Raw genomic sequence first — 288358 nt, 5'->3', positions numbered from 1 at the left:
GCCAAGGGTTGAACGGGACGGAGGCAACTGTGGCATTAGCCTGAAAGCCATTTCACTGGGATGTCACTCCCAGTTACTGAGGTAACAGAATGCCACAGTCGTCAGCCAATTGCGTCTAATCCAAATCCATTATACAAATCGTAGTCCTTTATTCGTGCCAAGGTCTATAAGATATATTTATCTTTATCTCCATAGCTCTCAAGATGAGCTCAGCGAGTGTGGTGTGATACCACTCATCCTATGTTGTGTCAGAAATTCCACGGTTGATTGGGGATCCACGGGGGCATCACTCCCCTTCTTCGCGTCTATCTATAGAGCGCCCCTGTGGTGGAATGCATAGTTAGACGGCGGCATTCATTCGCCATGTCACAGCGACGTCGTGGGATATATGTACCTTTTTGTAGCACATCCTCGGTCTCTGCGCAACCTGGGGGACCGCGGGGTTGTTAGGCCCGTCATACTCTTCGATGAGTATGCCCCTGCGGGCAATAATAATAATAATAATAATAATAATAATAATAGTAATAATAATAATAATAATAATAATAATAATAATAATAATAATAATAATAATAATAATAATAATAATAATAATAATAATAATAATAATAATAATAATAATAATAATAATAATAATAATAATAATAATAATAATAATAATAAATTTGAAAAATATATGAACCAATTTTTGTTTATGGGTACATGGTTAATATAAGTCATACTAAAATCAAGCACATATAATATAACATCGAATACGGTTCGGGATTAGATCAAGAATAAAAAAGATTGATCCAAGCCTTGATTCCTCTTAAAACAAGTTCGTTTTGGCTCAAGTTAAGAGTTAAATGCGGATTGAATCAATTACAGTTTAGAATTAAATAGAGCTTCACAAGGCTTGAATCAAGCACTTCCCGTACTTAAAGGAAGCACAAACACGATTGACAATTTCTAAAATTAAGAAATCTGTATTTAATATTTTCGGGATTAAATTAAAAATTTTGTACTTGGATTTAGAAAAACCGTACTTACCGTACTTTTAACACCGCTAGGGCTTAAATCAAGTAAACTTTTCTCTATTATTTTTTTGGGTGTAGACCTCTATAAACCGATTCCCAGAGTTGACTTCCGAATCCTATGAAGGGAGTACATTTCATACGGTGCGGTTGAAATTCGGTACGTGATATGCTTTTTAATAATCATGCAAGAACAATTGGTCAATATCGGTTCTTAAAATACATAACCCTAATATAAACCTACTCCCTAGATTTTACTTCTGGAGCCTCAAGGATGAAAAAATTATAATTACTAAAAATTGAAAATTGGTTAATATATGTATGTTCATAATTATAGACGAATCTATATACAGTGCACTTGCGGTAACGTGAACCAATTAATAACAAGAGAGTTCACGTTAGCGAACTTCAGCAAATTTTCAGAACAGACCATCGCCATATTCGGGAGTTTTACATGTTCTTGCGTGATAGTCTTTTATTTTTGTTATTAGTAATATTAAAAACTTAATTTAATTTTTCGAAAATTTAAAAAAAAAGAGATGGGAAAAATATCAACGGGTATGGAATTATAAAGCAATTTAAATTGATAATTAAAATTGACGGAAAAAGCCAAACTACACTGAAAGGAAAATGTACGTCATGAGAACGAATTTTTTCGTGCCGCTGACGAATTTTTCGTCAAAAATGAGCTAACGTAACATTTCATCCCGGTGGTGAATTTTTCTTCATGGCGATGAATTGTGATGAACATATTGACATCCCATATACCACTATATTACGTCCAGGTGATGGAAGTATTTCATCTATGCGATTATAGTTTTCGTATCTGCGATTATTCTCTTTCATCCATGCGATGATGAAATTTTTCAAAAGTATGATTCTCCTTCGTCGTCGCTACAAACGCGATCACAGCGATGAATGTTTTTCCTAAATTTGACGTAATCCATTCACCAATATGATGTAATCGATTCATAAATTTTATATAATCGATTCATCAATATGATGTAAACCGTTCATAAATTTGATGTAATATATTCATCAATATAAGTAAATTTTGTGGTAAGGGATATGTTAGCTGCATAGACAAATTTATATTAATGAATGGACGGGTATTATTATATTCGTCCACTTGATAATATCAATCGTGCAAGCATATAATGTTCATAAACTAGCATAACATGTTTGGGACATATATGCTAATATGTTAGAACATATTATGTTTGGGACATAAAATGTTTGTAAATATAATATACTTGGTTGCAAATATATATTAATTTAGAAACAGCCTATAAACATATATATGTTTAGAAAGAGAGTATGCTGCAAGTAAAATAATGGAAGTAACCAATTGGCGACTTAAAAATATATATACTCAAAGAAAATTTCATTAATTTTTTTTTCTACCATTATGTTTCACCTCTGGCATACGGTGAAACATAATATGTTTTAACAATACAAACAATATTTTGTTTGGAGCAATCCTGAAAATATATACGCTTGAAGCAAAATGTGTTTGGGCCATATGTTACAGAAGCGATTTTTTGAGGGTGTTCCTTTTCCTTTTAAATTTTTTGTTCATTCAATTCGTCTTTATCCTTTAATTTAATATTCGGATTTCACAGAACGAAAAATGTTGTGGCACTTATCTGTAAATTTAGAAATACTTCCATAAACATATAACATGTAAATGTTTTGTAAAACAATAAATTGTCCAAAATAAATTTAAAATTACACCGGTTATCTTCGCAACGAATTCATTTTCTTTTTTTTTTTGTAATATTTTTTCTTTATTGGACGAATGTTTTGTTGGAGCATGCCTCTCAAGAGAAGAAGCAAACTTGTATAATATCCCACAAATGCTTAAAATTTCGGCATTTTGGTTACAATTTCCATATATAACACTTCATGTCTTTTTGTTTTTACTCACTTTTTTGTTTTTCTTTTCACTTTCACAACTTTAATCAATTAGTTCTTTATTTTTGGCATGCGCGACTACCTTTACACTTTGAACTAAACTCATCAACTGAGAAGAACCATTTGAAATATTCTTACCGCACAGAAAAAAACAACATTTCTACCACACAAATACGTATGGATGTGTTATTGCAGTAGTATTTGAATACATATCAACGGAGTAGATGAAACTTTTCGTCTACTGGATTACTTTTTTCGTCAATTTGACGACTTTAATTGTTCTCAAACATCTTGGAAGACAATTTGAAAACAACCATGTGAACAAATGTTTGCTCAAATTCTCGTTTGAGTTAAATTAAATGTAGTGAGAGCCTGGAATACCCAACAAAAACTAACTTTGCTCTCATTAATAAAAGCTGTGTTAAGTTATTTGAAAAACGAACGTAGCAAGCGCATGTGTATTTGAAATAAATACAGATCTACAGAACGGGAGCCACCGTGGTGCAATGGTTAGATGCCCGCCTTGCATACACAAGGTCGTGGGTTCGATTCCTGCTTCGGCCGAACGCCAAAAAGTTTTTCAGCGGTGGAATATCCCACCTCAGTAATGCTGGTGACATTTCTGAGGGTTTCAAAGCTTCTCCAAGTGGTTTCACTGCAATGTGGAACGCCGTTCGGACTCGGCTATAAAAAGGAGGTCCCTTGTCATTGAGCTTAACATGGAATCGGGCAGCACTCAGTGATAAGAGAGAAGTTCACCAATGTGGTATCACAATGGACTGAATAGTCTAAGTGAGCCTGATACATCGGACTGCCACCTAACCTAACCTACAGAACGTATGAATTTTATCATCGCATTGAGCACTGTTTCGTCACATTGAGGATTGATTCGACTTTTAGGTGTTTCACTTTAGTTCTAATGGAAAATTTAAATTACATTCATCCATACACTATATATACGGTATATCGTTCTATGTTTTTTATACCCTTCATTTAATATTGAGATTTTTCGACACATATTTCAGAGAAAAGTGACGAAACCCAGCATTCTTGAAACATCATGGAAATAAAACACTTAAAACTTTTGTCCAACTTATAAAGGGTGATTTGTAAAGAGCTTGATAACTTTTTTTAAAAAAAAAACGCATAAAATTTGCAAAATCTCATCGGTTCTTTATTTGAAACGTTAGATTGGTCCATGACATTTACTTTTTGAAGATAATTTCATTTAAATGTTGACCGCGGCTGCGTCTTAGGTGGTCCATTCGGAAAGTCCAATTTTGGGCAACTTTTTCGAGCATTTCGGCCGGAATAGCCCGAATTTCTTCGGAAATGTTGTCTTCCAAAGCTGGAATAGTTGCTGGCTTATTTCTGTAGACTTTAGACTTGACGTAGCCCCACAAAAAATAGTCTAAAGGCGTCAAATCGCATGATCTTGGTGGCCAACTTACCGGTCCATTTCTTCCCAGCAAAAACTAGGTAACCACATCTCATTACAAGTTACATTACCAGAAGTAAAGCTGTCATTACACATTGCATAACATTGCGGTGAGTTATAATGACTAACTTGTAATGGCAATAATAAATACTTCTCGGTAATTTTTGAATTGATATTCTCAAAATGTAATGCATTTGGCCGTTAATGACTTAATAAAATAGAATAAATGACGGTGCCATTAGGTATAATTATTCACATAATTGAGCATTTACTTAAAAAAAACTCAAAAAGAATATGTTATGTAACGGTAATTCTGAAGATTTTTCCGTTAAGGTGGGTATTAAGTTCGAGTTTAGCCGCTAAAATCGTCATTTTTTCACGATTACTTTTCTTTAATAATCCATTTTAAGGAATACAATGAAAAATGAAAATTTGCTTTTGGATATTCCCCCATCAAGTTATAATGAAATCTGCAACAAATATGTATAATTTTATAACTTTTTTTACTGATTTAGTTTTCACTTTAGTGAAAATTAGCGGCTAAACTCGAACTTAATACTCACCTTTAAGGAATATTCTTCACGAATATTTCATAATACTTGTGTTTTAAATTAATGATATTACCATTTTAAATAAATGCTTTACTATACCTCATTCACATCACAGTTTCAAAATCGACTTCAACTGTCATTTGCCTTATAAAAAAAGGATATATAAAATCCACTTTTAGTAGATTTCGAACAAATTGTGAATCTAACTCCCTTATATTTTAACTGTGAAAATAATTTGCCTGTAATCTTATTTAGATGATTTGTTAAATTTTTGTTATACCCTCCACCATAGGATGATACGTGATGTTAGTATATGTTATCCAACAACCATGCAGGAATTGGTTCATATCAGTCCATAATTAGATATAGTCCCCATATAAACCGATCCCCAGATTTGACCTCCGGTGCCTTTTGGAGAAACAAAATTCATCCGATCTGGTTGAAATTTGGTACGTGGTGGTAGTATATGATATTTAACAGCCATGCCAAAAGTGGTCCATATCAGTCCATAATCATATATAGCCCCGATCCCGAGATTTGGTTTTGGAGCCTCATGGAGGAGCAAATTTCATCCGAGTCAGATGAAATTTGGTACATTGTGCTACTAGTATATGGCCGTTAACAACCATGCCTAACTAGGTCCGTATCGGTCTATAGTTATATATAGCCCTCAGATAAATCAATCCCCAATCACAAAAAATTGGTCCATATCAAGTTCATAATTGTATATAGCCCCCATATAAGCGACCCCCATATTTCAATTCTGGCTCTCTACCACGTATGGACTAATTCACAATTTAGAAAACGATGTTAAGAAGTTTTAAGATACCACAACCCAAGTAATTCGATTGTGGATGACAGTCTTTCGTAGAAGTTTCTACGTAATCCATGGTGGAAGGTACATAAGATTCGGCTTGGCCGAACTTACGGCCGTATATACTTGTTTATTTCTACAATATTCGTTTCTATTCTAGTAATGTTTATATTACATCATTACTCGCCATATTTTGATCCATTGTAATCGGCTAGAGAAGTCAATATTTTCGAGATTTGGTTGCCTGAGACAATAAGTGGTTAATTTGCAAACTTTGGTATATCTACGAATAAGTGATTACATATTAGGTGATTATATGCTTTAAAAGCACTAATTATTTCATGATCAAAGGTATGCCTGGGGAGAAGTACTTTCCTCCTAGGACATGCGTATGTAAATGTAATCCGGAGCGACGACAATTAATAAGTGGTTATTAATTTTTAAACAGGCTTACCTACAAGATTACCGGGTAATGAGAGTTTTTGCTGGGTTGAGATGAATTGTTCTCCGAAGTTTTCCCTCAAAATGGCCATAGAATCGCGAGCTGTGTGGCATGTAGCGCCATCTTGTTGAAACCACATGTCAACCAAGTTCAGTTCTTCCATTTTTGGCAACAAAAAGTTTGTTAGCATCGAACGATAGCGATCGCCATTCACCGTAACGTTGCGTCCAACAGCATCTTTGAAAAAATACGGTCCAATGATTCCACCAGCGTACAAACCACACCAAACAGTGCATTTTTCGGGATGCATGGGCAGTTCTTGAACGGCTTCTGGTTGCTCTTCACTCCAAATGCGGCAATTTTGCTTATTTACGTAGCCATTCAACCAGAAATGAGCCTCATCGCTGAACAAAATTTGTCGATAAAAAAGCGGATTTTCTGCCAACTTTTCTAGGGCCCATTCACTGAAAATTCGACGTTGTGGCTCGTTAGTAAGTCTATTCATGATGAAATGTCAAAGCATACTGAGCATCTTTCTCTTTGACACCATGTCTGAAATCCCACGTGATCTGTCAAATACTAATGCATGAAAATCCTAACCTCAAAAGAATCACCCTTTATTAAAATGTGGAATTCATATAATGGGACATCATATAAATGAAATAAATTTAAATCAAATGCTCATTTTGTTTATATGGACCAATTTTGGCATGGATATTAGCGGCCTTATACTAACACCACGTTGCAAATTTCAACCGGATCGGATGAATTTTGCTCCTCCAAGAGGCTCCGGAGATCAAATCTGGGGAACGGTTTATATGGGGGCTATATATAATTATGGACCGATGTGGACCAGTTCTTGCGTGTTTGTTAGAGACGACATTCTAACACCATGTTCCAAATTTCAACCGGATTGGATGAATTTTACTTCTCTTAGAGGCTCCGCAAGCCAAATCGGGGGATCGGTTAATATGGGGGCTATATATAATTATAGACCGATGTGGACCCATTTTTGCATTGTTGTTAGAGACCATATACTAACACCATGTACCAAATTTCAGCTGCATCGGATGAAATTTGCTTCTCTTAGAGCGATCGCAAGCCAAATTTGGGGGTCCGTTTATATGGGGGCTATACGTAAAAGTGGACCGATATGGCGCATTTTCAATACCATCCGACCTACATCAATAACAACTACTTGTGGCAAGTTTCAAGTCGATAGCTTGTTTCGTTCGGAGGTTAGCGTGATTTCAACAGACGGACGGACGGACGGACATGCTCAGATCGACTCAGAATTTCACCACGACCCAGAATATATATACTTTATGGGGTCTTAGAGCAATATTTCGATGTGTTACAAACGGAATGACAAAGTTAATATACCCCCATCCTATGGTGGAGGGTGTAAAAATATTCAATTAAAAATGTTATTCTATTACACTAGCCAACAGTCGTTTTGTGAATTGGTTCTAGCATAATTTTTCTCATTGATTTTGACCTACTAAACACGAAAATGAGTTTTAAAAAATTTTCTGTCGATTGGTTTTCGAGATACAAATTTTTGAACTTTTTTTTTTTTAATTTTTGGAGGTACACTTACAATTTTGAGCATATCTTTCGTCTTCTTTGACCTATTTGATCCTATTACTACTCAAATTAAAGAAAATTGAGCCGTCTACAACTCTTGTTCAAACTGGGCTTTTTTGCTCAATTAATTTGTGTATGCATTAAATAAAACTACACAGATAAAAATATGTTTGAGAACCAATAACTTTTGTTGGAAAACCAATAACAAAATTTGTTAATTTTCCTGCAACAATTTGTACTTTTAATAACCATTATTACAAAAAGTTGTTAGCAATCGTTACCACCAGAAGGCACCAAATAATTTGTTTTCTCATTAACATAACTTGTAAGTAATTTGTTGAGCATCCAACAGTACAAAATATTTGTTGTTGAACGTTACGTTTAATCCTCAACAAATATTTTTGAATTTGAACAAAAAATTTGTATGTGGTTTGTTGGAGTCTATCAATGACCTGTAACAAATTTATTGGTGTAATAAATTTAAATTAAAATTGACAGAATTATGCTATGAATTGCACCAAAACTGCAAAATTGCCGGAACAATTTTGGAGATATTTTGTTAAGTACACACAGAGAAGGAATATGACCAGAATGTCATGAACATGTAACATTTTTGAGTCGAAAATTCTATACTCAGTTTTGTAAATGTATGACGATTTTAAATTTGAGTAGTCCAGGGTCTAGCAAGCATTTTGACAACTTTTTGCCCAGTGCCATATATTCTAGTTGATTAGAATTGTAATAACCCTAATCCCGATATTAATATGGTTTTATTAATTATCTCATACAACAAACACATTTAAGAAACCACCAAATTGAAAAATATAAATTTTTCACGGACATTTGTATGCTTTTCTGTATTCTGTATTATTGTTGGTTTATTCTTCAATCATTTTGTTTCTGTAGGAAGCACGCTCAAAATAAACCCAGCCAACTGAACTCAAATCGATGATTTGACAGTGACAAAGGAAAAGAGATATGTTTGTACAAATTTATTTCGGCAAAGGCCGGCTATCGTAAACCTTTTTTCGGAAGATTCAAGTGTGGTTCACTTTGGGTTTAGTGAACAGCCTGAATTTATTCTGATAATTGGTTGATAGTTTTTGCAGCAAGTAGAGGATGCTGATGAGGAATGTGGTAATTCCGAAACGTGCGTCCATCCAACCATCTTGCAGTCTATAGGGCTTTGCCCAAATAAATTTGACAAACATTATTTTCCTCTGTTGGTTAAGCTGCACTTGTAGTTTAGTCAATGCATGGTTTGGAGCTTAAATTTTTTTTTTAATTTTATTTCTATACAAAATTTATGAAGCACCTCTTAGTTGGAGAGGAATATTTTGCAAAATCTTCCAAAACATCAAGAATTCTATCAATCTACCAAAAAGTAAAAAATCTGTCATTTTTGGAAGACTAGTGTTCATAATTGTATATAGCCCCCATATAAAGCGACCCCCATATTTTATTTCTGGCTCTATAATTACCGCATAAAAGTTCATATCGGTTCGTAAGTATTTCTTCCCTATATATACGGGCCAAGAACTGAATAAATACGTATTTAATCGACCTAACTTACAATTTAGAAGATGATGTTAAAATTTTTAAGATGACTTGCCATCGGCCGCATGGCATCTTATTTATTTTATTTGTTGATAATTAATATAAGCTTGTGTACAATAGAATACTAGAATATATACAAATTTAAAGAGATAAGTCTTAGCGACTTTGCAACTTGAATATTTACAAAAGGGTTTGATATTACAAAAAAGAAACAAAAAAAAATTCATTAAAAGTCAGCCAAAAAAAATTGTCATTGATATAACGAAATATTTTCATTAATATGTTACAATGAAAATATTCGTTAATAGTACAAAACGTTACGTTGATTTGCAGAATTTGTTTCATTGGCTGACTTTTAACGACATATTTCGTTAATATAACCAAACTTTTTCTATTAGTGTAGTTTATAAATGAATAAACGATCGAATGAAAAAGCACAAAAAAACCTTACAAACAAATTTTATAAAAAAAGAAAAAAAAGACTATATGTTGTGTGGATCTAAAATTATATTCGATTTCAAATTTCTATGACCTCAAGAATCCAAACCAAGGGATCGATTTATACGGTGGCTGGCGGCAGGTACATATACATTTCCTACAAATTTCAATCGAATCGAAGGTCAAGTAAATTCAAATAGAAATTCATTTTCTAGAAGTTCAAATATCAATTTGAGGGATTTGTTCAAACGAGGCAAATTTCAACTTATGGACTTATATCTCTGACCCCTAATTAGATATCATTGTACACCGAAAAAAACTAAACTGTTTTATAAGTAGAATTAACTAACTCGAAGTAAATTGTACTCCACTTTTTGAGATTTCCACAAAGCCTTGCTACAACCAGGAAATTTTTATGATCTGTTGTACTTTTTAACTGCAGTTCACGAAATTACATTTTCTCATAGAAGAAAAAAGGATCTAAAAGTAAAGAAGAAAGTCATTGGCGACAAATCATGACCATTTTAACCATATACTATTTTTGGGAATCGTACGAAAGGATCTTTTGCTTTAGTTCATATTGAACTTATGTGTACGGTCATTGAACTTTATAGCCACGTTTAGTTCATAAAATGTTTGAGACAAACTTAAAAAAGTAAGATTTCATTAAGCTGCGGAAAATAAATTGTTTGCAATAAAAAATAAATTTAGCGTTAGTTTAACTACGGATTTTTTTCTGTGTACTTACCACTGCCAAAATAAATTTAGCGTTAGTTTAACTACGGATTTTTTTCTGTGTACTTACCACTGCCAAGGGGTCCAGTGAAATCAACTTCATTCTTATTTTCATTAAATTCCGCTTCCGGTTTTATTGTTTAATTTCAATATTCAATATTAATGGCTTATTAAACGATTAAATATAGTTATAAATTTATATTTATTATTTAATGATATTATCATAGTTTGCATATTTGAATTTATTATTGTCCTGTATTTCTTTACGAGTTAACGTTTAACGTGTCTTCTTTGTTGTTCTTTTTTTCGTTTGTAATATTAAATTTTTCTTTTTTTATAATTTCCATTTGTGTTGTTTTTAGTTTTGTTTTTTTTTTTTTTACTTAATTATTTTTTTTTTTTCTTTTGGGACATTTTAAATGTAAATATGTATTGTAAATAATATTAAATGCAATTATATTTATGCATGTATTCTCCCGGGGTATGTATGCATGTGTGTGAGTGCTTAAATGCTATGACAATACGCATTTTGGCTTTGTGTTGGATTCTTTTCATTTTTTTACATACGCATACTAACATATCATTGATTTATTTATTATTTTATATATAACACGTACACACACACATACATAATTGAGGAATTGTTTTATGTAGGTGAAAACGAAAACAATTATTCCCATAATTTATTTGTTTTAGAATAATCTATTTTTTTGTTTTGTTTGTTGAATTTTTTAAGTTTAGGATTATTTATTAATTTCTTGTATTCCATATATTGCATATGTTTGTATGTATGTATATATATGTATGTACACAAGTTGTTTGCTACAGTGATGTATATGTTTGTAAATACAATAAATATGTGTGGGTAGATATGTGCATGAATTTGTTGTGTGTGTAGTAATCTGCATCAATATTTTTGTATATAAATGATTTGAAGCTCGTTTCACCTCCAAACGAGGTAAAACAAAATTACTAGGAATTATTTAAATTGCACGACCTTGATAGTTTATTGTGTATGATTTGCTTACTCTCAAAAAAAAACACTAAAACTAATTTAGCTTTATTTTAGTTCATGGAAATTGTTATGGTCTCTAAGATGAGAAAGATTCCTTCCTTCCTTTAATTTAAATGAACAAAAACAATTATTTGCAATTTGTAAATTTTTCGAAAAATGTGTCCATGTTAAACTTTATGTGGCGTCGAAGGCATTTTTTCTAACGTCAATGTTTTCTTCAAAATCAGAAGCTTCCATAAACGAAAAATATAATTATCTTTATAAAATTGACGCAATTTTGCCATATCAATTTAATTAAATTTTCTGTTGGGTTCGCTTTTTGGAGTGAAGATTAGTTATTGTATAAATTGAAAGATGGGTGTCGTGGATTTAATTGTTTTAAACGAACACTACAAACTATCGGCCTTATTCATAAAAAATCATTAACGTGCACTCTATTAACACTATAATATAGTTATCATGCGTTTTTAGTGATCAGGTGGCAACACATGTCGTTACATCTTGTCATTTTCATTGTAGTGATGAAGATCGAATTATAACCGGTTGATCTTAATAAAAATAAAGTCTCAAAATTTTACTGATTTTGTGGCGAAACATAATTTTCCAGGCTAATTTAATTTATACCGAATGCATTACCCACAATATACAATCATTTTATAATTAGTCAATATGTTAGTATCGATATTAGTATTAATCGAACCGGTTTCTATTAGTCTATAAAGTCTATTGTTATTAAAAACACATCACTAATCTAATGGAATTCTTCTATTTAATTTCTCGAGCTAATTTTCCATGCATTTTTCATTAAAGTAACAAAAGGAAGTTTAAGATGACGTTAAATAAATAAATAAAATGACGTTAAATACATAAATAAAAAAAAATAAATAAATAATATTGGTAGATATGAATTTTGTAGGTCTATTTCTGCAGTTCTCCTATTTGGATTAGTATTTTGAAAAATGGCATCAAAATAGGGGTTTTATAAGAAAAGATCGCCCATTTTATACGCATTGACATATAATGATATACCAAGTAGCATAAAACAGCGATAAATTAATAGGTATTGCCCAAAAAAAAAAGCATTTTGCAATTTTATCAAAGAGTTAAAGAAGGGTACATCCAACAATAAATTTTTACAATTTACCAAAGACTTATTAAAGGTTTGGTAAGCTATTAATCGTTTATGAATGCTATTTTTCACGAAATAGTCTATCAATCGTTTATAAACGTCGATTAACTTTTTATGAATACGGCTGTATATATTTAATAATGTTTTTGATTTTAAAGAGATTGACAGTTTTTCAGTTTACGGAGGCTGTATGAAAAGTGTTTCTGTTTCGTCAATGTATCTCTTTTGTGTTGAAAGGAATTTATATTTCCAATATACACCAAGAAAAAAGTGCCTTCGAAACTACAGTAAAAAATGTTCATCAATTTAGTTTTGCCAATTTATTTCCATTAAGTTAAATTTTGGTTTAAAATAATAAAATTTACTTGCTTCAGTAAAAAAATCCTAAACTGAAAGCAGTTAGGAATAGTTCATTAACTAGAATAAGGCATGGAATTTTACTAATACTGTTTTCTTCGCTGTGTATAAGAATTTACTACTGAACAAGAAAATTTTATTCACCGATAGCAAAGCATTCGTAAAAATAAACAAAATATTAACTAAAACCAAGTTTCCTCAAATTTAGTAAAAATTCTTATAAAATGATAATTCTTACTTCCTTTATTATAGAAAGCTTATCATACATACGAATAACGCTTGGCATAGAAAAATATTTTAGTTCATTCGTACTAAGAAGTATTCAATCCTTTTAAATCTTAAGGAGACACACTTGTTAGAATATAGGGCATTTTTCTATATTTCTTTTATCTACCTGTAATCGATACCTGTCATTGATGTAATCGATATGTTTGCGCGCGGGTTGTTTTTTAGTTGGAATCGCGTTGTTATGGTATACGGAGAGATTGTTAAAAAAAATAATATAATAAATAACAAATATATAAAATATTTGTTATTTTAAATTAGTGAGAAAAAATTATGTTCGTGATGGTGTATAAAGAAAGAAATCAGAATAACAACCCCTTCATTCGTCTTCATTTTGGAATCTTCAATTAACAGGTAACATTCAGTGACGCTAACCTTTTGTTTATGATTTTTTTATTTGTAGGTATTGAAAATGTAAAGGGAGGACAAACTCGTTACGCAGCAACTTATTAAAAATGAAAGGTACAAGAAGAAGGAAAAATGCGTTTTACAGTTGATGACATTACATGGAAATTGGAAATAGAGGAATAATAAACCAATATTTCAAGGCCAGTCGATGCTGTTGATTCTTAATAAATACATTTAATATATTAATAAAACGTGTATTTTATTGAAGAAAAAATTGCCTATATAAATAAATAAAATTGTATTTAAAAACGAAGGTAAGCAGTTCTAAGTTTGAAGTAAAAAGGTTTAACACAAATATGTAAGATTTGTCTCAATGTAGTATAGTGGTACATAAATATAGGAAAATGATAACTAAAATATGGAATGCATTCTACCTAAATTCAACGAAAATCACATCGTTCAAAAAAAAATGTCTTTGGCGCTATACGAAGTTCAACTTTCGTCAGAATTAGTTCATTTTAACTTAAAGAAGGGGTCACTTTTCTCTGGGTGTACAGGCCGAATTTACAGACATTAAAAAATTGTTAATGAGTTTATTAAAAATTAAAGGGTTGACTAAATATTTATTTAATCCACCAGAGCCCACGTGGACTATATATTGATAGATAATACAATCGATTACCAACAAATTCATAGTACTACACTTTTTTGTAGCTATACAGGAAAAGGAAATTATTACAGCTACCAACACTGAAAAAAGCTTGTCCTGTTCGAAATATTTGGTCTTTACAATATTGACTTTTGTATTGATTCAGAGACCACTGTGACATTGAAAAAACATGATTGTCACAATCATAATCGAAGAGCAAAATAATATGATAGGAGCTATTTTGGCGGCAACCATGTAACATTTTCACCTGCAACCATGTTGGCTCAGTGAACATGGTTCTAAGAAAAATAAAATTGTCCTCATCTAAAATATTATTATATTGATAAAAAGAATTTTGTTTCTATTAAAAGACAATGGTCACGATCTAAAATATTATGGTATTCGTCAAAAATGTTTTTCTTCCAGTTAAAAGAACATGGTCACAACCTAAAATGTTTTGATCTTTACGAAAAAACCTTTTTCGTAGTCGAAAAAAGGACGCCACTTGAGAAAAGAAATAACTTTATTTATATGTTTTTATTTATTTATAAACTAATTCATTGTTTATTTGTATTTACTATGTCGCGCAAGCAAACATCATATATTTTTACACATTCTATTTTGGTTCAATTTCAACAATAAGTAATCATTCCAAATTTACTTCGTGTCCATCAAATGTACCAATGCAGACATCATGTAGGTTAGGTTAGGTTATGTGGTAGCCCGATGTATCAGGCTCACCTAGACTATTCAGTCCATTGTGATACCACAGTGGTGAACTTCTCTCTTAGCACTGAGTGCTGCCCGATTCCATGTTAAGCTCAATGACAAGGTACCTCCTTTTTATAGCCGAGTCCGAACGGCGTTCCACATTCCAGTGGAACCACTTAGAGAAGCTTTGAAACCCCCAGAAATGTCACCAGCATTACTGAGGTGGGATAATCCACCGCCGAAAAACTTTTTGGTGTTCGGTCGTAGCAGGAATCGAACCCACGACCTTGTGTATGCAAGGCGGGCATGCTAACCATTGCACCACGATGGCATCATGTAACTGCAAATAAAAATAAATTAAACCATATATCAAAATGCAGAACAAAAAACAGGTACATTTTTTCAATTACACTTTCCTTTTTTATGTTCACATAAAACCACGTGCCACTTCTGAGTAAATAAATTAACACAAAACACAGTAATTTCGTATTCTCCGTCCATTCCAAGAAACAATCAACACACGACTGACGCGCAAATTGAAAATCGTGTGTACCTGTTCAATGTTTTTATAAAATTCTTTTCGCTGCAAAAAATTAAATGGTCACGAAAACAATGTTCATGGTCTTTATGGCCATGTAATGGTTCTAGACGTAACCTATAAAATTACTTTTCTCTCTGCAAAAAAGGAAAAAATTGAATGGTCAGGTACATGATGAACATGTTTGCGGCATTTGAGAACCATTTAAACGCTTATTGCCAACATATATTTTTCTCCGCTCGAAAATTATTTTTAAAAAGACAAAATATATGGTTTTCGCGACAATTACATGCCCTATATAAGCATTAAACGAATGCGGCAACCATGCCCAAACATGTTTTTTCTGTGCGTGTATAATTACAGTGTAGGAGCACAAATGCGCATTAGTAAAAGGTATAAATGAACGCTAAAAAAATTATTATTACTTGAGTATTCATCGTACATTGAAACGACAAAGAAGAAAAAAAAATATAAACTTGTAAAACAAAATTTAGTTTTAGTTTGTGAGAAGAAGAAAAAAAGACAAAAGCAAGAAACAAAACACTTTAATTTTAAAACAAAACACTTTATATTAAGTTAACTTAAATTAAATTTAAATACTTTGAATGTATATTACTCCTGAAAAATGGTTTGTATTTCGGGTTTGAATTGAGAGATATTGCTGATTTTCTGAACAGAATGAGGAAATTGGTTCCAGAGACGAAACGTGTTAATAAAAAATTGCCACTCCGACACACGAGTACGAATTCGTAAAGGCATTAATATGTTCCCACGATTGGATCTAGCAAAGTTTAGTCTCTCATACAAGTATGATGGAGTTTTCAGATAAATAATTTTGTGCAGGAACGTAAGCGCCCTAGTTTTAAGTACACTATTAAAAGGAATCCCACACTGTTAGAAAAATATGGTTTTCATATGTTCCGATATAAACAAAATGTGTTTCGGGCACAATTTTTAAACACAATATATTTAAGTACAAAAATTTAATGTTTCTAAACTAGCATTAAATGTTTGGGACTGTTGTTAAATGCTCTAATATAAAACCAGACCAACAGGCAAAAAGAAGTCACCAAAAAACACTTGTTGAGCTTTATAATTTCTGTAAGCGACTGAAATCAACTTTATTAAGCAACAGTATTCCAGAAAAATCTTAACTCAAATACATATACAAAAAGGAGTAGCGGTTTTCATCTTCTCTATTCAATGTATTCATGTTCACAAATACTACTTTAATATGAATGTAATAAATACATAATAGACTTGTCTACTTCTATCATTATTACATAAAATACTAATTCTATTTTGGAAAACTGTTATTAGAACATCGCTGTTAAGAATAATTATGTTCTTCTCGAACATAATTTAAATTATTGACAGCTTTCTTGTCAGATGTGTGAATTTTTGTTTTGGTAGAGGCTTTGTAAGAATGTCCGCTTCTTGATCTCTGCTACTCACATGTTCGATAGTAACTATGTTGTCCTCAATCTTCTGTCTGATGAAGTGGTGCTTTACGTCAATATGTTTAACCCTCTTATTTTCCATGTTGTGAGCGAGGCGCTCTGATTATCTTCGTAAATACATACCGACTCTGTTTCGATAAACAAATCAGAAAGTAAACCTTTCAGCCATATGCCTTCTTGGACTGCCACCGACATAGCCATGTACTCTGCTTCTGTAGTCGAACATGCTACAACCTGTTGTTTCTTTGATGTCCATGCAACAATATTTCCAAACATACCCTGTGGTTGATTTTCGGTTAACCTCATAAGTAGCAAAATCAGCATCCACAAACCCGATTGGAGGCCTATCTACAGCATTTCTTTCGTACAGCAACTCCATGTCCATAGTTGTTTTTAAGTACCTCACCAATCGTTTAACACCTTGCCAATGAACCATGGTAGGGCATTCTTGATACCGACTTAGCTCTGATATAGTGAAGCATATATCCGGTCTAGTGCATAGCATTATGTACATTATTCTTCCGATAACTTCACGATATGGCACATTTAGTTTCTGATCGCAACTACTATTTCCAAATGTCAATGATTTGTCCATTGGTGTTGATACTCCATTGCAATTTTCCATATTCATGAAGCGAAGTACATCCTTGATAGCCTTCTTTTAAGCCATTGTAATTGTATTGGATTCCTCATTATAGTTAATCTCGATCCCGAGGAAATTCTCAAAGCATGGAGAAACCGTTATTTCGAACATATTTGAAAGTTTACCTTTAATATCTTCCAACTGCTTTGAATCTTCACTAACAATGAGCAAGTCATCCACGTACAAGACCATGTACATTATGCATCCACCATGCTTACTTACGTACATACAGTAGTCATGTTGTGACCTAGTAAAGCCCATTTTCGTTACTGCATCATGAAATTTCTTGTACCAACACAGAGGGGACTGATTCAATCCATACAAAGAATTTCTTAGTCGACAAACCGTACCATCGCGTACCTTCAAACCTTCAGGCACTGTCATGAAGACAATTTCATTCAGCTCTCCATTGAGAAATGCTGTCTTAACATCCATTTGATAGATTTTGTAACCGTTCTATGCAACCGGTGCATAGGTTTGTTTGTAATCTATTCCATATTGCCGTTGGCATCCTCTAGCCACAAGTCGTGCTTTGTATCTACTGGGATTCCCATCATTATCCATTTTTAATTTAAAGACCCATCGACATGTGATTACTTTCATGCCTGGTTTTCTCATTACCAACTCGAACGTACTATTCTTCTTGAGTGACCGCAGCTCCTCTTTAATCGCTTCATCCCATTTCTCTCGGTCGGGTCTCATACTAATCTCACTGAAAGAGGCTGGTTCAGCTGGACGATCGGCTCTGGACAGATTTATTTGATCAAAATAATTATTGTTTGTTAGCTTTCCTGGCGGCCTGAGCTCACGATAGCTTTGCCTTGAAAGTATTGGTTGCTCCCGAAGTTCAATGTTTGTTTCCTCAACAGCACCTACAGCATCATTTACGTATTCTGTGGTATTTGGTAAAGCGTCAGCTACACTATTTTCGTGAATAACATTGTCACCGTCACTCATAACTGTTTCTTCATTGTCGAAACCCATAAAAGGTTCTAAATCAAAAAATGAGTCGTCTTCTTCATGTTCACCTTCTGGATCCATACTTCTCTTCACGATTAGCGTTTCTTCGTCGCATTTATCTTTCTCTTCTTGAGCATCTTCAATGTTAAAGGTTCCAGCATCCATTTTTGAGTTTGCTGGATAGTTCGTCTCGTCAAATTTCACATTTCGTGCTACAACTAATCTATTCGTAATGGGATTCCACTGACGATATCCATTAACACCATAACCAACAAAAATCGTTTCGTTGCTCTTGGAATCAAACTTGGATCTTTTCTGCTTGGGTAAAAGTTCGAATGCACGACAACCGCAAATGCGCAATTTGCTCACGTCAGGTTTTACGCCGTACCATACCTCTGCTGGGGTCTTCTTACCCACACAATTTGTAGTACTTCTGTTCAATAAATACACAGCAGTCTGCACGGCTTCTCCCCACACATTCTTTTATATGCCTGATGCAACAAGCATTGTTCTTGCCTTTTCAACCACACTCTTGTTAAAACGCTCAGCTACCCCATTTTGCCTCGGACAGTAGCCTACGGTTGTCTCAATTTGGATTCCTTTTAAGCTGTAGTACTTTTTCTGGTCGGCAGATAAGTATTCAGTGCCTTAGTCACATCTTAAATGTACAATTCTGCATCCAAATCTTGCCTCTGCATGACGTTGGAAATCTTTGAAATAATTAAAAACATCCGACTAACGTCTCAATAAATAAACCCGCGCGAAGTGACTATAGTCATCTATAAAGCTTACAAAATACCGATAACCTTCATATGTACCAGGTGTTATGGGACCACACACATCTCTGTGAATTCTTTCCAAAATTCTTGAGGTTGCTTGTCTATGGCCCTTGTAAGGTAACTCAGACTGCTTTCCCTTGACACAATCATCACACCCTACTTTCTCCTCTCCAACATGAAAACCTGTAGCCATATTGTCGTTCCTCAGTTTTTTAAGATATGCCGTGTTTATATGGCCAAGTCTACGATGCCATAAATCATGAGCTTCGCAGACACTGGCATAAATCTCTTCTTGATTCAATTTGACTTTGTATAGTGAATCTTCCAAATTTGCAACGGCAACGATGCGCCCACTCTTCTTAATTACCGTTGATTTCTAACTAAATTTACCTCCAGTCCTTTCTGCAGCAATGCTCCAATCGACAGCAGATTTGTACGCAATTCTTTAGAGTACAAAACTTCATCCACACGTTCACCATCAACAAAAGAAATGCCCTTAAATGTACCTTTATGGGTTGCCATAATTGAAGCACCTTCTTCTGCAGTGCTTATAGCAATTGGAACTTTAATAACCCTAACATTGATCAATGATTCCAAGTTATGTGTTGCATGCCGATTGCTGCCAGAATCTAAAATCAAACTACACGTCTTATCACCATTACCCATCATGAACGCCACAGCTGAAGTTTCATCACCTCTGCCTTTACCACCATTATTTCATTGTTATCCAACTTTCCTCCAGCCGCCACCAGCTCACGCACACAATCTGATTCTCAACATATTTTGCTTTGCCATGTTCGTACCAGAAAATGTACTGATCTAGGCATTCCACATTTGCTTGGCTGTGGTTTTAACCTTGATGTACTCCAAGTGATTATCGTCCACCAAGGCGATGATCAAATTCTTCGCAGTTGCATTTTTCAGGCTCCAGTTATTTACATCAGCAGAATTTGTTTCAGTTCGTTCTGGTTTTTCTGCTGATAAAACTGCCAAAACATTTTGAGCCTTCAAAAAATGTTCCACTCTGTACCTCCATGAGTCAAAATTTCGGCCGTCAAAAGGCTTTATTTTTGCGAATACTAACTCCATCACTGACATATTTTTGCCTTTATTGGCTCTGGGCCCATAACCTGTTGTTAAATGCTCAAACATAAAACCAGACCAACAGGCAAAAAGAAGTCGCCAAAAAACACTTGTTGAGCTTTATAATTTCTGTAAGCGACTGAAATCAACTTTATTAAGCAACAGTATTCCAGAAAAATCTTAACTCAAATACATATACACTGTTAGAGAAATATGTTTTTCATATGTTCCGATATAAACAAAATGTGTTTCGGGCACAATTTTAAAACACAATATATTTAAGTGCTAACATGTAATGTTCCTAAACTAACACTAAATGTTTGGGACATCTATGTTAATATGTTAGAATATATTATGTTTGGGGCATGAATGTTTCATAAAAATCATATGTGTGAATGCAAACATGTATAAATTTACAAATTTCGACTAAACATACATATGTTGTGATATTTTATTCAAAACGACAGAGAGAGTATAGAGAAAGAAATAGAGATGGAAACCGGGAGAGTTGACGAAAGATATCAACATGACACAGCGAAAGAATCAAAAGAGAACAATTTCTGTGAAACCGCTTGTAAGTTGTTTCGGAAAACTGTTTTATCATAACGCCAAAAATTTGATATGCTTAAGTCTAAATATTATTTAATTTGAATAAAGAGAACAAAGAGAATAGACATTTGAAAAACAAACAGCTTATGTTTTCGCTTTGAGAGCATGATTTTATGTATGTGTGGACATGTGTTTTGTTTATCATTTTGGCATTATGGGCACACTTTTTTTCTTGGTTCGTTAAAAGAAATCAGGGGTTTTCATAAAAATAACGAAAGGGCACTATATTCTTTTTAAAGTTGGGTCAGTAAAATGAAATAAGGAGGAAAATGTAAAATGTATGAAAATAAAGTTTAGTTCCTCTTTATTAATAAGTAGTCCACGAGGAGTTGACGGACACCTTCAAATATAAAAGCAGGCATTAAGTTCGAGTTTTGCAGCTAAAACAATTTAAAAAGTTTATTTTCTTTAAAATGAATTATTAAAGAAAAATAAAAGGCATTTTAGAGCGATGGTTTTAAATGCTAGTAAAAAACTGTTCACGCCTAAATAAATGTATGTTTATATTATAAAATTATTTATGTATGTTTATACTCGACTCCACGTTCTTCTTTTGTTAGAGTTTTTGAATTCCTTCCAAATTTTAAAGTTTTGTACCAAAAACAGTTTTTGGTTACAAAATTGTTATTTTTGCAATAAAAAAATATTATTTTATCCAAAAATCAGTCAATTTCGTTTATATCAAGCACTGTTACCGACTATAAATCTTTAATAACCCACATTTCGAAGTTTCATTATAAAAATTTAATATAGTATAAATATAAATGTGTAAATTAAAAAAAAAGTGTTCGGTCGGAGCGGGGATTGAACCCACGACCCTTTGCATGCAAGGCAGACATGCTAACCAATGCTCCACGTGGCAAACAAATGTATGTTTCTGTTATATAACGTTATGTTTGCATGGGCTCGTGGACGCTGCAAACTATGCTAAATAAATGTAACATATAACGATAATTATCAACTGGTGACTATAACAGCTACGTAGTCCAGTGGATAGTGTGTTGGCTTACAAACTGTATAGTCCTCGGTTCGATTCTCCATGCAGGCGAAAGTAAAATTTAAAAAATTTATAAAAGCGAATAATTTCTTCAACATAATTTGTATTACAGAAAAAGGTGCCAAGAACTAAAATATTTCGTGGAAGTGAAAATGACGAGTATGTTAGGCAATGAGCACAATCGTCTTTAGGAAAAATGCTTCCAAACATATAATATATTCACATAAAACAAACATATTAATGTTTCGGCAGTATCCAATAATATATGTGCTTCCTGCAAAATATGTTTGGAACATATGTTAAAGAAGCGATTTTTTTTGAGGGTGTACAAAAAGGAGTAGCGGTTTTCATCTTCCCTATTCAATGTATTCATGTTCACAAATACTACTTTAATATGAATGTAATAAATACATAATAGACTTGTCTCCTTCTATCATTATTACATAAAATACTAATTCTAATATGATAACATAATTTGGAAAACTATTATTAGAACATCGCTGTTAAGAATAATTATGGTCTACAACAGGGACACATATGTTAATATGTTCGAATATATTATGTTTGGGGCATGAATGTTTCATAAAAATAATATGTGTGAATGTAAACATATATAAATTTACAAATTTCGAATAAACACATATATGTTGTGATATTTTATTCAGAGAACGACAGAGAGAGGGAGAGAGAGAGAGTATATATAATTAAAAGAGAGCAATTTCTGTGAAACAGCTGGTATGTTGTTTCGGAAAACTGTTTTATGAGTTCATTTGTTTTGGCTATGTGCTTAGCATGTCAATAAGGCTTCGCCAAAAATTGGATATGCTTAAGTCTAAATATTATTTAATTTGAACATTAAATTGCGTATTCGGAGTAAAGAGAATAGACATTCGGAACCAGGAGAATAGACATTAAAAAAAAACAGCATGTGTTTTTGCCTTGAGAGCAGCAATTTAAGTATATGTGGGGACATGTGTTTTGTTTATGATTTTGGCATTATGGGCACAATTTTTTTTTTGTTGGTTAGACAAAAGAAATTTCAAACTTTTATACCAAAACCATTTTTTTTTGTTACAAAATTGTCATTTTTGCAATTAAAAAAATAATATTTTATCCAAAAGCTCAGTCCATTTCGTTTATATTCGGGACTGTTCTTTTTTGACTGCAAATCTTTAATAACACTTATTTCGAAGTTTCGTTGTAAAAATTTAATTTAATAATATATAAATACAAAAATAAAAAAAAATTGGTGTTCGGTCGGAGCAGGGATTGAACCCAGGACCCTTTGCATGCAAGGCGGACATGCTAACCACTGCTCCACGTGGCCAACAAATATATGTTTATGTTGAATAATGTTTTGTTTGCATCGGCTCGTGGGCGCTGCAAACTATGCTATATAAAAGTAACTTATAGCGATAATTTTCTATTGGTGACTATAACAGCTACTTGGCTCAGTGGATAGTGTGTTGGCTTACAAACTGTATGGTCCTCGGTTCGATTCTCCGTCCAGGCGAAAGGTAAACTTTAAAAAGAAAATTCTTCCAAGCATATAATATTTTTGGGTTCAAAATGCTTCCAAACATATAATATGTTCACATAAAACAAACATAATAATATTTCGGCAATATCCATTAATATATGTGCTTCCTGCAAGATATGCTTGGAACATATGTTAGAGAAGCGATTTTTGTTGAAGGTGCATACAATCTGATAGCGCGGGTCGATATATGGTCACGTCTTCTTAGTCCATAGATATATCTACATATATTGTTGAAAGCACATTTAGTTTGCGCAAGCTTGATGAATCGCAACTTCCGAATATTTCACTCCCATAAAGAACAGTTGGCATAATATAAGACTTTGCAAGTAAAATCCTCGCGGAAAGAGGTGTGTCATAACGAGTTGTCCAAAGAACTCGCAGTTTATTGTAGGTTATGCCAATAGTATTATTTGTGTGGGTAGACCAAAAAATAATTCCTAAGTTCTTGGCAGATTTCACTAGGTCCACCCGTTGATTATCAACAACAATGTGCGCATCAGGGGTCGTAGAGAATAATCTTCGTCGCAAAATAATACTTTTCGACTTTTTCGCGTTAATACATACACAGTTAATACATAAAATAAAGACATTTTTAGCTTCCTATCTGGCTTTAAATTTAGGATCAATAAAATAAAAATTATAATACGCATCTCATTCATCGAATTTTCATTCTCGAGGTATATTATATCGAGGTATATTAATAAAGCTATTTACGTACAAACAAATGCCAGTTTAAAAATCCAAATTAAATTTCCAATATTTATGTGCTAAATTTAATATATTTTTTTTTTTTTAAGAACATATTATAAACTTTATTTAAATTAAAATTTCATTATTTTAACGAAATTTGTCTTTAATACTTTGTAAACTGCGCATCCTCAATTAAGATTGGATAATCTTTAGTACCACGTAATTATTTTTTCTCATAAGGAAACACACTATCCACTGGGACATGTAGCTCTTATTGTCATCGACAGACAGTTATCGCGATAGCCATCACTGTACAAGCACCATATTGTCGAACAGCTCTATTGATGGGCACACACAAGCCGATGTAAAGAAGCTTCATTTAAAGAAAACGAGCGCTTTAATGTGAATTCGCAAGATTTCGAAAAGATCGATTAAGCATCTTATTTAAGTCATAAAGTCAGAAAAGAATAGTGCTTGATATAATCGAAGTAGTTTTGTAATTGCAAAATTAAAAATTGTAAAAAAATTTTTTTTTTGTCATAATGGTTTGAACGGAGGAGTTCAAAAAACTGTATCAAAAGAACAATATTACGATACCCGTTTTTTTTCTTTTTCTGGTATACTTCGTTTAGTCAATATTTCGATATGTTACAAACGGAATGGCAAACTTATTATCCCACCCACATCTAATCAAAAACGAACCATATACCACAATCTATCAATATTTACTATATGAATAAAAGTTGTGAAACTATTGACACTGAAAGAAGAGTTTTATTTTTTGAGGAACGAACTAATAAAAAGATTAAAGACAGTCCGTTAAATCGCCTGCCATAAATCCGGATTTATTTGCTTTTAATGACAATACTTTGTGACAAAGGGAAATTTTGTTCCGGAGGAAAATATTTTGTGTGAAGACAATGGATTAACAAGACTACCGATAGGCATTAAATTGGTGACATCACTTTTGTCACAGGATAGGGGGGAAATATAGGCTATGATTATGGAAATTTTAAGTAATTCCATGGGACCACGTTTGTCGACAATGAAAGAAACAATTTTAACCACAAACGAATGATACGTTGATCCAAAGTTTCGTTTCCTAAAAAAGAAATTATTTTTGTTTTTTTGTTTTTTTATTTCAAGTACATGAGTTCATCTTCTATAAGCCTTAATGGTTTAATGGCACAGAGTGTGACACCACCTTTGAATTACAATACTATTCCCGATAATTTTCCGAGTTCCGAGCTATCATCCTGAGGATACAAGTCCATGCATCACAATAACTCCCACTTTATATCATGACTTATCTCATGAAAGCATTAAAGCAAATATTTTACACAACAACAAACATAATCTAGCATATCAAGTATCCTCATAATGTAAATAATAAAAACAATAAACCAAACATAACAACAACAAAATCGATTTTAATCCCAAAAGTGGCATTTATGAATAAATAAGGGATCTAACCAAATAGAAATAATTGAACAAAAAGCCCAAACTATTCAGCACGGAATTTGTACGCTGTGCTCTATCTAATGTTAAAAGTTAAATGAATTGTAATTGCACTTCAATACAGCGAATACAAGCGATTACATTCAGACATACGCGATTATTTAAATGATTTTTTTGTTTTGTTTTGTTGTTGGTGTTGGTGTCGCAAGCCAGACAATGGGAAAATGGGCATTAGGCGAAACAAACAAAAGTGGGCTACATTTGCATGATATTGATAGCAATGGTGGGCTAATTCAATTAGTAAGCTGGTTTGATTTATATTGACCAGCTAACAATGCTCAAAATAAAAAAAAAATCGAATGCAAAAGCTTCCATTGAGGCTTGCAGCGCATGGGAGGGAAGTCTATCGCTTCCAGGGCAAGAGGGTTGCTTTTAACGAATGCATGCTCGGTTTTTGTTGTTTGAGTAGGCATATATAGGAATGTTTTTGCGCTTGAAATACAAAGCTCCAAAGATCTTGCAATTACTTCAAAGTTTTCTATACTTGATACTAACCATCCCAGTGAAAAAAAAAGCGTCGGCAAAAAAGTAGTGAAAATATTGTTTTTTGATCCGGAAGTAACAGGTTGGCTGATAAGTCCCCGGTCTGGCACATAGATGGCATTGCTAGTATTAAATGCATATTATTTTTATATAGTACCAACCTTCAAATGATTCGTGTCAAAACTTGACGTATGTAAGTCAATTAGTTTGTGAGATAGAGCGTCTTTTGTGAAGCAACTTTTGTTATTGTGAAAAAAATGGAAAAAAGGAATTTCGCGTTTTGATAAAAATATTGTTTTCTGAAGGGAAAAAATACGGCGGAAGCAAAAACTTGGCTTGATAATGAGTTTCCGGACTCTGCCCCAGGGAAATCAACAATAATTGATTGGTATGCAAAACTGAAGCGTGGTGAAATGAGCACGGAGAACGGTGAACACATTGGACGCCCGAAAGAGGTGGTTACCGACGAAAACATCAAAAAAATCCACAAAATGATTTTGAATGACCGTAAAATGAAGTTGATCGAGATAGCAGAGGCCTTAAAGATATCAAAGGAACGTGTTGGTCATATCATTCATCAATATTTGGATATGCGGAAGCTCTGTGCAAAATGGGTGCCGCGCGAGCTCACAGTTGACCAAAAACAACAACGTGTTGATGATTCTGAGCGGTGTTTGCAGCTGTTAACTCGTAATACACCCGAGTTTTTCCGTCGATATATGACAATGGAAGAAACATGGCTCCATCACTACACTCCTGAGTCCAATCGACAGTCGGCTGAGTGGATGCGCATGGAATAATTTTTATCGATTATCTTGAGAAGGGAAAAACCATCAACAGTGACTATTATATGGCGTTATTGGAGCGTTTGAAGGTCGAAATCGCGGTAAAATGGCCCCATATGAAGAAGAAAAAAGTGTTGTTCCACCAAGACAACGCACCGTGCCACAAGTCATTGAGAACGATGGTAAAAATTCATGAATTGGGCTTCGAATTGCTTCCCCACTCACCGTATTCTCCAGATCTGGCCCTCAGCGATTTTTCTTGTTCTCAGACCTCAAAAGGATGCTCGCAGGGAAAAAATTTGGCTGCAATGAAGAGGTGATCTCCGAAACTGAGGCTTATTTTGAGGCAAAACCGAAGGAGTACTACCAAAATGGTATCAAAAAATTGGAAAGTCGTTATAATCGTTGTATCGCTCTTGAAGGGAATTATGTTGAAAAATAAAAACGAATTTTGGCAAAAAAATGTGTGTTTTCTTTGTTAAACCGGGGACTTATCAGCCAACCTGTTAGTGCGCAGAAGCGATGAACTTAACATGGGCTTGTCATAGGACGGATGTCCACTATTTCAACAGCCGTTGCACTGAATTTGCATCACTTCTTACTCGTTGATTCAAATTCAGTGTTTTGGATGTGAATTAAAAAATGTTGCCATATTTTGACAAATAAATAACTTTTATATTTTTTTATGATTTTTAATGCATTCTAACGCTTGTCCAAAACGTTAGAATTAAAATATTTTAAAAAATTCGCAATATTTCTTGAATGGATTTAGATTTTTTTTCGACAAATTTCAATAATTTGTACCATTTTATTAAAGCTTAATCTGTTTTTAACTTTTTGAAACAAAAAAAATTAAATTTACCCATTAAAAATAAGAAAAAAAACGAGTTATAAATAATTGAAATAAAAGAACTCCCTGTGTAGTTGAAATAAAGAACATCATTGGGAGTACATCTTTTGGAAGTGCTTTTAAGTTGTGCCTTTGGAAGAACTTCCAAATATTTTTGCTGGGATCATTTTCATGAAGCTCCATTAGTGCTACGTTAGCTAACGCACTTTTAAACCATTATATGGACATACACTCAAAAAAGAAGTGAACTCTCTATTTCACTAAAGCAAATTTAACTTTATTTTAGTTCATGGAATTATTATGTTTGGAGAAAGTTTCCTTTACTCTAATAATTTTTTTGTGTACGTTAGTTAAATTAACTAAAACCGAGGAAAAAAATATACTCAAATGAAGCATAAAGGTTAACTAAATTCGTGCCTTCCACCAAATAGTTCAGAATTTCTTTAAATTTGTACATTTTACCAAAAATGAACTTCGTATGTCACTAAAGACATTCTTGCAATTTTGAACTCCAAGTTTTTCCTTCAGACTACAAAATTTTCTTTAACAAGTGAAAAAACTTAGTTATGTCTAATAAATTTTCTTGAATTTGTCGAATACTATTTACTTATTTTTATGACCTCGGCGTGATGCCAACGTTTGTAATACTGTTTAGTTAAAATTTTCTGCAAATATTCAAAATTTTCTAAAATTAACCGAAAGTTTTCTTCCTGGTGGGTTCACTGTTTTTTCAGTGTATTTGTCATCTTGTCTATCTATTCCATATGCCAGTTAAGAGCATAATTGCTAAAAATTTTGCTGTTAAAGTTAACACGAGAGAATATATTTCAATTTTACTTTCTGTTAACTGGGAGTTAAAGTCTAACGGAGCTACATAAAAATGGCCGTAAGAAATAAATCTGATTTTATTCATTTTTATGTATAGTTTTTCTCACGGAATAAAAAACTCCTGTCGAAGTACATTGAATGTGAAATAAAATTTATTTATACTCAAATTCAAGTAAAAAGTATGCCAACTTTCAATTAAAAAGCTTCTTAAAATTCAATTAGGCAATGGAAATTGTCCTTAGCAGACGTTTCGTCTACTTACACGGAAAAAATAATGACATAATATAAAAGATTATGCAGCCTTAATTTTAGGATAACCATTTTACACAATATTAAGGAAATTTTTCATTAAAATAAATAAATTGCCAAAAGAGAATGAACATTTTATAAATTAATACAAGTATATACGGCCGTAAGTTCGGCCAGGCCGAAGCTTATGTACCCTCCATCATGGATTGCGTAGAAACTTTTTCTACCCACTGCCATCCACAATCGAATTACTAAAGTTGCGGTAACGCTTGCCGATGGCAAGGTATCTTAAAACCTCCTAACACCATCTTCTAAATTGTATGTAAGTCCATACGTGGTATATATTAAATCAAAAAAGATCGATCCAATACGTATATAATTCAGTTTGACAAAGTAGACATAAAATTTTGACAAAATTTTCTACAGAAATAAAATTTTAACAAAATTTTCTATAGAAATAAAATTTTCTATAGAAATAAAAATTTTGACAAAATTTTCTATAAAAAGAAAATTTTGATAAAAATTTCTACAGAAATAAAATTTTAACAAAATTTTCTATAGAAATAGACTTTTGACAAAATATTCTATAGAAATAAAATCTTGGTAGATTATTTTTGGCTCGAGTGGCAACCATGATTATGAACCGAATAAAATTTGAACAAAATTTTCTATAGAAATAAAATTTTGACAATGATGAAAATTTTATTGTGAACCGAATAAAATTTTAACAAAATTATCTCTAGAAATAAAATTTTGACAAAATTTTCTATAGAAATAAAATTTTGACAAAATTTTCTATATAAATAAAATTTTGGTAGATTAATTTTGGCTCTAGTGGCAACCATGGTTATGAACCGATATGGACCAATTTTTGAGTGATTGGACCAATTGTTGTATGGTTGTTAGCGACCATATACTAACACCACGTTCCTAATTTGAACCGGATCGGATGAATTTTGCTCCTCCAAGAGGCTCCGGAGGTCAAATCTGGAGAATGTTTTATATGGGGCCTATATATAATTATGGACCGATTTGGACCAATTTTTGCACGGTTATTAGAGACCATATACCAATACCAAGTACCAAATTTCAGCCGGATCGGATGCAATTTGCTTCTCTTTGGGGCTACGCAAGCCAAATCTGGAGATCGGTTTATATGGGGTCCATATATAATTATGGACCGATGTGGACCAATTTTTGCATGGTTATTAGAGACCATATACCAACATCATGTACCAAATTTTAGCCGAATCGGATGAAATTTGCTTCTCTTTGAGGCTCCGCAAGCCAAATCTGGGGATCGGTTTATATGGGGGCTATATATAATTATGGACCGATGTGGACCAATTTTTGCACGATTGTTAGAGACCATATACCAACACCATGTATCAAATTTCAGCCGGATCGGATGAAATATGCTTCTCTTAGAGGCTCCACAAGCCAAATCTGGGGATCGGTTTATATGGGGGCTATATATAATTATGGACCGATGTGGACCAATTTTTGCATGATTGTTAGAGACCATCTACCAACACCATGTACCAAATTTCAGTAGGATCGGATGAAATATGCTTCTCTTAGAGGCTCCACAAGCCAAATCTGGGGATCGGTTTATATGGGGGCTATATATAATTATGGACCGATGTGGACCAATTTGTGCATGGTTGTTAGAGACCATATACCAACACCATATACCAAATTTCAGCCGGATCAGATGAAATATGCTTCTGTTAGAGACTCCGCAAGCCAAATCTGAGGGTCCCTTTATATGGGGGCTATACGTAAAAGTGGACCGATATGGCCCATTTTCAATACCATCCGACCTACATCGATAACAACTACTTGTGCCAAGTTTGAAGTCGATAGCTTGTTTCGTTCGGAAGTTAGCGTGATTTCAACAGACGGACGGACGGACGGACATGCTTAGATCGACTCAGAATTTCACCACGACCCAGAATATATATACTTTATGGGGTCTTAGAGCAATATTTCGATGTGTTACAAACGGAATGACAAAGTTAATATACCCCCATCCTATGATGGAGGGTATAAAAATAATTTTAATTTTATAGAGCCTAGACTTAAAGCCGAAAGATCCCTTAAATATGTCGTTATTTTAAAGAAGCTCCATCTCGGAATCAATACCAAAATCCTTAAAGGAATGCCAAGATGTTTGGATTCAAGTAAATATTTTTTTGAGTGCGAGGGACCGTCTAACTCCCATATGATTAATGACGAAAAATCGGTGGACGATAATAGTTTTCCGTGTACCCCAGGTCACGGATACACACTCGTTCTGTAAAAAATAGCACGCCCGGTTCCGAAGAAGACAAATGTCTTTCATACATATTATCGCCACTACCCACCCTAATGTTTTGTTTAAATCGATTATTTAAACAATTTATATCAAATTTATTATTGCAATTTACAATACATTTTATTAACATATATTTAAAGTTAATAGGAATTTTAACAAATAACCTATTTAACATGAAAACTGTGTTGTTGCGTTGGTATTTTTTGTTCAAAATCCCGGGCAAGCTAGGCGCTTGGGGCATTTCCCGTAACATTACATTTAAAACGCAATTCACTCTTAGGCTTGGCCTTTGTTTATATTACGACCAGGGTTGGCCTGTCACAAACTGTGACTTTTGCGACATACATTTGCGACGGTATAATACGTATGTCGCAAAAGTCGTAAACCTACTGTATAAAACCTAATTTTGAATAGAAGAAATCCTGAACATTTTTTAATTTAGTTTGACAGCATTCGCTGTTAGTTTCTGCAGAAATTTGTGAAAGTGTTCCCACGGTCAAGCATATTTTCTTAGGTGGTATCGAAATTCCCGTTGGTGAGTGTGCAAAATACCTTGGGGTTATATTGGACACGAGACTGAACTTAAAGCTAAGAAAAGTTGAGAAAATCCACGGTACTCTTGCAAAATGCAATAGGGAAAATGTGGGGACTAAAACCGAATATTGTGGACATTCCTAAGAATTGAAACTTCTTCGCACATACCATCGTCTTGGATATCATCGAATTCGCTGCCTAGCTGACGCAACTAAAGTATTTTGAGATTGCGACTTTTGTTACTTTTTCTACATTTACGACGCGTATGTGACGTTTACGACGTTTACATCTTTGCGACAGTCGCAAACCTAAAAAAGTTTGATACAGACCATCTCTGATTACGACACAAATCTACTATAAAAGTCCTTCATAGCGCGATTAGCTGAAAATTCAATCTCGACTTCATGTATAAACAAGTAAGGAAAGTCTAAAGTCGGGCGGGGCTGACTATATCATATATTGTAGATCCACATTTTCGATACTATATCAAATCCGTCATATATAAACGTTTTTGTTCTCATATACATATATTTAAATCTAACTCGATCTGGACAAAATTTGTTACACTTCTACAAAGTCTATAGACTTAAAATTAAAAGTGGCTACTGCTATGGGATGGAACAAAATATTAGCAAAAAAAATATGGGAAACATTTTAATGTGGTGAAATTTTTGAGCAACTTCGCAAAAATGTATTTATGATTTATTGGTCGATACATATATATTTGAAGTATAGGAAAGTTCGAGTCATTTCTACAAGTTTTCGACTTAGCAACTGCGATGTTACAAGGAAAATGTGGGTATTTTTGGTCAAGTCGGCAAAACGTAGAAATGGGAGTTATATCAAAATCTGAGCGCATTTCAACTAAATTTGGCATGCATAGTTACTATCTTAATTCTACTGCCTGTGCAAAATTTCACATAAATCGGATTACAACTTTGCCCTGTGGTCGTATGAGTGAAAATCGGGCGAAAAATATATATGGGAGCTGTATCTAAATCTGAACCGATTTAAACCAAATTTAGCACGCACAGTAAAAATATTAATGCTACTCCGTGTGCAAAATTTCACATAAATCGGACTAAAACTCTGGAGTCATAAAAGTGCATATCGGGCGAAAGATATATATGAGAGCTATACCTAAATCTGAACCAATTCAATAGAGTTCTATTCTGTCCTAAAACACATATTTGTGCCAAATTTGAAGTCGATTAGACTAAAATGCGACCTAGACACTGTTCCACTGTGTGGCGCAGGGTATACTTATGCAATATTTCAAGTAAACAACGTCTTTGAAATAATGGCTTAAAAGACATCTCCTATTTTTGAGCACGTTTTAACTTTATAGACAAGTTACAAAACATCAACAATAGTTAAACTCAGTTCTATATCTCTACATAAACTCATTTTTAAGTCGAATCTGCTAAATTTAAAGACAAAAAGGCTTAATTGACGTGAAAAGAGAAATTCGTCTTTCTAAGCTAAACAAAACTCGAATTTTTATTTTAAAGAAACGAACTCTTTGTGGTCACGATTATATTTTTTGTTAGTGTAATTGAAAAGTATGCTCCTGGTTCCCTTTCGGAACTAATCGACCTTGACCTTGTTATAGGAAACTAGCTACAGTGACGTAGAATAGTGACAATACGTTTCGCAACACACATTTTTTTCGGACGTAGAGCACATTAAGACATCCTTTTTCATCAACTTGATTCGCTTGCACACAAATAAATAATTCCTTTTTCCGAAACGAAATTTTAGTCCAACATAGTTTTCTCTTTATCATTTTTTTCGATTTTAAAATTTTCGACCGCTCTTTACACATTCAAAATTTTTTACGATAACAATATCACAATGGACTGAATAGTTTAAGTGAGCCTGACTCTAAATCGGGCTGCCATTTTAACCTAACCTACGATAACAATACAATGGTTGTAAAGTTCGAGTTCAAAGGTGCGGCGATAAGGTTAGGTTAGGTTAAAGTGGCTTAGCCCCCCGGGACCCCTCTAGCCCTGCAAATGAGTGCAGGTCTATCCAATCTTTACCATTAAACCCACAAATATCGCCAAGGCTCACACATAAGCGGAATATTACGAATATTACGCACGAATTACGAATATATATTTCCCTAACAATATATTTGCATATTTCATATAATAATAATTTATATATTTACTTTACATATTATATTTTATTAAAAATATCGTTCATAGTATCTTTGATTTTATTGAATGAATATAAAATAACATATTTTGTAAATTTTTTCAATTCATTGAAAAAAATAATTATAAAGAAAGAAACTTCAACTTTCATTTTTTTTTTAAATAAATGTTTAATAATCCAAAATATTTACATAACTACATTCAAAAACAAATTTACTTGCAAAGATTTTGACTTTCCCTTAAGGTTTTTGGTATTGATTCCAAGCAAGAAATGCGGCATTTTTAAAATAAATATATCTTTTAGCGACCTATTTGGCTTTAAATTTAGGATCAATAAAATAAAAATTATAATACGGATCCCATTCATCGAATTTTCATTCTCTTTTCGAGGTATATTAATAAAGCTATTCACGTACAAACAAATGCCAGTTTAAAAATCGGAATTATAACGGATTCTTCAATGTAAAAAATATTTTTTAATTCCAAAATATGCTAAATCCTCAAAATAAGTATTAGCCTACATTTAAAGCATTTTTATATTAACTCTAAAGATTCACAACTTCAGTTAATTTATTTGCTTTAGTTCACAGACTACGATTTAGCGGAGCGACGAAAATTTCAAATATTTGTGTCCAAAATTTAATAAAAAAAAATTTTTGAAGCAAATATTATAAAGTTTATTTTAATAAAAATTTCATTATTTGTGCGACATTTGTCCTTAATATTTTGTAAATTGCGCATCCTAAAATTTAAAAAATGGACCCGAATTTCATTTTATCCCTGAACGACCTTCTAAAGGATACCTATAGTATTAACGAATTGAAAGGGGATAATTCGTATGCATTAACATCCTTGTTGAGGGAAGTAGCAATCGTGTTAGACTTGGCAAAGACTGATCAATATGTTCAAGAATTGTTTTGAATAGTATCAAAGGAAAAACTCTCCATGTCATTAGAATATGATTCGCTTATTTTCCTCTAAATTGTATCAGCTCTAACGGTAATAATTATGTATATTATAATTCAACCTAATCAATTTTGCTAACTACCCTATCAGATAACGACCCATAGGTTAGGTTAGGTTATGTGGCAGCCCGATGTATCAGGCTCACTTAGACTATTCAGTCCATTGTGATACCACAGTGGTGAACTTCTCTCTTATCACTGAGTGCTGCCCGATTCCATGTTAAGCTCAATGACAAGGGACCTCCTTTTTATAGCCGAGTCCGAACGGCGTTCCACATTCCAGTGAAACCACTTAGAGAAGCTTTGAAACCCTCAGAAATGTCACCAGCATTACTGAGGTGGGATAATCCACCGCTGAAAAACTTTTTGGTGTTCGGTCGTAGCAGGAATCGAACCCACGACCTTGTGTATGCAAGGCGGGCATGCTAACGACCCATAGTCATAGATATCAGGTGTGAGAGATTTGTATCTACACTCTTAGAAAAATATGTTTTTCATATGTTCCGATATAAACAAAATGTGTTTCGGGCACAATTTTAAAACACAATATATTTAAGTGCAAAAATGTAATGTTCCTAAACTAACACTAAATGTTTGGGACATCTATGTTAGAATATATTATGTTTGGGGCATGAATGTTTCATAAAAATCATATGTGTGAATGCAAACATATATAAATTTACAAATTTCGACTAACCATACATATGTTGTGATATTTTATTCAAAGCGACAGAGAGAGAGAGTATAGAGAAAGAAATAGAGATGGAAACCGGGAGAGTTGACGAAAGATATCAACATAACACAGCGAAAGAATCAAAAGAGAACAATTTCTGTGAAACCGCTTGTATGTTGTTTCGGAAAACTGTTTTATGATAAGGCCAAAAATTTGATATGCTTAAGTCTAAATATTATTTAATTTAGAATAGACAGTCTAAGTCTAAAGTCTAAATATTATTTAATTTAGAATAGACAGTCTAAGTCTAAAGTCTAAATATTATTTAATTTAGAATAGACATTTGAAAAACAAGCATATGTTTTCGCCTTGAGAGCAGCATTTTATGTATGTGTGGACATGTGTTTCATTTATCATTTTGGCATTATGGGCACAATTTTTTTCTTGGTTCGTTAAAAGAAATCAGGGGTCTTCATAAAAATAACGAAAGGGAACTATACTCTTTTTAGAGTTGGGACAGTAAAATGAAATAAGGAGGAAATAGTAAAAAATTGCACAATAAAATGTATAAAAACAAGTCCACGAGGAGTTGACGGACACCTTCAAATATAAAAGCGGGCATTAAGTTCGAGTTTTGCAGCTAAAACAATTCAAAAAGTTTATTTTCTTTATAATGAATTATTAAAGAAAAATAAAAGGCATTTTAGAGCGATGGTGTTAAATGCTAGTAAAAAACTGTTCACGTCTAAATAAATTTATGTTTATATTATAAAATTATTTATGTATTTTTCTACTCGACTCCACGTTCTTCTTTTGTTAGAGTTTTTGAATTCCTTTCAAATTTTAAAGTTTTGTTATTTTTGCAATAAAAAAATAATATTTTATCTAAAAATCAGTCAATTTCGTTTATATCAAGCACTGTTATTGACTATAAATCTTTAATAAGCCACATTTCGAAGTTTCATTATAAAAATTTAATATAGTATAAATATAAATGTGTAAATTAAAAAAAAAGTGTTCGGTCGGAGCAGGGATTGAACCCACGACCCTTTGCATGCAAGGCAGACATGCTAACCACTGCTCCACGTGGCAAACAAATGTATGTTTCTGTTAAATAATGTTATGTTTGCATGGGCTCGTGGGCGCTGCAAACTACACGCTCACAAAAAATCGCTTCTGTAACATATACTCCCAAACATATTTTGCTTCAAGCATATACATTTTTGGGTATTGCCCAAACATTTATATGTTTGATCTCTTCCAATATATAATATGTTTGAAAGCATATTGGTCTAAACAATATATGTTTGGGTAGTCTAAGTTCCAAACATTTTGTATTTTTGCATCCAAATTCAATAATGTTGTCTTCCAAAAAACAATATGTTATTATGTGACCATATAATATGTTTGGAAGCATTTTGCACCCAAAAATATTATATGCTTAAAAAAATTCTCCAAAACAATATTGTGCTCAAAATTTTATTTATTTATTTATATATTTACAATCATAATGAATTATGAAAATAAACAGGTAATATAGGTGCTAACAACATAGGTTTTCGACCTGAATGCTCAAAATTTTGTTTCTGCCCAATTGTATATTCCCCGACATCTTTCTCACTTCCACGAGATTTTTTAGTTCTTAGCACCTTTTTCTGTAATACAAACATTGTAGAAGAAATTATTAAATTTTATGATTTTTTTTATTTTAATTTTACCTTTTGCCGGACGGGGACTCGAACAGCGGACCACACAGTTTGTAAGGATCAAAGAAGTAGCTGATCAATTGCCCAAGGCAAAATAAAATGTTAATTTTGTAATAACAAGCAACAACCACCAACTTAATTCAATATCGCTCCCTGTTAAATAGCGCTCCAAGCTACTAAAGACATATATGTTAATAGGCTATTTCTAAATTAATATATGTTTGCATTCAAGCATATTATATTTACAAACATTTTATGTCCCAAACATAATATGTTCTAACATATTAACATATATGTCCCAAACATGTTATGCTAGTTTATGAATATTATATGCTTGCACTCAAAAATATTGTGTTTAAAAATTTGTGTTCCAAACATATAATGTTTATAGCCAAACATATGAAAAACAGTCTTTTTCAACCGTGTATGCTATATAAATGTAACTTATAACGATAATTATCTACTGGTGACTATAACAGCTACGTAGTCCAGTGAATAGTGTGTTGGCTTACAAACTGTATGGTCCTCGGTTCGATTCTCCGTGCAGGCGAAAGGTAAAATTTAAAAAAAAATTATAAAAGTGAATAATTTCTTCAACATTATTTGTATTACAGAAAAAGGTGCCAAGAACTAAAATATTTCGTGGAAGTCAAAATTACGAGTATGTTAGGCAATGAGCACAATCGTCTTTGGGAAAAATTCTTCCAAGCATATACTATTTTTGGGCTCAAAATGCTTCCAAACTTATAATATGTTCACATAAAACAAACATATTAATGTTTCGACAGTATCCAATAATATATGTGCTTCCTGCAAAATATGGTTGGAACATATGTTAAAGAAGCGATTTTTTTTGAGGGTGTACATGTGGTGATAGTTAAATGAATCGTATGGAAGTGAGAGAGATATTATGTTTTCATGAAACTAAATAAACATTAGATTTGGGAGGTTAATAAATAAACCTGCCCAGTGCATGTATGAAGTTGTCGCACTCTTTCGTAATGCAGATCACAAAAATAAAAACAACATAATGGTCAATTTTTCTCTCCTCTCGTTTCTTTTAAACTGCTATGATCATTCCTGTTTGCTCTGAAATTTTATCTTATCTTCATTTTTATGGGAATGAAACCGAGACAACTTATGGCCGTCATCGCCAAGGAGTTAGCTGCATCCTTTTGAAAATGTAGGTTTCAATACAAATCTAGCAAATTTTAATTCAGTATCATTGGTACAAGTTTGTAAAATTTTACAGATGAACGCACCATTTACAGCGTCCAACCTGCATCCAATTGTAAATAATCCTAATGTCAAGTGCATACAAATAATTTATGTTTTTAGGTAATGCCATATCTATGCACTCATTTTAAAATATTCTAAGTCATTTTGTAAGATCCACTCAAACATTGTGTTGGCATATTGAATTCCACCAAAATGGTATTGCTTCCCAGCAACACAAACGCGTTGCCAAAAAAGTGGTGAAAATGTGGTTTTTAGATCCGGAAGTGGTGCAAAATTGGCGCAGAAGGGATGAATTTAACATGGTCATAGGACGGATGTCCAACATTTCAACAGCCGTTGCACTGAATTTTCATCACTTCTTAAGGTGTGCATACATCACTTCTTTGGATGTGAATTAAAAAATGTTGTGATGTTTTCCCAAAAAAAAAATTTTTTTATTTTTTTATTATTCTTAATGCATTCTAACGTTTGATTGGCCTCAAATTTTTTCAAAAATTCGTAATTTTTCTAAAATGCATTGTGCATTTTTTCGACAAAATGTAAATAATTTGTACCATGTTATTAATTCTTTGTGTGTTTTTAATATATTTGAAACAAGAATTAATCATATGAAAAAAGCTAGTTACAAAATATTGAATTAAAAGAACTACCTGCGTAGTTGAAACAAAGAACATGTCGGAAGTGCTCATAAAGTTGTGCCTTTAGAACAGCTTCCAATTTGTTTTTGGTGTGTTTCTTATCTTTAACCCGGTGAGTGCTTTGATAAGTAAACTTCCAACTTATAAACAAGATAAACTGGACTTAGTTCACTAAATAATCTACAGTGATAATAAGTGTGTACGAGTACATCATACATACATACAAACATACTTACATATATACATATGTATTTGTTATATATGTACATTTGTACAAATAATTCAAAACGTTTTACATGATTACCGGATGCATGCATTTGAATGGCTCGGTATACTCGTATGTGGCCACTGCGTCCTAAGCACATATCGTAAACACGATATTAATTGGCCAAAGAATATTTATTACAACCGCAATGTTTCCAACACCGCCCTAGTATGGAAAGGAGTGCAAATAGAAATTTCAAAATTTTCACATATAAATGCAGATACGAGTAACATTTTCAGCCTAGCACAAAGCCATTTGCCACCACCACTCCAAGTAGGGAAGGTTTGTGTGCTCTGCAGACATGCAACTTCGATTCAATAAATGTAAATGGACCTATACAATTGCCAGTGTTGCCAATAATGGATTGACAACATAAGTAACGATGGATGAACACTTGTTTATGCGCATTTGTGGCAGCTAGCGGCGTGACGCTACATTATGATCATACAATGTGTTTGGAAATAACAATGTTTTATTTTGAAATGTCGAGTAAACATATATATGTTGCGATATCTTATTCAAAGAGATAGAAATGAAAACCGAACGATTTGACGAAGCATATAAACCAGGGATGATAAACAGCATACTTGAAATTGCACTAGATCAGATCAGCTTCGTAAACCAAATGGTACTTTTCGAAAGTTCCGTATCATTGAAATAAATTCAATTAGGATTTTTTTTATTGTGAGTCAAAGACAGTCAGTTATCAAAGACATCATTCATTATGATCTTCTGCGTATGAAATCAACCTCTACAGGTGGAAAAACTGATTCGGAAATTCTTATTTGAATTTAAAGATGTTCGAAAAAAGGTACCAAAGTGTCGCGCGTTTGATTGAGTATCTTATATAGTAACAAAAAAGTTTAAACTTTATGAACAAAGTGAGAGAATCAAATGAGGGCGATTGGTAGCTGTTGTGAAACTGCTTGTATTTTGTCTTATTTGTCCAATTTTGTCAGATGCAGTCCTTTTGGACAAGTCCACAAACATTTCTTTTAAAGCGCATTCCGTGATCCGATTTTGTTTGACTTCCGATGCAATCTTCTTGGACAAGTCTTAGAAAATACGGATTTAGGTCGTTTTGAGTGAAAATTTGGGTTTTGGACAATTAAATTTCGCAAAAAAGAATAGAAAATCAATAAAAAGTAAAATATTTTTTTTAGAAAAATATTTAATAAAAAAATTTCCGTTGGTGAGATTTGAACCAACGTTCTTTATTTTTTTTTTCATTCATAATAATAAAGAACATCTCAGGATGTTATTACAATATTTATTCGAGCTTATTGGACAGGAAGATTAAAGGAATTGACATTATTAAGTTACTGAAAAGAAAATGCCAGATAGTTAGAATGTCATGTTAAGTTCGTAGCACCAACATTTGAATAGACGTTTTGATGCATCGTGTTCAATCGCGTTTGTGGCTGAGTGTGCTAAGGCGTTCTGTTATGGTGCCAACTAGAGGTCTGCATCGAATAACTTTTCACTACATGCATGCAATTCGCTGTCGAATATAGTACATACACTGTCTTTCTCTCAGAGCGCAAGTAGTGAAGTGAAGAGAACACTTGCTTGTCAAATACCACCAAGTACTTATCCGAAAAAATATGTGTTCCGAAAAAAAGGAACAATAAAAATGTAAGTACTTGAGAACAAGTACAACATGGATTCTCTTCACTTCACGTGGTACCACAAGTATTTCTCAGTTATGTGCGAAGTAAAACTTTCCATTATTATTAATCATAGATATGTATGTATATCACATATTTCATATATTTATGTATGTCACTTAACGTTTGCCGTTCAACCAAAACATATATTATGGAGAGTAACTGTTTTTTTTGTATTTCTGAAACTGCACGTGGTACATGGAGTACTCTATGAAGTTTTGTTCTCGCAACATACTCGACGTGATCACTCTGAGTACACTTCTATAAGAGAGAAAGAGGAATATGTGTTTGTTGGTAGTGAAGACATCAGAGTAGCAACAAGAAGTTACTCGTGGCTTTTGGTGTTCTTCAAAATGTGTACCAATTGTTTTGCGAATCTCTCAAATAGATGTACTCATGTAGCAAGTACACGTGTACTCTGCATTTACAAATGGAATTGTGCAGACCTCTAGTGCCAACAGACCTAGGTTCAACCCCCGGTGTAAGCGAAGAAGTTTTTCAGTTTGTAAAAATTAGATAATAAGTTTTGTTTGTTATTGTTGGCTTCTCTTCAATCGTTATTGTTGTTTTTTTGATCTCAGCTTAAAGCCATGCATTGACTAAACTATAAGTGTAGCTTAACCAACAGAGGAAAAGTATGCTTGTCAAATTTATTTGGGCAAAGCCCTATAGACTGCAAGATGGTTGGATGTACAGCTGTTTCGGAATTACCACATTCCTCATCAGCATCCTCTACTTGCAGCAAAACTATCAACCAATTATCAGAATAAATTCGGGTAATTCACTCAACCCAACATGAACTACACACGAAAAAGGGTTTGATAGTCGGCTACTGCCTAAACAAATTTGCCGGCATATCTCTTTTCCTTTGCCAAACTCAAATCATCGATTTGAATGTATTTGGCTGGGTTTGTTTTTGAGCGTGCTTCCTCTATCATCATTCGATTTGTTTGTTATTGTTGGCTTCTCTTCAATCGTTATTGTTGTTTTTTTGATCTCAGCTTAAAGCCATGCATTGACTAAACTAACAAGTGTAGCTTAACCAACAGAGGAAAAGTATGCTTGTCAAATTTATTTGGGCAAAGCCCTATAGACTGCAAGATGGTTGGATGTACAGCTGTTTCGGAATTACCACATTCCTCATCAGCATCCTCTACTTGCAGCAAAACTATCAATGCATGGCTTTAAGCTGAGATCAAAAAAACAACAATAACGATTGAAGAGAAGCCAACAATAACAAACAAATCGAATGAAGATAGAGGAAGCACGCTCAAAAACAAACCCAGCCAAATACATTCAAATCGATGATTTGTGTTTGGCAAAGGAAAAGAGATATGCTGGCAAATTTGTTTAGGCAGTAGCCGACTATCAAACCCTTTTTCTGGAGGTTCAAGTGTAGTTCACGTTGGGTTGAGTGAATTACCCGAATTTATTCTGATAATTGGTTGATAGTTTTGCTGCAAGTAGAGGATGCTGATGAGGAATGTGGTAATTCCGAAACAGCTGTACATCCAACCATCTTGCAGTCTATAGGGCTTTGCCCAAATAAATTTTACAAGCATACTTTTCCTCTGTTGGTTAATCTACACTTGTAGTTTAGTCAATGCATGGCTTTAAGCTGAGATCAAAAAAAAAAAAAAAACAACATTAGATAATAAGAAAATAAAAGTGTAAACAAGAATTGTGATAAAAATGAAAAGTTAAATTGGAAAAAAATTGTTTTTTTTAGTTTTTTTAATTTCTTCGTCCAAAAGGACATCCAAGGCATAACTTATACAGCAATACAAAGGATCCAAAAAAGGAGTACTTCCGTCCAATGACAAGCCCATGTAAATATCATTTGAGATGAGCCAAGTTTGCACTACCTCCGCATCAAAAATTGGGGATCCAAACTACTTTCTTGGAAGCTCTTTTTTTTGCTGGGTTGTTTTAGGTGTGCGCATGGCTTTCCCAAAAACAAATTCTAAATTTGTATTCGGAGAGAAGAGAGCTACAACGAATGTCGATCTCATTTTTCTCAGCATTTTATGTATGCGTTTTGTTTGCCTGTATCGGCATAATGTTTGCTTCTTGTGGCGTCAAAACAAATCGACATCGAGGAGTGAGTCAAAATGTTCGCACAGAAAATATTAAAACAATTTAAAAATACATAAAATTTTTAAAGTGGTATTCACTCTTCTCTTTTTAGAGGCAACACCATCAAAAACAAAAAATCGCCTCTGTAACATATACTCCCAAAACATATTCTTCATCCAACATATATATTTTCAGAATGTGTTCAATTGTTTGCACTGTGCAAACATATTATGTTTCATCCTAAACAGATAGTTAATTCCAGTTTCTAAACATTTATTTGCTTGCAGCAAAATGACTTAAATATAACTGTGTTAGGTTAGGTTAGGTGGCAGCCCTATGTATCATGCTCACATAGACTATTCAGTCCATTGTGATACCACAGTGTTGAACTTTTCTCTTATCACTGAGTGCTGCCCGATTTCAAGTTAATCTCAGTAACAAGGGACATCCTTTTTATAGCGGTGTCCGAACGGCGTTCCAAATTGCAGTGAAACCACTTAGAGAAGCTTTGAAACACTCAGAAATGTCACTAGCATTACTGAGGTGGGATAATCCACCGCTGAAAAACTTTTTGGTGTTCGGTCGAAGCAGGAATAGAACCCACGACCTTGTGTATGCAGGGCGGGTATGCTAACCATTGCACCACGGTGGCTCCCTGTGTTGGTATACAACTAAACACATTTATTTATAACAAAATATGTAAGTCGATAAGCACGTTTACACAAACTTTTATTTTTTGTAATTAATCTGCAATTTTCAATATCTTTACATGTTTTTCGTTATCTATTTCCTATCATTATATTTTCCCCTATTCTCTCACGTTTTCTATCCTTAACGTTTCTAGACACTTACATGTTTATACGAAGTTTCTAAATCAATATATGGTGGCATCCACATATATTATATTTAAAAAAATGTTATGTCCCGAACATAATATGTTCTAACATATTAACATATATGTCCAAACCATGCCATACTGTGTCCCAAACATAATATGTTCTAACATATTAACAAAAACATATCATACTAGTTTATGAACATTATATTCTTGCACTTAAAAATAATGTGCTAAAAAGTCGAGTTCCAAACATATAATTTTTACTACATTTTGTGTTACCTTCTCATTTAATGTGGGTATTTTTTACCTACATCGGCATCAAACAAGTTGAGATGTAATAAAAACGAAGTTTAGTTTCAGTTTATTAATAGGGAGAACAAGAGTTTTGCGGACTCTTTAAAATACCATATAAAGGTAAAATGAAATTAAATACAAAATTATTCTTTAATAACATGTTCAAATTCATTTGTGGTCTTAAATGCTAGAAAGAAATAGTTTACTCTTAAAAAAATGTATGAGTGGGTTGAACGAATTATCGTTTGGGATTTAAAAATAATGTACCTTTGAATGGTTATCGTTAAAACACCACAGAATTCGATTGAAAAATATTAATGTTTATACTCGACATGCGACAAAGAATTTATAATTTCAGTAAGGACACAATCTTGTTTACGAGAAAATTTGAAAGCATTATAATTGTTTTTGGGTCAAAGTGCTCCCAAATATAGTATAAGTTCACATAAAGAACATCATAATATTTTGACAATATCCAAAAAATATATGTGAGCTAACTGGACATGAAGATTAAGGAATTGGTATTATTAAGCTATTAATTGGTATTACTAAGCTATTGAACAGTAATGTACACAGAAAAAATTGAAGTAAAATAAATATCAATTATTGTCATAATTGAATGATAAAATTAAATCAAATACAATTAAGTTAATAATTAAAATAATTGGTTGAGTGGAAACTGTCGAAAACGTCAAAATTTCCTTATAATTGAATTCACAACACATCAATTACTGTGTTCAATTGGACTAATTGAAAAAGTTATTGTTTTAAATATACTACGTAATTGCCAAACACATGAAAACTAAATATCATTTGATTCAATTACTCAAATAATTAGTTCTACAACGATTGAATGAATTCCAACACTACTTATTACGTTGCTAAGCAACGAAACATCAATAAATAAGAATAATGAAGTAGAATATCCCTGTAGGAATATATTGAACTCACCCAAAATCAAACTAACTTTTTACTAACTAATCTGTGGTGACTTCTAGATAACTCAATATTTATGCGGCCTTGAGTCAATTGAATTTTGTTCAAACTCATTTTTTCTCGATCAGTAACGAGTTAGTTTTGTAAGTAAAATAAAATCATAGAAAAAATCAAATAAATAAACAAAAAATTATATTCACTGCTATAAATGTCATTTAGATTTTTAAATAAATATTTCAGAGGAATTTTGCATTTTTCCGATAGAGTGCGGTAAGTGACATTTAAATGCATAACTAAAATGCAATTTAATAATTGAAATTTGTATTTTTTTATGTAAAACCCATCATAATGGTATCATTGACGGAGCAAATGGAAACTCCCAATGAATTTTTTCAATGGGCTGTTTGCTGTTTAAAGGTAAGTACTATGTTCAGTTTCCGCAACGAAACTCCGAAATACTATGTTAAAGGTTCGCACTATGTTCGGTTTTGGAGTTGAAAACCACTTTATTTCGTCATTACTTTTACTTAAATAATCAAAATTATAAATGAAAACAAACATATTCCTTTAAAGTTTTGCCGAAATCTAGAGGAACAAGAAACTGGACATCAATTGAGTTAATTTATATTGAACTGTTTTAATAAAGTAACCGCGAAAATTTCAAAGCGAAAAGCGAACATAGTACTGATCTTAATGGGTATAGTAGTAAATCAATTTATCATTCTCTTCTTATATATTCTTATTGTTATTTGTAGATGCAAGTCTTTGAAATAGAAAAAAAATATCCAGAGAAATGCTTTCAATGCTTTTGGAGTTATCTGATGAAGTCCACTTTTAATCAGCGAGCTACAACACAATCTCAGAGGAAAGAAAAGCGAAAGATATTAAGACAACACTCAAGCCTAGAACTTATATTATATTTTTCATTTTATTTATTATTCAATATAGTTACAAAGACTGAGTAAGCTTATAATTACTTCAGAATAAAATGAATAAAAAAATAATAAAAAATAATTTTATTAACCAGATAGCTCACCATAAACAAAAGAGGTAGAAGCTAACTTATAGTGTACATGTATATTACCAGTCAAAAGCTAACTATTTTTGAGCTAACTTTTGGTTAGCTGAAACTTATGCAGAGGTGAGTGAGAACCGACTCGTTCCAATGACAACACGTGTTAAAACTGAATAGGATTTTACATAGAAAATGAGTGAGTTTTTGAGTCACATATGACTCAGTTTTGATTAACCATTTGTTAGCTTAAAGTCAGCTCAATTTCCTACAGGGATATTATAGGTAACAAACAAACATATCAAAGTCGAGTTACATGCAAATAAAACGTTGTGTCGGTGTCGTGATTCCTCGATATCAGCGATATCACAAAAAAGGTTTTTTGGAGCATTAAGTTTTAATTTATCGTAACTAAGTATATACATTTTCTATTTGATTTTGTGCCATGAATTTATTTTTTTTGGAAAACAACACTGAAATAATTGTCTTAATAAAAAACATTAGCGCATTGTGAACGCTCAAGTATGATATCAGTGAGAAGATCTCGCTCTCATTAATATTTACAAAATAAAGATGGGTAATCATGCACACTGCAAGAAGATTTTTTTTTCTGAGGAACGAAATTTTAGACTAACGTTGTGTTCTTTTGAAGCTAAAAAATTATCTTTAAAGGCAAATAATGGGACAATGGTGGCTACGCTTCTAATAAATTGGGATTTACTTTACTTTAACAAAGGCATTTACTTTACTTTAAATGGAAGCGTTGGTGATCATAAGTAATATAAAATATGATAACATTATGTTCTTTACTGGCTGGACTTGCAATTTTTCGTAAATGATACATTTTGACCAATTATGCAGGCATTAAGAATCAGGGAAAAAAAACTGAAAGAAAAAGTTACATGTAATTCATGATGTAATGCAGGTACATATTTTTCAATGAGGAAAAATATGTATACTTCATTTATAGTATTAAAAACTCCATTCATATTATGTATACATTCTTGGTAAATGAAAACCTGTATTTTTTATTTTATGAAGTGTTTTCATATAATTTATGAATTCCGTGTTTGGAAAATTTTTGTGAACACTATTCATAAAATAAGTGTATTATTTTTTTGTGTGGTATGAAGTGATATATAAAACTCGACTGTTTTACGCAGTTTGTGCAAAACTTTGAATTTTCCCAAATAAAATGGCAATTTCCAATTTCCATATTTTCTAGTATTATTCAAAACATTTCTATGTAGAGATAAAACTCGAATAAATAAGTTTTTTTTTTTTTTTTGCTGAAATCCGAAATACTGAAATAGAATCACGTCTGAAGAACTAATACGAAGACAATACAGCGGATGCTTAAAAAGATGACTGTCATCCTATGACAAGCCCGGCGGCATCGACTTCCAAAAAATGGTCGGTAGCGACTGAATCGTTGGCGCGACTCTGGTAATTCTATGTTGTGGCTCTATCACGCTAAGAGAAAACCAGTATTTTTGGATATATTATGTAAAGTTTCATTAATTTTATGGAAGGGTTCATGAGCATAGTTAAAAATTTCATAATTTAATAACAAATATTTACGATATATTACTATCTATTTTATGCGAGATTTCATAAATTTTTAAAAATGTACAAATATATGTACAAACTCATATTCCATTTTTTGTGTGTATGTTAGTCCATATCTATTCTACACAGAAAAAAACTTTACGAAAAATTTTCCAATTAAAATCTTAATTGAGTTTTAAAAAATATTCAATTAAAAATTTAATTGAATCAACAAATTTTTTAATTGGAATAAAAATCAATCACACAAATTAATAGTATCAAAAAATTTTTTAATTGGATGAGTTAATTTTTTAATTGACTGTCAATTAATTTTTTAATTAATACTATCATTTCTGTGATTCTGTGATCAATTAATTTCGAGATTGAACCAGAAAAAAAATTTTTGTGTGTATATTAGATAAATAATGGCGGAATAAATACATATGTTTGTCTCTTTAGTTCTTGATCGTTTTGTATAGAGGATCCTATAAATAATTATGAACGGCTATGGAGAGCCAAATTTCAATCGGATCGGATGAAATTTACTATTCCAAGAAGCTCTGGTGGTCAAATCTGGGGATCGGTTTATATGGGGGCTATATATATTTATGGACCGATATGAGCCAGTTTTTGCATGTGTGTATATATTAAGATCACGTACCAAATTTTAACCGGATTGGATAAAATGTGCACTTCCAAGAGCATCCGCAAGACAAATCTGGGTGTCGGTTTATGGCCCATTTGCAATACCATCCGTCCTACTTCAATAAAAACTACTTGTGCCAAGATTCAAGTCGATAGCTTATTTCATTCGGAAGTTAGAGTGATTTCCACAGACGGACGGATCGATGGACATCGGTAGAATATACATTGTGGTGTCTGAGAGACATTTTCGTCGGCGGCGGCAAACACTAAAATTTTGACTCCGGCGGCGGCGGCTTTATAGCTAAGCCGATATAAATTTGTCTATTCGGCGGCGGACAATTATTTATTATAAAATCAATGTGAAGTTATCCGAATGGTAATGAGATTAGTTAATTAATTAATTTTGGGAATCATATATATTTTCTCCCGACGGTGAGAATTCTTAACGCAGTTTGTTATACTTGACTGACTCTTGCGTGCGGCGATTTTCAGCAGGTAAGTTGCCCAATCGTTTATAGCAATTCTGTTATCAAAAATATCGTCTTAATTTTTCTTAGCTGGTTCAAAAACGTTTTTGTTTTCATTTAAAATTTAAGCATAATCATATTCATACATACTTCGTTGTAGGCTAACAAGCATTAGCATACATTTTTTCAATTACAAAAGTTTCAATGCGTTTTCTCAAAATCTTGGAACACTGTCGTTTCGAACAGACATAAAATCAGCTGTTTTTTATGTTGTTTAAGCAACCACCATTTTTTAGCAACAAGTGAGTGGAAAAGTAGCTTGCAGAATAACGCCGACAGGAATAAATTCCCCACCAGTCTTTCATGTGAAACCAAGAACATATCCGAATAATTCAGAAAAAATTTTCAATGTTAATGAAATCATATCTAATTTTACAATTATTAATCGACCTTTATGTACCATAAAGCTCGAATTAGATATAATGAATTTGGACCTTAATTGCCTGTTTCGGTATCAGGCTGACATGAAAAATATTAATGAAATTATCTTTTAATTTGTTGACTCTTTGCATCTTGAGTACAAAACAAAATAGCGTTCAAAAATATGAGATGTTTTTCAAAGACGATTTTTACTTGAAACTTAGCATAATTTCACTTGAAGTTGACCATGAATTTGGAAATTTAAGTTGTCGTTAGAGGACTTTGAGAGAACATGACAAAAATAATTGAAATTTATTTGCTACAATCAAGTACGCAAAACTAAAATTTTAAAATCATTAGTGTAAGGACAAAATCTTTGGAACCGGTCATGCTTTTTTTCAGTGTAACATACGACTCGACGATGTGCTACGATAATTTTCTTGAGTAAGGTGAATTTCCATGTATGACAATGTGGGTGAGTCTCCAGAGTTTTTGTGAGTCACGACGTTTCTGTGCGTTAGTTTCTTCTTCTGGTCGCGGGTATGCGAGAATATTCAACTCGTAAGTGTGCGTGAGTTGTTCGTGCTTTAGATTAACAGCCTGTTTCTGTATGTCGAACGAGCTCTATCGATCGACTGATTTGAAGACAAACAGCTGAATTTATAACCAAAAATCAGCTGTTTCCATGCATTTCAGTCGAACGATAGCGACCGTTCGACATACAGAAACAGGCTGTAAGTCCTACCCAAATATCATGTGTGAGTAACACTGTTACTCACTTGCACACCTCTAGTCAATCCGGTAATCCTTAAATAAACGTCAAAAAAACATATAAATGATGGCAACCCTATATGGATATGTCTCCCTTGTGAATTTAATGGTATTGGTCGTCCATTTGCTGAACCCTGTGTGGAATTGCATATTGGCTTGTTTTTCAATTGCGTAAAACATTTGTTTCAATGATTTTTGCAATTTGAAATGTAACTTCTGCTGTCGCTGTCGATGCTGCAGTTGCTGTTGCTATCTATGTTGCTCTTTTGTATTACAGCAATGGACAAAGGAAACCCAGCATTGCCGTGGCATTTATTTTGTTCGATGCTTGAGGTTCTTCTGTGCAAATTTACGTTTCTGCAGATCGAACATTGGCATTGTAGCATGGATGTAAGGTTGGCCACAGAAGTAGTATTGCCTCTATAAACCTATAGACAGGACGATATCCAAGTTGGGAATCAAGAACAATTGAAAATTTAGCTGATTATTGGATATAATGGTGCACTACATGCACACAAAGAAAACATTGTAGCTTTTTGTTAAAAAAAAAAGATTTTTCTAACTGCTAAGTGAATCGAAGGACTAATATATGAGAAGCATCTGTAATGGGTTTTATTTGTTCCGAAAGAAGGATGTTTGACGACGAATTATAACTTCGTTTGTATAAAATTTCATTCGTGAGAAAAGAAATCTATTCAGTGTGGATTTTATTAAGTGAAAATTGAAGAAGAAGAAATAATTACACTGTGGTGCGATTTATTATCATTTTGTTGAAAATGTGTAACGCCAAGAAGCCAATAACGTAGACTTCTAGAAGTGCAAACATTATTCTTTCCTCCCAAACGAAACTTTAGTTAACTAACATTGTTTGCAACTCCCAGATCGAACTTAAGAAAATGAAATGAGCCCAGGAAGTTTTAAAAAGTACCAGGTGGAAATATTGCAATTAAGTAAGTTAATGATTTAAAGCCTTAATAGTGTCCATGTCATCAATTAAAGGGCAGGTTGGATAGAGGTAGCTAGGGGTTTCGAATGTTTATAGGGATATATGAAAAAATATATGGAAAAGATTTTTGTATACGGCAAGGAGTTGTAATTGTTATGCTATACTCACAGTGGATGTCTATTGCACTTGCTCTTAAGGAATAGATTTCTTTTCTGAGGAACGAAATTTTACACAAATGAAGTTTTCGTTTGACGCAAAAATATATTCCTTAAAAACAACAAAAACCATTTATAGAAAATCGTGGCCACCCCCATCACCAAAAAATACTCTGTGACAAAGAGGAACTTCGTTTGTCTGAAATTTCGTTCCATAAGAAAGGATTTTTTCTATGTAAGTGAGTACATTCTTAGATAATTGATTTAAAAATAATTTTTTACACGAAGGGAAATTTACAGAGATGATCCGAGAGTAAGATTTTGGGGTTTCTAAACGTCAAAAGTTGTAAACGTCGAAAACGTCATATACACGTATAAAAAGTAAAAAACGTAATAAATGTCAAAAATACTTACAGGATCCTTATATAAGATTTCAAATAATTTTTATACCCTTCACCACTATACTCCAAAAAAAATTGAACTCTCTATTTCACTAAAGCCAATTTAACTTTATTTTAGTTCATGGAATTATTATGTTTGGAGAAAGTTTATTTTATGTTTATTTTTATGATAATATTTTATTAATTTTCTAAATATATTAAAAATTTTCTAAACTGAACCACAAGTTTTCTTCCAGGTGTGTTCACTGTTTTTTCAGTGTACTGTGGTGCAGATTATAATAAGTGTGTTCATTTGTATGTAACGCCTAGAAGGAAAAGTCTGAGACCCATCGTTTAGTATACCGGTAGTCTTAGAAATAAATTCTGAGTCGATGTAGCGATGTCCGTCTGTCTGTCTGTCTGTATATGTAATTTTGTGTGCAAAGTACAGCTCGCAGTTTAAGTCCGATCGTCCTCAAATTTGCCACAGAGGTTTACTTTGGCTCAGAGACAATCACTATTGATTTTGGATTGATTTGATCGGTTCAGATTTAGATATAGCTGTCATATATATTTATCCCCGATTGTATCATAATTGGCGTGTTTATCAACCGATGTTCTTCAAATTCCGTACATCAGAATATTATATGAGTCTCGAAAAACGTGCAAAATATCAGCCAAATCTGTTCAGATTTAGGTATGGCTCCCATATACACATAGCCCACAAAGTCTGCGTTCACTTCAATTTCGTTATTTATTTGTATAAAAACAAACAATATTGTTATAACAAAGCAAAAAATTTGTATGGTGAATTTATTATTTGTATCCGTTATTTCATAAATATGCAACAAAATGAAGATTCTTCTTCTGATATTAATGACAGCGGCATGTAATCGAATGAATGTTTGCAAACTGCTACCACAAAGTCTGCGTTCACTATATTTATTCAAATTGTACCGCTACATTTTTGAGTTTTCTTTTCAGTTTTCTTTTATTTTTTATTTTTGTTATTATATTTGATCGATTAGCGAGATCGTTTCCTCATTTAATTCATAAAAGTAGAAAAATTACAAAAGGGATTTTAAGAGTAAAAATATTAGCGTTGACGAAAGCAAAATAATGATTAAATTATGCCAAAAAGACAAAAATTTTCGAATTATTAATAAAACTGTAGTTAGATCATGTTTATCTGTACAAAGAGTTACAAACAAATGTAAAGAAGCCGGCATTTTAACATCAAAGCCCAGGTCTGGTCGCCCGAAAGTGTTATCAATATGGGAAGAGCGAAAAATTTTTTAATATGGTGAAGGCTAATCCCAGGATAACCTCTTCCTAAATTGTGGAAAATGTTAAAGTGTCATTTAAAAAAAGTATTTCTGCAGAAACAGCAAGAAAAGTATTGCAAAAAGCTGGATACCACTGCTGGGTTGACTATCGAAAACCATACATATCGTTTGTTAACACACAAAAACGCATAGAATTGCTCAAAAATACATAAACAAGCCCCCAAAATTCTGGAAACAAGTTGTATTTTGTATATTTGGAATGTTTTGTATATTTGGAATAAAGGGACGTCAAATTGTGTGAAAGGACGCAGGAACTGCGCTTGAAAAATAAAACCTTGTTGGCACGGTGAAGCATGGCGGAGGCAGTGTTATGGAGTAGGGGTGAATGGCGGCTTCTGGAGGGAGTCAATTGATATTTTTTGAACTGACGATGGACCAATACTGTCATTTAAACGTACTATTCCACAATTTCAGTCAAAGTGTCGAAAAACCTGACTTAGGAGAGACGTTTTGGTTCCAGAAGGATAACGATCCAAAGCATACTGCTGAGGTCGTAAGACTTTGACTTCCATATAATGTCCCAAAAAAGCTTAAAATACCCTCACAATCACCTGAGCTTAACCTAATAAAAGGCCTGTGTGATCCACTGGAGAAGAGGATACGGCAACACAATATGTCCACCAAGAAAACGTTACGCAGGACAATGTAAAGGAGCGGGCCCAAATAACACGAGAGTAAAGAGAAAAATTGGTAAATTCTATGCCAAACAGACTAAGTGAAGTTCTAAACCAACGAGGCTATCCCGTTTATATAAAAGTTTTAGAAGTTTTTACATATTTTTAATATTTTTATACAATTTTGTTTGACTGAACGCAGACTTTTTGGTTTCCCTTTTTAGTAGTTATGTTAATGAAATACCGTTATCTTCAATATAGTAATGAATTTCTTTGTGTTTTTTGTTTGCTTTCGTATTTAAGAGTTCAAATGAAATATATATGAAAAAATTTGTCAACTTTTTCGCATTTATGGTATGTTTTTTGTACATTGTATAAATAATAATATGATGAACGCAGACTTTATGGGCTATGTGTATATCTTTCGTCCGATTTAGACTCATATGGCAACAGAGGCCAAAGTTTACTACCGATTTTCGTGAAATTTTGCACAGTGAGTAGAATTGACATTCTACCAATGCTTGGTAAATTTGATTCAAATCGGTTCAGATTTAGATATAGCTCCCATATATATTTTTCGTTCGATTTGCACTTATATGACCTTAAAAGCCAGAGTTTTGCCTTACTTGTTTAAAACTTTGCACGAGAGGTACGTTAAACAATGTCGTTATGTGTGCCAAATTTGGTTAAAATCGTTTCAGGTTTAGATATAGCTCCCATATATATCTTTCGTCTGATTTGGGCTTTTATAGCTTTAAATTTTGCACAACGAGTAAGTTTAATAGTATAATTAAGGGTGCCAAATTTGGTTGAAATCGGTTCAGATTTAGATATAGCTCCCACAAATATCTTTCGCCTGATTTACACTCATATGACCAAAGCTTTACTCCCATTAACGAGAAATTTTGCAGAGATTATTATACAGGGGAAATATGGCAGGATGTTTCATATTTTAGACCAATTTTCAATGGGATTTTCCTCCAATTGACTCGATAGTTTCAACAGAGAGAACATATTTGATATGGTATTTAAGTGTGTCAAGTTTGATCTAGTTTGATTCAGATTTAGATAAAACCTCCATATATTAGTTCTTCCGGTTTATACAAATATGATCAATATACCCATATTTTACAAAATTCTTGGTGATTTCCCCATATCTTAGTCATATCCTACATACTGTAATGCCAGACTTTTCACAGAACGCTTAAGTTTTAAATAAGGCTCCGACTTGTGGAAATATCGTCCGACTTGGCCAAATTAAATATCACAACCCTCAACTGACCACTCATCTTGGCGAGATCTATCCAAAATCCTTGTAAAATCGCCACTGCAAAAATTGTAAATATTACTCAAATTGTTCTATATATCGAATAGATATGTATCGCCCGATAACCATAAATGCTCTTTTGTACAATTGCATTAAAATTGTTCTAGCTTTATATTTCCCATATTTTTTTTCTAACATTGTGTTTCATCCCAGGGATTTAGCCGATTTAAATTTTAAAGCTAGAGATTTTGTAAAAGTACAAAAAAATTGCCTCCATGTCGGTTAAGATATAAATATTTGTATATGGGTATAAAGGTTTATATTAATAAATCCCAACAAATTTGAAAGAGTTGAGTTGGTAACACAAATTTTGGTCCACATAGTGGTGAAGGGTATAATATAGTCGGCCCCGCCCGACTTTGGACTTTACATACTTGTTTAATAAGAAAATAATTTGAGGGCATGAAGAATTTTAGAATTTTTGTATAATAATATTTTGAACTTTTTATTCAAAAGTCATTTTTCCAGAAAAACAGACATTTGAAAAATGTCTGAATGCAACACGTTTTCAAATTGTTGAAATTGTGAAAATTGTTGTGGCAAAATACCAAGCAGGTTGATTTAGATTTATTTGCTAAACCGATTTCCAATGTTTGGCTTTGTATGTACGTATATATACTCCACTCCTTTTCTGTATAAAAAGCATTCCCAAATACAAAAATTTTAAAAAATATATTAAAAATTAAAATAAAAAAATATGTTGTCAAAAGCTTAGTATTTTACGAAGATTTAAGATATTTTTGACGTATGGTAAAATACATCGTAAATGTATGTCACATACCTTATAGCTTACGACATACCATCTCTGGTGATTGACTTCATGAGCCAGTTAATTAAATAGTGAAAAAGATTAATACACTTAAAAAATTCATCTATTTTATGAAAATTTTTCCGATGATGGAATTCATAAATTGTATGAAGAAAATTTCATCAATAAAAAAAACATTTCTTTCGACACTGAAAACTCTGTACATTTACATAATATTAACGAAATGCGTAATATAACGAGAAATGAAAAATGTGAACCCACCATGAAAGAAAATGTAAGCTTACTTTAGAAGATTTTAACTAAAATAGTTTTCAAATTTCAACATGTTGCAAAAAAGTTAATACTTTTTGTCAAATTGAAGAAAATTTATTAAAAATAATACATTTTTTTCTGTTGTTAAAGAAAATTTCATATGTTGAAGGAAAACACCGGATTCAAATATTGTTAGCGCTGTACGAAGTTCAAAACAGGTACATTTTTAGTAAAATTTAATTGAGAGACTTATCAATTCGATTTAAGAAAACTTCTCCCATTTTAAGAAAATATGAACTATTTTAGTTTTTAGTAAAATTGTGTACTATATTTGTATACAAATATTTCTTCTTATTTTTAGTTCACGTCATTGAGTGTAGTACTTAATAACGCATACAAAAAGTTAACCCTAATGCTTAAATTGTTGTATGCTTATGCGAAAAACCCCAAAATTTATGAACCCACTTGTTGAAACATCTTATTAAAATCGAGCATATCAAAATTTGATTGCTTAGTATTTTACTTATAGACATTCGAATTCGAAACGGAATTTATACTGTCATCTTTTATTCATCATAGAATTCAGTGAAGCATACAAACGTATAAAAATATTGCCATCAGCACAAAGTTAGAATGTCCTTACAATACGAATGCCGTTTTGCGTAGCAAAATTCTATAAAAGATCAATTTTTTCTTGATCTTTTACAGAAAGATAATAAAAAAGCTATTCGAATCCGATTTACACTACTTTAACAATAATTTCTGTTCCTTCAAACCAATAATCTTTAATCAACACCCTATATACCATTGTTTAGTTTTTCTGTTTTTTTTTTTTCGAGATTGAGATTTTTATTTTCAGACAGAACAACTTCTATTTGAAGATAAATATCGAAAAAACAACAAAAACATAACATTGTTTAGTATATATCCCATTTCCTCAACTTATTCACTTCTGCCTACTAATGCTTTACCAATGACTCTAAAACTGTCTCAATAACCATCAAACAAAAGCCAAAAAACAACACACAACCAGTTGCATAAAATCAAATCATGAGAAACTAATTCTAAATTGGATATGATATATCACTTTGCCCATCTTTCTGTCCATGTACTTCTGTATGTCAAGTACACTGAAAAAAATAGTGTCATGAGGTTCAAGATTTCATGTCTTTAAAATACGAATGCGAATTTTGCTTAGCATAGAAGACGCATTTCTCTAATATAAAGTTTTTTTTTCCTTGTCCAAAAGTTGATAAACTTTTCAATGAAGTCGTATTGTCCTTATAATTAAGCGATTTCACTTAAAAATGGGTATCACAACATGAAAGAAAAAATGTTTGGGCTAAGGTCAACTTGACCTTAATAATTAAGAAATATTCTTTAAATTTAATGAAATTGTCTTTAAATTTGTTGCCTTTTCGCGTCTTGACTACACACAAAAAATTATCAACGAAAATTAATCACTTAATTGAATTTGGAAACGGATTCAAATCAATCCGAATAAAAACCAATTAAAAATGATTGATATTTGTTACGTTTCCAATTAAAATATTAATTGTTTCAATCAATTTGTTAATCAATTCGGAAATAATTTTCAATTACAAACGTGATTGAAACATTTTCCGTTTCTAATTACACATGTGATTGATCCAATCACCTTTGTGATTGAAATTGAATGATTTTGAGCAATGGAAAGAGCGAAAAGAGAACAAGAGAATGGGTATTTATTCAACAATATATGATGGAGAGATCGTCTGTGGAAGTAACTCGTAACGAACGGTTGGGTTTTTGTTTTTCACGTAAATTGAAAAACATGATTGGCGACATTCTGTCTGCTGCGTTCAAAATGTGTGCATAAATATTTTGAAAGTAACAACAAATCATAGCAAAGGATTGAAATAAATAAAGTGTGCAACAACAAATGGCCACGTGGTAAAGGTTTGAAAAAATATGTGACAGAACGCATTTGATATTACCTGTGTTTGTGTTTTGTGGTATTGCAAAAATGGACAACAGTCTACGTGAAAATACGAAATTTAATTTTGAGCAGCATTTCTTTTTACGAACAACTCAAAAGCAAATGCCGAACTAACGTTTGGAACTTAGTCTATACGAAAAAATCAAAATGAAATGTCAGAAAATTACTTTTTGGAACTGACACATTTTTTTCCGGAGACATGTGGATCATCTATATAATATAGGGTCTATTTATGTACCAACAAAACGGATGGCCTATTAATATATACAATAATATGACGGACATACAGAAAAACAAAACTCAAAAAAGTGAGCCCATCAGGAAATAAAATGTATACTGAGATTTTGGTATCGATTCCGAGCGAAAGATGTTTTAGGAAACTATCTAGCTTTAAATATAGGCCCTATAAAATTATAATTAAGATATAGGTCTAATTTATTGAATTTTCATTCTCTTTTTTCGATATATTAACAAAGATGTTGACATAAAAATATAGTATAACAGATACTTTAAAGTAAGAAATAATTTCTCAATTTCACAAAAAATTTATAGCAAATATTGCAAATCATCAAAATAAGTCTTAAGTCCATTTTCATATAGTTTCGTTAGGCCCCGTAAGAGAAAGTATATTGCAAATATTATTTCTCCGTTTAACTTTAACTGAAAACAAGTAAATAAAGTCTAAAGTCGGGCGGGGCCGACTATATTATACCCTTCACCATTACGTAGACCAAAATTTGTGTTACCTTCTCAACTCCTTCAAATTTGTTGGGAGTTATTATCAAGGTTTATATTCTCGTATACAAATATTTATATCTGAAACGATTTGGAGACAATTTTTTGTACTTCTACAAAATCGCTAGAATTAAAAATTAAATCGGCTAATACCCTGGGATGAAGCACAATGTTAGTAAAAAAATATGGGAAATATAAAGCTAGAGCAATTTTGATGCAATTGTACAAAAGAGCATTTATGATTTATCAGGCTATACATGTGTATTCGAGATATAGGACAATTTGAGTAATATTGACAAATTTTCTTCTCAGCAGTTGCGATTTTGCAAGGATATTGGTTAAATCTCGCCAAGATATGTGGTCAATTGTGGTTCTGATATATTATTTGGCCAATTCGGGCGATATTTCCACAAGTCCGAGCTTTATTTAAAATTCGACCATTCTGTGGAAAGTTTGGCATTACAGTGTGTAGGATATGACTACGATATGGGGAAATCATCACAGAATTTTGTGTAAAATGTGGGTATTTTAGTAGATCAAGATGACACACTAAAATAGCATATTAAATGTATTCTCTGTGGAAACTATCGAGTTAATTGGAGGAAACTCCCATTGAAAATGGGTCTAAAATATGAAACATTCTACCTTATTTCCCCTTCTCTGGCGTACATATCTAAATATGAACCGATTTTGACCAAATTTTACATGCATAGTTAGTATAATAATCCTGCTATCTCAGCAAAAAACGTAAATGGGAGAATAATTTTGGGCTACGTGGTCATATGGGTGTAAATCGGGCGAAAGATATATATGGGAGCTATATCTAAATCTGAACCGATTTCAACCAAATTTGCACACTTAACTATTAAACGTACTCCTTGTGCAAAATTTGAAGCAAATCAGGGAAAACTCTGGCTTTTGAGGCCATATAAGTTCAAATCGGTGGAAAGATATATATGGGAGCTATATTTAAATCTGAACCGATTTGGCTGATATTTTTTGCATATCTGACGAAAGCCCCAAAATATTTGGCTGACCGAAATTTTGAGAAAATACGTTGATAAATACGTCAATTATGACCAGATCGGTGATAAATATATATGGCAGCTATATTCTGAACTGATTTTTTTCAAAACCAATAGCGATTGTCTTTGAGCTAATGTAAAACTCTGTGCCAAATTTCAGGACGATCGAACTTAAACTGCGAGCTGTACTTTGCACACAAAATTACATATACAGACAGACGGTCGGACAGACAGACAGACGGACATCGCTAAATCGACTCAGAATTTAATTCTAAGCCGATCGGTATACTAAACGATGGGTCTCAGACTTTTCTTTCTTGGCGGTACATACAAATGCACAAACTTTTATACCCTGTACCACAGTAGCGGTGAAGGGTATAAGTACCCAGAAGTCCCTAACTGGTATATGGAATATATAAGAAAGAAGACCGACATTTCAAATAATGCAATTTTAATTAAAATAAAGTTATTAGTCTTTGCTTCAAAACAAATTTTTTATTAAACCTAGAACACAAATTTTTGAAATTTTCGTCTCTCCGTTAAAGTCGTATCTCTTTGAACTAAGGCAAAATTTCATTACAGAAAAGAAACACATTTTTGATTCAAAAAAATCGTTCTAATATTAACTGAAATATTGAATCTTTAGATTTAAGATAAAAATGCTTCAATTATAGGCTAAGATTTATTTTGGATGTTGTAAAGCTGGAATAGACAGCACAGAAAGAGCAAATTCTTGTTCCTCTTTCTTATCAAACATTTTCCTAACCCTTCAATGCGACCTTTATATTTTAAGATACAATCAGAAAAAAATTCTTAGGTCTTAAAATTTTGATCGAATTCTATGGAATCAAGTTCGAACAAGTTCCGTTAAAACATAATAACGGAGTTTTGACAACTATCTCCGGAAAATGTATAGTACTTCTGTGTAATCTGAAACCAAAATTGGAAGTTAAATTTTGACCGAAAATTCAAAAATATACAAATTGCAAGATAAATAATATTTACCAGAGATAAAAGTAATGTTCGTAAAAAGTCTGTGTAGTGTAAAAAATCTCTCCACTAAAAAAATCAAATTGTTTATTTGTAAACAAATACTTAATTTAATGCGCACTGTATATTTCAACATACAACCACAATTTTTGGAAAAAATGTGTCATACAGATTTCCTTTTTTACCATTTATCATTTTGCATATTATATATTTTTTTTCTTTTCACTTCACCAGCAGAACATATTTAGATATGCTTCAAACCTTTTTGACTGTTAAAATACTTCGATGGAATTGATGGCAATAACGATGACTTGAAGATTGGACCAAACTGATCGGCCAAAATGAATTTTATTTCCATATTTTTGTTTCTCCAAACCAAACCACTATATGTCCCATATCACAGAAAGCGCAAGTGATGCCATTAGTAAATTTACAGATGCATCCAAGTGTGAGGATGTATGCGGACATGAAAAATACATCCATTTTTATTATTTTTAACTTTTATATATGTTGATATTTTTTGTTTTTGTATTATTGTGGTGGGGACTGATTGTTGGAGCAGCAACAATGGCATCAGCCGTTGTCGCTGTTCCTTTTGTCGCTGCTTGTCGTCGTTGTTATTTGCAACATAATTTTGTTGTTGACGACCAACTTAAGTGTACATGCTTGTAGTTTATCGCACCATAATTGCGCATTTAGTCCCTTTTCCTTCGCTCCACATTATTTGTGCAGTTGCCTGCCGTTCATCGTTTTTGTCTCCAATGAAATGAGACTGAGGATCCGGTTGTCCTTCTGTTTGCCTCACTTCCCGCCCATCACCGATTGCTAATGCTGGTCCATGGCTCTTGGTCGGTATTTTGTTGCTATTGCACAATATATCTGCCACCGCCCGTACAATTGCCACCTACGTACCAGGCCTAGCTCACACCATTCTCCTCCAATAGAGTCTGCTCTAATAATTGCTGTTGGAACAGCCAGTGCTGTTGTGGAGGTATTCATTTGTAAATTGTTGCAATTAATTTCTCTGACTGACAGTCCTCTGGCAAAATTATGCTGAATATTAATAATGGAAAGTTCGTGTGTCTATGTAACAGGGAGCGAGCAAACGAACGAACCTTAAACAGGGATGGGTTTATCTATCAGAACTATGGAAATATTCCTCTGCTCCGACAAAAAAATGTTTTCCTATGTAAAAAAACGAAAAAAATGGCGTGTGAATCTCAAATTTTTAATGTTGCGCAACGCAGTGTACAATTTGTATGACCGATATATTAATATATACGAAGGTAGTTCATTCTAGCAACGATAAATCTCGTGAGTTTTTACCTGATTCAATCACAGAAATGATAGTATCAATTAAGAATAAGAAATTAAAAGTATACTTGATAAACGAAATAATTAATTGATTTTTTTGGCATTTCAATTCATTGAAGGGTATACCACTACTGTGGTACAGGGTATAATAAGTTTGTGCATTTGTATGTAACACCAAGAAGGAAAAGATCCATCTTTAATATACCGATCGTCTTAGAATTAAATTCCGAGTCGAATATAATTCTAAAGTACAGCTCGCAGTTTAACTCCGATCATCCACAAAATTTGTCACAGGGTCTTTTTGCCCTGTCAAACACAATCGCTATTGATTTTTGGCTATTGAAAATAGGTTCAGATTTAAATAAAGCTGTCATATATATTTATAACCGATTTGCTCATAATTCATGTGTTTATAAAACGATCTTCTTTAAATTGCATACATTCTAACTTTTCAGCTGTATTATCATAAATTTGATCCTGCTCTATTCATTCGATAGCTGTTTCTATTGTTAACCCTTATTAGGTTAATGGGGTCACCACTAACCCATCTGTTTATATATGTTGAACCTTATTGAGTACCGCGGAGCCCTTATTGACTCAACGGGTCTTTACTGACCCGCATATCGACTACCTAACATTGGGGTCCCTACTGACACGCTGTGGTGCTTACTGACCTATAGGATCCTTTATGGCCAAGGGGTCTTTTCTGCCCCATTTAGAATGTAAAAAAAAACTCTTAGTCTATATTTGAAGCATTTTTATCTTAACCCTAGCTTAGGCACCAATGTTTTTCTACATCATCTGCCACTATTGTAAATATTTTGTTTCCTTTCCCAGCAAAAAAATTTTAAAGCTCTTCTATAGGCACAACTTTAAAAGCACTTCCAAAAATGTCCTCAGAAAGAGGTTCTTTATTTTAACTTCACAGGAAGTTCATTTGAGTCAATTTTTTTATAACTGGCTTTTTTCATATAATTCATGGGAAATTTAAAATTTTTTACTTCAAATAGGTTAAAAACAGATTAGGAATTAATAAAATGGTACAAATTATTTAAATTTGGCCTAAAAAAATCTAAATCTATGTCAGAAAAATTGTGAATTTTTGAAAATATTTGATGTCAAATGTTCCAGACAAGCGTTAGACTCATTAATAATCATAAGAAAAATTTTAAAAATTTTTTATTTTTCAAAATATCACAAAATTTCTTAATTCCCATCCAAAAAACTGAATTTGCATCACACCTTAAAAAGTGATGCGAATTTAGTGCACCGGCTGTTGAAATGGTGTACATCCGTCCTATGACAAGCCCATGTTAAATTCATCGCTTCTTCGCCAATTTTGCACAACTTCCGGATCCAAAAATAACATTTTTACCACTTTTTTGGCGACGCTTTTTTTGCTGGGTTGTTATTTTTAACGAAAACAATTGAAGAAGAAGATGGTAAAATAGCAGCAGAGATTATCAATCCATTGACGACGTTCGATGCAAATGTGTCGTTTATGATTTTTTGTTCCACAAATTAAACTAAGAATAAAAAGAAATTTATATCAGGGAATGACGTAGAAAAATCGGTCAAATGTGTCTCATTATTATTTACACAAAATTTAACATCATTTGTGAGTTTTTAACAAAAAATATTGCAAATTAAAAATTAAGGAACGTGCATGTATCGAACACCGTAAATGAACTCTTTGGTATGACGTCGGCCAATTTCCCATCTTCTTCTTCTATTGTTTTTGATTTTTAACGTCATAACCGCTTTTTTATGTTTGTTTTGCATTCTGATATTCGCTACAGAAAACATATTGTTGTTCAGAGTTAGATATACACTGAAAAAAAAAGCATGCCCGGTTCCAAAGATTTTGTCTTTACTTTAAAAAATTTGGTATTGATTCCGAGCCAAAGAAGCGGAGAATACAAGTAAGGATAATTTTAAGACACAATTCTCTTTTAAATTTGGGTTTTGTGTACTTGCTTCTAAGAAGCAAATTTTAATTTTTCGCTTTCTCATCTTTTTTTCTTCATATGCTATCAAAGTCCTTTAAAAACGAGTTAACGACAGCTTTATTTTCCAAATTAAGACTCGACTTCCAGTAGAAATTATGCTATGTTTCAAGTAAAAAACTTATTTAAAATAAAGTTTTGAAAAACATGTCCTATATTTGAACGATTTTTTGCTTTGTAGTCAAGATACAAAAAGACAACTAATTTAAAGACAATTTCATTAAATTTAAAAAATATTTCTGAATTATTAAAGTCAAGTTGACCTTAGCCCAAACATTTTTTCTTTCATGTTATGATACCCATTTTTAATTCAAATCACTTAATTATAAAGACAGTACGACTTCATTGAAAAGTTTATCGACTTTTGGACAAGGAAAAAACTTTATATTAGAGAAATGCGTCTTCTATGCTAAGCAAAATTTGCATTCGTATTTTAAAGACACGAAATCTTTGACCTCACGACAATATTTTTTTCAGTGTAGCTCCCATATATATCTTTCGCTCCGATCTACGTGAAACTTTGCACAGGGAGTAGTCTTAACATTCTTACTATGCATGCCAAATATGGTTCAGATTTAGATATAGCTCCCATGCATGTCTTTAGTCCGATTTATACACATATGACCACAGAGGCCAAATTTTATTTCGATTTACATGAGAATGAAGTGGGGAAACGACGGTGGAAAACGACGGTGAACTATCTGAATTAGACAGGTAGCAAGTTTTGGTTACTAAAAGCGGAGAACATGAAATTTTTCGTGAATCTACACTGAAAAAAATATTGTCGTGAGGTCAAAGATTGCATGTCTTTAAAATACGAATGTAAATTTTGCTTAGCATAGAAGACACATTTCTCTAATACAAAGTTTTTTTCCTTGTCCAAAAATCGATAAACTTTTCAATGAAGTCGTATTGTCCTTATAATTAAGTGATTTCACTTAAAAATTGATTTCACTTAAAAATTGATTTCAAATCAAAAAATCGTTCAAATATAGGACATGTTTTTAAACACTTGATTTTAAAGACATTTTTTACTTGAAACATAGCATAATTTCTACTGGAAGTTGAGTCTTAATTTGAAAAATAAATTTGTCGTTAACTCGTTTTTAAAGGACTTTGATGGCATATGAAGAAAAAAAGCTGAAAAAGCGAAAAATTAAAACTTGCTGTTAAGGAAATTGAAGTTTGGTTCATGAGGAAAGTATAGTTTCTTTGCGTGTACACACTATTAACTCAAACCTTTGACTACCGATGTCCACTTGGGAGGACATTCAAAAACGACACCAAACTCTATTTCCGCATTTAGTTTCGATAAATTTCTCGATGTTATTTTAAAGTAGAGGCAATAATTTAAATAAGCTATAAATAGTTTCCATTTTGGTGAGCATTTAAATACATTTTTATACCCTCCACCATAGGATGGGGGTATATTAACTTTGTCATTCCGTTTGTAACACATCGAAATATTGCTCTAAGACCCCATATATATTCTGGGTCGTGGTGAAATTCTGAGTCGATCTGAGCATGTCCGTCCGTCCGTCTGTTGAAATCACGCTAACTTACGAACGAAACAAGCTATCGAATTGAAACTTGGCACAAGTAGTTGTTATTGATGTAGGTCGGATGGTATTGAAAATGGGCCATATCGGTCCACTTTTTCGTATAGCCCCCATATAAACGGACCCCCAAATTTGGCTTGCGATTGCTCTAAGAGAAGCAAATTTCATCCGATCCGGCTGAAATTTGGTACATGGTGTTAGTATATGGTCTCTAACAACCATGCAAAAATTGGTCCATATCGGTTCACTTTTACGTATAGCCCCCATATAAACGAATCCCCAAATTTGGCTTGCGATTGCTCTAAGAGAAGCAAATTTCATCCGATCCGGTTGAAATTTGGTACGTGGTGTTAGTATATGGTCTCTAACAACCATGCAAGAATTGGTCCATGTCGGTCCATAATTATATATAGCCCCCATATAAACCGTTCCCCAGATTTGATCTCCGGGCCTCTTGGAGGAGCAAAATTCATCCGATCCGGTTGAAATTTGCAACGTGCTGTTAGTATAAGGCCGCTAATAACCATGCTAAAATTGGTCCATATCGGTCTATAGTTCTATATAGGCGATCCTCAATCACACAAAAATTGGTCCATATCGGTTCATAATCATGGCTGCCACTCGAGCCAAAAATAATCTACCAAAATTTTATTTCTATAGAATATTTTGTCAAAATTTTACTTCTATAGAAAATGTTGTCAAAATTTTATTTTGTCAAAATTTTATTTCTATGGAAACTTAATTATATACGTATTTAATCGGCCCTTTTGTAGTTTAATATATACCACGTATGGACTATGTGGTATATATTACGTTGTTGGGAAGTTTTAAGATACCTTGCCATCGGCTTCAGTAGAAGTTTCTACGCAATCCATGGTGGAGGGTACATAAGCTTCGGCCTGGCCGAACTTACGGCCGTATATACTTGTTTTAAACTTCTTTAACAATAAACGTAAAATAAAATATAAAAAATATTGCTGATATTTGTTCGGGTTCGTTTTTGTATTTTTTCTCACACTTGGAAAGATATTAACATATAGGCTAAATATCGCAATTACAATTCCAGAAACAAGTTTTCAGAATAACCTCATATACTCGTAGCATATAACCTCATAACATACAACATATATTTGGTCGAAAAAGAAATATCTTGGCAATAAAAGTTTAAATAATCTACAAATACGACAGACATGTTCTGCAATTTAACAAATACAATTTTAGATAATCGCAGAAAATTATGTACTTGTTGCTATTTAACTTTTTGGATGACGCAAAAACAATTATTAATATGTCCTCCTAAGTGGACTACCGATGTCCACTTAGGAGGACATTTGAAAACGACACCAAACTCTATTTCCCAACTAAGTTTCTATTTATTTATCGAAGTTATTTTTAAGTAGAGGCCTTTATCTAAATAAGCTATAAATACATTCCATATTGGTTGGCACTGAAATGGATTTTTATAAACTTCTTTAACAATAAACGAAAAATACGAAATTTTGAAACCATTTTTCATGCGAAAGCTGTAGCTATTCTTTCTTCGGGTTCTTTTTTGTATTTTTTCTCACACTTCGAAAGATATTACTGGTCAAAAAGTGCTCATTTTCGAAAGACCATTTGGTCACAATTCAATAATCAATTTTTAGAAATATAGCTCTTGAAGTAATTGGGGTAGGTCCTCAAAATTAATTTTTTTACATGCTGTTAGTACAAGTAAAACAAAAAAAAATAGAGGTTTTAACATTCAGTTTATTTCGGTAGTTAAAGGGTTAAGTTTACAAAAACATGCATGTTTTCACATTTTGCAATCTTTATGGAAATAAGATATATGGTCACACTGAAAAAAAAGCATACTCGGTTCCAAAGATTTTGTCTTTACTTTAAAAAATTTGGTATTGATTCCGAGCCAAAGAAGCGGAGAATACAAGTAAGGATACTTGTAAGACACAATTCTCTTTTAAATTTAGGTTTTGTGTACTTGCTTCTAGGAAGCAAATTTTAATTTTTCGCTTTCTCAGCTTTTTTTCTTCATATGCTATCAAAGCCCTTTAAAAACGAGTTAACAGCAACTTTATTTTCCAAATTAGGACTCGACTTCCAGTAGAAATTATGCTATGTTTGAAGTAAAACACGTCTTTAAAATAAAGTTTTGAAAAACATGTCCTATATTTCAACGATTTTTTGCTTTGTAGTCAAGATGCAAAAAGACAACAAATTTAGAGACAATTTCATAAAATTTGAAGAATTTTTCCGAATTATTAAAGCCAAGTTGACCTTAGCCTATAAATTTTTTCTTTCATGTTAAGATACCCATTTTTAAGTCAAATCACTTAATTATAAGGACAATACGACTTCATTGAAAAGTTTATCGACTTTTGGACAAGGAAAATAACTTTATTTTAGAGAAATGCGTCTTCTATGCTAAGCAAAATTTGTATTCGTATTTTAAAGACATGAAATCTTTGACCTCACGACAATATTTTTTTCAGTGCAGATGACAAAAAAAAAAAAAAATAAATGAACCGCTTTCAATCCGATGCAAAGAACATTACTGCTAATGACTTCAGAATATTACTGGTAATGACCTGGTAACGACGAAGTCTCCAAAAACACCACGTAAAGCAACCGTTAAACATTTTTCAAACTTGTTACTACAACCAAATGCACTTTAGACTATAAAATTTTTTCTAAAAGTTCGAACAACACTTTGACATTTTTCAAACTTGTTACTACAACCAAATGCTCTTTAGACTATAACATTTTTTCTAAAAGTTCGAACAAAAAGTACGAAAGTTTTTCATAAAAAGTACGAAATTGTTTCATTAAAATTTCGTAAAAAGTACGAAACAAATTCATAAAAATAACGAAAATGTTTCATAAAAAGTACGAAACTTTTTCATAAAAAGTACGAATTTTTTCTTATAAACTACGAAAAATTTGGAAGAACTTTTCTTCGTAAAAAGAACGAAATAATTCGTGCTTTTAATGAAAAGTTTCATTGGTTGTAAAACAATAACAAATTTTGTACTTTTATCGGTGCACCGAAAGAATTTTCTTCATAATAAGAATGACAAATTTCGTTAAAAGTACGAAATTTGTCATTGTTTTACAACCAAAGAAAATTTTCATTAAAAGTGCGAAATATTTCGTTCTTTTTACGAAGAAAACTTTTTCCAAAATTTACGTGGTATGTAAGAAACAACTTCGTACTTTTTATGAAAAAGTTGCATACTTTTTATGAAACATTTTCGTTTCTTTTATGAGAAACCTTCGTACTTTTACGAAAAATTTTCATACTTTTTATGAAATTGTTAAGTACTTTTAATGAAACAATTTTGTAATTTTTATGAAAAACTTTAGTACTTTTTGTGAAAAATTTTCGAACTTTTAGAAAAAATGTTATAGTCCAAAGTGCATTTGTTTGTAGTAACAAGTTTGAATAATGTCATCACTACTTTACATGTTAAGTTTTTGAATAACAATTAGTTTGGTTGCTTCACTTTTATTCATAGCATGCTGTCACCCAAATGAGAAGTAGCATTTACATGCATTAAAAATTGAATAAAAGAATACACTCAAGCACATTATCAAAGGCAAGTTTCTGTCGCCAACGGAAATTTTACAACTTCAATGAAACTTCTTCGTTATTTCAAAGAAAATGTCTCGTACTTTTTTTGAATAAATTTTAACGCATATTCAAATATTCATAAATTCGTAAAAACTTCAATACAGAAAAGTCATGAAATTTGAAGAAACTTTATACGAAGAAAAGTTAATGTAGAATATTACGTACACATTTCGTATATTCGTAAAATGTTCTTCGTAAAATTTACGAAAATTAATGACAATTTCGTTGTTTTAATGAAGAATTCACGAAGAATGGTTAATGAAGAATTCTTCGTAAAATTAACGAACAGAATTCTTTCGGTGTGTAGACGTTCTCAAGTAATTCAAAAAACACTTACAAAAGAGCAACGTTTTCGATGCACGTTTTCCAAAGGGTTTTCTTTCTATGCGTGCATAGAACGTTTTTGTTTGTGTTAGAATTTTTGGAATATCTATTTTATGAAATTTTTATTTTTGCTTTAAACTAGAAACTTATTATTCCGGGTTACAAGAATATCCTTTGAAAGCGAATACGATTCAAATGTTACTCAAATGTTTATTTACTTAGGAAAATTTTCAACTTACAATGTACTTTTTTCTTCAGTAATTATGAAAACGTCTTAGGATATTAAAAAATATTTAGAAATCAAATCTTAGTATTTTTATATTTACTAAGTTTTTTTTGCATTTTACAAATCGAATTCACAGCCGAAAACTGAGAAAAGTTCAGTGCAAAGAAAGCAAGTGTACGTTGTAGTTAAATCTACATGATATTATTTGTTTGTAAGTGAATAAATATTTAAATGATTGCAAATATACCGTTTTATTGTCTCTCAAGTACAAATATATTTCGGATATTTGATTGTAAAAAATATTGGTAAGCCGCTGAGTGTTGACATCAGAACCTAAACAGATATATTACGGTGGGAGCTATAAGATCTTTTGCTGATTTTGCTGACTAAATTCGAAGAGAAATGAAATTATGAAATGAAAATTGCATAGATCCTTATTAGTTAAAATGTGCAGCGTATCCCAGCAAACAAATTTTGAAATTGTTCCAAAGGCACAACTTTAAAAGCACTTCCAAAAGTGTCCTCCCAAAGATGTTATTTATTTAACTACACAGGAAGTTCTTTTAATTCAATTTTTTATAACTCGCTTCTTTTAATGTTTTTTATGGATAATTTTAATTATTTTTTTTTTGTTTCAAATGGGTGAAAAACAAAGTAAGAATTAATACAATTGAACAATTTATTAAAACTTTGTCGAGAAAAATTCTAAATCCAATTCCGAATTTTTGAAAATATTTTAGGTTAAACGTTTCAGACAGGCGTTAGAATGCATTTAAATTATAAAAAAGTATATAAAATTTAATTATTAGGCAATATATCACAAAATTGTTCAAAATTGTTCAATCCAAAACACTGAATTCGGATCACACCTTAAAAAGTGATGTAAATTCAGTGCAACGGCTATCGAAATGTGGACATCCATCCTATGACAAGCCCATGTTAAATTTATCGCTTCTGCGCCAATTTTGCACCACTTCCGGATCCAAAAGGAAGATTTTCACTACTTTTTTGGTGACGCTTTTTTTGCTGGGATTAGATGAGCGTAGTTGAGCAGGCTTTTTTGCTTCACTTATAATGGATCGTCCGACATGCCTCCGTTTTATTTGTCCTGAATTTTTTTAAGTAATTTCATACGATTATACGAGTATTACACCCAGAAAAAAGTGCCCTCGAAACTAAAGGAAAAAATTTTCATCAATATAGTTTATCCATTTTATTTCCATTAAGGTAAATTTTTGTGAAAAATAATAAAATTTACTCGTTTCAGTAAAAAAATCCTAAACTGTAAGCAGTTAGGAATAGTTCATTAACTAGAATAAGGCATGGAATTTTACTCATACTATTTTCTTCGCTCGGTATAAGAATTTACTACTGAAACAGAAAATTTTATTCACCGATAACAAAGCATTCGTAAAAATAAACAAAAACCGAACTAAAACCAAGTTTCCTCAAAATTAGTAAAATTTCTTATAAAATGATAATTGCGACTTCCTTTATAATAGAAAGTTTTTCATACATACGAACAACACTTGGCATAGAAAAATATTTTAGTTCATTCGTACTAAGAAGTATGCAATCCTTTCAAAACTTAAGGAAACACACTTGTTAGAATATAGGAAATTTTCCTAAATTTCTATTGTCTACCTGTAATCGATACCTGTCATCGTAATCGATGTGTTTGCGCGTGGGTGTAATCGATATATTTGCGCGTCGGTTGTTTTTTTTAGTTGGAATCGCGTTGTTTTGGTATACGGAGAGATTGTTAAAAAATAATATGGTAAAATAATATAATAAATAACAAATAAAATATATAAAATATTTGTTATTTTAAATTAGTGAGAAAAATTTTCGTTTTTTTTAAATAAATCTATCAATGTTCGTGATAGTGTATAAAGAAAGAAAACACCAGCAGAATAACAACCCTTTCATTTGTCTTCATTTTGGAATCTTCAATTAACAGGTAATTTCAGTGACGCTAACCTTTTGCAACAAAAATGTTTTATGATTTTTTATATTTGTAGGTATTGAAGTTGTAAAAGGAGGACAGAATCATTAGGCAGCAACTTATTAAAAGTGAAAAGTACAAGAAGAAGAAAAAGTGCGTTTTACAGTTGATAATATCACACGGAAATTGGAAATAGTGGAATAATAAACTAATATTTCAAAGAGATTCGATGCTGTTGATTCTTAATAAATATATTCAATATATTAATAAAACATGTCTTTTATTGAAGATAAAATTGCTTATAGAAATAAATAAAATTGTATTTAAAAACGAAGGTAAGCAGTTCTAATTATGAAGTAAAAGTTTTACCACAAATGTGTAAGATTTGTCGAAATGAATGAAAAAATTTCAATAAAATCATTCCATATATGAATTCAAATTAGTTAAATTTTTTCATTCTGTAGTATAGTGGTATATAAATATAGGAAAATGTTAACTAATATATGGAATGCATTATTCCTAATTTCTACGAAAATCACATCGTTCAAACAAATAAAAATGTCTTTGGCGCTATACGAAGTTCAACTTTCTTCACAATGAGTTCATTTTAACTTAAAGAAGGGGTCACTTTTTTCTGGGTGTAGGTTTTCGTAACAAAAACATCTGGCATCTAATACTGTGGCGATTTGCTATAGTTTGCAATGGTTGTCCTGTTTGAGTTAATCTATGCTGAAATTCATTCCGCTTTCTCCCGCTGGAAATGTGTTTGTGTGACTGTTCCTGCATGGATGTGTGGTAATGACTGTGTATCATTGTACAAACGATTTCACACGTAAGCTTGTATGTTTGCATCGTTTTTGTGGTGATAAAATAAAAATGGATTTGATTCTAAATCACAGACAAACGGAATATTTTAATTTTTAATGCGTTTAAAATGGAAAAATTCGTTGTGGAAATTTCATGGTTATTACAAGTGTGCATATAACTAGTTTCGAGTTTCTTCCATGTGAGTGAGATTTCAGCTACGTGGAGAGGAAAGATGATCATTTTAATTTGGACGCAGTGGTGAGTAAGTGGGGTATAAATTTATTGAATTCCAGTATTGTGGTAGTTTTACACTTTTGGTTAACAATTAAAATCTGCTTTAAGTTTAAAACATTAAAGTAGTCAGGAAATTTAAAAATTTCGAAGACTTTAGTGGCTAAAATATCAAATTCTAGAGGGTTACCAAAGTATGTTATTTATTTTTAGTTTCATTTACAAAGGGAGCCACCGTGGTGCAATGGTTAGCATGACCGCCTTGCATACACAAGGTTGTGGGTTCGATTCCTGCTTCGACCGAACACCAAAAGTTTATAATGCTGGTGACATTTCTGTGTGTTTCAAAGCTGTTCTAAGTGGTTTCACTGCAATGTGAAACGCCGTTCGAACTCGGGTATAGAAAGAAGGTCCCTTGTCATTGAGCTTAATATGGAATCGGGCAGCACTCATTGATAAGAGAGAAGTTCACCACTGTGGTATCATAATGGACTGAAAAGTCTAAGTGAGCCTGATACATCGGGCTGCTACCTAACCTAACCTATAAAAAAGGTTCCAATCTCATAAATACAGTATGTAATTCCAGATGATTAAACAAAAAAATTAGAATATCGTAAAATGAAATAAGGGCTAATAATATATAATTAGACATAAAACGAAAAAAAAACAATAATATAAAAATTGGTATAGGTTTGAAAGATAAACCGCATTTCCATATTTAAGAACATTAAGAGGTACACTATTATGGCAGTTTTGTCACAATCTGAGCGGAAATGTCTGATATTATATATAGTTTTAGCTATAGTTGATTTTGCACCTACAGAGCTAGTATATAACTAATATTGAGTCCATTATTAAAAAGAGGAAATCGCTATAATCGCTCAATAGTAATAAATCAAAAGTCGTGAAAATCGGGCAATATTATTATGTAAGATATAGGTGTAAGTCTAAATACGATCGGATAATACATACACCTTTGAAACTTGGGTAGCATTGGTTAATAAATATGAATATTATGGCCAAATTTTGGAAAGTCGTGTATATATATATATATATATATATATATATATATATATATATATATATATATATATATATATATATATATATATATATATATATATATATATATATATATATATATATATATATATATATATATATATATATATATATATATATATATATATATATATATATATATATATATATATATATATATATATATATATATATATATATATATATATATATATATATATATATATATATATATATATATATATATATATATATATATATATATATATATATATATATATATATATATATATATATATATATATATATATATATATATATATATATATATATATATATATATATATATATATGGATGCTATATCTAGATTTGATCCGATTTTTCCAAATTCAGTAGCGTCCATCCTTGTGCCAACAAAACGCAATATACCAAATTTCATCAAAATCGGTTTATAATTGCAACCGGAATTCAGCGAACAGCAAATACATGGACAGACGGACGGTCGATACCGATCGACTCGACCGAGGTGATTCTGAGTCGATCGGTATATATTTTATGGGGTCTAAAATCTATATTTCTGGTAGGCGCATTTTTTGGCAGATCAAAGTTATTATACCCTGACCACTATGTGGTTTAGGGTACACTGAAAAAAAGCCTGCCCGGTTCCAAAGATTTTGTCCTTACTTTAAAAATTTTGGTATTGATTCCGAGCCAAAGAAGCGGAGAATACAAGTAAGGATACTTTTAGGACACAATTCTCTTTTTAAATTTGGGTTTTGTGTACTTGCTTCTAGGAAGCAAATTTTAGTTTTTCGCTTTTTCAGTTTTTTTTTCTTCATATGCTATCAAAGTCCTTTAAAAACGAGTTAACGACAACTTTATTTTCCAAATAAAGACACATCTTTCAAGTAAAAAACGTCTTTAAAATAAAGTGTCCTATATTTGAACGATTTTTTGCTTTGTAGTAAAAATGTAAAAAGACAACAAATGTAAATACAATTTCATTAAATTTAAATAATTTTCCTAAATTATTAAAGTCAAGTTGACCTTAGTCCAAACGTTTTTTCTTTCATGTTATGGAACATAAATGTTTGCCAAAATCAGAGACATAATTTCTGAGGCAATAGCATGGTTGCGTCAAACATGTTACATGTTCCCCATCGAAAACTAACATTTTACTTCTGAAACATGTTTGAGGTGATCATATTCCTTCTCAGGGTGTAATGGTCAAAGTCAAACTTTTGGGATTCTAAATAATTTCTGTATTTTTTGCTGCACAGCCAGTTTCGCATTTTTGCATTTAACACAAAGGGAAGTGAACTTGGAGAACGCAATCCCATAGAGGCGGGACCTTTTGGCGGGCTTCGACAAACTGTTCCACGTGGAATAGTGCAACGGTCGGTATGGCGACGAAACTTCTAGGGGGTGACCCAAACAAGAAAAATACTGAAGAACTACCATGCTTAAAGAAAAGAGGATGGCGAACAGAAACGTCATAGGAATCATTACAGGACACCTAGAGTTGGAGGCGCATCTGTGCCGAGTAACATAAGAGCAGCGGATGATTGTGTATGCAGCCGTATGCTACGCTTTTACAAGATATAGAAACCGCCATATCTTATATGATTGTATTTGATGGAACACAGAAGTTGGAGCGAACCACAAGCTTAAAACTGGTTTTTGGTATATGTCAGCTTTTATGATACACGGAAATCTGGACCATCTTTTTTACTTAGGTTAGGTATAATGACGACCCAAAACTTCATTTTCACTTAGACTTTTCAGTTAATTATGATACTACAATATTTACTCTCTGTTTATCACTGAATGCAGTTCGATTCCACACGCAGAGAAGAAACATGATTGTCACATTTTATAGTGTTGTCCAGGCAAACATCACATATTTTTACGTACTCTATTTTGGTACAATTTCAACAATAAGTAATCATTCCATATTTACTTCGTGCCCACCAAATGTACAAACGCAGACATCATGTAACTGCAAATAAAAATAAATTATACCATATATCAAAATGCAGAACAAAAACCAGGTACATTGTTTTCAATTACACTTCCCCTTTTTGTGTTCACATAAAACCACGTGCCACTTGTGAATAAATAAATTAACACAAAACACAGTAATTCCGTATTCTCCGTCCATTCCAAGAAACAATCAACACACGACTGACGCGCAAAATGAAAATCGTGTGTACCTACTCAATGTTTTTATAAAATTATTTTTGCTGCAAAAAAATTAAACTAGTAAATGGTTACGAAAACAATATACATGATATTTATGGCCATGGAATGGTTCTAGACATGTCTATACGTAACCTATAAAAATACTTTTATCCCTGACAAAAAAGTAAAAAATTGAATGGTCAGGTACATGATTTTCCCGACCATGTAATGGTCTCAAATTCTATCATTTAAATAATAGAACATGTTTGCGGCATTTGAGAACCATTTAAATGCATATTGCCAACATATATTTTTCTCAGCTCGAAAATTATTTTTACAAAGACAAAATACATGGTTTTCGCGTCAATTGCATACTCTAGATAAGCATTAAATGGATGCGGCAACCATGTTCAAACATGTTTTTTCTGTGCGTGCATATTAAGCTCTATAACCGAGTTCGAATGTCTTTCACCATATTATGAACAACTTTGAGGAGCTTTGAAACATCTAAAATTATCACCATTAACATTATTGACAGCGGATAGACCACCGCAGGAAAATTTTGAACCTATCTATCACGATGAATATACGTGTAACAATTACAACCCAGCAGCTTGTATGTTATACGATTCTCTAACGATGTAGGCCAAGCATCAACTCGAATCTTCTCCTACACCCTGTGCTTCTTCTACGACCTCGATTTATATCAAACTCCGTGTTTAAATCTACATCATCTTTAAAATATTTGTTTTTATATTCATATTCGTCGCTAAGTGTCCTAGTAGTAACAAAAATGGATTAAGTGCATGATATTGCACATATACAATTACAGTTCATATCGGCTAAAACGCATGAAATTGCAGATATGATATCATTCATCGTAGAACACTTGTAAATATAATTTGTATTATAAAACAATATATGTAGCCTTTAGAATAGAGTAAACTTTTCATTTTATATTTACATTTAAAAAAAAATTAATAAAGTTTCATAATATTAAAACAAATAAGTTAAATTTTTCGAGGTACTCAAAATACTTATTTTAATTTTACTTTATTTAAATGAAATTGTTACGATACTGGATCAAATTCTTATCAAATATAATCTACGGTTTCCAAAATGTGAATAACAAAAAAATTATGGTAAAATATGTAAAAGAATAGGAGCAGGACAGGCAAGAAACTAGCATTGCATATATGCAATGTCATCCAACGAAGGGTTAAAAATGTTTGATTGTATTAAGTTAAATATTTGTCGAAACTTATAAAATTTCATCATTCTGCAAAACTTGTCCATACCTGAAAATAAGAAATGCAATAGTTTATAAACTACACGGAAGAAAAGGAGTGTTTTTATATGTTTAAGCCAATAGCCTTAGCTGCTAGTGCTTATTTTGTACATTTATTATATTTTGTAATTATAATACAAAAATGTAGGTTAGGCACACTGTGATACCACAGGCACACTGTGATACCACAGTGATGAACTTCTCTCTTATCACTGACTGCAGTCCGATTCCATGTTAAGCTCAATAACAAGGGACGTCCCTTTTAAACTATTTATGTAAAAACAAATTTTCAAAACCATAAATTGGTTTTAACACAATGTTTTTTACATGCAAGCATAAAATGTTTGGACATATACTTTAATATATTGGGACAATATCATTTGATATAATGTCCCAACAAAAAAAGCGTAGCCAAAAAAGTACTGAGCAAATGTAAAAAACTTACAAATAAAAATCAAACCAATGGCAATGTGTCACAAAAATTACATTAAAGAAGATTCCAAAAATTTATATAGCGTTGATTTTTTTTTTTTGTGGGAGGGAGGTCAGATTCCATTATTAACGTAGACCCCAATAATTTAAATTGAAATGGGCAACCAATTTTCTTTATGGAATTGTTTCATTTTCAAGTTGGACCTTCTTCAAGTTGGAGCTTCTTCTTTGTTTTGTTGTCTCCGAAATTGTGTAAGGTTAGTTTTTTAAAATTTTAAATTATAATATTAGCTCAATATTTTTCTTTTTAGTATATACACGCAGAGAAGGAATATGATCACCCCCAAACATGTTTCTGGAGAATAATGTTACTTTTTCAGGGGAAACATGTTATTATCTTACATTTATTTATCTGATTTCGACAAGCATGTTATGCTTGGCGAGAAACAGTATTTTTGTTCCATGTTTGCCGTGAAAAGATAACATTATGCTCTTGAAACATATTTAGGGGAGATTTTATTCCTTCTCCGATTGTGTTCATATAATTTTTACTTTAAATCATTCAATTTTGTTTTGCTGAGAGACTAATTTTCTTGAGACCCATGCCCGTAGTTTTTTTATTCCAAAGATTAGTTTACTTTATTCTTTGTAGCCACAAAATACATGTTGTAGCCTTTGGAAATTTAATGAGGCTTCTTTGTGCAGATGAAAATATGTCTGTTTGTGTTTGTGTAGATATTTATATAGTAGGTTTGTATATACATTGAAATCCTTAAAACGTAACTTAGTACTATAAACATACGAATACGAGTTTTTGCTTAGTGAGACCAATTTTCGTTATTACTGTATCGGAAGACATATTTTTTTCCTCTAGATATACTGGGAATATTTATAATTAATATATTTAAATATCCGAATATAATTTTGTATATCCTTCCTCTCTGGATATGTTTAACAATATTGAAGGTTTTGTTCGGGGAGGAAGAGTTTTTATGAAATTATTTCTATGTATTGATAGTAATAATAAGAATAATACCATAATTACAGAGTAGACAGACCAGAGTGATTCTTCACTCGATTATTGTTTATTTTGTATTAGAGTTAAAGAACGATTTTGATGTGTTAATTTCAATAGTCCTTATAACAGTTGTGTTAACATTTCATGCAGGCGTAAAGTGATTTTGTGTACCGTTCCATTACGTCTGTACTTCACGCTCACTCATTCCATTAATTCTATTATAATTTATAATGCATAACAAGTTTATCAAATGTTTGTTGCATTTACACATACATTTCTCTTACAACTGAATATCGTAATCATTAATTCATGCTTTAGAGTTTGTACGAGTATATGAGAGTCAGTGAGTAGTTTGTGTGGGTGCCTGTTTTTGCTCTCTTCACTATATATGCATATAGTGGAGATACATATGCTATGTACATTGGGGGAAATTCGTAAGTTGTATGGAATTTGTCTCTTACTTTACAGGTTTTTGGTGTGAGATCTTCTTAAGAATATAGCATAAATTTACAATTTAAATATTTTTTGTTTGTTTGTTAATCAATATATGAGTGTGTGTTAATTTACAACAATTATTTGTATATTTGTATTTAATTCTTTAATGTGGTCAAAATGTAAAGTGTTCACCATATTTTGTGAGTGGTTAATGAAACACATCAATATGTCGGCAGTAGATAGCGATCGTTAGTGTGATATGATGTAATTGGATATGTTTTTTTTTAGCTTGTGGTTCCCAATTTTTTGAGGTCAGTTGTTAACCATCTATTGTTTTTATTTTTTACATGCAACAATAATTTGGTAATAATATGAAAACATAATTACCTTCATTAAATAGTGTGCTAACTCAAAAAAATTAAAGCATTTTAATGTTCTTAAAATCAATTGTATTGGAATGAAAATCAGTTGTCAACTTAAATTGGTTATTTTCAACGTAGTATGTCATACTATTGCGGTAAGCCTTTTTCCTCGGTCATCATTCAACTGCGAATTAGAAATATGTAAATATTACCGAAAGTTCAGTCGTGCCGATTTTTATAAACTAAGAGCCGGTTTCTCAATGTTTTTTTTTTATTATTTATCGCGTCGGCAAAACAGCTGACCGGTGAAGTACAAATAGGAGGATGCGCAATTGGCATAAAAATAATTTGTACCCTAATGAAAAAAGGACTGCAACTGCATTATTTGGATCGTAATTTTATTAATAAGACTTATGAATGTAATAATTCAATTCAATGAATGTTGAATCTATGTTTGCAATGTATCTTGTAGCCAACTAATGGAACAATAAATGTTTTATCATCTCGAATGATAGAGAGCATATTTCAAACTCAAGGAAGACAAACATGTTCCATGTTCATCTTCCAAAAAATACATGTTGCTCTTGAAACATGTTTAGGGTGGTCATGAATATATAAACTGGCGCAAAAAGCCTCCGTACAAGGAAAAGGAAAAACTAAATTACAAATAAAAGTAATGGCATTCAATAGCATTATTTTGAGAGCAAAATTTTAGATTGATGGCAATCCTACAATATAATTGAACACCAATCACACAGATAAGCAATATGATCGCCTCAAACATGTTTCAAGAGCAAAATGTTATTTTTGGACGTGGAACATGGAACATTTTGGCTGCAAAAATTACATAAAAACATAAAAAATGCTTGCCGAAATCAGATACATAATTTCCGACATAATAATACCCAGCAAAAACTCTCATAACCCGGTAATCTTGTAGGTAAGCCTATTTAAAAATTAATAACCACTTATTAATTGGCATCGCTTCGGATTACATTTACATACGCATGTCCTAGGAGGAAAGTACTTCTCCCCAGCCAAAGCTTGCAAAATAGCCACTTATTGTCTCAGGCAAAGAAATCTCAAAAATATTAATTTCTATCGCCGATTACAATGGATCAAAATATGGCGAGTGGTGCTGTAATGAGAGAACTACTTGAATAGAAATGAATATTGTCTAATAAATAATCTAAATAAGATTACACTCAAATTAATTTCACACTTAAAATAGAAATAAATGTAGTTTGTTTAAGGGAGTTGGATTCGTGAATTACGTTATAATATATCCAATATCGAATTCACATAAGGTTCGAAATCTACTAAAAGTGGATTTTAAGTCTCTTTTTTATAAGGCAAATGGCATTTGAAATTTAGTTTAAGCGCATTTTGGAAGTGTAATGTCAATGAGGTATAAGAAAGCATTTATTTAAAACATAATATGATAATGTCATTAAACACAATTATTATGAAATATTTGTGATAAAAAATTCTTAACGGAAAAATCTTCAGAATTACCGTTACATTACATATTCTTTTTGATTTTTTATGTAAGTGCTCGATTATGTGAATAATTATATTAACTACAACTGCCTAAAAATTTGAGAATAACAATTCGAAAATTACCGAGAATTTTTGTCATTACAAGTTAGTCATTATAACTCGCCGCAATGTAATGCAACGTGTAATGAGAGCTTTACTCCTGGTAATGTCAATTGTAATGAAATGTGGTTACCTAGTTTTTGCTGGGTATTGTTTAAGTGCCTTTCAACGTAAATGTTGTAGATTAAAAGGGATTTGAGTTCTTGTTGTTTTGTTTCCACACGTAGATGGAAATCGCAGTAATTTTGTTCGCACACGTCGTTGGCCACGCGTGACCTAGCCCTTATCGCGTATCAAAGAGGATGATAAGTCATAAGAACAAAATGATAGATAGCAAAAGGAGATGAGATGGTTAAAATTGTGTGGCAATGACACGAGAGTGACGTGTATTTTTTGAGCTGTTCAAAAATAATGTAAATTCGACGAAATTGTGTGGCAGTTTTGATAAAGGGATTCGAAACAGGATCATGACTGCTGTAGTGACACACATTGTTTGAGTTCTGTTTTATTTTTAAAAAAATATAGACATTTTATTAATGCAGACTTTTTAATATCTATACCAGAAGACACAATACATTTCATAATATTATGCCCTCTAAAACAAAAAGACGAAATAAGTGATTTGAGAGAATGATAAAATAAAGTGCAAAAAGAAAACTGAATGCGATTTTGACTGCAGTGTGAATAAAGAGAATAATATACAACAAAGATTATAGAGACAATAACATCATTATCTCCCGGAATTTGCACTCTCTTATACTGAACTCATAAGCATTTAATCAGTTTGTAGTTGTTATTGTGCTTTGCTCTTGACTCTGCAAGTAACTGTTCCCTCGTATTCACCAATTGACATTAACAATAAAAGCAAAAATAAATTTTTGATTTTTGTTCTACACTCGCTGGAATTTCTTCTTTTGATATGGCTCAGTGCGGCATTTGCAATAATAAAGCTCAAGGAGCAAATGTAATTAATTGTGGATCTTGCAACCTCAAGTTTCATACAGCATGTGTTTCTTCTACAAATTCCATGCTTACAGACGCAATGTTAAAGCTCATGAAAAATAGTAAAAGCGGAGTTCTTTTCAAATGCACCTCTTGTTTGGACAACCTGCCATTGCGTGAGACTCGTTCTTCTGAGGCTACCAACTTGTGCTCCAAAATCAATGAACTGGAAGTTTGTATTAAAAATCTCTCGAAAATTGTGTCAGAGGATGTCGTTCCCCAATTGAAAGATATTAAAGAAGAGATGGTCCGCTGTGTAGCAAAAACTAAAGAGACAGAAGTCTATGTTAAATCAAAAATATATCAATTAGAGGTGGAAAACAATAGCCTAAGAAGGCAGATAAATAGAGGAGATATTATCGTTAGTGGTTTTCCTAGCGATTTGTCCTCGGAATCATTATACAATGCCATAATAAAAATTGGAGAAGTCTTGGATATTCCGGTGCAGCATTGCGACATTAATATTTGCACTTATGTCAATCGCAAGAAGAAAGTTATGGTTAAATTCAATAATATTTACAAACGTGATGCTCTTTTTAAGAAATATATGGCGAGTCGAAGTTTGAAACTATGTCAAATACTTAATAACGACATTGAAAGCCGTGTTTTTATTAATGACAATCTCACTCCTCTTGCTACCAAGATGAACTTTATGTGTCGTACTTTAATGAAGAAACATAAAATCAAAAAGTTTTCACTCATGAATAGGAACATTCCTGAAGTCAAGCTGGTATTTAATGATGATTCTGTCAAAATTGTTCGTGCTGGAGAACTAGAAGCTATTTTAAAAGAAATGGGTGCGGAATCAGTAAATAATTCATAGAAGTAGTAATATCTTGTTTGCATTATTTCCTTTATCTTCTAAATCCTTTTTGTTCTGATTTTTTAATTAAAAAATGTGTATAATTCGTATATAGTATCCAATTTTCAAATATTACAAAATATTATTAATGCATTAAGGAATTTTGAAATACTTTCTATTGTCATGAATGGATAATTTTTAAAATTAGAATCCATATATCTTTTATCGTAATATACATTATATTTGAATAGCTATTACACGAAATTAGATTTGAATTCTAAATATTAGGAATGAATTTGTTAATGATTATTCAAAATAAAATTAGTTTTAAGCTTAGAATAGTACACAATTTATTAACACGAATAGGGACAAGATATTTAAACACAGATTATGGCTAGTAATATAGGCTCGTCCATCATTGGCAAGGATGCTATAGATAGTCTTGGACTAGACCCTTGCAATCTCAATGTTATCCGTTTTAATGCGCAAAGTATTGTGCCTGGGCCGAGTTCAACTAAAATAGAAGAGATAAGAGCTGTATTTGCGGGAAAAGTTTTCGATATCATTGCTATATCTGAATCATGGTTGAAGGAGTTCGTGCCGAATTCAGTGGTAAATATTTCGGGATACCGTTTATTTAGAATGGATAGGTTAGATGGTCGTGGAGGCGGCGTTTGCATGTATGTTAGAGAGACATTGCGTTCGAAAGTTGTTTATGAGATCAAGAATGATTGTGTATCGGAGGGAATTTTTATTGAGATAAATTTTAACTCTAAACATAAAGTGCTTGTTGGAGTGATATATCTTCCTTATGGTGGAATTAGAAGCTGTTGGGACGTCGTAGGTGAGCTTTGTTCTAAGTATAGTTCTGTAATTGTGGTTGGTGATTTCAATATTAATCTTTTCGCTGGTGGTGGAGAATTGAGAGATCTTTGTTCGCAATATGGTCTACATATTCTACACAATTGTTTGCCAACACATTTTAATTTTCGGACGGACAGATGTTCCCTTATTGACTATTATTTGGTTAATGATTGGAATATGGTAGCTTCGCAAGGCCAATTTATGTTTCCAGCACTGAATTCCCACCATGCTGCTGTTTATATTTCGTGCACTGTAGAGAAAACAGAATCACTTCGTAGGATAGAGATACGGGACTATTCTGCTATGGATTTGAATAGTTGTCTGTTAGATTTAGATGCCTCGGATTTTGGGGAAATATATTATACGAATGACCCTGATATCCAGATTGCATGTTTTAATGAGATTTTACTTAGAGTGTTCGATACACATGTTCCAAAAAGGAAAATAGTTTTAACAGGTCGTATTGATTGGCATTTTTGTGCTGCTATTAATTCAGCTAGACAGCTGAGGGATTTTGCTTATAGGGCTTACGTTGAATGTCGCAACGATTCCAACTGGAAAACATTTTGCAGATACCGAAATCGGCTTAAGAGGATCATCCGTAGAGAAAGGGCTAGACATTTCCGCAATTTTTTTACTAGTTGTTCGGCTAGGGATATGTGGATGGAACTCCGCAAACTTGGGTATACAGGTGATAATCGTGGGGGGTATGACATTGATCCAGATGGGTGTAACGATCATTTTGTGTTGCCGCAGATATCTAGTCCTCCCACGATGGACTTTGAGACGGCATTTGCTGAAATGCATGATGGATACACGCTTCGTAACACTGACGTTACAGAAATTTGGGCCGCAATGTGTGGAATAAAAACAAATGCTGTTGGCTGTGATGACATTCACCTTAAATTTGTCAAAATGATTTTTCCGTCGATTGCAAGCCACTTGGTCCACATATACAATACTATAATGACGACTTCGTGCTTTCCGGAAGTTTGGAAACGTGCAAGGGTAATCCCGGTACCGAAAGTTAGTTCTCCGAATTCATACTCTGATTTTCGTCCTATCAGCATTCTCCCTGCTTTATCTAAGGTGTTAGAGATCATCATTAACGATCAGATATCTGCTCATATACGAGAGAGAAACTTGCTTTCTCCATACCAGTCTGGTTTTCGAAGAGGACACAGCACAACGACTTTAATGTTAAGTGTAACCGATTCCATTCGAGAAGAGTTAGACAGGAGAAGATGTGTGGCTGTTGTTAGTCTTGATCTTACTCGTGCATTTGATTCTATAAGTCATGAGATTTTGCTCAATAAACTATATCGGAATTTCGGATTTTCCAAGAGCTTATGTCGACTGATTAAAAGTTTCATTTGTGAAAGGGCTCAGTATGTTCAGGTTAATGGGACAAACTCAAGATTGAGGATGATATACAGAGGGGTTCCCCAAGGCTCAATTTTAGGACCAATGTTTTTTTCATTATATATAAATGACATATTTACTTCATTAACATTTATGGGAGCACATTTATATGCAGATGATTTGATGGTTTTTGCGGCTTTCTCTCCGGATAGGGTGGAAAACTTTATAAGGAGGGTGAATGAGGAGCTTTCTAGACTAGACAACTGGTGTTCTTCTAATTTTATACAGATAAATGCCACAAAATCTAAATCAATAACTTTTAACTATTCCGGGCACGGAAATTTGTATTTTTCACTAGGTGATTTAGATATTGTAAATGTTCATTCAATGAAAATTTTGGGATTCTATATCGATGCTGATTTGAAGTTTGATTGTCATGTTAACAGGCTAATGGCTAGAATATCCTTTTTGTTACGGAGAATATATACGACTGCTTCTGTGTTACCCTTCAATGTCCGATGGAAAGTAGGGATGACGATATTATTACCACATATCTTGTATGGGCTTGAAATATTGTCCGGTGCATCCCAAGGGAGTTTGGACAGATTAAAGGTTTGTTTTAATCGAATTGTTCGTTTCGTATTCAATTTGGATTACCGTCAACATGTTACGCCTTACACGATACAATTTCTTGGCTGCTCTTTCCAGAAATTTATCGATCTTAGAGTTATCCAATTGTTGTACAGAACCATAAAGTTCGATAGTCCTCAGTATTTGAGCTCTAAATTTGCTTTTTGCAATTCGGTTAGAACTTCTGCCCTTGTTATGCCTCTGTTCCGATCACTGGTCATGCAGCGATCTTTTCAGGTAAGGGCGGTAAAGCTTTGGAATTCGCTTGTTCCATATGAGCTTCGAAATTTCTCTTTGTCATGTGGCGGATTCAAAGAAACAATTCTATCTAAGCTTTGATATAATTGAACTCTTTTGGCTCACATTTGGTCATCCTTGTCTTTGGAAATAAGCAATATTTTACCAATCAAAACATTTTGTCTTTATTCGTGTTAAAAGTTGTTATAACATTCACATTATTTTTTTTAAGATTTTTCTTTAGTTAGGTTAGTTTAGTGTCATTTGTAGTACTTGTAATCATTTAGGCCCGGTGGGGCTTCTGGATTATAAATAAATAAATGAAATGAAATGAAATGAAATGAAATCATTACTCTCTAAAAACATTAATAAAAACAAAAGAAAGTCAAAACTAATAAACAAAGAGTTAATACTAGGAGAATATATCGATGGCCTCATTCCAGACTACGCTAAGTCGACTTAGCATGTTTTGACGGAATTCGTTGTTTTTTATTCGGACTGATGTGAATTACATCCTGTCAAAAGTTGGAATTTATTAGACACTTCTATCAAAAGTTATGGTTAATATTGTACTTACACTGTGACGACAGTTTTAAATAATGTCCAATCCAAAAAGGTCAAAAAGCTTTGTTCGGTCTAAAGTTGTCTAAGTCACTTGAGATATGGTTGTGCATGCATATTACATGTTCCTAATAAAAAAAATTGCTCTTCAAGCACGTTTGAGGTGATGTTGCTAAAATAGTGTTTTTTATATCAAAAAAGTCTCCATATAATAATGGTGTTTGCAAAATAACGGAACTTCCACATTCGATAATGCCTTCCATTGGCAATGAAAGTTATTGTCTGCATTTTAATCTGTGTTTTCGCGAAAACAGATTAATTAAAAAAAGATTCAAATAGTTATAAATAGCAAACATTTTAATTAACGCGCGAAATCGGTTGGAAAACGTTTTCTGAAATATCGGAAATCGATAAAAGACATTGTTCGCCGATTCATAGTGCAAAAAAAAAAACATTCATTGTCAATGGAGGGTATTATCGAATGTGGAAGTTTCGTTATTTTTCAAAAACCTTAATTTTATAGAGACTCTCGAAAATTATTGTCTGATTGGGGCAATTTTTTTTATATTTGCAGAGGAAACAACCCTTTTGAGTCGAAAATGTTCCAAAAATAATAGTGTATTGCTCTTGAAACATGTTTGAGGTCATCATATTCTTTCCTATGTATGCTGGATGTAATTCCAAAGGGGTGGTTGTTTGTGTGCTCCAATAAGTGAATGAAAATCTCTGGAAAAGCATACGATATTTTGCTAATTCTTAGAACTACTCTTTAAACATTTTTTAATTAAAAATAACGACATGTATTACATTTTTGGAAAATAATTATTAACATCGTGCCGAAAATTTTAGTTTTTCCAATATAAAATCAATAAATAAAATCGTTTCCACAATGCTAAATTCGAGCGAATGCCTATGATATGAGTACATTTATAAACATTTTTATCGAAATTTTTATGTTATTCCAAGAATAACACTATCAACGGTGTCAGGCGACATAAAAGACGGTTAGTGAAAAACTAATGCCCGGTTCACACAAAAAATTTTTTTTCTGGTTCAATCACGAAATTAATTGGTCCAATTAATTTTTTAATTAAAATGTCTTCAATCACAGAAATGATAGTATCAATTAAAAAAATAATTGAAGGTCAATTAAAAAATTAATTGATCCAATTAAAAAATTAATTGATACTATTAATTTTTATGATTGATTTTTGTTTCAATTAAAAAATTTGTTGAATCAATTAAATTTTTAATTGAATATTTTTTAAAACTCAATTAAAATTTTAATTGGAAAAATGTTCGTGAAATTTTTTTCTGTGTTCCTGTATAAACGAACATATACAATATTTATCAATAAAAAAGTAAAAACGTTGTAAACATATGAATGAATTCTCAGGCCAAAAATTTGAAAATACTCTTTTTTTGATAATAAATGTATTCTCATACAAACGAATCGAACTTTAAAAATTTCTTTCGAATGGGTTTTCGTTCGATATACAAGAACAGCGCATAAAAAACAACAGTTATATTCTTTGTTTTTTAATTTTGGAATTAATGTAGATGTAGTATTCACAATTTTCGGTTAATATGGGTTTCACCTCTATTATCATCAGTCACCATATAAAATAACAACAATTATATAACCTGTATTCAATGTAGCATTCTGGTGGATAATAATATTGTAAATACATAATATGTACATGAGTGTGTGGGAGAGTGAGAGAGAATTTTGTTAAAATATAAATGATGTTTTTCTTTGTAAATTGGCTATCCTCTGCGACACAGTGAAATGTTAACATTTTTCCCTTGTCAACAATTAATTTTGTTTTGTTTTTCATGTCTTGTGCAATTCTGATATTTGCCTTTGTAAGGAATAAGGACACTGAATCCACTCAGCTTTTACCTCAATTGATCGTTTCCAATGTTAGTTGCTGGGAGGGGGTTATTTCGCATACAAACAACAATGATAACAACAGGAACGCATTCCACGCAACAATGATGGAACGCATTCCACATCAAGTGGAATGACCTTACACTCAGTTCGTTGACATTATTCGCCAAATAAGAGCAAGGGTCGCAAATAAGCCAAGTCGTATGATTGTAGACTCCCCAGATGGAGTTCGTTGAGATGCATGATTAGGGGTTGTAATGATCCACGATGTTCGCTGTGTTGGCAGAGCCGATGGGTTTTTGTAGGACTTTTCGTGACCATTTCGAGCTGGTACCTGGGTGTACACTGAAATTGGAAATAAAATTTGTTAAAAAGTTTTCGCGAGAAGCGTTATTAAGCAAATTATGGAGATTAAGATATTTTTCTGGTCTCGGTAGTACAAATATATATCTAGCATTTGCAAAATAACAATAAAGATACGGATTTTCTTTCAAACCTTAACACAAAATTTCCCCTAAAACTACCCATTTGAAGAAATAACTATGAGAAACACAGTTCCTTTTATCGACTCTGTAAACATAATAATGGATTCAGTGACGTAGTAGAATTGCTACATGGTGCCCAGTAGATAGGGTCACGGCCTAAAGGAAAAAAAGTTTCGCTACATGATTTTTTAAGTCTGTCCATATTTTTGTGAGAGAAGGCTGTTGTTTTCACGCTTTTCAAATACTATCAACAGCCTTCTCTCACAAAAATATGGACAGACTTAAAAAATCATGTAGCGAAAGTGATTGTTAGATTTTTAAAACAGTAGGCTCTCAAATTGTTCTAGCAAAAACACATGCACTTTGCATAACGCAGAAAATGCCGTAGTGCAAACAACGAGTATGTATACAAAGATACCGTTAGAAATTTACAGATAAACAGGTTTTGTGTTCTAAATGCCTTATAAATTAATTTCGTAGATGTGAATAACGATGTGCATGTGGTTTCGATCGGACATCATGACAACACAGCAAAAACTATTTGGTGGTGTGTAGGGTGACCTATTGACTTTTTAAAATCTCTATCTCTGTAACTTTTTTGTTTATGAATATAAGTAAATACTTCAAAAGCAAAAGTTTCATATTTTGTTAAGATCTTTATAATGGTTATCAGAAATGGGCATCATAGGAGTATACGAAGCGAAATAAAAAAAAAATAAAAATCAAATTTGACGTCGGAGTCCAAAATGACCAATGCACGAAATATAGCCTCTGATCAACCACGAACAACGATATGCGTTTCTTTTCGATCGGACTTCGAATGACGACACAGACTAATAAATTGTATTTCGGGGGGTCGTAGGGTGCACGGAAAAAAGTTTTGGTGGCTACATTTTGTTTTTAGCACTTTTGACATTGTCATTCTCAGCTATCGATCTCCACGCTAAGAGCAAAAAGTAGTTTGACAAGACGAAATTACTTCCATTCTTTTTCGTGATCATTGTTCTTGAAAGAAGACGTAAAATATTCCTAAAAATTCTTTTCAATCCGAAAAAATTATAAAGTCAGCCCAGCTTGATTGGAAATTTATTTAAAATTTTTGTGCGTGCAAATAATTATTGGAAGAAGGTACGTTGTTCTCTGGACGTTTAAATACATTTATTGGTTTTTCATAAACCCATTTCTTGCCTCCAGATTACACCAATTGGAAATAAAATACATTCTGGTCTGTATTGGCGTTGGCGTGGGCTGTTGCATCTTTTTAGCAAGTATGTAACAAGGGAATATAAAGGTATGGAATATTTTGGTTTTTTGAGACATATATTGGTGTTTGCTTATTAAAACTTTTAAATAAAAGTTATTAATATTTTAGCGATGAGGTGTACAAAGGCGAAGTGATGATCGGTAGCTTAGAAAAAAGTTATTAAGAATGTTCAATATTTAGGAAAAAATGCTGAAATGGAAAGTATATTGAAATTGTTTTATCTAATTTAATTTTTATTATTCAATGTAAAAAATAAATATTCAATTTCAGAGCAACTCCAGATGGATTTGGAAGATTGTTTGTTACACCTCAGCATATAGTTTAATCATAAATAGGTAAGTGTTCTTTTTTCAATGTGGTTTTCTTTTAAAAAATAATATTCTTTATGTATATTATTATTTGCTAATTATTATTATTATTATTTTTTTTTAACCAGTTTCATGTTTTTTATTGTTGTAAAAAAATATTTAATTTAAGAGCAACCCCAGATGGATTCGGGCAAATTTTTATATTTCTCCTCAACGTATAATTTAATAGAGAAGTGGTAAGTTTTCTTTTAAAAATTGGCTTTATTTTCACTAGAATATTTACGTTTTATGACCTTTTTATTATCAAAATTACATGTTTTTAATACCTTATTTTAGTATTATTTTAATCAAATATAATATATAATGTAAAAAACAAATATTTAATTTCTGAATAACAACATTTTTATGAATTGGTAAGCTTTCTTTAACATTCTTTTAACCAGATTATTTACTTTTTAATGCATATTATTTCTTTAATTAGATTTTTGGAAACCAATTTAATGTTTTTTATTTAATGTAAAAAATAAATATTTAATTTCAGAGTAACCCCAAATAAATTTTGATAACTTTTTAACCTCAGCGTACAATGTAATAGAGAATTGGCAAGTTTTATATTAAAACTTTGGCTTTCTTTTAACAAGAATATTTATTGTATTATGTCCTTCACATCGATAACAACACAATTTTATGTGTTAATATATTACTTAATTCATTATTTCTCTAATTGTTTCAGGTACAAACTTTATGAGGTACGTTTATCTAAGAAAAGTTGAATTCCTTACACCATTTAATAAAATGCCCCCAAATATGGTAAGTTACAAGCTAATTTAAAGAGCTAAAAAATTATATTTTATTACATGTTAATTTTTAAAATTTTTCATTATTCCTTCCATTTTTTTCAGCAAGATATGTGAAAAATATACTTACGATGAATAAAAAACTAAGGAAAAGTCAAAATGTCCAAAAAGCGAGTTAAAATAAACTACTTTCTTGTTCCACGTGGTCATAATTTTTAATCACAAAAACATTGTATTAAGAACTTTCATCATAAGTTTTTATAATAAAGTACTTTTGCTTAAAGAAAGTTTAATTTTATTGTATGAAAATTTGCATAATAGTAAAACGGTTTGTTGTTCCTTTCATTATTTAATTTCTCTGTACTGTGGAATGATTGATTAAAAATAGTTTAGTCGTCGACATTGTAAAGAGACTGTTAACCAATTTTTATTATCGGTTTTCCCAAAAAATAAGCAAGTAAACCAAAATAATACTGACTTTTTAACTTGGTAGGGGTATATAAATCTTATGGTGTTGTAAAAATGAACTAAAATACAATGTTATAGATGAACTAAAATTTAAGAGAATTATAAACTAGACAAGTTGAAAAAAATCTTAAGGGCTAAATCATGGTCAATATTACTACAGTTTAGTTCATTTTGCAATGGAAATGGGTTCACTGTTTTTTCAGTGTATATTCTACATCTGGATCACAGGTTGGAGATGCAACCAGTTTTTTAATCTGTATTTTTTATGTTACAGCAATTCCTACAGGTGAGTACTAAGTTCGAGTTTAGCCGCTAAAATTAAAAATAAATCACTAAGAAAAATATAAAATTATACGTCTTCGATACAAATTTGAATATAACTTCATGGAGAATAGCCCAAACCAAGTTTTTTATAAAGATTATTTTTTATAATGGATTATTAAAGAAAACTTATCATGAAAATTGCGATTTTAGCCGCTAAACTCGAACTTAATATCCACCTTAAATAATAAATGCTATACTGACAAGTGGAAATTATGTCTACTTTTATAATATTTTTTATTTCAAATATATTCTGAGAATACTTTCAATAACGTCCCATTAGTCCATGGATATGATTCCAATAATGTACCTACTGGATGGATTTTTCAATGTGGTAAGTTTTTCTATAAACGGTATTTTGTCCGTTTTTAATAAAACCAAAATTTCAATTTATTAAAAATAATTATTTTCACTTGCAGATAGACAGGCCTTGTAATGGTAATTTTTTGGAATATTCTTACTGTTTAATGCTAACTAAGCTGATATCCTTATTGGCTCTAGGAAATACTCTTGAAAACCGTAAGTTAAAAATCAATATGAACGATAGAATTTGATAATATTTTTCTTATATTTTGTATAACTTTGCAATTTCAGATGCTTATAAGACAAATCCGCCCAACAAAAGTTAGCCAAAATCGATGAAATTGGACAACAATTCAATGAATATAGCAACTTATGCCACATACATCTTTCATATGGATAGAAAACATGGAAATTTAAATTAATAAGTTTAGTCCTAATATCATAGAATATTACTCTTTTGAAGAAGCAATTACTAACTACCGACAAGTAACTGCATCCAACGTACGAATAAAAATATTTCCTTTATTGTATATCATAAGCCATAGTTTTGTGTAATATAATAATAATTTTTTGAAATAAAATACTGGTGGTTATAGAAAACTGACTTGTTTTGTACGAAAAATTTCTTAGTTGTATACAGGCTTGTTGTACCTTTGATTCCTCAATTTCTCTACTTTTTTGAAAATTATACCGACAAACAGTTTATTTCAAACCAATTTCTTAATACAGGTTTCCCAAAAAATTGTTCATTTTTCCGGATAGCAGGAATATTTTGAATGAGTTTAACTATATTCTTCCCAAAGCATAGTAATAATGAACTAAAATACGATGCAATACATGAATTAATTTATAAGAAAATCATGAACTTATATAGATGAAAAAAATCTTTGGCGCCAAATCATGGTCATTCTTACTATGGGTTAGTTCATTTTTCATAAAAAATAGTAAACTTTTTTTTCGGTGTATCTTCTCCAACTGAATAATTTCCCTTGCAAACAATTGGCCAATTTTTCAAAATTTCATTCGAGAAAATATCTGGAAAGTGGCTGTGGCAATATTGTGAGCACGGCAATTTGCGGCTGAGACTCCTTTTATTTATGGAAGAATTTTTGCTTTGGGTCCAATATGCAGAAACTAGAAAAGTGGATTCAATTAACAAAAAAATGTCGTCTGAATAATTTGTACAGAAACCCGTTTTTAATTTCCTGGACGAACAAAAAAAAAAAGTAAAATTCATCACACGGCCTGCAATGTGCTCTAAGTAATCTGCACAGAAACCTCTTCTTAGTTTCTTCGGCGATTAAAGAATTTCATCAGATATCTTGCAATGTGCTCTTTTAAACCCGAAAGAATATCATAATTCAACAGCTTTTGTAATGGAAACCTCACCCTAGAATTAGCCAACATCAATTTTGTAAACTTGCATCAACGACCACTGTTCTAAGGTGGATTAGAACAACTAACAAACAATTTTTCCCCACAACAGCTATGAAATTGTGTGGAATTTATGCAGAAATAAGTTTATGCCCTGTTCCTGTATATCGAACGAAAACCAGTTCGAAAGAAAGGCAGTCACTCGTATTCGAATGAATTTGGGGTATTCTATTTTTGAAAGTTCGATTCGTTTGTATGAGAATACATTGATTATTAAAAATGTGTATTTTTAAATTTTTGGCCTGAGAATTCATTGAAATGTTAACAATGCTTTTACTTTTTTCTTGACACTTATTGTATATGTTCGTTTATTACTCGACAACAAAATATGAGGTGACTTGCCTTTCGAAATAAAAGAATAAAAATCAATTTTCTTTCGTTTGGAATACGAAAGAAAGCTTTCGTTCGATATATAGGAACAGGCCATTAATTTTGGTATAAAGCATGGCGTTTATTTAAACGGTCTTTGATAAGTCGACACAATTAGTTCCAGCTTAATGCAAGTAAAATTATTTAAATCATATATTTAAACCATTTTTGTCCAGCAGCAGAGTAACACCGTGGGAAGGCATTCTACTTGGATTCATAAAGCTGGTGAGATTTTGTAAAAAAATGTTAAATTTCGATTTCGAAATATTCTGCCAAATTTTGCTTGTATTGGGTTATAGTTTTTTTTCGAGTGTAAAATACTATACATAAAGAAGTAACGTGAGTGTGTAACCTCCTAACCATTCCCATTCATCAATTTACACATTCATTCATTGTTTTGTAGTGATATCATCAGTCCTTATTTGCTCGATATAACAGAATGAATGCTGCGAATTAGCAAGAATGGAATGTGTTATACGATGTTCAAGCAAAGCTAATATTGATCTCTGCTAGAATGCACTTCATTGATCATTGTTTGTTGTTAGTTTTTTTTTTTCTTTTCATCATTTGCTAAAGAGAGCAAAACATTAAGTTCAAAATTTAATAAATTGAATAACTATATAATATTATCGAATATATCCCTGATTTTTATATATTAAAATACTTGTGTTTTTTATTACATTTCTACTTTAAACTCAAAAATATACTAACCCCCATTTTCATAAAGCTCCCTTAGTGTTCCGTTAACTAACCAACTTTTAAACCGTATTATAGACGAAGCTGTCATTTTGTCTTTATATTCAATAGGCCAGTTAGGAACTTAACTGACGAAAATTTTTCAGTTAAAATTAACCGGAGAGAAAATATACCGGTCTATATCGATGCCTTACCAAATGGACCGGTAAAAATATATGAGATACAGATTTGTGAGGGTCTAAATTCCAGTAAATTTACATTTTTGTGCAAATCGGATAAAAACTACGGATTCTAGAAGCCCAAGGAGTTAAATCTGGAGATCGGTCCATGTGGAGGCTATACTAAAACATGGGTCGACTCACACCATATTCGGCTGACCTATTTGTGGTCAGCCGGATTCCAGAAGTCTTAGAAATAAATTCGGGAGTTAGGTCTATATGGGGGCTATACCAAAACATGGACCGATACTCACCACCTCTTAATGTTCCTCAAATACCTCTAGAATTCCACTTTCAGACGAATTGGGTGAAAACTACGAATTCTAGAAGCCTAAGAAGTAAAATCGGGAGATCAGTCTATATAGGGGCTATACCAAAACATGGACCGATACGGACCATTTTCGATACACCTCTTTATGGTCCTAAGATACGTCTATATTTCTAATTTCTGGCAAATTGGATAAAAAGTACGGATTCTAGAAGCCCAAAAAATAAAGTCGGGAGATCGGTCTATATGGGGGCTACACTAAAATATGGACCAGTAGGAACCATTTGCGACACACCTATTTGTGATCATAAAATACTTTTATAAATATCTTCAATTTCAAGCAAATCGGCTAGGAAATATAGTCTCTAGACGCACCAAAAATTAAAATCGAGAGATCGGTCTATATGGGGGTTATACCAAAAAATGGACCGATACACCTCAATTTCGACACACATATTTGGGGTCCCAAAATACGTCTATATTTCCAATCTCAGGCAAATCTGGTAATAAATACAGTTTATAGAAGCCCAAGAATAAAAATCGGGAAATCGGTCTATATGGCGACTATACCAAAACATGGACCGATACGGACCATTTTCGACACATCTCTTTATAGTCCCAAAATACCTCTAGATTTCTAATTTCAGGCAAATCGGATAGTAAATACAGTTTCTAGAAGCCCAAGAAGCAAAATCGGGAGATCGGTCTATATGGGGGCTATACCAAAACATGGACCGATGGGCACGATTTTCGGTACACCTTTTTGTGATCCTCAAGTACCTCTAGATTTTCAATTTCAGACAAAATCCCCAAATCGGGAAATCGGTTTATATGGGGACTATATCAAAACTTGGACCGATATCTTCGAACTTCACCTGCCTGCAACAAAACGAATCTGTGCCACATTTCAGGATGATAGCGCCATTATTGAAGGCTGTAGGGTGATTACAACAGACAGACAGACGGACATGATTATATACATGGGAGGCAAAAATATTAATTATCCGTATTTTTATATATTTCCAGCAATTCAAGTAAGCGTCGAAAGAGCATTCTCTGCTCTTAAATTTTTACAGGGCGATATTTCCTTTGGAAATTTGGAATAAGAGTTTTATTAAAAGAGCAGTACTATGTTCGCTTCTTGCGTTGAAAATTTAAAGCAGGCAATTTACTCCATTGATGTGCACTTTTTTCTTCGTCAAAATTTAACAGGAATATGTTTGTTTCCATGTATAATTTGGATTATTTCAGAAAAATTAATCTCGAAAATAATGTGATTTTCAACTTGAAAATAGTACCGGCCTTAAGACGAAACATAAAACTCCTGAAAAGAGTTTTAATTTTCTGAAGTAAAAAATAAATCTCCTAAAAAGAGTTTTATTTACGATGGATACTTGAATCTGGCTTTTCAAGAATTTCATCCGACAATTTATTTTTACGTTGCAAAAAAAACCTTAGCTTTGATATCAGCATAGATTCTGCATTCCGAGATCTATTGGTATATGACAGTATAGGTATCCGTTGACTCTAACATGAAGAGTTTTTGAGTTAAAATTTTCTGGATAACTGTTATTTACATTCCCTGGAAAGTTCCGTTCAAACTGAGTATCGCACAAGATCACTTCCGACCAAACACAGCGTAGTAAAGGGTTGGTACTTAAAAGGGAAGTGTTCGAACACGGTTGGGGTGAAGTACAATAATGGGAGGGATGAAGTACAAGGTGTAATTGGGTACACACCATAACCCATCTGCAGTTTTAACTTAACCTTATCGGTAGTGAAGTACAAATTATTACGTAGCGTTTCCGTTTGAAGAAAACACAATCCATGAATATGGCATCAAGTGTACCGAAAATGATTTTCGTTTGTTAGAGTTTTTTTAATTTCTTCGAACTATTATGACAAACAAATATTTTGTTACTGACTTTTTTTAATAAAATAAATAATTCTTGAACCAAAAACACAGACAATTTCGTTTATATCAAGCGCTGTTTTTTTTTTACTTTAAGTCTTTAATAAGACACATTTTACAGTTTCATATTAAAAATTTAATATGTAATGTCGAAGATCTTTTCGGAATCTTCCGAATATACCTGGAATATATAAAAAAAAAAACTTTTTGCGGTTCGGTCGAACAGGGACCTTGATGCGCACGCCGGACGCACTAACCATTGCTCTAGTCTTGTGTCGTTCCGGAACGAACTAGTTCCAATGAACGGTTCACTAAAACGAACGATTATCACTAGTTACATCTCTTTCGCTCTCATCATTCCTTTTGTCATTTATTTTCAATTTACGCTGCATCGTTCCGCGGATCGCAGTTTGATTTTTTGTCTTTGATGATTATTACTTTTTGACTGTAGCTATTTGCCAATCCATTCATTTTGGCTCGTATGTATATTACATCATTAATAGATATGCTGCTATTTAATAGAATCATTAGTTCCATCTCAGGCTCTTCACAAAACACAAACAATTTCTTTTAATTTCTTGCAATCAATAATTTTACACAGAGTATAATATTATGAAATCCAAAGATCTCTCCAAAGAGTTTGCTTTTCTGTGTTTACTGACTTGCCTAAAGCTGCATTATATTCATTATTTTTTCTTACTATTCCTATTATTATATACACTGTTTGAAGTAATTTCACCCAATTTTCCATATTTTTTGTATGGAACGAAAAGGAATAATTTGATGGCACTAGTGTCTTTGTACAAAAGAAACGATGAGTCCGAAACACTACGGTGAACGATTTTGTCGAAGACTAACATACAATGGTCCTCGGTGGGCAAACAAATGTATGTTACTGTTAAATAAAGGTTGCTTTAATCGGCTCGTGAGTGCCGAAAACTAAGCTGTATTAATATAACTGTTTGACTGTTTGCGTTACTGGCTATAGCGATAATTGTCTGTTGATGACAATAACAGCTACGAAGCCCAGTGGATACTGTGTTGGCTTACAAATTGTATGGTCGGCGGTTCGATAAAACTCGTGGAAATAAGAAAGATGTTAGGGAGAAAGCAATTAGCCAGGAAAGATTTCTTTTTTTTTTTGAGATAGTCTTTATGAAATTGGTTTACATCCTGGAAAAGAATAAACGTTTATCACAAAAAGTACATATTTTGTTTGTCTAAAATTTTTTTGGGAGGACAGAATTATTTTTTTTTTTGCGTGTACGATGGTCAGCGAATAATTGCTATTTAAGACAATTATAACAGGTTGGCTTTTAAGTCCCCGGTCTGACACACAGATGGTGTCGCTAGTATTAAATGCATATTATTTTTATATAGTACCAAGCTTCAAATGATTCGTGTCAAAATTTGACGTCTGTAAGTCATTAGTTTGTGAGATAGAGCGTCTTTTGTGAAGCAACTTTTGTTATTGTGAAAAAAAAAATGGAAAAAAGGAATTTCGTGGAAGCAAAAACATGGCTTGATAATGCGTTTCCGGACTCTGCCCCAGGGAAATCAACAATAATTGATTGGTATGCAAAATTCAAGCGTGGTGAAATGAGCACGGAGGACGGTGAACGCAGTGGACGCCCGAAAGAAGTGGTTACCGACGAAAACATCAAAAAAATCCACAAAATGATTTTGAATTACCGTAAAATGAAGTTGATCGAGATAGCAGAGGCCTTAAAAATGTCAAAAGAACGTGTTGGTCATATCATTCATCAATATTTGGATATGCGGAAGCTCTGTGCAAAATGGGTGCCGCGCGAGCTCACAGTTGACCAAAAACAACAACGTGTTGATGATTCTGAGCGGTGTTTGCAGCTGTTAACTCGTAATACACCCGAGTTTTTCCGTCGATATGTGACAATGGAAGAGACATGGCTCCATCACTACACTCCTGAGTCCAATCGACAGTCGGCTGAGTGGACAGCGACCGGTGAACCGTCTTCGAAGCGTGGAAAGACTCAAAAGTCCGCTGCCAAAGTAATGGCCTCTGTTTTTTGGGATGCGCATGGAATAATTTTTATCGATTATCTTGAGAAGGGAAAAACCATCCACAGTGACTATTATATGGCGTTATTGGAGCGTTTGAAGGTCGAAATCGCGGCAAAACGGCCCCATATGAAGAAGAAACAAGTAAGGAAAGTCTAAGTCTGGCGGGGCCGACTATTTTATACCCTGCACCACTTTGTAGATCTAAATTTTCGATACCATATCACATCCGTCAAATGTGTTGGGGGCTATATATGAAGGTTTGTCCCAAATACATACATTTAACTATCACTCGATCTGGACAGAAGTTGATAGACTTCTACAAAATATATAGACTCAAAATTTAAGTCGGCTAAAGCACTAGGGTGGAACACAATGTTAGTAAAAAAATATGGGAACATTTAAATCTGAAGCAATTTTAAGGAAACTTCGCAAAAGTTTATTTATGATTTATCGCTCGATATATATGTATTAGAAGTTTAGGAAAATTAGAGTCATTTTTACAACTTTTCGACTAAGCAGTGGGGATTTTACAAGGAAAATGTTGGTATTTTGACCATTTTTGTCGAAATCAGAAAAAACATATATATGGGAGCTATATCTAAATCTGAACCGATGTCAACCAAATTTGGCACGCATAGCTACAGTGCTAATTCTACTCCCTGTGCAAAATTTCAACTAAATCGGAGTTAAAAATTGGCTTCTGAGGTCATATGAGTGTAAATCGGGCGAAAGCTATATATGGAAGATATATCTAAATCTGAACCGATTTCAACCAAATTTGGCACACATAGTTACAATTCAAATTATACTACCTGTGCCAAATTTCAACTAAATCGGAGTTAAAAATTGGCTTCTGGGGTCATATGAGTGTAAATCGGGCGAAAGCTATATATGGGAGCTATATCTAAATCTGAACGGATTTGGCTGATATTTTGCAAGTTTTTCGAGACTCATAAAATATTCGGATATAGGGAATTTGAGGAAGATCGGTTGATATACACGCCAATTATGACCAGATCGGTGAAAAATATATATGACAGCTATATCTAAATCTGAACCGATTTTTTTTCCAAAATCAATAGGGATCGTCTTTGAGCCGAAACAGGACCCTATACCAAATTTTAGGACAATCGGTCTAAAACTGCGAGCTGTACTTTGCATACAAAAATACACCAACAGACAGACGGACAGACAGACAGACGGACATCGCTAAATCGACTCAGAATTTAATTCTAAGCCGATCCGTATACTAAAAGGTTGTACCTGTACCACAGTAGTGGTGAAGGGTATAAAAAGTGTTGTTCCACCAAGACAACGCACCGTGCCACAAGTCATTGAGAACGATGGCAAAAATTCATGAATTGGGCTTCGGTGGGTGGTATTCTCCAGATCTGGCTGCCAGCGACTTTTTCTTGTCCTCAGACCTCAAAAGGATGCTCGCAGGGAAAAAATTTGGCAGCAATGAAGAGGTGATCGCCGAAAATGAGGCCTATTTTGAAGCAAAACCGAAGGAGTACTACCAAAATGGTTTCAAAAAATTGGAAGGTCGTTATAATCGTTGTATCGCTTTTAAAGGAAACTATGTTGAATAATAAAAACGAATTTTGACATAAAATGTTTTCTTTGTTAGACCGGGGACTTATCAGCCAACCTATTAGCTATGTAATAAAATGAATATTTTAAAATTAACTAAGGACAAACGACATTTTCTCGCGATTCAATTTTTTTTAATTAAATAAATAAGATAAAAAGATTTCATCAAAACATTTCTAATAATTGAGTTTATTTTCTCTTTAACAAAAAAAGGGAGAAAATACACTAGTTCACTTTTCTTATGTATTTTGATCTGCTGAATTCGAAAACAATGTTATTTTTTTTATGGAAACAATTTTTTCTCTTCATAGTCGTATAGATGATACTCTAACGTGAGTAATAAGACCAACTTGAAGAAAATTATAGTTTATACACGATTTTTCGTCATCTTAATACCTTTCATTTAAGTATCAACAACGATATAATCGGACATTCATTGTTTAGTGGAAAAAGAATTCAGCCGATCAAAATACATAAAAAAGTCACATCTCATCAAATGTACACGATTTTTTTTTTGTAAACTAATGCTATTGTTATTTTACTTGTAAGACAACAATCGAAACATGCGAAATCGTCGCATGGAGAGTGGTATTGTATTTCATCTTCAGTATCTCTCTTCAAAAACTTCAAAATTTGGAAGAAAAAAATGACAAATACAGAAAACCGGTTAAACCAACGCTATCACTATTCGGTTTTGGTCTGTGTTATGGAATGCGGTTAATCGGTTTTGGACACCCTAATTAAAACGGAATTAAAACACTCCATTGACCTATGATCAGTAAATGCGACAAGCATTAGCGTAGCTAGACAATTTTCCTAGGGGGGGCTATAGCCCCCCCAGCTAAAAATTTATAGACTGAACTTATAGGTTCAATTAATGTTTTATTTCATAAAATTTAATAAAAAATTGGGCATCAAAATAACTCGACAATTTATTTATAATAAAGCAACTAAAAGTAGTTCCACACTTTTCCCAGCAAGAAAATTGTGAGTTGTTCTAAAGGCACAACTTTAAAAGTACTTCCAAAAATGTCCTCAATTATTTTAACTACTTCATTTTTTACTTTTTTTTTTTGTCATATTTTAATGTGTAATTTTTTGTTTTCTTTTTTTTCAAATAGTTTAAAAAAAGAGTAAGAATAAATAAATTGGTACAAATTATTCAAATTTTGCCACAAAACTGCTAAATCCATTATAGAAAAATCGATGTTTCGAAATTATTCGAGGAAAACCGTTTCAAACTAGCGTCAGAATGCATTAAAAATCATAAAAACAATATAAAAATTATTTATTTGGGAAAATATCACAAAATTTTTTAATTCACTGAATTCGGATCTCACCTTAAGAAGTGATGCAAATTCATTGCAACGGCTGTTGAAACGGTGAACATTTGTCCTATGACAAGCTCATATTACATTCATTGCTTCTCCGCCAATTTTGCACCACTTCTAGACCCAAAAAGAACATTTTCACTACTTTTTAGGCAACGCTTTTTCGCACCATTATTAAGATATTAATTTATGAAAGAATGTTTTAATATCAATTACTATTTTTTTAATTAAATTGACTAAACTAAATCAATCATAAGTTCAACCACAGCTTTATTTCATAAATATCTGACTTCAAACATTGCCATCGGTAACTGCTACCACAACCCAAGTAATTCGATTGTTCATGAAAGTCATTAGCGGAACTTTGTGCAATTGTATATACTTGTTTTATTTTTCTAAAAATTAAAAAAAAAACTATTGACATTTATTGAAAAACGGAAAATCATAAATAGAGTTTCAAATTCTGGGGGGGGCTAAAATTTTTCTGGGGGGTCTAAGCCCCCTCCCCAGAAGCCTTCCTACGCTTATGGCGACAAGTCTAGATTGTCATTGGAACAACGTCCACTTGGACCGTGAAACTTCTACGACATTTCGTTGTCAATATCTCCTTATTTGTAAGTTAGAATTATACCATCCACTGTACCCTTGTTTCCAATGAAAAACAGAGGGTCATTTAAGAAAAACAGTCATTAACTTTTATAAAATTGAACTGATTGATATGGAAATATTTTGTAATATGTATAAGTACAAATTTCCTTACAGGAACGAAAACTTGACCAGATATTGCAGAGTACGTAATTTTATAAAATTTTTGAAATTTGAACTAATTGGATAGAAGTGCGATTAACTAAATTGAAGTTCAAAACTTGTTATAAATTATGAGCTACAATTTCTTCTGTGCAGACTTTATTAATATGCCGAATTTTTTTCAGTGTACGTTGGTTGTTATAAAGCCAAAGACGGAGCAAAATAATTTCACTGCATTCAACAATCACTCTTACCTGGTAGGAAAAACGCTTCTTGTAGGTTTCTTAAGTGGAGATTTTAAGAAATGACGAACTACTCCCCATAGAATGCCATCGCACCACATCACGGCCGACTTGGCTAATTTGTTTGAATTGACTTAAAGCCCGTGGCTGAGTATGTGTGAACGCGCGCGTGTGTGTGAGTATATTTGAGAAATTATTCAATCGTAACTTACCTTCCGCTCCGTTAGACAAGCCATTTGCGACATTGATGCCGTTGCCTGGTCCCACAACAATACCATTGATGATGTTGATTCCTTGGGAACTGCTGCCACCGAGGACATCGTTCTCCTGCATTTGATTTGTGAAGTGCGTCTCCTTGGCTCGCACTACCTCGTTGAGGCCTTTGTTCATATTTGATGGCTGTTTTCGTCTGCTCTTCGGTGTTGTATGCACATACGGAGTTGGCGTTGTGGTTGGTTTCGGTGGCAAACGGAGCTCTGCAACAAATTGGGGGCAATTAGCACAATTGCATCATGTACAGACAAAGTATTAATAATTCCTAAAACACAGGAGCATTGCCTTTTCTTGCGTAGCTGTGTGTGAGTGGATGTGTGTCCGAACTATCGCAAATTTATGGGCTTCATTGGCTCAGACGACTTTGGTTTCTCTTGATACGAAATGTCAACAATCTGGATTTGACCCCCTTCAAAATTTACAATAGTACAGCATGTGCATGAATAGACTTCGGGTAATTTGCCTCAGGCAGCAACCAAAAGCAAAACAAAAAAAGTAGAAAATTGGTAATAAAATCAAATATGCTCGGGTTAAGTTTGTCGATACCATTGATTTTTATTACTTTTAAATTAAAGAAAATCCACGAAGACATTCAATCGTAATAAAGGACTCTACGAAACCCTATTAGGAGCTCAGCAGGAGATCTCGTTAGTATATTCTACAGTGATTGAAGCAATCGCATGATAGGAATATCTCGAGGAATTGCGTGGATGGGGGCAGAGTTGTGCATAAATTCAATGTGAGTTTCCGAGTAATGGCAGACAAATTAATTCCACTAACCCGATTCACAAAAAAAAAAATGGCAGAAAGAGCGATGACATCCCCATATCTAAGAGTCATAAATGTAGGATCTTAAAAGGTACAAAAATGTACCAAATAGTATCATTAATTTCAATTGAGCCTGATAGATCAATCTTGGCGGTGGGATAGTTCGCGTGTCACACTGAAAAAAAAATATATTGTTGTAAGCACAACAATTAGCTTAGAAGATGCATCTCGTACACCGAAAGAATTCTCTTCGTAAGAAGAACAAACAATTTAGTTGAATGAAATTTGTGATTGTTTTGCAACCAGAGAAGCGTTTCATTAAAATATTCAAAATTGTTCTTCGTATTTTTATGATTAGCTTTCAAAAATCCAACCTACGGGTAACTGCAGCATTCACGTCGATGGAAATTAAGCGGAAACTTGTTGTACAGTTTATTGTCCCCGTGATTTGCTATGCTGCTTAAGTATATACTAGATTAGATTCACATTCGATGCACAAGTTTCATGTAGCATTTAATAATTCTAAGCGACATATTTACGGGCTGAAATTTGACAGCATGACACCATGGTTCTTCCATGATCCTACGAATTGAATTCATATACTACTTAAAATTAAGGAATATATCTTTTCCTCATAGACTTATAGAGAACAAATTGTCCTGTTATTTGTTTGATAAACTCAGCTTTTGTCCTCAACTCGCTTCTTGACACTTATCACGAAGAGAAGGAATATGATCACCTCAACCATGTTTCAAGAGCAAAATGTTATTTTTGTATGATGACCATGTAACATGTTTGTCACTAAAATATTATTTTCTCGTCAAATATAACCTGCTTAACATGGTTGCGAAAACCATGTTACATGGTGACCACCCAAAAATAACATTTTGCTCTTAAAACGTATTCCTTCTCTGGGTGATTATACCACGCTTCAAATATGTGAACTCCAGTAGAATGTTCTTTGTTAATGCTGTAAGACTATGGAATAATGTACTCAACAATGCTTAGTTAATATTGTTTATTATTAATTAGCGCAACTAAAAATACCCATTCCAACTAATAAAATTTCTCTCAAACCCTTCTCTCCTACACGGACGAAAAAGACTGTTTTTCATATGTTTGGGTATAAACATTATATGTTTGGAACTCAAATTTTTAAACACAATATTTTTGAGTGCAAACATATAATGTTCATAAACTAGCATAATATGTTTGGGACATATATGTTAGTATGTTAGAACATATTATGTTTGGGACATAAAAAGTTTGTAAATATAATATGCTTGGATGCAAACATATATTAATTTAGAAATAGCCCATAAACATAGCCCATAAACATATATGTGTTTACAAAGAGAGACAAAGTGTGGAAGTAAAATAATGAAAGTAACCAATTGGCGCATTACAAATATATATACACAAAGAAAATTTCATTAAATATAGGAAAAATACTACGTGTGAATATAAACAAGTATAAATTTACATATTATGAGTAAACATATAAATGTTGTGATATAAGACTTCGCCAAAAATTGTATATGCTTAAGTAAAATATTAAAATGAGTATGATATACAAAACCCTTTATTTGTTACACAATTTTTATTTATGCAATAAAAAAATAATATTTGATTTGAACTCAGCCCATTTCGTTTATATCAAGCATTTTTCTTTTCTGACTTTAAGTCTTTTATAAAACACACTTTACAATTTCGTAGTAAAAATTTAATATAATAGTATGTAATGCTGAACACATTTTCGGGAACTTCCGAACGAATCTGGAATATATGTTAAAAAAATATATTTAAAAAAAATGGTGTTGGTCGAAGCAGGGATCGAACCCAGGACCCCTGTCACGCAAGGCGGACGACCAACCACTGCTCCACGCTGCCAACAAATGTATGTTTAACAATGTTATGTTTGCATCGGCTCGTGGGCGCCGCAAGCTATGCTATATAAATATAACTTATAACGATAATTATCTCTTGATGACCATAACAGCTACGTAGGCCAGTGGTTAGTGTGCTGGCTTACAAACTGTGTGGTCCGCTGTTCGAATCCCCGTCCGGCAAAAGGTAAAATTAAAAAAAATTATAAAATTTAATAATTTCTTCTACAATGTTTGTATTACAGCAAAAGGTGCTAAGAACTAAAAAAACTCATGGAAGTGAAAAAAATGTGAGGCAATATACAATTAGGCAGAAAAAAATTTTGAGCATAATATTCTTTGGGAGAAAATTCTTCTCAGCATATAATATTTTTGGGTCCAAAATGCCTCCAAACATATTATATGTTCACATAATAACATATAGTTTTTTGGAAGACAACATTATTAAATGTGGATGGAAAAATTCAAAATGTTTGGAACTTAGACTACCCAAACATATTATATTGTTTAGACCAATATGCTTTCAAACATATTATATATTGGAAGAAATCAAACATATAAATGTTTGGGCAATATCCAAAAATTTATATGCTTGAAGCAAAATATGTTTGGGAGTATATGTTACAGAAGCGATTTTTGTTGAGGGTGTATATATGTAAATTTACGGTTATGTGTTCCTACACTACTATGTTGATCTATAAAAAAAATGTACTTCTTATATTTCTGATATTGTGATTAAATAATATAAAAATACAATAAACTTTGGAAGTTGTTCCATAGACACAACTTTAAAAGCACATCCAAAAATGTCATCCGAAAAATGTTTTTTATTTTAACTATATAGGTAGTTCCTTTAATTCAAGTTTTTATAACTGGCTTTTTCATATTTTTAATAGGTAGTTTTGGTTTTTTTTTTCAAATAAGTTAAAAATATGATAAGAATTAATAAAATAGTACAAAATATTTAAATTTTATCGCAAAAAATGTATTGCTTGAAAATCATTTAGGTCAATCGTTTCGGACAAGCTTTAGAATGCACTAAAATCATAAAAAAAGTATTATTATTTAAGAATTGATGACAATTCAGTGCAACGGCTGTTGAAATGTTGGACATCCGTCCTATGACAAGCGCTTCTGCGCAAATTTTGCACCACTTCCGGATCCAAAAAGACCATTTTCACTCCGTTTTTGGTCACGCTATAATCCAGTGACAAAGGAGGACTCTTGTCATTGAGCTTAACATCGAATCGGGCAGCACTCAGTGATAAGAGAGAAGTTCACCAATGTGATATCACAATGGACTAAATAGTCTAAGTGAGCCTGATACATCGGGCTACCACCTAACCTAACCTAACCTAGGGGTACAATTTATTTGGGAGGGTTTCTAGGGGTCAAAATATTTTACACCTTAGAAAGTTTAATAATTCTCAACTACGAGTATATGCGGAGCAATTCTGCCATGAATTTGAAGAAAAAAAGATGTGGGAAGTCAGCCCAAGTTCGTATATATTTATAAGCAAGCATGTATTAGCAATACTTTCGCTGCGCTTTTCAAATGCTTGAAAGGGCATTTCAAAGTTCGACATAGTTAAAACAAGTTAAGAAATTATTTGTTAACTTCAACTGCTGGAAGCATTTTAATGGTGAGTACTACGTTCGAGTTTAGCCGCTAAAATAAAAAACAAATCAGAAAAAAGTATAAAATTATACCTCTTTGGTGCAAATTGTACCATAACTTGACGGAGAATTGCCCAAAGCCACTTTTCATAAATTTTATATTCTTCAAAATTAATTATTAAAGAAAAGTAGTAGTAGAGTAGCGACTAAACTCGAACTTAATACCCACCTTAAAACATAGATATTCCTTTTTTATGGGTGGTATAATTTTACATCTACACTGTTAGAAAAATATGTTTTTTATATGTTCCGATATAAACAAAATGTGTTTCGGGCATAATTTTTAAACACAATATATATGTAAGTGCAAACATGTAATGTTCCTAAACTAACACAAAATGTTTGGGACACATATGTTAATATGTTAGAATATATTATGTTTGGGGCATGAATGTTTCATAAAAATAATATATGTGAATGTATACATATATAAATTTACAAATTTCGAGTAAACATATATATGTTGTGATACTTTATTCAGAGAGCGACAGAGAGAGAGAGTTAGTATAGAGAAAGAAATAGAGATGGAAACCGGGAGGGTGGAATAAAAAGATATCAACATAACACAGCGAGAATGAAATGAGAGCAATTTCTGTGAAACCGCTTGTATGTAGTTTCGGAAAACTGTTTCATGATAAGGCAACAAATGTAATATGCTTAAGTGTAAATATTATTTAATTTGAATATTAGAAAGAGTATTCGGAATAAAGAGAATAGACATTTGAAAAAACAGCATATTTGTATTACAGAAAAAGATGCGAAGAACACAAAAATTTCGTGGAAGTGAAAATTATCTGAGGAAATGAGCACAATCTTCTTTGAGGAATTCTTCCAAGCATATACTATTTTTGGATTCAAAATGCTTCCATAAAATGCTCACATAAAACAAACATATTAATGTGTCGGCAGTATCCAATAATAAAGGGTGATTCTTTTGAGGTTAGGATTTTCATGCATTAGTATTTGACAGATCACGTGGGATTTCAGACATGGTGTCAAAGAGAAAGATGCTCAGTATGCTTTGACATTTCATCATGAATAGACTTACTAACGAGCAACGCTTGCAAATCATTGAATTTTATTACCAAAATCAGTGGCAGAAAATCCGCTTTTTTATCGACAAATTTTGTTCAGCGATGAGGCTCATTTCTGGTTGAATGGCTACGTAAATAAGCAAAATTGCCGCATTTGGAGTGAAGAGCAACCAGAAGCCGTTCAAGAACTGCCCATGCATCCCGAAAAATGCACTGTTTGGTGTGGTTTGTACGCTGGTGGAATCATTGGACCGTATTTTTTCAAAGATGCTGTTGGACGCAACGTTACGGTGAATGGCGATCGCTATCGTTCGATGCTAACAAACTTTTTGTTGCCAAAAATGGAAGAACTGAACTTGGTTGACATGTGGTTTCAACAAGATGGCGCTACATGCCACACAGCTCGCGATTCTATGGCCATTTTGAGGGAAAACTTCGGAGAACAATTCATCTCAAGAAATGGACCGGTAAGTTGGCCACCAAGATCATGCGATTTGACGCCTTTAGACTATTTTTTGTGGGGCTACGTCAAGTCTAAAGTCTACAGAAATAAGCCAGCAACTATTCCAGCTTTGGAAGACAACATTTCCGAAGAAATTCGGGCTATTCCGGCCGAAATGCTCGAAAAAGTTGCCCAAAATTGGACTTTCCGAATGGACCACCTAAGACGCAGCCGCGGTCAACATTTAAATGAAATTATCTTCAAAAAGTAAATGTCATGGACCAATCTAACGTTTCAAATAAAGAACCGATGAGATTTTGCAAATTTTATGCGTTTTTTTAAAAAAAAAAGTTATCAAGCTCTTAACAAATCACCCTTTATATGTGCTTCCTGCAAAATATGTTTGGAACATATGTTAGAGAAGCGATTTTTTTTGAGGGTGTACAAGTGAAAGGATTAAATTATATACTTCCAGCAACTGCAGAAGATTTAAAGAATTTGGAAACTTTTGGCGAATCAAGAATGAATTTTACTTTTGTTTATTTTTCTATTTTATAAACCGAATTATTGATTTATAACATTAATATAACAGGTTGGCTGATAAGTCCCCGGTCTGACACATAGATGGCGTCGCTAGTATTAAATGCATATTATTTTTATATAATACCAACCTTCAAATGATTCGTGTTTGAAATTTTACGTCTGTAAGTCAATTAGTTTGTGAGATAGAGCGTCTTTTGTGAAGCAACTTTTGTTATTGTGAAAAAAAAAAATGGAAAAAAGGAATTTCGTGTTTTGATAAAATACTGTTTTCTGAAGGGGAGAAATACGGTGGAAGCAAAAACTTGGCTTGATAATGAGTTTCCGGACTATGCCCCAGGGAAATCAACAATAATTGATTGGTATGCAAAATTCAAGAGTGGTGAAATGAGCACGGAGGACGGTAAACGCAGTGGACGCCCGAAAGAGGTGGTTACCGACGAAAACATAAAAAAAATCCACAAAATGATTTTGAATGACCGTAAAATGAAGTTGATCGATATAGCAGAGGCCTTAAAGATATCAAAGGAACGTGTTGGTCATATCATTCATCAATATTTGGATATGCGGAAGCTCTGCGCAAAATGGGTGCCGCGCTAGCTCACATTTGACCAAAAACAACAACGTGTTGATGATTCTGAGCGGTGTTTGCAGCTGTTAACTCGTAATACACCCCGAGTTTTTCCGTCGATATGTGACAATGGAAGAGACATGGCTCCATCACTACACTCCTGAGTCCAATCGACAGTCGGCTGAGTGGACAGTGACCGGTGAACCGTCTCCAAAGCGTGGAAAGACTCAAAAGTCCGCTGGCAAAGTAATGGCCTCTGTTTTTTGGGATACGCATGGAATAATTTTTATCGATTATCTTGAGAAGGGAAAAACCATCAACAGTGACTATTATATGGCGTTATTGGAGCGTTTGAAGGTCGAATTCGTGGCAAAACGGCCCATATTCCACCAAGACAACGCACCGTGCCACAAGTCATTTAGAACGATGGCAAAAATTCATGAAGTGGGCTTCGAATTGCTTCCCCACCCACCGTATTCTCCAGATCTGGCCCCCAACGACTTTTTCTTGTTCTCAGATCTCAAAAGGATGCTCGCAGGGAAAAAATTTGGCTACAATGAAGAGGTGATCGCCGAAACTGAGGCCTATTTTGAGGCAAAACCGAAGGAGTACTACCAAAATGGTACACCCAGAGAAGGAATATGATCACCTGAAACATATTTCAAGAGCAAAATGTTATTTTTGGAGGGTGACCATGTAACATGTTCGCTGCAACCATGTTATTTTCTCGGAAATTATGTATATGTTTTCGGAAAGCATGTTATGTTTGGCGAGAAAACGACAGTTTTGCGACAAACATGTTACATGGTCACCATCCAAAAATAACATTTTGCTCTTGAAACATGTTTGAGGTGATCATATTCCTTCTCTGAGTGTATCAAAAAATTGGAAGGTCGTTATAATCGTTGTATCGCTCTTGAAGGGAACTATGTTGAATAATAAAAACGAATTTTGACAAAAAAAATGTGTTTTTCTTTGTTAGACTGGGGACTTATTATTACAGGGAGGAAAAATGTGTATTTAATATGTTTGGATACAAAAATAAGATGTTTGAGACAAAAAAATTTAACATAATATGTGTGGGTACAAGAATATTGTGTTTGAAAACTAGTATATTACGTTTGCAATAATGTGTTACAACATGGTATGTTTACGTGAATAAATTTTTTAATATATATTTTTACGCATTTAAAACATACATTTTATGTTTGCATTAAAATTAAAGTTAATAAAAAGAGCGAAAAACTACAAATAACGGAATATCTCAATTTTTTTTAACATTTTTCATCGAATTCAGCACATCATTCATAAGAAAAGTCACCTCTCATCAAATGTACATATCCAGTGTAAACTAGTGTTATTAAAGAAAAGTAACCATGAAAACATGACCATATTAGTGCGATAATGCCAACTTTATACCGACCTTAAAGGTAAAAATGAAATTAAGTACAAAATTATTCGCTATTAAAAATTCATATTTATTTGTATTTCTAAATACGATAAATTTTGAATGCAATTAAAATGGTTCATTCAATTTTTGTGTTGGTTTTAAAATATTGTTTAGAATTTAAATATAATGTGTTATTAAAGACAAGCAACCATGAAATCATGACCATTTTAGTGCGATAATGCCAACTTTATACCGACCTTAAAGGTAAAAATGAAATTAAATACAAAATTATTCGTTATTAAAAATTTATATGTTGGTTGTAAAATTATTGTTTAGAATTTAAATGTAATATGCTTTTGAATTGTTATCGTTAGGATTCAATGGAAAAATATTTATATATATAATCGACTTCACGTTCTTCTTTTGTAAGAGTTTTTGAATTTCTTCGAAAAATTCAAACTTTCATACCAAAAACGTGTTTTTGTTACAAAATTTTTATTTTTGCAATAAAAAAATAATATTTGATTCAAAAACTGATTCCATTTCGTTTATATCAAGCACGGTTCTTTTCTGACTGTAAATCTTTAATAACCCACATTTCGAAGTTTCATTGTAAAAAATTATTATAGTTATATGTAATGTCGAAAATCCTCCAACGGGCTTCGGAGGTCAAATCTGGGGATCCGTTTATATGGGGCTATATATATTTATGGACCGATATGTAAGAGACCGTATACTAACACCACGTACCAAATTTCAGCCAAATCGGATGGACCAAATCGATATTTTAACTCTTTGTGTTTCAAATAGGTTAAAAACAGGGTAAAACTTAATAAAATGGTATAAATTATTACAATTTTGTCGAAAAAAAATGCTCCTATCTACAAAAAGTGCAATTTTTTTAAAATATTTTAGGTCAAACGTTTCAGACAAGCGTAAAAATGCATTAAAAATCATATTAAATTATAAAAATGATTTATTTAACAAAATATTAAAAAATTTTTTAATTCACATCCAAAACACAGAATTCGAATCACACCTAAAGAAGTGATGCCAATTCGGTGCAACGACTGTTGAAATGGTGGACATCCGTCCTATGACAAGCCCATGTTCATCGCTTCATACACTGGTAGAAAAAGGCTTCGTACTATTAACGAACGGACTTCGTTGATTATTTGTCGTTAATATAACGAAATTTCTAGTTATAAGAACGAAAGTGATCGTTAATACAATGAAATCAATCGTAAAAAGACAAATTTTTGCTTTCGTTATATTAATGAAATAAGTTTCGTTAATATTACGAATATAAACTTTGTTTGCTTTTCGAGAATTAGAATAAATTTTTTGCAAAGATGGAATTATAATCAGTTGCACAGAGAGAGAAACTTTGAGAGTTTTAGCCCTCAAAAAACAGTCCTTTTATATACTCCCAAACTGCAATTGAAAATTTTATTTATAAAACGAATGTGATCGTTAATATAACGATAATTTTAAAATTTGTATCTACGAATGGGACTTTGAGTATTTCTGTCTCTCTATATTCTCTCTAATACGTCTCTCCATACTCTCTCAAATACGTGTGTGGCGCAGTGGTGCCAACTGTTTTGGGCTGAAAATCGTCAATTTTTAAAATATTTTTCGTCAAAATCGTCAATTCCTACAAAACAAAAAATCGTCACCCATAAAACAGCCGAAAAAAGTTTTAGAAACAAATTAAAAGTTTTATTCAAACAAAAACATGACTAATAAATAATGCCGTTTAACTCTCTAACTAACCCCCATTTTCAGGAAGCTCCGTTAGTGCTACGTTAGCTAACCAACTTTTAAACCGTACTATGGACATGTCTGTCATCTTGTCTATATATTCCATTTGCCAGTTAGGAACTTAACTGCTAAAAAAATTTCAGTTAAAGTTAACCGGAGAGAAGATATTTCGACTTTACTTTCTGTTAACTGGGGGTTAAAGTCTAACGGAGATACATGAAAATGGCCGTAAGTCATCTAGTTTCCATTTCTTTAAACGAAGATTAATTAAATTAACCATTTAATTAATTTAAAGTAATATTTCTGATTGTGACTACATGTACTACCCCAGCAAAAACTAGGTAACCACATCTCATTACAATTGACATTACCAGGAGTAAAGCTGTCATTACACGTTGCATTACATTGCGGCGAGTTATAATGACTAACTTGTAATGACAAAAATAAATACTTCACGGTAATTTTCGAATTGTTATTCTCAAATTGTATGCAGTTGTAGTTAACGAATTAATAAAATAGAATAAATGATGGTACCATTAGGTATAATTATTCACATAAAAAATCAAAAATAATATGTAATGTAACGGTAATTCTGAAAAATTTTCCGTTAAGAAATTTTTATCACAAATATTTCATAATAATTGTGTTTAATGACATTATTATATTATGTTTTAAATAAATGCTTTCTTATAACTCATTCACATTACACTTCCAAAATGCGCTTAAACTAAATTTCAAATGCCATTTTCCTTATAAAAAAGAGACTTAAAATCCACTTTTAGTAGATTTTGAACCTTATGTGAATTGGCTATTGGATATATTATAACGTAATTCAGGAATCCAACTCCCTTAAACAACCTACATTTATTTCTATTTTAAGTGTGAAATTAATTTGCATCTTATTTAGATTTTTTTGTTTATTTATACAATATTCGTTTCTATTCAAGTAGTTCTCCTATTACAGCATCACTCACTATATTTCGATCCATTGTAATCGGCGATAGAAATCAATATTTTCGAGATTTGGTTGCCTGAGACAATAAGTGGTTATTTTGCAAGCTTTGGTGTATCTACGAATAAGTCATTACATATTAGGTGATTATATGCTTTAAATGCACTACTTATTTTATGGCCGAAAGTATGCCTGGTGAGATTTACTTTCCTTCTAGGACATGCGTATGTAAATGTAATCCGAAGCGATGCCAATTAATAAGTGGTTATTAATTTTTAAATAGGCTTACCTACAAGATTACCGGGTAATGAGAGTTTTTGCTGGGACATGGTTTAACAAAATTTTCTTGAAAGAATAATTTCCTATTCTCCAAGCGAATTTGAATCCTTATTACTGGCTCGAGTATAATTTTTATTATCATTTCTATTATCGGTAATGAATAAATGAATAAATAGAATTTAACTAAACTGGCTTCTTAGCAATCAGAATTATTTACCTTTAAATAGTTTTTAGACAAAAAGAATACCTTGCAATGTTTAACAGCCTGTTTCTGTATGTCGAACGAACTCTATCGATAGACTGAAATGCATACAGCTGTTTTTGGTTATAAATTCAGCTGTTTGTTTCCATCTCAGTCGATCGACAGAGCTCGTTCGACATACAGAAACAGGCTGTAAGTTTCAAAGGAATTACACGTTTTAGGTTTATTGATTGCTTTGAAATTTCTTTCTACATTGGAGAAGGAGATTAAAAAAGTTTGTTTCAATTACAACTTATGAAAATCGTCAACTAATAACTACATCACTTTGAAAAATCGTCCAATCGTCATGAAAAACGTTAAAAGAAAAAACACTTGTGTCGAGCATTTTAAAAAATCGTCAACTCATAACTACGTTGTTTAAAATCGTCGTCAAATCGTCAGAGGCTAAATTTACCATCAAAAATAGTCAAAATGACGAAAAATCGTCAGAGTTGGTACCGCTGGTTTGGCGTCTTTGTAATGTGTACATACACATGTATACATGACAATAAGCACATGTTTCCGTGTGCATCTTGAAACGGTAAAAAGTTCAACTGAAAAATTGTCTGATGGGCAAACCTTCATTTGGTCGTTTGTATTATACAACATTTACGTTCTTTTCGCTGAAGAGTACACAGGCTCATTAGAGTTTCGTTGTGAATTATAAACATAGATCGTGGGTGAGTTAATTTTTTTTTTATATTCGCAAGAAATTTGTTGTAAATTTTGGGAAGTGAACTTTCAGATGAAAACGTGTAACAATTACCGGAATTAACCTTAGTGGCAAATAAATTGGAGAAATTGTATTACTTCCTACTTTATATAAATTATATTTCTAAGATCTTAACAAAAAATAATACACTACCAATGACTACACTCAAATACATTAGTGGGTTAGGTTTAGGTTCATTAATACAACGTTCGTCTTTCATTCAGACAATGAATGATTTTCAACGTCTAAGCTGCATCCATTCAATGAATAAGTTTCATTCATACAACGAATAATTTTCGTTAACCCTCTAATGCCCCAATTTTTTTCCCAGCTGATTAAATTTTCAATGTTAACGACACAAAAGCAAGAGAACTAAGCAAGAAAAATTTATACGGTAAAATTCAGCATATGCTGCAAAGCCTCTTGAATAGTTTCAAATAAGTTTTCTTTTTATTTTGCCCATTTTTGTTGTCTTAAGGTGTGTTTTACTAAAAGCTTCCTTATTAAATGAAGCACGCCGGGCTTGGGCATTAGAGGGTTAATACAACGAAAATGCTACGTTATAGCAACATAATTATTCGTTAACACTACGAAATGTACGCCAATTTTGCATCATTTCCAAAAATAACATTTTCACTACCTTTTTGACAACGCATTGACAATGTTGATCGGTCTCCTGTAGCGAGAGAGGACCAATTAGCTTTGCTTAGAAAAGATTGGTCTCAAAATATAACCACGACTTATGAAATTAATCGAGAACAATACAACGAGCAATATAGCGAAAAGAATTTTAATACTAATATGCACACAGAAAACAAATTTGTTGTGCCAACCAATTTTTTTGCCAACCGATTTATTTGGTCCCATCTACCATCAGAATATAACCGACAATATTTGTTAGAGCAACCAATTCTTGTCTGGCACAACAATACATAAATTGTTTGGATAACTAAAATTTGAGCACACTAACACTCTAATTGGTAATCCCAACCAATAAAATTTCATTCGTTTGTTAAAACAACTAATTATTTTTTGGGACAACCTTATGAAATTAAGAAACCTTCCTTTGAATTAAGTTTAATTTATATTTAATTTTATTACATATTAATATTTTTTGTATTGATTATTGAGCTAATAAAAATTCGTCATCTGTACAATATTTGTGAACTGGGAAAGAATCTCCGATTTCATAAATCTTATTGGTGGACAGTTCTCAAAATATTTTGCTTTTAAAGCCTGAAAGAAAAAAATACCTAACGAAATTTTTGTGTTAATATCCAATTTGGCATGATCGCGGTCTGATGGCAAAATTTGTCTAAAAGTACACGCCTTGCATGATTACATATACCATTCGGTTTGAGTCGCAGAAGTAAAGCCAATGTATCCGAAACACCTAAAGAGCTTAGAACTGAATGGAAATGTTTCAGTTGCGGTACTTATAATTACCGGATCGATTTTCAGCGTGACTCTGAACTCAGGCATGGATCATGAAATGTTGTCGTTACATCGGAAGTCGTCACATTTGTTGGGATATCCCAAGAGGGAAAAAGGTAAAGAGTGAGGAGTATTAATTTAATTTGATGTTTAAATTACTTACCACTTAAGAATACAGCTACCCAATTTAAAAATATACAAAAAATCTCTCAGACTTGGCCACTATGAAAACGCGCACCTACTAAACGTGGACGGTTTTCTAACTGGACACCTGCCAAATGTGGACAAAAGTTAGACGACCATTTGTGTCTTCCATTCACTGTATATGTATAACTCACAGCAATCCTTTATGGACAGAATGTTCTCTAAATTTGAGTAAACGTCATCAAAATATTGAATTGAAATTTAAAGAATTTAAAGTTGATAATTAATTAGGCAAAACACAATATATTTGTTGTTATATATGTATATGTAGTCCATAGCAACCAATTCCCTTTATAACAATCAAATCTGTTAACACAACCAACTTAGTTGTTAAACAGACCTTCAGTTGGGCATGGAAGCATATTGGCAAAAGAAGTCAGTTAGCACAACGGGGTGCAATAAATTGAAATGGTTGCTTACTTCAATATATAAATAACGACCAATACTTGGTCGTGTGTACCAACTTTCGGCCACACCGCTATTATATTGGTTATATAAACTATCTACCAAAAGAAATAACTAACAATTATTCCCCACAATTAAAAATTGTGAGTCTCCACTATCAAATAGTTGTCGTAATCGAATTCCAACCAATCATTTCTCTGTGTGTGGCACAAGCATTCATCAAACGGCTGTGAGATTTCAATCTATATAACTTAAACTAATTTGCCAATCAGATTTTGATTGATTATTTCCTGGACACTTTCTCTCAATCTTCGTTAAGTTGAATTACCCCGGATGTGCAATGGTGTTCTGTAGTATATTCCAGTAAATAAAACGAATTTACTTTTGGTGATTTTTTCCAAATCATTCCAATTGAATTCATTGATTCAGAAACACTTAATTTATGATTAATAATTGACAAAGCCTGGAAATTCCTCTTCCTATTTGGAATCACACAAAGCCCATCATCTACGAAGAACTTGACATTACCAAGAAGAATTGGCCGAATGGCCTAGAAATTCATTGATTAAAACAAACTCAACACCAACAGTATCGCATTTGCTCTATTCACTATGCAATGGTAATTTTAGCAACTCATTTTAGCGGGCCCCGTGAATTTACCTGAGAAATGGCCTTCATTTCATTTTCAAGTACAAGTATTCTAAATAAACTCGATTGGATGCTTTTGGTGATAACCTTTTTTGATGCACTGTACTAACAAACTAGGCTAACAAAATTCACTTGTTTTATGCTATTATTACAAGCTCCAACTGGCTGGCGACTGCTTGTGGTACGGTAATTCATGCGCTTCTTAGCCAAAGTTGGCAGTCTGTGGCAATAACTTTGGCCCTGCACAACTGTGATAAAAAGATATTATTGACTTGTCGGTGAATGGGTTCGACACAAACCAAATTGAACCGTTTTAGACAAATGTACGAACGCTTTCACATGGTCACAAACTTCAATTTGCCTCGAATCACGCCTTGCACCCACCCCACCTCAGGAATTGATGTGGAATGTTCACTGAGCTGCTGGATGGCTCTGCTCTTTACAGCCTTCCGAAATTCCAATTGATTTATCGCAGATGATTAGAATGGATGGATGACACTAGATAACGTCCTTGGTTAGGAGTATTCTAGTGCGCACACATACTTACCGGCTCTTGGAAGACGACACGAAAGATTTTCTTGGCGAGGATACTCGGTGCGAAGAGCACACAAAATCAATTCAATCCAATACAATTCATTGGCTTGACTAAATATGACTTTAAGGAGCAACATAATCGGACCATCTGGAAGGGCATGGGCTAGAGACAATCCCCCACACACACAAAAACACACAGACATATAGAATAGTTTCATAGATACGTACCTTGTAGCCGAATGCGAGCCTCGCTTTTGCCCAGGGCATTTACACTGGAGCAGCTGTAAGCGCCAAAGTCCGCTTTAGTCAGATGACGTATTGTCAGATTAAGATGCCAAGTGTACATGTTAATCATGCTCTCGGATATATTGTACTTGTTGCCATTGTGCAGCTTAAGGTTTCCTTTTAATGGTGACGCCATTGACAAGAGATGGTGAGTAGCGTCGACGAGGTGGACGTTGAAAAAGGGGTAAAGCGATGATAAAGATGGTTATTGCGATGATTATGGTGTAGCCAAAGTCAATGTAATAGCAGCATTGAAGAAAACACACATACACACACAAAATCAGATTGAAATCAACTGATTTAAATAGTAAATAAAAGAAAATGTGGAATACAACTATACACAAGGAATTAGATGAGCAAGAACCAGAGTTACCAGATACCGCATATCCCGTCCATTGGAATTGCAAGATTTTGAAGTGGTTATTTTCTTCAAAAGTAAAACAGTTTTTAAAACAGTCAAGTGACTCAATTTATTTTTGGATAACGCGTTAATTTACATTAAAAAAAGTGCAGGTGTACAGCATTGTATATTACTTTACAAAATATTGTAAGGAGAGGAAAGGCAACCAAATTAAGAACAAATTAAAAATTTCTCATTTACGATGTGCAAACAAACTGCAGCGCTGTGAATAGATTTGAGGCATCTACACGCAGAGAAGAAACATGATTGTCACAATCATATTCGAAGAGCAAAATAATATGATAGCAGCTATTTTTGCGGCAACCATGTAACATTTTCACCTGCAACCATGTTGGCTCAGTGAACATGGTTCTAAGAAAAATAAAATTGTCCTCGTCTAAAGTGTTATTATACTGATAAAAAGAATTTTGTTCGAATGAAAAGACAATGGTCACGATTTAAAATGTTATGGTATTCATTAAAAATGTTTTTCTCCTAGTTAAAAGAACATGGTCACAACAAAATGTTTTGATCTTTATGAAAAAACTTTTTTCATCGTCGAAAAAAGGACGCCACTTGAGAAAAGGAACACACAAAATTAACTTTATTTGTTTGTTTTTATTTATTTATTAACTAATTCATTGTTGATTTGTTTTTATAATGCCGTTCAAGCAAACATTATATATTTTTAAACACTCTATTTTATTTCAATTCCAACAATAAATAATTATTCCATATTTACATCGTGCCCATCAAATGTACAAACGCAGACATCACGTAACTGCAAATAAAAATAAATGATCCATATAGCAAAATGCAGAACAAAAACAGGTACATTTTTTCAATTGCACTTTCCATTTTTGTGCTCACATAAAACCACGTGCCACTTCTGAATAAATAAATTAACACAAAACACAGTAAATCAGTATTCAGCGTCTATTCCAAGAAACAATCAACACACGACTGACGCGCAAAATGAAAATCGTGTGTACCTGCTCAATATTTTTATAAAATTCTTTTCGCTGCAAAAAAGTTAAAAAATTAAATGGTAACGAAAAAAATGTAAATGGTCTTTATGGCCATGTAATGGTTCTAGACATATCTATACTTAACCTATAAAAATAGTATTTTCCCTGTAAAAAGTAAAAAAATTGAATGGTCAGGTACATGATTTTCCCGACCATTCAATGGTCTCAAATTCTATCATTTAAATGATAGAACATGTTTGCGGCATTTGAGAACCATTCAAATTCTTATTGCCACCATACATTTTTCTCCACTCGAAAACTATTTTTACAAAGACAAAATACATGGTTTTCGAGACAATTACATGCTCTAGATAAGCATTAAATGGATGCGGCAACCATGTTCAAACATGGTTTTTCTGTGCGTGTATATCTTGCTTGGTCTATGTTATGTTCATATGCTTTTTTGATATACAGTTTGTTTAAATTTTTTGAATGAAATAAAATCAAAAAGTTTATATTACATTTTTTTAAATTGGATTGCATTTTTAATTGGAGCAATTGTTTGAGCATAAAAAAGAAATGTGTTACAGACAAACACATTCCTCTTTTATTTTCTTCCGGGCACGAAATCGTCTTCCATGTCCAACCGCACTCTTATTAATAACATAAAAAAATGCATCAACTTCGACATTAAAAAATATACAAACAAAAATGAATTAAAGAACATTTGAAATACATAATAAAATTTTTACTTGACTTTTGCAGTGTTGCCATAAAATGTTTTTATTAATGTGTTGCCTACATGATAAATTATCGACAGGGTCACATTCTGCTCTAAGAATACATATTTTCAGAATTTCTTCCACCAAACTACTGCTTGTGTACTGCAGAAGTTGGAACCTATTACGAAGAAAAGCTGGTATGGAATATTTCGTATATTCGTAAAAAAGTACTTGGAGAAATGTATGAAAATCAATGAAAATTTTGTGATTTTAATGAAGAATGTTTTGTATCTTGTCATGTAAATACGCTGCAACTACGCGGACGAAAAAGATTGTTTTTCATATGTTTTTCAAATTTTTAACACAATATTTTTAAGTGTAAGCATATAATGTTCATAAACTAGCATAACATGTTTGGGACATACACCGAAAAAAAGTAAACTGTTTTATAGGAAGAATAAACTAACTCGTACGAAAATTGAACTAAATTTTGCTACACATTTTGAGATTTCCCCAAAGCGTTTTTAAATTTTAATGCCCTGTTTTAATATAATGCCCTGTTTTACTTTTTAACTACAGTTCACGAAATTACACCCTCTAATAGAAGAAAATATTAACAAAAAGTTAAGAAGAAAATCATTGGCGCCAAATCATGACCATTTTAACCCTACAGTAGTTCATTCTTACTAATTTTGGGAATCGTACGAAAATTTTCATTTGCTTTAGTTCATATTGAACTTATGCGTACGTACGGTCATCGAACTTTATACTCACGTTTAGTTCATAAAATATTTGAGACATACTTTAAAAAAACGAAAATTCCATTGGGCTGTGGAAAATTTCGCAAAAAGTAATAAAATTTAACTACTAACAAATAATTGTTTTACAATAAAAATAAGTTAAATTTAGCGTTAGTTTAACTACGGAAATTTTTTTCTGTGTAGGTGTTAATATGTTAGAACATAAAATGTTTCTAAATATAATATGCTTGGTTGCAAATGTCTATTAATTTAGAAATAGCCTATAAACATATATGTGTTTAGAAAGAGACCTAGAGAGTATGATGCAAGTAAAATAATGGAAGTTACACTGAAAAAAATATTGACCTAATATGGAAGATTATGCAACTTAAATTTTACGACTAAAAATTTACGCAATGCTAAGGATAAAATTCTTTAAAACAATGACATTTTAATTAAAAGAAAGTTTATAATCCTTGCTTCAAAAATTTTTTTCATGAAATTTAGGACACAAATCTTTAAAATTTGCGTCTCTCTGCTGAAGTTGTAGATATTTGAAGTAAGGCAAATTTTCCTTAAAATAAAGAAAAACATTTTTAATTTAAATAAATCGTCTTTAAATCAACTGACATATTGAATTTTTAAATTTAAGATAAAAACGCTTCAAGTATAGGCTAAGACTTATTTTAAGGATTTGCATATATGGTTTAAAGTTTTTTTTTAGCATTAAGAAAACTGTTTTTGCTTTGAAGTACCTGGCACAATTTGGATTTTGAAATTTGTTTGTACATAAATACCTTTATTAATATATCGCAAAAAGAAAATAAAAACTCGATGAATGAGATCTGTATCCAATTTTAATCTTATTGATCCTAGACTTAAAGCCAGGTAGGTCTGTAAAAATTTCTTTATTTTAAAGAAGCCGCATCTTTGGATCGGAATCAATACCAAAATCCAAGGTCAAAATCTTTGGATCCAAGTAAACCTTTTTTTTAAGTGTATTTACCAAAGATAAAAATTCTAATTATTTATTTGTAAACCAAAACTTAGTTTAGAGCGCACTGTATCTTTTAAGATACAGCCACTATTTTTGCAAAAAAAAAATCACATTTTTTGTTGTGCATTTAGGGGTTAAAAATTGGTGTCGTTACATTAAATAAAATTTTTATTGGCTAAGGTCAACTTAGCTTTAATAATTTGGAAAAATTCTTCAAAATTAAAGAAATCGTCTTGGCTATAAAGCAAAAAACCGATCAAAAAATGGGATATTCTTTCCAAGCTTTACTTTAAAGATAAGTTTTACTTGAAAAGTTGCATAATTTTTACGTTAGAATTAGAATTTAGATCGATTTATATGGGAGCCGATATTTAACCGGATTATTAAACCGGATTGGATGCAATTTGCTCTTCCAAGAGACTCCGCAAGACAAATCTATCTGTGCTAAGTTTCAAGTCGACCGGTTGTTTCGTTCGGAAAGCAGCGAGATATCCACCATGATTCATAAGATTCGGGTTGGTCGAATATACTTGTTTTTAATAGCTTTTAATTTTTTATGAAATTTTGTTCAAAAAAATTCATAGTTGTAAAAATTCATCGAGTTAAATTTTTTAACGAAGTAGTTGACTATTCCCACAGAAAGGTTTACATTTTCTGTGTGGAAAACCCATAGAGTTCATTTATATATGAGTATGTATTTTATAGCTATATGAAAATTGGAAGTAATCAAAACATCTGGCATCTCTGGTTATAGTGGCGGTATTACAACTACAGACACACATACACACATAGAGGAATAAGCTGTTATTCTCTTAGTGATATAACAAAAATCGAAATGATACGAATTTAAGATGGATCTTCTAGGGATGGTGGACATTGAAATGTTGGTTTAGGGTCAATGAATAGGCTGTATAGGCAAGGGGTTAAATGGGGGTGTGTCTGTGGGTGTGTGTGTGTAGGTGTATATTTATTTTATTGAACTTTGTCTAGTTCAGTATCTTGCCACGAACTACTTACCCTCATTACGATACCAGCCATTTAAAGGTTTCGGGTAGACTTCCACAATGCATTCCAGTGTGACTTCTCGCTCGACCGGCGCTCCCACCAACTGATTTACGGCCTTGATGGATGGCGGAACTATGTGGCGGTTGTTCAATTTTCCCAGCAAATGCGAATAAAGAGAAGAAGGGAGACCACGTTGAAGTAATGTTAGACGAATAAACACGAGAAAAATACAAAGATGGGAATAAAAAAGGAGAGCGTAACAAATTGCCAGATTAGGGGTAATGTAAAGTGTCTGCTCCTTGTTTCGGTTGTTCCAGAGCCGGTAACAAAATTTAAGACTTATGGCGTTTTCTTTTCTTGTAAAAAATGCACACTTTTTTTGCATTTTGCCCGGAAAATTTACTCTTTAGGTTCTTTTCTAAAAAAACAGGCAAAAGTGCGAAAAGGCTTCGAATTCTGTTGTGAAAATAGCGCCACGCATAGAGGCAAATTACGGGCATTTTCAGCACTGCCAACAAACGAGAGTGCTGCGATTGCCCTGTTTCCTTCTTTGAATTCTTTTCTGCCCGCTGAAATGATAGAATTTGTTTAGGTTTCTGGTAACATTTTAAAAATGCGTATCCTGTACAGACAAAATGAAGGCAAAACACTTTTTTCAGAAAAGAAAACACCATTAATTTAATTTTATGCCCTCTGCCTCGATGTTTCTTTCTCTTGCTAAACAACAAAAACACTGATGGCTTTAAACAGAAGCATTTAGTCCAGGCAACTAGCAATTGTGGTAATATGTAGGTCACTTAGTATTAAATTTTAGTTCATTATGCATCGGATTTACCTCATGCTAAGGAAAACATGTAATGGGTTGGTTTTACACCAATGTCTATACAACAAGCATTATGAAAGCAAAATTTTTAGTTTTTTTTTTTTTTTTTTCATTTTAACACAACAGAATATCTGAATTGGATCTTTGCAAGGATATTTCTACTATAATCATTGATTTTGAACCAAAGTAATTATTTTGCCCACATACAGCTCAAATTATAAGTAAAAAAAAATCGTACATTCTGGTTTACGAATCCAAATCGTACCATCGACTCTATATAGAATTTTTATGATTGTTCTCTTTACGAGATATCGATTTCTCGGCTGACATGCGCTCGACAGCATTTCCTATTTTGCTAACCACTGAAGCCGTGAATACTCGTACGTACAGAAAGCTTGTATTAATAAAGCCAATTTTATCTGAAATAAACTCCGCCATCCAGTACAAAAATATATATGGGATTTCTCTCATTTTATATTACAAAATCAGCTGTTTGTAAGTAAAATTTACTTTGAATCAGATTTTGTGAATTTTTTTTAGAAGAAAACTAAATTATTTATTTTTTCTGAAGAGACGAATTTTTCTGGCCACATGATACTAGATTGGAGTCCATCCAAACTCTATCAGTGTCCCCCACCGGTACCATTCGACCAAGGAAATTTCTGTGTCCCGGGGAGAAACAATTTTTTTTTTGAGAATTGGGCAACAGTCAAATCATTCTCCCAAATTCTTTTTTAACACTGGAGTTTGCACGAAATGTCACCAGCACTACTGAGGTGGGATAAACCACGGCTGAAAAACTTTTTGTGTTCGGTCGAAGCAGGAATCGAACCCACGACCTTGTGTATGCAAGGCGGGCATGCTAACCATTGCACCACGGTGGCTCCCTTGCACGAGGAAAGCGCGGATTGATTCTCTCGCTTAGAAACTCAAATTTATCAATGGAGAGAGACTAAGCATAGCAACTATGAATCAATCGTCTCCACAGAACAAAGAAGAAACGTTTTCATACATGCCAGCAGTAATACGCGCGTTCTTCTTTAAATTGCATTCATTTACGGGAGAATATTTTTTTCATTAACGATGATATAAAAAATGTCACTAAATACGCAAAAATTCATTTTGTTAAAGACAACCTCGTTAGGTAACGGTCTTGTAGTTTTCATTGGAAAAAAATATTATTATACCCTCCATCATAGGATGGGGGTATATTAACTTTGTCATTCCGTTTGTAACACATCGAAATATTGCTCTAAGACCCCATAAAGTATATATATTCTGGGTCGTGGTGAAATTCTGAGTCGATCTAAGCATGTCCGTCCGTCCGTCCGTCTGTTGAAATCACGCTAACTTCCGAACGAAACAAGCTATCGACTTGAAACTTGGCACAAGTAGTTGTTATCGATGTAGGTCGGATGGTATTGGAAATGGGCCATAGCGGTCCACTTTTACGTATAGCCCCCATATAAAGGGACCCTCAGATTTGGCTTGTGGAGCCTCTAACAGAAGCATATTTCATCCGATCCGGCTAAAATTTGGTATATGGAGTTGGTATATGGTCTCTAACAACCATGCAAAAATTGGTCCACATCGGTCCATAATTATATATATAGCCCCCATATAAACCAATCTCCAGATTTGGCTTGTGGAGCCTAAAAGAGAAGCAAATTTCATCCGATCCGGCTGAAATTTGGTACATGGTGTTGGTATATGGTCTCTAACAACCATGCAAAAAATGGTTCACATCGGTCCATAATTATATATAGCCCCCATATAAACCGATCCCCAGATTTGGCTTGCGGAGCCTCAAACTGAAGAAAATTTCATCCGATCCGGCTGAAATTTGGTACATGATGTTGGTATATGGTCTCTAACAACCATGCAAAAATTGGTCCATATCGGTCCTTAATTATATATAGCCCCCATATAAACCGATCCCCAGATTTGGCTTGTGGAGCCTCTAAGAGAAGCATATTTCATCCGATCCGGCTGAAATTTGGTACATGGTGTTGGTATATGATCTCTAACAACCATGCAAAAATTGGTCCACATTGGTCCATAATTATATATAGCCCCCATATAAACCGATCCCCAGATTTGGCTTGTGGAGCCTCTACACAGAAAGAATTCTCTTCGTTAACTTTACGAAGAATTCTTCATTAACTATTCTTCCTGAATTCTTCATTAAAATAACGAAATTTTCATTCATTTTCGTAAAATTTACGAAGAACATTTTACGAATATACGAAACTTCTACGAAACGTTCTACATTAACTTTTCTTCGTACAAAGTTCGTACTTTTAACGAAAATTTCTTCATATTTCATGAATTTTGTGAAGAAGTTTTTACGAATATTTTACGAAACATTCTGCGTTAAAATTTCTTCATAAAAAGTACGAAACATTTTCTTTGAAATAACGAAGAAGTTTCATTGAAGTTGTAAAATTTCCGTTAGCGGCATTAAATTGTCTTTTATAATGTGCTTGAGTGTATTCCTTTATTCTATTTTTTATGCAAGTCTATGCTACTTCTCATTTGGGTGATAGCGCGCTATGAATAAAAGTGAAGCAATAAAACTAAAAATTATTCAAAAACTTAAGATGTAAAGTAGTGATGTCATTTTTCACACTTGCAACTACAACCAAATGCACTTTCGACTATAAATTTTTTTTCTAAAAGTTCGAACATTTTTCAGAAAAAAGTACGAAACATTTTCATAAAAAGAACGAAATTGTTTCATAAAAAGTACGAAGATTTTTCATAAAAAGTACGAAGATTCTTCATAAAAAGTACGAATTTTTTTCTTACAAACTACGAAAATTTTGGAAGAACTTTTCTTCGTAAAAAGTACGAAATATTTCGTACTTTTACTGAAAAGTTTCTTTGGTTGTAAAACAATGACAAATTTCGTACTTTTAACGAAATTTTTCGTTCTTTTTACGAAGAGAAGCATATTTCATCCGATCCGACTGAAATTTGGTACACGATATTGGTATATGGTCTCTAATAACCCTGCAAAAATTGGTCCACATCGGTCCATAATTATATTTAAACCGATCCCCAGATTTGGCTTGCGAAGTTTCCAAGAGAAGCAAATTTCATCCAATCCGGTTGTAATTTGGAACATGGTGTTAGTATATGATCTTTAACAACCGTGCCAGAATTGGTCCATATCGGTCCATAATTATATATAGCCCCCATATAAAACATTCTCCAGATTTGACCTCCGGAGCCTCTTGGAGGAGCAAAATTCATCCGATCCGGTTCAAATTATACCAAAATTGGTCCAATCACACAAAAATTGGTCCATATCGGTTCATAATCATGGTTGCCACTAGAGCCAAAAATAATCTACCAAAATTTTATTTCTATAGAAAATTTTGTCAAAATTTTATTTCTATAGAAAATTTTGTCAAAATTTTATTTCTAGAGAAAATTTTGCTAAAATTTTATTCGGTTCATAATAAAATTTTCATCATTGTCAAAATTTTATTTCTATATAAAATTTTGTTCAAATTTTATTCGGTTCATAATCATGGTTGCCACTCGAGCCAAAAATAATCTACCAAGATTTTATTTCTATAGAAAATTTTGTCAAAAGTTTATTTCTATAGAAAATTTTGTTAAAATTTTATTTCTGTAGAAATTTTTGTCAACATTTTCTTTCAATAGAAAATTTTGTCAAATTTTTATTTATGTAGAAAATTTTGTGAAAATTTTATTTCTATAGAAAATTTTGTTAAAATTTTATTCCTGTAGAAAATTTTGTCAAAATTTTATGTCTACTATGTCAAACTGAATTATATACGTATTGGATCGATCTTTTTTGATTTAATATATACCACGTATGGGCTTACATACAATTTAGAAGATGGTGTTAGAAGGTTTTAAGATACCTTGCCATCGGCAAGCGTTACCGCAACTTAAGTAATTCGATTGTGGATGGCAGTGTTTAGATGGAGTTTCTACGCAATCCATGATGGAGGGTACATAAGCTTCGGCCTGGCCGAACTTACGGCCGTATATACTTGTTATGTTTTATTTACTTTTGTTTTTTGTTTTAATATAGTTTATATATATCCAAAACTAAAACTGTTACAATCAATAATAATTATAATATATTGTAACCTATCAAATTTAACCACAGAATAATTCAATAGTAGCTTTAAGAATTTATTCCTGTTGTATTGGTATGAAATTAATAAATAAATTTGAAATTATATTGGTGTAGATACCCAAAAAATTAAATGTCTATTCATTTTGCAAATTTAAAGCTAAACGCAAAGGTTTGGATAACGGGCATTGTAAACGTTGTTCTTTTCTTGCAACTTTTTGATGTCTTCCAAAAAGTTTAAGTCTTTATCACCAAAAAATTTTTAATTTAACAAAAATAATTTCTATTCTAAAGTAAAATATCAAACACTTTTCCATTTTGCCTTTATGTCTTAAATATGAACATTTTGAGGTTTCGTACTAAAAATTTAATATAGTAGAATGTAATGCCGAGCATCCTTTAGAACTCTTGCGAACATTTTTGAAATAAGTAGTTTATACTCGACTCCACGTTCTTCTTTTGATAGAGTTTTTGAATTCCTTTCAAAATTTCAAACTTTTATACCAAAAACTGTTTTTTGTTACAAAATTGCTTGAAAAAAACATAAGGAAATAATATTTTATTCAAAAGCTCAGTACATTTCGTTTATATCAAGCACTGTTCTTTTCTGACTGTAAATCTTTAATAACCCACATTTCGAAGTTTCATTATAAAAATTTAATATAAAGGGTGATTCTTTTGAGGTTAGGATTTTCATGCATTAGTATTTGACAGATCACGTGGGATTTCAGACATGGTGTCAAAGAGAAAGATTCTCAGTATGCTTTGACATTTCATCATGAATAGACTTACTAACGAGTAACGCTTGCAAATCATTGAATTTTATTACCAAAATCAGTGGCAGAAAATCCGCTTTTTTATCGACAAATTTTGTTCAGCGATGAGGCTTATTTCTGGTTGAATGGCTACGTAAATAAGCAAAATTGCCGCATTTGGAGTGAAGAGCAACCAGAAGCAGTTCAAGAACTGCCCATGCATCCCGAAAAATGCACTGTTTGGTGTGGTTTGTACGCTGGTGGAATCATTGGACCGTATTTTTTCAAAGATGCTGTTGGACGCAACGTTACGGTGAATGGCGATCGCTATCGTTCGATGCTAACAAACTTTTTGTTGCCAAAAATGGAAGAACTGAACTTGGTTGACATGTGGTTTCAACAAGATGGCGCTACATGCCACACAGCTCGCGATTCTATGGCCATTTTGAGGGAAAACTTCGGAGAACAATTCATCTCAAGAAATGGACCGGTAAGTTGGCCACCAAGATCATGCGATTTGACGCCTTTAGACTATTTTTTGTGGGGCTACGTCAAGTCTAAAGTCTACAGAAATAAGCCAGCAACTATTCCAGCTTTGGAAGACAACATTTCCGAAGAAATTCGGGCTATTCCGGCCGAAATGCTCGAAAAAGTTGCCCAAAATTGGACTTTCCGAATGGACCACCTAAGACGCAGCCGCGGTCAACATTTAAATGAAATTATCTTCAAAAAGTAAATGTCATGGACCAATCTAACGTTTCAAATAAAGAACCGATGAGATTTTGCAAATTTTATGCGTTTTTTTTAAAAAAAAAGTTATCAAGCTCTTAACAAATCACCCTTTAGTATAAATATAAATGTGTAAAAAAAAAAAAACAAAGGCGTACTGTCGGAGCAAGGTATGAACCCACAATTTTTTTACATTTATTTTTACATATATTCCAAAAATATAAACGAAATGGACTGAGGTTTTATTATTTTTTTATTGCAAAACTAACAATTTTGTACCATAGAATGTTTGTATAAAAGTTTGACATTTTCGAAGAAATTCACGTTCTTCTTTTGTCAAAAACTTTAACAAAAGAAGAACGTGAAGCCGAGTATAAACATAAATAATTTTACAATATGCACTACATTTATTTAGGCGTGAACTTTTTTTAACCAATATTTAACACCATTTTAAATGCATTTAAAATTTATCGTATTATAAATATGAATTTTTATTAACGAATAATTTTGTACTTAATTTCATTTTTACCTTAAGGCCAGTATTAAGTTGGCATTAGCGCTCTAAAATAAAATGGTCATGTTTTCACGTGTACATTTCTCTAATAATTCATTTTAAAGAAAATAAACTTTTTCATTTGTTTCTTTGGATCATTGCACACCAAGTTATAATACAATTGGTCAAAAAAGTTATGTTATTCTGCTTTTAGAGATTCGAGTTTTGCCGCTAAAATGAAAAATAATTTTAGCGGCCAAACTCGAACTGAATGCCCGCTATTATTTTTGAAAGTGTCCGTCATCTCCTCTTGGACTACTTATGCACGCAAAAAAATTATTCTTTCCTCCCAAACGAAATTTTAGACAAACAAAGTTCGTTTCTCATTTGCTTTTCGCTGTAAGGAAGTGTATTTGGAAGAAAAGTATATACTTTTTGTGATAAACGTTTATTCTTTTCCAGGATGTTAAAAACAATTTCATAAAGACAAACTCAAAAAAAAAAAAAACATTGTTTTCTTGCTAATTGCATTTTCCCTTACATCTTTCTCACATCCACGAGGTTTTTTAGTTATTAACACCTTTTCCTGTAATAGCAACAATGTATTTAGAAGAAATTATACGATTTTATAAATTTTAAAATTTTTTTTTTTACCTTTGGCCTGGACGGAAAATCGAACCGCGGACCATGCACTTTGTAAGCCAACACACTAACCACTGGGCTATGTACCTGTTATGGTCATCAATAGATAAATATCCATATAAGTTATATTTATATAGCATAGCTTACGGCGCCCACGAACCGAATAAACAAAGTTTATTTAACAGAAACAAACATTTAGTTTGACACCGTGGAGCAGTGGTTACTACGTCCGACTTGCATGCCAAGGGTCATGGGTTCGATCCCTGCTTCGACCAAAGTTTTTTTTACATGTATTCCAGATATGTTCGGAAGATTCCGAAAAAAATGTTCAACATTACATTGTAGTATTTTCAATTTTGAACTGTATAATGTGTCTTATTAAATACCTAAAGTCAGAAAAGAACAGTGTTTGATATAAACGAAATGGACTGTGTTGTTGTTTCAAAAATAACTTTTTTTTATTGAAAAAATAAAAATTTTGTAACAAACGAATTTTTTTGGTGCTAAAAGTTTAAAATTTTCGAAGCAGTTCAAAAACTCTAACAAAAGAAAAACGTTTTCGATACACGTTTTGCAAACGCTTTTTTCTTTGCGTGTGTTAATAATAAAGAGGAACTAAACTTTGTTTATACAATTTTTAATGTTTCCCCTTTTTTCATTTTACTGTCCCAACTCTAAGAATAGTATAGTGCCCATTAGTTATTTTTTTATGAAGATCCCTTGTCTGAATATCTTGACTTACTCGTCGTACGTTCCGATTTCTTTTGACGAACCAAGAAAAACATTGTGCCCATAATGACAAAATGATAAACAAAACACATGTCCCCAAATACATAATATGCTGCTCTAAAAGCAAAAAAACATGTTGTTTTTTTTTTTCAAAAGTCTTGGTTCCGAATGTCTATTCTCTTTACTCCGAATACTCATTTTACTATTCAAATTAAATAATATTTAGACTTAGCGTATCAAATTTTTGGCGAAGCCTTATTAACATGCCAAGCGCACAGCCAAAACAAATGAACTCATAAAACAGTTTTCCGAAACAACATACCAGCTGTTTCACAAGAAATTGCTCTCTTTTAATTATATATACTCTCTCTCTCTCCCTCTCTCTGTCGTTCTCTGAATAAAATATCACAACATATATGTGTTTATTCGAAATTTGTAAATTTATATATGTTTACATTCACACATATTATTTTTATGAAACATTCATGTCCCAAAAATAATATATTCTAACATATTAACATATGTGTCCCAAACATTTCATGCTAGTTTAGGAACATTACATTTTTGCACTTAAATATATTGTGTTTAAAAATTCTGCCCGAAACAAATTTTGTTTATATCGGAACATATGAAATCATATTTTTCTAACAGTGCTATTTCTCTCTTTTGTATGAATAGTTGGGACATGGTTCTACCACGAATAAGTTACTGGATTTGGTTCGTAGACTCTCCAGTTAGTTTCGCATTTTATATCTGACATCCACCAAATGTTTAATTTGGTCTGGGATAGGTACGACGACTTTTTGGGATGTTATATAAAAATAATCCAAATAAAAGTGTAGTGTTAAAGGCACATAATGTGGTAACGAAATGGGTTTACCCACATGTCGTCTACAATGGACGGCCGCTATGGCTACAAATTAAGGGTACCACTAGGACATGAATAGGTTATTTGGTACCGTAGGTGGTCCCTGGTAAACGAAGTGGGAGCGTGTTGACTTAAATCCAAATTTATTAAACAGAAACTTGTCTTACCATAGTAACCACAAGTAAATAAAAATGTTCAGACATTTTAGTTAATAATTTTTTTGTTGCTTAGAAGAATAGTCGTGAAGTTTCCCTTTTTATTGCGCAATTAGATTTTAATTGCTAATGGAAGGTAAGTATGCTGCTTTTTTACAACAAAAACATTTTTAGGGAGCTACACGCAAAAAAAAAAACGTTTGGAAAACATGTACCGAAAACGTTTTTCTTTTGTTAGAGTTTTTTGAATTGCTTCGAAAATTTTAAACTTTTATCACCGAAAAAATTCGCTTGTTACAAAATGTTTATTTTTTCAATAAAAAAAGTTATTTTTGGAACAACAACACAGTCCATTTCGTTTATATCAAACACTGTTCTTTTCTGACTTTAGGTCTTTAATAAGACACATTTTACAGTTCAAAATTTAATATAATACAATGTAATGTTGATCATTTTTTCGGAATCTTCCGAACATATCTGGAATATATGTAAAAAAAAAAAACAAAAATAAAAAAACTTTGGTCGAAGCAGGGATCGAACCCACGACCCTTGACATGCTAGTCGGACGTAGCAACCACTGCTCCACGGTGCCAAACTAAATGTTTATTTCTGTTAAATAAACTTTGTTTATTCGGTTCGTGGGCGCCGCAAGCTATGCTATATAAATATAACTTATATGGATATTTATCTACACCGAAAGAATTCTCTTCGTTAATTTTACGAAGAATTCTTCATTAACTATTCTTCGTGAATTCTTCATTAAAATAACGAAATTTTCATTCATTTTCGTAAATTTTACGAAGAACATTTTACGAATATACGAAACTTTTACGAAATATTCTACATTAACTTTTCTTCGTAAAAAGTTCGTACTTTTAACGAAACTTTCTTCAAATTTCATGAATTTTGTGAAGAAGTTTTTACGAATATTTTACGAAACATTCTGCGTTAAAATTTCTTCATAAAAAGTACGAAACATTTTCTTTGAAATAACGAAGAAGTCTCATTGAAGTTGTAAAATTTCCGTTCGCGGCATTAAGTTCTCTTTTATAATGTCTTTGAGTGTATTCATTTATTCTATTTTTTTATGTAAGTCTATGCTACTTCTCATTTGGGTGATAGCGCGCTATGAATAAAAGTGAAGCAATAAACTAAAAATTATTCAAAAACTTAAGATGTAAAGTAGTGATGTCATTTTTCACACTTGTAACTACAACCAAATGCACTTTCGACTATAATTTTTTTTCTAAAAGTTCGAACATTTTTGAAAAAAAAAAGTACGAAAGTTTTTCATAAAAAGTACGAACATTTTTCATAAAAACTACGAAAATTTTTCATAAAAAGTACGAAACATTTTCATAAAAAGAACGAATTTGTTTCATAAAAAGTACGAAGATTTTTCATAAAAAGTACGAAGATTCTTCATAAAAAGTACGAATTTTTTTCTTACAAACTACGAAAATTGTGGAAGAACTTTTCTTCGTAAAAAGTACGAAATATTTCGTACTTTTAATGAAAAGTTTCTTTGGTTGTAAAACAATGACAAATTTCGTACTTTTAACGAAATTTTTCGTTCTTTTTACGAAGAAAATTCTTTCGGTGTATTGATGACCATAACAGGTACATAGCTCAGTGGTTAGTGTGTTGGCTTACAAAGTGCATGGTCCGCGGTTCGATTCTCCGTCCAGGCGAAAGGTAAAAAAAAATTTATAAAATCGTATAATTTCTTCTACATTGTTGGTATTACAGGAAAAGGTGTTAATAACTAAAAAACCTCGTGGATGTGAGAAAGATGTAAGGGAAAATGCAATTAGCTAGAAAACAATGATTTTTTTTTTAGTTTGTCTTTATGAAATTGTTTTTACATCCTGGAAAAGAATAATTGTTTACCACAAAAAGTATATACTTTTCTTCCAAATACACTTCCTTACAGCGAAAAGCAAATGAGAAACGAATTTTGTTTGTCTAAAATTTCGTTTGGGAGGAAAGAATTATTTTTTTGCGTGTGCCTAACTTTAAATCTAGGCTTTTTTAAATTTAGGATGCAGATCTCATTTATCCAATTTTCGTGTGTTCTCTGTGATATACCGACAAAGGTATTACAAAATCACAGTCCACACACAAACTGAAAAAATACTGACCTAATATGGAGGATTGCACTAGTTTACCCTGAAAATGTACACTTGATGAGAGGTGACTTTTCTAATGTATTTTGATCTGCTGAATTCGAAAACGAAGGTTAAAAATTTTTTAGGGAACAGTTTTTCAGATATCCCGTACATTTTCATTAAACAAATCATATTCGAAACACACAATGCAAGGTATTGAGATGACGAACAAACTTGTAACTTGGTTAAAAATACAGTGCACTCGCGGTAACGTGAACTAATTAAAACCAAGAGAGTTCACGTTAGCGAAAATGTTCACGTTAGCGAATTTCAGAACAAAACATAGCCATATTCGGGAGTTTTACACGTTCTAGCATGATAGTCTTTTATTTTTGTTATTAGTAATATCAAAGACTTAATTTAATTTCATGAACAATTAAAAAAAAAGAGATCGGAAGAATATTAGTGGGAATGGAATTATAAAGCAATTTCAACTAATAAATAAAATTCACGAAAAAAGCCAAACTAGATCACTACACTAATAGAAAAAATTACGTTCCATAGTCGTGAAAGGACGGTGACAAAATGAAACGGATACGTTTACAAAAAATCTAAACGGAATGTTCACATTTTCGTCCACGGGCGTTCACGATTTCATGAACGGCATCCGTTTTTCTTTGGCCATGAGAAGTCTTAAAATAATCGTTAGACGTTATTATGGCAACTCCCTCGGTGATGCAATGGTGCTAAGGCGACTTTTAACGGGTATGGTGCAGGTTCGAGTCATGCTAGCGGAAATCTTTTTTAATTTTGTTTATTAAGTCGTAACCTTAACGTTTGCAGATCATGAACTCTGGTTGTTGTTTTGACAACGCATGGTGTCATTTTATCGTTGCCAGATTGACACCGCCTGTTCTCAGTTTAACACCACATGTGTGTTGATTCACTTTCATGAACGAATCGTTTTGAAATGAGCACGCCGTGCATGATTTTTTTCCATGAGTGTAAAAAATTCCGTAAGTGTATTTGAAATTGTATTTGGCATTGTGAATCTGCCTTTAACGTCAAATTTCATGTTTTTCGGCGTTACGGAGTAGTCAGTGTAAGAAAAAGCATGTTCACGTTATGCGGAGTTCACGTTACCGCGAGTGCACTGTATATTGATGAGAATAGGGCAAATTTTCAACAAAATCCTTTTTTACAATGACTCTGCCGCCAGAAAAGTATAAACCATGGAAACAAATTATTTCTCATCATGTACACTGAAAAAAATATTGTCGTGAGGTCAAAAATTTCATGTCTTTAAAATACAAATACAAATTTTACTTAGCATAGAAGACGCATTTCTCTAAAATAAAGTTATTTTCCTTGTCCAAAAGTCGATAAACTTTTCAATGAAGTCGTATTGAAAGAAAAAATTTATAGGCTAAGGTCAACTTGACTTTAATAATTCAGAAAAATTCTTTAAATTTAATGAAATTGTCTTTAAGTTTGTTGTCATTTTGCATCTTGACTACAAAGCAAAAAATCGTTCAAATATAGGACATGTTTTTCAAAACTTTATTTTTTTTTACTTCAAACATAGCATAATTTCTACTGGAAGTCGAGTCCTAATTTTGAAAATAAAGTTGCCTTTAACTCGTTTTTAAAGGACTTTGATAGCATATGAAGAAAAAAATCTGAGAAAGCGAAAAATTAAAATTTGCTTCCTAGAAGCAAGTACACAAAACCTAAATTTAAAAGAAAATTGTGTCTTAAAAGTATCCTTACTTGTATTCTCCGCTTCTTTGGCTCGGAATCAATACCAAATTTTTTAAAGTAAAGACAAAATCTTTGGAACCGAGTATGCTTTTTTTTCAGTGTACGTAAAGATAAAGAAAATCGACCAAAAATTAACAAAGTTATAAGTAAGTGAGTGAATAAATCCGGTGCCAAATCATTCACTTATGAGCCACTCACCCACACAAAAATGCGTTTTTTCGTCATCTCAATATACCTATATTCCATTCAAGTACCAACAACTATATAATCGGATAATTCAGCTCGAGATAGAATTTGTTTAATGAAAAATGTCGAAAAATTAAAAATAACGTGATATCTCAAAAACAGTTGCATAAAAAATTTTAACTTTCATTTTCGAATTCAACAGATTAAAATACATAAGTCATCACCATCAAATGTACATCAAAAAAAATTATTTTGTAAACGAAATTATTTTGAAAACGAAATTTTTATTTAAAGAAAGTTTATAATCTTTGCTTTAAAAATTTGTTTCATTAAATTTAGGACACAAATCTTGGAAATTTGCGTCCCTCCTTAAAGTAAAGAAAAACATTTTGAATAAATGAAATTGTCTTTAAATTAAGTGAGTATTTGGAACGACATGACATGTTTTACTTTGAAGTATATGTTATAATTAGGATTTTTAATCTGGCATTCGTTTGTACGTGAATTCTAATAAACTCTAAGATTTGTAGATTCTATTCAGTGTAGTGGATATGGAAAGCCGCAAGAGGAATTGAATTTTAATTACAAATATATAGATGTTTTTTTTTTAATCATATTTGTTGTTTTTTATATGTGTACATAGATATTTTGAATTGAAATTAATTTTGTGTTATTTTCATTAATCATATTTTTAACTAAATATATAAACAAACAACTAAGTAAAGTAGAAAGTCGGGCGGGGCCGACTATATCATACCCTAAACCACCCTTACTGAATTAGTATTCATAAGCATTTGTGGGGTAACATTGATATAGGTCTGGGAGATAAACCGCAGTTGCATATTTAAGAAAACTAACGGGTACATGTTTATGGGTGCTTTGTCTCAATCTGACTATAGCTCATAGTCAGTGTTGCCAGGGAAAATGTTCGGTTTACCCTACAAGGACAAAAAAGTTCCCTACTTTCTCATACATTCCCAAACAATTTTCCCTACAATATTTTCGTTAAATTTAAACAAATTTTACAAAACAAAAATGGTTGTAAGTACTTTATTATCTTAAAACATGAAAATGCAACATATATAACCTAGAAAATAAATTTGTATTACCACCACGGTTGCCACAGTTGGTAGAATTCTACCAAAAATAGTTAATTTTTTTTGTTAAATCTCTATTCAAATAAAATTTTGGAAAAAGTTTCTATAAACAATTTTTTTGGAGAAAATTTTCTATAGAAATAAAATTTTGATAATAAATTCTATAGAAACAAAATTTTGAAAAAAAAAATCCATAGAAATAAAGTTTTGAGAAAGTTTTTATAGAAATAATATTTTGAAAAAAAAAAATTCTATATAAATACAATTTTGACAAAATTTTCTGTAGAAATAAAATTTTGACAAAATTTTCTACAGGAATAAAGTTTTGACAAAAATTTCTATAGAAATATTTGTTTGGTAAATTTGTGGTAATCTTCAAATTTTGTTAGATTTTTTTTTGGCACGAGTGGTAAATGTTGTTACCATACATTGCCGGCTTGCCGGCTTCTAATTTCCTCCACCAAAATGTAAAAATTATTACAAATTGTGTTGAGTGAAAATTTCCCTACATTGTGGCCCTACGTCCCTACAAGATGCTAAATATTAGAAAAATACCTACATATCGGGAATTTCCCCTACTTCTAGCAACACTGGCTGTAGTTAATATTGCACCTACGGAGTTAGTATGCAACTAATATTGAGCCCATTATTAAAAAAGAAAAAAATCGCTCAATTAGTGTGGGTAATAAATCCAAATTTGTAAAAATCGAGCAATATTCTTATGTAAGAGCTACAACTACGTATAAATACGATCGGCTAGTACATCAAAATTTGAAATTTTAGTAACATTGGTTACTAATTAAGAGTATTATGGCCAAATTTGGGAAAATCGAACGATGCATATATGTGGAAGCTATGTGTAAATCTGAACCAATTTGCATAATATTTTGCGGGTTTGATTAATACCACAAAAGGTTACCTTGTGCAAAACTTGAGTAAGATCAGTTATGAAATGAGTCCTCTATGGTCAAACATAAGGTTATTAGGGGCAAATTTTTCAAAATCGGGCGATACATATATGGGAGCTATATCCAAATCTGAACCGATTTCGATGAACATACCGTTAGTACTACAGAGGACTGGATCTAGTCAACTTTAAGTAAGATCGGATAATAAATAAGGGTTATATGGCCAAATTTGGGAAAATCGGACTGTACATATATATGGGAGCTATATCTCAATCTGAACCGATTTCGATGATTTTTTGCACATATAGTAAGTGCTATAGAAGATTAGATTTAGCCAACCTTGAGTAAGATCGGTTGATAAATAAGGGTTTTATGGCCAAATTTAGAAAAATCGGGCGGTACATATATATGGGAGCTATAGCTAAATCTGAACCGATTTCGATTATTTTTTGCACATATAGTTATAAGATAACATTTAGCCAACTTTGATTAAGATCGGTTGATAAATAAGCGTTTTATGACCTAATTTGGCAAAATCGGGCGATACATATATATGGAAGCTATATCTAAATCTGAACCGATTTCGATGAAATTTTGCAGACTTAAAGGGTGATGCAGAAGATTATTTTGTGCTAAATTTGACGATGATCGGTTTGTAAAAAAGTGCAACGTGACCCCATTTGTCGATATCGGGCGATACATATATATGGGAGCTATATCTAAATTTGATCCGATTTCTTCCAAATTCAATAGCGTTCGTTCTTGTGCCCAAAAGTCTCCCTGTACCAAATTTCATTAAAATCGGTTAATAATTGCGACCGGAATCCTGTGAACAACATATACATGGACAGACGGACGGACGGACACCAAGCGCTAGATCGACTCAGGAGGTGATTCTGAGTCGATCGGTATATATTTTATGGGGTCTAAAATCAATATTTCTGGTGGGCACATTTTTTGACCGATCAAACTTATTATACCCTGACCACTATGTGGTTTAGGGTATAAAAATATTAATGCACATGCACAGAAAAAAACATGTTTGGACATGGTTGCCGCATCCATTTAATGCTTATCTACAGCATGCAATTGTCACAAAAACCATGTATTTTATCTTTGCAAAAATAATTTTCGAGCAGATAAAAAGTTATGCTGGCAATAAGCATTTAAATGGTTCTCAAATGCCGCAAACATGTTCTATTATTTAAATGATAGACTTCGAGACCATTACATGGTGGGAAAATCACGTACCTGACCTTTCAATTTTTTGACTTTTTTGCAGGGAAAAGAGTATTTTTATAGGTTACGTGTAGATATGTTAGAACCATTACATGGCCATAAAGACCATGTACATTGTTTTCGTGACCATTTAATTTTTTAAATTTTTTTCGAGCGAAAAGAATGTTATAAAAACATTGAGCAGGTACATACGATTTTTATTTTGCGCGTAAGTCATGTGTTGATTGTTGCTTGGATTGTAGACGGAGAATACGGAATTACTGTGTTTTGTGTTAATTTATTTATTCAGAAGTGACACGTGGTTTAATGTGAACACAAAAAGGGAAGTGTAATTGAAAAAAAAAAATGTACCTGTTTTTGTTCTGCATTTTGCTATATGGTATAATTTATTTTTATTTGCAGCTACATGATGCCTGCGTTTGTACATTTGATGGGCACGAAGTAAATATGGAATGATTACTTATTGTTGAAATTTAACCAAAATAGAGTGTGTAAAATATGTGACGTTTGCTTGCACGACATTATAAATACAAATAAACAATGAATTAGTTTATAAATAAATAAAAACAAATAAATACCCAGCAAAAACTACACACAAAAAAATTTCACGAACATATTTCCCATTAAAATTTTAATTGAGTTTTAAAAAATATTCAATTAAAAATTTAATTGATTCAACAAATTTTTTAATTGAAACAAAAATCAATCACAAAAATAATAGTATTAATTAATTTTTTAATTGGATCAATTAACTTTTTAATTGACCTTCAATTAATTTTTTAATTGATACTATCATTTCTGTGATTGAAGACATTTCAATTAAAAATTAATTGGATCAATTAATTTCGTGATTGAATCAGAAAAAAATTTTTTGTGTGTAGGTAACCACATCTCATTACAATTGGCATTACCAGGAGTAAAGCTGTCATTACACGTTGCATTACATTGCGCTGAGTTATAATGACTTACTTGTAATGACAAAAATAAATATAATGCCTAATTATTTTCGAATTGTTCTCAAATTTTTAGGCATTTGGATTAATAAAATAGAATTGGAAGGCTTGAATTCGAATGAACTGAAATATTTTTATATGCTAAGTGTTATTCGTATGTATGATAAGCTTTCTATAATAAAGGAAGTCAGAGTTATCATTTTATAAGAAATTTTACTAAATTTGGTTTTAGCTTTTGTTCGGTGTTTGTTCATTTTTACGAATGCTTTGTTATCAGTGAATAAAATTTTCTTGTTCAGTAGTAAATTCTTATACCCCGCGAAGAAAACAGTATTAGTAAAATGCCATGCCTTATTCTAGTTACGGCCATTTTCACGTAGCTCCGTTAGGCTTTAACTCCCAGTTAACAGGAAGTAAATTGCAAATATCTTCTCTCCGGTTAACTTTGACTTAGAGGAGTATCGATCGGCGCGGAGAATAGCGAACAGAAATATCAAGGCGAAGACTGAATATTACTCTATGCGTTTCAATTCTGCTTTAGATTCCAGGGAAAAATGGAGAATTATACATGATATTGGCGTTGGGAAGTCTAGGTCATCGGGCGGTTATCAAGGTGATCCAAATGACTTGAACGAGATGTTTACTAATATCCCTGCCCCTCCGACGGACACATCCTTCTACGACACGGATGACGGCGTAGGAGGAATCTTATCTGAGAGGAACGATTTCGAGTTCATGTGCGTTACCCAAGATGAGATCATAGAGAGTTTTTTCATGGTTGAGTCGAATGCTATTGGTCTGGATGGAATGGACCCCAGGTTTATACGAATACTGCTCCCTCAAGTTATACCTCTTTTCACCTACTTATTTAACACAATTCTGACCTCCAGTACTTATCCCACGATATGGAAGCATGCAAAGATTATTCCTATACCGAAATCTAATTCAGAGTCACGGCCCAGTGCTATTTTGTGTTATGTTTCTAAAGTGTTCGAAAAGATTTTACATAAGCAGATATATGATTATCTTCTTCGCGGTAACTTGTTATCTGAAAGGCAGTCTGGTTTCCGCATAGATCATAGTTGTGTGAGTGCACTTATTCATTGCCATTACCAGTTACGAAAGGGGTTCCACAGGGTTCTATAATTGGACCTCTATTATTTTGCATGTACGCAAATGACCTCCCTCTAGAAATAGTCCATAGTCAGATACTTATGTATGCAGACGACATACAAATCTTTTTAAGTAGTCCGGTAGGTGATACTAGTGAGTGTTTGGGGAAACTTAACCACGACCTTGATCGTGTGTTTCGATGGGCAACAGCAAATGGTCTGCTACTAAATCCACAAAAGTCTAAATGTTTGATTATACACAAGAATAGAAGGTTCTCTTTGTCCAATGCTGACATTATGTTGAATGGTCAAAAAATCGATGTAGTCACTAGTGCTAAGAATCTTGGAGCAGTATTCAATAGCACATTGAGTTGGTCAAGTCATGTAAACACAGCCGTTGGACAAACATATGCAAAACTACGTGCTTTATGGGTTACTCATTCCTACACACCAGTCAATATTCGACTTCTCCTGGCGAAAAGTCTTTTGTTACCGGGTTTAATTTACGGATCTGAACTCTTCGCGAATTGTGACTCCGTGAGTAAAAATAGACTTAACGTGGCATTCAATAGTATAGTTCGTTATGTGTATGGGTTACGCAGGACCGATCATGTTTCGCATGTTACAAACTCCCTCTTTGGCTTTAGTTTTAATACCCTGCTTACACCCAGAGAAATGATTGGTTGGAATTCGATTAGGACAACAGTTTGATAGTGGAGACCCACAATTTTTAATTGTGTGGAATAATTGTTAGTTATTTCTCTTGTTTGATAGTTTATATAATCAATATAACGGTGGTGTGACCAAAAGTTGGTACACATGACCAAATATTGGTCGTTATTTATACATTGAAGTAACTAACCATTTCAATTTATTCCACCCTGTTGTGATAACTGATTTGTTTTGCCAATGTGTCACCAAACCCAACTGAAAGTCCGCCTAGCCAATAAGTTGGTTGTGTTAACAAATTGTATAGTTATAAAGGAATTTGTTGCTATGGACTACATAAATATGACAACAAATAAGTTGTTGTTTGATTTCATTAATTATAAACTCTAAATTCTCAAAATTTCAATACAATTCAAATTTTTCATGTCGAGTACCCAATATTAGAGAAAATTCTGGCCATAAAGACTTTCTGTGAATTAGGTATATATTCTTTTTAATTCGGTAGCTGCATTCTTAAGTGGTAAGTAACATAATCATCAAATGAAATTAATATCACTCACTCACTTACGTTCTTCCCTACTAGAGATATTTTAACAAATGTGACGATTTCCGAGGATGTGAATGGCTACCTCGCCATCGAACTTAAAATCGATCAGAACTGAAGAAAGATTCTGGTGCAAAGACATAACAACATTTCAAGGTCCATGCGTGAGTCACGATCGGGTAATTGTGAGTGGAGCATCAGCAGTATCTGCATCATTTCCATTCAGTTTTTAATCTCTGTTGGGGTTTTGGGTATATTGGGGTACTGCCACTCAAATCGAATGACATATGTAATCATGCAAGGCGTGTTCTATTAGACAAACTTTGCCAATAGAACACGATCAAAGGTACATTTTTTAACGTTAACGCAATTTGTTTTTATATTATGTCTGCTTTTCTTCCAGAAATTTAAAAAAAAATATTTTGACCTCCTTGGACCTGAAAATTGTGTAGATTTCGCAACTCTTGCTATCTCATGGAGTTTCTTTTGCAGTTCATAAAAGGTTCTAAAGATGACGATGTTTTTTTACGTTAATAGTCAATAAACATATTAATATGTATTAAAATTAAATACAGACTAAAATTAATTCACCAAATGGTTTCTTTAATTTCTCAAGCATTGGTTGTCCGAAAATAATAAGTAGTTGTTTCAACAAACGAATAAAATCTTATTGGTTGGGATTACCAATTAGACTTATAATGTGCCCAAATTTTAGTTATCCAAACAATTTGATATACTGTTGTGCAAGACTTCAGTTGGTTGCTTTGACAAATTTTGTCAGTTATATTCTGGTAGTAGATGGGACCGAATAATTTGGTTGGCAAAAGAATTGGTTGTCACAACAAATTTGTTTTCTGTGTGTAATGTCAAGTCGTTACTATTTCTACCTAAATTGATTTACAAACGGGAACCCTGCTATCTCTATGATAAAATTCGGTTTACCAGATCTGATAGAAATAGGAATATAATACCCTTTATAAGGACAAGTCTTGTATCCGAATGGCAGTTCTTTATTGGCACAATACGTCTCTGGAACACTCTACCACCCGAAATACAATGCATCAGCAACGCATCATCTTTTAAGAAGAATATTCAAAATTTATTTCAAAATTAGAATATTTATCATTAAAAATAATATATATATATAGTATCACAATTTCAATTTCAATAATATAGTATCACAATTTCAATTTCAATCATCAATAATACAATGCAATTGAATATTAAAAGTAATTTCTATATATATTTTTTTTTTCTATTATTATTAATACAATTTTTATTTATTCTAATTTTAATTTATTCTCTTTTTATCTTTAAATTTAATTATTGTACTTATTATTAATCGGAGATGTTTTAACATTTATAATCCTGCACTGTAATTTATTTAATCTTGTTGTGTAGGTACTCAATAAAATGAAAAAATGAAAAAAATAATAATAATTTAAGCGGTTAACTGTCATATGAAATATATAGGCAAGATGACAGATATGTCGATAGTACGGTTTAAAATTTCGTTAGCTAACGTACCACTAACGGAGCTTTATGAAAATGGGGGTAAAAGTATTATTTGTAACTTGTCGCAAGTGTGTCTCCTTAAGTTTTAAAAGGCTTGAATACTTCTTAGTACGAATGAACTGAAATACTTTTCTATGCTAAGTGTTATTCGTATGTATGCACCAAAAAAAAGTGAACTGTTTTATAAGAAAAATGAACTACCTCGCACGAAAATTGAACTAAATTTTACTCCACATTTTGAGATTTCCACAAAGCGTTGTTAAAACCAGGAAATGTTAATGCCCTGTTGTACTTTTTAACTGCAGTTCACGAAATTACATCATCTCATAGAAGAAAAAATTAAAAAATTAAATTAAAGAAGAAAATCATTGGCGCCAAATCATGACCTGGTTAAAATGGTCATGGTTTGGCGCCAATGACAGTAGTTCCTTCTTACTATTTTTGGGAATCGTACGAAAATCTTCTTTTGCTTTAGTTCCTATTGATCTTATGTGTACGGTCATTGAACTTTATACTCACGTTTAGTTCATAAAATTTTTGAGACATACTTAAAAAAAGTAAGATTTCATTAAGCTGTGGAAAATTTCGATAAAAATAAAATTTTACTACAAGCAAATAATATTTTTCCAATAAAAATAAGTTAAACTTAGCGTTAGTTTAACTACGGAAATTTTTTCTATGTGATAAGCTTTCTATAATAAAGGAAGTCAGAGTTATCATTTTATACGAAATTTTACTAAATTTGGTTTTAGTTTTTGTTCATTTTTACGAATGCTTTGTTATCAGTGAATAAAATTTTCTTGTTCAGTAGTAAATTCGTATACCCCGCGAAGAAAACACTATTGGTAAACTGCTTTCAGTTTAGGATTTTTTTACTGAAGCAAGTAAATTTTATTATTTCACACAATAACACTAGTTTACAGAAAAAATAAATAATTAATGTACACTTAATGAAAGGTAACTTTTCTTATGTATTTTGATCAGCTGAATTCGAAAAAAATTAAAAAAAAATTTTATGGAACGATATTTTTCGGTCGTTTTTCTTCTAGTTGATCTTATTACTTACGTTAGTGTATCATTTATACGATCATGAACTTCTCTTCCAGACGTTTTTTCAATGGTTTATACTTTTCTGGCGGTAAAGGCCCTTTGTAAATTTTTTGAACCACCTAACTTATCACAGATCCAATTATACACGATTATTCGTCATCTTAATACCTTTCATTTAAGTAATAACAACGATATAATCGGACATTTTTAACTCGAGATATAATTTGTTTAGAAAGAAAAGAGCGAAAAAATAACAAGTATATACGGCCGTAAGTTCGGCCAGGCCGAAGCTTATGTACCCTCCATCATGGACTGCGTAGAAACTTCTTCTAAACACTGCCACCCACAAGTGGCAGTTAAGTTGCGGTAACGCTTGTCGATGGCAAGGTATCTTAAAACCTTCTAACACCATCTTCTAAATTGTATGTAAGTCCATACGTGGTATATATTAAATCGAAAAAGATCGATCCAATACGTATATAATTCAGTTTGACAAAGTAGACATAAAATTTTGACAAAATTTTCTACAGAAATAAAATTTTAACAAAATTTTCTATAGAAATAAAATTTTCACAAAATTTTCTATAGAAATAAAAATTCTCACAAAATTTTCTATAGAAAGAAAATTTTGACAAAAATGTGTACAGAAATAAAATTTTAACAAAATTTTCTATAGAAATAAACTTTTGAAAAAATTTTCTATAGAAATAAAATCTTGGTAGATTATTTTTGGCTCGAGTGGCAACCATGATTATGAACCGAATAAAATTTGAACAAAATTTTCTATAGAAATAAAATTTTGATAATGATGAAAATTTTATTATGAACCGAATAAAATTTTAACAAAATTTTCTCTAGAAATAAAATTTTGACAAAATTTTCTATAGAAATAAAATTTTGACAAAATTTTCTATAGAAATAAAAAATTTTGGTAGATTATTTTTGGCTCTAGTTTCAAGTTTTGTGTGATTTGACCAATTTCGGTATGGTTGTTAGCGACCGGATCGGATGAATTTTGCTCCTCCAAGAGGCTCCGGAGGTCAAATCTGGAGAACGTTTTATATGGGGACTATATATAATTATGGACCGATATGGACCAATTTTTGCACGGTTGCTAGAGACCATATACCAATACCATGTTCCAAATTTCAGCCGGATCGGATGCAATTTGCTTCTCTTTGAGGCTTCGTAAGCCAAATCTGGAGATCGGTTTATATGGGGGCTATATATAATTATGGACCGATGTGGACCAATTTTTGCATGATTGTTACAGTCCATATATCAACACCATGTACCAAATTTTAGCCGGATCGGATGCAATTTGCTTCTGTTTGAGGCTCCACAAGCCAAATCTGCGGATCGGTTTATATGGGGGCTATATATAATTAAGGACCGATATGGACCAATTTTTGCATGGTTGTTAGAGACCATATACCAACACCATGTACAAAATTTCAGCCGGATCGGATGAAATATGCTTCTCTTAGAGGCTCCACAAGCCAAATCTGGGGATCGGTTAAATGGGGGCTATATATAATTATGGACCGATGTGGACCAATTTTTGCATGGTCGTTAGGACCATATACCAACATCATGTACCAACTTTCAGCCAGATCGGATGAAATTTGCTTCTCTTTGAGGCTCCGTAAGCCAAATCTGGGGATCGGTTTATATGGGGGCTATATATAATCATGGACCGATGTGGACCAATTTTTGCATGATTGTTAGAGACCATATACCAGCATCATGTACCAAATTTCAGCCGGATCGGATGAAATATGCTTCTCTTAGAGGCTCCATAAGCCAAATCTGGGGATCGGTTTATATGGGGGCTATATATAATTATGGACCAATTTTTGCATGGTTGTTAGAGACTATATACCAATACCATGTACCAAATTTCAGCCGGATCGGATGAAATATGCTTCTGTTAGAGGCTCCACAAGCCAAATCTGAGGGTCCCTTTATATGGGGGCTATACGTAAAAGTGGACCGATATGGCCCATTTTCAATACCATCCGACCTATTATTATTCAACCGTCGAACGGAACAGACGTATTCAATCGTCGAACGGAACGGACGTGTTTTTTAATAGCGGATAAAATCATCGTAATAAGTACCTACTACGAATTTCAAGTGTGGTGGGATATTAGGCCACCATGCAGAGAAATTCAAAGACATCCACTGGGTTGCTAACTTCAGGGCCCAGTGGACGGGTATCGACTGGTGTTATAAATTTGGGCAATGACCAAGAGTTAGGCCCAATTAGTCGACCTGTAGACGGGTCGACAGGTGGCGACAATTTGACAAGTCGAACCTTTTCCAAGGTAACGGCATCAAAAGGAGGTAATCCCTCATAGGCCAAGACGGCATGCAGTGTTTATATTGAACACTCAGTCTTTGCCACATCTAGCAAAGTCTCAGGGCCGTGTATGTTATGGCTTTCATTATATCCAAATGAAGGTGTATAAAAACGATCAGCTAAAGGATTCAGAAATGGACAAGCCTATGTCTGAATCAGAAGTAAGCGGATCCTCTTGCGAAGTCGAGGGAGATACCAAAGTTGAAGACATGGATAGATACCGTATGCGTGAGGAGGCTTCTACTGCCTCAGAACTCACCAAAGTTGAACCTATGGTTATTGCGAGAGTCACCGATATCTCTGAAGAGGACATTCTTGATGACTCGATTGAAGCGGCTGATGTGACGGTTGTTGAAAATCTCGATGGTCCTACGGATAAATCTTCATCATTTATCCTCCAGATAAATCTTCATCATTGTAAGGCTGCATGTGCTGCCTTAAAAGTTCTGATGAAAGGGGACATAGACATAGTTCTTATTCAAGAACCATATGTTTATAGAAACAAAATATGTGAATTAAGTACTCAGGGGTTCAAACTATTGCAGTATACTGGTAATGATGTAATTCGAGCCTGTATAATTGCTAAAAACGAGCTTAACTTGTTTCTGCTTCCTTCAATGTGCAATGCAGACACTGTCGTTGCCAATTTAGAAATAGCCAAATGCAAATATTGGGTATCTTCGGTCTATATGGGACATGACAGGGAGATGCCTCCATGTGCCGTTAAGACCTTAGGTGAGGAGTCACTGAAAACAAAGACGAAACTCATTATGGGATGCGATGCGAATGCGCATCATAGTATATGGGGAAGTAGTGATACTAATGCAAGGGGAGAGTCGCTAATAGAGTTTATTTTGCGTACTAATCTGGTAGCTTGCAACAAGGGAGATGTCCCAACCTTTGTCACTAAAAATAGGCAAGAGGTTTTGGACATCACCTTGGCCTCGCAAGAACTGAATGAAATGATATCTGAGTGGCATGTTTTAAGTGAACACAGCTTCTCAGATCATCACTACATCAGTTTCAAATTTGATGTTCATACCACCAAGACCATATTTCCGCCAAATGTTAGGAAAGCTGACTGGAATAGGTATAGGGAATCGTTCAATATGATGATACCGGAAATACCAGAGACAAATATGAGCACTGTGCAAGTTATCGAACACGCAGTGGAGAGGATTACTAAGGCCTTCAACATTTCACTGAAAGCTGCATGCCCTAAAGGGAAGCCAAGGGGGAAAAATCGACCAACATGGTGGTCTACGGAGTTAGGTAATATGAGGAAATCGTGCAGGAAGCTCTTTAACAAAGCAAAGTCCACCAGAGCTCCTGTGGATTGGGACGCTTACAAGAAGAATCTGAGAGGATACAAGCGAGAACTGAGAAAGGCTCAGCATAACTCTTGGAATGATTACTGCAACAGCATTGAGAATACGTCCGAGGCTTCCAGACTACGGAAGGTGCTAGCATCCACGAGCTCCGCTCCAGGTTTCATTAAAACATCGGAGGGCAATTGGACAACGTCCAGTGAGGAGACGGTGGAGGTACTATTGGACACACATTTTCCCGGAAATCAGACGGTTGAACCATGCACTGGCGGTGCCACAGTGGCTCAGCGGTCGTTTCCTATCGAGGAAATTGTATCAGAATCTAGAATAAAATGGGCGTTAAATAGCTTTGGATCATTCAAATCCCCCGGACCTGATGGAATTACTCCGGCGGAGTTAAAAGCGGTGGCTGACAGAATTATCCCCTGGTTGTCGGCGATATATATAGGATGTATCAACTTAGCATATATTCCACGAAAGTGGAGAGAATCAAAAGTCGTTTTCATACCTAAAGCGGGAAAAGCCTCTCACTCGAATGCGAAGGATTTCCGACCAATCAGCTTATCATCATTCCTACTTAAGACTCTGGAGAGGATGATAGATATTTATCTTAGAACTAGCGTCGATTCAAGTTTGCTCTCGAAACGACAACATGCATACTCGAAAGGCAGGTCTACTGAGACCGCATTACATGAACTAGTCAGCTTTATTGAAAGCTCACTATCTGTCAAAGAATACACAATCGTGGCATTTCTAGACATCGAAGGGGCGTTCAATAACGTCCATCCGAGCTCGATATTAAATGGACTGACAACTCTGAATGTTGATCCAGGTATACTTAGGTTGTTAGACGAACTTCTAAGGAAGAGACGCATTTCAGCCACACTAGGACAGGCAAACATACAAAGGTATGTGAACAGAGGCACTCCTCAAGGAGGAGTTCTACCACCTCTTCTTTGGAATGTTGCTATAAACGACCTTCTGGTTTCCCTAGAAAAAGAAAGGATACAAGTGGTGGCATACGCAGATGATGTGGCGCTAGCAGTCAGGGCAAAATTCCCATCAACAGTTAGAGATATTATACAGAGAGCCCTCCGGATGACTGAGAAATGGGCGAAAGATAATGGTCTTGGGGTAAATCCTGCAAAGACAGAAATAGTCATGTACTGCAAAGATCGCAAAACTCCCACGGTTAGGCCCATTTCCTTAGAGGGTATTGAAATTCCCTTTAGGGAGTGTGCAAAATACCTTGGCGTTATTTTGGACAGGAAGCTGAACTTTAAGCTTAATATTGAAGAAAGGGCGAGGAAAGCAACGGTAGCTTTATACTCGTGCAAAAAGGCAATAGGGAAAAAGTGGGGACTAAAACCAAAAATTGTACATTGGCTATACACGGCAGTGGTTAGACCTATAATGCTATATGGTGTTGTAGTCTGGTGGCCGGCACTTCACCAGCCGACAAGTTTAGACAAAGTTCAGCGTATGGCGTGCTTGTGTATCTCAGGTGCATTCAGCAAGACAGGAACAAACTCCCTTAATGTCATACTGCATCTATTGCCTTTAGACATTTTGGCCAATCAGTCAGCTGCAACAACGGCTGTGCGGTTGCGCGAACTATCGCTGTGGTCGGAAAAAAGTTACGGTCACAGTTCGGTCCGCAAAATAATGTCAGATGTACCTAACGTAGAGGATTACATTTTGGCGAGTCCACTTTTCGACAAAAAGTTTGAGACTCTAATTTCCAACAGTGAGGCGTGGTGTACACGGACCCCGGGCGAATAAAAGATATATATATATATATATATATATATATATATATATATATATATATATATATATATATATATATATATATATATATATATATATATATATATATATATATATATATATATATATATATATATATATATATATATATATATATATATATATATATATATATATTGTAAGGGTTGTAACGACACCAATCAAATATGGCCCCATTTAAACTTAAACCGCACACTAGATATGCTAGTGTTCTCGAGACGCCAGATATCACTCCTGATATCTGCTATAACGGGTCGCTGCCTGATAGGCGATTTTGCAAAAACTATTGGTGCGAAGTATAATGACTATTGTATGAGCTGTCATGATGCGGAGGAAAAGGAATCAATAAAACACCTCTTGTGTGAGTGTCCTGCATTTTGTGTAAGGCGTAAGCAAATTTTAGGGGCATATAGCTTCAGATTACTAGCGGACCTGGAAAACGTTAACTTAAGCAGTCTGCTAATGTTTTTGGAACAATCTGGTTGGTTCAACAGAAGAAAATAATCGAGAAGGTTCAACGGTTAAAACTAGAAGTGCCCATATGTAATAGGTACTTTTAGTTAATGTGGTATCACAATGGACTGAATAGTCTAAGTGAGCCTGAATCTTAATCGGGCTGCCACTTTAACCTAACCTAATACCATCCGACCTACATCGATAACAACTACTTGTGCCAAGTTTCAAGTCGATAGTTTGTTTCGTTCGGAAGTTAGCGTGATTTCAACAGACGGTCGGACGGACGGACATGCTTAGATCGACTCAGAATTTCACCACGACCCAGAATATATATACTTTATGGGGTCTTAGTGCAATATTTCGATGTGTTACAAACGGAATGACAAAGTTAATATACCCCCATCCTATGATGGAGGGTATAAAAATAACAGGATATCTCAAAAACTGTTCCATAGAAAATTTTTAAACATTTTTTTTCGAATTCAGCAGATCAAAATACATAAGAAAAGTCGACTCTCATCAAGTGTACATTTTCAGTGTAAACTAGTGTATTTTAACTTAATGTAAATAAAATGGCTAATCTAAATTGATGAATATTTTTCCCTTTAGTTTCGATGGCACTTTTTTCTGAGTGTAGTGCTCATTTTACAGCATTACTCGCCATATTTTGATCCATTGTAATCGGCGATAGTAATCAATATTTTCGTGATTTGGTTGCCTGAGACAATAAGTGGCAATTTTACAAGCTTTGGTGTATCTACGAATAAGTGATTACATATTAGGTTATTATATGCTTTAAAAGCACTACTTATTTCATGGCCGAAAGAATGCCTGGGGAGAAGTACTTTCCTCCCAGGACATGTGTATGTAAATGTAATCCGGAGCGATGCCAATTAATAAGTGGTTATTATTTTTTAAAACGGCTAACCTACAAGATTACCGGGTAATGAGAGTTTTTGCTGGGTAAACGTAATTTTGTGTTTTCTTTTCTTAAGTGGCGTCCTTTCTTCGACAACGAAAAAAGTTTTTTCATTAATAGCATTACATTTTAGGTTGTGACCATGTTTTTTTAACTGGAAGAAAAACATTTTTGACGAATACCATAACATTTAAGATCGTGGCCATTGTATTTTGTTCAAAGAAAATTCTTTTTATCAATATAATAACATTATAGATGAGGACAATTTTATTTTTCTTAGAACCATGTTCACTGAGCCAACATGGTTGCAGGTGAAAATGTTACATGGTCGCCGCAAAAATAGCTCCTATCATATTATTTTGATAGGAGCTATTGACAATCATGTTTCTTCTCTGCGTACAGAAAAATAAAGCTTTATATAATTATAGTGGGTGCTAAACAGACAAACGTTAACGCTACCGCATCCAAAACGGTAAAAACGATGGTTAAATGGTGATACTCATGTGGTATCTACCAAGAGCTATCACTTCCAGGCGTCCATTATTCGGTGGGAAATATGGTGCCTACAATAGACAGGTGCCTTGGGCACCAATGTACGGTACCACTAGGAGCTGAACCGAGTAGGTGCCGCCGTAGGTGGTCCTCCGTAAACGAGTTGGGAGCGATATACCCCTTCCTAGGACAAGCCCATGTTAATTTCGCCATCCAAATACATATCAAAGGTATTGTGTAGGACCAGGGGTAGTGCCTAAAGGGCTAACGAATATACAGGCATTTCGTTGATCCCTCACACCACTGGGAATGGACTGTTACTTTATTGTTTTTGTGTTGTTTTATAGAACAGTTTTATAATAAAAAATGTTAGCGACTTTTTTTAGCATTAAGAGTTTTTTGCGACTTTTTCAAAATTTCCAACGGTAACACTGGCTATAGCTGTTGATGATCATAACAGCTACGTAGCCCAGTGGATAGTATGTTGGATCAAAACCTGTATGGTGCAACGTTCGATTCTCCGTCCGGCCAATGGTTATATGTAAAAAATTTATAAAATCGAATGATAATTGTTTGTATTCCAGAATAAAATGCCAACCCGTGTCAAAACTGTACCCCTTTAGATGTAAGCAGATATACCCACGTATGATAAGATAGACTTAGATATAAATGTATATAATTTCATATACGACCAGACCTAACATAAGATCCAATTATATATAGGAGTAGATATAATTATATCTAACACACTAGATCTAGGCCAATATTGAGATCTGATCAGATCTACAATTAAATATGATTACCTCTTAACATTTTTCGGATCTACTCATATCTAATTGTATAAAATTAGATCTCCAAATTTGTACTCAGGAAGAACCAATAAACCTTGTGGAAGTAATAAAGATATGAAGGAAAATGCAATTAGCCAGAAAAAACGATTTTTTGAGTTAGCCAATGGTAACTCAAGGGGTCCATTAGTGGTCCGCTATTATTCTCCCTATATGCCAACGATCTCCCCCTACAGTTAGAGTTATGCCAGACTACCATGTATGCAGACTACGTCCAGGTTTTTTTGAGCGGCCATGTTGGCAGTATCAGGGTGCAGGTACAGTATCACTGTAGACAACCTTAACTATGATCTTGACCGTGTATTTAATTGGGCGAAGGCTAACGGATTATTGCTGAACCCCACGAAATCGAAATGCCTTATGATACAGAGTCAAATATTTCCACTAACATGTGCCGGATATTCTTATATATGATCAGAAGGTAGATGTTGTCACCAGAGCGAAGAACTTAGGAGTGATATTCAATAGTTCACTTAGTTGGACAGATCATGTCAATTCTGCTGCGAGCCAGACTTATGCTAGGTTAAGAGCGCTGTGATTTAGCCATTCCTACACGCCACTAAACATACGAATTTTGTTGGCAAAAACTTTACTGGTACCAGGACTGATTTATGGCTGTGAACTGTTGCTAATTGTGACTCTGCGAGTCTACGGAGGTTAAATGTTGCCTTCAATAGCATCATTCGTTATCTGCATGGACTGAATAGGCGACAACGGGCCACACATCTAGCGAATTCTCTGTTTGGATTTAGTTTTCAGACCCTCCTCAATTCAAGAGCTGTGATATTTTTGCAGAAACTTATTGTAAAACGGACACCAGATAACTTGTATTACAAATTGCGATTCAAAAGATCAAAAAAGCAGAGGTAGAAAAATAATACCATTTAGGCGTCTATGTCTTGTTTTCGAATGGCATTTCTTTATCAGTACAATACGTCTTTGGAACACATTACCGAGCAACATACAAAGCATCAGCAACCCCTTTATTAAAAAACAAGTAAGGAAAGTCTAAAGTCGGGCGGGGCCGACTATATTATACCCTGCACCACTTTGTAGATCTAAATTTTCAATACTATATCACAGCCGTCAAATGTGTTGGGGGCTATATATAAAGGTTTGTCCCAAATACATACATTTAAATATCACTCGATCTGGAAAGATTTTGATAGACTTCTACAAAATCTATAGACTCAAAATTTAAGTCGGCTAATGCACTAGGGTGAAACACAATGATAGTAAAAAAAAATATGGGAAAGATTTAAATATGAAGCAATTTTAAGGAAACTTCGCAAAAGTTTATTTATGATTTATCGCTCCATATATATGTATTAGAAGTTTAGGAAAATTAGAGTAATTTTTACAACTTTTCGACTAAGCAGTGGCAATTTAACAAGGAAAATGTTGGTATTTTGACCATTTTTGTCGAAATCAGAAAAACATATATATGGGAGCTATATCTAAATCTGAACCGATTTCAATCAAATTTGGCACACATGATTGTATTACTAATTGTACTCCTAGTGCACAATTTCAACCAAATTGGGCCAAAACTCTGGCTTCTGGGGCCATATAAGTCCATATCGGGCGAAAAATATATATGGAAGCTATATCTAAATCTGAACCGATTTCAATAAAATTTGGCACACATGACAATACTACCAATTGTACACCTTGTACAAAATTTCAAGCTAATCGGAATAAAACTCTGGCTTCTGGGTCCATATAAGTGCATATCGGGCGAAAGATATATATGGGAGCTATATCTAAATATGAATCGATTTCAACCAAATTTGGCACGTATAGCTATAATGCTAAATCTACTCCCTGTGCAAAATTTCAACCAAATTGGGCCAAAACTCTGGCTTTTAGGACCATATTAGTCCATATCGGGCGAAAGATATATGTGGGAGTTATATCTCAATCTGAACCGATTTCAATCAAATTTTGCACACTTGACTATACGACTAAATGTTATGTTTGTACAAAATTTCAAGCAAATCGGTATAAAACTCTGGCTGCTGGATCTATATTAGTGCATATCGGGCGAAAGATATACATGGGAGCTATATCTAAATCTGAACCGATTTCTTCCAAAATCAATAGTGTTCTATTGTGACCCTTAAATTGCGACCTAGACTTTGATCACAAAAATGTGTTCACAGACCGACGGACGGACGGACGGACAGAGGGACAGACGGACATGGTTATATCGACTCAGGGACCAACCCTGAGCATTATTGCCAAAGACACCATGTGTCTATCTCGTCTCCTTCTGGGTGTTACAAACATATGCATTAACTTATAATACCCTGTTCCACAGTGTGGCGCAGGGTATAAAAACGAATACTTAAATTATATCGGATTTAATTTAAATTTATCTTGTCCTTAATAAAACTTCTTTTTTACATACTATCGCGTCTTTGCATTTACTTGTTAAACTTTCTACGATATTTAAAATATCCTTAATTATATAAATTATTACTATTTAATTTTTTTTCCTCAAATTTTTATGAAAACTCCCATTATATTAATTATTGTAACCCTAATTGAGATGGATATTATTTGAAATATTGAAATCTGCACTATATTTATAAGATATTGTCTTGCTGTGTAGAAATATACAAATAAATAAATAAAACAAGTATATACGGCCGTAAGTTCGGTCAGGCCGAATCTTATGTACCCTCCACCATGGATTGCGTAGAAACTTCTACGAAAGACTGTCATTCACAATCGAATTAATTGGGTTGTGGTATCTTAAAACTTCTTAATATCGTTTTCTAAATTGTTAGTAAGTCCATACGTGGTATATATTAGACAAAAAAGGTATGTATAGGTATGTCTACAAATAATTACGAATCGATATGGACTTTTGCACGGTACATAGAAAGCCAGAATTGAAATATGGGGGTCGCTTATATGGGGGCTCTATACAGTTATGAACTTCAAATGGACCAATTTTTGTGTGATTGGGGATCGATATATCTGAGGGCTATATACAACTATAGACCGATATGGACCTAGTTAGGCATGGTTGTTAACGGCCATATACTAGCACAATGTACCAAATTTCAACTGACTCGGATGAAATTTGCTCCTCCAAGAGGCTCCAAAACCAAATCTCGGGATAGGTTTATATGGGGGCTATATATAATTATGAACCGATGTGGACCAATGGTTGTTGTTAGAGACCATATACTAACAACATGTACCAAATTTCAGCCGGATCGGATAAAATTTGCTTCTCTTAGAGGGTCTGCAAGTCTTATTTTGGGGGTCCGCTTATATATGGGGCTATACGTAAAAGTGGACCGATATGGTCCATTTGCTATACCATCCGACCTACATCAATAACAACTACTTGTGCCAAGTTTCAAGTCGATAGCTTGTTTCGTTCGGAAGTTAGGGTGATTTCAACAGACGGACGACAGGACGGACATGCTCAGATCGACTCAGAATTTCACCACGACCCAGAATATATATACTTTATGGGGTCTTAGAGCAATATTTCGATGTGTTGCAAACGGAATGACAAAGTTAATATACCCCCCATCCTATGGTGGAGGGCATAAACATGTTTACTATACCCGCCGTACACAGAAAGGGTTATAGGTTCAAAGTTTCGACCAAAGACCAAAATGTTCGGTGGTGGATTATGCCCTCTCAGTAATGCTTTTGACATTTCTGATGGTTTCAATGCTTCTACAAGTGATTTCACCGCCATGTGGAACGCCGTTCGGCTATAAAAAGGAAGTCTCTTGCCATTGAGCATAACATAGAATCGGGAAGCACTCTGTGATAAGAAAGAAGTTCACCACAGCGAACCAGGCTCACTAAGTGAGCTCCATATATGTCGGGCTTCCACTATACCTAAATAACTTAACCTTTATGCAATTGTTTTCACATCCTCTAAAAGAATCAATGTTTATCACAACAAGTATATACTTTTCTTCCAAATTTTCTTACAGTGAAAAACAAAGGATAAGCGATGGTTGTCTGTCTTTTTTGTGTGTATGCAATGCAAAACCAACAAATGTATGAACATCACTTTGAGTTTAAAAAAAATTTGGCCAGACCATACGAAAAACACACTTTTTGTTAGTGTAGAAATAAATGTTCGAAATGATCTATTAATTAAAACTATCAGAGTTTCATTTTAAAAAGGTCTATTTTGTCATTTTGGTCATTTGCTGGAAACTGTGATGTTTGCCATGAATAATATTTTGAATGCGACTGATGTTTCAAACCGGAAACAAAGGATAAAAAAACTGGCACTCGGGCAAGTGACGGCATCCATATTTATGTTTGAATAGTGTTGTTATGTTTATGGCAATAAGAGATTGCCTTTAATTTATAGCTGATGTTGACCATGGTGCGAGTGATATTGTACTGATGGATGATGGCCAGGATTGTGGGCGTAACACCCCACTGAAGTCCTTAAAAGCCATCAACACCGTATAAGTTGTTGCAACTTGAAATGATTTACGTCATGTTGTCAAAACATGCACATTTGCTCATGTTAATGCGCGCCTCGAGAAAACATGAATTTTTAAAAAGAGGATGTAGTTTTAAAAGCTGTTCGAACAATGCCTTTATAGAAAAGAGTTTACACTAATGTGTTAATAATAAAATATGAGTTGACAGAAATATTTTATACCAGCAGTATACGATTACGATTTGCCAGAATTTGAGATCTCTAAACAAATATAAAGAAGGCTTCTTAAACGTCCTGGAGCCAATTGTTTGTTTAAAATTTTGTGTTTATATATATATATATAAAGGGTGATTCTTTTGAGGTTAGGATTTTCATGCATTAGTATTTGACAGATCACGTGGGATTTCAGACATGGTGTCAAAGAGAAAGATGCTCAGTATGCTTTGACATTTCATCATGAATAGACTTACTAACGAGCAACGCTTGCAAATCATTGAATTTTATTACCAAAATCAGTGGCAGAAAATCCGCTTTTTTATCGACAAATTTTGTTCAGCGATGAGGCTCATTTCTGGTTGAATGGCTACGTAAATAAGCAAAATTGCCGCATTTGGAGTGAAAAGCAACCAGAAGCCGTTCAAGAACTGCCCATGCATCCCGAAAAATGCACTGTTTGGTGTGGTTTGTACGCTGGTGGAATCATTGGACCGTATTTTTTCAAAGATGCTGTTGGACGCAACGTTACGGTGAATGGCGATCGCTATCGTTCGATGCTAACAAACTTTTTGTTGCCAAAAATGGAAGAACTGAACTTGGTTGACATGTGGTTTCAACAAGATGGCGCTACATGCCACACAGCTCGCGATTCTATGGCCATTTTGAGGGAAAACTTCGGAGAACAATTCATCTCAAGAAATGGACCGGTAAGTTGGCCACCAAGATCATGCGATTTGACGCCTTTAGACTATTTTTTGTGGGGCTACGTCAAGTCTAAAGTCTACAGAAATAAGCCAGCAACTATTCCAGCTTTGGAAGACAACATTTCCGAAGAAATTCGGGTTATTCCGGCCGAAATGCTCGAAAAAGTTGCCCAAAATTGGACTTTCCGAATGGACCACCTAAGACGCAGCCGCGGTCAACATTTAAATGAAATTATCTTCAAAAAGTAAATGTCATGGACCAATCTAACGTTTCAAATAAAGAACCGATGAGATTTTGCAAATTTTATGCGTTTTTTTTTTTTTTAAAGTTATCAAGCTCTTAACAAATCACCCTTTATATATATATATATATATATATATATATATATATATATATATATATATATATATATATATATATATATATATATATATATATTATATTACATTTCAAAATCTTTATTATACCCTCCACCACACGATGGGGGGTATATTAACTTTGTCATTCCGTTTGTAACACATCGAAATATTGCTCTAAGACCCCATAAAGTGCATATATTCTGGGTCGTGGTGAAATTCTGAGTCGATCTGAGCATGTCCGTCCGTCCGTCCGTCCGTCTGTTGAAATCACGCAAACTTCCGAACGAAACAAGCTATCGACTTGAAACTTGGCACAAGTAGTTGTTATTGATGTAGGTCGGATGGTATTGCAAATGAGCCATATCTGTCCACTTTTACGTATAGCCCCCATATAAACGGACCCCCAAATTTGGCTTGCGAGGCCTCTAAGAGAAGCAAATTTCATCCGATCCGGCTGAAATTTGGTACATGGTGTTAGTATATATCTCTAACAACCATGCAAAAATTGGTCCACATCGGTCCATAATTATATATAGCCCCCATATAAACCGATCACCAGATTTGACCTCCGGAGCCTCTTGGAAGACCAAAATTCATCTGATTCAGTTGAAATTTGGTACGTGGTGTTAATATATGGCCTCAAACTCCCATGCAAAAATTGGTCGAAATCGGTCCATAATTATATATAGCCCCCATATAAACCGATCCCCAGATTTGACCTCCGGAGCCCCTTGGAAGAGCAAAATTCATCCGATTCGGTTGAAATTTGGTACGTGATGTTAGTATATGGTATAACAACAACCATGGTTCATATCAGTCCATAATTATATATAGCCGCCATATAAACCGATCCCCAGATTTGACCTCCGGTGCCTTTTGGAGAAGCAAAATTCATCCGATCTGGTTGAAATTTTGTACGTGGTGGTAGTATATGATATTTAACAACCATGCCAATAGTGGTCCATATCAGTCCATAATCATATATAGCCCCCATATAAACCGATCCCGAGATTTGGTTTTGGAGCCTCTTGGAGGAGCAAATTTCATCCGAGTCAGTTGAAATTTGGTACATTGTGCTAGTATATGGCCGTTAACAACCATGCCTAACTAGGTTCATATCGGTCTATAGTTATAGCCCTCAGATAAATCGATCCCCAATCACACAAAAATTGGTCCATATCAATAATTGTATATAGCCCCCATATTTCAATTCTGGCTCCCTACGTACCGTGCAAAAGTCCATATCGATTCGTAATTATTTGTAGACTTACCTACACATACTTTTTTGTCTAATGTATACCACGTATGGACTAACTCACAATTTAGAAAACGATTTAAGATACCACAACCCAAGTAATTCGATTGTGGATGACAGTTTTTCGTAGAAGTTTCTACGCAATCCATGGTGGAGGGTACATAAGATTCGGCCTGGCCGAACTTACGGCCGTTATACTTGTTTTTTAAATTAAATGGACACCTTTGCACGAAACACAATTTTAATAAAAATATAGGAAATATTAAAAGCTATATTTAAATTTGATGCAATAGCGCAAAAGTGCATTTATGATTTATCAGACGATACATATGTATTAGAGGTATATGTAATTTGAAGGATTTTTACAATTTTTGCTACTTACCAGTGGGGGTCAATTGTGGGGTTCGAGACAAAATTTAGCCAATTCGAAATTTCAAGCAAATAAATATGAAACTATGGTCTCAGGGGCTATATAAGTGTATATGGAGCGAACATTATATATGCGGGAGCTATATCTACATTTCAACGGATTGAGCTTATAATTCTCAGATTTTACGGGACTCACAAAACATTCAGATGTACGAAAGTTGCAGGAGATCTGTTGATGAACACGTCAATTGTAAATAATCCGGTTGTACATATATGACAGCTATATCTAATTCTGAACCAAAATTATATGATTTTATAATTTTTTTAATCGAACTGCGGACCCTTACGTTTGTAAGCTAACACACTATGCACTGGGTTAGGTATAGTGGCAGGTCGATATTTCAGGCCCACTTTGTCATAGTACATTGTGATACCAATGTGGTCAACTTCTCTCTGGACTACGTAGCTGTTATTATCGTCAACAGCCATTAACGCACAAGCAACTAGAGGTGTGCACGTGACACGAAATTGTCGTGACTCACGCTGATGGCAACGGCGTGGGTGTGCGTGAGCGTTATTAACAAACCAAATGTCGTGCGTGAGTCACGAAAATTATTTCTTCGTGAGTGTGCGTGAATAACCAATTTCGGACAAATACTCTCAAGAAAATAATCATTCTTACGGACATAAAACGCTTACGAATTGAATTCATTTACAATTTTAATGATACCTACTATATTAAGAGTTTAATAACGCTCTCGATTTTAGTCATGCTCATAAAATTATTCGTGAGTCACGTCATTTTTCGTGAGTCAAGATATTTTTCGTGAATCACTGCATTTTTCGTGAGTCACGAAATTTTCGTGGGCGTGAGTACAAATTTTCTTTTCGTGAGTGTGCGTGAGTCCTACCAAACAATATCGTGCGTGAGTAAGAGTTTTTCGTCGTGAGTGTGCGTGAGTAAAATATTACTCACGTGCATACCTCTACAAGCAACCCATACAGCCGAGCTGTTATATTTATAGATATAGTTTTGGGCGCCCACCATACGATGTAAAGGAATTTTATTTAACCCTTTCACTACTGATGTCCACCTGGAAGGACATGACTTTGAGCGTTGATTATTCGTTATCCTTGTACGATTTATTTAAAATTTTTGTTGGAGTATGTTAAGGGGGTCCTTCTAATATTAACTTGCCAGTTTTATATAGTCGAATATGTGTTTCGTCAATTTTATGCAAGTTTTTTTCTATGAAAAACGTGAAATCCCCATTTTTTTTAATTTCTGATATTGCCCTTGAGGAGTTATGGAGACCTATTTATAGTATACAATTGTTGATTTTTTCTGTATGATAGGAAGTGTTATTTAACAAAAAGGACATAAAAAATTGAAAACTGGGTGTACGGTATATGCAGGGTAAGTCGATGAAGTCATGTCCTCTATAGTGGACATCGGTAGTCAAAGGTTGCAAAGTTCATACAGCCATTTAAATAGTATTAGACAAAAATATGTAACATGAAATGGCAAAATTCCAATTTATTGTAAAACAGAGTTTATATAGGGTACTTCAAATTCCATATGTATTGTAAAACTATTTCGAAGAGTTTGAGATTTCATAGAATTCGACCCAATTTAAGGAAGTAAGCATCAAGCACTCAAAAATCTCAGTTTCAAGGTCGCAAAACAAAAAACATTTTATATAATATTTGTAGTGTAAAAATAAAACAATACCGTTAACATACTCCAACAAATCTTATAAGAGTAATGGGCACGACTTTGAAAAGGTCTACTGCACATTACCCCATAGACAATAGATTTTACATAGATGATCCACTATTCTCTTAAAAAAAATGTGTCAGTTCCAAAAATTAATTTTCTGACATTTCGTTTTGATTTTTTCGTTAAGAGTCTGTTCCAAACATTCATTTTCCGGCATTTGCTTTTGTGTTGTTCATAAACAGAAATGCTGCTCAAAATTAAATTTTGTATTTTTGCGGTTTTGGTCACAATTCTTTGCTCAAATATGAACTTTTAATATATTAATTTATTTATAAATCCACTGGTGCATCATAAACGTTCTAATTTTGTGTAAAATTGGAAACTACAAAAAAGGAAACGAAAGAGAATGTAAGCGTGCTCTTATTTTTTCGTTTATTCTTAATCTTCCGAACTGTCAAACATAGTTTGACACCCATGGCTCATCTATGTAAAATCTATTGTCTATGCATTACCCTTGAAAGCACGGTGGACAGATTTTTTGTGAGAGATACCCAAAATTTCGAAATCCATGTTTTTGCACCTATCATATGAAATAACTCTACATTCTAATACATGTATATACTACATAAATAAGATATATCTATTGGTAGCAAAACAATTTTTTTATGTTTTCGAAATGAATAGAAATATGAATAACATTATCTTTTGAATAGGAATAATGAAATGAATATAGTTAATTTAATAGCATCAAATGAAAATGTGAATATTTTTATACCCTCCATCATAGGATGGGGGTATATTAACTTTGTCATTCCGTTTGTAACACATCGAAATATTGCTCTAAGACCCCATAAAGTATATATATTCTGGGTCGTGGTGAAATTCTGAGTCGATCTAAGCATGTCCGTCCGTCCGTCCGTCCGTCCGTCCGTCTGTTGAAATCACGCTAACTTCCGAACGAAACAAGCTATCGACTTGAAACTTGGCACAAGTAGTTGTTATCGATGTAGGTCGGATGGTATTGAAAATGGGCCATATCGGTCCACTTTTACGTATAGCCCCCATATAAAGGGACCCTCAGATTTGGCTTGTGGAGCCTCTAAAAGAAGCATAATTCATCCGATCCGGCTGAAATTTGGTATATAGTGTTGGTATATGATATCTAACAACCATGCAAAAATTGGTCCACATCGGTCCATAATTATATATAGCCCCCATATAAACCGATCCCCAGATTTGGCTTGTGGAGCCTCTAACAGAAGCATATTTCATCCGATCCGGCTGAAATTTGGTATATGGTGTTGGTATATAGTCTCTAACAACCATGCAAAAATTGGTTTACATCAGTCCATAATTATATATAGCCCCCATATAAAGCGATCTCCAGATTTGGCTTGCGGAGCCTAAAAGAGAAGCATATTTCATCCGATCCGGCTGAAATTTGGTATATGGTGTTGGTATATGGTCTCTAACAACCATGCACAAATTGGTCCACATCGGTCCATAATTATATATAGCCCCCATATAAACCGATCGCCAGATTTGGCTTGTGGAGCCTCTAACAGAAGCATATTTCATCCGATCCGGCTGAAATTTGGTACATGATGTTGGTATATGGTCTCTAACTACCATGGAAAAATTGGTTCACATCGGTCCATAATTATATATAGCCCCCATATAAACCGATCCCCAGATTTGGCTTGCGGAGCCTCAAAGAGAAGATAATTTCATCCGATCCGGCTGAAATTTGGTACATGATGTTGGTATATAGTCTCTAACAACCATGCAAAAATTGGTCCATATCGGTCCTTAATTATTTACAGCCCCCATATAAACCGATCCCCAGATTTGGCTAGTGGAGCCTCTAAGAGAAGCATATTTCATCCGATCCGGCTGAAATTTGGTACATGGTGTTGGTATATGGTCTCTAACAATCATGCAAAAATTGGTCCACATCGGTCCATAATTATATATAGACCCCATCTAAACCGATCTCCAGATTAGGCTTGCGAAGCCTCAAAGAGAAGCAAATTGCATCCGATCCCTCTGAAATTTGGTACATGGTATTGGTGTATGGTCTCTAACAACCGTGCAAAAATTGGTCCACATCGGTCCATAATTATATAGTGCCTATATAAACCGATCCCCAGATTTGGGTTGCGGAGCCTCAAAGAGAAGCAAATTTTATCCGATCCGCCTGAAATTTGGTACATGATATTGGTATATGGTCTCTAATAACCGTGCAAAAATTGGCCCACATCGGTTCATAATTATATATAGCCCCCATATAAACCCCAGATTTGGCTTGCGAAGTCTCCAAGAGAAGCAAATTTCATCCAATCCGGTAGTAATTTGGAACATGGTCCATATCGGTCCATAATTATATATAGCCCCCATATAAAACGTTCTCCAGATTTGACCTCCGGAGCCTCTTGGAGGAGCAAAATTCATCCGATCCGGTTCAAAGTAGGAACGTGGTGTTAGTATATGGTCGCTAACAACCATACCAAAATTGGTCCAATCACACAAAAATTGGTCCATATCGGTCCATAATCATGGTTGCCACTAGAGCCAAAAATAATCTACCAAAATTTTATTTCTATAGAAAATGTTGTCAAAATTTTATTTCTAGAGAAAATTTTGTTAAAATTTTATTCGGTTCATAATAAAATTTTCATCATTGTCAAAATTTTATTTCTATAGAAAATTTTGTCAAAATTTTATTTCTATAGAAAATTTTGTCAAAATTTTATTTCTATTGAAAATTTTGTTCAAATTTTATTCGGTTCATAATCATAGTTGCCACTCGAGCCAAAAATAATCGACCAAGATTTTATTTCTATAGAAAATTTTGTCAAAAGTTTATTTCTATAGAACATTTTGTTAACATTTTATTTCTGTAGAAATTTTTGTCAAAATTTTCTTTTTATAGAAAATTTTGTCAAAATTTTTATTTCTATAGAAAATTTTGTGAAAATTTTATTTCCATAGAAAATTTTTTAATATTTTCTTTCTGTAGAAAATTTTGTCAAAATTTTATGTCTACTTTGTCAAACTGAATTATATACGTATTGGATCGATCTTTTTTGATTTAATATATACCACGTATGGACTTACATACAATTTAGAAGATGTAAGGAGGTTTTAAGATACCTTGCCATCGGCAAGCGTTACCGCAACTTAAGTAATTCGATTGTGGATGGCAGTGTTTAGAAGAAGTTTCTACGCAATCCATGATGGAGGGTACATAAGCTTCGGCCTGGCCGAACTTACGGCCGTATATACTTGTTCTTATTTAGCGTCTAATTTCATACTATAAACCTACTAAAAATAAGAAAGAAATCATTATTTTTAAACTTAGTAGAAAGATACATATTAAATAAAATTAATTACATTAATAAAATTAATTACAAGTGAATTGACTCCGTTGACTACCACTGTCCACTCAAGTGGACATCTTACTATACACACACTAACGTAAGTACACACCAAAAAATTGTCGTTTTGTATTATTTAACACTACAATAAACTAGTTTTGAAGAAAAAAAATTTTTTCAATGGCTACTTTTACTTCGGTAGTGAAAGGGTTAAAAGAAACATATCCCTTATTCATGCAAACGATATACAACTTTTGGAAACGGAAATAATACAATTGCACATACAGTGGGTAACGAATATAAGAAACTCGGATAAACTGCATTTTTTATACCCTTCACCACTACTGTGGTACAGGGTATAATAAGTTTGTGCATTTGTATGTAACGCCAAGAAGGAAAAGTCTGAGACCCATCGTTTAGTATACCGATCGTCTTAGAATTAAATTCTGAGTCGATTTAGCGATGTCCGTCTGTCTGCCTGTCCGTCTGTCTGTCTGTCTGTTGATGTATTTTTGTGTGCAAAGTACAGCTCGCAGTTTTAGTCCGATTGTCCTAAAATTTGGTAAGGGGTCCTGTTTCGGCTCAAAGACGATCCCTATTGATTTTGGAAAAAATCGGTTCAGATTTAGATATAGCTGCCATATATATTTTTCACCGATCTGGTCATAATTGGCGTGTATATCAACCGATCTTCCTCAAATTCCGTACATCCGAATATTTTATGATTCTCGAAAAACTTGCAAAATATCATCCAAATCGGTTCAGATTTAGATATAGCTGCCATATATAGCTTTCGCCCGATTTACACTCCTTTGTCCGCAGAGGCCAATTTTTCCTCCGATTTAGTTGAAATTTTGCACAGGGAGTAGAATTAGCATTATAGCCATGCGTGTCAAATTTGGTGGAAATCGGTTCAGATTTAGATATAGCTCCCATATATATGTTTTTCCGATTTCGACAAAAATGGTCAAAATACCAACATTTTCCTTGTAAAATCGCCACTGCTTAGTCGAATAGTTGAAAAAATTACTCTAATTTTCTTAAACTTCTAATACATATATATCGAGCGATAAATCATAAATAAACTTTTGCGAAGTTTCCTTAAGATTGCTTCAGATTTAAATGTTTCCCATATTTATACCCTTCACCACTACTGTGGTACAGGGTATAATAAGTTTGTGCATTTGTATGTAACGCCAAGAAAGAGTAATCATAGACCAACCTTTTAGTATACGGATCGGCTTAGAATTAAATTCTGAGTCGATTGAGCGATGTCCGTCTGTCTGTCTGTCTGTCTGTTGATGTATTTTTGTGTGCAAAGTACAGCTCGCAGTTTTAGTCCGATTGTCCCAAAATTTGGTACAGGATCCTGTTTCGGCTCAAAGACGATCCCTATTGATTTTGGAAAAAATCGGTTCAGATTTAGATATAACTGTCATATATATTTTTCACCGATCTGGTCATAATTGGCGTGTATATCAACCGATCTTCCTCAAATTCCATACATCCGAATATTCTGTGAGTCTCGAAAAACTTGAAAAATATCAGCAAAATCTGTTCAGATTTAGATATAGCTCCCATATATAGCTTTCGCCCGATTTACACTCATATGACCACAGAGGCCAATTTTTAACTCCGATTTAGTTGAAATTTTGCACAGGGAGTAGAATTAGCATTGTAGCCATGCGTGCCAAATTTGGTTGAAATCGGTTCAGATTTAGATATATCTCCCATATATACCTTTCTCCCGATTTACACTCATATGAGCACAGAGGCCAATTTTTAACTCCGATTTAGTTGAAATTTTGCACAGGGAGTATAATTAGCATTGTTACTATGCGTGCCAAATTTGGTTGAAATCGGTTCAGATTTGGATATATCTCCCATATATAGCTTTCGCCCGATTTACACTCATATGACCACTGAGGCCAATTTTTAACTCCGATTTAGTTGAAATTTTGCACAGGGAGTAGAATTAGCATTGTAGCTATGCGTGCCAAATTTGGTTGAAATCGGTTCAGATTTAGATATAGCTCCCATATATATGTTTTTCTGATTTCGACAAAAATGGTCAAAATACCAACATTTTCCTTGTAAAATCGCCACTGCTTAATCGAAAGGTTGTAAAAATGACTCTAATTTTCCTAAACTTGTAATACATATATATCGAGCGATAAATCATAAATAAACTTTTTTGAAGTTTCCTTAAAATTGCTTCAGACTTAAACGTTTCCCATATTTTTTTTACTAACATTGTGTTCCACCCTAGTGCATTAGCCGACTTAAATTTTGAGTCTATAGATTTTGTAGAATTCTATCAAATTCTTCCAGATCGAGTGATATTTAAATTTATGTATTTGGGACAAACCTTTATATATAGCCCCCAACACATTTGACGGATGGGATATGGTATCGAAAATTTAGATCTACAAAGTGGTGCAGGGTATAATATAGTCGGCCCCGCCCGACTTTAGACTTTCCTTACTGGTTTTTACTAACATTGTGTTCCACCCTAGTGCATTAGCCGACTTAAATTTTGAGTCTATAGATTTTGTAGAATTCTATCAAATTCTTCCAGATCGAGTGATATTTAAATTTATGTATTTGGGACAAACCTTTATATATAGCCCCCAACACATTTGACGGATGGGATATGGTATCGAAAATTTAGATCTACAAAGTGGTGCAGGGTATAATATAGTCGGCCCCGCCCGACTTTAGACTTTCCTTACTGGTTTTTTTACTAATATTGTGTTCCACCCTAGTGCATTAGCCGACTTAAATTTTGAGTCTATAGATTTTGTAGAAGTCTATCAAATTCTGTCCAGATCGAGTGATATTTAAATGTATGTATTTGGGACAAACCTTTATATATAGCACCCAACACATTTGACAGATGTGATATGGTATCGAAAATTTAGATCTATAAAGTGGTGCAGGGTATAATATAGTCGGCCTCGCCCGACTTTATACTTTCCTTACTTATTTTCTTATATGCTTTTTTTCTTATAGACAACTATTGCGGAAATAAAAAACGTTTCTTATATACATTTATAAAAGAAATTTCTTTCTCATAGGCATTAGCGTAGCTAGACAATTTTCTTAGGGGGGGCTATAGCCCCCCTAGCTAAAACTTTATAGACTGAACTTATAGGTTCATCTAATGTTTTATTTCATAAAATTGAATAAAAAAATAGACATCAAAATAACTCGACAATCAATTTATAATAAAGCAACTAAAAGTACCCTACGGGAAATTGGTGCAAATTTCCACTGACGGACCTATCACAGAACTGGTACCTTTGCTCCAGTTAGTTGCAATTTTCACATTTAGAGAAATAAAATTATCAGAATAACCTTTTGTTCGACATATTTCAAAAGTTTATTTTTTCATTTCGGGTTCGATTAGGAGCCCAAATTGAAAGAGATTTCTAAGAGTTTGTCCGAGACTGGTTCCTGAGGACCTGTTTATGGGTTGCTCCTGCTAAATTGTCCCAGGACGTCTCCTTTGGGATGAGTCCATGACGCGTCCTAAAATGTAAGATTACTCCGTCAATGACAAACCCATGTTAAAGTGGACGGTCCCTTCCATACGTTTTGACCAGAAATGGGACTGGTCCATACACACCACGGACTAGTCCTGTACCAGTTCTGTGGTTGATCCATTTCCCATAGGGTAGTTCCACACTTTTCGCAGCAAAAAATTGGGAGTTGTTCTAAAGGCACAACTTTAAAAGCACTTCCAAAAATGTCCTCACAAAGAAGTTAACTATTTTAACTACACAGGAAGTTTTTTTACTTTATTTTTTTTTTTTTATATTTTAATGCGTAATTTTTTGTTTCCTTTTTTCAAATAGTTTAAAAAAAGAGTAAGAATAAATAAAATGGTACAAATTATTCAAATTTTCAAACAAGCGTTAGAATGCATTAAACATCATAAAAAAGTATAAAAATTATTTACTTGGGAAAATATTACACAATTTTTAATTCACATCCAAAACACTGAATTCGGTTCACACCTTAAGAAGTGATGAAAATTCATTGCAACGGCTGTTGAAACGGTGGACATTCGTTCTATGACAAGTTCATATTACATTCATCGCTTCTCCGCCAATTTTGTACCACTTCCAGACCCAAAAAGAACATTTTCACTTCTTTTTTGGCGACGCTTTTTTGCAGCATTATTAAGATATTAATTTATGAAAGAATAGTTTAAACATCAATTACTATTTTTTATTCAACTAAATCATAAGTTCAACCACAGCTTTATTTCATAAATATCAGACTTCTACCACAACCCAAATAATTCGATTGTGCATGAAAGTCTTTAGTGGAACTTTGTGCGTTGTACGAGTATATACTTGTTTAATTTTTATAAAAATGTAAAATCGTAAATAGGTTTTCAAATTCTGGGGGGGGGCTAACATTTTTCTGGGGGGTCTAAGCCCCCTCCCCAGAGGCCTTCCTACGCTTATGCTTATAGGCATATACTTCACAAAGAAATATAACAAAATTTCGGTTCATAGTTTTAAAATGTTTTGATTAAAAAATTTTTTAAAATGGAAAATTTAAGCATTAGCCTCCAATCTGACCAATAAGAATAAAATAAACAAAACTTTAAAACATCAGTTAATATGTGCTTAGTTTTATAGGTTTTTATGATACCACTATTACAAAGGATATTAAATAATTTATTTTATTTTTATTTCGGCTTGAGGTCCCTTTAATAAAAATTAGTTTTTACGATTTTTGATTAATTATTAAATTTATTATGCAATATTTCGACTAACATCGTTTGTCTTCGACGGGGATCTAGACCCAGAAAAAAGTGTCTTCGAAACTAAAGGAAAAAATGTTAATCAATTTAGTTTAGCCATTTTATATCCATTAAGTTAAATTTTTGTTTGAAATAATAAAATTTACTTGTTTCCGAAAAAAATCCTAAACTGAAAGCAGTTAGGAATAGTTCATTAACTTAACAATTAAGGCATGGAATTTTCTTAATACTGTTTTCTTCGCTGGGTATAAGAATTTACAACTGAACAAGAAAATTTTATTTACTGCACCCAGAAAAAAGTGCCTTCGAAACTAAAGGAAAAAATTTTCATCAATATAGTTTATCCATTTTATTTCCATTAAGATAAATTTTTGTGAAAAATAATAAAATTTACTCGTTTCAGTAAAAAAATCCTAAACTGTAAGCAGTTAGGAATAGTTCATTAACTAGAATAAGGCATGGAATTTTACTAATACTGTTTTCTTCGCTGGGTATAAGAATTTACTATTGAACAAGAAAATTTTATTCACCGATAACAAAGCATTCGTAAAAATAAACAAAAACCGAACTAAAACCAAGTTTCCTCAAAATTAGTAAAATTTCTTATAAAATGATAATTGCGACTTCCTTTATAATAGAAAGTTTTTCATACATACGAACAACACTTGGCATAGAAAATATTTTAGTTCATTCGTACTAAGAAGTATGCAATCCTTTCAAAACTTAAGGAAACACACTTGTTAGAATATAGGAAATTTTCCTAAATTTCTATTGTCTACCTGTAATCGATACCTGTCATCGTAATCGATGTGTTTGCGCGTGGGTGTAATCGATATGTTTGCGCGTCGGTTGTTTTTTCTAGTTGGAATCGCGTTGTTTGGTATACGGAGAGATTGTTAAAAAATAATATAGTAAAATAATATAATAAATAACAAATAAAATATATAAAATATTTGTTATTTTAAATTAGTGAGAAAAATTTTCGTTTTTAAAAATAAATCTATCAATGTTCGTGATAGTGTATAAAGGAAGAAAACACCAACAGAACAACAACCCCTTCATTCGTCTTCATTTTGGAATCTTCAATTATCAGGTAATATTCAGTGACGCTAACCTTTTGCAACAAAAATGTTTTATTTTTTATATATTTTTTATATTGATAGGTATTGAAATTGTAAAAGGAGGACAAAATCGTTAGGCAGCAACTTATTAAAAGTGAAAAGTACAAGAAGAAGAAAAAGTGCGTTTTACAGTTGATAATATCACACGGAAATTGGAAATAGTGGAATAATAAACTAATATTTCAAAGAGATTCGATGCTGTTGATTCTTAATAAATATATTCAATATATTAATAAAACATGTCTTTTATTGAAGATAAAGTTGCTTATAGAAATAAATAAAATTGTATTTAAAAACGAAGGTAAGCAGTTCTAATTATGAAGTAAAAGTTTTACCACAAATGTGTAAGATTTGTCCAAATGAATGAAAAAATTTCAATAAAATCATTCCATATATGAATTCAAATTAGTTAAATTTTTTCATTCTGTAGTATAGTGGTACATAAATATAGGAAAATGTTAACTAATATATGGAATACATTATTCCTAATTTCTACAAAAATCACATCGTTCAAACAAATAAAAATGGCTTTGGCGCTATACGAAGTTCAACTTTCTTCACAATGAGTTCATTTTAACTTAAAGAAGGGGTCACTTTTTTCTGGGTGTGATAACAAAGCATTCGTAAAAATAAACAAAAACCGAGCCAAGTTTCCTCAAATTTAGTAAAATTTCTTATAAAATGATAATTCTGACTTCCTTTATTATAGAAAGCTTATCATACATACGAATAACACTTGGTATAGAAATATATTTTAGTTCATTCGTCCTAAGAAGTATTCAATCCTTTCAAAACTTAAGGAAACACACTTATTTGAATATAGGAAATTTTCCTATTTCTTTTGTCTACCTGTAATCGATAACTGTCATCGATGTAATGTTTGCGCGTGAGTTGTTTTTTTTAAGAGAATAATTTTTGTTTTTTTTTTTTTTTTGAAAATTATTAAACATAAATAACAAACAATAAGTCTACACCCAGAAAAAAGTGACCCCTTCTTTAAGCTAAAATGAACTTACTGCGAAGAAAGTTGAACTTCGTATAGCGCCAAAGACATTTTTATTTGTTTGAACGATGTGATTTTCGTAGAAATTAGGTATAATGCATTCCATATATTAGTTAACATTTTCCTATATTTATTTACCACTATGCTACAGAATGAAAAAATTTAACTGATTTGAATTCATATATGGAATGATTTTATTGAAATTTGTTCATTCATTTGGACAAATCTTACATATTTGAGGTAAAACTTTTACTTCATAATTAGAACTGCTTACCTTCGTTTTTAAATACAATTTTATTTATTTATATAAGCAATTTTATCTTCAATAAAAGACATGTTTTATTAATATATTGAATATATTTATTAAGAATCAACAGCATCGACTGGCCTTGAAATATTAGTTTATTATTCCACTATTTCCAATTTCCATGTAATGTCATCAACTGCAAAACGCATTTTTTCTTCTTCTTGTACCTTTCACTTTTAATAAGTTGCTGCGTAACGATTTTGTCCTCCTTTTACAATTTCAATACCTACAAATATAAAAATCATAAACCATTTTTGTTACAAAAGGTTAGCGTCACTGAATATTACCTGATAATTGAAGATTCCAAAATTAAGACAAATGAAAGGGTTTTTATTCTGCTGGTGTTTTCTTTCTTTATACACCATCACGAACATTGATAGATTTATTTTCAAAAAAACGAACCTTTTTCTCACTAATTTAAAAAAATAAATCTTTTATATATTTTATTTGTTAGTTACTATATTATTTTTTAACAATCTCTCCGTATAGCACAACAACGCGATTCCAACTAAAAAACAACCCACGCGCAAGCATATCGATTACACCCACGAGCAAACACATCGATTACGATGACAGGTATCGATTACAGGTAGACAATAGAAATATAGGAAAATTTCCTATATTCTAACAAGTGTGTTTCCTTAAGTTTTGAAAGGATTGCATACTTCTTAGTACGAATGAACTAAAATATTTTTCTATGCCAAGTGTTGTTCGTATGTATGAAAAACTTTCTATTATAAAGGAAGTCGCAATTATCATTTTATAAGAAATTTTACTAATTTTGAGGAAACTTGGTTTTAGTTCGGATTTTGTTTATTTTTACGAATGCTTTGTTATCGGTGAATAAAATTTTCTTGTTCAGTAGTAAATTCTTATACCCAGCGAAGAAAACAGTATTAGTAAAATTCCATGCCTTATTCTAGTTAATGAACTATTCCTAACTGCTTACAGTTTAGGATTTTTTACTGAAACGAGTAAATTTTATTATTTCTCACAAAAATTTACCTTAATGGAAATAAAATGGATAAACTATATTGATGAAGAATTTTTCCTTTAGTTTCGAAGGCACTTTTTTCTGGGTGTATCAATGTTCGTGATGGTGTACAAAGAAAGAAAACACCAACAGAATAACAACCCCTTCATTCATCAGGTAACATTCAGGACGCTAACCTTTTGTGAAAAAATTGGTTTATGATTTTTTACATTTGTACGTATTGAAATTGTAAAAGGAGGACAAAATCTTTAGGCAGCAACTTATTAAAAGTGAAAGGTACAACAAGAAGAAAAACATTACGTTTTACAGTTGATAACATTACATGGAAATTGGAAATATTTCAATAATAAAATAATATTTCGATGCTGTTGATTCTTAATAAATATATTTAATATATTAATAAAACATGAAAATAAGCAGTTCTAATTTTGAAGTAAAAGGTTTACAACAAATATATAAGATTTGTCCAAATGAATGAAAAAAGTTAAATAAAAGTTCCATATATGAATTCAATTCAGTTAAATGTTTTCAATCTGTAGTATAGTGGTACATAAATATAGGAAAATGTTAAATAATATATGGAATGCATTCTAGCTAATTACTACGAAAATCACAACGTTCAAACAAATAAAAATGTCTTTGGCGCTATACGAAGTTCAACTTTCTTCACAATGAGTTCATTTTAACTTAAAGAATGGGTCACTTTTTTCTGGGTGTACATAAATAACAATTATTAGTACACAATGTATGAACAGCACAACTTTCTATATTTACATTAAAATTGTTTATAACTTTTTTAACTTAAAGAATGGGTCAGTTTTTTCTGGGTGTACATAAATAACAATTATTAGTACACAATGTATGAGCAATACAACTTTTTATATTTACATTAAAATTTTTTAACAAATAAACAAAAAGAAAGAGTTTCATTCGACACATAAAAAAAATTTTCTTATAGAAAATTTTGTATAATGGGATTTTGTTCTTGTGTGGTTGCCAGATTGTTCTTATATCATTTTTTATACCCACACCATAGAATGGTGACAGGGGTATAATAGGTTTGTCATTCCGTTTGTAACACATAGAAATATTGATTTCCGACTATATAAAGTATATATATTTTTGATCAGGGAGAAATTCGAAGATGATATAACCATGTCTGGCTGTCTGTCTGTTGTAATTACTCTACAGTCTTCATATCGGTCCATGTTTTGGTAAAGCCCCAATTTTCCGATTTTATATCTTAGGCTTCTAGAATTCGTAGTTGTTATCCAATTTTCCTGAAATTTGAAATCTAGAGGTATTTTAAGACCGTAAAGAGGTGTGCCAAAAATAGTGGGTATCGGTTCATGTTTTGGTATAGCCCCAATATAGACCGATCTCCCGATGTTTCTTCTTGGGCTTCTAGAATCCGTAGTAGTTATCCAGTTTGCCTGAAATTTGAAATCTGGAGGTATTTTAGGACCGTAAAGAGGTGTGCCAAATGGTGAGTATCGGTCAATGTTTGGTATAGCACCCATATAGACCGATCTCCAGATTTTACTTCTTCGGCTTATAGAAATCGTACACTGAAAAAACAGTGAACCCACCAGGAAGATAACTTTCGGTTAATTTTAGAAAATTTTGAATATTTGTAGAAAATTTTAACTAAACAGTATTACAAACGTTGGCATCACGCCGATGTCATAACAATAAGTAAATATTTTTCGACAAATTCAAGAAAATTTATTAGACATAACTATGTTTTTTCTCTTGTTAAAGAAAATTTTGTAGTTTGAAGGAAAAACTTGAGAGTTCAAAATTGCAAGAATGTCTTTAGTGACATACGAAGTTCATGATGGACGCATTTTTGGTAAAATGTACAAATTTAAAGAAATTCTGAACTATTTTGTAAAAGACACGAATTTAGTTAATCTTTATGCTTCATTTGAGTATATTTTTTTCCTCGGGTTTAGTTAATTTAACTAACGTACACAAAAAATTATCAAAGTAAAGAAAACTTTCTCCAAACATAATAATTCCATGAACTAAAATAAAGTTAAATTGGCTTTAGTGAAATAGAGAGTTCACTTTTTTTTGAGTGTAGTTTTTATTCAATTTGTCTAAAATTGAAAATCTAGAGCTATTGTAGTATCACAAATACGTGTGCCGAAAATGGCGTGTATTGGTCCATGTTTTGGTATATCCCCCATGTAGACCGATCTCCAGATTTTATTTCTTGGGCTTATAGAAACCGTACTTTTTATCCAATTTGCACGAAATTTGAAATCTAGAATTATTTGACGACCATAAAGAGGTGCGCCGAAAATGGTGAGTATCGGTCAATGTTTTAGTATAGCCCCCATTTAGACGGATCTCCCGATTTTACTTTTTGGGCTTGTAGAAACCGTAGTTGTTGTCCAATTTGCTTGAAATTTAAAATCAGAAGGTTTTTTTAGGATTATAAATAGGTGTGCAAGAAATGATTTTATTGTTTATTATTCTAGAAATAGTAGTTTTTATCCAATTGTCCTGAAATTTGAAATCTAAAAGTATCTTAGGACCATGTTTTAGTATAGCCCCCTTAAGACCGATCCCCCGATTTAACTTCTTGGGTTTCTAGAAACCGTAGCTTTTATCCGATTAGCCTGAAATTGTGTTTTAGACTCACAAAAACGTATATCGGATTTAGTTTTTATCGGTCTATATGGTAAGGCCTCCATATAGACCGATTTCACTTCTTGAGTGTGTAGAAGGCGCAGTGATCATGAAAATCTATAGATTTTAGATTTCCAATTAAGGCGTTATATCATCATTTTCTTGAACACATACAAGAGATGTTAATGATTTCTCTAAAACTCAAACAAAAATGGTTCTTATAAATCTAAAATCTTATATAGTCTTCATAGGTAAAATCTTTAAATTTATCTTCGGGAAGTGTAATAGTTGAACTGCTCTGCTTTGGAGAATATCTGTCATCAAATCCCCCTGAAATTTTAAAGGAAACTTTAATATTTAATTCATGGTGGTGGGTATTTAAGATTCCGCCTGGCCGAACTTATTGTTGTATATACTTGTTTTTCTTATATGAAACATTTTTTTTGCACCAAAACACTGCAAAAATACATGATGTTTTTTACTACATTTTCTTATATGCATTTTTTTTTCTTATATGAGATGTGATTATATCCGCTACCCTTACGTATATTCAAAAAATGGTCCCAAGATTTCGAAAGGATATTCGGCATTACATAGTATCATATTAAATTTTTAACGCTAAGCCTTATAATGTGTCTTATGTTAAGACATGAAGGCAGAAAAAAAACAGTGCTTAGTATAAACGAATAAAAAGTATTTTTGTTATTGTTGAAATATGTTCAACAACATGTCTTTGTTTTCTATTAGATTTAAGAATTTAATTGAATTGAGTTTCACTGAATTAAAATTAATCAAGCCGGAAACTCCGATCATTTTCACTCAATAACTTTTTTAGTATATGTCCCTTTCACTTAACTGAATTAAAATATTTGTTGTATGTATAAAATAACAATGACTGACTGATGCTTTGTTTTATAACTTCACTTGTGCATCTCAACAACTAATAGGATAAGCCACAGCTATAACACGCAAAAAAATAATTCTTTCCTTCCAAACGAAATTTTAGACAAACAAAGTTCGATTCTCATTTGCTTTTTGCTTTAAGGAAGTTTATTTCGAAGAAAGTACACCCAGAGAAGGAATATGATCACCTCAAACATGTTTTAAGATCAAAATGTTATTTTTGGGTGGTGACCATGTAACATGGTTTTCGCAACCAAGTTATTTTCTTGGAAATCATGTATCTGATTTCGGCAAGCAGTTTATATTTGACGAGAAAAAAAGTATGTTACATGGTCACCATACAAAAATAACATTTTGCTCTTAAAACATGGTTGAGGTGATCATATTCCTTTTCTGCGTGTATATGCATTTTGTGATACATGTTTATTTTTTGTCAGGATGTAAAAACAATTTCATAAAGACTAACTCAAAACAACAATCTTTTCTGGCTAATTGCATTTCCCCTCACATCTTCCTCACTTCCACGAGGTTTTTTAGTTCTTATCACTTTTTTCTGTAATACAATAATAAATTATTCGATTTTATAAATTTTTTAAATTTTACCTTTCGCCTGGACGGAGAATCGAACCGCGGACCATGCAATTTGTAAGCCAACACACTATCCACTGAGCTATGTAGCTGTTATTATCATCAATAGTCAATTATCCATATAAGTTATATTTATACACCCTAAAAAAAACGCTTCTGTAACATATTCCCCAAAAAACATTTTGCTTCAAGCATATATATTTTCAGGATTGGTCCAAACAAAATATTGTTGGTATTGTTCACCTTACACTGCTAGAAAAAATTTTAATGAAATTTTCTTTGTGTGGATATATTTTTAAGGCGCCAATTGTTTATTCCATTATTTTACTTTCAGCATACTCTCCATGTTTATAGGCTATTTCTAAATTAATATATATTTGCATCTAAGCATATTATATTTACAAACATTTTATGTCCCAAAACATAATATCTTCGAACATATTAACATATATGTCCCAAACACGTTATGCTAGTTTATGAACATTATATGCACTTAAAAATATTATGTTAAAACATTTGAGTTCCAAACATATAATTTTTACACCCAAACATATGAACACAGGTTTTTTCGTCCGTGTATAGCAAAGCTTGCGGCGCCCACGAGCTAATTAAACAAACTTTATTTAACAGAAACATACATTTAGTTGGGCACCGTGGAGCCGTGGTTGCTACGTCCGCCTTGCATACCAAAGGGAGGTGAGTTCTATACCTGCTTCGACCGAACACCATTAAGTTTTATTTTTGTTTTTACATATATTCCAGATATGTTTGGAAGATTCCCAAAAAAAAGTTCAACATTACGTACTACTATATTACATTTTTACTATGAACTGTAAAATGTGTCTTATTAAGACTTAAAGTCAGAAAAGAACAGTGCTTGATATAAACGAAATGGACTGTGTTGTTGGTTCGAAAATATTTTTTTTTATTGAAAACATTAAAAATTTGTAACAAACGAATTGTTTTGGTGATAAAAATGTAAAATTCTCGAAGGAATTCAAAAAACTCTAACAAAAGAAAAACCTTTTTTTCTCTTTCTGTTTTCTTTCTTTTAATGTTCCGGGAGAATTAAGTGATATATACAGTCCATTGCAGTTACTGATCTCGTAATTGTATATAAATTTTTATTTATTTTTTATTTTGAGAGAAACCAAAAAATGCAAAAAAGAACAACGTTTGCGATACCCTTCTTTTTTATTTACTGCCTATTCCTAGTATCCGAACGGAAGCAAATGTGACCGAACGGCAGTCACTCGCTTTCGCCTACATTTGGCTTTCGTAGTTTCGCCATGGAAGATAAAACTTTCATAGGCGATAACAACTTCTTATCGAGTTAGTGTCCCCGTTCGGGAAGAAATGCCCAACTTCGCGATAGTGTCCTCGGGGAATCGAACACGTGGCTCATAGAAGTCAAGTATTGCTATGAACAATACTTTTCGGTCCTCTTTTTAAACAATCAATATGACGACTATATTGAAAATAGATCGATAAAAACCCGTATTTACCACATATTGACCCTAAAACACGTTAATCATCTTATCAGTTACTAGATTTGCTTTATTTCTGAACGTCATTTCTGCAAAACGAAAGGATTGCAGCCAGTGAGCATTGACTTGTCGTTTCATTCTGTAAGCGAACGAAGACCAGATTTTTAAACAAGCTGTTAATTTGTTTAATCGGTCAACAACCAAATGTAAATGAGATGACCAAGAAGGAGTTTATTCGATTTACTTTGGATGTGTACTTACAATTTACGTGGACATCGAAACGTTTGCTCACAGATGGGGGTACTCCATTGGAAGCTATGCACAAATATCCACCCATGTCGGTTCTGTGAACGTTCCCCAGCACTAACCTCTCTCCTTCAACGGTTTTTACCACTAAAAATAAGAGATTTCGTAGAAACTTCATTAGACTTCATTTATATGCATGTTTAAAACAAACATTAAATTTTTGTTTTTTTGGAAAAATTTTTTTTTATACCTCTTAAAAAATCTTCCTTTAGCTTATCAGGGATATCTGTTATAAACATACATACCTTGCTTTTCGCGGGATTCGGTTCGCAGAATTATTTCTTTGCCACCTTCTCTCCTCCATTGGACAGTTGGCATCGGCACTCCGGTTGCACTGCAGACAAGAGTTATTGTTCCACCTTCGTTGGTTAAATTTTCTTCGAGATTTTGGTCTGGATGATTTAAAATATCAGGAGGCACGACAACATCCAAATAGCCGGACTGAAAATATGAATAATAATAATAATTCATGTTTAGAGTGGCATTGGAACAAAATTCATTAACTTTAAGGTGAAAAGCCTCCGGTATGTGTCATACACAGAAAAAAGTGAATACTTGAATCAAATACAAAAATTGTGATTTCAATTATTTTTGTATTTGATTTTCAGCTTATAACGAAAATCATAAACCCAAATTGTAAGGTTGTCATAAAATTACCCAAATTGTAAGGTTGTCATAAAATTATTTTCAAATGAAGGAATATTTGTGTTGAGTATAAAGGTAATTGGAATTTGTCATAATATCCAAATGACATAGTACTCAATCCAAATACATTAGTATTTGAAGTATATAAGCTTTTCCAATTACAGCCATAATTGAACTGAGTACAATATTTACCTGTACAATTACTACCGTAATTGTGTTTATTATGATGGTAATCAATATAATCTTTGTACTATATAATCATTATTGGTTTAAGAAAAGTATACAAATACACTCTGAAAAACGGATTTATGCGTTTATTATAAACAAAATTAAAAATATATATAATTGTAAATACAGCGAAGTACATGTTTGGAAAAAATACAGAATATTTGTTATAAACGACATATTTAACAGGCTCACTCACAAAGAAAAAGCTGTTTTTAAATTATCTGTACCATCTGCTGTAATTGCTTTCCTAATCTTCCTCATTTCTATGCGGTTTGTTTCGGCATCTTAGGTTTGGTTAGGTTATGTGGCAGCCCGATGTATCAGGCTCACTTAGACTATTCAGTCCATTGTGATACCACAGTGGTGAACTTCTCTCTTCTCTCTCTCTCGGCATCTTGCTCTTCTGTAATACAAACTTTTATTCATTTCAAAGTTTCAAAAAGATTTCAAAGATTTATATGATTTTTTTGTTTGTGGGAAGAATTGAAGCACGAACTCCCCGTTTTCGAAGTAAACACATTTTCCTATAGCCCACATATTTTTGACAGTCCGCTTATATCCATTTACACGCTCACAAAAAATCGCTTCTGTAACATATACTCCCAAACATATTTTGCTTCAAGCATATACATTATTGGGTATTGCCCAAACATTTATATGTTTGATCTCTTCCAATATATAATATGTTTGAAAGCATATTGGTCTAAACAATATATGTTTGGGTAGTCTAAGTTCCAAACATTTTGTATTTTTGCATCCAAATTCAATAATGTTGTCTTCCAAAAATCAACATGTTATTATGTGAACATATAATATGTTTGGAAACATTTTGCACCCAAAAATATTATATGCTTAAAAAAAATTCTCCCAAACAATATTGTGCTCAAAATTTTATTTATTTATTTATATATTTACAATCATAATGAATTATGAAAATAAACAGGTAATATAGGTGCTAACAACATAGGTTTTCGACCTGAATGCTCAAAATATTGTTTCTGCCCAATTGTATATTCCCCCACATCTTTCTCACTTCCACGAGATTTTTTAGTTCTTAGCACCTTTTTCTGTAATACAAACATTGTAGAAGAAATTATTCAATTGTATGATTTTTTTATTTTAATTTTACCTTTTGCCGGACGGGGATTCGAACAGCGGACCACACAGTTTGTAAGGATCCAAGAAGTAGCTGATCAATTGCCCAAGGAAAAATAAAATGTTAATTTTGTAATAACAAGCAACAACCACCAACATAATTCAATATCGCTCCCTGTTAAATAGCGTTCCAAGCTACTAAACACATATATGTTTATAGGCTATTTCTAAATTAATATATGTTTGCATCCAAGCATATTATATTTACAAACATTTTATGTCCCAAACATAATATGTTCTAACATATTAACATATATGTCCCAAACATGTTATGCTAGTTTATGAACATTATATGCTTGCACTCAAAAATATTGTGTTTAAAAATGTGTGTTCCAAACATATAATGTTTATAGCCAAACATATGAAAAACACTCCTTTTCATCCGTGTATAGACCAGTGTGACGTGTACACGTCCTAATCGTAAAAACAAAATAGAAAGAGTGTTATTATATGTATATTCCAAAGCTTTTTCCCAAGTTTTTGAATGGTCCAATTCAGGATGTATGTAAGTTTATACGAGAGAATTCATTTACATATTTATCAAAGTTTTCAGCGAATTTTGTAAATTTACGAACGACTTTTTACGAATATACGAAATACATACTAAATATATTACATTATTTCGTAAAAAGATCATGCTGTGAAATATGCGTGATTCGTCGTGATCCCGACTACTAGTCGAAAACACGAGAATTTTCGTGAGTCTAAAAATTTTTGTGAATCGTTAATCGTCTTTACAAGTTCTGTTTGCGTGAACGTACACGAGAATTTCGTAAATATTAGAGGTGTGCGCGTGACTGAATTTTCACACACACTCACGCACATTCACGAAGCATTTATTTACGCACGATACGTGAGGTAGCCAATCCCACTCACGCACATTCACGAAATGAAAACCAGTACTCACGCACGAAATTTTATTCACGCACATTCACGAACCGATTTTATTTCTTACGTACGGCATATTTATTTTAGTCCCACTCACGCATATTCACGAGAGCTGCTTTGGATTTTATTTACGACTCACGTGATTCACGCGTGTCACGAGAATTTCGTGTCACGCGCCCACCTCTAGTTATATGTTCCTCCAACACGTGACACGTTAGACTCACAATGAAAATGTTCATTTTTACGAAGAGAATTCTTTCAGTGTAGTTTCCACAAAAAATGCGCTTGACCAAAGAACTGGTATTTAGATAAAGGTACTTACCTGCGGTAAAAATAAAATATGATGCGCTAAAAATGTTGTTAATGTAAACATTTCGAATCGCGTTACCGATGCCACGGTTTATTTGCTTGATAAATTCGACCATATACATGAGAAGTTTCTTAATAATAACAATAAATGTCATTTTGTTGTTTGTATTTATTTATTTTTCATTACGTAGCAACGTCATAAACAGTTTTATCAGGCAATTACACATTATACTTAAATCAACAACTTTTACACTTAGTCCAATTGAACATAGTAATTGATCTGTTGTGAATTCAATTACCAGAGAATTTGGATATTTTTGACAGTTTTTCATTCAACCAATTATTTTCGTATTTGACTTAATAAAAATGGTATTTGATATAATTTTTTCATTCAATTATGCCAATAATTGATTTTTATTTTGCTTCATTTTTTTCTGTGTAGATAGAGCTTCTACAAATATATCCATATGATTTGAGCTTTCCTTTAAAAGAGACTTACGCATACATCGGATTATTAACTTATGAATATAGGATATTTAATTTTGAATGTGGCAGCCCTAATATCAGTGACCACCTCGATCGGAGCACAGTGGTAAAACATGGAATAGACAAGGGATGCGGAAGAAATTCGAAACTCATATCATCGATATTTTTAATAATTCTATTCTTGCCTTTGTCACATCAAACCCTTTCAAGCAAAATGAAACCTTTTCCATTTCAAATTGAACCTTTTTCAATGCTAATGAAACAGAGATACCTCCTACCTTATAGAATTAAAAAAAATAATTTATTCTATATATCGTATTGGGTTCATTTGTTCGGCCTTTTTCATAAATAAAACATTTTCAGAAAATGCCATGTAGGTTATGGATAGGCAAAAGTAATCAATTAAAAATTTCAATTCAATTGAAAATTAATTCGTGATTGAATCCAAAAATTATTTTTTTTGTGCAATAAACGTGGAATTACTATCATCCGGCGTACATTATATTAGAATACGTTGACGAATACGATTTTTCAATTTAATTACAAAGCATACGTCGGAACACCAATAGACTTGCTGATTGCGTACCTCGTCTCTATGCGTTTTATTATGTTGTTATATTTCACGCACTTTTTAAAGTATAGGACTTTATATTTCTCAAACTTCCTCTATAATTCCGCGTCCATATTTTAGATTGTTTTTCGTTTCTTAACTTGTTGTAAACGCACCCTACGCATCCGTTACGTTGGCGTGTAACTCAAACAACAGTACTTCCGACATTTTAAATTTTTTTTTTGACAATAACATATAACGTAAAAGGTATGGTCACGCTAGGCAATTATTTGACCGAAATGAGTGTCAAACTGTCTTCCAGGGGCATTTTCGAAATACAGTGCACTCGCGTTTACGCACGGATGAAAAAGAATGTTTTTCATATGTTTGGCTATAAACATTATATGTTTGGAACACAAATTTTTAAACACAATATTTTTGAGTGCAAGCATATAATGTTCATAAACTAGCATAACATGTTTGGGACATATATGTTAATATGTTAGAACATATTATGTTTGGGACATAAAATGTTTGTAAATATAATATGCTTGGATGCAAACATATATTAATTTAGAAATAGCCTATAAACATATATGTGTTTAGTAGCTTGGAGCGCTATTTACCAGGGAGCGATATTGAATTAAGTTGGTGGTTGTTGCTTGTTATTACAAAATTAACATTTTATTTTTCCTTGGGCAATTGATCTGCTACTTCTTTGATCCTTACAAACTGTGTGGTCCGCTGTTCGAATCCCCGTCCGGCAAAAGGTAAAATTAAAAAATAAAAAAAAACATAAAATTGAATAATTTCTTCTACAATGTTTGTATCATAGAAAAAAGTGCTAAGAACTAAAAAATCTCGTGGAAGTGAGAAAGATGTGGGGGAATATACAATTAGGCAGAAACAAAATTTTGAGCATTCAGGTCGAAAACTTATGTTGTTAGCACCTATATTACCTGTTTATTTTCATAATTCATTATGATTGTAAATATATAAATAAATAAATAAAATTTTGAGCACAATATTGTTTGGGAGAATTTTTTTTAAGTATATAATATTTTTGGGTGCAAAATGCTTCCAAACATATTACATGTTCACATAATAACATATTGTTTTTTGGAAGACAACATTATTGAATTTGGATGCAAAAATACAAAATGTTTGGAACTTAGACTACCCAAACATATATTGTTTAGACCAATATGCTTTCAAACATATTATATATTGGAAGAGATCAAACATATAAATGTTTGGGCAATACCCAAAAATGTATATGCTTGAGGCAAAATATGTTTGGGAGTATATGTTACAGAAGCGATTTTTTGTAAGGGTGCGGGAACCAAGAGAGTTCACGTTAGCGAACTTCAGCGATTTCCGAACAAAACACAGCCATATTCCTGAGTTTACGCATTTTAGCGTGATAGTCTTTTATTTATGTTATTAGTAATATGAAAAACCTAATTTAATTACATGAAAAAATTAAAAAAAAGAGATCGAAAAACATCAGTGGGTATGGAGTTATAAAGCAATTTAAATTAATAATTAAAATTAATGAAAAAAGCAAAACTAGAGACGACCGCAGGTGTATTTGAAATTGTATTTGGCATTGGGAATCTGCCTTTAAAGTCAAATTTCATGGTTTTCAGCGTTACGGAGTAGTTAGTTTTAGAAAATGCGGGTTCACGTTATGCGGTGTTCATGTTACCGCAAGTGCACTGTATCTGAATACACGTTTTGAAAATACTGTTATCGTTATATTAAACCCCAAATATGAGGTTAGTATATTTGCTGGTTTGACTGCGACGACGAATTCGTTTTTGATTTCTGTCAAATATTTGCCTAATGTCACCGTACCACAACTTAAACTTCTTTTTCTTCATATTTTTTCAGCAATTTTTTCTGTTATACAATCAATGTACAAGAAATTATTCGATTTTATAAATTTACCAAATTTTACTTTTCGTTCAAATGGAAAAAATTCTGCAAGTTTTGAACAGATAAAGATATCAACATATTTTTTTTAGTGTAAAAGCTGAAGTGTTTTCCTCTAAGTTTGCAAATTTGTGATGACCTGTAGGATTTGAAAGTTGGTCACCTCGGGGGTATTAAATTTTGATTTAGCTGTCAAATCCTCAATTTTGAACCGGTTTCGATGATTTTTCTTTGCTGAACTTGTTAAGCTACACAAAAAAGTTCGTGTACGAATACGATTATCTTTTACCGTTCGCAATATATGGGAACCACAATTTATTTTGTTTTGCAAAACTTTGACAAATTTGCATATTTCTCAGCTGTTTACTGCACTGAAAGGAAAAAGTACGTCATGAGGATGAATCTTTACATCACGGTGACGAATTTTTCGTCAAAAATGAGCTAACGTAACATTTCATCCCATTGACGATTTTTTCGTCATAGCGATGAATTGAATTCATCCCTGTGATGAACTTATTTACATCCCATATACAACTATGTTACGTCCAGATGATGAATGTATTTCATCTATGTGATGATATTTTTCGTATCTGCGATTATTCTCTTTCATCCATGCGATGATGCAATTCTTCAAAAGTACGATCCTCGTTCGTCATCGCTACAAACGCCATCGTCATAGCGATGAACTCTTTCCCTAAAATTTACGTAATCCATTCATCAATATGATGTAATAGATTCATCAATTTGATGTAATCGATTCATCAATACGATGTAAACATCAAATTGATAAATTGATTATTAGAAATATTTTCTACGACACTTTTAATAAAGAACCATATTGTTTTTTATTTTAATTAAATAAATTTTATTTATTTGAAATATGTACAACGAACGAAGTAAAAACGTATACAAAATTTTTCATACACATCTACCAAAGCTGTTGATTTTGATAAATTGACCATCTAGACACACAAACATTCTGTTACCTTAATTAGTGTTTAGATCACCAAGGACGAAAAGTTTTATGGGTTCATCCTGTGGAGTAAGAAAATTATAAAGAATAATTTAAAAATTGAAATTTTAAATTATTGTAAAATATATTCGATCTTTTTAGAACAAAATTTAACTCACCCTTTTTGTGCCCAACTGTTCCTTTTCGTTTTGAATTGTTTGCTCATCCAATTCATTTTTGTTCTTTAATTTCTTTATCCGTATTCGGTTTTCACAGAACGAAAAATGTTGCGGCATTTATCTGTAAATTTAGAAATACTTTCATAAACATATAAATGTTATAAAAAAATAAATTGACCAAAAAAAAAAATCGTCATTTTGGTTGAAATTTTTTTTCCATATATAACACTTCATGTTTTTTTATTTTTACTCACATTTTTGTTTTTCTTTTCACTTTCACATCTTTAATCATTAGCCCTTTATTTTCGGCACGCGCGACCAACTTTACACTTTGGACTAAACTCAACAACTGTGAGGAACCATTTGAAATGTTCTTACCGCACAGAAAAAAAAAACAATATTTCTACCACACAACTACGTATGGATGTGTTATTGCATTAGTATTTGAATACATGTCAACGGAGTAGATGAAACTTTTCGTCTATTTGATTACTATTTTCGTCAATTTGACAACTTTTATTGTTCTCATATGTCTTGGAAGCCAATTTAAAAACAAACATGTGAACAAATGTTTGCTCAAATACTCGTCTGAGTTAAGTTAAGGTGGAGAGAGCATGAAATACCCAACAAAAATAACTTAGCTCTCATTAATAAAAACTGTGTACAGTTATTTTAAAAACAAAACGTAGCAAGCGTATTTGGTTGTGTGTGTGTGTTTTTTTAGGTAGAGAAATAAACACACATCTACAGAACGTATGAATTTTATCATCACATTGAACACTGTTTCGTCACATTGACTATTGATTCGACTTTTAGGTGCTTCACTTTAGTACTAATGGAAAAATTACAAACATCAATATAGCATTGAGATTTTTTGATACACATTTCAGAGAAAACTGTGCTTCATCAATTTGAAGATTCTTTCATCGCATTGACGAAAACCAGCATCCTTGATACATCATGAAAATAAAACACTTAAAACTTTTGTCCAATTTCTATTAATATGTGTACTTCATATATTGGGACTTCATATAAACGAAATTAATTTAAATCAAATGTTAATTTTGGTTAACTTTCGCTGAATCGGGAAGAAAATAATTTCGTCTCATAGACGAAACTAGATCATCAATGTGACGAACTATGAAAAGAACAAAAATTGACTTTGATGATTGATTTCGTCACGTGGACTACCGAAATACTCCCATGGACGAAACTTTTCATCGCATAGACGAAAACGCATTGATGAAACTCAATCGTCAAGGTGACGAACGCTTTTTCTTTCGGTGTGGTAGCATGTTGAAAACTTTTACAGTTTGTTAGTGGATATGTGGGTGGGGCTTTTTGTGAAAAGGAATCGGCTTGGCAATCGATGAGAATTTTTGAAAACAAAATTTTTTCTTTTTGAAAAATTGCCGATTTTTGGAAGAGAATACCTCATATACTACTTGACCAAAATGACCGGTAAAAGCTTAAAACGTATCCCTATTTGGTGTTCTATAAGAAATAAGCAAAAAAAGATTGGGAGAAATCTATAAAAAAAATGTTACGACAAAAAGAATGTGTTTGCCTCTTTCTAAAAAAACTGGTCAAAATTCGTTATTGTTTTGAAATTTGTGGACAACTTTTAATGCAAACCACATGGACACGAATATTTTTCTTCTAAAATTCGTAGATTTTTGAAGGGAATGCTGTTAAGAAGAGAAATTACGGATCTACTAAAAACGGAACTGGTAGGTTCAAAATACTGGCCAATTACAGAAATTTATCGAAATTTCGAATTTTTACTACACAGAAAAAAAATGTCTCGTAAATTTAAGAAGATTTTTACAATAATTTATTACAAGAATTTTCCAGAATTTTAGTTCATTTTTCGTATCTTCAACGAAAATTAACTACTCGAAAGGAAATTTTCAAATTCTAAGTAGCATTCGTTTAGTTCATGGCCTACAAAATACGATGGAAATTTCCTTAAAAAAATTCTTAACTGGTAGTTAAAAATTCGTTTGTCATGGTGTAAAACTACTTGTGAAATGTAAAGTACTTTCTAAATAATAAGTGCAATTTACTATAAGATTTTTTTGTATGAGAAAATATTTTTTTACGAAAAATGAACTTGAAAGTGGATAGCAATTTCTTTGTGACAATTCCTATAGTTAATAATTGTTGGTAGAAAATTACCCAATGAAATATTTTTAGTTCACATGTAATTAAATTTATAGATATTTTCGTCAAAAATGGTTGATAACATTTCATGAAGTTTAGGCGAAACATTTTTGCCGCAACGGCAAATGCAATAAGCTTGACGGCGAATAATTCCCTTTTTCACGTTTCCTAGCGTTTTTGTTGTCAATACAGCATGCTTTGACAATATTAAACAATGAAGTTGAATAAAAACATACAATGGCTTGTTCTTTGTTGAATTATTTCAAGAAAAAATAATCTACACGTGTCCAGGCAACAGCAATTCCTAGTGGTGAGTTAAAAAAATTGATAAGCGATGGCAACACTATACCAGTTTTCGCCAAGGAGTTAGAATAAGTTTTAATTTGGCGACACGCCGCTAGCCGTCACGGTATTCCGTCGCGGATTTTGGGCTTCCCATAAGAAATACACGTAAATAAGTGTTCGCCTACCGCCTATCGCTATGGTTATATTTACACACTTAAGTTAAACGTTTCATCGTTCATAAACTGGTGTGCCTTTACGAATATTATTCTAAGAGTAAATTGTCAGCAGATGCGATGAACTAATACATAGTACAGAGATCGGCATAGTGGAATGTGATTAATGTAAAGATGATGTTACTTGAGTTTTGTTTGAGCGAGAGTAATGCATTAATGAGAAATGATAGTGAGGGCTGGGTATGTTGTGTATACATGAGCGTGGGGTTGTTATACCCTAAGCCACATAGTGGTTTGGGTATAATAAGTTTGATCGACCAAAAAATGTGCCTACCAGAAATATTGATTTTAGACCCCATAAAATATATACCGATCGACTCAGAATCACCTCCTGAGTCGATCTAGCGCTTGGTGTCCGTCCGTCCGTCTGTCCATGTATTTGTTGTTATATATAGCTCCCATATATGTATCACCCGATTTTGAAATATTCGCCCCTAATAACCTTATGTTTGACCATACAAGCCTCATTTCTTAACTGATCTTACTCAAATCTTGCACAAGGTAACCTTTTGTGGTATTAATCAAACCCGCAAAATATTATGCAATTTGGTTAAGATTTAGATATAGCTTCCATCGCTCTATTTTCCCAAATTTGGCCATAATACTCTTATTTATTAACCAATGTTACTCAAATTTCAAATTTTGATGTACTTTTACATAAGAATATTGCTCGATTTTTACAAATTTTAATTTATTATCCACACTAATTTAGCGATTTTCTCTTTTTTAATACTGGGCTCAATATTAGTGGCATACTAACTCCGTAGTTGCAATATCAACACAGCCAGTGTTGCTAGAAGTAGGGGAAATTCCCTATATGTAGGGTTTTTCTAATATTTAGGGACAAGGCCGTAGCCAGGATTTTAATTCGGGGGGGGTTCAACTTAAAAAAAATATTCATATTATCTCATGTGTAGAAAATTTTAATTATGCATAGGTATGTATACAATATTTTTATAATATTAAATTGAACCGACGGGTTTTTTGGGCAGCAAATAAATCAATGACTTCTTCAGTCGGCACATTTATTCGGCGATGAACCGACATTAATGCCAATCCTTTGAGTCTACTCTCGCTAGTCGAATTTCTAAGATACGTCTTTAATCTCTTCCATGGCTGAGGTTGAATCATGATAACAAAAACAACAAATTTCAATATGTTGTTTACAATTTTAAGAAGTCAAAAGCTGATAAAAGAATCGTATGGCATTGGTAAAAGTGGCAATTATTTATTCTTTCAATTGTCCTGAAAAAATAATTCGAATCCAGAGAAAAATAAAGTTTCAAATTTAATTGCGTCACCTATGAGTTATTGTGAAGTGGATAATTCATCCGAGGAATGCCGATATGAGACCAAAGTTAATAATGGAAGTCAGTCAAATGGATATTCGCCATCTATTAACAAAAAGGGTTTATGATGCAGTTTAAAAACTGATGTGCGTGGTATTTTGGGTCTGGAATATGTTATCAAGATACTTAAGTCATCTTTGAACAATTCTCCAGCTATGAATGCGCGAGTTTGTTTGAGATGCATTTGCTATGCAGTGTCATTTGGATAGCTGCAATCACCATAAACATATGATTTTGACATCTTAAAATTTGGTCGAAATAAAAAAATTGTAATCATACACTGAAAAAAATATTGTCGTGAGGTCAAAGATTTCATGTCTTTAAAATACGAATGCAAATTTTGCTTAGCATAGAAGACGCATTTCTCTACTATAAAGTTTTTTTCCTTGACCAAAGGCCGATAAACTTTTCAATGAAGTCGTATTGTCCTTATAATTAAGTGATTTGATTTAAAAATGGATATCATAACATGAAAGAAAAAATGTTTGGGCTAAGGTAAACTTGACTTTAATAATTTAGAAAAAATCTTTAAATTTAATGAAATTGTCTTTAAATTTGTTGTATTTTTGCATCTTAACACAAAGCAAAAAATCGTTCAAATATAGGACATGTTTTTCAACACTTTATTTTAAAGGCGTTTTTTACTTGAAACACAGCATAATTTCTACTAGAAGTCGAGTCTTAATTTGGAAAATAAGAAGGCCCCATGATTTAACCTTCTTGTTCAGCCATGAATCTCTTCATTATTGAAAATGAACGTTCGGATGAGCACGTAGTAACTGCAGGTATGGAAAATGCAGTACTATAGTACTTTTTTCAAAACTTTTTCACCCCGGTCAGTAACGTAGTACCCCCGCGAATGATTTAGTACCTTTTGTGTAGACATTTTTGAGTCGACATCAGATTTATGGTACAATAGCTTTGACAAAATATTTTAATATTTTGAGAAAGTCTTTATCAACCTTATTTGCTAATAGTCTTTTACAAATATGGCAAAACAGACATGTTCATGTGGGAAGAAAATCTCGATTTTGTAAAAGACATAGTCAAAAACAGGATTTTATTGAACTTCAAGAATGTTTTAGTCGAAAAAAGAATGCGATTCTATATTATCGATTTTTTATTTCGGTAGAAATAGTTGTCAACATTTTATTTCTATATAGAATTTTTGCAAAATTTTATTTTTATAGAAAATTTTGTAAAAATTTTATTTCAATTGAAAATTTTGTAAAAATTTTATTTCTATAGGAAATTTTTGCAAAATTTTATTTCTATAGAAAAAATTTTGCAAAATTTTTTTCTATAGAATTTTTTTGCAAAATTATTTCGGCATAAGCCGGCTATAATACAAAACCTTTTTTGGAGGGTTCAAGTGTGGTTCATTGTTGGGTTTAATGAACTGCCTGAATTTATTCTGATAATTGGTTGACAGTTTTGCTGCAAATAGAGGATGCTGATAAGGAATGTGGTAATTCCGAAACCATCCAACCATCTTGCAGTCTATAGGTCTTTGCCCAAATAAATTTGACAAACATTCTTTTCCTCTGTTGGTTACACTACACTTGTAGTTTAGTCAATGTATGGTTTTAAGCTGCACCAAAAAAACAACAATGCTTAAAGATCAAAACCAACAATAACAAAACAAAACGAATGGAAAATTTTATTTCTATAGAAAATTTTTGCAAAATTTTATTTATATAGAAAATTTTGTCAAAATTTTATTTTCTTTAAAATTCAGTCTCTTGACAATAATATTCAATTGAAATTTTTGTTGAAATTTAGTAACAAGTACCTTTCCGATCAAAAAATACCTTTTTTGTACTTTCTTAAAAATTGTATTTTCCATCCCTGAGTAACTGGCAAAGTGACCAAAATTTTTAAAATATGCACGTTTGGAAATATCTCTTTCATTTACACACGTGTGTTTGGCTGTTTCGTTGTTGTTCTATGCCAAACAAAGCGAGTCATGTTCACAAAAAGAACAACAAACACACATAAAAAGCAGAAATACATTTTCCAAAAATGAAATTTGTGGTGCGAGAACAAAAACAATTTGTTTTTTTCGACCGTCGTTTGACGGGCTTTTCAACTAGTATTCTATGATTTGTGCAAGTTTTATAGGTAAGCGTTTTTCAAAATAAAACCTCCAGCTTTTCTTCAACATCTTCGATAAGATTTTTCTATGCAGCTAAATATATATATTTATTTATATAAAAATATACATTCATTTCGGGGGGGGGGGGGGTTTGATCCCCCTCATCCCCCCCCCCCCCTGAATTCGGCCTTGTTTAGGGATGTAGGGCCACAATGTAGGGCATTTTCACTCAACATAATTTGTAATAATTTTTACATTTTGGTGGCTCTACAGAAGGAAATTAGAAGCCGGCAAGGCTTGATCTTTAATAATGTGTGGTAAACTTTATTCCTGTAGAAAATTTTGTCAACATTTTATTTCTATAGAACATTTTGTCAAAATTGTATTTCTATAGACATTTTTTTTTCAAAATATTATTTCTATATAATATTTTCTCAAAATTTTATTTCTGTGGAATTTTTTCTCAAAATTTTATTTCTATAGAAAAATTTCTCACAAAAATTTGTTTATAGAAACTTTTTCCAAAATTTTATTTTTATAGAGATTTAACAAAAAAGGTTACTAATTTGGGTAGAATTCTACCAACTGTGGCAACCGTGGTGGTAATACAATTTATATACAGTTATATACGTTTCATATTCATGTTTTAAGATAATAAAGTACTTAGAACCATTTTTGTTTTGTAAAATTTTTTTAAATTTAACGAAAAATATAGTAGGAAAATTGAAAATTGAATGTATGGGAAAGTAGGGAACTTTTTTTTGTCCTTGTAGGGTAAACCGAACATTTTCCCTGGCAACATTGACTATGAGCTATAGTCAGATTGACACAAAGCACCCATAGACATGTACCCCTTAATTTTCTTAAATATGTAACTGCGGTTTATCTCCCAGACCTATATGTTACCCCACAAAAGCTTATGATTACTAATTCTGTAATGGTGGTTTAGGGTATGATATAGTCGGCCCCGCCCGACTTTCTACTTTACTTACTTGTTTAAATCCCATAAGGAAATTACATATCGTGTCATTAGCAGTGAAACAAATATCTTCCGACAAAGTCTACTGCAATTTCATCAAAATTGTACTTTTACTATTTGACTTCTGGTCACAATACACTTCTTTATCCGTCTTGCTCTGAGAATTAAAGTTCATTTGAAATTCTTTAATCATTTATTTGCAACAGGATAGAAGCTAGCCAGCTACCTAGTGAAGATTTGAAAACAAAACGTATTGTTATGTGGTTGATTAAACCCGAAAACCAAAAGTCTTCAAGGGTGGTAATTAAAAGGATCTTAGTACTTACATTCGTGGATATGGAAGTGTGGTCGGTCTAATAAATAAATTTATAAGGATAGGCAAAAATCTATGAATCTCTACAATACACACACGCGCGCAAGCAATAGTAGTTAATTGTATGTGTGCATGGAATCCTTGTATCCTTGTTGTTGGCAAAAGTAAGCCAACAAAACAGATGGCCGGTTGTTTTTGGAGAACATTATCAATGGAAATGATGTTATTTCAGATAGGATTTCCTTAAAATCAACCGATATACAAATAGTTTATTGTTCGCCCCTTCCCCTTTTCCTATTTGTATTCCTGATCCCTGTGATGCTTTGGATGATGCTGATGTTCATTGTTGACCGTTGACCATGCTCGTAAGGGATGTGTGTGTGTGAGTGTGTAATCTCCTATGGTTGGTCATCCAGGTTCGTATACTGCCTCGAGGATACGAATGACCACACACTCGAGCACAAACTAATCCGGACATATGTAGGTACGTCTCCGTACGTATGAATGGAGGTAGCATTTGCTAAAACTTTAAATCCCCAATTACTCGAAATGTGTTTATTATTTTTTACTTAATTCAGATTTCTATTATTTTCTGGGGTCTGGGAGTTCGTTTGTGGACGGCCGAGGGAGGGGGCATAGACTTTCTGTGGTCTCATATGGGATTTGAGTCATATGTGTTGCATACCAGTTGGCATTAACCACCGGGTTTGTGGACACGAGGAGTAAACATATCATGTCATAGTCTATCTTTACACGTACATGTGGAAAATTTACTGGCGGATGTGGGCTTTGCAAATAATTGCCGTTGATGTGAGGAAACACTTTTCCATTTCTAGTATAAGATGTAAGAGAAAATTTGCAGTTGTTGTTTGTTCGAGAGAGAGAGGGAGAGAATTTAGATGCAAGTAATAATGTGTTTTTGTGCAGGCTTTTTAGAAAATCTATACTGCACGAAAACTTCGTGTCACGTGTACACCTCCATTTCATACCCACTTCTACACTGTTAGAAAAGTATGTTTTTCATATGTTCCGATATAAACAAAATGTGTTTCGAGCACAATTTTTAAACACAATATATTTAAGTGCAAAACTTTAATGTTCCTCAACCAGCATTAAATGTTTGGGACACATATGTAGAATATATTATGTTTGGGACAAGAATGTTTCATAAAAATAATATGTGTGAATGTAAACATATATAAATTTAGAAAGATAGAGAGAGTATAGAGAAAGAAATAGAGATGGAAACCGAGAGCAGTGTTGCCAGGTTGGGGGTTTCCCCCCAAATTTAGGGGTTTTTTACACGTTTAGGGGGATTTTTAGGGGTATCATTTATTTGGAGGGATTTTTGGGGGTAAAAAATTATTTTAGACCCTATAAAGTGGAGCAATTCTCAACAAAATTTAGAACAATTCCGGCATGAATTTTGAAAAAAAATGAGGGAAGTCAACCCATGTTCTTAAATACAAGCAAGTATGTTAAGCAATGACATTCTGTTTTAAACGCATCTGTTGAAGGGACATTTTTAATATTTGATACAATTAAAAATAAATTAAGATAATGGTATTGTAACATTAACATTTGAAAGATTTATACATTGAATTATATTGTTTTGTCTGCTCTTTATATTGATATACATTTTATTATTATACCCATAGAAAAATTACTTTCCTCAGGAACGAAATTTTAGACAAATAAACCCGAATTTGTGGATAGTGGTATAATGACGTTATCTACTGATTTTTATTTACTTCACAAGAAATTTTGTTCTTCAGAAAAGAAAAATCTTTCAGTATATATATTTGTGTTAAATTTAATTTGCAAAGTGTATCACTGCAGGATTTTTTAACGAAATTTGGGACACCTTTTTGGCTTATTAACATTCTTAAATTTTTTGGGGGTTTTTGAAAAAAGTCTAGATCAATTTGGGGTTTTTTTCTTAAGATTTGGGGGGAAGAATCCAAAATCACCTAGCAACACTGACCGAGAGGGTTGGCGAAAGATATCAACATAACACAGGGAGAGAATCAAAAGAGAGTAATTTCTGTGAAATTGCTTGTATGTTCTTTCGGAAAACTGTTTTATGTGTTCATTTGTTTTGGCTATGTGATTGGCATGTTACAAGGCTTCGCCCAAAAATTTGATATGCTTAAGTCTAAATATTATTATTTTGAATATTAAATTGTGTATTCGGGGTAAAGAAAATAGACATTCGGAACAAGAGAATAGACATTTAAAACAAACAGCATGTGTTTTTGCCTTGAGAGCTGCAATTTAAGTATGTGTGCAAATGTGTTTTGTTTGTCATTTTGGCATTATGGGCACAATTTTGTTTCATGGTTCGTCAAAAGAAATCGGAACGTACGACGAGTAAGTCAAACTATTTAGAAAGAAAGGAAATTAAAAAATTAGTTTTCATTTTAGCTGCAAAACTCGAAACTCTAAAAGCAGACCTTTTTTGGCAAATTGTATTATAACTTGTATAACTTTTTTGGCAAATTGTATTATAACTCGTATTATTATAACTTAATACCTGCCTTAAAGATAAAAATGAAACTAAGTACAAAATTATTCGTTAATAAATATTCATATTTATTTGTATTTCTAAAAACAATAAATTTTAAATGCATTTAAAATGGTGTTAAATGCTAGTAAAAAAATAGTTCACCCCTACATAGAAATTTATGTTTGTATTGTAAAATTATTTATGTTTACGACTTTCTTCTTTTGTTAGAGTTTTTAAATTTCTTCGAAAAATTCAAACTTATATACCAAAAACATTTTTTTGTTACAAAGTTGTTATTTTTGCAATAAAAAATAATATTTTATACAAAAGCTCTGTCCAATTCGTTTATATCAAGCACTGTTCTTTTCCGATTGTAAATCTTTAATAACACACATTTCGAAGTTTCATTGTAAAAATTTAATATAGTAATATAATAATTTAAAATAAACATAATAAATTAAAAAGGAAAATTGGTGTTCGATCGGAGCAGGGATTGAACCCACAACCCTTGGCATGCAAGGCGGACATGCTAACCACTGCTCCACGTGGTCAACAATTGTATGTTTCGGTTGAATAATGTTTTGTTTGCATCGGTTCGTGGGTTCTGTAAACTACACACAAAAAAATTTTGTTCTGATTCAATCACGAAATTAATTGGTCCAATTAATTTTTTAATTGAAATGTCTTCAATCACGAAAATGATTGTATCATTCACAGTTTTAATTGGAAATTAAAAAAATGCTTGATTAAAAATTTAATTGATTTTATTAGCAATTTTCAATTAATTATACCCTTCACCACTACTGTGGTACAGGGTATAATAAGTTTGTGCATTTGTATGTAACGCCAAGAAGGAGTAATCTTAGACCAACCTTTTAGTATACGGATTGGCTTAGAATTAAATTCTGAGTCGATTTAGCGATGTCCATCTGTCTGTCTGTCTGTCCGTCTGTCTGTCTGTTGATGTATTTTTGTGTGCAAAGTACAGCTCGCAGTTTTAGTTCGATTGTCCTAAAATTTGGTATAGGGCCCTGTTTCGGCTCAAAGACGATCCCTATTGATATGGCAGCTATATCAGATTTAGATATAGCTGCGATATATATTTTTCACCGATCTGGTCATAATTGGCGTGTATATCAACCGATTTCCTCAAATTCCGTACATCCGAATATTTTATGGGTCTCGAAAAACTTGCAAAATATCAGCCAAATCGGCTCAGATTTAGATATAGCTCCCATATATAGCTTTCGCCCGATTTACACTCATTTGCCCACAGAGGCCAATTTTTTGCTCCGATTTAGTTGAAATTTTGCACAGGGAGTACAATTAGCATTGTAACTATACGTGCCAAGTTTGGTTGAAATCGGTTCAGATTTGGATATATCTCCCATATATAGCTTTCGCCCGATTTATACTCATATGACCACAGAGGCAAATTTTTAATTCCGATTTAGTTGAAATTTTGCTCAGAGAGTAGAATTAGCATTGTTGCTATGCGTGCCAAATTTGGTTGAAATCGGTTCAGATTTAGATATAGCTCCCATATATATGTTTTTCTGATTTCGACAAAAATGGTCAAAATACCAACATTTTCCTTGTAAAATCGCCACTGCTTAGTCCAAAAGTTGTAAAAATGACTCTAATTTTCCTAAACTTCTAATACATATATATCGAGCGATAAATCATAAATAAACATTTGCGAAGTTTCCGTAAAATTGCTTCAGATTTAAATGTTTCACATATTTTTTTCACTAATATTATGTTCCACCCTAGTGCATTAGCCGACTTAAATTTTGAGTCTATAGATTTTGTAGAAGTCTATCAAATTCGGTCCAGATCGAGTGATATTTAAATGTATGTATTTGGGACAAACCTTTATATATAGCCCCCAACACATTTGACGGATGTGATATGGTATCGAAAATGTAGATCTAAAAAGTGGTGCAGGGTATAATATAGTCGGCCCCGCCCGTCTTTAGACTTTCCTTACTTGTTTTTTAATTAAAAATTTTAAAATTTAAAATGTTGATATAATTAGCTTAATGTTTCTATCTTGATTAAAAAGTTAATTGTATCAATTAATTTATTAATTGAAAAAATTTTCAACTTCAATCAATTTTTTAAGATTTTGGTGATATTTTTTTCTGTGTGTGCTATATAAATGTAACTTATAGCGATAATTGTCTATTGGTGACTATATCAGGTACGTAGCCCAGTGGATAGTGTGTTGGCTTACAAACTGTGTGGTCCTCGGTTCGAGTCTCCGTCCAGGCGAAAGGTAAAATTTAACAAATAAATAAATAAAATTGAATAATTTCGTCAGCATTGTTTGTATTACAGAAAAAGGTCCTAAGAACTAAAAAATCTCGTGGAAGTGAGAAAGATGTGAGGGAATATGCAATTAGGCAGAAATATTTTTTTTTGAGCACAATCTTCTTGGAAGAAAATTATTCCAAGCATATAATATTTTTGGGCTCAAAATGTGTCCAAACATATAATATGTTCTCATAAAACAAACATAATAATGTTTCGGCAATATCCAATAATATATGGGCTTCCTGCTAAATATGTTTGGAACATATGTTAGAGAAGCAATTTTTCTGAGGGTGTACATGCTTAAATACTTCTAAAATCACTATCTTGTAAAAAAATAGTTTTGAATGGTTACCACATAACAAAATAAACTAGGTTTAGTTAGGTTAAAATGGCATCCCGATTTATTTATTATATTCAGGCTCACTTATAGTGATTTCCTACCCTCATAAATTGAAAATTTTTGATCGATTGTAGCCTACCCAAAATGTGCACGTTCGATTGACGGGGTGTTACCCATCGCAAGTGTAACCCATTTTGCATTGCAGCTAGTCTACGGTGCAGATGGTTACACCGAAAGAATTTTCTTCGTAAAAAGAACGAAAAATTTCGTTAAAAGTACGAAATTTTTCGTTGTTTTACAATCAAAGAAACTTTTCCTTAAAAGTACGAAATATTTCATACTTTTTACGAAGAAAATTTCTTCCAAATTTTTTGTAGTTTGTATGAAAAAAAATCGTACTATTTATGAAAAATATTCGTACTTTTCATAAAAAATTTTCGTACTTTTTATGAAACAATTTCGTTCTTTTTATGAATAGGTTTCGTACTTTTTATGAAACAATTTCGTTCGTTTTATGAAAATGTTTCGTACTTTTTTCAAAAATGTTCGAACTTTTAGAAAAAAAAATTATTGTCGAAAGTGCATTTGGTTGTAGTAACAAGTGTGAAAAATATCATAACTACTTAATTTTGGCTATCACCCAAATGAGAAGTAGCATAGACATGCATAAAAAAATAGAATAAAGGAATACACTCAAGAACATTATCAGAGGCAATTTTATGTCACGAACGGAAATTTAACAACTTCAATGGAACTTTTTCGTTATTTTAAAGAAAACTTTTTATGAAGAAATTTTAACGCAGAATGTTTCGTAATACATTCGTAAAAACTTCTTCACAAAAATCATGAAATTTGAAGAGCTTTGTAAAAAGTACAAAATTTTTACGTAGAACAATTAATATAGAATATTTCGTAGACGTTTCGTATATTCGTAAAATGTTCTTCGTAAAATTTACGAAAATGAATGAAAATTTCGTTGTTTTAATGACGAATTCACGAAGAATAGTTAATGAAGAATTCTTCGTAAAATTAACTAAGAGAATTCTTTCGGTGTACACTCTCAAACAGCTGTTGAATACGATTTTATTCTTCGAATCATCACAGCTGATTAATTTGCCAAAAAGAAGCCTTTCAATTGTTTAGTGCCACGACAGCAAATTCGATATTAAACATTTATAAAATGAAAGCAGAAAAGATGTTAACAACAATCGAAATTTTACAATTATTAATCGAGCTTTATGGACAAATTTAGATTAAGGAACTTGATTAATAGAGTCATTGAAAAGAAAACGCCAGATACAAATCTATACACGCCTAGACTGTACATGTTTCGGTTCGGGCGAATGAACCTTTCCACAGCCTTTAGTATAGATCTGGCTGGGATAGATAACGCAATTTTGGGCCCTTTATGCTAACTCCTTATGGAGAAAACATCTAGGAATTTTCCTCTTACAAATTGAATCATCTTTACTCCCACTGTACATCATCTTTTCATATAACTACAAGTCCCTTAATCTTATTTTTATTTCGTTATCTCCGTTACAAGTTCGTCTCACAGCCTAAGTATCCCTGGACCAACGTTCGGATTTGTCAATCCATTTAATATCGAACTCGAATGAACGTTATTGAACGCCCCTTCGACGTCTGGAAAAACCACATTCATTTCAAGATAGGTCTTAGTAGTCATGCTCTTCGAGTAAGTATGTTGTTGTTTAGAGAGCAATCTTGAATCGATATTAGTTCTATGATAAATATCTATCAGAGTCTTAAGAAGGAATGAGGAAAAGCTGATTCATTGGGAATCGTTCGCACTCAAGTGAGAAACTTTTCCCGCCTTTATATATTGCTAACAACCACGGTATAATTCTTTCAGTCACTACCTGTAATTCAAGAGAAATTTCATCATATATTAATTTCAACACAAGTATTGCCTACAAAATTGTAGTAACCAAGGTTGACAACAATCGCTCTATGCACAATGTCTCACTATCGACCGCTCGCTATTCACCATCTTTCCTAGGAGCGAATATAAAAATCACGTAGCCAATATCTTGCGCATCGGGTTAAAGCTAAGCCTCAGAACGTCCAAGAAGTCCAAACTGGATACCTGCCTATATCGGAGCAACACATATCTAGAGTGATAAAAAGCCGGGTTTTTGAAAGTCGGTTTTTCTCGCTTCTAAAACACCGGACCATTTTTTAAATCCGGTGGGCGATGTTTTAACAATTACATAACCGGCATAACCGGTCCAACCGGTTTTTTTTTTTCAAAAATAGCAAAAACGCTTTTTTTAATATAAATTAATGACAAATACTTCAATGTAAAAATCAAATACCTTGGCTGTAATTGCGATAACAATACCGTAGATAAACATTAAAATGTTGGATTTTTTTATTTTTTCCATTTGCTCTTTGTGAATATTTCTGAAATGTTATTTAAAGACGGCGTTGAAGAGTCTCGACAACTAAAAATTTTCTTGTACATACTGCATTTGACTTTCGAAGAATCATTTTGTTATTTTTCAAAATATTCACAAACAGAGCACATTTTCTACAGAAAGGTACACCAAACTAAGTCAAATAATAACGTAAGAAATGTGATAGGTTTTTTGACAAAATATACGCTCCTAATTGCACGATTTGCTTATATTTCATTGAAATAACTCTGGGATTTCTTCATAAGCGTAGGAAGGTCTCTGGGGAGGGGGCTTAGAGCCCCCAGAATTTAAAAACCTATTTACGACTTTGCATTGTGGTAGCAGTTGCCAATGGCAATATATATTTTTATACCCTTCACCACTACTGTGGTACAGGGTACAATAAGTTTGTGCATTTGTATGTAACACCAAGAAGGAAAAGTCTGAGACCCATCGTTTAGTATACCGATCGTCTTAGAATTAAATTCTGAGTCGATTTAGCGATGTCCGTCTGTCTGTCTGTCTGTCCGTCCGTCTGTCTGTTCATGTATTTTTGTGCGCAAAGTACAGGTCGCAGTTTAAGTCCGATCGTCCTCAAAGTTAGCGTAGGGTCGTTTTTTGGAACAAAGACCATCGCTATTGATTTTGGAAAAAATCGGTTCAGATTTAGATATAGCTGCCATATATATTTATCCCCGATCTGGTCATAATTGGCGTGTTTATCAACCGATGTTCTTCAAATTCAGTACATCCGAATATTTTATGATTCTCGAAAAACTTGCAAAATATCAGCTAAATCGGTTCAGATTTAGATATAGCTCCCATATATATCTTTCGTCCGATTTAGACTCATATGACCACAGAGGCCAAAGTTTACAACCGATTTTCGTGAAATTTTGCATAAAGAGTAGAATTGACATTCTACCAATGTTTGGTAAATTTGATTGAAATCGGTTCAAATTTAGATATGGCTCCCATATATATCTTTCGCCCGATATGGACCAATACGGTCCCAGAAGCCAGAGTATTACCCTAATTTGGTTGAAATTTTGCACTAGGAGTACAATTAGTAGTGTAGTCAAGTGTGCCAAACTTTAGGTTAGGTTAGGTTAGGTTAAAGTGGCAGCCCGATTAAGATTCAGGCTCACTTAGACTATTCAGTCCATTGTGATACCACATTAACTAAAAGTACCTATTACATATGGGCACTTCTAGTTTTAACCGCTGAACCTTCTTGATTATTTTTTTTTTTTTTTTTTGTTGAACCAACCAGATTGTTCCAAAAACATTAGCAGACTGCTTAAGTTAACGTTTTCCAGATCCGCCAGTAATCTGAAGCTATATGCTCCTAAAAGTTGCTTGCGCTTTACACAAAATGCAGGACACTCACACAAGAGATGTTTAATTGATTCTTTTTCCTCCGCATCATGACAGCTCATACAATAGTCATTATACTTCGCGCCAATAGTTTTTGCAAAATCGCCTATCAGGCAGCGACCCGTTATAGCAGATATCAGGAGTGATATCTGACGTCTCGAGAACATTAGCATATCTAATGTTCCTATTCAACCGTCGAACGGAACGGACGTGTTTTTTCAATAGCGGATAAACTCATAGTAATAGGTACCTACTACGAATTTCAAGTGTGGTGGGATATTAAGCCACCATGCAGCGAAATTCCAAGTCATCCACTGGGTTGCTAACTTCAGGGCCCAGTGGACGGGTATCGACTGGAGTTATAAATCTGGGCAATGACCAAGAGTTAGGCCCAATTAGTCGACCTGTAGACGGGTCGACAGGTGGCGACACACTGACAAGTCGAACTTTTTCTAAGGTAACGACATCAAAAGGAGGTAATCCCTCACGAAAGAGATTCAAGGAACGCAGAAATGCTTTGTTTATCCTAAAGAAGTTAGGATCAGTCGACCCAAGCACGTTGTCGGCTAAACAAAGCGATTCCTTAAAATGGGCTCAAGGAATTCTTGAGACTGGAAAAAGGGAACGATCGCCGGATGAGCTGCCATCCTCCAAAAGGGATCAAAGATCGTTTGCCTCAGTTGCTAAAGATAGCCTTGTGATGGCTATCATTAATAAAGGAGCATTGGACGGTATGGTTCCAAAGCAAAAATGGGGGGAAATTGAGAATGCTCTATCTGTCGTCTACTCACAGGTACTGGAAAAGTTTCCCGGCCCAGATCCTCGACACCAAGAGGCTGGTTGGTATCAAGGACGATATCTAGTGTGCGGTTTAAGTTGAAAAGGGGCCATATTTGCTTGGTGTCGTTACAACCCTTGCAATTCTCCCATCGAACATTTGCCGTCATAACAGCTTTCTCACGCAGCATGAGCTTGCAGGTAGCTAGGGGCATACCAACAAATTCTAGTTCCCCTGGAATATGTAAGGTAGTCCCTAGCCTTGCCAACTCATCCGCTTCGCAGTTCCCCGGTATGTTCCTATGGCCAGGCACCCATATTAGGTGAATATTGTACTGCTCAGCCATCTCATTGAGAGATTTGCGGCAGTCGATGGCCGTTTTCGAGTTGAGGAACACAGAATCCAAGGATTTTATTGCAGGTTGACTGTCTGAGTATATATTAATGCCCACATTTTTTTGGAACATTACTTCTCAGCCAATTTTTATTGAAATCGGTTCAGATTTAGATATAGCTCCCATATATATCGTTCGCCCGTTTTACACTCATATGACCACAGTTGCCAATCTTTTACTCCGATTTAATTGAAGTTTTGCGCAGGGAGTAGAATTAGCATTGTAGCTATGCGTGCCAAATTTGGTCGAAATCGGTTCAGATTTAGAAATAGCTCCCATATATAGATTTCGCCCGATTTACACTCATATGACCACAGAGGCCAATTTTTTGCTCCGATTTAGTTGAAATCTTGCACAGGGAGTAGAATTAGCATATAGCTTTGGATGAAAAATTTTGTTGAAATCGGTTCAGATTTAGATATATCTCCCTTATATAGCTTTCGCCCGATTTACACTCATATGACCACAGAGACCAATCTTTTACTCCGATTTAATTGAAATTTTGCACAGGGAGTAGAATTAGCATTGTAGCTATGCGTGCCAAATTTGGTTGAAATCGGTTCAGATTTAGATATAGCTCCCATATATATGTTTTTCTGTTTTCGACAAAAATGGTCAAAATACCAACATTTTCCTTGTAAAATCGCCACTGCTTAGTCGAAAAGTTGTAAAAATGACTCTAATTTTCCTAAACTTCTAATAAATATATATCGAACGATAAATCATAAATAAACTTTTGCGAAGTTTCCTTAAAATTGCTTCAGATTGAAATGTTTCCCATATTGTTTTTACTAATATTATGTTCCACCCTAGTACATTATGTGATATGATATCGAAAATTTATATCTACAAAGTGGTGCAGGGTATAATATAGTCGGCCCGCCCGACTTTAGACTTTCCTTACTTGTTATTTCTTAACATTGTCTTCTAAATTGTAAGTTAGTTTCTTTATTTAAATTAAAAAATATTGTGATATTTTCCCGAATAAAAATTTTTTATAATTTTTTATGATTTTTAATGCATTATAACGCTTGTCTGAAATATTTGAGCTTTAATATTTTCGAAAATTATTACAATAGTAAAATTTGTGAAATGGATTTAGAATTTTTGCTGCAAAATTTGAAAAATGTGTACCATTTTACTCTTTTTATTAAAAATACGAAAAAACGAGTTATAAAAAATTTAATTAAAACAACTTCCTGCGTAGTTCGAATAATTAACTTTCTTGTGAGGACATTTTTGGAAGTGCTTTTAAAGTTGAGCCTTTAGAACAACACCCAAAACAAGTGTGGAACTACTTTTAATTGCTTTTTATAAATTACCATAATTGTCTAGTTACGAGTATGTTGAAGTTTGATTTTTGATTCATTTTTTATAAAATAAAACATTACTTGAACCTATAACTTCAGTCTACTAATTTTTTGCTAGGGGGCGATAGCACCCCCCCCCCCTAGTATAATTGTCTAGCTACGCTAATGGATTTCATTAGAAAACCAACGTATTTTATTGGACATCTTGGACGAATACTATGTTGGAAGTGTTCCGAAACGAGTTGGAAGTGCGCAGAAAATACATTCGGGATGTTTTCTTATTTCATTTAAATTGAAAATAAAATACCGAAAACCGGTTTTTATGATATTAAAAACACCGGTTATACCGCTCCACCGAAAATGGGATTTTATACGAAACCGACAATCGATTGAAAAACCGGTCCACCAGTTTTCACCGACCGGATTTGATCACTCTAGTATTTACGTATTCTGGTACACGCAGTGTCCTCCTAGTGCAGAATATAATTGTTAGATGGAGCAGTTCATTTGCAACTACCTATCACCCTGTATTATATTCTTCTTCGATTACATAATTTTTGAATTTGTATAGCTTAAAACATTATAAGGACCTACAAGAGGATATATTAAGCGTACCAAAAGGGTATCGTAGAATATTGCTCGGTTCATTGCATAATTTTGTCATAAACTGATCGTCTATTTTTGGAATACTTCGATGAAATGGTCCGCAAATTAGAAAACAAGTTACAGACGATCGCATAAACATTATAGGTGTATCGCAAAAACAAATTTTGGAAAAGTACAATGCCCATAAATCAACTTTGTCTTGAGTTATAAACAGTGGACCGAGGTGGAAGAAAACGTAAGGTTACGTCAAAAGAAGATCGTTTAATTAAAATAACTATAAAACAATATCATCTAAAGAAACCAAAAATTCATTTCAATGGCATATATAAACCATAACGATCCGATATAGAGCTTTAGAACTCGGAGTATCATCATACAAAACTGTTACAAAGCCACTTATTTCCAAGACAAATAGGTTAGATCCCTTTCAATTTGCAAAAAAATATCGTAAGTTGTTTGAGCAGCAGACTAACATGCATGGTTTGAATGGATGATGTTTGGTACGATGGCCCAAAAAGGGGAAAGTCTTAATTCAAGATACACAAAAGCTTTCGTCAAATATTGTGGGACAATATTACGGTCTGGTGGTGTTTTTCTGGACAATGTATTGGCCCGATTCATATAATCGAAGGTATTATGCTGTCGGAGGACTACAAAAACAGTTTTTGCGAAGTGATATGGTCATAAGCATTCTGGAAAATGCCGATTAGGTTAGGTTAGGTGTAGTGGCAGCCCGATATTTCAGGCTCACTTAGACTATTCAGTCCATTGTGATACCACAGAATATAGAAAAAGAAACATAATCGGATTGTATTTTGCTTTCATAAGAATTCCGCTTGACAAAACGGACGATAGGTTAGGTTAGGTGGCAGGGTATTTCCGTTGTAAAATCGATATTTATCAAACAATTTTCAAAAAAAAAAAAAACAATAGATTCTATCGACACAGAACACATGTAGCTACATAGAAAAAAATTTCACGAAAATTTTTCCAATTAAAATTTTAATTGAGTTTTAAAAAAGTTTCCAATTGATAATTGTTGATAAAAATGAGCTCGAGGTCGGTATGAATATTTTTTATTTATTCAATATTTCGTCTTTTCATTGAAAGACTTCATCGGTAAAATTTTTCAGCGCATACAAATAGAAAATATATACACAAAACATTTAAATATGTACAAATTGCATGTTACATTAAAAACACTCACGAAAAAAAAAAACAAAAATAATACACCAACTGAAGAGTAAATAGCTAACGACGCACAGTGGTCGGTGCTATATTGAGTTAGCGGCCAAAAATACTTCCAGTATAGGTATCATCGTGAAACTTCGGTCAATGGGATTGATTGATGACGTTTTGGTATAGCCCCCCATATAGACCGATCTCCAGATTTTACTTCTTGGGAACTGTATTTTCTGTCCGATTTGGCTGAAAATTTAAATCTAAAGGTATATTGGGACCAAACGTAGGTGTGCTAAAAATGGTGAGTATTGGTCCATGTTTTGGTATAGCCCCCATATAGACCGATCTCCCTATTTTATTTCTTGAGCTTCTAGGAACCATAGTTTATATCCGATTTCCCTGAAATTGGAAATCTGGAGGTATTTTAGGACCGCAAATATGAGTGCCAAAAACTGTGTCTATCGGTCCATGTATTTATATAGCCCCCATATAGACCGATATCCTACATAAAATTTACATATAAGAACGAACGAACACGAAACAATGAGACTGCCAAAAATTGATTTTATAACAAATTTAAAACAAGTTTTATACATTTTTTATTTTAAAATATAGTTATTTAGTTCAATATTCATTTCGATTTATTTCGATATAATTTTTCTTTCTTTTGTTTTATTTATTTAAAATTGTTTGCATAAGAAACAGTGATGCCACACTTTTTCAAAAATTTCTAACTTTGATTTTTTATTTTTGGCCAAAGGGATCGACCACTATGCGACGGTGTTTGTTGCATTACTAACGCTTACTCTGCTGCGCTTTGCTTTTTCTAATGAAATTTGTAGCTTTGCGCCAAATTGTCAGTGTCTGTCTTATAGTTTATTCGCTTCTGTGTTGGTGTATTGAGAATGTGCAACATTTCCAGTGTAGAGGTGTGCACGTGACACGAAATTCACTTTCGTGAGTCACGACAATTACTCATAAAATTATTCGTGAGTCACGACATTTTTCGTGATTCGGGATATTTTTCCTGAGTCACGGTATTTTTCGTGGGTCACGACATTTTCGTACGTGAGTGTACGTGAATACAAAATTTCTTTTCGTGAGTGTGCGTGAGTCCTAATAAAAAAATTTCGTGCGTGAGTAAGATTTTTCCGTCGTGAGTGAGTAAAATATTACTCACGTGCACACCTCTACTCCAGTGTTAGTAATTACTCTCACACTGGGTGATGAAGTTCTCCTGCACAGTGGGTTGATAATGCTTTTTTTTGCATAGGTCTCTGCAAACGGTGTTTCAGGTCTGATTTGTGGCCTGATAATCGAGTTTTTAATTTATTTTTTGTAGTTCCTATGTAAACTTTGTCACACACGTCTTTTTCGTTCCATTGCACTTTATTTCGAATATTAAATTGGATTTATCCATCTCGTCAATTTTTGGTTTTAGATTAGTAAATACTTTTTTAGTGTATTATTGGGGGCTATTGCGAAGTTACTCTTGTCAATGAAATTGGCATTACTGAATCTTTCGTGTAATTTTGGAGTATACACGACCGATTTGTAAACAAATGTTTGCTTCTCTTTGGCTGGCTGTACTATGCTGTTGTTGATCACTTTATCAATGTTAGATAGAGGAAAGCTATTTTGCTGGAGTATTACTTTAATTTTTTTTTTTGATGTTCGGCTGGTGAAATTCTTGGCTGCTTATGTTTAATACTCTGTTCACAAAATTTTGAACAGTATTTTGTATAACTCTCCTGGGGTGGCTGGAGTAGAAATTTACCAATCTGCCGGAAGGAGTTGGCTTTTGGTACCAGTCGGTTTTAATTTTGTTACCATCTCTGATAATTAAAATGTCTAGATAGGGAATTTGTCTACATTTCTCGTAATCCAATGTGAATTTTATGCTAGGTTTGAAGTTATTGAATATCGTCAAGAGGTTATTTATTGCACTTGTTTTCACAATCCCAAAAAGCTCGTCAACATACTTAGTAAGAATCTTAGGCCTAAATAATATCACAGTTTGCCATACATCTAAGTATGTTTTAAAAAATATTCAATTAGAAATTTAATTGAATCACCAAATTTGTTTAATTGAAACAAAAATCAATCACAAAAATTAATAGTATCAATTAATTTTTTAATTGGATTAATTAATTTTTTAATTGACCTTCAATTATTTTTTTAATTGACACTATTATTTCTATGCTTGAAGTCATTTCAATTAAAAAATTAATTGTATCAATTAATTTCGTGATTGAATAAGATTTTTTTTTGTGTATGAAGTAGGGAATTTAAATTGGGGTATTTGTGCGTACTTTGTGTGGGGGAAAGTTATAAACATAAAAAATCTGGAATTTTTTTCTCTAAATATTTATTTTTATATTTCAAGTATTGGTTGACTGAGTTGGCTGTATTTTACGTATAATGTGTATCAACTCATCCTCTGTCGATAACGGTCTAACTGAACTAATTTGGCTACATAGTTTTTCTAAAAAGGTAGCGACACTAAGAAAACTTATCAAACAACACAATGTGGAAATTGTAAGGGGTACTATTATTACCCCAAAAAACCTTATACTCTTCTTGGCTTATAGAAAAAATAAAAGCTTTTTTAACAACATGCTCAAAACCAAGCACACATGGTCATGTATACTTGCTAAGTCGCGTATTTGTTTTTGCTGGTTGTATTGTACAAATGCTAGGTTAGGTTAGGTGGCAGCCCGATGTATCAGGCTCACTTAGACTATTTCACTGAGTGGTGCCCGATTCCATGTTAAGCTCAATGACAAGGGACCTCCTTTTTATAGCCGAGTCCGAACGGCGTTCCACATTGTTGTGAAACCACTTAGAGAAGCTTTGAAACCCTCAGAAATGTCACCAGCATTACTGAAGTGGGATAATCCACCGCTGATACCCTTTTTGGTGTTCGGTCGAAGCAGGAATCGAACCCACGACCTTGTGTATGCAAGGCGGGCATGCTAACCACTGCACCACGGTGGCTCCCAACAAATGCTAACAAATCTCATGATGTATTTTGTAGTGAATTATATTAAGTATTAAAAAAATCTGACTCGTTTTGTTTGTTATTGTTGGTTTTCTCTTCAATCATCATTGTTGTTTTTGATTTCAGCTTAAAACCATGCATTGGCTAAACTACAAGTGTAGTTTAACCAACAGATGAAAAGTATGCTTGTCAAATTTATTTGGGCAAAGCCCTATAGACTGCAAGATGGTTGGATGTACAGCTGTTTCGGAATTACCACATTCCTCATCAGCATCCTCTACTTGCAGCAAAACTATCAACCAATTATCAGAATAAATTCGGGTAATTCACTCAACCCAAATTGAACTACACTTGAACCTTCCGAATAAATGTTTGATAGTCGGCTACTGCCAAAACAAATTTGCAAGCATATCTCTTTTCCTTTGCCAAACTTTCCTCTAACTTCATTCCTTTCCTCTAACTTCATTCATTTTGTTTGTTATATTTACCTTTGAAGACGAATGTCCCACGAAATTTCTCGTAGAAGGAAATATTTTTTTATCATTTTGACGACACTTTACACTTTAGATAGGTGTATTTTGAATATGAATTCGCAAGAAAACCTTACTTTTATCGAACGGTTAATTCTTCGTCGTCAAAAGGTTAATATCTGAATGGCATTATTAATAGGTTATTTTATGTACACTGAAAAAAAAAATATTGTCGTGAGGCCAAAGATTTCATGTTCTTAAAATACGAATACAAATTTTGCTTAACATAGAAGACACATTTCTCTAATATAAAGCTTTTTCCTTGTCCACAACTTTTCAATGAAGTCGTATTGTCCTTATAATTAAGCGATTTGACTTAAAAATAGGTATCATAACCTTAAAGAAAAACATTTTGGGCTAAGGTCAACTTGACTTTAATAATTCATAAAAATTCTTTAAAATTAATGAAATTGTCTTTTAAATTTGTCTTGCATTTTGACTACAAAACAAAAAATCGTTCAAAACTAGGACATGTTTTTCAACACTTTATTTTAAAGACGTTTTTTACATGAAACATAGAATAATTTCTACTGGAAGTCGAGTCTGAATTTGGAAAATAAAGTTGTCGTTAACTCATTTTAAAAGGACTTTGATAGCATATGAAGAAAAAACGATGAGAAAACGAAAAATGAAAATTTGGTTCCTAGAAGCAAGTACACAAACCCAAATTTAAAAGAGAATTGTGTCCTAAAAGTATCCTTACTTGTATTCTCCGCTTCTTTGGCTCGGAATCTATACCAAAATTGTTAAAGTAAAGACAAAATCTTTGGAACCGGGTATGCTTTCTTTCAGTGTATGTATCCACTTTTAGGACTACTTCTCATAATAATTGTATGTTATTATAGTATTTAATGCAGGTGCTAACCCTCAAATACTCATTTTATTATTCTCTTGAGGTCTCTCAGATTTTTGTATTCTCCCTCTCACCTTTATTATGTTAAAACAAGTAAGTAAATTCTAAAGTCGGGCGGAGCCGACTATATTATACCCTTCACCACTATGTAGGAAAACATTTGTGTTACCATCTCAACTACTTCAAATATAGCTCCCAGCAAGGCCGTAGCCAGGATTTTAATTCGGGGGGGGTTCAACTTAAAAAAAAAAATATTCATATAATCTCATGTGTAGAAAATTTTATTTATGCATAGGTATGCATACAATATTTTTATACCCACCACCATAGAATGGTGACGGGGGTATAATAAGTTTGTCATGTGTTACAAACACATCGAAATATCGATTTCCGACTATATAAAGTATATATATTATTGATCAGGGAGAAATTCTAAGACGATATAACGATGTCCGTCTGTCTGTTGTAATCACGCTACAGTATTCACTAATGAAGCAATCGTGCTGAAATTTAGCACAAACTCGTCTTTTGTCTGCAGGCAGGTCAAGTTCGAAGATGGGCTATATCGGTCCAGGTTTTGATATAGTCCCCATATAAACCGACCTCCCGATTTGGGGTCTTGGGCTTATAGAAATCGTAGTTTTTATCCAATTTGCCTGAAATTTGAAATCTAGAGGTATTTTATGACCATAAAGAGGTGTGCCAAAAATGGTGAGTATCGGTCCATGTTTTGGTATAGCCCCCATATAGACCGATCTTCCGATTTTACTTCTTGGGCTTATAGAAACCGCAGTTTTTATTCAATTTACCTGAAATTGGAAATCTAGAGGTATTGTAGGACCAAAAATACGTGTGCCAAAATTTGTGAGTATCGGTCCATGTTTTGGTATGGTCCCCATATAAAACGACCTCCCGATTTGGGGTCTTGGGCTTATAGAAACCGTAGTTTTCATCCAATTTGTCTGAAATTGGAAATCTAGAGGTATTTTAGGACCATAAAGAGGTGTGCCGAAAGTGGTGAGTATCGGTCCATATTTTGGTATAGCCCCCATATAGACCGATTTCAAGATTTTACTTCTTGGGCTTCTAGAATCCGAAGTTTTTATCCTATTTGCCTGAAATTGGAAATCTAGAGGTATTTTCGGGTCATAAAGAGGTGTGCCGAAAACGGTGAGTATCGGTCCATATTTTAGTATAGCCCCCATAAGAACGATCTCCCGATTTTACTTCTTGGGCTTATAGAAACCGCAGTTTTTATTAAATTTACCGGGAATTGGAAATCTAGAGGTATGGTAAGACCACAAATACGTGTGCCAAAAATTGTGAGTATCGGTCCATGTTTTGGTATGGTCCCCATATTAAACGACCTCCCGATTTGGGGTCTTGGGCTTATAGAAACCGTAGTTTTTATCTAATTTGTCTGAAATTGGAAATCTAGAGGTATTTTCGGGTCATAAAGAGGTGTGCCGAAAACGGTGAGTATCGGTCCATATTTTAGTATAGCCCCCATAAGAACGATCTCCCGATTTAACTCCTTGGGTTTCTAGAAACCGTAGTTTTTATCTGATTTGCCTGAAATTGTAAATATTATGGTATTTTAGGCTCACAAAAACGTGTATCGGATTAAGTTTTTATCGGTCCATTTGGTAATGCCTCCATATAAACAGACTTCACTTCTTCAGGGTGTAGAAGGCGCACTGATCATGAAAATTGGTTGAAACTCAATGTAAAATTTCCAGATTTTACTTCTACAGATTTAAGATTTCAAATCAAGACGTTATTTTATAATTTTCTTGCACGCTTACAAGAGATGTTAATGATTCCTCTAAAACTCAAACAAAAATGGTTCTTATAAATCCAGAATCTGATATAGTCCTCATAGGTGAAATCTTTAAATTTATCTTCGGGAAGTGTCCTCAAGCCCTCCAGAAAATTCAAAGGAAACTCTAATATTTGGTTCATGGTGGTGGGTATTTAAGATTCGGCCCGGCCGAACTTACTGCTGTATATACTTGTTATAATATTAAATTGAGCCGACGGGCTTTTTGGGCAGCAAATAAATGAATGACTTCTTCAGTCGGCACATTTATTCGGCGATGAACCGACATTAATGCCAATCCTTTGAGTCTACTCTCGCTAGTCGAATTTCTAAGATACGTCTTTAATCTCTTCATTGTTGAAAATGAACGTTCGGATGAGCACGTAGTAACTTCAGGGATGGAAAATGCAGTTCTATAGTACTTTTTTCAAACCTTTTTCACCCCGGTCAGTACCATAGTACCCCCGCGAATGATTTAGTACCTTTTGTGTAGACATTTTTGAGTCGATATCAGATTTATGGTACAATAGCTTTGACAAAATATTTTAATATTTTGAGAAATTACAAATTACAAATATGGCAAAACAGACCATGTGGGAAAAAAATCTATTTCGTAAAAGACATAGTCAAAACAGGATTTTATTGAACTTCAAAAATGTTTTAGTCGAAAAACGAATGCGATTCTACATTATCGATTTTTTATTTCGGTAGAAAATGTTGTCAAAATTTTATTTCTATATAGAATTTTTGCAAAATTTTATTTCTATAGAAAATTTTGTCAAAATTTTATTTCAATTGAACATTTTGTAAAAGATTTATTTCTATAGGAAATTTTTGCAAAATTTTATTTCTATAGAAAAAATTTTGCAAAAATTTTTTTTTTCTATAGAATTTTTTTTGCAAAATTTTATTTCTTTAGAAAATTTTTGCAAAATTTTATTTATATAAAAAATTTTGTCAAAATTTTATTTTCTTTAAAATTCAGTCTCTTGACAATAATATTCCAGTGAAATTTTTGTTGAAATTTAGTAAAAAGTACCTTTCCGATCAAAAAATACCTTTTTTGTACTTTCCTAAAAATTGTATTTTCCATCCCTGAGTAACTGGCAAAGTGACCAAAATTTTTAAAAGAATATGCACGTTTGGAAATATCTCTTTATTGCTTCCATCGCTAAATTAGGCAGGTTCTTTTCGCAGGTTTTGCGCCATTTCATTTACACATGTGTGTTTGGCTGTTTCGTTGTTGTTCTATGGCCAAACAAAGCGAGTCATGTTCACAAAAAGAACAACAAACACACATAAAAAGCAGATATACATTTTCCAAAAATGAAATTTGTGGTGCGAAAACAAAAACAATTTGTTATTTTCGACCGTCGTTTGACGGACTTTTCAACTAGTATTCTATGATTTGTGCAAGTTTTATAGGTAAGCGTTTTTCAAAATAAAACCTCCAGCTTTTCTTCAACATCTTCGAAAAGATTTTTCTATGCAGCTAAAAATATATATTTATTTATATAAAAATATTCATTCATTTCGGGGGGGGGGGGGTTTGATCCCCCTCATCCCCCCCCCCCCTGAATACGGCCTTGGCTCCCAGTATATAAAGGTTTGCATTTCCAGATACAAATACTTTAGAATTAAAATTTAAATCGGCTAACGCCCTGGGATGAAACACAATGTTAGTAAAAAAATATGGGAAATATGAAGCGAGAGCAATTTTAATGCAATTGTACAAAAGAGCACTTATGATTTATCAGGCGATACATATGTATTCGAGATATAGATTAATTTTAGTAATATTTACAATTTTTGCTACTCATCAGTGGCGATTTTACAAGGATATTGGTTAGATCTCACCAAGATGTGTGGTCAAGTGTGGGTTCTGATATATTATTTTGTCAAGTCGGGCCACTTGGAGCCTTATTTAAAACTCAACCGTTCTGCGGAAATTCTGGCATTACAGTGTGTAGGATATGACTAAGATATGGGGAAATCATCACAGAATTTTGTGTAAAGTGCGGGAATTTTGGCCATATTTGTATAAACCGAAAAAACGAATATATGGAGGCTTTACCTAAATCTAAACCAAATTAGATCAAACTTGACACACTTAAATATCATATTAAATATATTCTCTGTGGGAACTATCCAGTCAATTGGAGGAAAATCCCATTGAAAATGGGTATAAAATAAGAAACAGTCTACCATATTTCCCCAACTCTGGTGTACGTATATATGGGAGCAATATATAATCTGAACCGATTTTGACTAAATTTGACATGCATAGTTAAAATAATAATTTTGCAATCTCTGCAAAATTTCACGTAAATGGGAGTATAACTTTGGCCCCGAGGTCATATGAGTGTAAATTGGGCGAAAGATATATATAGGAGCTATATCTTAATCTGAACCGATTTCAACCAAATTTGGCACACTTACCGATACTATTAAACGTATTCCATGTGCAGAATTTGAAGCAAGTCAGGATAAAACTCTGGCTTTTAAGGCCATAAAAGCCCAAATCGGACGAAAGATATATATGGGAGCTATATCTAAATCTGAACCGATTTTAACCAAATTTGGCACACATAACAACACCGTTAAACGTATCTCTCGTGCAAAATTTGAAGCAAGTCAGGGCAAAACTCTGGCTTTTGAGGCCATATAAGTCCAAATCGGACGCAAGATATATAAGGGGGCTATAATTTGAACCGGTTTCAATCAAATTTAACAAGCATTGGTAGAAAGTCAATTCTACTCTCTGTGCAAAATTTCACGAAAATCGGTAGTAAACTTTGGCCTCTGTTGTCATATGAGTCTAAATCGGACGAAAGATATATATGGGAGCTATATCTAAATCTGAACCGATTTGGCTGATATTTTGCAAGTTTTTCGAGATTCATAAAATATTCGGATGTACGGAATTTGAGGAACATCGGTTGATAAACACGCCAATTATAACCAGATCGGCGATAAATATATATGAGAGCTATATCTAAATCTGAACCGATTTTTTCCAAATGCAATAGCGATTGTCTTTGTCCCAAAACGCGACCCTATGACAAATTTGAAGGCGATCGGACTTAAACTGCGACCTGTACTTTGCGCACAAAAATACATGAAGAGACAGACAGACGGACGGACAGACAGACAGACTGACGGACATCGCTAAATCGACTCAGAATTTAATTCTAAGACGATTGGTATACTAAACGATGGGTCTCAGACTTATCCTTCTTGGCGTTACATACAAATGCACGAACTTATTATACCCTGTACCACAGTAGTGGTGAAGGCTATAAAAACACACACACACATATTCTCTCTTCCAAATAGCTTAATGTATTTTAATGTTAACATTAATCCACAATTTTGGATCCAAACCAACTAAGACTTGAATTATATTTTAGTTTGGCTCCTCTCTCACTGATACTAGTACATATTAGTTATCGACTAGTGGATTAGTGAGTTAGTTTAAGTTTGTCTTTCATTGAAGAGATTCAAACCGGATAAATTTTATATAATTTATTTTAAAATAAATACTAAAATGAAATAATTTCATTTGGGAAACTAGGTTAGGTTAGGTTAGGTTAGGTGGCAGCACGATGTATCAGGCTCACTTAGATTATTCAGTCCATTGTGATACCACATTGGTGAACTTCTCTCTTATCACTGAGTGCTGCCCAATTCCATGTTAAGCTCAATGACATGGGACCTCCTTTTTATAGCCAAGTCCGAACGGCGTTCCATATTGCAGTGAAACCACTTAGAGAAGCTTTGAAACCCTCGCAAATGGCACCAGCATTACTGAGGTTGGATAATCCACCGCTGAAAAACTTTTTGGTGTTCGGTCGAAGCAGGAATCGAACCCACGACCTTGTGTATGCAAGGCGGGCATTTTGTATTTTTTTGCAGCGATGCCAAACTCTGACGATTATTCGTCATTTTGACGTTGTATGAAGTTAAAAAAATGCACGATTTTCAACAATCCATTATCGTATAACTGAGGTGACCATAGCTGCCGAGTTGACATTCTCACGCCAGTAAGAGGGTCCTGGGAGAATAGGTCTCCAGAACAAATATCAGAGGGGAATAACTGCTCCACCGTTGGATCGATGAGGGGTGAGGGGACGGGACTGGGGGTATATGTGGATGAACAAGAGCTCGAACCCCTATTCCGTTTACCGGACCATATCACAATCCTGCGGTGTGTGTACCATAACGGAATGTGTTAATTGGTTAGGAAATAACACAAAATCGCAAAACGCAAACATTAACGCAGATTGCCGTAGGACAATGAAGGCAATAGCAAACAATACGGGTCGATCGCAAACCGTATTAGAATGCTCAAGAAAGTTTAACGAATATTCGGAATACGGCAGGATCCGCATCATATGGATGTCGGAATAAGAGCACACGTAAAGGCAAATGAACTGGCAATAAGAGCTAGGCAACATAGGGAAGTGAACTTAGAGAAAAAAGAAGAACCCATAGAGGCAACGTGGGCCGAGTTGGATGAATGGTCACGGGATATGCATAAATCGATGTGGACCAATTGGAAAGTGAAATTAAAATATGCAAAATGCATAGAGGCAACACGGGCCGAATTGGATGAATGTCCACGGGAGATACATAAAGCGATTTGGACAAATACAAAATGTTGTCAAAATGTTATTTCTATAGAAAAATTTCTCAAAATGTTATTTCTATAGGAAACTTTCTTATAATTTTATTTCACTAGAAACTTTTCTCAAAATTTTATTTCTATAGAAAACTTTCTCCAAATTTTATTTCTATAGAAAATTTTCTTAAAATTTTTCATAGAAACTTTTTCCAAAATTTTATTTCTATAGAGATATGATCTACCAAATCATCAAGAATTCTACCAATCGACCAAATAGAAAAAAACCTACTATTTTTGGTAGAATTCTACCAACTGTGGCAACCGTGGTGGTAATACAAACAGAGAGTATTAAGAAAACAAGAGAACGAAACTGTCAATCAAAACTGCGTCAGTAGGTGGCGTCATGAGGAAAATTTCTCTAAAATCATGCAATTTTTGTCGACGCTTCTCTCAAATATCATACAGTTTGAATCGGCGTCACCCAGTTCAGTTCTCTGCCGGCTTAATATGCTTTAGAACCTACTTTGTAATAATAACGTTCTTTTATATAAATCTTTTCATTCTCTTACATTTTTGGCAGACAATTTGAAATTATAACTGCCGATGCCTTTATAAAACAGCGCTTCGACCGCAACGTTGGTAATACCAAAGCTGCAGGCATTGTGCGACAACTATACGGTTGACATTTCTTGTTTTTGTAAAAGAGAAAATTTCGTAGTTTCGTGTTTTTATTCTCTCTGATACAAATTTATTTTTACGAAATACACTTTCGTATGTTTGAAGATAAAGTGTGATTCTTTTGAGGTTAGGATTTTCATGCATTAGTATTTGACAGATCACGTGGGATTTCAGACATGGTGTCAAAGAGAAAGATGCTCAGTATGCTTTGACATTTCATCATGAATAGACTTACTAACGAGCCACAACGTCGAATTTTCAGTGAATGGGCCCTAGAAAAGTTGGCAGAAAATCCGCTTTTTTATCGAAAAATTTTGTTCAGCGATGAGGCTCATTTCTGGTTGAATGGCTACGTAAATAAGCAAAATTGCCGCATTTGGAGTGAAGAGCAACCAGAAGCCGTTCAAGAACTGCCCATGCATCCCGAAAAATGCACTGTTTGGTGTGGTTTGTACGCTGGTGGAATCATTGGACCGTATTTTTTCAAAGATGCTGTTGGACGCAACGTTACGGTGAATGGCGATCGCTATCGTTCGATGCTAACAAACTTTTTGTTGCCAAAAATGGAAGAACTGAACTTGGTTGACATGTGGTTTCAACAAGATGGCGCTACATGCCACACAGCTCGCGATTCTATGGCCATTTTGAGGGAAAACTTCGGAGAACAATTCATCTCAAGAAATGGACCGGTAAGTTGGCCACCAAGATCATGCGATTTGACGCCTTTAGACTATTTTTTGTGGGGCTACGTCAAGTCTAAAGTCTACAGAAATAAGCCAGCAACTATTCCAGCTTTGGAAGACAACATTTCCGAAGAAATTCGGGCTATTCCGGCCGAAATGCTCGAAAAAGTTGCCCAAAATTGGACTTTCCGAATGGACCACCTAAGACGCAGCCGCGGTCAACATTTAAATGAAATTATCTTCAAAAAGTAAATGTCATGGACCAATCTAACGTTTCAAATAAAGAACCGATGAGATTTTGCAAATTTTATGCGTTTTTTTTTTTAAAAAAGTTATCAAGCTCTTAACAAATCACCCTTTAGAACCATTTTGGTTTTGCACATTTTGTTTACATTTAACCCTGGAAAGTCATCCTTATTTTTTGTACACTAACGTCATCCTTCGTCATTTTGACTACGCCTTATTTCAGGACGCTATAATTTGCATCGTGATCAAAAATGAGTACCAAAATTGAATTTATTTCCTTATTCAATTTGTTTTTAATTAGTGTAAGACAAAAATTCATAAAATGATTGTATTGGTATAACTTAAATTTATCATTTCCTAATCGACCAAAATGCGTTTTAAATCGAAAATGAAATTACGCGTCGTCATTTTGACGAGGGATGACTGTCCAGGGTTAAAGAAAAATATTATAGGGGAAATTTTAGGGAAAATGTTTTGGTAATGTAGGGAACTTTTTGTCCTTGTAGCGTAAACCGAAAATTTTCCCTGACAACACTGTTTCACATTGTGGAGGAAACTCTCAGAAATGTCACCGATATATTTGGGTGTATTGATCATAATTTGTTGTGGACAAGTAAATCGTAGTGGCTATCCTTAAACCTCCTTTTCTTATGGATAAGTGAACCATAGTGGCTATCCCTAAACATGATTGATAGACTACTTCATTTTAATATCGTTAGCTTAACAATAGTCTGACTTATCATGGGGGGTAAGAGTCCGAAGATCGACTCGTAATAACGAAAAGTTCATCGTTAGATTTGGAAATTTCTAAAAAAAACCCTCCCTTGTCTCTGCAGCTCTACTGTTGAATGACGAATATGTTTATTGCCAGGAAGAATGGTATTCGAATGAAAACTGCGAGTATATTTGATATTTGTGTAGTCTGCACGACAAACAACGATCGTGTTCATATCTTCGATGGAAAATGCAGCCAGTTATTTGAGTAATCTGTACATAAAATAAGTTAAAACAAGTAAGGAAAGTCTAAAGTCGGGCGGGGCCGACTATATTATACCCTGCACCACTTTGTAGATCTACATTTTCGATACCATATCACATCCGTCAAATGTGTTGGGGGCTATATATAAAGGTTTGTCCCAAATACATACATTTAAATATCACTCGATCTGGACAGAATTTGATAGACTTCTACAAAATCTATAGACTCAAAATTTAAGTCGGCTAATGCACTAGGGTGGAACACAATATTAGTAAAAAAAAATATGTGAAACATTTAAATCTGAAGCAATTTTACGGAAACTTCGCCAATGTTTATTTATGATTTATCGCTCGATATATATGTATTAGAAGTTTAGGAAAATTAGAGTCATTTTTACAACTTTTCGACTAAGCAGTGGCGATTTTACAAGGAAAATGTTGGTATTTTGACCATTTTTGTCGAAATCAGAAAAACATATATATGGGAGCTATATCTAAATCTGAACCGATTTCAACCAAATTTGGCACGCATAGCAACAATGCTAATTCTACTCTCTGAGCAAAATTTCAACTAAATCGGAGTTAAAAATTGGCCTCTGTGGTAATATGAGTATAAATCGGGCGAAAGCTATATATGGGAGTTATATCTAAATCTGAACCGATTTCAACCAAATTTAGCGCGCATAGTTACAATGCTAATTCTACTCCCTGTGCAAAATTTCAACTAAATCGGAGTTAAAAATTGGCCTCTGTGGTCATATGAGTGTAAATCGGGCGAAAGCTATATATGGGAGTTATATCTAAATCTGAACCGATTTCAACCAAATTTAGCGCGCATAGTTACAATGCTAATTCTACTCCCTGTGCAAAATTTCAACTAAATCGGAGTTAAAAATTGGCCTCTGTGGTCATATGAGTGTAAATCGGTCGAAAGCTATATATGGGAGATATATCCAAATCTGAACCGATTTCAACCAAATTTGGCACGCATAGTTACAATTCAAATTCTACTCCCTGTGCAAAATTTCAACTAAATCGGAGTTAAAAATTGGCCTCTGTGGTCATATGAGTGTAAATCGGGCGAAAGCTATATATTGGAGATATATCCAAATCTGAACCGATATCAACCAAACTTGGCACGTATAGTTACAATGCTAATTGTACTCCCTGTGCAAAATTTCAACTAAATCGGAGCAAAAAATTGGCCTCTGTTTTTCGAGACCCGTAAAATATTCGGATGTACGGAATTTGAGGAAGATCGGTTGATATACACGCCAATTATGACCAGATCGGTGAAAAATATATATGGCAGCTATATCTAAATCTGAACCGATTTTTTCCAAAATCAATAGGGATCGTCTTTGAGCCGAAACAGGGCCCTATACCAAATTTTAGGACAATCGGACTAAAACTGCGAGCTGTACTTTGCACACAAAAATACATCAACAGACAGACAGACGGACAGACAGACAGACAGACAGACAGACAGACGGACATCGCTAAATCGACTCAGAATTTAATTCTAAGCCGATCCGTATACTAAAAGGTTGGTCTATGATTACTCCTTCTTGGCGTTACATACAAATGCACAAACTTATTATACCCTGTACCACAGTAGTGGTGAATGGTATAACAAGTAAGTAAAGTCTAAAGTCGGGCGAGGCCGACTATATTATACCCTTCACCACTATGTAGACCAACATTTGTGTTACCATCTCAACTACTTCAAATTTGCTGGGAGCTATATAAAGGTTTGCATTTCCAGATACAAATACTTATAATGGAAACAATTTTTTGTACTTCTACAAAATCTCTAGAATTAAAATTGAAATCGGCTAACGCCCTGGAATGAAACACATTGTTAATATAAAATAAAAAGATATGCGAAATATGAATCGAGAGAAATTTTAATGCATTTGTAGAAAAGAGCATTTATGATTTACCAGGCGATACTTATGTATTCGAGATATAGGACAATTTGAGTAACATTTACAATTTTTGCTACTCAGTAGTGACGATTTTACAAGGATATTGGTTAGATCTTGCCAAGATATGTGGTCAAGTGTGGGCTGTGATATATTATTTTGTCAAGTCGGGCGACTAGGAGGAAACTATCAAGTCAATTGGAGGAAAATCCCATTGAAAATGGGTCTAAAATATATAGTCTACCATATTTTCCCAACTCTGGTGTACATATATATGGGAGCTATATATAATCTGAACCGACTTTGACTAAATTTGACATGCTATCTCTGCTAAATTTCACGTAAATGGGAGTATAACTCTGACCCCCGTGGTCATTTGAGTGTAAATCGGGCGAAAGATATATATGGGAGCTATATCTAAATCTGAACCGATTTCAACCAAATTTGGTACACTTACCGATACTATTAAACGTACTCCTTGTGCAAAATTTGAACTAAATCACGTCAAAACTCTAGCTTTTGAGGCCATATAAGTGCAAATCGAACGAAAGACAAGACTATATCTAAATCTGAACCGATTTCAATCAAATTTACCAAGCATTGGTAGAATGTTAATTCTACTCTCTGTGCAAAATTTCACGAAAATCGGTAGTAAACTTTTGCCTCTGTTGCCATATGAGTCTAAATCGGACGAAAGATATATATGGGAGCTATATCTAAATCTGAACCGATTTAGCTGATAATTTGCAAGTTTTTCGAGACTCATAAAATATTCGGATGTTCTGAATTTGAAGAACATCGTTTGATAAACACGCAAATTATGACCAGATCGGGGATAAATATATATGACAGCTATATCTAAATCTGAACCGGTTTTTCCAAAATCAATAGCGATTGTCTTTGACCCAAAAAACGATCCTATGCCAAATTTGAGGACGATCGGACTTAAACTACGACCTGTACTTTGCGCACAAAAATACATGAACAGACAGACAGACAGACGGACGGACAGACAGACAGACAGCCAGACAGCCAGACAGCCAGACAGACGGACATCGCTAAATCGACTCAGAATTTAATTCTAAGACGATCGGTATACTAAACGATGGGTCTCAGACTTTTCCTTCTTGGCGTTACATACAACTTATTATACCCTGTACCACAGTAGTGGTGAAGGGTATAAAAAATTGACTCAGTAGCGGTATACCGGCCCGATTAAGCCTCCTGACCTATTGGTTTAGTAAATACATATATTATTGCTTTTGTTTTGTAGACCCAAGGGTCGTGACGAAAATTTCATCTTTTTGCCTTTGTAGAAAATTTCGCAAGCCAGTGAATGTCAAAGTACTGACCCACCGCAAAATCCAAATTACAGAGAATTTGTAAATTTGCAGACGACAAACATTTCGTCCGTTTGTGCCATATTAGAAATGTAAATAAACACATAAAAAGTCACCGAACTCCCTGGTATGGGCAAGTGGAAGCATATGTTGCAGCAGTTCCGGACGGACATAAATGGACGTGGATTGTCTGTCGTATGCAATAGAGTGATAGAAAGCGGAAGGACATTGCCACTTGAAAGTGTTGGTCAGTCACAGACACGGACACATAGAGGTAAAGTTGTGGAAAATTTATAAACAAGCTTAAGAGGAATGACCATAACCGAGACACAACAGACTAAATGACCAGGTGATGGCTTAAAGCGAATCTCCTTTGGGTCAATGTATATGTGTACATGGATGTGTGTGTGTGTTATTATGGTTGGGATTGTATGTCACGGGTGTGGTTGTGTGAAATCGGAGGTTTTGTGGGGATAGACTGATAAGCACTTACCTGGCTCTTCATGGGGTCCGTATTCACTTGGCACATGTAACTGCCCGAATCATTTAGTTGTACATGGGACACATGGAGTTTCCAGGTGTTGTGGCCATTGTGTGTCACTGATAATCTTGGATTTAAGGACACCATATGGGTGTGAATGCCGAGTATTGCTTTCGAGTCGGATTTAATCCAAGCAACCTAAAAGTACAAGAACACACACATACATACATACATTTATAAACAAACATTAATACAATCTCACAAACACCATAATCATATTTATATGTCAGCATGCAGCAATAACAGATATCTTTAGTTTTGATTCTTTACTCGTACACACACACATATACCCATAAAGGTAAGGTCGGTCGGTCGGTTAGTCCTTATTTTGGACACAGGATAAAACGAAGAATTAAAAGTATCTAAACAAAACAAACGTTATTGAATGAGATTCTCTGACCGATATATGTATATATCTGAATTTGAAAGTACAATTTCCCTAAGGTCATTTAAATAGGATTACTCGCACTGAGTAAAATATAGACTTAATGTGAAGGGGTCAAGGATTGTAAAGCGTCTCTTATGGCCTCTCTTATTTTAGGCTCTTATGACTGAAATAAATGCGAAATAAACATTCGATACCCAACGTCTTGCTGCGACACAAGTAATCGCAACAATGCACTGCGCGAGTCAGATTTGCAGTCCCGTTGTACCCCCAAAAGCGTTAACTAATGTAGCTGCCCTATAACCAAACTAGGTTACCTTAGATTTATACTCTACTTCAACTGAAAATTTCAACTCTTAAATCAAAACCGAAAGTATAAAGCCAGAACACAAACAGTCCAAATTTTGATGGCGCACTCAGGCCACCGCCACTCCTATTACCAGATATGAATACAAGTATGCCTGTGCCAAACTACGTAACAACTTCTTCTTACATATATCAGCAGTAATACTTTTACATGGGCATGACATTGGAGGAAAGTACTTCGGTGCAAGCATACCAGCAGTCGAAAAATAAGTACTTCGTCGCAAGCATACCAGCTCTCCAAAAATAATAGGTTTACCATAAATAGAATCAAAAAGAGCGAGTGAGTAGCCGCTCTCATATCTATTTATAGATTTTATTCTCTCGGTCTTTATCTACCCCTTTCTCTCCCTCTGCTTATATTTATGGTACAATTTGTTCTTTGAAAATCTCTATGACACGAGGAGGAATCGAACTCAGACCTGTTGTTTTGTAATCCAACACACTACACCCTACTCCACGGCATGAATTTATTCAATGATGTAATTTTGCAATATAAATGATGTACTATACAACTTATTTTATTGGCATTATAAATTAATATGTTGCATTTTTTCCTGGAATGTAATTTTCGCTACTATTAACGGTGCCCACAATCGCTGTAGAGGTTATTCTATTTAAAAAATGTCAAGAAAAAAGCAAATTTTCAACAAAAATTTAATTAATTAATTTTTAATACGAATAAAAAAAGAGAAAAAAAATATTTAAAAATAGAGTCTCAGCAGGATTCGGACCCCGACCTCAAGATTTTGTCTTTACTTTAAAAATTTTGGTATTGATTCCGAGCCAAAGAAGCAAAGAATACAAGTAAGGATACTTTTAAGACACAATTCTCTTTTAAATTTGGGTTTTGTGTACTTGCTTCTAGGAAGTACATTTTAATTTTCTGAGATATTTTTCTTCATATGCTATCAAAGTCCTTTAAAAACGAGTTAACGACAACTTTATTTTCTAATTTAAGACTCGACTTCCAGTAGAAATTATGCTAGGTTTCAAGTAGACAACGTCTTTAAAATGAAGTGTTGAAAAATATGTCCTATATTTGAACGAATTTTTGCTTTGTAGTCAAGATGCAAAAAGACAACAAATTTAAAGACAATTTCATTAAATTTAAAGAATTTTTCTTATTTATTAAAGTCAAGTTGACCTTAGCCCAAACATTTTTTCTTTCATATTATGATACAAATTTTTAAGTGAAATCTCTTAATTGTAAGGACAATACGACTTCATTGAAAAGTTTATCGACTTTTGGACAAGGAAAAAAACTTTATATTAGAGAAATGCGTCTTCTATGCTAAGCAAAATTTGCATTCGTATTTTAAAGACATGAAATCTTTGACGTCACGACAATATTTTTTTCAGTGAGATGAACGCGATCTTGTCATATTTTCAACGGAAATTTTGTCATTGCTTTTTGTTTTATGTGGCACGAATTCCATTTCACATGAAATAATTATTCAAAGGACCTTATTGTATACTTCGATTTTTGATGAAATTGTATAATAAATTATTACTCAAGGTGTACCATAAATGTTTATTAACTCAATTTGTCGGGCATGAAATCTAAGGGCCGTTTACACAATTTATTTATAAACAATCATAAAAAGCCACAATTTTAACAAATTGGAATTTTGGGATCCCGTACCGAAAATCCCGGGATTTCGGGACGGGATTTATCCCGTTTGATAGTCTCAGTTTCCAAATCGTTTTTTTTTAAATCAATATTGCTACTTTGTAACGTATAAAAATATCAACATAATTACGAAAGTTGAATGTTTTTGGGAGAAGGATTTTTTTAAATTGCATTTTATTGGGAATTAAAAATATGAATTGAAACCTTTATAACTTTTGAACTAATAGTGATTTTTTTAAGAAATATTGCTGAATGTACAATTGCCAAAATTCGTATCAAAAATGCCCAATGTGGGGACATATACTAAAAAAACGTTTTTTGTATATTTGACATTTAGTTAGTGGAATTTGATTAGTGAGATTTGAACCAGCATTCTTTATTTTTTCAATCATAATAATAAAAAAAAAAACAAAAAATTCTGATAAAAATAAAAAGTGATATTGGAAAAAAATTTTGTTTTTTAATTTCTTCTTCCAAATGAACTTCCAAGGTACAACTTCTAAAGCAATACAAAGATGCAAAAATGGAGTTCTTCCGTCCTATGACAAGCCCATGTAAAATTCATTGGAAATAATCCAAGTTTGCACTACTTCCGGATCACAAATTGGAGATCCAAACTACTTGTTGGGAAGCTCTTGTTTTGCAGGGATTGTTCAAAGGTCGATAAACTTTGCAATAAAGTTGTTTTGTTTTTACAGGTAAGTGATTCGACTTAAAAATTGGTATGTTTACATGTAAGAAAATTTAGTTTTACTAAGGTCAACTTGGCTTTAATAATCCTGAAAATTTCCTTAAAATTAAAGGAGTCGTCTTTGAATTTGTTGACTTGCATGTATCTTGATTACAAAGCTGAAAAGCTTTCAAATTAGAGGTGTGCACGTGACACGAAATTGTCGTGACTCACGAAAATTTTGGTGACTCACGCGTGAGTCGTGATTCACGCTGACGGCAACGGCGTGAGTGTGCGTGAGCGTGATTAACCAACCAAATGTCGTGCGTGAGCGTGAGTCACGAAAATAATATCTTCGTGAGTTTGCGTGAGTAACGAATTTCGGAAAACACACTCACGAAAATGATTCCGCGTACGAACATAATATGCTTACGAATTCATTTATAATTTTATTAACACCCTAGGTGTAAAGAGTTCTATAACGCTCTCGATTTTAATCATACTTATGTGTTCTATCAGGTTCTATAGGTAAATTACTCATAAAATTATTCGTGAGTCACGTGGTTTTTCGTGAGTCATGAACACTCTTTTAAAGGGCTTTAATAGGACATGAAACAAACTAATAATTCAAATTTGTTTCCTGGCATCAAGTAGACAAAAGTAAAATTTTAAAGATAACTGTGTTTCCCTACTTCCTTGAATTCTTCCCTTCTTTGGCTTGGAATTAATACAGAGTGTACAGAGAATATCGTTGGAACCGAGTATGCTTTATAGTCACTCTGTGATATTTTAATTTAGTTCTTTATTTACCTTTTATTGAAATTTGATTTTAAATTTGTGGTTAATTTAAAAAAGCGATTTAGAACCACTGTGTGACATCGCAAAAAAAATTTATGCATTTGTTCCTAAATGGGTAATTATACCCTTCACCACTACTGTGCTCGCAGTTTTAGTCCGCTTGTCCTAAAATTTGGTATAGGGTCCTGTTTCGGCTCAAAGACGATCCCTATTGATTTTGGAAAAAATCGGTTCAGATTTAGATATAGCTGCCATATATATTTTTCACCGATCTGGTCATAATTGGCGTGTATATCAACCGATCTTCCGTACATCCGAATATTTTATGAGTCTCGAAAAACTTGCAAAATATCAGCCAAATCGGTTCAGATTTAGATATAGCTCCCATATATAGCGTTCGCCCGATTTATACACCCTCATAAAAAATCGCTTCTTTAACATATGTTCCAAACATATTTTGCAGGAAGCACATATATTATTGCATACTGCCGAAACATTAATATGTTTGTTTTATGTGAACATATTATATGTTTGGAAGCATTTTGAGCCAAAAATATTATATGCTTGGAAGAATTTTTCCCAAACACGATTGTGCTCATTCCCTAACATACTCGTAATTTTCACTTCTACGAAATTTTTTAGTTATTGGCACCTTTCTCTGTAATACAAATAATGTTGAAGAAATTATTCACTTTTATAAATTTTTTAAATTTTACCTTTCGCCTGTACGGAGAATCGAACCGAGGACCATACAGTTTGTAAGCCAACACACTATCCACTGGGCTACGTAGCTGTTATAGTCACCAGTAGATAATTATCGTTTTAAGTTACATTTATATAGCATAGTTTGCAGCGCCCACGAGCCTATGCAAACATAACATTATTTAACAGAAACATACATTTGTTTGCCACGTGGAGCAGTGGTCTGCATGTCTGCCTTGCATGCAAAGGGTCGTGGGTTCAATCCTTGCTCCGACCGAACATTTTTTTTTTTTTAATTTACACATTTATATTTATACTATATTAATTTTTTTAAATGAAACTTCGAAATGTGCGTTATTAAAGATTTATAGTCAGTAACAGTGCTTGATATAAACGAAATTGACTGATTTTTGGATAAAATATTATTTTTTAATGCAAAAATTACAATCTTGTAATAAAAAACTATTTTTGAACAAAACTTTAAAATTTGGAAGGAATTCAAAAACTAACAAAAGAAGAACGTAGAGTCGAGTATAAACATACATACATAATTTTATAATATAAACATAAATTTATTTAGGAGTGAACAGTTTTTTACTAGCATTTAACATTACATACAACATACAAGCGGTTTCACAGAAATTGTTCTCTTTTGACTCTTTTGCTGTGTTATGTTGATATCTTTTGTCAACTCTCCCGGTTTCCATCTCTATTTCTCTCTATACTCTCTCTGTCGCTTTGAATAAAATATCACAACATATGTATGTTTAGTCGAAATTTGTAAATTTATATATGTTTGTATTCACACATATGATTTTTATGAAACATTCATACCCCAAACATAATATATTCTAACATATTAACATAGATGTCCCAAACATTTAGTGTTAGTTTAGGAACATTACATGTTCGCACTTAAATATATTATGGTTTAAAATCGTGCCCGAAACACATTTTGTTTATATCGGAACATATGAAAAACATATTTTTCTAACAGTGTACTCATTTGCCCACAGAGGCCAATTTTTTGCTCCGATTTATTTGAAATTTTTCATAGGGAGTAGAATTAGCATTGTAACTATGCGCGCAAAATTTGGTTGAAATCGGTTCACATTTGGATATATCTCCCATATATAGCTTTCGCCCGATTTACACTCATATGACCACAGAGGCCAATTTTTAACTACGATTTAGTTGAAATTTTGCACAGGGAGTAGAATTAGCATTGTAGCTATGCGTGCCAAATTTGGTTGACATCGGTTCAGATTTAGATATAGCTCCCATATATATGTTTTTCTGATTTCGACAAAAATGGTCAAAATACCAACATTTTCCTTGTAAAATCGCCAATGCTTAGTCGAAAAGTTGTAAAAATGACTCTAATTTTCTCAAATTCTAATACATATATATCGAGCATTGATTATAAATAAACTTTTGCGAAGTTTCCTTAAAATTGATTTAAATTTTTCACATATTTTTTACTAAAATTGTGTTCCACCCTAGTGCATTAGCCAACTTAAATTTTGAGTCTATAGATTTTGTAAAAGTCTATCAAATTCTGTCCAAATCGATTGATATTTAAATGTATGTATTTGGGACAAATCTTTATATATAGCACCCAACACATTTGACGGATGTGTTATGGTATCGAAAATTTAGATCTACAAAGTGGTGCAGGGTATAATATAGTCGGCCCCGCCCGATTTTAGACTTTCCTTACTTGTTTTTTTTTTTTTTTTTTTATAAATTTATGGACCAAGAGAGTTCACGTTAGCGAAAATGTTCATGTTAGCAAACTTCAGCGAATTTCAGAACCAAACATAACTAAGAATAGTGTTTTTGTTGTCTAACGGTCGGTGATTTTTTACCAATTTAAGTACCAATTACTTGGTGCTTTTGTCTTGTCGCGATCCAACAGTTACCCTGTTAAGTACCCAGTATTTGCCCCAGAATATTTCTCTCTTTTCTTTTAATTTAAAGTGGTCTGTTGTAATTTTAATGATAAAATATTTTTCCTAATTATACAATTATTTTTCGAGCTTCATGGACAGATATAGATTAAGGAACATGGTTAATAGAGCCATTGAAAAGAAAACGCCAGATACCAATCTATACACGCCTGGACTGTACATGTTTCGGTTCGGGCGAATGAACCTTTCCACAGCCTTTAGTATAGATCTGGCTGGGAGAGATAACTCAATTTTGGGCCCTTTATGCTAACTCCTTATGGAGAAAACATTTGGGAAATTTCCTCTTACAAATTGAATCATCTTTTCTCCCACTGTACATCATCTTTTCATATAACTTACAAGTCCCTTAATCTTATTTTTATTTCGTTTTGTTACATAGTAATGCAACAACACGAAATTTATTTTTAGAAAGCTAATTTGTTAGAATTCACCTAAGTGGTGAACAGTCGAACAATGCTTATTGTTTCTACAGTCAACTACAACATATGACAATTAACAGAAACTGGTTTCCAGGAAACAACAACAATTCTAACGCGTACATTAGTCGTGTTTTTCCTAGTTTTACGACGGGCTCATCGTTGCTTATTATATTACATGTTAGCCTGATACCGAAACAGGCAATTGACGTCCAAATGCATTATATCTAATTATACAATTATTTTTCGAGCTTCATGGACAGATATAGATTAAGGAACATGGTTAATAGAGCCATTGAAAAGAAAACGCCAGATACCAATCTATACACGCCTGGACTGTACATGTTTCGGTTCGGGCGAATGAACCTTTCCACAGCCTTTAGTATAGATCTGGCTGGGAGAGATAACTCAATTTTGGGCCCTTTATGCTAACTCCTTATGGAGAAAACATTTGGGAAATTTCCTCTTACAAATTGAATCATCTTTTAAAAAAAAATAAAATATTTTTCCTGGGTTAGTGAGTAATATAATAGCAAGTGCAATACCCATCCCAGGTTTTTTCTTCATGAGCCTTCAGAGGGCGCATCTTTCATTCGATACGCTGAAAATTCAGGATGTGAAGTTAGTAAATACCATCACAAAAATGTTTACGTATCAGATCTCCTTTATGTGTAGTTTAGATATTAACGATCCTTAGATGCATTTTTTCATACGATTCTTTTGAAATTCGGTTTATAACATTAGTATAGTCTGGAGGTATGAGCGTAGCATGCAATTGTCGTGAGCAGTTATCTTCCACGATAAAATTAACACTAAAAAACGTGAAAGTTTGACTAAAACACTTTTCCCAGTAAAAACTTGGTAGGTAGTTGAGCTGAAAACTTCTAAATTAATATATGTTTGCATCCAGAGACATTATATTTAAGAAAGTGTAATGTCCCCAAAATAATATTTTCTAACGTATTAACATATATATCGCAAACATGTTATACAATTTATATGCATTATATGCTTGTACTTAAACATATTATGCTAAAAATTTGAGTTGCAAACATATAATTTTTACACGGAAGCATATGAAAAACATTCTTTTTTTGGCCATGTAGCAATTCTACACAAATTTGTTTTTTTTTTATTTCAATCACGAAAATCGCGGATTCAATCATTTTTTAATTGAAATGTCTTCAATCGCGAACATGATAGTATCAATCACCCATTTTGACTGAAAACCAATACGATTTTCAATTAAAAATGTAATTGACTTTTGTCACGGAATCAATTAATTTTGTGATTGACAAAAATCAATTAACTATTTGTTTGATTCAATTAAATTATTAATTGATATTGGCAATAAATATCAATAAAAAATGTACGAGGGCAGTTCGGAAACTTCTTAGACTAGCACATAAAGCGCGGTATAAACAGAAAAAAGTTAAGTGGGTTGGAAACTTCCATCTCTGTTATGAACACCTGTTAAATTTTGTTTCGATCTGGCAACTCCTTCATATAGAAACAGGTGTTCAAAAAAGACGCATCCGCAATTTTTTTACAATGGAAAAATTAGAAATGCGCGCTGTCATATTTACATAAAAAAGGTTTATCGGGATAAGAAATGCATAATGATGTGAAATTGCTAATATCATGGGCATCTCAAATGATCGAGTCCATTTAAATTTGCATGAAGAATTACAGATGAAAAAGCTTTCTGCAAGATGGGTGCCGCATTTGTTAACAGTCGATCAAAAATGCATAAGAATGAACATTTCTCAATCTTGTTTGGATCGTTTTAAGCAAAATAAAATGGATTTTAAGCGTCGTTTCATAACTGTTGATGAGACATGGATCCACCACTATACTCCAGAGACAAAAGAACAATCCAAACAATGGACTGAAGCTGGAGGAAGTGCCCCAAAGAAGGCAAAAACAATTCAATCGGCTGGTAAGGTTATGGCAACGGTTTTTTGGGACTTCAAAGGTATTTTATTGATTGGCTATTAGAGGTGTGCACGTGAGTAATAGTTTACTCACGCACACTCACGCACGATATTTTTTTGGTAGGACTCACGCTCACTCACGAAAAGAAAATTTGTACTCACGCACAAAAACGTCGTGACTCACGAATAATTTTATGATTAAATTACCTTACCGAAGTGAGTGTAATTCGTTACTCACGCACACTCACGAAGATATTATTTTCGTGACTCACGCTCAGACACGACATTTTGGTTTGTTAATCACGCTCACGCATACTCACGCATACTCACGCATACTCACGCTGTTGTCATGAGCGTGACTCACGACTCACGCACGAATCACGAAAATGTTCGTGAGTCACGACAATTTTGTGTCACGTGCACACTTCTATTGGCTATCTGCAAAAGGGTAAAACAATAAATTCAGAGTACTATTGCAACCTTTTGGATCAATTAAATGTACAAATTCGAGAAAAACATCCTGGCTTACAACACAAAAAAATAATTTTTCATCAAGACAACGCACCAGCGCAAAAGAGCTTTTTAACAATGCACTATGGGGTGTTTAACAATGCAAATGACCGGATCCTGCGGCAAAAATTCAGTTTTTCGGTAGTTTAAATTGGAAAAACTGATAACGTCATTCTGCTTTAGACATCCCAGTAGCTCGAAATACAAAATATTAGAAACATATGGCATCTCATTGCTTTTAAAACAAGCTGGCAATGTTGGCTGTTTTTAGATAGTTTACATTTTGAATCGCTAGTCAAAAAAACACAATATAGAAAATTGGCTGTAAAAAGTAAACTAATAAGCGAATCTACAATGTGTAAAATGGAAAATAGTACTACAAGTACGTAAAATAATTTAAAAATACTAAAAATTCGTTTGTATTTGTGGGAAAAGAAATGTGTTGTGTTAAAATGGTAATTGTATCGGATAGACAATTTCTCATATTTACTTCTCGGCTGTGGAACAATCTACCTTCACATTTGAAAAGCACATGTAATCACCAACAATTTAAGAATAGACTGCAAAATCATTTTTCTTTGATGACATAGGTTAATATTTTATATTTATGTATGTATAATATTTATTTAATTTGTCAAATAGATGTGTATTTCGAGGGAATTAGATTAAATGTAAATGTTATTTGTTTATTATTGTTATTCAATTAAAAAAATGAATTTTTTTTATTTTTATTATTATTATTTTTGTTTATTATTATTATTACTATTATTTTAAATATTTACACTGTTGTGACACATTTATTATAATAACTTTTGCATACAGTACTAATTATAAGTTCATACTTCTTGTACTGATATGGATCAATAAAGAAAGAAAGAAAGAAAGAAAGAAACGAAAATTTTTTGTTTTATAATTTTCATGTAATGTTTGTGTTTCGTGGAATGGTACTTTCTGCATTCACGTGTATTCAACGACATTTTGGTATGGGAAGAAAGGTTAATGTGTGTACTTTTATGTGGTTTCAAGTTTAATTCCGGCAGAGTCCGGCTTATAATGAAAAAAAAAAATTGAACTCGTAACATTTTGACTACAAAAAGGTCGGAATTCCTTTGGTGCCGTATTCCAAATTTTCAAGGAATGCAAAGTAACACAAGCTTGCATGGCATCAATAATTAAGAAAACATATAATATTTTCGCTCGACCCAAACAAAAATGGAAGAAACACAAAGAGCAGATGCGTCTCATTGGCTGTTTGCGGGAAATACTTCACTAAACAGAAATAAATGTTATAATAAAGACTTGATAATGCAAAGAAGGACTCGAGGATTCATAGAATAAGAGGTCTTTTTAATTTGAAGCAAATTAAGGTGAAACTCTGGCCTCCGGGACCAATAAAGTGCATATAAGGTGAACGATATATATGAAAGCTATATCTAAATCTGAACCGATTCCCACCAAATTTGGCATGTATTGCTAGAATGTTAATTCTGCTCCCTGTAAAATCGGAGTAAAACTTTGGTCTCTGTGGTCACATTTGTGTAAATCGGACGAAGCATATATATGGGAGCTATATCTTAATCTGCACCGATTTCAACCAAATTAAGCACACTTGCAAATACTATAAATTTTATCCTTTGTGCAAAATTTGAGGAAAATTGGAATGAAACTATGGCTTCTTGGGCTTTATATGTGCGTATCGGGCGTAAGATATATATATATATATATATATATATATATATATATATATATATATATATATATATATATATATATATATATATATATATATATATATATATATATATATATATATATATATATATATATATATATATATATATATATATATATATATATATATATATATATATATATATATATATATATATATATATATATATATATATATATATATATATATATATATATATATATATAAAGGGTGATTCTTTTGAGGTTAGGATTTTCATGCATTAGTATTTGACAGATCACGTGGGATTTCAGACATGGTGTCAAAGAGAAAGATGCTCAGTATGCTTTGACATTTCATCATGAATAGACTTACTAACGAGCAACGCTTGAAAATCATTGAATTTTATTACCAAAATCAGTGGCAGAAAATCCGCTTTTTTATCGACAAATTTTGTTCAGCGATGAGGCTCATTTCTGGTTGAATGGCTACGTAAATAAGCAAAATTACCGCATTTGGAGTGAAGAGCAACCAGAAGCCGTTCAAGAACTGCCCATGCATCCCGAAAAATGCACTGTTTGGTGTGGTTTGTACGCTGGTGGAATCATTGGACCGTATTTTTTCAAAGATGCTGTTGGACGCAACGTTACGGTGAATGGCGATCGCTATCGTTCGATGCTAACAAACTTTTTGTTGCCAAAAATGGAAGAACTGAACTTGGTTGACATGTGGTTTCAACAAGATGGCGCTACATGCCACACTGCTCGCGATTCTATGGCCATTTTGAGGGAAAACTTCGGAGAACAATTCATCTCAAGAAATGGACCGGTAATTTGGCCACCAAGATCATGCGATTTGACGCCTTTAGACTATTTTTTGTGGGGCTACGACAAGTCTAAAGTCTACAGAAATAAGCCAGCAACTATTCCAGCTTTGGAAGACAACATTTCCGAAGAAATTCGGGCAATTCCGGCCGAAATGCTCGAAAAAGTTGCCCAAAATTGGACTTTCCGAATGGACCACCTAAGACGCAGCCGCGGTCAACATTTAAATGAAATTATCTTCAAAAAGTAAATGTCATGGACCAATCTAACGTTTCAAATAAAGAACCGATGAGATTTTGCAAATTTTATGCGTTTTTTTTTTAAAATATATATATATATATATATGGGAGCTATATCCAAAATTAATAGGGCTCTATCCTGACCCGATACACATAAGTGTGCAAAATTTAAAGTCAATTGGTCTAAAATTGCGACCTAGACATTGAATACAAAACCACGGTCTAGTGCAGGGTATAAATATTTAAGGTTTCAGTGGGCGGATCGATCGATGACAATTGCACAACATGTGTTCAAAATTTTAAACCGATAAGTGCATTTTTGTAGTTTTTGCCTCAAAATCAGGTCATTGGCCCCATAGTGCAATGGCTAAAATAAACGAATTAAAGTACGAGTTGCTTGACCACCCACCTTACTTTTCTGATTTAGCTCCCAGTGACTTTTACTTGTTCCCAAATCTAACAAAATTCCTTGCTGGCAAGCGTTTTACCTCAAATGAAGATGCCATTACAGTTGTAAACCACTATTTTGAAGACCTTGAGGAAAACTATTTTAATCAAGGGATAGAATTGGTAGAAAAGTGTATTGAAGTTTCAGAAGATTATATTGAAAAATAAAGCTATTTTCGAAAAACTAACTATTCTCTTTCATTGATAGGCTAAGAAGTTTCCGAACCGCCCTCGTATATATCTTATTTAGTTTTATTTAAAATAAAAGAAAATACGCGTTTCTTAAAAAAATATTCAACATTTTATTTTTCTGAATTATGCTATAGACTAAAGAATTTTGTTTTTGTGTGTTTTGTTCTAACATAACTTAGACATACAATTACGATCAATAAAACCTAGAGAGTTAAAAAAAATAACTATATAAATCATTATCTTACTTATCATAATAACCACCCTCAAAAAAATCGCTTCTTTAACATATGTTCCAAACATATTTTGCAGGAAGCACATATATTATTGGATACTGCCGAAACATTAATATGTTTGTTTTATGTGAACATATCATATGTTTGGAAGCGTTTTGAGCCCAAAAATATTATATGCTTGGAAGAATTTTTCCCAAAGACGATTGTGCTCATTCCCTAACATACTCGTAATTTTCACTTCCACGAAATATTTTAGTTCTTGGCACCTTTTTCTATAATACAAATAATGTTGAAAAAATTATTCACTTTTATAAATTTTTAAAATTTTACCTTTCGCCTGCACGGAGAATCGAACCGAGGGCCATACAGTGTGTAAGCCAACACACTATCCACTGGACTACGTAGTTGTTATAGTCACCAGTAGATAATTATCGTTATAAGTTACATTTATATAGCATAGTTTGCAGCGCCCACGAGCCCATGCAAACATAACATTATTTAACAGAAACATACATTTGTTTGCCACGTGGAGCAGTGGTTAGCATGACTTCCTTGCCTACTCCGACCGAACACTTTTTTTGTTTTTTTATACCCTCCATCATAGGATGGGGGTATATTAACTTTGTCATTCCGTTTGTAACACATCGAAATATTGCTCTAAGACCCCATAAAGTATATATATTCTGGGTCGTGGTGAAATTCTGAGTCGATCTAAGCATGTGCGTCCGTCCGTCCGTCCGTCTGTTGAAATCACGCTAACTTCCGAACGAAACAAGCTATCGACTTGAAACTTGGCACAAGTAGTTGTTATCGATGTAGGTCGGATGGTATTGAAAATGGGCCATATCGGTCCACTTTTACGTATAGCCCCCATATAAAGGGACCCTCAGATTTGGCTTGTGGAGCCTCTAACAGAAGCATATTTCATCCGATCCGGCTGAAATTTGGTATATGGTCTCTAACAACCATGCAAAAATTGGTCCACATCGGTCCATAATTATATATAGCCCCCATATAAACCGATCCCCAGATTTGGCTTGTGGAGCCTCTAAGAGAAGCATATTTCATCCGATCCGCCTGAAATTTGGTACATGGTGTTGGTATATGGTCTCTAACAACAGTGCAAAAATTGGTCTACATCGGTCCATAATTATATATAGCCCCCATATAAACCGATTCCCAGATTTGGCTTGCGGAGCCTCAAAGAGGAGCAAATTTCATCCGATCCGGCTGAAATTTGGTACATGATGTTGGTATATGGTCTCTAACAATCATGCAAAAATTGGTCCACATCGGTCCATAATTATATATAGCCCCCATATAAACCGATCCCCAGATTTGGGTTGCGGAGCCTCAAAGAGAAGAAAATTTCATCCGATCCGCCTGAAATTTGGTACATGATATTGGTATATGGTCTCTAACAACCATGCAAAAATTGGTCCACATCGGTTCATAATTATATATAGCCCCCATATAAACCGATCCCCAGATTTGGCTTGCGAAGTCTCCAAGAGAAGCAAATTTCATCCAATCCGGTTGTAATTTGGAACATGGTGTTAGTATATGATCTTCAACAACCGTGCCAGAATTGGTCCATATCGGTCCATAATTATATATAGCCCTCATATAAAACGTTCTCCAGATTTGACCTCCGGAGCCTCTTGGAGGAGCAAAATTCATCCGATCCGGTTCAAATTAGGAACGTGGTGTTAGTATATGGTCGCTAACAACCATACCAAAATTGGTCCAATCGCACAAAAATTGGTCCATATCGGTTCATAATCATGGTTGCCACTAGAGCCAAAAATAATCTACCAAAATTTTATTTCTATAGAAAATTTTGTCAAAATTTTATTTCTAGAAAAAATTTTGTTAAAATTTTATTTCTGTAGAAATTTTTGTCAAAACTTTCTTTCTATAGAAAATTTTGTCAAAATTTGAATTTCTATAGAAAATGTTGTGAAAATTTTATTTCTATAGAAAATTTTGTTAAAATTTTATTTCTGTAGAAATTTTTGTCAAAATTTTATGTCTACTTTGTCAAACTGAATTATATACGTATTGGATCGATCTTTTTTGATTTAATATATAGCACGTATGGACTTACATACAATTTAGAAGATGGTGTTAGGAGGTTTTAAGATACCTTGCCATCGGCAAGCGTTACCGCAACTTAAGTAATTCGATTCTGGATGGCAGTGTTTAGTAGAAGTTTCTACGCAATCCATGGTGGAGGGTACATAAGCTTCGGCCTGGCCGAACTTACGGCCGTATATACTTGTTTTTTTTTTTTTTTTTTTTTTTTAATTTACACATTTATATTTATACTATATTAAATTTTTATAATGAAACTTCGAAATGTGGGTTATTAAAGATTTATAGTCAGTAACAGTACTTGATATAAACGAAATTGACTGATGTTTGGATAAAAATTATTTTTTTATTGCAAAAATAACAATTTTGTAACAAAAACTGTTGGAAGAAATTCAAAAACTCTAACCAAAAAAGAACGTGTCGAGTATAAACATACATAAATAATTTTATAATATAAACATAAATTTATTTAGTCGTGAACAGTTTTTTACTCGCATTTAACACCATCGCTCTAAAATGCCTTTTATTTTTCTTTAATAATTCATTTTAAAGAAAATAAACTTTTTAAATTGTTTTAGCTGCAAAACTCGAACTTAATGCCCGCTTTTATATTTGAAGGTGTCCGTCAACTCCTTGTGGACTACTTATTAATAAAGAGGAACTAAACTTTGTTTTTATACATTTTACAGTGTAATTTTTCACTATTTCCTCCTTATTTCATTTTACTGTCCCAACTCTAAAAAGAGTATAGTGCCCTTTCGTTATTTTTATGAAGACCCCTGATTTCTTTTAACGAACCAAGAAAAAATTGTGCCCATAATGCCAAAATGATAAACAAAACACATGTCCACACATACATAAAATGCTGCTCTTAAGGCGAAAACATAGGCTGTTTGTTTTTCAAATTTCTATTCTCTTGGTTCCGAATGTCTATTCTCTTTATTCAAATTAAATAATATTTAGACTTAAGCATATCAAATTTTTGGCCTTATCATAAAACAGTTTTCCTTAAAGACATACAAGCGGTTTCACAGAAAATGTTCTCTTTTGATTCTTTCGCTGTGTTATGTTGATATCTTTCATCAACTCTCCCGTGTTTCTCTTTTTCTTTCTCTATACTCTCTCTGTCGCTTTGAATAAAATATCACAACATATGTATGTTTAGTCGAAATTTGTAAATTTATATATGTTTGCATTCACACATATGATTTGTATGAAACATTCATGCCCCAAACATAATATATTCTAACATATTAACATAGATGTCCCAAACATTTAGTGTTAGTTTAGGAACATTACATGTTTGCACTTAAATATATTGTGTTTCAAAATTGTGCCCGAAACACATTTTGTTTATATCGGAACATATGAAAAATATATTTTTCTAACAGTGTAGATGCGCCTAGATTTCCAATAAATCAGCACCCTGTAAGCTAAATTAGTTTTTCTGAAAGTAAACAGAATAATTATAACTTAATTTTGTTCAATTAAAAGTTAATTTTGCTAAACATTACCTGCATAGAATATCAAGTTCAATTTTTAGTTCCAGGTTGCAGAATCATAATCTTCGTTCGCCGTTGTAGTATTTTAGCATAGGTGTATTAAGGAGCTCGGTAATGTAATTTTAGTAACAATCCCTTTCCAAAATTTCTACACATTGAAATCGTCTATTAAAATGTGAACCAATCAGAGACAAAAATAATGGCAAATCAATGTAATATTGGTATTATATTGATGAGACTTTCCAAATTCTGGAAATAGAAAAAAATATAAATGGAAAATACATATTTTTATTATTTTCGGATATTTTTCATATTTTTAAATCCAAAAGAAAGAAATTTTTTAACATTACATAATGCAGCTCATTAGGTTATATATCAGACATACTGCTCTCTACTTGGGTTCAAACTGAAAAAGGCAGGTAAAACAAAACTTCAATTTAATGCCAACGCCACTTCACAACTTCAAGGTAAATCTTCCAACAAACCCATACAGCTCTTGGTTTTCAGAAAACTAGAAGTGAAAAAAATTACAATTTTAAAAGATCAATACGGTACCCACCTTCTGATTGTAAAAATATTCTTATATATTTGATAAACTGATGGAGTTGATGGGATTAATTGAAATAAAATTGCTCACTAAAAGAAATAAATAAAAATTATATTATTTTAGTCCGTTTAATGTAAACAGGCTTCAATGGAAAACGGTATTTATATTTCACAATTGCTTACCTTTAATAAACGTATATTGTTTTCCATTTTTACAATACCACAAATCACACAGGTAATTTCAAATGCTCTCCGCCATATATTTTTTCAAACCTTTACCACGTGGCCATTTGTTGTTGCACACTGTATTTATTTCAACCCTTTGCTATGATTTGTTGTTGTACCCATTCTCTTATTCTCTTTTCTCTCTTTCTCTCCATCGCTTAAAATTATTCAATTTCAATCACAAAGGTGATTGATCCAATCACATGTTCCCAGCAAAAACTGGGTAAGCACTAGTGATTATTTCAGCAATACCGGTAATCAAAAAGTTACTACTTGCAGTATTACCTGGGATTTAAAAATAATAACTTACCTGTGTAGGCAAAAAGTGATTCTTTCTATTAATACCGGTAATCAAAATCATATCTTGAGGTCCGGATTCGGATCTACAGTGGGCACCGTTAATAGTAGCGATAAGTAATACCAAATTACATTTCAGAAAAAAAATTGCCAATAAATTATACCTTTGTTTTCTAAAGTTGTATAGTACATAATTTATATTACAAAATAAGCGTGGTATAGTGTGTTGGATTACAAAACAACAAGGGTGAGTTCGTACTTTTTGGGTATATTTGTGGTAAAGATATTATTTTTGGGGAGCTGGTATGCTTGCGAAGAAGTGCACATTTTTCGACTGCTGGTATGCTTGCACGGAAGTACTTTCCTCCAATGTCATGCCCGTGTAAAAGTATTACTACTGATATACGAGGAAGTTGTTACCAATTTGGCGCAGGCATACTTGTACTCATACCTGATAATAGGAGTTTTTGCTGGGTTTAATTGGAAAGGGAAAATTTTTCAAGCGCGTTTGTAATAGAAAATTATTTCCGAACTGATTACCAGGTTGATTGGATCAATTAATATTTTAATTGGAAACGTAGCAAATATCAATCATTTTTTAACCCTTTCGACCCTAAAGTTGCCCGTGGGCAACTTTTTGTGTTTTGAGACTCACTGTCAGCGTGTTTTTGTTTTTGTTCATAAAACTGTAACGGTATCGAAAGCTACAAGTGTTTTCTTCAAGTTGAATGAAAAATCAGCTAATTTGGTTGTCAATTAGCAAAAAAATTTTCATGAATACGCACGTACCTGAAGAAAAAAATATTTGCGAATTTAAAAAGAGGTTTTTATACATGTGACTTTTTTCAAAAATTACAACTAAAATGTTGAAAGTTTTTATTAAATCTATTGTAGTACATGTCAAATAAAATATTTCTTGAAGTCAAATCTTAGAATTGCAAAAAAACAACAGATGAGAAATTTTTAAAATTGAAAAGTTGCCTGTGGGCAACTTTGGGCAATTGTGGTAGTAAAATTACATATTTTTGAACATAAGGCCTGGAGAAAAAAGGTTTCAAAAAACAATGATTTTGAAAAAATTTTGAACTTCAATTGGGATGTCCCAGTGACGAGAAATGCGGCGATGATGTGGAAAACATATCTGCAGTGCAGTGGGGAATTTGGAAGGAATCGTAAAAAGGGAGGAACCCACTTCTTGGCAACATACTAGTGGATTAGCACGAATATTGACGATTTATAATACTTTGGTTTTTTACACCGCCAGTTAAATTGAAATGGGTTAAAAACAAAAAAAAACATTTTCGTGATTCACGCGTGATTCACGCGAAGCCGTGAATGAAATTTAAACGAAATCTCGTGAATATGCGTGAACGGGATTAAAGAAAAATGTGTGGCGCGTGAGCGTGAGTAAAAATCAAATTGTGTTCGTGATTGTGAGTGAGTAAACTTTCTCCGAAGTCACGCTCCCGATAAAAATTTATTTTCACGATCCAACCCACCCTCACGATCCAACTCACGCTCAAGATAAAATTCACGTTAACGATAAAATTCATGTTCACGATAAAATTCACACTCGCGGTAAAACAGACACAAAAAGTCACAATCACGAACAAATTCACGTTCACGATTAGATTCAAGGTCACCGATTTTAATCACCCTTACTTATTTAATCACGCTTAAGATTTCAATAGCGTGAATCACGAGAAATTTCGTTAATCACCAGAATTTTATTGAGCCACGAAAATTGTCGTGTTCCGAAAATATTCGTGACTCACGAGATTTGTCGTGAATTACGAAAATTGTCGTGAATCGTGCGAAAGCGTGAGACATAAACATTCTTCATGTGTGATCGTGCGCGAGTATTACTTTTCATTTCGTGAATTCATTTCGTGACCGTGAATTCCTACCCACATGGCGTGCGTGAGTACAAATATTTATTCGTGAATGTGTTTGAGCGTGATTGAAATTCCACTCACTCGCGCATCTAAGTATATATTTACTGTAAAAAAACAAACAACTTAACAAAAATCCAATAAAACGTAATACGTCTATCATTACAAAACAAACTATTTTGTAGTCACAATTGCCCAAAGTTGCCCACAGGCAACATTCTCTACTGCCTAAACGAATGGGCGTGGCGACCCGAAATTTTGGCTAGACGCTTCTTAAATGACTTCGACATGATTAAAAGTAAAAAAAAAAAATTTAGCGATACCTATAAAAATTCGGGGTCGAACGGGTTAATTGGTTTTCATTCGGATTTGGTTAAATAATTAATTGAATCAACTAACATATTAATTGAATCCGTTTCCAAAATCAATTAAGTGTTTAATTGAAAAAATTTCGGAGATAATGTTTTGTGTTTAGTAACACAAATAGTTATAGCAATTATTAGCAAAATAAGGTAAATTTGAATACCCGTAAAACTATATGTTAATAACATTTAAAATATGTGATCCAAAAAGATATAGATTTTAAACTATGGTTCTGCAAGGCATGCAAAATAAATTTAATTCTTTCACGTTGCGATATCATTTAAATTAAGGGGACATATACAAGCGGGTGTCAGTAATCAAAAAATCTGTCAATAACAGGAAAGCCTTCTTGTTTCTCCATATTTAAAAATAACATAACTATCAACACCAAAATATTCTTAAAATTTCATGGAGTCTTTTATCTTGTTCACATTTTAATACATTTTTCGAACTCAAACACAACTATCGAAAAATGAATTGGGAACTAATTTCTTAAACCAAAAATCTATCGCAGAGATCATTGGGCAGTCCGTACTTTCATTTATTGCTTTTGATAGAGGCAGTAAGAAAATAAATATGATGTATTGAAAAATTGGGCTATTTCCAAATGATTTTGGGAACAGTTACGGTCGTTGCAATTTCTTGACCCTTTAGACGGTTTAAAAACACTTCCTTAATAATTTAAACTCCACTACCACTCTTAAGCAAACTGGAGAGATGATCCCCTACGGTGAAGGGCCAGCCACAAATAAAGAGGCGACAAACATGAATCTTTGGTGTATTGAAGAAAGTGGCATGAATTCAAACAATTTTCAAAAAAAAAATCTTTTTTTGGAAGGGAGCTCGTAGAAAAAATGTGACTGAAACTAAATAAAATTGTTCTTTTTTATTGAAGGAAATGTGCTTTTTAGCACATGGGGGTACTGCGGTACTTTGCTATATTAAAAAGTACTGAACAAGTTACCAAAATACTGAAATACACGAATTATACAGACCAGGGATGAAAGCCTATAATTCTTGGACTATGATACCATGTAAGTGCATATAACGCAAAAGATAAATATATGACATATATATGCAAATCTGAAACGATTTAGAGCAAATTTAGCACTTATACGTAAAATGCGTATTGAATTTTCTCGTAAAATGACGGTATATATGGGAACTATATCAAATTATGAATCCCTATAAACCAAATTTGGCACTGCTCTTCATGAAGCTAGATTTCAAATTTCAGGCAAATCGGACAAGTTGCGAATTCCGTTTATGTGGCGGTAATACCAAAATTTTTGGACATGTCAAAAGATAGACTAACCTTTGACATGACTGCGTAAAAGATCATATTCGTGCCAAATTCCATCCGAATAGCATATTATTAAAGACTGTAACATGACTGTATTTACATCATATTAGCCTTGATAAAGACCAAGGTGAATATGGTATTATATGATAGTTGTTACAAATAGAAAAACTTTTTATATCCACATTCAATGGCGGTGGTCCAAATTGGATTTAGTTGCAGCTGAAAAAAATGCTTGTCCTGTTCCAAAAATTGTTTTTATTCTAATGCAATCCAAAACTGCGCGTAATTTTATTCCTTTAAAATGTTTCTAATTTAGTGATGCTCCTTGCTTTAAGTTGCATTTTAATTTCATGGACCAGTCTAATACACATGTAATATGTGCATGAACATAACATATGTATAAGTGTATATCTGTGAAAAGTTCTTCCAGAAATTCACACACACATATATGTACGTTTACATATGATAAGAATCTCTGTATTTGCCCAGCGGGACAATTGAGAAGTAGCACAACAATCATGCATCCATAACCCATGATTTTCGGATCCTTAACACCTTCCCATATGCCTTCCCTCATCATGCATGTTAAAATACCTTGCACTTAATTTCTAAACAATGCCCACAAACATTATTCTGTGCCTTCTTCGAGAATTGAAAAAGAAGGACCTATATTATTGTTATAAGAGCGAAATCTGTCAACAAATCTGTTTTATGTATCAAATATTTAAGAGGAAACTCTGATGATTTATATTTAATATAGGTCATATATATGACCCATAGAAAAAAATTTTATAATTTTAATTCTAGAACATGTAATGTTCTATTTTCATCAATTTTCCAGGAATTAGTGTCCCCCCATTTCGGTGTATTTAAAATGGGATGTATTTTTACTATAGGTCAAATAATTGCTTGAAATTTTAAATTTGAATTACCATTAACGAATATATTATATAGAACATAATATTAGAACATAAATGGACATGTATCTTTTAAATACTCAAAATAGTTTTGTAGATTGGAAGAGTGTCAGATTTTGTAATTATATATCATATGCTCATTTTGGATGTAACAAGGTATAGAAATATTTTGATTTTGGAAGTACGAATATTTATTAGATTCAGTTAACATCTCAGGACTTCATTGACTATTGTATGTTTAAGAATTTATAAAATTTTAAGCAAAATGCTAATGTTGGTCTTAGCCAAATATGTACATAGGTGAAAAGGGCCCAATTTAAGAAGATTTGATTTTTACGTATGCCTCGTACGGGTTAAAAATCATAATATGGTTATAAGTGTCGTCGGATGTTTTCCAATTCATTCTTGTGAAAAAAATATTTCCTTACCAAGTTATATAAAAATCTAACTTATTTCGAAACTCTTTTGTGTTGATTGGAGACATTAAAGATGAATCGCTACTAGTATTTCAGCTATTCCGAACGTTGACTTTAACAGCTGTTACGAAAATTGGAAAAACTTTGGTATAAAGGCATTGCAAATGGGAGGATTCCTTTGAAAGGAACGAAGTAGATTTCCAGAATAAATAATGCATTTTATAAATAAGATAAAACCTTATTTGTTTACAGAAGTACAATATGCAATTATTAGAAATCTATACATTCAAAGCTATTCGACAAAAACTATTTGGTAGAAACCCTTTTTGCATTCAACCGGTTTTGAACCTATATTTAAAAATTGTTAAATAATTTTGAACGATTGTCAAACAAAACGTATGAAACAAAGTTAAATTTATTCGTTTTTGAAGCTTTTTCTTTATGTGCTCTCAAAGTCATTTAAAACGTGTTAATGACAAGTTAAATTTCCAAATTCAGACTCGACTCCAAGTAGAATTTCTGCTATGTTTCAAGCAAAAACGCTTAGAAAATTAAGTAAATAAATTAAATAAAGTATGTCATATTTTGGAATCCATTTTTGGTTTGCATTGAAGACACAAACAGTCAACAAATGTAAAGACGATTTCAATAATTATTAAGAATTTTTCAAAATTATTAAAGGCAAGTTGACTTTAGTCAAACAAAATTTTCTTTCATATTAAGATACCTAGATTTAAGTCGAATCAATTAACTTTAAGGACAATATGACTTCAATGAATAGTTTATCGACTTTTGTACAAGGAAAAATACTTTGTAGCAGAGAAATGCATCTTCTATGCTAAGAAAAATTCGCATTCATATTTTAAGGACATGAAATCTTTGACCTCACGACAATACGGGCATCAAAATATTTTTTTCTAGATACATTTTATTACTTTCTTAGTGTGTATAATGGAACTAAAAAAGCAATATTATCATAACTATTTCAAAAGAAATCCGTAACAAATTGAATATTCATTAACCTCCAAGATCCCCCGTTTATGGAGGGGGCTATAATAACAAAAGTGAATAATTTTGCCCATGGTGGAATCTGCCCGAATACCACAGTAATTCAAGAAACGATCCCATACTCATTCTTTGTTGGCTGCCAAGCTAATAATTTGCTTGTGTCTAGTTACTCCCAACTTAGGCCTTACAGAAGACATTCTCCGTAACATATAAAAGATTCAATACCCATTATACGTTCACTTCCCACAGAAGGGAACAAGGAATGACCTCAAGTGTAGCTTAAGTGTACGTATTGTCGCCCACATCACATAAATGTGTCGTAGGCCAGTGGATGAGTGTAGGACTACCAGACACGAGGACCACGGTTCAAATCCCGACGGAGCAGAAAAATACAAATACACATGAGGTAAATATTAAAATCACAAAAATAAGGTAAACTGTATAGGAAAAGTAAGTCAAATTAAATTCTAACTTAAATGCCCAGCGGGAAATGGAAGCGACGTGGAATCGATGATGGAAGTGCTGCCCGGGTAGCTATAAGGCCTGGGCGCTGCATTACGTGTTCATTTCAAAATAACATTGGATTGGATTGGAGACCAAGGCCTTGCCTCTCGCTTCTATTCGTATGCCTTCTAGAGGTGGTGTCGTCGATGCCATGTTATCAGGCCTTCATACTAAGTACAAAAATCATGCCTTCCAAAGAAGGCCCTCAAAAAGGCCTGGACAGGAAGGCATAAAAGAAAGCGTGTAAAAATAAATATTTTGAAGGCAAGGTTCTCTATGAACTGAACATTTGCCCTCATACCTTTTACGTTAGAATTTAATTTGACTTACTTTTCCTATACAGTTTATCTTATTTTTGTGATGTTAATATTTACCTCAAGTGTATTTTTATTTTTCTGCTCCATCGGGATTTGAACCGGGGTCCTCGTTATTGGTAGTCCTACACTCATCCACTGGCCTACGACACATTTATGTGATGTGGGCGCCAAAAGGCAAACTTAAGCTACACGTGAGGTCATTCCGCGTTCCCTTCTGTTGGAAGTGAACGTATAATGGGTATCGGATCTTTTATATGTTACAGAGAATGTCTTCTAGAAGGCCAAAGTTAGGAGTAACTAGACATAAGCAAATTATTAGCGTGGCAGCCAACAAAGAATGAGTATGGGATCATTGGTGGGTTCAAACATATTCTACCATACACTGAAAAAAAAGCATACTCGGTTCCAAAGATTTTGTCTTTACTTTAAAAAATTTGGTATAGATTCCGAGCCAAAGAAGCGGAGAATACAAGTAAGGATACTTTTAAGACACAATTCTCTTTTAAATTTAGGTTTTGTGTACTTGCTTCTAGGAAGCAAATTTTAATTTTTCGCTTTCTCAGCTTTTTTCTTCATATGCTATCAAAGTCCTTTAAAAACGAGTTAACGGCAACTTTATTTTCCAAATTAGGACTCGACTTCCAGTAGAAATTATGCTATGTTTGAAGTAAAAAACTTCTTTAAAATAAAGTTTTGAAAAACATGTCCTATATTTGAATGATTTTTTGCTTTGTAGTCAAGATGCAAAAAGACATCAAATTTAAAGACAATTTCATTAAATTTAAAGAATTTTTCTGAATTATTAAAGTCAAGTTGACCTTAGCCTATAATTTTTTTCTTTCATGCTAAGATACCCATTTTTAAGTCAAATCACTTAATTATAAGGACAATATGACTTCATTGAAAAGTTTATCGACTTTTGGACAAGGAAAATAACTTTATTTTAGAAAAATGCGTCTTCTATGCTAAGCAAAATTTGTATTCGTATTTTAAAGACATGAAATCTTTGACCTCACGACAATATTTTTTTCAGTGTAGGCAAAGTTATAGATTTTTGTTATTATTAATTTAATTATTAATTATTTAGAAAGATTTAAGTTTATTTATTTAACCGCACTATAAAAATAAGTAAATACGACCGTAATGTCAGGCAGACCGAGTCTTATGGACCATCCACCATGTTTCGTAATACAGTAAGTTCTACTAAAGACAAGGTATCTTAAAACCTCTTAACATTGAGGTAGATTAAATACCTATATAAGCTAAATCTGTTCTTGATCGGTTAACACAAAAATTTCCAATTTCGATTGGATCGTATGAAATATCCCCCTGCAGAAGCTCAGGAAACCAAATATGGAAATTGCTTAGGCCGATAGCCTCTAGTTGCTAGTGCCCGTATAAAAAAGTTTATAATTTGTAATTATAATAAATTGAATAATAAATAAATAATGGAAATTGCTTTTTATGGAGGCTACATATATTTTTGGACCGATATGGGCCACTTTTGCATCGTTGTTAGAGGCCAGTTACTAACACCACGTACCACATTTTAACTGGATCGAATGAATTTTTCACCTCCAGAAAGCGCAGGAAATAAAATCGGGGGATGGGTTTGGACTAATTTTTGCCTGGTTGTTACAGGCCACGTATCAAATTTCCACCGGATGTGATAAAATTGTCTCCTCCAAGAGGATCGTGGGCTACACCTAAATGTGGTCCGCAATACCATCCGACCTACATAAATAGTAGCTACTTGTACAAAGTATCCCGTCGAACAGTGGGGTATTTGACCCCCAAACTGGTATTAATTCAAGGGAACAACCGATTTACATGAAATTTGGCAAAACTTTGCTCTTGTTAATAGTAGTATCTCTGTCAATTTTCAAAGAGATCGTGTCAGGTATATATATAGCGCCCGTATATATAATCGTCCGATTTGAGTTTATATCGCATATTACTCAGCCAATTTTTTGAAATTTTGAACAAACTTTTTGTTTGAGTGGCAAGCACCCTCCCCATATGTACAGGATGGCTGATATGTAATACAACAAGTGCTATACTTTTTAATTTTATTTTTCAAAAGCAAGAGAGAACAAACTATAGTAACCATGTAGAGATAAAACTGCACATTTACGAAAAAAATAATTGAAAAAAGTTCATAATCTTAAATTAAAATCTATTTTATTTAAATTTAGTACACGAATCTTTGAAATGTTATAGTTATAGGACCTTAAAGTAAGGCCAATTTCACTTAATATAAAGAAGACAAAAAAATGATTTAAGTGAATAATCTTTTAATTAACTGTGATATTGAACCCTTGTATTAAAGAGGTTAATACTTATTTGGAAAATAGGCTAATATTTATTTGGAAGATTTTGCATTTTTGGTTAAAAATTTATTTGAATATAAGAAAACATTTGTTGCATTAAAATGTATTTTACAATTTGGATTTTTATTCGAAATTTATTTATAGCTGTATACCTGTGTTGATATATCGCAAAACGTGAACGAAAATTCAATAAATGAGACCTATATCCTAGCTTTAAATTTACAGAGCCTAGATCTAGAGCTAGTTAGCTGCCAAAAAAGTGACTTTATATTAAAAAATATCTCAGATTCAATAACGAAATCCTTAAAAAGATTAAAAAGATTTGAAGTCAAATAAATTTTTCTGTGTGTATGCTCTCACAACAACATTACAAAACTGTATTATAACAACAACAACTAATATAGAAGACAAAGAGAAATATCACGATCAAAACAAACGTATAATTACTTTATACCAATGGAAAATATGTGGGTAAATTGATCTACAACTAACTATATGTCCTACTTAATACCAAATATACGTAAATTTTAAGACATCGCCAGAAACGCTGTTTCGAATACAAAACTTCACTTTTCTACTGCTTTTTTTGTTCCTATGGTGGAGGGTATAAAAATATATTATATTTTAAATACACTGGAAGGCGGGGAGGGATACTAATTTCCAAATTTCTGGCAAATGGATGAGAATAGCGCATTACATGCTCTAAAACTAAAATCAAAAACTATATTTAACTATAAATCATCTTGCGAAATAACAGCAAATTCTAGTTTTGAGGCAAATCGGATTAAAACCGTGTCCTGTTAAAAATGTTGATACAAATGTTTGTTTGATGATTATATAAAAAAACTGAATTTTCGTTCTTATAACAACAATGTAGGTCCTTCTTTTTCCAATTCCCAAAGAAGGCACAGAATAATGTTTGCGGGCATTTTTTAGAAAGGAAGTGCAAGGCATTTTAGCATGCATGATAGGAGAAGGCATATGGAAAGGTGTTAAGGATCCCAAAATCATGGGTTAAGAAGGCATGATTTTTGCGGTACTTCGCAATTTTCCCGCTGGGTGGTGTTAGGACAAATGTTCACTTCATACCCAACATTGCCTTCAAAATCTTTATTTTTACACGCTTTCTTTTATGCCTTCCTGCCCAGGCCTTCTTGAAGACCTTCTTTTGAAGGCGTGATAACATGGCATCACCGTCACCACCCCTAGAAGGCATACGAATAGAAGCGAGAGGCAAGCCCTTGGTCTCCAATCCAATCCTATGTTAATTTGAAATGAACACGTAATGCAACACCCAGGCCTTATAGCTACCCCAACAGTGCTTCCATCATCGATTCCACGTCGCTTCCATTTCCCGCTGGGTGGGGTAACAAGACACATACACACTCACACATCTATCTGCACGCTTATCCCTTGAGCCAGAGACACACATCTGGCAATATAGATGAGAATGAATACTCATTCCCTTCACTCTAAGTCAACATACGTATGAGTAGTCAAACAGGAAGCGCATAAAGCATGCAAGTGCCAACAATGCTCTTTGTGTCATAAGAATGGTCAAGAGGATTTCATGGCTTATTATTGCATTAGAATGAGAGATGACGAAATCATTCTCCATCTTTTGACAGCCAGCCAACACACAAGCAGTTAAATTGAGAAGTTCATTGAACGATTTGAAGATTTGATGTAGCATTCTCCGTTTGCGACCCTCTCTGTTCCACACGAACGATTGGAATTTATTACATTTTGTCCAATATTTCACACAAGATTTATTCTTGGATATGGTCAATTCTGAACGGCAAAATGAGGAGCCAAAAGTCCTAAGATATAAAAGACCTAGATTCAGTTTTCAAAATTTCCACTTTATAGTTAATTAATTAAAAAAAAAATTACAAAACTAATGATTTTCGTAAAATTTCCAAGCACGTAAAAAATAAAGTTTGGAAATCTGGTATTACAAACTTTTTTCTTTTGATACATTATATATATATATATATATATATATATATATATATATATATATATATATATATATATATATATATATATATATATATATATATATATATATATATATATATATATATATATATATATATATATCGTGATTCTTCAAATTTTTATCTCCAATTTCGTTGATATCAAGCGCTGCACATTTTCGAAAAACTAATGGCTTAAGGTGGGTTTCGATTTGAAACCAATTTATTTTCGCGATTACTTTTCCTTAAATAATCAAAATTATAAATGAAAACAAAAATATTTTTATAAAGTCTTGCCGAGATCTAGAGGAACAAAAAACTGCGCATCTATTGAGCTAATTTATCTGCTTTATATTGAACTGTTTTAATATGGTAACCGTGAACACTTCAACTCGAAAAGCGAACACAGTACTTCGTTAGGAAAGAGAATCTGTGTTGTGTTTTAGTGAATAAGGGTTGCGATTTTAAAATAAGTTAGATGTTTTTATACCCTCCACCGTCCGTCTGTTGAAATCGCGCTAACTTCCGAACGAAACAAGCTATCGACTTGAAACATGGCACAAGTAGTTGTTATTGTTGTAGGTCGGATGGTACTGCAAATGGGCCATATAGGTTCACTTTTACGTATAGCCCACATATAAACGGTCCCCCAGATTTCACCTCCGGAGCCTCTTGAAGGAGTAAAATTCATCCGATCCGGTTGAAAGTTTGTACATTGTGTTAGTCTATGGGCGATAACAACCATTCAAAAATTGGTCCGTATCGATCTATATATATATATATATATATATATATATATATATATATATATATATATATATATATATATATATATATATATATATATATATATATATATATATATATATATATATATATATATATATATATATATATATATATATATATATATATATATATATATATATATATATATATATATATATATATAGCCCAAAGATAAACTGATCCTCAATCACAGAAAAATCAAGATTGCCACTCGAGCCAAAAATAATCTACCAAAATTTTATTACCATAGAAAATTTTGTCAAAATTGTATAGTTCTATAGAAAATTTTGTCAAAATTCTATTTCTATAGAAAATTTTTTCAACATTTTATATCTTTAGAAAATAGTATCAAAATATAATTTTTATATTTTGTCAAAATTTTATTTCGGTTTGTTTTGTTATTGTTTGTGTATTCTTCAATCATTTTGTTTCTGTAGGAAGCACGCTCAAAATAAACCCAGCCACCTGCACTCAAATCGATGATTTGACAGTGGCAAAGGAAAAGAGATATGTTTGTACAAATTTATTTCGGCAAAGGCCGGCTATCGTAAACCTTTTTTCGGAAGATTCAAGTGTGTTTCACTTTGAGTTTAGTGAACTGCCTGAATTTATTCTGATAATTGGTTGATAGTTTTTGCAGCAAGTAAAGGATGCTGATGAGGAATGTGGTAATTCCGAAACGTGCGTCCATTCAACCATCTTGCAGTCTATAGGGCTTTGCCCAATTAAATTTGACAACCATTCTTTTCCTCTGTTGGTTAAGCTGCACTTGTAGTTTAGTCAATGCATGGTTTGGAGCTGAAATCAAAAATAACAAAATTTTATTTCTATCGATAATTTTGTCAGAATTTTATTTCTGTAGAATTTTTTTTTAATTTTATTTCTATACAAAATTTATGAAGCACCTCTTAGTTGGAGAGGAATATTTTGCAAAATCTTCCAAAATATCAAGAATTCTATAAATCTACCAAAAAGTAACAAATCTGCCATTTTTGGTAGACTAGTGTTCATAATTGTATATAGCCCCCATATAAAGCGACCGCCTATTGTAATTCTGGCTCTATAATTACCGCACAAAAGATCCTTTCGGTTCGTAAGTATTTCTTCCCTATATATACGGGCCAAGAACTGAATAAATACGTATTTAATCGACCTTTTTTATCTAATATATATCCCGCATGGACTAACTTACAATTTAGAAGATTATGTTAAAAAATTTAAGATGCATTGCCATCGGCCGCAGCCCAAGTAGGATGACCGTCTTTAGTAGAAGTTTCTACGCAATCCGTGGTGGAGGGTACATAAGATTCGACCTGGCCGAACTTCGGCCGCATATACTTGTTATTTTTGGTTTATTTTTAAATGTGTTCACTTTTTGTATCTTGACTAAAAACCTTTCAAAAAATAGGAGATATAAAATATATAAACTCAATATATAAACTCAAAATTATAAGATAAGTGTGCTCTAAATGTATCCATGCTACAATTATCCGTTTCCTTGGCTCGGAGTCAATACCAAAATCATTATTCTAAAGTCTTTGGAACCGGGAAAGCTTCAGTGTTGTTGTGAAACTAAAACAATGCTAACAAAAGGTAAGGGAGGGAGTTTGACACTCTAATTCCCAACAGTGAGGCGTTATAAGATTTCTATACTGATGACTCCAAATTGGATGGACAGGTGGGCTTCGGAGTATATTCTAAAGACCTGGAACTTCGAATAGCGATCAGATTACCTAATCACTGTAGTGTTTTAGGCTGAAATATTAGCAATAAAAGACGTGGCGAATTGGCTGAGAAGTAATGATCAAAACACAATAACTATTGAGATATTGTAGAAATGAAACCGTACTAATAGATCCTTAATTTTTATAAATTCAGGCCACCGTGCAAAACTGCCCAGGATATTTTGGTATGAGGAGAAAGGTCGTAACGTGTACTTTCTGGCTATATTGTGGCTATATTGAAAAGCAATCCAGAAAAATGTGGTTTATCCAATTTAATGGAAAAATACTAACTTGGATGGATTAATATAAGGAAAAAGGCCCCACTATGCAAACTTAAACCGCACACTAGATATGTTAGTGTTTTCAAGACGTCAGATATCACTCCTGATATCTGTTATAACGGGTCGCTGCTTCATAGGCGAGTTTGCAAAAACTATTGGCGGAAGAAAAGGAATCAATTTAACACCTCTTGTCCTGCATTTTGTGAAAGGCGTAAGCGAATATTAGGAGCAGACACACCCAGAGAAGGAATATGATCACCTCAAACATGTTTTAAGAGCAAAATGTTATTTTTGGGTGGTGACCATTTATATCATGTATCTGATTTCGGCAAGCAGGTTATATTTGACGAGAAAATAACATTTTAGTGACAAACATGTTACATGGTCACCATACAAAAATAACACTTTGCTCTTGAAACATGTTTGAGGGGATCACATTCCTTCTCTGCGTGCAGCTTTAGATTACTGGCGGACCTGGAAAACGTTAACTTAAGCAGTCTGGTAATGTGTTTGGAACAATCTGGTTGGTTCAACAGAAGAAGATAATAGAAAAGGTTCAGCGGTTAAACTAGAAGTGATCATATGTAATATGTACTTCCAGTTAATGTGGTATCACAATGGTCTGAATAGTCCAAGTGAGCCTGAAACTTAATCGGGCTGCCATTTTAAGTCAACTAACTAACAAGTTAACCTTAGTCAAACATACGAGAAATTTTCTTTTATGTTAAGATACCCATTTTCAAGTCGAATCACTTAACTATAAAGACTAAAAGACTTCAATGAAAAGTTTATCGATTTCTGGAAAAGGAAAAAATTATATTCGAGAAATGCGTCGTCTATGCTAAAGAAAATTCGCATTCGTATTTTTAAGGTCATGAAATCGGTGGCCTCCCGACAATATTCTTTTCAGTGCATTTGGTACAGAGAATTTTCTATAATGACAAATAAAGCCAAGATGGTATGGTGGTGGCAATGATGCCAGTATTGGCGATTTGTTCCCAATACTTTTCGTGGATGAGGACGAAATTTTCGAGCTGCGGATTTTGTGGGGGCTTTCAGCATAATAAATCGATATAGTTCACATCAAATTGTTTTTATTCTAGATACATTTTCATAGAAATTTTTCATAAGAAATAGTCAAAAAGTTATTGGGGATTTTTAATTTAATTGGCATTTTTTGGGGATGAAAGCGTCCTAATTTGGGAACAAGAGCCAGCAACATACTGGCAACACCGGGTAGTGGCTTTAGCGAAGCTTATATTCAGCTACAAGAGCGCTCTTGGCTTTTATTATAAAATGGTGCATATACATATGTGTGAGTGAGTTATTTTATTTTACTTACCTTGTATTGTCCTAAATTGTTAACCACACATGTGAAGGAGACATCTCTACCTTGGGACACAGTGACATTGGGAAGCTGTGACAAAAACACAGGCTCCGGTTCATCTGGCTGATTGTGACCTGTAAAAGGAGAACAAAAAAAAATGATGTAAAAGTGCCCATCTGTGGGTGCTAGAGCTAATGTACTATGAAACTATTAAAATATTTCTGCGAGTATTAATGTTAAATGACAAAACTCCGCCAGAGAAACCCACTCGACCTATTAAGTGTATAAAAACAACAGAAGAATTGAACTGGCTGTTGGAAAGCACTTTCATATTACATATCCGAGGAAACACAAGGGGGGGTAACTGACTTTATTACTCCGTTAGTCGAATATCAAAATATTAAAAAAAGAGATATTGGCATTGTGAACGGATGTTCTTGAAACCATGAAAGTTAGGTTTTCATGGACGACATTATGTAAGGCGCAAACATTTCTTTTTAATGGGCACACACGCAAAAAAAAAAATTATTCTTTCCTCCCAAACGAAATTTTAGAAAAACAAAGTTTATTCTTTTCCAGGATGTAAAAACAATTTTATAAAGACTAACTCAAACAAACAATCTTTTCTGACAAATTGCATTTTCCCTCACATCATTCTCACTTCCACGAGGTTTTTTAGTTCTTATCACCTTTTCTTTTAATACAAACAATGTAGAATAAATTATTCGATTTTATAAATTTTTTAAATTTACCTTGCGGCTGGACGGAGAATTGAACCGCGGACAATGCAATTTGTAAGCCAACACACTATCCACTGAGCTATGTAGCTGTTATTGTCCTCAATAGACAATTATAGCTTGCGGCGCCCACGAGCCGATTAAAGAAACTTTATTTAACAGAAACATACATTTCGTTGGGCACCGTGGAGCAGTGGTTGCTACGTCTGTCTTGCATGCCAAGGGTCGTGGATTCGATCCCTGCTTCGACCGAATACCAAAAAGTTTTTTTTACATATATTCCAGATATGTTCGGAAGATTCCGAAAAGATGTTCAATATTACATACTACTATATTAAATTTTTACTATGAACTGTAAAATGTGTCTTATTAAAGACTTAAAGTCCGAAAGAACAGTGCTTGATATAAACGAAATGGACTGTGTTGTTGGTTCAAAAATATTTTTTTTATTGAAAAAAATAAAAATTTTGTAACAAACGATTTTTTTTTTTTTGGTGATAAAAGTTTAAAATTTTTGAAGAAATTCAAAAAACTCTAACAAAAGAAAAACGTTTTCGGTACACGTTTTCCAATCTTTTTTTCTTTGCGTGTATGTTTCGATATTTCGTCAGGAAGGGGAGCACCCCTTTGCTGAACTTAAAGTACAGCCAAAAAAACTAAACTTCTCCGATTCACTTGAAATTTACACAGATCGTGGGGAGAGGTTATGAAATTAAAATGAGATGTCTGATTTTTTTTTTTTAATATTTGGACGGTGACTTTGAAAATTTAACCAACGTTCCCAGATTTTCTTGAAATTTCACGGAAGCTTAGGTTTGTGCCTTATACCTCATTCACATTACACTTCCAAAATCCACTTTAATTAGATTTCAACTGTCATTTGCTTTATGAAAAATGGATTTCAAATCTAGTTTTAGTAGATTTCGAGCCTAATGTGAATGGAGTATTAATTAGAGGTGTGCACGTGAGTAATATTTTACTCACGCTCACGCACACTCACGACGGAAATATCTTACTCACGCACACTCACGCACACTCACGCACGATATTGTTTGGTAGGTCTCACGCTCACGCACACTCCCGAAAAGAAAACTTGTACTCACGCACGAAAATGTCGTGACTCACGAAAAATACCGTGACTCACGAATAATTTTATGAGTAATTTACCTGAGGGACGTGTCTGAAATCATGAGCACGATTAAAATCGAAAGCGTTATTAAACTCTTAACATTCTAGGATCACTTAAATTGCAAATGAATTTAACTTTTAAGCGTTTTATGTTGGAGAGGGGGATTCTTTTCGTGAGCGTAATTCGTTACTCACGCACACTCACGAAGATATTGTTTTCGTGACTCACGCTCACGCACGACATTTTGGTTTGTTAATCACGCACACTCACGCCGGTGACATGAGCGTGACTCTCGACTCACGCGTGAGTCACGAAAATTTTCGTGAGTCACGACAATTTCGTGTCACGTGCACACCTCTAGTATTAATTTGTTTTTCGATATTTGATTGGTTAAGGGAACGTACCTTTTTTAATACAATCGAGCAAAATCTAAACTTCTTCAAGTTACTTGAAATTTCCAGGCAATGGGGGAGAGTACGTGGTTTTTCGTTATTTGGTCGAAGAGTTACACCTCCTCCTTGTCCGATTTTTTGAAAATTTTAAGTTTTCAGATTTTCTTAAAACTTCTCTGGTTTCTTTGAAATTTACTAGGAATTATAATGAGGGGCTGCTCCGATTTTTTTTAAATTGAAAACTTTCTTGAAATGTACAGAGAATATGCATGGGAATTAAGTAATTAATTTTTTTTTTATTTGAACCGGAGGGGAATCTCCTTCTTGCCAGACTTTTTTAATTAAAATTCCTAAATTAACAGTTTTTGACAGTCAACATAGAGGGTGCTTCATTTCCCGTTACATGTTCGGAAAGGCATCTTCATTGTGCCCGACATTCTCTGATTTATTTGACAGGCAACATACGAGAACGTAGAATGGTTTTATGCAGTTGAAATTGGATACTCCTCATGGAATCCACATAGGAAGAAGAAAAATGTGTACTTCATTTTTGTGCCAGTAAGGAACTTCCCCAGACAGTTCTCCGGTTTTTTTATTGGTTTGATAATTTCACGACCGGTACATGTTAATAATTCTTTCATTGAAGCTGATTCAGCGATAAAAAACTGGCTAACGCATTTTCCGAACAACTTTACTTCGAATTTCCGAATTCACATTTTATTAAAATTTTTATCAACATTTTATCAAAAGTCGGTCGAACAAATTTAAATACAGAATTTATGAAACTCTTCCATGAGAGTAATCTCTCTTGAAAATAAGTGCTGCCTAACTGTACTGTACGGCTAATAATGCTATGGTTGGCACCGGTAAATAAATTTAAACTCCCAGAACGAGATCCGTTAACATATAGGGCTATGTCCATATTGTACAGGTTCAAGATATACCATATGGCATTGCTAAGTTCCCTATTTCAATAAGATCGGTAATGAAAGAAGAATTTTCTTTTCCGAGGAACGAAATTTTAGACAAACTAAGTTTTCTTTTGACCCTAACCAATTTTCTTTAATATAAAGGGTGATTTGTTAAGAGCTTGATAACTTTTTTTTAAAAAAAACGCATAAAATTTGCAAAATCTCATCGGTTCTTTATTTGAAACGTTAGATTGGTCCATGACATTTACTTTTTGAAGATAATTTCATTTAAATGTTGACCGCGGCTGCGTCTTAGGTGGTCCATTCGGAAAGTCCAATTTTGGGCAACTTTTTCGAGCATTTCGGCCGGAATAGCCCGAATTTCTTCGGAAATGTTGTCTTCCAAAGCTGGAATAGTTGCTGGCTTATTTCTGTAGACTTTAGACTTGACGTAGCCCCACAAAAAATAGTCTAAAGGCGTCAAATCGCATGATCTTGGTGGCCAACTTACCGGTCCATTTCTTGAGATGAATTGTTCTCCGAAGTTTTCCCTCAAAATGGCCATAGAATCGCGAGCTGTGTGGCATGTAGCGCCATCTTGTTGAAACCACATGTCAACCAAGTTCAGTTCTTCCATTTTTGGCAACAAAAAGTTTGTTAGCATCGAACGATAGCGATCGCCATTCACCGTAACGTTGCGTCCAACAGCATCTTTGAAAAAATACGGTCCAATGATTCCACCAGCGTACAAACCACACCAAACAGTGCATTTTTCGGGATGCATGGGCAGTTCTTGAACGGCTTCTGGTTGCTCTTCACTCCAAATGCGGCAATTTTGCTTATTTACGTAGCTATTCAACCAGAGATGAGCCTCATCGCTGAACAAAATTTCTCGATAAAAAAGCGGATTTTCTGCCAACTTTTCTAGGGCCCATTCACTGAAAATTCGACGTTGTGGCAGATCGTAAGTCTATTCATGATGAAATGTCAAAGCATACTGAGCATCTTTCTCTTTGACACCATGTCTGAAATCCCACGTGATCTGTCAAATACTAATGCATGAAAATCCTAACCTCAAAAGAATCACCCTTTATTAGAAATAGTATTTGCGTCGATTGTCATAAATTCGGGTTTATTAATTCTTAAAGGGTTTATTAACTCTTTAGACAAGAATCTCCTTTGTCTAAAATTTCGTTCCGGAGGATAGTATAGTTTCTTTGCGTGTAGCTATATTCATGAAAATCTAGTGATATATACATATGTAGAAGTATGAACTATACTTGATTTTAGTGAAAACTATATCTAAATCTCAACCGAATTGGATAATGTGTTATTTTGCAGGTTTGGTTGATGCCACAGAACTAACATCGGTTAATAAATGCTCATATTTAGGAGATATATCTAAATTTGATTCTATTTTGAGAAAGAGGGGTTAATAAATAATGACATTGTGATCAAATTTCGGACAATCGGGCGGCACATATATATATAGGGGAGCTATTCTAAATGGGAACTGACTTGGATGATTTGTTGCAGGTTAAGCTTACACCATAGAGGATGACATTGTGCCATCTTGGGGTAAAATTCGATGATATAAGCCCATTATGACCATATTTATTGCAATCAGGCAATATAAAAAATAGGTGTAATTATTTTTGTTTTAAACGAAGCTATGGTTTTTATATTTTATACTTTTTATTGAATATTTCGGATTAATTTATAAAGTAAACATATTTCGAGTATGACAACAGACCATAATACGAGTATGTTGGATACAGTTATGTTACCATACGCTGAGAGAAATATGCCACTTGTTTGGAGATTTCAGCAGGATAACGACCCGAAACACCCATCAAAGATGGTTTCGGGTTCATAATTCGAATGTTGTTGAGTGGCCAAATCAGTCCACAGATCTCAATCCCATTGAAAACCTTTGGGGCGAATTCAAAAACTATTGTGGGAAAATATTCAAAAAGTATAGTATAATGTACAGGTAGAGATTCGCCGTAAGTTAATTTCTTCCATGCCTAAGAGAATTCAAGCTGTCCTTAAAAATCCAGGTGAATATACAGGATATTAGCGACCTGGCTTGATGCTTATTGCAAATACTAACATTCATGTAAAAATTCTTACATTATTTTCATGTTTTTTTATTCCACATAAAATTCGACGATTTTCTTGAATTTACTTTATTTTATGTTATTAAAAGGTTGGCTGATAAGTCCCCGGTCTAACAATGAAAAACAAATTTTTTTGTCCAAATTCGTTTTTATTATTCAACATAGTTTCCTTCAAGAGCAATACAACGATCAGTTTCGGCGATCACCTCTTCATTGTAGCCAAATTTTTTCCCTGCGAGCATCCTTTTGAGGTCTGAGAACAAGAAAAAGTCGCTGGGGGCCAGATCTGGAGAATACGGTGGGTGGGGAAGCAATTCGAAGCCCAATTCATGAATTTTTGCCATCGTTCTCAATGACTTGTGGCACGGTGCGTTGTCTTGGTGGAACAACACTTTTTTCTTCTTCATATGGGGCCGTTTTGCCGCGATTTCGACCTTCAAACGCTCCAATAACGCCATATAATAGTCACTGTTGATGGTTTTTCCCTTCTCAAGATAATCGATAAAAAATATTCCAGCCAGCGGACTTTTGAGTCTTTCCACGCTTCGGAGACGGTTCACCGGTCGCTGTCCACTCAGCCGACTGTCGATTGGACTCAGGAGTGTAGTGATGGAGCCATGTTTCATCCATTGTCACATATCGACGGAAAAACTCGGGTGTATTACGAGTTAACAGCTGCAAACACCGCTCAGAATCATCAACACGTTGTTGTTTTTGGTCAAATGTGAGCTCGGCGGCACCCATTTTGCACAGAGCTTCCGCATATCCAAATATTGATGAATGCTGTGACCAACACGTTCCTTTGATATCTTTAAGGTCTCTGCTATCTCGATCAACTTCATTTTACGGTCATTCAAAATCATTTTGTGGATTTTTTTGACGATTTCGTCGGTAACCACCTATTTCGGGCGTCCACTGCGTTCACCGTACTCCGTGGTCATTTCACCACTCTTGAATTTGGCATACCAATTAATTATTGTTGATTTCCCTGGGGCAGAGTCCGGAAACTCATTATCAAGCCAAGTTTTTGCTTCCGCCGTGTTTTTTCCCTTCAGAAAACAGTATTTGATCAAAACACGAAATTCTTTTTTTTCACTTTTTTCACAATAACAAAAGTTGCTTCACAAAAGACGCTCTATCTCACAAACTAATTGACTTACAGACGTCAAATTTTGACACGAATCATTTGAAGGTTGGTACTATATAAAAATAATATGCATTTAATACTAGCGACACCATCTACGTGTCAGACCGGGGACTTGTCAGCCAACCTGTTATTTAGTCCTATCTGAATTCTAAACTACTTTTCAAATACACGAAATATGTTTACTTTATTAATTAATCCGAAATATTCAATAAAAATTATAAAATATAAAAACCATTGCCTCGTTAAAAAAGTACTTACACCTATTTTTCTATCCACATGTGTATGTATATACTCGTATGGGGGTTATATTTAAATTTGTGCCGAATTTCATCAAAATCGCTTAACAATTGCGACCAGATTCTTGCGAACGGATGGACACCAAGAGCTATGTTAGTTCAACTCAGGAGGTGATTTTTAGCTGATCGTTATATATTTTATGGAGTTTCTTACCTTGTGCATATACCTGCATGCTGCTGCCCCATCCTGTTTCGGAATCTAGCAAGAACGTAATGAAACCCAGAACATGTAACAGACGAACGACACATTTGATATCCTCCATCGCACTCCTCCAACAGATAGAGCTATGATATGTAAACTTAAACTTAGGATTGGTATAGAGTCGGTCAATCTTATGATGTTGGTTAGAAGTTATTTCGCTTCAATGTAGACAACTGTTTGGAGACGATATTGCGACGGTGTTGTAGCAATGTAATAAGGCATTCTTCGGATGTATTGTCAATACTGTCAGTTGAGTTTCCGCCAGTCATAGAGTAAGGCCAACACTATCTGCCATGTAGCAATGAAAATGTTTTTTCTTTTTCGACTACAGCATCTACATCCCAGTAGTGTAAAGGAAAATCTGTAAAGAGATTTAAAAAAACAAAAATATGTTCAATTTATTTTCTTTTGTAAGCTATATTATCGCAGTATGAAAAAACGGTAGGTTGCCCTGTTGTGAACATTGTACAGTTGGTGAAATTCTATTTTACCAATGATTGGTACCCGTTTCTATTTTAAGATCAGGATTTTATAGTTGAGTTTATTGGCTGATCTAAGAATTTTCTTTGGGGAAGATTTGCGACTCGGAAAAATTTATGTAATGAGGTGGGTAGATTAAAATGGCAGCCCGATTAAGTTTCAGGCTCACTTAGACTATTCAGTCCATTGCGATAAAATAAGATGGGTAATGGTTCGGGTTTTTTACCAAACACAAAAATATATATATACACACAGAAAACTGAACAAAGTACTTACCTACACTGGAAAAAAAAATTTCGGAAAAATTAAAATTTTATAAAAAATTATTTAATTTATTTCCAGGAGTTGAGCACAAAAAAACTCAAACTTAATATAGTGTCTTAAATGTGTGCTTACTTCAATTCTCCGCTGCTTTGACTCGGAATCAATGCCAAAATCATAAGTGTAAAGACAAAATCTTTGGAACCGGCCATGTTTCTTTTCAGTGTATGAAGTGTAAATAATTTAAAGAGAAAAACATTAAAAACTTCGAATTGAATCAGCGACAAATTCATATCATTGATATAGATAACTTCCCCTAAAGGACATCACTAATTTTACATTATCGTGCGAAATACGTAGTCATTTCAGATTTACTTTTCGTTAATAATTAATTTTAAAGAAAAAGAAGAAAATATGGGCCTGTATAAATAAATAAAACTTTTTTAAAAACATAAATAAATACAGTTAAAGTAGTAAAATGGTTACTAATAATGTGTATAATTTGTCCACATGTATGAAAATTTCAATATATTTTTTCCATAAATTAATCCAATTCAGCTACTTTACTCTGTAGTGCAATGGTACGAAAAATGTCGACAAATACATAGAATACATTCTTTCTTAAAATTCTATTAAAATCACATCGTTCGAGCATATAAAAATGTATTTGTTGCTATACGAAGTTCATCTTTCTTCAAAATTATTTTAAGTTTAGAAGGGTCACTTTATTTTGACTATATAAACTAACTAACTTTAAACTTAACGCTAATCAGGGAAGTGTGCTAAGGAGTTTCTTTAATATTGGTCGTACCGGACGTACCCATATTCCACCTTGGATGGATGAAAGACGACATTCAGTATTTATACTGAACAATCAGTCTACACAGCATTTAGTGAGGTTCAATAACATGTAGGTTTAACAGTCAGCGATATCGGCATCTACATAGAAAAAAAAATGAAGCAATGAAAAATCAATTATTGGCATAATTGAATAAAATCAAATAAATAGTTTTACAACAAAGAATAACAATGGCCAAAATGAATATAATGAACGGATTTTTCACGGTGTAAAATACATCCCTGGATTAATTGACAACGCGAACTTGAGGGAAACAATATCAACAAAAAACATATGTTTTGCTTTCAAGCCTTTCAATACATTAAGCGCCGTTTTCACAAAAGTTAAAACACCAATGCAAAAAGAACAACAACATGACGTGGTATACGAAATCAACTGCAAAGGGAGTGATAAAGAGAAATGTGATCGTATATACATTGGAACTACGAAGAGAACACTGGGGACAAGAATTGGAGAGCACAAAACGGACATAGATAAACGAAAAGAAAGAACAGCATTATCACAACACATAATAAGCACTGGGCATAACATACAGCTGATTTTGAAAACTGTAGAATACTTGACAAAGAGAAAAGAGAGAGAGAAAAAAACGAATGGCAATTGAAATCTTAAGAATACAACAAAATATAAGACGAACAATGAACTTAAAAGAAGATACGGACAACATAAGTGCTGCTTACAGTGTTGCAATCCTGAAACCCCGGCTGTGATATTAGTTTTAATTTATGTTTTATGTTGTTTTATATGTTACGTGTATACTGTAATTCAATGTAACTTAAGTTAAAATAATATTGTAAGTGGAAATGTTTATGGTAAAGAGTACAAAATTATAATGTGTTTTTATTTAAAGGTGAGTACTATGTTCGAGGTTTTCACGAAAACACTAAATTAAAAGTACAAATATATTTAGTAAGACGATTATATTTTGATCAAGTCTTGCAAAATAATGGATGGAAAAGATCCATAATTTTGCAAATAATTTTATATTTCTAAATTAATTAATTAAAAAAGTAACCGTGAAAACAAGCTGGTTTTCAGCTTGAAAACTGAACATAGTACTCAGCTTAATAGATGAATTCCTTAATAGATGAAGACAACAAAAATTGTCGAAACGTTGGGAGCAATGCAATAAATATTTCTTTTTATTTGCGGAAAACAACTTTAGGTCTGATAGCTTAATCATATGGGAAAATTTAGAAAATCAAATGCGATTTTTATTAAGTCAATTACGAATTGGATCAGATGGAATTTTTTCAGCTGAAACGCAAGCAGTGATTGAAATATGTATTTTAAAACAAGTTTGCTCACAAAACAACGACATCGGATGCCTAATTATTTATTAACGCTTAAATGCGCACTGCTTCGTTTAACCAGAAAAAAATCTTACGTCTTAAGACTTAAACCCAATTATACGAAATTAAGTATGTTTCTACAAAATTATTTAAAACATCATAACACACTATGTTTTTCTAGAAAATCTGTAGTATTTTCTTTCAAAAAACATAGTTTTTAAACATATCTCTATTCTCATTGCTCTACTACAATCAAATTGTTTATTTGTAAACAAGAACTTATTTTAATGCGCACTGTGTCTTTTAAAATACAACCACTATTTTTGCAAAAACAAAGTTTAAAAAAAATGGGCTATGCAGATGTTCTTTTTATCATTTTGCATATTACACACCAAAAATGGCCTCTGTATGTTAACATATTGTTACGTTTTTATATTGAGGCTTGTTCAACAACCCGATAATAAAAACACAGTTATTTTTGAAATAACGACAATCTACAATTTATTTGCTTAACTGGTAGGTTTCAGTTATTTGCTCTACGATGTGTACTGTATGAATTTTAGATTACGACTGACTTGACAGCTCCTTCCGTCAGGGTTTTATATACCGTGATATGACGATTTCGAAAATTCTGGATAGACTAGATACAACCATCTCGATTAATCGACAAGCAGATGTCGCACATATCTGGCAATATCGCACATTTTTATCGGCTTATTCTCATAGTCTTGGCTACAACCATCTAGAACATTCTACTAACAGCTGGCAGATGTCGCATATCAGATTATGCTCATAGACTTGCCTACAACTATCTAGAACAATCACTTGGTCGCTTCTGTCGCTCATAGTTTTGCCTATCAAGTATCTCGTAATTTAACTGCAGATGGTTATGCTCATATTACTACAACAATAACAATAAATGAAGATAACAAAGCAAAGGGGTTACTTTACAATGAGCGATTGAGAAAGATGTTTAGGAAAGTTCTAGAAAATAAAGACAAGTTATGACGTAATTTTATCGTTATTTCACTTCCGACACCAATTGTTAGGTTTTTATACTGAGGCTTGTTTAATGACCCGATAATTAAAACACAGTTTTTTCAAATAATGGCAATCTAAAATTTATTTGCTTAACTGATAGATTTCACTTATTTGCTCAACGATGCGTACTGTTTGAATTTAACTTACAACTGACTTGACAGCTCCCTCTGTCAGGAGTTTATATAGCGTGATATGATGAATTCGAACATTCTGGCTAATCTTGCCTACAACTATCTAGAACAATCACTTTCTCGCTTATAGTCTTGCCTACAACTTTCTAGAGCAGTCAAACATCTAGATATCGCACATATTTAGCTAGCACATATTCAACTGGTTATCTTCATAGTCTTGCCTACAACCAACTAGACTATTCCACTAGTACCTGGCAGATGTCGCACATGCATATCTGATTATGCTCAGCCTCAAGTATTTCGTAATTTATCTGCAGATGATTATGCTCATATTACTACAACAATGACAATAAGCAATGAAGATAACAAAACAAAGTGGATTACATTACAATGAACGATTGGGAAACTAAGAACACAAAAGATGTTTTGGAAAGTACTAGAAAATGAAGAGATGATTTTGATAAGTGATGACGTAATCTAATCGTTACAATTTGAAATTTTAAATTAACGAAAACTAATTTAAATAAACTTAAATCTAGAGACATCTAATTCGTAACACTGCCTCCTGCTTAAGCCTGTTTGTCCCGAATAGGCACATAATCCATTCCGTAAGGAGCCAAAGGTTCCAGATGAACAATTTTCATCTTTGACCTTGGGCTGTCGTCCTTTTGAATGCGGTCCTTCCCATTGTGTTTGCAGCTTCCCTGCCAGCATTTCAAAGTTCCATTTCATCCTCATCGCTACCACAAACTCGTAAGTGACACTGCAACAATCGCCAACTGTGATGGGAGAAGGGTATGAAAAAGTATGAAATGTACATGAAAGTATTTTGCCATCACTATTGTTACATGAGCCATTTGATATTTTGTGAAACACCAAGCGCACTAGCTTCTTATAATATTGATACGAATTCGATATTTCTAGATTTAAGTTAATTCAAATTAGTTTCCGTTAATTTAAAATTTCAAATTGTAATGGTCAAATTACGTCATCACTTGTCAAAATAATTTCTTTATTTTCTAGTACTTTCCTAAACGTTCATTGTAAAATAACCCCTTTTGTTTTGTTATCTTCATTGCTTATTGTTATAGTTGTAGTAATGTGACCATAATCATTTATGCCTGTGCGACATCTGTCAGCTAGTAGAATGTTCTAGATGATTGTAGCCAAGACAATGAGCATAAGCCGATAAATATGTGCGATATCGCCCGAGCGACATCTACCAGATAGTAGTCGAATAGTCTAGAATGTTGTAGGCCAGACTATCGAGAATTTTCGATTTCGTTATACAGTACTATAAAAGAGCTGACAGAGGGAGAGTCAGTCGTAAGCTAAAATTCATATAACATAGTACACATCGTAGAGCAAATAAGTAAAACTTATCGTTAAGCAAAGAAATTGTAGATTGTCGTTATAAACTGGGGACATTTTCATTATATTTCGGACGTAGTTTGCATTTTTGCATAAAATTGGACAAAACACAAATTTCTGGATTTGTATTGAATATAGAAATCTTTTAGCCATAAAGTACACGTCACGCCCATTCTCCCGATACCAAAATATCCTGGTACCAGGATTGCACAGTGGGGCCTTTTTCCGTATATTAATCCATCCAAGTTAGTATTTTTCCATTAAATTGGATAAACCACATTTTTCGGGATTGCTTTTCGATATAGCGACCATATAGCCAGAAAGTACACGTTACGACCTTTCTCCTCATACCAAAATATCCTGGGCAGTTTTGCACGGTGGCCTGAATTTATAAAAATTAAGGATCTATTAGTGCGGTTTTATTTCTACAATATCTCAATCGTTATTGTGTGGCACTCAAATCGATGATTTAACAGTAGCATAGGAAAATAGATATGTTTGTACGAATTTATTTCGGCATAAGCCGGCTATCATGCAAAACCTTTTTTCGGAAGGTTCAAGTGTGGTTCATTGTTGGGTTTAATGAACTGCCTGAATTTATTCTGATAATTGGTTGATAGTTTTGCTGCAAGTAGAGGATGCTGATGAGGAATGTGGTAATTCCGAAACGCGCGTCCATCCAACCATCTTGCAGTCTATAGGGCTTTGCCCAAATAAATTTGACAAACATTCTTTTCCTCTGTTGGTTAAGCTACACTTGTAGTTTAGTCAATGCATTGTTTTAAGCTGAAATCAAAAAACAACAACAATGTTTAATCAAATTAATAAACTTCTAACCAATCATGTTTACTTGACCACAATGATTCTTTTACAACTACCTTAAAATTCACTTTTACTGATAGTTTGAAAGGGCACTTATTGGCGTCGTTCTAAATTTATTAAAAATGGCACCTAATAATTGCACTCATGCGATACTTTTTTGTAGTAACTTGGCGTGGTACAACTTCTCGTCGGCGCTTTTCCGACGAGTTTTGGATGTCGTATACAAGGCCGTATTCAGGGGGGGGGATGAAACACCCCTCCAAGTGGAAGCACTTGGAGAGTGCAATAAAGAGATATTTCCCAACGTGCATATTCTTTTAAAAATTTTGGTCACTTTGCCAGTTACTCAGGGATGGAAAATACATTTTTTAAGAAAGTACAAAAAAGGTATTGTTTGAGCGGAAAGGTACTTTTTACTAAATTTCAACAAAAATTTCACTGGAAGATTATTGTCAAGAGACTGAATTTTCTATATAAATAAAATTTTGACAAAATTTTCTATAGAAATAAAATTTTCCAAAAAAAAATTCTATAAAAAAATTTTTGCAAAATTTTCTCTATAGAAATAAAATTTTGCAAAAATTTCCTATAGAAATAAAATTTTTACAAAATTTTCTATAAAAATAAAATTTTGCAAAACTTCTATATAGTAATAAAATTTTGACATTTTCTACAGAAATAAAAAATCGATAATATAGAATCGCATTCTTTTTTCGACTAAAACATTCTTGAAGTTCAATAAAATCCTGTTTTTGACTATGTCTTTTACAAAATCGATATTTTCTTCCCACACGAACATGTCTGTTTTGCCATATTTGTAAAAGACTAATAGCAAATAAGGTTGATAAAGACTTTCTCAAAATATTAAAATATTTTGTCAAAGCTATTGTACCATAAATCAGATATCGACTCAAAAATGTATACACAAAAGGTACTAAATCATTCGCGGGGGTAAAACGGTACTGACCGGGGTGAAAAAGTTTTGAAAAAAGTACTATAGTACTGCATTTTCCATCCCTGCAGTTACTACGTGCTCATCCAAACGTTCATTTTCAACAATGAAGAGATTAAAGACGTATCTTAGAAATTCGACTAGCGAGAGTAGACTCAAAGGATTGGGATTAATGTCGGTTCATCGCCGAATAAATGTGCCGACTGAAGAAGTCATTGATGTTGGTATTTTTACCCTTTTTGTCGAAATCAGAAAAACATATATATGGGAGCTATATCTAAATCTGATTCAACCGATTTCAATAAAATTTGGCACGCATAGCTACAATGCTAATTTTACTCCCTGTGCAAAATTTCAACTAAATCGGAGCAAAAAATTGGCCTCTGTGGTCATATGAGTGTAAATCGGGCGAAAGCTATATATGGGAGCTATATCTAAATCTGAACGGATTTCAACTTAATTTGGCACAATAGACAATACTATTAAACGTACTCGTTGTGCAAAATTTGAAGCAAATCAAGGTAAAACTTTGGCTTTTGGGGCCATATAAGTCAAAATCGGACTAAAGATATATATGGGAGCTATATATAAATCTGAACCGATTTACCTGATATTGTGCAGATTTTATGGGACTGGGAAAATATTCAGATGTATTTAGAAGAACATCGGTTCATAAATACGTGAATTATGATTAAATCGGTGATAAATATATATGGCAGTTATATCTAAATCTGAACAGATTTTTTCCAAAATCAATAGCGATTGTCTTTGACCCGAAGAAAGACGTCATGCCAAATTTGAGGACGATCAGACTTAAACTGCGACCTGTACTTTGTGCACAAAATTACATATACAGACGGACGGACAGACAGACGGACATCGCTATATCGACTCAGAATTTAATTCTAAACCGATCGGTATACTAAAAGATGTGCCTATGACTACTATTTCTTGGCGTTACATACAAATGCACAAACTTATTATACCCTGTACCACAGTAGTGGTGAAGGTATAAATATTGTATACATACCTATGCATAAAAAAAAATTTCTACACATGAGATTATATGAATATTTTTTTTAAAGTTGAACCCCCCCGAACTAAAATCCTGGCTACGGCCTTGGTCGTATACGATTGTTTTCGACGTGGTGGGGATTCCCAGAAGCGCCGTCAAATTCAAAAAATGTTGGCAGGGTTGGGACACAATCCTTTCTTTCGTTGCGGATTAAAAAGCAGAACCAATTGTCCTTCTTGGAAGCCCTCAGTATTTGCAGCACGATCATATCTTGCCTTTATCCTGTTGCTGACCATTTTCATTTTGTTGCGCACTGATTCGTGAACTTCGCCAAACGTGTTTGGTATGTCGTTACTGTTGACCACCAGGACATATCGGTTTCCAGAATCACTTACTGGGGAAGGGCCTGCCATTGCTATTCTTTCAAATGGCTTTCAAATGGACCTTTCGCCTTCATGCACTTCTCGCAATTGGCTACCCATTCCGCAATTGATTTCTGGCATCCAACCCAGTAAAATCGTTGCTTCACTTTCTCGGCAGTATTGGTTATTCCCAAGTGACCTCCACTAGGACCATTGTGAAACTCCGTCAAAACATCCTTTACTTTTGACTCTGGTCCGATGATCAAGTTTCGGATATTCTTGCCATCTTCACTTTCCCACTTACGTTGCTGGGTTCCATTGACTAGACATAGACTGTCCCATTGAGCCCAGTATGATTTCATAAGTGGACTTTCGGCTGCGATGTCTTTCTTGCTAGGTTTCTTTTCTTCTTCCTTTGCCGAAATAATTTTTTTTAAGAGAGGATCCTTGCGCTGTTCTGTTGCCCAGTCCACTCTAGATTCTATGTGTAACAGCCGGATGTCAACAATTTCCTCCTTATGTTCAGCTTTCGAACAGTGTTTGCACTCGACATTACAAGGTCGACATGACAAGGCGTCAGCGTTGCCGTGTTTGCCACCTTTTCTATGCTCAATACTGAAATCGTAGCTTTGGAGTCTTTCTATCCAACGTGCCAGTTGAGCTTCCGGATTCTTGAATTGAAGCAACCATCGTAGAGCAAATAAGAGAAAACTACCTGTTAAGCAAATAAAATGTAGATTGTCGTTATTTGAAAAGAACTGTGTTTTTTTATCGGGTTATTGAACACGCCTCAATATAAAAACGTAACAATTTTTCTATTATCCGCAAAGTTTAAATTTGAGTCGCTTGACTTTGTGGTCACCTCCTTATGACTATTGTTTAATGGGGATGGTGAGATTGACCCCGACGGTTTACGCCGCGCTTTACATTCCCGGGAAAGATGTCCAGTCTTATCACAATTATAGCATTTTATTCTAGATTTATTTGCCTGCTGTTTTATTTCCGACATAGCCTTCTTAACAGTCTCTTTTACTGATTCAATCACGGATTTAGATTCATCTTGCTCGGTCTCCTTACCTTGTACATTGTGAATTTGAGGTCGTGCCAGTGGCAGCCCGATGTATTAGGCTCACTTAGACTGTACCACAGTCCATTGTAAATACCACAATGGTGAACTTCTTTCTTATCACTGAGTGCTGTCCGATTGATTCCATGTTAAGCTCAATGACAAGGGACCTCCTTTTTTATAGCCGAGTCGAATGGCGTTCCACATTGCAGTGAAACTACTTAAAGAAGCTTTGAATTACTCAGAAATGTCACCAGCATCATTGATGTGGGATAATCTACCACTGAAAAACTTTTTGGTGTTCGAACCCACGACCTTGTGTCTGCAAGGCGGGCAGGCTAGCCAGTGGTGCCAACTCTCGGAGGGCAAAGAGCACGAAAACTATATTATAAACTCTAACTGCCTGTTCGTGGAATTTTGTTCGCCACGAGACGAACGATTCGAAAATCACATATTAATATCTCGAAAACCAGAGTCTGTGAAATCCCAATTGTTTCGGTGTTCGATAGTAAATCATAAATAATGAGTTCATGACAAAATTCAGGACTTTCTAGAAAATATATCTAAAGTTATTTTAGTTTCAATCTAGACGAACGATTCGTCTCGAGTCGATTTTGAGTTTCATGATCAGGCAGTAACATACCAGTTCCCGACACAAAAACTACTCCAGCCACCTAAATTTCAATGTAAAAAAAATAAACTTTTTAAGATGTATTATAGAACTTTTGGTATTGATTTGATTTGAAGCATTTTACTTTCGTTCCATTCATTTTGATCTGTTATGAATTTCAAAATTCAAAATATGTTTTTCAGAGGAAAAAATAAATTTATCGACATTTCTGTTTCTGTATGTCGAACGAGCTATTTCGATGAAGTGGTATTAAGACAAACAGCTGAATTTATAACCAAAAATCAGCTGTTTCTATGCATTGCAGTCGATCGATAGAGCTCGTTCGACATACAGAAACAGGCTGTAAATTTGGAAATATTAATATTCTAGTATTTTAATATTTGAAGAGACTCTATTTCTGATGGCAACAATCAGTGCTTTTGTGTATTTAATACAAAAGTTTTTAATGACATCTTTATCAAGTTCAGAAATTCGGCACGCGTCGTAAGATTTTTCAAAAGAATACCTTAAATCACAATTTTGATTAAGAAAATGATGAATACCACCTGCATAAGAATGAAATTCTATATTGGTAATATAGTTCAGTTTCTTAAGCTTTTGATAGTCTAATTTTTTTATATGAAAATATGTCGTCAATCAAACTCAATACTGTTCAAATTGAAAAAAGCACTAAATAAAAATGTCAGAAAGCCCCAAGTTTGTGCTTTTATGCAAAGGCACTGAAAATACACATATGGTGCTTTTTGTAAATCTAAAAACACTAATTTTGGTGCAAAAAGCACGAAATACGAAGATCCAAATGAAATATTATTAAATTTTCCTGCGAAAAACTTGTTCGAATATTCAAAGCCCATAGTTGTAGGTGTTTTATCGAAAATATTCTCTAATTTGAACTGATAAAAATATCCACTATTCAACAAAAATGTCGTAGGCATGTTATCACCTTCAAAACGGATAAAAAAGTCACTATTCAACAAATATGTCGTAGCAGATTTGTAAGTTTAAAATTGATAACAAAAATCCACAATTTGATAAAAATATCGTAACCGATTTATCAACATTAAAAATCCTGCTTTCGATAAAGATGTCGTAAACTTTTTTTCTTAATTGTAATTAATGGATGTGTCCACCATTTGATAAAAATGTTGTCGTCAGTTTATACATATTACAAAAATTCGGTTGACATAAAAGACATTTTTACATAAAAAGAAAAGTTTTATAGTTTTTATTTAGATATAAGATGTGTTCCTTTACTTTACTCACGCACAAAAAAAAACATGTTTGGACATGGTTGACGCATCCATTTAATGCTTATCTAGAGTATGTAATTGTCGCGAAAACCATGTATTTTGTCTTTAAAAATAATTTTCGTGCGGAGAAAAATATATGTTGGCAATAAGCATTTAAATGGTTCCCAGATGCCGCAAATATATCCTATTATATGATAGAATTTGAGACCATTCAATTTTTTTTACTTTTTTGCTGGGAAAAAGGTATTTTTATAGGTTACGTATTGACATGTCTAGAACCATTATATGGCCATAAAGACCATGTACATTGTTTTCGTGACCATTTATTATACCCTCCACCATAGGATGGGGGTATATTAAATTTGTCATTCCGTTTGTAACACATCGAAATATTGCTCTAAGACCCCATAAAGTATATATATTCTGGGTCGTGGTGAAATTCTGAGTCGATCTAAGCACGTCCGTCCGTCCGTCCGTCTGTCCGTCTGTCCGTCTGTGGAAATCACGCTAACTTCCGAACGAAACAAGCTATCGACTTGAAACTTGGCACAAGTAGTTGTTATTGATGTAGGTCGGATGGAATTGAAAATGGGCCATATCGGACCACGTTTACGTATAGCCCCCATATAAACCGATCCCCAAATTTGGCTTGGGGAGCCTCCCGGAGCAGCAAAATTAATCCGATCCGGTTGAAATTTGGTACGTGGTCTAAGTATACGGTCTCTAACAACCATGCAAAAATTGGTCCATATCGGTCCATAATTATATATAGCCCCCATATAAACCGATCCCCAGATTTGACCTTCGGAGCCTCTTGGAGGGGCAAAATTCATCCGATCCGATTGAAATTTGGTACCTGATGTTAGTATATGGTCTCTAACAACCATGCAAAAATTGGTCCATATCGGTCCATAATTATATATAGCCCCCATATAAACCGATCCCCAGATTTGACCTCCGGAGACTTTTGGAGGGGCAAAATTCATCCAATCCGGTTGAAATTTGGTACCTGATGTTAGTATACGGCCTCTAACAACCATGCAAAAATTGGTCCATATCGGTCCATAATTATATATAGCTCCCATATAAACCGATCCCCAGATTTGACCACCGGAGCCCCTTGGAGGAGCAAAATTCATCCGATCCGGTTGAAATTTAGTACGTGGTCTTAGTATACGGTTTTTAACAACCATGCAAAAATTGGTCCATATCGGTCCATAATTATATATAGCCCCCATATAAACCGATCCCCAGATTTGACCTCCGGAGCCTCTTGGAGGGGCCAGATTCATCCGATCCGGTTGAAATTTGGTACCTGATGTTAGTTTACGGCCTCTAATAACCATGCAAAAATTGGTCCATATCGGTCCATAATTATATATAGCCCCCATATAAACCGATCCCCAGATTTGACCTCCGGAGCCTCTTGGAGGGGCCAGATTCATCCGATCCGGTTGAAATTTGGTACCTGATGTTAGTTTACGGCCTCTAATAACCATGCAAAAATTGGTCCATATCGGTCCATAATTATATATAGCCCCCATATAAACCGATCCCCAGATTTGACCTCCGGAGCCTCTTGGAAGAGCAAAATTCATCCGATCCAGTTGAAATTTGGTACATGGTGTTAGTATATGGTCTCTAACAACCATGCAAAAATTGGTCCATATCGGTCCATAATAATATATAGTTCCCATATAAACCGTCCCCAGATTTGACGTCCGGAACCTCTTGGAGGAGCAAAAGTCATCAGATACGGTTGAAATTTGGTACATTTTGTCAATATATGGCCTCTAACAGCCATGTAAAAATTGGTCCATATCGGTCTTTAGTTATATATATCCGATGACTTATTACACAAAAATTGGTCCATATCGCCAAAAATAATCTACCAAAACTTTATTTCCATAGAAAATTTTGTCAAATTTTATTACTGTAGAAAGTTTTGTCAAAATTTCATTTCTATAGAAAGTTTTGTCAAAAGCTTATTTCTATACAAATGTTTGTCAAAATTTTATTTCCATAGAAAATTTTGTCAAAATTTTATTTCTATAGAAAATTTTGTCAACATTTTATTTCTATACTAAGTTTTGTCAAAATTTCATTTCTATACAAAATTTTGTCAACATTTTATTTCTATAGAAATTTTTGTCAAAATTGTATTGCTATAGAAAATTGTGTCAACATTTTACTTCCATAGAAAATTTTGTCAACATTTTATTTCTATAGAAAATTTTGTCAAGTTTTTATTTCTATAGAAAATTTTGTCAAATTTTTATTTCTATAGAAAATTTTGTCAAAATTTTATTTCTATAGAAAATTTTGTCAAGGTTTCATTTCTATAGAAAATTTTGTCAAAATTTTATTTCTATAGAAAATTTTGTCAAACTAGATTATATACGTATTTAATCGGCCTTTTTTTGTTTAATATATACCCCGTATGGGCTAACTTACAATTTAGAAGACAGTGTTAAAAAGTTTTACGATACCTTGCCATCGGCAAGTGTTATCTCAACCCAAGTAATTCGATTGTGGATGACAGCCTTTAGTAGAAGTTCCTACGCAATCCATGGTGGAGGGTACATAAGATTCGGCCTGGCCGAACTTACGGCCGTATATACTTGTTTTTTTTTTTTTTTTTTAATTTTGCAGCGAAAAGAATTTTATAAAAACATTGACAGGTACACACTATTTTCATTTTGCGCGTCAGTCGTGTGTTGACTGTTTCTTAGAATGGACGGAGAATACGGAATTTCTGTGTTTTATGTTTATTTATTTATTCAGAAGTGGCACGTGGTTTCATGTGAATACAAAAAAGGAAAGTGTAATCGGAAAAATGTACCTGGTTTTTGCTCTGCATCTTGATATATGGTATAATTTATTATACCCACCACCATAGAATGGTGACGGGGGTATAATAAGTTTGTCATTCCGTTTGTAAAACATCGAAATATCGATTTCCGACTATATAAAGTATATATATTCTGGATCAGGGAGAAATTCTAAGACGATATAACGATGTACGTCTGTCTGTCTGTTGTAATCACGCTACAGTCTTCGATAATGAAGCAATCGTGCTGAAATTTTGCACAAACTCGTCTTTTGTCTGCAGGCAGGTCAAGTTCGAAGATGGTCCGTATCGTTCCATGTTTTGGTATAGCCCCCATATAGACCGATCTCTCGATTTTACATCTTGGGTTTATAGAATCCGTAGTTTATATACAATTTGCCTGAAATTGGAAATTTATAGGTATTTTAGAACTATAAAGAGGTGTGCCACAAATGGTGTGTATCGGTCCATGTTTTGGTATAGCCCCCATATAAACCGATATCCCGATTTTACTTCTTGGGCTTCTAGAATCCGAAGTTTTTATCCAATTTGCCTAAAATTGGAAATCTAGAGGTATTTTCCAGCCATAAAGAGGTGTGCCGAAAACAGTGAGTATCGGTCCATATTTTAGTATAGCCCCCATAAGATCGATCTCCCGATTTAACTCTAGAAACCGTAGTTTTTATCCGATTTGCCTGAAATTGTAAATACTCTGGTATTTTAGGCTCACAAAAACGTGTATCGGATTAAGTTTTTATCGGTCCATTTGGTAATGCCTTCATATAGACCGACTTCACTTCTTCAGGGTATAGAAGGCGCACTGATCATGAAACTCAATGTAAAATTTCCAGATTTTACTTCTCGGGTGAAAATCTACAGATTTAACATTTCAAATCAAGATGTTATTTTATAATTGTCTTGCACACTTACAAGAGATGTTAATGATTCCTCTAAAACTCAAACAAAAATTGTTTTTATAAATCCACAATCTGATATAGTCCTCATAGGTGAAATCTTTAAATTTATCTTCGGGAAGTGTCCTCAAGTCCTCAAGCCCTTCTGAAATTTAAAAGGAAACCCTAATATTTGGTTAATGGTGGTGGGTATTTAAGATTCGACCCGACCGAACTTACTGCTGTATATACTTGTTTTTATTTGTAGTTACATGATGTCTGCGTTGATACATTTGATGGGTACAAGTAAATATTGAATGTTTTCTTATTATTGAAATTGAACCAAAATAGAGTGTGTAAAAATAAATGATGTTTGCTTGCACGACATTATATATACAAATAAACAATGATTTAATTTATAAATAAATAAAAACCAATAAATAAAATTAATAGTATGTTTTCTTTTCTCAAGTGGCGTCCTTTTTTCGACGACGAAAAAAGTTTTTTTCATAAAGCAAAACATTTTAGATTGTGACCATGTTCTTTTAACTTGAAGAAAACCATTTTTGATGAAGACCATAACATTTCAGATCGTGACCATTTTCTTTTCATTCAAACAAAATTATTTGTATCAATATTTGTATCTAAAATGTTAGATGAGGACAATTTTAGAACCATGTTCACTGAGCCAACATGGTTGCAGGTGCCATGTTCACTGAGCCAACATGGTTGCAGGTGAACATGTTACATGGTCGCCGCAAAAATAGCTCCTATCACATTATTTTGCTCTTCGAATATGATTGTGACAATCTCTGCGTGCTGGTAGTAAAAAGTAGTAAAAGAGAGAAATATTGAAAATCCTCTCAGAGTTCAAAATTTGTTAAATGTACACACAAAAAATTTTTTCTCTGATTCAATCACCAAATTAATTGATCCAATTAATTTTTTAATTGAAATGTCTTCAATCACGAAAATGATAGTATCAATCACAGTTTTAATTGGGCATAGAAAAAATTCTTGATTAAAAAATTAATTGATTTTTTCAGCAAAATTCAATTAATTTTTTAATTGATTCAATTAAAAATTTAATTGATGTTGATTGCAAAACGCAATTAATTTATTAATTAGAAAAGGTAACTTTTTTTAATTACTTAGTTAGATTGGCTTAGAGTTTTTATTTGGATTAACAAATGATTGTTTGAAATACATTTTTAATTAAAAAAGTAAAAAAAAAATCAGCACTTTTTTTAACTGAATTAGTCTTCCGAATTTGATTAAAAAGTTAATTGTATCAATTAATTTTTTAATTAAACATTTTAAAAATTTCAATCATTGACTTAATTAACTTAATGTTTCTATCATGATTAAAAAGTTAATTGTATCAATTAATTTATTAATTGAAAAAATTTTCAACTTCAATTAACTTTTTAATTGGAAATATTTTGGTGATATTTTTTTCTGTGTACAGGAACGATAATATGGTATGTTACAAAATAGTAAAAATGCCAAATAAAAATCAAAAGAAGTATTGTGATTTGAAAAAATATTTTTAAAACATGGAAGCAGGTAAGTGAAATACTTTTATATCGCAATTATTTTGACAAATTGCAAATTTTTTTGCAGGAAACTTTGAAATCCTTATTGCGATGGAAAGTACTCTTAATAGTACTCTTTGTGCAAATTTTGAAGTCATAGTAAAACTCTGGCTTCTGGTCCATATAAGTACAGTAATAGCGCATATTATCAGTATCTCATATTGGGGATTTGTCATTTCGTTTGTAACACATAAAATATACACATAAAATATAGTCTTGATCAGGGAGAAATTATAAGACTATATAACGATGTCCGTCTGGATGGCTACCTGTTGTAATCAGGCTTCCTTCAATAACGAACCTATAGTGCTGATATTTTGCGCAGGCACTTATTTTGTCTACAAGCAGGTCAAGTTCGAAGATCGGCCTAAGTTTCGATCTTGCCCCCATATAAACCGTCCCTCCAGATGGGGTCTTCAACACATAGACATTAAAACTTTTATCCGATTTGCATGAAATTCAAAACGTAGAGGCACTTTTGGTCCATTAATGGATGTGTCGAATTTGGTGTGAGTCGGTCAATGTTTTGGTACTTTTTTTTTCGAAACAAGTGGTATTGGTTCGGAATTGTTTTGAAATGCCAAATTGTGCCATCTACACGTTCAATCTAAAGTACAAAGGTACACATAACATATTTGTCCTCTAGGATACGTAGAATTTTATAAGGAATATAGTTAAGAATATATAACAATAATCGGTCTTAAAACTGACTTTCTAGATTCGAAATACGGACCCCATTTTGTTCAAATTTTGCAAAAAAAAATACATTGTAAGGCCCATATCTCGCAAATATTAGATGTACTTACACAATCTTTTTATAGAGGTTTAAAAGTTCTATCCAGCAATGCAAAAATCATGAAGATCGGTGCATAATTGCGCGTTTGCCAAGTAAAACAAAATTTCATACATCCGAGGTGTCCAACTTCCAACGTCTATAGGCCAGCCCGTGAACCAACTAGGGACCTTAACATAGAGAAAAACATCTCAGCTTTGGCACAAAGAAAAAATTATGTTGATATCTTAATACATTCAAACGTTACAGAACTATTTCCAAAAAAAAGCGATTTGGAACTACTTTGGTTTGTAAAATTTAAAAAGACATAATTATTTTTGTCGTGACATATCTACTACTTTTACTCGAAAGAATTTGTCGAGTAACTTGTAGAAAAAAAAATTTAAAAGAGACATGCATTTCGACATTGCTCTCTTAAAATTGTTTACTACTTTTACTATTTTTTGAGGTTGAGGAACGGTTTCTAGTAAAAACTAGTAAAAGTAGTAACTACACGGATGAAAAAGACTGTTTTTCATATGTTTGGCTATAAACATTATATGTTTGGAATACAAATTTTTAAACACAATATTTTTGAGTGCAAGCATATAATGTTCATAAACTAGCATAACATGTTTGGGACATATATGTTAATATGTTAGAACATATTATGTATGGGACATAAAATGTTTGTAAATATAATATGCTTGGATGCAAACATATATTAATTTAGAAATAGCCTATAAACATATATGTGTTTAGTAGCTTGGAGCGCTATTTAACAGGGAGCGATATTGAATTAAGTTGGTGGTTGTTGCTTGTTATTACAAAATTAACATTTTATTTTTCCTTGGGCAATTGATCAGCTACTTCTTTGATCCTTACAAACTGCGTGGTCCGCTGTTCGAATCCCCGTCTGGCAAAAGGTAAAATTAAAATAAAAAAAATCATACAATTGAATAATTTCTTCTACAATGTTTGTATTACAGAAAAAGGTGCTAAGAACTAAAAAATCTCGTGGAAGTGAGAAAGATGTGGGGGAATATACAATTGGGCAGAAACAACATTTTGAGCATTCAGGTCGAAAACCTATGTTGTTAGCACCTATATTACCTGTTTATTTTCATAATTCATTATGATTGTAAATATATAAATAAATAAATAAAATTTTGAGCACAATATTGTTTGGGAGAATTTTTTCTAAGCATATAATATTTTTGGGTGCAAAATGCTTCCAAACATATTATATGGTCACATAATAACATATTGTTTTTTGGAAGACAACATTATTGAATTTGGATGCAAAAATACAAAATGTTTGGAACTTAGACTACCCAAACATATATTGTTTAGACCAATATGCTTTCAAACATATTATAAATTGGTAGAGATCAAACATATAAATGTTTGGGCAATACCCAAAAATGTATATGCTTGAAGCAAAATATGTTTGGGAGTATATGTTACAGAAGCGATTTTTTGTGAGGGTGTAGTAGTACGTAAAGAAACACAACTATAATTTGTTCAACCAAAATAATAGTAAATATAATTTTCGATTTTTCAAAGAAACATTAAATAAATAAACACTCGAATTGTTTTCTTCATTGCATATTTAATTGTTGACCGAAAACTCATTCCATCTCGAATTCAGCAGTATGTTTTAATTCAAAATCGATTCCAATATATAAATAAGATTAACAGTTGGAAGATATTATCAATTCTAGCAACACAATAAATATAAATCACAAAATGAACACTTAATACTTACTTCTTCCATGTAGCTAAATTAAAAAGGCGTCTTCACTGATTTAATGTTAGGATATGAGTGATTAAAAAAAGTGGCATCAACAATTGATGGGCATAATAGAATATTTCTCGAAGCTTCCAAAAGCTAAGTGTTTCTGAATTCTTTTGTACATTCTCATACGAAAGGTGAGGACATCAATGCATTTTTTCTCTGTTTTCTCTACAAATTAATGTGCAGATGTATGTATGTATGCGCACAATATCGGACATAAAACCGATAAAACACATACGATGTTTTTATCAATTTGTGGATTTTTTTATCGACCAACTAATTGATAAAATCATAACAATATCTTTACCAGAAAAGAATATTTTTTATCAGAAATTTTTAAAAATTGTATTAGTAAAATCTTCGTACCTATGGTCATTGATATCTAAACTTTTTATTTTTTCCAGTGTACCCTCTTCGAAATTTTAACAGTATAATTTTTACTAGACAGCCCTATTATGTTACTTCTGATTTGTCATTTTCCTCCTGATTTTGGAAAAAAATCTCTTTTCGACTATCATAATCGCTAAAATTCTAATGGCTGTCTCTTTTATAAGGACTTGACAGAGAAAAAAAATGCTAAGCAAGAAACAAGAATGGAATGCAAAGGAAAAAAATCCAGTCGACGGTAGCAGTCAGGAAGATTCAATGGATTCATGTGAAGCATGAAATAAGTGAACATCATTGTCAGCAGCAAGGACAAAATAGTGAGAAACTGTATTCACTATCAATGCCATCCGTTTGAATGTCAATGTTTGAGTCTGTTTTATTAACATCCAACCAGAAGTGAAAAATGAGAAGGCCAGCATTAGTTTGACGATAATGACTTTGGGCTATAATAACATCGATCTAGGTGAAAATAAGTATACTACTTAGATATTAATTTTACACGGACGAAAAAGACTGTTTTTCATATGTTTCGGTGTAAAAATTATATGTTTGAAACTCAAATTTGTAGCACATTATTTTTAAGTGGACATAACATTTTCCTAAATATAATGTCTTTGGATGCAAACATATACTAGTTTGACAATTTTGTGTAAACATATATGTATGTTTAGAAATGTATGTACACACACAAAGAGAAGAGATTGGTTGTATGTCGGTTATAGTTATGAAAATTCTACTTTAGTAATTATTCATCAGTTGTGTCAACCTTATTGCTATATTCAAAATCATTTTGGAATCCTCCGTACCATTTGGCGAACATGTCAGTAGATTATCTATTCTCATAATAATCAAATAGTTGTAGCAACCAAATGTCTCACCTATAAAAAAATTTTAGTTTAAATCGGTTGATACGACCAACCATAAATAAATTCCACAACAGTCATTCAGTAGTCATCAGGTACATACGATCTTCATAACCGAATGGCATGTGAAATATTTTTTCAAATATCATTTTGTTATTTCCAATTTATAGTAGTTGAAGAAGACGTGTAGACATTACACATTTTAATTCAAATAAAAAAATACGGCCAGAGGCACAGACAGGAAGAACATAAAGCGTAGAAGAAATCAAATCCTCAAATCGTGGTATGGTTTATATCACCCGTGCCCACTTAAATAAGGAATTAAATTAGCTTGGCTGTTATCCCGTTCGTTTATTGCTCAATGGACAATATTCAATAGGAGTGTTGAATAAATCGCTCGGAATTTATAAGCTGCACTTTCTTTATTTGTTAAATAATATGTATGTGTATATTAATATATTTAAACATATTTAAATAAAGTATATATTATGAGGAAAAAATTGTATTTTAATACGGTTTCCAGTATTAATAAGGTTGGATAACACAACCGAATTATGAAGGTAGCAGCAACCTATGTCATCGGTTTACACAACCAATAGTTTATGTTGTATTAATTGTATTGACCGAATAGTTGGGAGACACAACTGCCTTTTGATAGTTGCTGTAACTGCTAAAAGGAGGTTGACTATAAATTCGGTTGCTACAACCAATCTGTATTCTCTGTGCAGAAAAAATATCACCAAAATATTTCCAATTAAAAAGTTAATTGAATCTTGAAACTTTTTCAAGTAAACAATTAATTGATACAATTAACTTTTTAATCAAACTCGAAACACTAATTATTGATTTTTTGTAATGTTTAATAAAAAATTAATTGATTCAATCAATTTTTTAATTAAAATAAAACCATAAAGTCAATTAAGAAAGTGATTGCAAATAGTTAAGTCTTTATTTAAAAAGTTAATTGATAAAATCTAGTAAGTAAAGTAGAAAGTCGGGCGGGGCCGACTATATCATACCCTAAACCACCCTTACTGAATTAGTAATCATAAGCATTTGTGGGGTAACATTGATATAGGTCTGGGAGATAAACCGCAGTTGCATATTTAAGAAAATTAAGTGGTAGATGTTTATGGGTGTTTTGTCTCAATCAGACTATAGCTCATAGTCAGTATTGCCAAGAAAACTGTTCGGTTTACCCTACACGGATAAAAAAGTTCCCTACTTTCCCATACATTCCCAAACAATTTTCCCTACAACATTTTTCGTTAAATTTAAACAAATTTTCCAAAACAAAAATGTTTCTAAGTACTTTATTATCTTAAAACATGAAAATGAAACGTATGTAACTTCACCCTCAAAAAAATCGCTTCTCTAACATATGTTCCAAACATATTTTACAGGAAGCACATATATTATTGGAT

The 288358-nt window shown here is 33.1% G+C and overlaps 1 protein-coding gene and 1 long non-coding RNA gene across 2 annotated transcripts; both read right to left on the bottom strand.

Moving 5' to 3' along the window:
- Positions 1–37111: 37111 nt before the first annotated feature.
- Positions 37112–37426, bottom strand: LOC142226817 (uncharacterized). The gene is made up of 2 exons (XR_012719757.1): positions 37365–37426; positions 37112–37301 (listed from the first exon to the last, which is right to left on the bottom strand). It is a non-coding gene; the product is annotated as an uncharacterized LOC142226817 (long non-coding RNA).
- A 50962-nt stretch (positions 37427–88388) lies between these two features.
- Positions 88389–266324, bottom strand: DIP-lambda (Dpr-interacting protein lambda). Its single transcript, XM_075294521.1, has 10 exons — positions 266216–266324; positions 264291–264449; positions 259345–259463; positions 226462–226647; positions 181567–181762; positions 181277–181408; positions 124111–124230; positions 119210–119383; positions 103440–103703; positions 88389–88776 (listed from the first exon to the last, which is right to left on the bottom strand). The coding sequence occupies exons 1-10, from the start codon at positions 266322–266324 to the stop codon at positions 88577–88579; spliced, it is 1659 nt and encodes a 552-aa protein (XP_075150636.1). The 3' UTR covers positions 88389–88576.
- Positions 266325–288358: the final 22034 nt, after the last annotated feature.

This window comes from Haematobia irritans, chromosome 2 (assembly GCF_050003625.1).
Source record: "Haematobia irritans isolate KBUSLIRL chromosome 2, ASM5000362v1, whole genome shotgun sequence".
In the NCBI taxonomy this organism is placed as follows: domain Eukaryota; kingdom Metazoa; phylum Arthropoda; class Insecta; order Diptera; family Muscidae; genus Haematobia; species Haematobia irritans.
This window is presented reverse-complemented; position numbering and strand designations above follow the sequence as displayed.

What these genes read in the sequence shown, in the direction of transcription:
- DIP-lambda (XM_075294521.1), bottom strand. Translation starts at nt 266,324, where the DNA reads ATGGAGGATATCAAATGTGTCGTTCGTCTGTTACATGTTCTGGGTTTC. An exon ending in CATGCAGGTATATGCACAAG is followed by an intron (nt 264,450 to 266,215) that starts GTAAGAAACTCC and finishes TTCCCACAATAG; the next exon opens with TTTTTGAATTCGCCCCAAAG. An exon ending in CGAATCCCGCGAAAAGCAAG is followed by an intron (nt 181,409 to 181,566) that starts GTATGTATGTTT and finishes TCTTATTTTTAG; the next exon opens with TGGTAAAAACCGTTGAAGGA.